Source organism: Typopeltis vanoorti, chromosome 24 (genome assembly GCF_054136105.1).
Source record: "Typopeltis vanoorti isolate ZY-2024b chromosome 24, IOZ_Tvanoo_1.0, whole genome shotgun sequence".
NCBI classification, from domain to species: Eukaryota; Metazoa; Arthropoda; class Arachnida; order Uropygi; family Thelyphonidae; genus Typopeltis; species Typopeltis vanoorti.
The window spans coordinates 40,638,190-40,926,547 of NC_143572.1; the positions used below are offsets into that span (position 1 = coordinate 40,638,190).

At 35.7% G+C, this 288,358-nt stretch overlaps 2 protein-coding genes across 2 annotated transcripts; both read right to left on the reverse strand.

Moving 5' to 3' along the window:
- Window positions 1–3,628: 3,628 nt before the first annotated feature.
- Window positions 3,629–77,726, reverse strand: LOC150093122 (uncharacterized). Its single transcript, XM_090414104.1, has 5 exons — window positions 77,624–77,726; window positions 43,223–43,396; window positions 29,689–29,905; window positions 6,476–6,517; window positions 3,629–3,837 (listed from the first exon to the last, which is right to left on the reverse strand). The coding sequence occupies exons 1-5, from the start codon at window positions 77,672–77,674 to the stop codon at window positions 3,677–3,679; spliced, it is 645 nt and encodes a 214-aa protein (XP_090270230.1). The 5' UTR covers window positions 77,675–77,726; the 3' UTR covers window positions 3,629–3,676.
- Window positions 77,674–201,752, reverse strand: LOC150093123 (protein FAM234B-like). Its single transcript, XM_090414157.1, has 8 exons — window positions 201,410–201,752; window positions 178,186–178,452; window positions 167,636–167,929; window positions 111,602–111,686; window positions 91,138–91,302; window positions 84,627–84,702; window positions 77,734–77,791; window positions 77,674–77,687 (listed from the first exon to the last, which is right to left on the reverse strand). Exons 1-8 carry the CDS (start codon window positions 201,750–201,752, stop codon window positions 77,674–77,676), a joined length of 1,302 nt encoding a protein of 433 aa, XP_090270283.1.
- Window positions 201,753–288,358: the final 86,606 nt, after the last annotated feature.

Consider the following 288,358-nt stretch of genomic DNA (forward strand, 5'->3'; position numbering starts at 1 on the left):
ATAAGATTATAAACATATGATAACTTAAACAATAATAGTATTATTGAATATTACATATCCCACTACAAATAAAACATTTGCAAATATTTCCAAGCAAATTGGAAATACAACCTAATTACAAATATACATAAATAATAAATATGACTCAGAATTTAACTAGCATTAATGAAATAATTTGTTCTTATTAATTTGTATAGTGTCAAGAGATTTTTTCCCCTCCTAAATATACTTGGCATTATATCACAATGATATTTATATCATCCAGATATAAGAAGCCTCAACATACTTCACATGTAAAATTTGTTTGTTTACACTTGGATAAAGGATTAAAACCAGATTTTTAATATAATTTAAGGATATAAGAAATTTAATACACTTCCTGCTTTTTTATTTATTTGTGTATTATACACTTTTCCATAAAATTGGGAAGAAGCCTTCATTGGAATTAATTCTGAAACATCAAGTTATAAGAGCTAGTATATTATGTGTATAAATTGTGGGTATTCTTTAGCAAGTTAATGAGATGAAAAATCCAAGCTTTGAGGAGGACAAAATCTTAAATAGCCACTTTCATCTGAGATTCGCTAGCTCACCTCTAAAGAACTGGAGCATCCAACATATATGTATGTAAACAGCGATAAGTCATCTATACTGTAAGGACTTCAAATTCAACAGAATTGAAAATAGGCACATAACATAAGGAATATCACCGGAAAAATGTGGCAATCAATTAGAAACCTACCATGTTGATTAGTATATTATGTTGATTAGTGATATTGATACAAAGCAGACTGCAACATATCTAAGAGATGTTATGTTCAGGCAATAGTAATCTGAAGAAGGAGCAACTATCGGATTCAACACTAAACAAACTTCTTAAATTGTAGCAATTTCAAGTAGAGTGATGCATTATGAATCTCAAATGAGAACTGGACAATGAGTTGTGTCTCTGGTACCACCGATGGTTCTGATTGGGAAGAAGCCAAAAAAGAACAAGCTGGTTGTGAAAAGCTGATTTTGGACACCAAAACAGCAGAATAGGAAATGTATCTTAGATATAAGTGGGAATGGAGCAAAGTTAATAATGGCGAATAGCTGCTAGATTTCTGTTCTGGACACACTAGTCATTAATAACAACATGCCACACCATAAATATGTGCACAAAATTCAGATGGAAAGAAGACAAGAAATAAGGCTTACTGATTAGGTTACTGTTGACAGTGCTATCTTCACACCGGTTCATTATACAGATCTGATATAGATAATAATAATTCATTTGCACAGGATAAAAAAAAATGTATATGCAAGAAAGCTTAAAAAAGAAACAAAGCTGAATAGCTTTCAGAGTTGAACTGTACACTCAAATATGTGAATGTTACTGGAGGAAACACAAAAGAATTTGAAAACAAGAATAAAGCCTTAAAGACTGAGGGGGAAAAAAATCGATTGCCTCAGTCAGCAAAACACATGGTGAAGTAGTGTGAAAGGATTAAAAAAATCCTAATCATAGAGGACTTGAGAAGTTAGAGGCATTTCTGGGAAAAAAAATGATAGTGAAAGTTCCTGTGAGTAAGTAGGTGCCCTTCAGCGAATACACAGAAAAAAAAATGCAACAAAACTAAATTATGTGCAAAACTAGATAAATAGAAGCTGTGAGATAACATACAGAAGATAAATATAATGAAGACAGCAAAATATACTGCAGGCTATTTGTAATAAAAGAAATCAGATACGATAAAGTCAATAAAAAGATGAAGATAAGGATATGCTAGATGTTTAAAGTCATTATTTAAAAAAAAATTATTCAACAAGTTAGGCAGTGACAGAATAGAAATGGAAAATATCCAGGAGAAATGAGGTCAAGTATAAATGCTGGTATTCGAGACAGAAGCTTCAAATCTGAAATATGGAAAGCCAGCTGCTGTAGATGATATGTGACCAGAAATGTTCAAACATGTTAGTATAAAAGCTTCACAGTGACTATGCTGCATAATTCAGAAATTCAAATTATAGATGACTGGAGTAGAACTCTTACAGTACTTATCCACACACACACACACACGGAAAAAAAAAACTGAATGTAAGAATTAGAAAGGAATTTCGCTCCTGGGTGTTCAGCTAAGATTTATGGAAGCATATTCGAGAAGACCCATTAAAAATTCTGGATGAGAAACTTGGTGAAGAATGAGTTGAGTACAGGATAAATAGGAGTTGTCAGGACTGGATTTTTATTTTAAGTTGCTGAGAAATCATCAGAATATAACAAGAGTTATATTAAATCTTGTAGATCTTGAAAAGCATACAAAAATGTCAAGTGGGGGAAAAGTTCAGAACATTACAATTATATGGAGTGAATAAGACATTATACAGAGCAATACAAGGTCTCTAGGTAAGTTGAAGTTTAGTACTTAAAATTGACGGGTGTCCAGGAAGATAGTTTGAAGTTAAATCATGTATGGTAATGGAGTATACTATTCTCACTGTTATCTATCATCTACATGGAGCACATTATGAAGGAAGTGGAATTAAACCTGATGTGTCGAATGCCAGGAAGAAGACCCAGAGAAAGTCTGTAATCTAAGTGAACTGATGCAGTTGTACTTTAGAAGAGAAAAATATAAGTGTAACACTGCTGGAGACTCAACAAATAACAGTAATTGGATGTACAAAATATCACACAGTATTCTGTATATATCCCTTGAGGGAACATTTCATGAATTGATAACTGGCAAATTTATGGTAACAGTTTACATATCTTCCAACATGGTAATGCTCTGTCACAAAACAATGACTGTATATATATGATTTGAAAAGCATATCAAAGCATTGTAGTAGCACATACAGACCTGACTTGAACTCAACAGAACATTGTAGAATGAACTAGAATGCTGAATTAGGACATAAGCAAGACAGCCTTCTTCATTAGGGGAACTTACTAATTCTTAAGGAAGCAGTAAGGCAGAATACCAACTTTCTAACAGAAATTATTAGTAAGTCTTCCATGAAGCATTTACTATGGCCAAAGGCAGCACATGTTTTTTGATTTTTGGTAGGATGGTATATATCAGATAAACACTGATTTAGTCATTCTGTTTGAATTTCTTTTTTGTGTTCAAATCTAAACACTTTGGAAACAGGGTATATTTACTACATATACTTGTGTTATTGATTTAATATTTTTGTGATTCAAACTAGCTTAAAGTAATACAAACTAATAATTATAAAAATTATTTACCTTTATCTTCCATCAGCTATCTCACCATAAACATGTATAACTGAAGAAATAAATGCAGTACAGACTTTTTAAAAAAAACACTAAGCACCTAATAATATATCTAGTAATGCAGGTAACTTAACTCTGGATGCTGTTTAGTAGGTGGTATCAATGTATTAACTCTAATCCATGAAAAACATTATATACATATATATTCAAAATTATAAGAAAACAAACATCCATATCCTTAATTTTTTTTTTTAAAGCATGAATTTGTCTAATGTATAAATTCAAAAACATCTGTAAGAGAAATAAAGTATACAAGATGTATACCATAAAACGAAGCAAAATTATTCAAAGGAAAAAAGTTGAAGTTGCATTTTTGATATTTCTTTTTAGGTTGGCTTAGTTAAATATAGCATATTCAAACTGTGTAAACAAAAAAAATTCCATGAAATATGTCTATTTGGGACAATCAGCAGAATTCATGAAGTTGTTCAAATGAAGATGCTTCACCACTGTTTGTACTTGTGAATTTTCAACTGGATTTACAGGTGGTATGACTGATGTACTAACAACTAGCAATTCTAAACCCTTTTGTTCTTCTAAAACATTGGTAACAGCTATAAAAAACAATACAGAGATTAATTCAAGATACATAATATAAATCAATAACACTAATGTGGTATGTTTTATTAAATAATTAGAATTAAACTGTTAATACTCATTCTAAAGCATGCAAAATCACAAAATGAAAAGCAGCACAAATTTGATTGCAAGTCTTCACCATAAGAAAGTCAAGAATTTTACAATATACAGATATTTATATGCTGATTATCATGTTTTCATGTTTTAGTTTAATGGAAGAAAACAGATGTCTAGGGATTATAATTAAGTTATTTAAGTAAGTCAATGAAATGACCAAAATACATCACACTAAGAATATTCAACAGTATTGGTTTCCCTACATATAAACTGACCAAATAGTTCGATGACATGCCTTTAAAATACCTGGCAAGACAAATGTATAAATAGACTAAAGGCAATGCCATGCCTCTGTGCCAATTTATTCATGAAGCACAATGAAAAATACTACATTAAACACTGTTCTGCTGAAACCCATCATGTGGCAGTTACATTGATGTATTCTCCATTTGGATATGTGGCATGGCCACTGGTAGAAACATTTAGTACACCTTAACAGCTAACACCATAGAATCCATTTTGCAAGTGAAAAAAGCCTCTCAGCATCCATCACACTCTAGTCACTCACTTGCCGAAGACCTGGTTATCCTTTTGTCTTCTTCCACAATGGTTGGTACATCCATCATCATCCTCTAAGATGATTTAGGCTCAGTGACCTGCTCTGGTCTCATTCCATCTTTTATTGGTCATCCCTGACTCCTGTGTCCTCCAACTGGGTGGTAGTCTGGAACTATATTCTTTCACAGTATGTTCAATCCAATTCTTTCATTATTCATACATTTTGTTCAGTACCAAGTCTATTTTTAGTTAATGTATTTGTGTACTTTTTTTTTTTGTCCCAGAGAGTATAGCCTGCTATTCATCATAGGAATTTCATTTCTCTGGTTTCAATTATTTTTTCTCCTTTGCAGTTTTTTTTATGGTCCATAATTCACATCAATACAGAAGGGTTTTAGTAAAACTTGATACTCTTATTCTTGTATGCTTTTGAACTTGATTAGGTATGCAAATAATATTGATTATTCCTATAGATATTTGCATTCCTGTTATCTTTAGGAAGTATGAAATATTGATATCAATGTCAGCTTCTTTTATATATGATATAGAACATCTAAGATATTTGAAGCAGCTAATTTGCACTAAAATGTTAATTTCAATCATGATTTTACTTCTAACTAGAGATCATCCCTTAAAAGCCTATGATTTTTGTTTTATTTGTTCATATTTGCATTCCAGATTTTTTTCAGCAATTATGTTTAAGGAGTATATTGATATCTGGAGTTCATCTTCAACCTCTTGCTGTGATTATTTGGTCACCTACAAATAAAAAGATTAAGTTCCACTATCAAATTTAAACCCCAGTTTTATGTTTTGCTTCCATTTCTTTACTATTTCATCTATATAGATATTAAATAAGAGTGGTCATAGTGGGGTATCCTTGACAGACTCCTCTGTTTATCAGTTTTATTCTGTAACTTTTTCATCAATTCATACAGTAATTTGGTTGTTTTGATACATGTTAGTTATTGCTGCAAGTAACTGATTTGGAAGACAAAACAAAAGATTTGTCTTCCAAATCAGTTAAAAAGTGTAATTCACAGTTTGTTCCTTAAGACTGTCACAGGGTTTATCATAATCTACAAATACTACGTGCATTTTTATGCTGAATTCACAATGCTTCTCCATTCAGAACATTCATCTTTCATACAACCACTTAGAGCAGCATAGCATTGTGAAAATACTAGCAAACAATATGTGTAGATTATACCAGCTCGCTGAAATCAATAACATTCATGAAACTTAGCTTGTGGCTTCCCTTGAATGGATTCAACAGTGTCCTTTGCATTGTCAATAGGACAATGTTGAGCTCTTTCAGAGGGTACATTCTTCATTTTTAACAGCCATCTCTTTTTAACTGCACTATCCTACTTTGTAACCTATCCTAATTCATTTCTCACTCTTGTTAATTAACTTCCAATATTTTTCTTCCTTTAAAGATATCCTCAAAAAAAAATTTTTTTTTGTATCTTTCACACTAGCATGACTACAACTCTTTGTCATTCAGCCATTTTTTTGTTTGATCTCTTCTTCCTCTTTTTTTACCAATCCAATCTCACACTAGACCACATTTATTACATCCCATATTCACTCCACTCCACTCATTCAGCTTAACATTCACACTACTTTTTGCTGGCTTCTTTCTTAAGATAATTTGCTGATGTTTTACTTCTCTTCTATACTACCTGAAAACCTCTGCAAAAGAAATCACAGGTAAGTAACCTTAAATGCATATATGTATCTACTATTTATATAATTTCAAATTTACCAATGTGTTCTGGCATAGCACTCTGAAATAATAGTTTTGAAACTTTAATTAATGGTATGCGAGTATACCAACATTACAAGGACATACTATAAATACTATTTTTAACTTGAAAAATATTACCATGTCAATGTGCATTTGGGTAAAATGTTTGTTTACATTTAAATTAATGAAATAAAAAAAATCTGTTAAATGTTTGTTAATAAGAACATACTACATAATTTAATACATACCTGTTGTTTTTTCTGAATAAATGGCTGGATGGCAACACATCTCTGTCAGAAAAAAAAAAAGCAATACAAAGATTTTTCCAAATCACTATTTCAAAGATGCTTCATACAATAAATATATTCTAATGAAATATGTCAACAGGTTCTGTCAAAATGAGAATTTGTTTTCTTGCTTTAATTCTAACACGATGGAAAAAAAATTGTTTAGAAGAAATTAGTAATGACTAAAATTCTTGTAAAACAGTCACTGCTTGCTATGTTTGTTATCTACTGAAAAGTCGATAAGGAATGGCAAATAAGTTTAATAACAGAAACTTCACATTTAGAATTGACAAAGGTACAGGAAGATGGTTCGATATTAAATCAGGTGTAAGATTATGCACATTAATCTTCACTGTTATTCGTCATCTATATAAATAACGTTATGAAGGAATGTGGTATTAAACCTGATATTAAAATTGGAGATGCTCATCTTAGTTATTTAGTTTCAGTACAAGTCTGCAGGATTCCCTGATTAAATTGAATAACTGCTGTAAAAAATTTGATATGAAAATCAGCATGACAAAGCCAATGAAATTAGAAACATTGAAAACATCAACAGTATCCTCAATGGAGATTGGGCATAATGTTTAGTGAAGATGGAAAATTAAATATGGAAATAGACAACAGAATTATTAAAGCTGGTATGGTAGGAAGTCAAATGAATTAATTTATATGGAATAAGAAAAATTAGTCAAAGCACTAACTAGCTGTACATACACAAGACAGAATTCAAACCAATTTTAACTTATGATCCAAGAATTGGTTAGAAATAAAACACTTGATCAAAGACTAATTGATAATGAGAGTTTTGAGAAGGCTTAGGGAAGTGAACAGATGGCACCGATGGTAGTATTATCATATAAAATAAATATATTATGAAAAAACTTCATGTTAGCATTCAGAAATATGTCAGCAGAGCTAATCTCCTCAGATGATATGGCGATAATCATATTTAAACAGATGGGAAAGAAAAACAAGTTTTTTTAAGATGACAAGAAAAACACCCAAAGGAACAACTTTTAGAATCCAGATTTGCTGGTTAAAGGTATGGTGATATCCACATTTTGAAAGGAAAATTAAAAACTAATGCATGACAGGACATAAAACCAATGAAATTAAGATTTAAATACAAACCTGCTTAAGAGTCAAAGCTGTATAACTGAGAGGAGTACTCCACGGAGCTTTTAAAGGAATAGGGAGAATCGACCAGGGCTTCTGTCCTAATGTCCAATTCTCACCTTCTTGTGGTGGACCCTGTTAGGGTATCTACCTGGATGAGGCTAATCTTCTTGAATGGGTGGAAAAATCAAGTAGAATGATGTGGACAAATATCAAAATGGGGAACTGGACAATGAGACTTATTTCTGCCAATGGTCCCACAGAAGGTTCTACCAAGCAGAATTTTTCAAGGTATTAAAGAAAGCAACTGACACAATGAAAAAGGAAAAGTTGATCCTTGTTAGGGGATCTAAACAGCAGAGCAGGAAATGATTGTTAGACATACAAAAATATTTTGGAAGAAAATTTGGAGAAAAGAGCAAAGATAATAATAATGGCAAATACCTGTTGAATTTCTGCTCAGGACATGGACTGGTTCTTACTAAAACTATGTTCCAACATAAAAATATGCACAAATGCACATGGAGAGAGAAGAGGCAAGGAATAAAAAAAGTCTCACTGACTGTGTTATTGTTGATGGTGATGTTTTCTCAGTGGTCCAGAACACCAGAGTGTACAGAGGATTTGAAATTGGAAGTGATTACCATTTAGTCTTGAGCAGAATAAAATTGAATTTCATATTGAAAAGAAGAACATGTAAGAAAGTTTTAAAGCGAATAAAAGTTCAACAGCTCTCAGATGTGAACAGTAGACTAAAATACACAAATATTATTCAAGAAAAAATAAGAGTTTGAGAACAGAAAGCACACTTGGTGATCCAGCGGCAAATCCTGAAGAAAACATTGATTGATTCAGCCAGAGAGGCATGTGGTGAGGTTGTCTGCAAGGATAGAAAAATCAGAACTCCATGGTAAACACAGGAAGTTAAAGAGGCAGTGAAGGAAAAGAAGAAAGCATATTGAAAGTTCCTGGCAAATAAGTCAGCTTATGCTCTTAGAGAATGCAGAGACAAATCTAAGAAAGCTAAACAAAAGTCATGGGAAGACTTTGGTAAGAACATAGAAAATAAATATCAAGAAGGAGTCAAGGAATTCTGGAGGTTGTTGAAAAAGCTCAGAAATAGAGGAAAGATTGCTGTAAAAGGAATTAGAGATGATAAAGGTGACATGAAAATTGGAGAAAAAGATATCCTTGATGTATGGAGTAATTATTTACTTTGAAAAATTGCTAAATGAAACAAGCAGTGATGACAGCACAGTGGCAAAAAAAACACTCAACAATGCAATTTCTCCTTCAAGTATATCCATACTTGAAGGAGAAAAAGCCATCAAAAGCCTGAAATGTGGAAAGGTAGCTGGGGTAGATGATATTCGAAATACTCGAGTATGGAGGTATAAAAGTCTTACAGTGGCTGCACTGCATAGTTCAGAAAGCGTGGACAGAGGGACTATAGCTCTCATAGTACCCATTTATATATATATAAAGTGAAATAAAATTAAGTGAGGATTACGAAGGTATTTCCTTACTGAGTGTTTTTGGTAAGCTTTATACAAGTACACTTGCATAAATCTTACCAAAAAAGATTTGTATTTAAGTTTTGTAGATCTGGAAAAGGCATATGACAAGGTGCCAAGAGAAAAGCTATTCAAAACACTACAGTTGTATGGTGTCAATGGGATATTATATCAAGCAATACTTAGTCTTTATTTGAGTTGTAAGTCAGCAGTTGGAATCGAAGGAAATACAGGAAGATGGTTTAATGTTAAATCTGGTGTCAGACAAGGATGTATATTATTCTCGCTGTTATTCATTATCTATATGGTTCACATTATGAAAGAAAGTAGTATTAAACCTGATATCAGAATTGGATATGTTAATCTCAGTTCTTTACTCTATGTGGATGATATTATACTTCTTATATAACGAAACCTGTGATAATTCATTACTAAGAACACATGTACTAACCACAGTAATTATCATTATTACGGGCATCTATCTATCTACCTATCTATCATACTTCACCTTGAACTCATTTACAGTCATGGCATCCACAACAGACTCTGGCAGCTTATTCCATTCATTTACCACTCTCCAAGTAAAAAAACTAGCTCTAACACCCTTGCTAACCATACTCTTACCAAGCTTCCATGGATGGCCCCCTAGTCCTCCCACTACCAGTCCTATTCTCAAAAATATCTTCTGAATTAATCTTATAGAAACCCTTTAGTAATTTGAATGTCTCAATCATATCACCCCTTTTTCGCCTATCAACCAGTTGTCGTAAGGTTCATACCATAGTCCTGCTGTTATCTTGGTCACTCGTCTCTGGATCCTCACCATCGAGAAGAAACCCTGGCACCCATATCTCAGCACAATAGTCTAATACAGAGGAACAATAACCTGTTTGTCTCTGCTTGTTAAAGTATTTTTCAGCAACCAAGTGATTTGATGAGCTGATTTAGCAACTTTTGCAATGTGCCCCTTAACTTCATTTCCCTATCCACCAACACTCCCAAATCCCTAGCCTCATCAATCTCCTGGAGTACGGTTCCACCAATGTGATGTACTGCTGCTAATCTTTTCACCCCAAAATGCATAACCTTACACTTTGTCACATTAAATTGACATCCATTTTCCTTAGCCCAGTCTTCCAAACTATCCAAATCATTATGCAAAATTTTGACATCCTGTGCACTCACTATTGTTCTACACTTTGCATCATCAGCAAACAAACGAACACTTCCTCTCAGATCCTTTCCTATATTGTTAATGAACAAATTGAAAAGTAGTGGTCCAAGAACAGAACCCTGCGGCACACCACTAGCCACAGGCCGTCTTTTGGACTCTACTCCTGAATAAACCACTCACTGATATCTCTCCATCAACCACCCTCCTATCCATCTCACCAACCCTATATCCATCCCCATATGCTGCAGTTTACTGATTAGAATTCCATGTGGTATCCTGTCCAAGGCCTTAGCAAGGTCCAGTAGAATCACTGTAAACCCATTACCCTTATCCAGTTCAGCCGTCACTGTGTTATAAAACATGAGCAAGTTACTGAGGCATGATCTACCCTTCACAAAACCATGCTGTCCCCCATACAGTATCCCATTTTCATCTATCCAATCCTGTATTTTCCACTTGACTATTTTCTCCAAGACCTATTACAACGATTCCTGATATGCTGATCAGTCAGTAATTTACAACAGCAGTCTCGGAACGTCCTTTATGCAGTGGAACTATTTTCCCCTTCTTCCACCCCCCTTGGGACTAACTCAGACCCGAGAAGACTCAAATTAAACAAAATGGTCAAGGACACTAACCATTCTTTAGCTGCTTCATGTATGACATGAGCTGGTATACCATCCAATCCCACAGATGTATTGACATTGAGCTTTTATAATTAAAAGAAACACATGTATTAGCAAGGTCCAGTAGACCTTACTGGACCTTAGCAAGGTCCAGTAGAATCACTGTAAACCCATTACCCTTATCCAGTTCAGTGGTCACTGTGTTATAAAACGTGAGCAAGTTACTGAGGCATGACTACCCTTCACAAAATCATGTTGTCCCCCATACAGTATCCCATTTTCATCTATCCAATCCTGTATTTTTTTCTCGACTATTTTCTCCAAGACCTTGACAACAATTCCTGATATGCTGATTGGCCGGTAATTTTCAACAGCAGTCTTGGAACCTCCTTTATGCAGTGGAACTATTTTCCCCTCTTTACACCCCCTTGGGACTAACCCAGACCCGAGACTCAACAAAATGGTCAAAGGCACTGACAATTCTTTAGCTGCTTCTCGTACGACACGAGCTGGTATACCATCCAAGCCCACAGATGATTTGACATTGAGGTTTCGTAATAGACTATTCACCTCCACTTCATTCACCACAATTCCCGTATAAGCTGTTGGTTCTTCCATTTCTGCAATGTCACCAGCAGGATGATATACTCTTGCAAAGTGCTCACTCAGTAATTCTACTATATCAACTGATTCGGTTACCTCCCTACCACTGGCATTCTTTAAAATCATTCTGCCAATAATGACTATTTAATTCGTAAATATTTCATCCCAAGTATCTTGGGACAGTAGTTCAAACAATACTAGGAATAGCATACAGTTAGGGCACATGATTACAATGAAATCTCAATATGCATGCAATAATGTGTTATAGAAGTAAATTAAATATAAGAAGTCCATAGGATTCCCATACCTTATGTCAAAGGCATCTCCGAACGTCTTTCAAAAATTATGAAGAAATACAATTTTGCCATTACTTACAAACCTATCAACCAAATCTATAACTTGTTACCTTCACCTAAGGACAAACTCTCACCTCTGATGTTACCTGGCATTTATGAGATTCCATGCTCCTGAAAATTGTCTTACTTTGGTCAGACAGGTTCAGAAATGTATCTCGGAACATCACGACCACATTCGTTTTTTCAAACTGCTGAAATCTGGCCTCTCCCAACATGGATTTGAAAATCCAAACCATAGGATACATTGGGAGAAGTCGAAACTTTTACACAGATCTTTATATAAACATGAACGTTTATATAAAGGAAGTGCTGAAGCCCTACTACACAGACCAAATTTAAACCACAACAACGTTCTTACTATTCCTAAAGTATGGGAAATTGTCATACAAAATTGTGTAAAATAACCTTTTTATATATATATATATATATATTTTTTTTTTTTTTTCAGTTATATTGAATTTACTTCAATAACACATTACTGCACGCATATTGAGATTCCATTGTAATCATGCGCCCTAACTGTATGTTATTCCTAGTATTGTTTGAACTACTGTACTGATGATGTCCCAACTTGGGATGAAATACGCATACTAACCACAGTAATAGTCATTACTGTGGTTAGTACATGTGTTTTTAGTGATATTATACTTCTAAATAAATTCGGTACAAGTCTGCAAGATTCCATGACTAAATTGAATAACTGTTGTAATAGATATGGTATGAAGGTCAGCAATAACAAGACAAAGACAATGAAAATAGGCAGAAGCATTGAAAATATCAATTGCATTCTGAATGGAGAACCCATAGAACAAGTAAAATATTTCAGCTATTTAGGCACGATTTTTAGTGAAAGGTGGTCAATTAAATATAGAAATAGACAACAGAATCTACAAAGTTGTTATGGTAGGAAGTCAACTGAATAAATTTATATGGAATAAGAGAGAAATTAGTAAAAACACTAAATTAGCTGTATACAACACAGTGTTCAAGCCAATTTTAACTTATGGATCTGAGAGCTAGTTCAGAAATAAAACACATGACCAAGGACTAGAGACCACAGATATGAGAGGCCTGAGAAAGATCAGGGGCATGAACAGATGGCATCAATGGCAATATCGTATTAAAAACAAGGATATTAGAAAAGAACTTGACATTGTTAGCATCCAGGAATGTGTTAGCAGAGCTAATCTCAGATGGTATGGTCACTTAAACAGGAAGAGGAAAGATTAGCAAAACAAGTGTCTCTGCCAGGTTGGCAGGAAAAAGACCTAGAGCAGGGGTCCTCGAACTTTTGAGAAGAAGATCCAAACCTGTCCCTCACAACAATTCAAAAATTATCTGAGAGCCATAAATATATTTTTACAAATACGGAAAGTTTAAAGTAATATTATAGTAAATTTATAGCAATATACAACAAGTTATAATATAAATTATATCTTTATTAAATGAAAAAAAATCACACAAAAAATTGCTCTCATTGGTTTTAATCAGTGAGCAATGAGCCTGCATTTCCTTAGAAAGTTTCTGTATATTCGGTTTGTAACTAATTGTTTTTAATTTAAGGCACGATTCTTCCAAGTTGGCATCAGTAATTTGGCTCCTCAATTTACATTTAATGAAATTCATGTTAGAAAACGATTGCTCACATAAATATGTAGACCCGAAGATAGATACTGAGAACACCAAATGCAAATTTTTTTGACTCATGATATGAGTCCGGAAGACTATTCCAAGTATTGAAGTATTGAAAATCATTGAGTCTCCCTTCTGTAGTTCTTTTATAGCAGTCTGCTTGCGCTGTGAAATCAGACTACATTTTTCTTTTTCCAATTCTTCTATTTCAGTACCAAGACGTACAAATTTGGAGCTCCATAAGTCTTTACTTGTCAAGTCCAGCAATTGTATTTCAAAATTAGCCGTGTCAATATCAAACGGAGAAAAATTTAATTCCTTCGCATTGGCATTAAGAGGATTTGTAATAAAAGTTAAGAGTCGTTTTATTATTTCTGAATTCCTGAAACCTTTGAAGAAAAGATTCTCTCATGTTTAAAACTGCTGTCTTGAAATAATCTCTGTTAATGAGGGCATTGTTTTCTAGGCGATATTGAGACAAGTTTGGGAAATGAACTAAAGTTCCCCTCTCTAAACCTTCAGCGAACAGAATCAATTTCTTTTCCTCTAGCATTGAAAAAGCAGCATTTTCCTTGCCTTGTAATTTACGATTGAGCTGATTCAGTTGTGATGTAACGTCCACCATAAAGTGCAATTTTTTGCAACTACTGATCTTCTGTTAATTCTGGATATTGAACATCCTTGTTGTTGAGGAATAGTTTGATTTCATTTATGCAAGATACAAAACGCTTTAACATGTTGCCTCTGGAAAGCCATCGAACTCTGTTGTACTGGAGAAGATCTGACTCGCTCTCCATTTCACTTAGCAACTCTTTAAATTGTCAATGGTTAAGTCCCCTTGCTATAATGGTGTTGGTAATTTTAATTACCAATTTCTTCTGTAAATGTTTGTGCACAAAGTGCTTCCTAGTGGAGTATACAATGGAAAGTAATCACTTCATGATTAATTTTTCCTTTTAAAATTGAAACAAAACCCTTTTTTGCTCTCATCATACTTTTTGCACCACCGGTTGCAATTAACACAGTTTTATTGAGTGGGATATGATTTTTTTCCATGCACTCAAGGATGGCATTTGCTATGTCCTCTCCACATGTTTGGCCCTTGAGTGGCAATAATCACAGAAGTTCTTCTCTCGGACCTTCCGATAATACATACTGCATAAAATGGGAAACTTGGGCTGTGTCCTTGATGTCGCAAGACTCACCTACCACAATTGATAAAGCTGAAGCTAATTTAACGTCTTCGTCTTGTTGGTTGGTCACATTTGAGGACATTCTAACTGTCCTATCTGCTACTGTTTTGGCAGATAACGGTATGTTTTTAATTTTATTTAAAATCTCTGCTTTGTTTTTGAAATCCCGAAAAAGTTCTTCAGATGCATTAATAAAACAACATTTTATGTATTCACTATCTGTGAATGGTTTTCCTCTCTCAGTGATCTCCTGACTCACTACGAAGCTTGCAATATTAACATCATTGGCAGACTCGCTCCAATAATTAAATACAGAACTTGATTTTTCAACAATTTTCTGAAGTTCTTCAACTGATCTCTTTCTCGTGTCACCGACAGGATATATACTGGCAAATGTGGCATGTTTTATCGTGAAGTGTCTCTCCAAATTCGACTTTTTCTTGTGCGCCAGTTTTTCTTGGCAAATAAGACAGGTTGGAAGGCCATCTGAGTTCGAGATAAATGCGAAAGATTTAGTCCATTCAGTTTTAAAATCACGATGCTCATCTGTTGTTTTTCTTAGTTTTTTCTTCATAGCCATGTTGAAAAGCACCCTAAATAATATATTTTATTTAACACGTTATATAAATACATTATATAAAAAGAAAATAAAAAGAACTAAGTGATTATTCAAAATAATAAATGACAATAATTAGAAAATATAATAAAAATAAATCTCACCAGTAACACGTTTTATTGTAACAGTTGCACATGAAATAAAGCACGCCATGGTAATAATAATAATAATTGCCAGGTTGCCTTTATCACCTTAATGCAGTTTCTAGATGCACCCAGCCAAAAGAGAATACTACGTTGCAGAAACAGCAAAGCGACATGGACTCTGCTTTCGCATTTCGCCATTGCCAACGTTGCCTTGCCCAGTAAAAGGCGCCGTGCGCTCACTTATTAGTCACTTTGTTGCTCTGCAAATGACCTCAGATGTCGAGGCACCCTAAAACCTAATCCTAATTAGCCACTTTGTTTGGCTGCCCTGCCTACCATGTGCTCAACCATCCTCTCCACTCCTTCTGTATACCCCCTCCATGCTCGCTTCCCCTCCCTGACATCGCGCATCTTAGTGCCACGAAGTTTTACGAGACCTATAAAACAAATGAAATTACCATTGTGCGAATAAAATCCTTTAAAAATTTTATAAATGAAACTATGATAGTTTTATTTTCAATTTCACTTCAGAGCCACATGTACGTACCCAAAGAGCTGACCTCTGACCTAGAGGAACGCCAAGATATAGGTGGATTGATACAGTAAAAAGTGCCTTAGAAGACAGAAATATAAGATCTGATAATGTCGGAGTCTTGACAGAATAACAGATTGGAGGAAAATTGTAGATAGGAATTTAGTGGTGATATAAGTTTTTCATGTAGTACTATCATATCCTGCACAGCCCTGGAGGGTATATGTCAGGAATTTGATGTTGATGATGATGATAATACAAACCTGCAGAAAAATGGCCTTGTTTAGATAATATGATCAACACTACATATAACAAAACTTTTTTAACCTTCAAAAACAGACAAATAAAAAAAAAAAATTAATGCTGTGTATGCAAAAATTTTTGAATTAAAAGTTACCCTACCTGATAAAAAAGTACTATTTAAAATTCCTAATCATAGCCAGATCTACAACATTCACTACAGAGCCTCAGTTTTCATCCCTTATATTGGCAAACTTTCTCTCAAAATCTCACATCATAAGAGTGTCCTTCAAACCCATTGTGAGTAGAGGAGCTCTGCGACGTTCACCTAAAAACTGCAGGCCTTTTAACAAATATCCTGGAGTTTACAATATTCCAAGTTCTTGTGGCCTTGCTTACATAGGGCAAACATCTAGAAGCTTGGAAATAAGGCAAAAGAAACATATTGGAGACATCAATAACAACAAAGATAGTTCAGGCCTGGCATTCCATTTCTCCCACACTCACAACAGTATTGAATGGGACAAGAGCTCCATGCCTTACTCAGAAGGCAACTTCAGCCCCCACATCAAAGATCTTTAGTGACTTTGGGTACCTGTGGCACAAACATGATAACCACAGTAATTAACTTTAACAAAACAGATTAGAGATTTATGCTATTTCTCTCTTCTATTTTTTATTATTATTATTTTTTTAAATCTCTTAACTTAGAATTTAGGATTGCTTTACAAACTTTAAATGGGCAATCCCCACTGGGAAAGCCTAGATTTCATGCAAGCATTGAACAATTCAGAAGTTTTTGACTTCTTGCAAAGAAAATGGTCCAATGGACAAAATGTTGAGCTTGAGAGGCCAACAACCTCTGATCATCGACAACAGACCACATATCCTAGACTCTGTACTCACAATCTGGCTCATATTTAACCCAGGAATCAACTGAGATACAAGACAGGTGCGAAGTCAGAAGGAAAAAGTGACGTAAGGAATAAATATCAAACAAAATGGCAAACCCCATGGAAGCAGAAAAGAATAAATAAAATAAGTTCCTCCTGTTATTTATCCTACAAGCCAAGAAACAATGGATTGAAGTGATCATGGCTCTCAAAAACTGTAATATAAATTTTACGAAAGCTAGAAACAAGAATGAGGGATCTGAATACAGCCAGAAATGGTAGTCAACTACTGTGCACTCACTGAACTTTTAGATGATAAAACACATCCAATCTACACATTCGTTTTAAAGTAAAAAAAAAAAAAAACACTTCAAGTTGGTACTGTGCAGTATAACAAAACCCATCTCTATTAAAGAAGTCACAAGAGACCTCCAAAACTATGGAATAAACCCTATTAAATGTCTAGAAAGGCTTATGTTTAAAAACGCTAACCCACAGAGCAAGAGCAATCTGTTCCAATGACAATGCTCTTACTGCTGAACTGGCTCACTTATGCCACACCTTCTTGGCCAATTGCTATAATCCCTATAAGATAAACAAAATACTAAATGCTCCTAACAAACCCCTCCCACTATCCACCACAGTGAACTACAACAAAACAGTCACCATCCCATACATTAAAGGCACATCAGAAAAGATATCTAGAATTCTTAATAAACATGAACTACGCATAGGATTCAGACCGTGTGTCAAATTAGCAACTCTCATCCGGTCACCCAAGGACAGAATCCCTCCTTTATCACATCCAGGAGTCTACGAAGTACCCTGCTCGTGTGATCAAGCTTACTACGGTCAAACAGGAAGAACTGTGAACATCCACATCAGTGAACATAAAAGATACATCCAGCACTATGGCAAGTCGGGCCTAGCAGACCATGCTTTGGGTACCCCTGCACACAGAAGCAACTGGAAGAAAACAAAAGTACTGCACATAAACTCTTACAAGTTGGAAAGATTGTTCTTAGAAGCAACAGAAGTTTTGAAACATACTCCAAATCTCAACAAATATGGCTGTATAAATTTGTCTAAGATCTGGGAGACAGTCATCTTAAGACATAACTAGTACCGGCTGTTTCTCTTTTTCTCTCTGTTTTTTAGGACTTTAGTCTTTGTGTAATAACTGTAATTTTTTTTTTCTCAGATAGAGGGCACCTAATTAGGACTTTAATCTTTGTGTTGCTGCTACAATTTTGTTAAACTAGTCCATTGATTACACCATGTGTTGTAGTCTCGCGTATTGTGACAAACTGTTTTTATGCTCTGATAACCAGCTGATATGTCGCTGGTTATAACACCAGCGAAATATCAGCAATGTCAATAAATTATTATTTACTTATAATTTTGTGTTCTGATATATACCGTCAAAAATAAAACAACAAATCCTATTAAAGTTAGACGTACGTTCTGAGCAGATAAATGGCCAACGCATCTTATCATAGTGGAAATCAGCAAGAGTACTGAGAAATGTACAACATAAAAACAGTTTGTGACCTGGCTATAAAACCAGAACCATTACGATCGAAGGCATCAACTCGACAATACTACAATTGTCAAGTTGATGTCAAAAATTTGGCCACTCACAATACTGCTGCAAGGCTGATTTCTGATGCATTAAATGCATCAGCTTCCTGGCAAAAATCAAAAACAGAGCCAGCTAAATGCCACCAACTATATAGGATGCAAGCAATACTTGGCCGACCAAAAATCAACAAAAGAAAACCTAAGTGCTCCATCAATAACCGCACAGGCACCTACAATAAATACTGATTACCCCCCCCCCCCTACACACACACACTCCATGGCACAATAAAGTACCCAAACTACTCTTATGCAGAGGTGGTGGCTTCAAAACCTGCAGGAAAAACTGAACCCCAACTCAATCAAATCTAGCAAAGATGCAGTTGTGGCAGATACTCTAGGCAAAATGTTAATCGAGTTCAGTAAAGCAAACCTCAGCCACGACTCTACAAACAATTCTTACTACTCTTGTCTATGGTTAACAAGTGCAGAATGCCAAAACCCTACAGATTGTGTTCTTGAATGCCAATGGTCTAGGAAACAAAATGCATAAACTATAGGACTTTATGACATGGTATAGTACTGAGGTAATCGTTGTAAAAGAAATGCACCTTCAGCCAGCCAACAACCCAAAACTCAGGAACTATGTTCTATTTTGCAATGACAGACCCAATGCTTGGGGGGGGGGGGAAGCACAGCTATATTTGTCAAGCTCAATATAGAACAAATGAAACTGTAAATCCTGCCACTACCAAAATAGAAATCACTGGAGTGAAGAACCAAACAGCAAATCCAGGTCCCTTGAAAACATATTCTGTATATTACTATCCAAACAAACAGTTACTGGAAGCAGACTAGACTGAAATTCTAGACACAAACAAAGCAGTGCTAGTTGCAGGAGACCTGAATGCTAAATGCACAGCCAGCAACAGCAGAACTACAAATTCAAATGATACAGCCCTCAATGACTTTGCTGCTACCAGGAACACAGTGATCATAGGACATCCAGAACTTATGTACTACAATGTGGCAGAACTTCCTGATGTCCTTGACATAGTGATAGTATAAAATATTGTGCATCAATATCAAATAAGTGCGACGGATGACCTCAGCTCTAACCACAACAAAGGTTTACTACAACTGGGCTTAAAAAATGAAAATATCCCAGATTGGGTCCCAACTGTCAACTGGACAAAACTAAAAGATATAGCTCTACACGAATGTTTGCCCAGTTCCAGCCATCAAGCTCAAAAGGAATAAAATCAATAACTAAATTCCGAGCTTAGAAAAGCAGATAACTGCATTAACAGCTACCACCATGGATGTACCATGCACACACTCCAAGTGCCTTCTGGATGAGATTAAAAACCAATGCATGAAAAGAACAGAGCCAGGTGCCAATACCACAGGATGCTGGCCCCAGAACACTGACAAGTACTCAACATGGCTACAAAGGAAGTTCAATATTTGCTTAAACCATCAAAATCAACAGTGGGGAAACAAAACTTCAGTCCTTAAACACAGAGGAACACATGTTTTGGAAAGTGACCAAAGCTCTATGCACAGACTGTGAACTCCTCCGACCAATCCATGGTGAATGTAGTCTGGTTTACTGTGATGTAGACAAAGTTGAAGCCTTTGCCGACAGCCTAAAGAAGCAGTGTAGTTCCAAACTACACTCATGCAGATCTAGACTTATTCAGTAAAGTACACACTTGGGTATGTTGTATGTCAAAATGCACAGAGCACACAACTCCCATTCAAGTGACATTACTTGCTGAGGTATATGAAATCATCACCAACTTAAGAATAGGAAAGCAGCAGGCCCAGATGGAATTTCTAACAAAATCATCTCATGCCTGTCACATGAAGCCGTATTGCACATTCTTGCAATTATTAATGCAATATTAAGATATCACTACTTCTCTGCATGATGAAAAGTAGCAGATGTAATCTTAATCCCTAAACAAAGAAAAGCAGCACACCTTCTCCAAAACTATCACTCAATCAACCAGCTTTCCTGGTTGGTGTGTGTATTTTTTAAATATTTTAAAATCATACATGTTCTTTCTTTACTATGTTTCCTAAAGGTGAAATTGTTTTAATCTTGCACATACTGACATCTAGATGATAGCCATTATTTGCATGTAATTATTATTACACAGACATCCCATGAAGTTCAAGGAATCATCACAGGATCCCTCCTGTTGGGTCCTGAATAAACCAAGAAAAAGAATTACCATTTTTTTTTATTCAGGAACAACTCTCTTTGAAAATAGGCAGAGAATGTGGTGTGTTGGCTATAAACTGGAAATGTATATATATGTATATAACACTAAGATAGGAGTAAGAAATTATATAACAAATAAAAGAGAATTGTAAGACCTAACCCGTTATGTATAAGGGTCTGACAGAGAAATTATTTAATGTATTGAATTAATTTAAGAACCCCATTTTATGTCATAAGATAGCAAAATCTGTAAGCCAGAGTCCAAGGGTCACCTTTTGACCGTCCAGTGTTACGTGTGCCGGGGGGGGGGGGATTACGAGAAAGAGAAACTAGAGCGCTTTCTAAGAAAACACGCAAAAAGCACGTGCGATGTAGTGGAAGGAGCTGGACAGCGTGACGAAAACCCACGTGACCACATTGGAAGGCATCACGATATACAAGAAACGCCGGAAAGAGCATGAAAACAAAAAGGTCAAGCAAACACCACTCGAGGCTTTTTTTGGTTCCTGTTTCCTGACCTCTTGGACGTTGGTCCAGTCTGCACCCACGGAGAAGTTCTAGGCTGGTCGTGGAAGGTATGAGTCATCTGCCACAGTGTATGGAATAGGGCAAGCTATTTCCTTGGACTAGGATAGCTATGCTATATCATGCGGCGGAAAAACCAAGTAGATACCGTCCGTTCTGGCTAAGCTCCTGAGCCATATCGCCCTTCCCGCTGAGAATCTGGCCATACAGTTGTCGAAGGTGACCAGACGAGCAGCAGACTGAGAAGAAGCCTTGATGCCCAGATAAGGCAGAAGAAAGGAAAGAGTATCATTTCAAAGACGGTAATGTAAACTCTTGTATTATATATTCACGGCTAAGGAATTGTGTGTTTTCCAAAGAACATTTTGTGTAGTGGACTTATATGGAACTTTAGGAACTGCCTCCAACTTGGCATAGACCCATCTTTGTTTGAGAACTGTCTGCCTAGAAGGGCTCTATTTAATTTGTATGAATTAATTGTTATTAAGTGATATAACTGGTGACCACGTGAGTGTAGAATGTGTGATAATTTGCGATGAGATAATGTTAGGTTACATATAGAGGTGGTCCAAGCAAATTTGTTCATGTATTTCATTAGTAGTAATGAACCAGAGATCTTACTAAAATTTGATTCAGATTACCTAGAAATAAGACTTTCATGTATCATTTCTTTAATTAATAAATATGTTTCTTAGTACCTGCCTGATCTGGTTTAGTATATGAATTCAAACAGCCACTCATAAAATTATTATTGAGCTTAGCGGGAAGAACCCACGTGTATAATTTAACAAAGCGGACCATGACTGTATGCAAGAATATAGTGAACAGAAGTTAGAAATTTACTGTAGTTTAGTTACTTTGTATCACTCTGAGAGAGCCATCCTGGATAAGAGTCTCATCTATCCTCAGTATTGGCTGGCGCAGTTAAAAAATAAATTTGTCAATGCTTATCAGGTGGACTGTCTCAGAAGATATGTTTAATGGTCGCATCTCATTCTAGGACAAAGCCCTAACCATTAAGTATCCTACACATGATTAAACTTAAGAGCGGCCAAAGATTTTGTTTGTTTAAAAAAGGGAAAAGTTTACGAGAACAACGAGTTAAGTGTAGACTAACCTTAAAGGCTAAAAGGGACAAAATATAGAAATAGAGGATATAACACTCATATCTGTATTTATATCAAGTCTTTAATATTCTCACTATCTCTAGTTCATCTATTCCTGTCATATCTGCTATTACAATACCTGGATGATACACCCTTGTCAAATTATCACTCAATAATTCAACTGCTTCTGTTTTCCTCTTTTTTACAAATATTACATTCAAAATTATCCTACTATACTCATTCTTCTTTTTACTTGTCACTTAACAAAAGAAATCTTTGGGATTTCCTTTAGTTCATTTGGTTAATTTCCTCTCACACTCTGATTTAAAGAGAGGGAAATCAGCAAGATCACCCTTCTCTTTGAATTCCCTCCATCACCACGCTTTTTTTTTTTTTTTTTTTTTTTTTTTGCAACTCCCACTTCATGATGTTACTCATTCATTTCATTCCCAATTGATAGTCTTCCTCTAGGTTTGCAGAGTGACACTACTACCTTCAAACACCCTTCCCTTGCAAGTTTCTTATATTATAGCATTGCTTCAAGCAGACTACCAAGTTTGTCCATCTTAACTAAAAATTCTACTAGTTTTAGCTACCTCCCAGGGTTAATATAGTGCAATGGCTCTTTCAATTGGAGAGCATAATGGCTACCTTCATTACAGACAAACCCTTCTGATTGCATCAGAGAGTTTTGTCTGTAATCAAAGTCTGCACTGCAACTTCCTACTGCCTGTATCTATTCCTTCTTCCAGTCTATGTTTCCCACAGTTGAAGACTCCACATAATATCTGCTTACTCCTGAAGCTTACCTCTTTACTGTTAGATCGGTCTACCACCTCCCCATAGAATATGATCCCACTGACTCCCAAATCAGAACACTCCATAGGCTCTTTAAGAAGATTACTTCTTGGCCTGTGGAAGAGACTAGCAGACTAAACCTTTCAACTCTAGACACCCCCCCCCACCCCCGAATATACAGACTACAAAAATTCATAAGCAGAATATGCCATTACATCCCATTGTGGATGGCACCGATTTCCCCTATATACAAATTAGCAAAACATTTAGCCAAAGTGCTCGCACATTATACTGGCAACACACCTTCACACATAAAAAAACTCAGCCCACTTTAAAGTCGGTATAGAAAGCCTCTCACTCCAACACTCACATAACAGTCGGTTTTGATGTCTCCTCCTTATTCACCAATGTCCCCCTCAAAGATACCTTAGATTTCATCCAAGCCAATTTCCCTCCTGATATCTCAGCCCTATTTCAGTTCACAATGAACTCAGACTATTTTGTTTGGCAAGGAAAATTCTACAAACAGATAGAAGGGACAGTCATGGATTCTCCACTCTCTCTGCCCCTGGCCAACTTCTTTATGGAGACCTTTACAGAAAAAGCTTTAAACTCAGCCCCACAAAACCCCACGCTATGTGGATGATGTGTTCGCTATTTGGCCACATGGCTTGGATACACTGCACAACTTCTTAACACAAACAATTAACACCCCAGAATCCAGTTCACCTTGGAAAAGGAAAAACAACAACAGTCTCCCTTTCCTAGACACCATGATTACATGCCAGCCTGATGGATCCTTGGCTTTGTCTGTTTACAGAAAACCGACCCATATATTCACCAGCAATCACCCCCCCCCTTCTTCCTCACAACAGTATGGGATTATAAAAACTCTATATAACTGGGCAAAATTAACAATGTCCTAACTACTGAACTTAACCATATCCTTAACACCTTCTTAGCCAATGGCTACAACCCCCAATAAATATTAAAACCAGTTAACCACAACCCCCCTCCTTCATAATAGAGATTACACTAAATCTATCACCATTCCTTATATCCAGGGTACATCCGAAAAGCTAATGTTATGTTGTTACTTTCTTTATGAATTTACGTCTCTACAATAACTACAAGACTCTTACAAAATTTCTCTGATTCTAATATCTGTATCACTTCTTACGTATTCATTCTATAAAGAAAGCAAATTCTATATCTCTAGCCGATTCCAATTTTTTACTCACGTGCTTACCCTGACTGTTAAAGGTTATTCCTTGATAAAAGAAACAAATCCTTTAATTTCTTTCTGGGGCCATCTACTCTTCAGATATTGACAAATTTGTTTTTTAATGCTGCGCCAGCCAATATCTTAGAATAGAGGGGGAGTCTTATTCAGGGATACTTTTCTGGAGTTTGGTGCACATAGGTGAGTAAATCTAGTGCTTAAACTAATAAACTAAACGCTTTACTGTGGCTAAGTAAATTCTGGTTTGCAGTCATAACCTTTATGACAACATATTATACTTTTCTTTCAATCCCCCCGCTATGGTTCAGATTAATGAGTGGTAGTTTTGATTCATATCATAGGCAAAACTCAGGTATAGAAGAAAAAACATATTTATTGGAATCTAAAGACATATACACTTAGACTAATCCCACATTCAATTAGTTCAATGACATGCTAAATCAAACTGTAATAAATTTCGTTTAATCCTTATCCAAGTGTGAGCAAACAAAGTTTGCGCCTGAAAGTATCTTCAGGACTGGGGTAAGGTGGTACAACACCGGGAAACTCGTTGCAGAGGTGGACCAAGCGAACATCACTCTTATCTCAGTATCTCCCATAATGCAAAACACATCTTCTTGCAGATATGTCTAATGTTATGCATTAAGGAAAAGGCCACTACCCAGACTAGTTTCGATCTTTATTGAGGTATCTTCAGTGGGAGCAAGGCCCAAGTGGAGATACCAGGCAGAAGCATTAGCAAGGTCATCTCTACCTATAGGAGTTGCCAAATGGTGCATCAGCTTTTTAATAAATTACTCTGGATTTAGAGAAAGATGTTGAAAGTTTATTTTTCACTTAGTTAGACTATAATAAATTTAGTTTAATCCTTTATCCAAGTGTGAGCAAACAAAGTTTGCACCTGAAAGTATCTTCAGGACTGGGACTAAACTTTCAACATGTATCAAACTGATTAAACACACAATATACACATTATACACTTCTAATCAACATTCTACCTACTATGTTAGTCTCGCACATTATACTAGTCACAATCGTCTATAATCATTCCAGACAATTTATCTTATGGACATTAGTTACTGCTAAATAACTTAAAGTTCTTAAATACTGTCCATACTCGATTATTACACTACAATGATCTTCCCCTTTACTGACTGGGTAATTATACAACAAAATCTGTACTTTACCATTTCTTGGGGCAGGATCTCCAGGTCCGTCTGAACTATCCTTTGTTTGGATTACTTCTTGATACTTCCATAAGCCTGCATCCACATGGTGGGTCACTATGGTCATCAGAAGATTATGCTATGCTCTGCACCTGGCGTTGTTCCCGCGTCTCTTCTTGATCTGCTTCAGGACATCCTAGTTTTTACTGCCGGTTCATAGGATATGTCCGCGATATTATTCCATCGGAACTTTCAGCGAAGGAGCAAAGACAGCATATGCCGACATCTCACACTTTAGCACCGGCCAGAAATTCAGACATCGAAGGGAAAGGCGCACCGTCCGATATCGTACTATCGCCAAGAAACACCATCAGGAACTTCTGGTCCACGGGAGAAGTCGAACCACCATCCAGCAAAATAGGAGAAAAAAAGCCTTGAGAAAGGGGTGCAAACCATTTTTATTCTCCCTTCACTTCCCACCCTATGCAGAGCCCTGTAACCAATAGCGATAGTGCCCTCTTACTTTCAGCGATCCTTTCCCGCCCTCTACTCTTTCGTCCGCAGGGATTTCGGCACATCGCAGATCTCGAGCAGCGTCTTCCAGGAAATGAATGTACGTAGCTTTCCAAGACTGCCAATGCCTCAGGCCCGCACATGACCTTTGGACTATTGTATGCATCTAATTTACCCATTCACTGTATACATCATGCATTCATATAATATTAATTTATACACAAAGTTCCTTACATGGTATTACAGTCTAGAAAAGGAAGTAATTCTATTTCTATTTACAGTTAATACTTTATTCCTTCTGCTTGAATATAAGTTTTTATCTCTCAGCTGATTTTTTTGACTTGTTAAATCCTGAATGAATTGTTTCCTTTTAAAAGTTCAGGATGTAACACTAACTAAAATCCTAAGAAAGTATGACCTGACTGTCTGTTACAAACCATGGCATCCTTTATCTGCTCCACCAAAGACCAGCCACTTCCCCTAGACCTACTTAGAGTAGACCAGGTCCCCTACATTTGTAAACTGTCCTACTACGGCCAAACAGGCAGGACAGCTAATATCAGGAAATCCGAACACAAAGACTACATCCGGTTTCACAATACAGTCACTCAGGACTTGCTGACCATGCACTAGATACTCACCATAGAATATGCTGAAAGAAAGCCACTTTACTACACTGCAGCAAATATAAGTATGAAAGATTATTCTTGAAATCAACCTCAGCTCTAAAAAACTTCCTAAACCTCAACAAATTTGGATGCATGAGACTGCCTAAATTTGGGAAGCTTGCATCCTAAGAACATCAGCCCAACAGCCAAGACAACCCAATTTAGCCCGCTAGAGGTACACCTTTAGGACTCTAGGACCGATTACAGTTGCCTTCTTCAGCCTCATTTGTCCAGTGTTAGTGCCTGCATGCACATTTCACAGTTTTGTGATTCCTGAAGATGGCAATGTAACATTGCCGAAATATAAGAAGTATCGATTAGTTTTTAAATGAATATTCTTGTACATATTGTCATTTCCTGAAAAATTTAAAGCCATGTATAACCAACATATAAGTTATCTATCTACAAGAATTACGATCTGTCTTAAAAATACAGGAGCTAAAAGAGAATGTGCTAGCTTTCAAGCTTTGTTCTTGCTTAATGGTGCAATAGACTCAATTAAGGTTAGGTTCCATGTTTATAGTTAATAAAACAATCACCAGAATCAATGCACAATCACTAAGTTGCCACTGTTTGTGATACAGGTCTTGAACAGGAAATAAATCTCAAGTTCTTGAATAGAGCTGACTCATTTCATTGAGGTAGTCAGTTGTTTAACACAAAAAACAACTATGCCATAGCAATGCTTTGAGCAGTCTACTAAGTTTGTTATAATTACCAGGTCTGTAATTCCATATATACTCCATCTTAATTAAAAATTCTACTAGTTTAGCTACCTCCCAAGGTTAATATAATGCAATGGCTCTTTCAATTAGAGAGCATAATGGCTACCTTGATTACAGACAAACCCTTCTGATTGTATTGCAGCTGTCAGGAAAGAACATTCAGCATGCAGGATCCCAAAGTTCTGACTAGAACAGAAAGTATTACATTCAGCTTATACTTATAATTAGTTTTATAATGAAGGGGATATTACTAAATTTTTCTATGTGATTTATTTGGATAAGACTTGTAAACAAAAACAATGAATGTAATTGAACAAATTCAGGAAAAAAAAAAATTACATCGCTCCGTGCATGCAAGAATAAGCTAATGAAGAGTTATGACAATCATAATAAATCTAGTGTCCTCAGTTTTTTTTTAGTTTTTTTTAATGAAAGAAAGTTTTTTTTTCTATGAAATACTTTTGTTTCATAGAAAAAAAGATGCAAGATACTCTAGGTAGCTAGTATATATCAATTCTAGGTAGATGGAGGAAATTACTAAATATTCTCACTTCACAGAAGAGTGGCAAGAAGTTATGGATATTGGTTATGAAAGTTCTTAAGCTTGAATTGAATAATATGAGAACTTCAATATCTGTCAAATGAAAAGGAATGGAATGTACCACATTACCACAGCTCTGAATAGGATATGTGGTTAAACAAAGTTATTAATGCCACCTAGTTATTAATACTCTACAGACAAAAGTAGAGTCCTGAGATACTTGGCATTGAGAGAGAAATCCAAAGAAAGGAATGGAAACCATCCACCATGACAGAGTGAGAAACTAGACAATCACAAAGGGCAGATCATAAGATGGTAGCTTGGCAAGGATACCCATGCTTTATACAATTAAAATGATCCAAGCAACAAATTTCTTCAAACATTTTGTGTCTAAAAGGTTAGCATGGTAGGCTAAGAGATTGATCTGCTGTGTAAAGAGTGGCAGAATCCATAGGTCAGTCTCTCATTTGTCCAATTTCTCATTCTGAAATTGGTCCACATTACTTTGCTTGAAACTGCTGTTATTCAAGAAGTTCTCTTGCAGTTCAATTTTGAATACTATATCCATTCCCTCCTTTCTCTTATGTTTTCTCTGACATTATAAATCATCCTATGCTTAATATTTAGTGGGACCTCCCATCAAAAGAAGATGTATTGATAGGAAAAAGTGATACCACTTTTTTTTTTTTTTTTTTTTGTTAATGGTCCTTATTTCAATTTTGTTGAAATCAAGATTGTCCTATCGATACATCTTCTGTTCCACCATTCACCCTTTCCTAACAAAAACAGCAGAGGTCTTTCTTAAAAAATGATGACCAGCTAGCTGATATATGATCATATTTTACTATTATTTCATTTTTTTAAACCAACATTTATAATAATTTCCTTATTTAAATCCAGATTATACTATTAAAATCATTTTTTTTGGGGGGGGGGGGACACCATACAAAGAAAAAACTTAACGTGGAAATCATTGGCATTATGTGATGTAGGATTGTCTAGTACACCACTCACTAGATGATCCATTATGAAATTTCCAAATCTAGTTGGATTGGACATGCATCCATTATTTCATAATGATGAAAACAGATTCAAAAGTCACGATTGCACATTTCCCTATGATCTGAATGCAGCATTTTCCCCATCAGAAGACTGGTTACACTGTCTTCTGTGCAACAGATGACAAAGTATAACCGGTATCTGCTAATATTTCAGTAAGAGTATAAATAACAGTAAAAGTATTTCTGGTTTTATAAAAAGTTTCAGCCTACCTGCATACAGTACTCTTACTATAGCGAAAACTGCTTTTTAATAAACTTACTATAACAAACTACTGAAAGTCCCAACTAAAGTCATAGATAAAAAATGCTATTGCTAAAAGAAATTCACTACAGCACTAAACAGAACTATTCCCTATGAGTTTGCTATAGTGAAAGTCCAGTGACATTACTACTGATATGTGTGTGTGTATTTTAACAAAATAGAATACATACATACCTGTTGGCATTTTACAAGTGCACCAAGCTCCTACTTGTTGACTAATTAATGTTTTTGAAGATGTGGGAATAGCATTACCACACTTGATCAGAATGTATTTTTCTTCAAATAGTTGCAGGGCTACAACTTCATCAGGCTGAGACAGTGCTTGACCATGAGGAATTAAATCATCACTGCTATTATCAACTGTAATATCTTCATTTGTTGATTCCATCACCTAAAATGCCAACTGCAATTGTTAAAGAGTAATGATCAAACTAGAAAGTATGAAAAATAAGACAAACATTATATGTTCTTCTTAAAATTCCTCAAAACAATGAAGAAGTGGTGAATTCCACATAATTCTTTTATACTAACACATGTCAGAGAAACAGAAAGAAATTAGGCATCTAGTGAAAAAAAAAACAAATATTTAGATATTTCAACTATATTTAAATGATAAAGAAAAATAATTTTTCTGTTTATTTCTCATTTCTAAATATCATATAAACTGAGATGCAAGACATCATATACACACTGAGGTGCATAACTTATATGCCCCAAAGAGCTAACCTTCTGAGTGGACTCAGGTATCAGTTGCAGCCTAAGTAAGCCTTTATCCATTTGATGCTAGTGGATTTGGTTCCATTAAACTAATAAATGACAATAATGAATTATTTTATTAATAAATAACAAAACATCAATTGGTGCCCAAAAAAGAGTTTGTAATAAATGTCAAGGTTTGTCCAAGGAGTAGAATAAGAAAGTAGTATTTTGTGAACAGTCCTCCATGAATACCCATTGCAGATGAAATGGCCAAGTAGAAACTAGTTTTTTTTCTGTCTATCCTCATCTTTTAAGATAGAGTGAATGATATCTATATTTTGTGAAGGATGATGAAGAGATAAGAATGGAATTAACACCCAGTGTTGATCTCAGAAACCTCTAGTGAATCCATCACTAGAGTCTTTCTTTTAATCACTAGAGGTTTCTGAGATCAAGACATCAAGAAAAGGTAACTCGCCAGAGACTATTTCAATTCCTTACATCAGTAATTTATCCATCAAAATTGCCAAGCTCCTTAATACTGATAACAGAGTAGCCACTAAGCCTATTCTCACCACATGAAGCCTCCTTCATTCTCCTAAAGACAGTAAACCCATCTGCAAACATTGAGGGATTTACAGAATTCCTTGTTGCTGCGGGTTTCCCTACACAGGTGAGCTTTGCAGAAGTTTCAAAATAAGGCACACCTTAGCAATGTGGCTTATAACAGAGGAAAGATCAGGTCTAACTTACCACTCTTCCAGCATACATCATGATATCGATTGGGACAAAACCTCTATGCTAACTAGAGGAGAATCTTCTTTCTTGCCAGATTAAAGGAACCTAGCACTAACTTTTTTACTTGGCTCACCCAATAAAAACTAAGAATTCAACCTAAGTGATATTTAGTAATGAATGATTGGATCAGTGCATATATCCAACTTCAATTTCTTAGCTAATTAATTCCAACTAATGCTAGAAAATGGATGATGCGTGCCACACCTCACAGTCTCTTTATGTTTCAATTGTTTACACCACAAGTTTTTCTTTCACTTTTATGTTAAATTGTATTTTTTATGTGTCATATTTGTGTGTATTTTATCCTGAAGTAGCCACAAGTTCTCTATGGTGAAACTAATCAGTGTTTCTTTGTATATTTTTTATTGTTTTCATGACCAAAAATTTCCATTAACAACTGGAAGTGATCATCATCTGTTAATATGTAAACTAAGACTTTACAAGAAATGGGGGTGAAAATAAAATCTAAAGAAAATCAACACAATGCTGAAATAAAATTTAAAGTGGAATTATTAAAAGAAGAAAGTATAAAACATTATACTATAATAGATAACAAAAGTTCCAAGATAACCCATTAAGCGGCAAACAACATGCAGAAAATAATTGGAAGATTTTTAAAACAAATTTAACTGAAATAGAAACAGAAGTATTAAGGGTAAAAAAAAGAATAACAAAATCAAGAAGATAGACTCTGTGGTTTAATGAAGACATCAAAATATTAACAAAAGAAAAGAAAGAAAATATCAAAAATATCTACAAATGAAAACAACAGATAATTGGAATGAATATAAAGAAATAAAGTTAATCAAAAGAAAATAGAAAGCAAAAATCAATGTTGAGAATCATATACAATAGAACTTGAACATGATTTCTATGGTATACAGAAACAAATGTAGAGATTTATTAATAGACAAAAGAAGGAAGAAGCAGAATATATCCCAATACCAAAAGTAGAAATAGAGGACTTATAAAATTATTTTAAAAACCTTTATAACCAAACAATTGAAATAAAAGTAGAACTAGGTAAGAAGAAGAAATAAATACAACAGAAATGAAAAGTGAAATAACAGAAATTGAAAATGCAATTAAAAAATTGAAAAATAGGAAATCATCAGGTCTAGATAATATCAATAATGAATTATTAAAAAATGGTAAAGAAATTATAATTCAGAGTTTAAATATACTATACAACCAAATAATAAATACAAAAAAGATTCCAGTAAAATGGAAAAAAAAGTATAACAATGTCAATATTTAAAATAGGAGATTTAAAAAAACAGAAAATTATAGAGGGATACATTTATTAAATACCTCATTAAAAGTATTAACAAGAATCCTAAATAATAAAATAAAGGAAATTAATCTATTAGATGAACAACAAGGTTTCAGAGAAAATAGATCATGTACAAATGTAATATTCATAATCAGACAATTGATGGAGAAAACAATAGAATACAATAAAAAACTATTTATATGCTTTATAGATCTGGAAAAAGCATTTGACAGAATATTAATTCAAGATGTAATAGAAATATTGCCGAGAAGAAAAGTATCAGAAAACATAATACAAATAATTAAAGAAATATATGATAATAATAGCTGCATAATAAAAACACAAGGAGAAATAAGTAAAGAAATACAAATTAGTAATGGCATTAGACAAGGAGACTCTTTAAGCCCAACAATATTCAATATAATAATGGATGAAATAATACAAAAAGTTAATAAAATACAAAATACAGGAGTGAAAGTAAATAATAGAATAATAAGAACTATATGTTATGTAGATGATGTACTATTAATTGCAGAAAATGAAACTCAGTACAAATATTACTACATACATTTAATAAAGCAGCAAAATTATATAATATGAAAATACCAAAAACTAAAACAAAATGTATAACAATATCACAAGAAACACAACGATGTAAATTAGAATTGGAAGGTACTATTATTGAACAAATAACAAATTACAACTATTTAGGTATACAACTGAACTGAGAAGGAAGGCCACATCTAGAAGTCAGAGAACAAGTTGCAAAAGCTGCAAGAATATCAGGATGCTTGAATGAAACAATATGGAAAAATAAACATCTTAGAATAGAGACAAAAACCAGAATTTATAAAGCGGTAATCAGGCCTATTATGACATATAATGCAGAAACAAGACAAATGTTAAACACATGTGAAATGAAGATATTAAGAAAAATAGCAAATAAAACTAGACTAGATAAAATAAAAAATAGAGATATCAGAAAACAATGTGAAATACAAGCAATAAACAATTGGGTATCAACCTTGTAGAATAAAAAGGACTGATCATGTAGAGAGAAGAAGTGAAGATAGAAAAAAAAACAAGTCTATAGTTGGAAACCAAAAAATAAAAGAACAGGAAGACCTAGCAAAAGACTAAAAGATACCATTAAAGATGAAGAAGTCTTGGTCACAAAAGATATTACATCTAATGCGTGAAGAAGATGATAACCAAAAATTCCTCAGTTTCTTATACTAATAATTTGTGGTTGTAAAGTCTACTTTCGACAGCATTAGTGGTGGCCAAATCAATATCTGCAATAAGAACCTAAATTACTAAAGGGCAAATTATTGGCTGGGATCCTGGAATGGGAGAATGCTGGAAAACTGAAACAGAAGTTGTGGATTGAATGCATTACATTAGGTTCATTCAATTCAATTCAGAAGGATATTGCTACTGTTGAGATTAGGATGGTTGACTGGAATTTTACAGGCTTCTTTAAATTTGTGTTAATACCAGTTTTCGTATGATGAACAGGCACATTTCCAATATCAGTACAGTGTAGTGTCTGAGGCATGATCAGAAATACTAGATTTTCCATAATTATTAAATTTGGTATGTTGATTACATTCCATTTTCTGAACTGAAATTGAGCATCCTGTTTCACTTCTGTATGGAAAGTTACATGTGCAATGGTTTCTGTACACCCCTAGGGAGGGTGGAATCCATGGAGGATGTCAATAGGTTTTTTCTTCAATTTTTCTGACAGAGGGTTAATGATAGCATTAAGGTTGTATTTGTGTAGTATTCTATTTTCTCTGATATCCCTTAAATGTATAGAATTACTATGGTTTTAATGTAATCTATTATTTTAAGGTGTAGTGTTGTGAAGAATTTTATTGACAGTATTTTTGCTACAGCTATTGTTTATAAAAGCATTACAATAGAGCAAATTGTTATTGCTGTTTTTGAGGATGTTAACGAATTCAAGTTTTTGTGTTGGATAATATCAAGAGTTTATGCATATTGTATTGTATACAGGTATGTACAGGTTTACTAACTACCCAAAGGAAAATGAATGCACATGTATTCAGAAATGGAAGTGTGTTCTGGATTTCAATTTCAATGGTAAAGTGTATGTGTTAAGTTTTCACAATTCAAATGGTTGAAGAAGGTGTGTAAAGTTTGGCAACCATGGGGACAAATAATGAAAATATTGTCACCATATCTGAGCCAAACTATGGGTTTTAAAGTAGAAAAATCTAGAGTACACTGCTCAAAAATTGGCAACACCAGGGAATAATGGCAAGCCCATGACTGTACTTTCTTTTGGTAGGTAAAAATTATTTTGTCAACAAAGTAATCAAAATGTAGTACATAGGCAAAGAGGACCATGATATTGAGCTGCAATTTGTCCAGTAAAAAAATTGCCTCACTGATTGCATTATATTTGTGAAAAGAGCAGAAATGTCAAAACTAATAAATCCTCATTGCCTAGTGTGATGTTCTTAATTTTATTTCTGAAAAGTTGGATGTCAAATTCTTCACAACACTATACCTAAAATAAAGATTACAGTAAACTATACTCTGCCTCTTGTCAATGGGAGCCAGACCCAGATTGGGTCTGGCTCCCACTGATGGAATAAAGGTCGAAATCAGTCTGGGTAGTGGCCCTTCCCATAATGAACAGCATTATACATGTCTACAAGGATATGGTGCATTGTATTATGGGTTACTAAAGTAATTGATGTGAAGTCATAAGCCTCTATATATGAGTTGTCCAGTCATGAAGTTACTTCATGCACAAGCTTTGTTTGCTTACACTTGGATAAAGGATGAAAATTAAAGGATATAATTTCTTGGCATCTTTAATTTATAATATAACCAAGTGAAAAAAAATCTCGCAACATCCCCTATTCCAGTCCAAATTCGCAGCCAACATCCCTTGGTTCTCAAAAAAGTAACGATGCTGTAAAAAAAAAAAAAAAAAAAAAACCCTTTGCTTATGGCAATTGGCTCAATACCAAAACTCTAGCTGCCCTCTCTGCCTATACTGCAGCCTGTGACAGTTGTAAAAGAATTATCACCAAGTCCAACTCAGACTTTGAAAGGACAAAATGCTGCAAACTTGCCTCCTTCTCACCCCGGTTTCCACCATCACATCCATTTGGTACTCTAGTAACCTTACCAAAAGACAAGGCAAACTTACTTGTATCACTCTTCTCTGCCAATTCCTGCATTGATGCCCTGGGCAAAGTTCCCTCCACTCCACAAATAACAGCTCCTTTCTTCCAACAAAAAGAAATCTGAAGAATCCTTAACAACCTGAACACAAACAAGGCACCTGTCCTGATGCTATCCCAACTATTATGTTAAAAAAATTGTGCTCCAGAACTAACACCTATCCTAGTGTTAGTTGCCTCTTCAATCTATTCTATTCAACTGGCATCTACCCTACATCATGTGAACAGGTCCACATCCAGGCAATCTCAAAGAAAGGTAATAAAAGTCAACTAACAAACTATTGTCCAATTGCTCTCACTTCTGTTCTCTCAAAAATTATGGAGAAGGTCATTCACAACTAACTGTTGAACCATCTACAGACATACCAACTAATCAGTTACCAGCAGTATAGATTCTGTCACTTGCAATCTATAGCTGATTTTGTTTTCACCACCCACTTATGGACTCAAGACATGGAGAAATTTGGAGAACTCACATGGTTGCCCTAAACATTTCAAAGGCATTGATCGGGTTGGGCACAGTGGCCTTCACCAATCTCCAACTAGATCACCAACTTTCTCACTGGTCTCTCACTAGGTGCCATGGTGGAGGCTTACTTTCCTCAGATTTCCCCACCAATGCAGGAGTATCCCAGGGTTCTGTTCTTTCACCCAATCTCTTCCTCTTGCAAATAAATGAACTGCTTTCACAGACTTCCAATCCTATCCATAGACCTGCTGTACACTCCATTCCACTTTTTCATTCAACAAACTTGTTATTTCTCAAGTATTAAAATCCTCAAGATCCACCATTACCAGTGACCTGAACTCAGATCTCCTGGCTATATCCCAGTAGGGGCAAGGAACCTTGTAAACTTCAATACCAACAAAACTCAGTTCTGTCTGATCTCTCACAAGAAAGAACTTGCATCCCTTCCCTTTACCTTCGAGTAATACACAGATATCCAAACATGATCAGATTTCTCTTCTTGGACTGACTTGCATCTCTGATCTTTCCTGGCACAACCATATTTTCAACTACAAAAAAGTACAAAAAAATTGTTTGTACTTTTTTGTACAAGACACTAATTCACTGCTAACTCTATACAAAACCCAAATCCATCCAGTCATGGAATATTGCTCCCATATTTGGGGTAGTGCACAGTGCACAAATCCTCTCTAAGATTGCTTGATTCTATCCAGAAGAGGGTGGCCTGGCTAATTAATGATCTCTCTCTCACAAACCCACTTCACAGACTCTCATGATATTCAGTTAATGCCTTGTGCTTCTTCTGCAGATACTTTCATGGACAGTGCTCTACTGAATTGGCCACTACCATTCCTTCACTCTACTTCAAAATCATTAAAACAAGAGCCACTGTTAACCAACTCTTTTACAGTCCATCTTAAAACTCATCGAACCAACTTCACAGCCTCCTTTTTTAGTCCATCTAGTGTCTCCTTTGGAACAGCCTTCCCAAAAGATTACAATCCTCAGCTGTTCAAGCAAAATGTGAGCAGACTCCTTTCTTCTAATCCTCTTGCACATGTGGCACTAGTATGCTATAGGTCTTGTGGCCTTTTATGTGTGGACCAGATAAAAAAAAATATTGTTGGAGATGGAGGAATAAGGACAAATTGCCAAAATTGTGAGAACAACTAACCTAACCATTTCAACTTCCTTTCTAATATCTTCATTTTTAATTATTTTGACACTGACATCATCTATTCATTCCCTTAATTTTCCTCAGAATTCTCAATGTCACATATAACAAACATCATTACAGTGAAATTACTTGATCAATACTGACAAACTACCAAAACATTATGGCAAAATGTTTTGTAGCATCAATGCCATTCTAAATGCTATTTACTATAGCAACATTCCTCTGACAAACTATTTAACATTGATTAGGTAGCAGTGAACTCTCATGAGAAGAAGGAAACTGAATTTACTGAACTGTTGCAAGACAACTTCCTCATGCAGCATGTGACAGAAGAAACTCTAGGTCAAAGAGTGTTAGATCTAATTATAGTATCAGAGAGGGGTTCCAGTTAAAGATAACTATTTTGCCTCCGGTCGGTAACAGTGATCATGTGGTACTCACTTAGAAAGTATGTTTACGAATGTTCCATTAAGAAAAGGTTACATGCTGAACTACAAAGCAGGAAACTATGACCAACTGAGGAATATGCTGAGTTCTATGCTACGGTATCACTTATTGAATGGGAAGGATATAGACAGTGCATAGGAAATTTTTAAAAAATACTTAAATGATGCAATATTGGAATGTTCCTAGAGTTTGAAAAACAAATAAGGTAGGAGTGAAACTGATGTGCAATCTAATTAAGCAACAAATTTGTAAGATAAAGATGACATGGAAAAAATACCATGTGCATAAGTATGATGTCAGTTATGAAAATTAAAAGGAGCAGGTTAGAAGAGTCAGTGCTGTTGTGTGGAAAGCTAAGTCTGAGTATGAAAAGAAGCTGGCTCTGCAAGTGCTAAGAGCTACTAAAAAATTCTACAGTTATGCTGCAATTAAAAGAAAGAATGAATATGAAAGATAACTAATAAATGTAGATGGATGCATTTAACAGATACAGAAGTTCTTGTTCAACTAATGAGTATCCATTTTGCTAAAAGCTATCAACTTGGTGTATGCAACATTGAACTAACTGCTACCTCTTTAATGGATGAAGAAATTCAGGTGTACGAGAAGGAAATTCTAGAGCTGTAGAACAAACTTAATAAGAATTCGGCAATAGGAACTGATAGGATATCAGTACAGATACTAATCATGTATTCAAGTGAACTGGCTACTCCTATGACCCGGCTATATATTTTGAGTCACATAACAGAGAAGATTCCACAGCAGTGGAAAGAACATATCCAACTATCAACTTATCAGTATCTCTGGAGTGGTGGTGAAGATTGCGATGAACAGCATGAGTTTACTAGGGGAAGGTCATATTTCAACAACATTCTTGCATTTCATAATAATATTACCGTTGAGTTAGACAAGGAGAATGGATTATGCTAAGACTTTTGACAGAATATAACATGTAAGATTGTTGCGACTGGGTTATAAAATATTAGTGTGGATAACAGGCTGGCTGACTGACATAACAAAAAGTAGTATGTGAATCTTGCAGACTCAATAATGATAAGGTAACTAGTGGTTTACCACAAGGATTGGTTCTTAGGCTGTTGTTATTTCATCTATATATTAAAAGTATTGGAAAGGATTTGACAGATGATAAAACTATTTGCTAATGATGCAAAGATGGGTAGGATAATCAGGAATGCAGCTGATATGCAGTACTTGCAGAATGATTGGAATAGATTGGGGGGCATGTGAAAATGAGTACTACCAGTTCAATGTTAGTAAATGTAAAATCATGCACTTTGGTGTGATGAGATATCCAATGTCATATTATATCGATGGGATTATGCTAGAAGAAACTAATTATAGGAAGTTGAAGTTCAAAGGCCAAATGGCAAAGATTCAAATACAATTCGGAGGATAATTGCAATGTTGAAACAAACCTTGACATGTGAAGATAAGGAAGTCATTTTGTCTCTTATCAAGGCCTTGATAAGACTTCACCTGGACAACTGTGTGCAGGTTTATTATTATTATTATTATTATTATTCAGGCCTCCAAGGAGTCAAAAGACTCATCGAGGGAGGTCCTTTCTAAGACATAAAGTCTGTCAAGACTCATCGAGGGGAAGTCCCCCCCTGAGAAACACAAAGTTTATCATACCACTCCTTAAACCCACTGACCGTTCTCGCTCCCACCACTCCATCAGGCAATGCATTCCACGGCTCAACCACCCTCCACACAAAGAAACCACTCCTTACCCTCTTGCTCACAGTTTCCTTTCGTAACTTTCAGGGATGGCCTCTTGTCATCACTCCTTCCCGCTGATCAACCAAGCAAAAGAACTCCCCAGTGTCAACCCTGTAACCACCTCTCAACAGTTTAAAAGTCTCAATCATATCACCTCTCCTTCTTCTATCCACCAAACTCTGCAGTCCACATTCTCTCAGCCGATCCTCATAACTATCCTTGTACAGTCCTGAAACCATCTTTGTCATCCGTCTTTGTATCCTTTCCACAGTTAATTTATCCCCTTCAAATCCTGGGGACCAAATCTGAGAACAATAGTCCAAGTGTGGTCTGATCAGAGACTTATACAACGGAATGATAACCCTCTTATCTCTGCAGGTCAGTGTCCTTCTCATAATAGCAGCAATCCTCTGTGTTACCTTCACCACCTTTGCAATATGTCCCCTAAACTTCAGGTTTCTATCAATCATCAACCCCAGATCTCTTGTCTCCCCTACTTCCTCCAGTATAACTCCTCCCATAGAGTATGCAGCATCCCATCGATGTTTCCCAAACCTCAAGACCTTACATTTTGCTGCATTAAACTGACACCCCCATTCATTTGCCCATCTATCTAGCTTATTTAAATCTTCTTGCAGGGCTACCACATCTGCACTATTACTAATAATCCTTCCAAGCTTCGCATCATCTGCAAACAACTGAATATCCCCCTGCAATCCACTGGCTATGTCATTGATATAAAGGTTAAACAATATAGGTCCTAGTACTGAGCCCTGTGGGACCCCACTTGTAACCCTCTGCCTCCTGGAAACTGCTCCACCATACACAACTCTCTGATACCTATCAGACAGCCAATCCTGAATCCAGTTGACCAATCTGACATCCAGACCCATGTGCTGCAACTTAAATATCAGCTTATCATGTGGCACCCTGTCAAATGCCTTCGCCAAGTCTAAGAAAATTGCAGTATATGCCTTTCCCTCATCTAATGCTCTTGTAACTTTATTATAAAAGGCTAGCATATTGCTAAAACAAGAGCGTCCTTTCACAAATCCATGTTGATTCTCACAGATAACATTACCCTCATCTGCCCAATGCTGTACACGGTCCCTCACTACTTTCTCCAAGATCTTAACAACTACTGATGACACACAGACTGGCCTATAATTAGACACTTCCAGTCTGTTACCACCCTTATGCAATGGCACTATCTTACCTTCCTTCCATTCCCTGGGCACCTTTGCCAAAGCCAGACTTTCATTGAAAAGCCACGTTAAAGGTATTGTCAATTCCCTAGCACATTCTCTCAAAACTCGTGGCGAAATACCATCCAAGTTTAGTATCTGGTTTCTATGATGATTCTGATACAGTGGAAAAATGCAAAGGAGAGTGCTGAAAATGATATCAGAATAGTGGAATATTGATCATGAAGATAGACTGAGAATTTGGAGACTTCACACACTAGCAAACAAACAGGAGAAAGAGGGATGATATGATTAAGACTTACAAACTTCTGAAAGGGTTATACAGGATATCAGTAGATGGAATTTTTCATTTTATGGGGAGAAAGGATGAGAGGACACCCATAAACATTGAGAATGAATGCTGTCAATGGGCAAGGCTATATTTTTCTCTCAGAGTGGTTCATGATTGAAATCTATTGTTATTGGATGTTGTGTGTACAAATAGTGTGAATGAATTTATGAACAGGTATGACAGCTGGTATGGGTAATATGTGGGCCTCAATGAGTCCCTGACTCCCTGAGGTTTCTCTTAATAATAATAACAACAACAACAGGAATATGTTTGATCATGATGAAAGGATAACTGTGTCTTGTCTGTGTCTAAACTTATGTGCTAGCATGTCTAAGTGAAGTATTAGAATATAAACGGGAAATGAAAGTTGTCCAACTTGAACAAGCAGAATACAGAAGTGTGTAAACATAAAAACATGGAGATAACTCATGAATACAAATGCGAGGAGTATCAAGGAGAAAAGACTGAGTTTGTTGCCTTAGTGAGCATGTGGCCTCAGATTATTTGTATTAGTGAGACCTGGCTCCCAAAGGCAAATGCTATCTAGTATTGAGTATATAAAAGGCACAGTACTTTCAGGAAGCATAGATTAGATACAAGAGGAGAGGGGGAGTGATGCTAATGATTTTGATTGAATCGAGTCCAATTAAGATAGAAAGCTATGATTTTGCTTTGTTTTCTAAGAATTTTCTTCCATTCACCAATATTAGCAACAATTATCCAGATAGTAGTCAATTTGAAGCTATCTGGCATGAGGTGAAGTCTAATAATGAAATATATTGCCAAATAAACCTAATAGCTACTAAACAATTAATCATCTTAAGTGATGTAATTATACTTGTCTATGTAGAATATGCGAGATATCTATTATTGATAAGATAGAAGAGCTGCTAACAATTATACAGAATGTTGACACTGAAGAAGATGTAGTGCTGAATGGAGAAGAGGTCATCAAAAAAAAGTAGTTAAATTCAAATATCTGGGTTCAGTAGTGGATAGTAAAGGTGAAGTGGAAAGGATAGTCAATAACAGAATTCAAGCAGGATGAAAGAACTGGAAAGAAATGTCAGGAATTTTGTGTGATAGAAAAGTTCCAGTGAACTTGAAAGGAAAAATATATTCCGTGTTTAATAGTTTCTTCATAATTTAGCCTGCTTGGGATCAATGTGCCTACATAATTGAATTTTTTTAACCTGTTCCAGTTCATGTATTGAATAAGGATTGGATATTGAATAATGAGTAAGTGCAGGAAGACTGATGTAAAACTTAGATAGATATAAGACAAGGGTGCAAACTATTTCTATTTCCACTGTTCTTCATCATCTATATGAATTACATTACAAAAGAAAAGCATAATTAAATTTGAGATCAAAACTGAAAATATTCAACTGAGTGATGCTATACTCATAAATAAATCCAATACAAGCATTAAAGATATTCAAGAATCATGGAAAACAACTACATCGGAATGTAGCACATTTCCCATGAGCAATTTTTTAGTAAAGAGAACAAATGAAATGTGGATACAAACAGAATATGCAAAGCTGGGAAGGAGGAGAGAGCCAGTTGAATAAGTTTATAGGAAGAGTGAAATTAGCTAACACACTAAAGTAGCAGAATTTTAACTGAAGGGTCTGAAAATTTGGATTAGAAATCAGTTCATTAAAGAATAGATATCAGACACAAGAGTTCTGCAAAAAATGAGAAGAGTGAACAATGGAATCAACAAAATATTTGTATGTGAATAAGATATCAGAAAGGATCTCGACATTGTTAGCACTGAAGAATGAATGATCAGAGACTATATTAAGATAATATGATCACAAAAAGAATGGAAGAGGAAAGACTTGCTTAAATAAAAAAAAAGAGCAACATTCAACCAAGATCTAGTTGGATTGATGTAATTAGTAGTGTATTAGAGAACTAAAATGTTGGATGCAACCAACTGGAAACCTGACAAAAAATTAGTTTAGAAAATGATTGCATTATTACTAGCTTTCTGTCAACAAATTTATCATAATGTTTGCATATGGATGCTAAACTGTCTTCTCATTGTGATGACCTTTCTCCAATCATGTGGTAGTATAATCACATCCTTTGTATGCTCCATGAGAGCATATATCAGGAATTTGATGCTGGACATATTCAAATAATGTTTTTAAGATATTACAGTACTAGTATTACTGTGAAGTTAGCAGCAGTGGTGCTAAATTTCTTGCAAATTAAGTTCTAACGTTCATCCTAGTATTTAAAAGAGAAAAAAGAATTTCATCCATATGAAAGAGATGAGTGTTCAAACAATATACGATGGAGGCAGGATTAATTAAATATGATTATATTACCTTAATATATGATGCTTGTCTGGATGATTTATGAGATTCAGTGCTGAGAGTAGTAAAAATAGTTGTAATTGCAGCAACAGAAGAGCTGGAAGCTGCTGAAGCAGTAGTCAAAGAAGAGATAGCAGCATCAGAAATTGCACTTTTCTTCTGGTCAACTTGCTTAGACTGGTTTGTCTATTAAATTTTTTTAAAAATTTTACTTAGAGTATATTAAAAATTATTGAATACATAATATGTTTCTATTTATTCAAAATAAAAATATTTCATTAAATTTTAATATAATTCTAGGTTCAGCAGTGTTATTTGCAGAACACAAAACTAAACTTGTAAGGGGTACCTTGCTAAACTAATTTATGTATTGTATCACACAGAAAAAGATCTCCAGAGTTTGAATGCATGAAGATTCATGAGAACTGGATGAATTACAAAAAATTAAGAGTTTATCTTGCATCATAATAAAAGTTGAATTATGAAAAGTTCAACTTTTATTATTATTATTATTATTACACCAAGACCTCATGGAGTCAAAGACTCATGATGTAAGATAAAACTTAGTATATATATCAGACAATTCTATTCAACCGAAAATGCTTAAAACAGTCACATGACAATGCAAGTTAATTATCATTAAAGTGAGCTAGTCTATTCCATAATTTTTTTTCTAGTAGCTTCTAAAAGTAATCCATACATGTTAATGATCAATTTCACATTTTAATTTTAAATAAACAATGCAATCACTCATGGCCTTTATGGTTACCATTTCAAGGAGAAGCTTAAGTTATCAGACCTCACTAACTGGAATATGACTTTAATCTTTAATAGTGTATGAAGTATTTCCTAAAACAAAGACAGTGAATTATTAATATCAGCCAGATATTACTTAAAACATTTAAAATATAAAGCATGGTAAGGAATGAAAAACAAAATGAAATATTTATTTACAAGCACAAAATTTTGAGCTTTGTAATGAAGCCATTATTAGTGTAGAAACTAATAAGAAATGTTAAATTTACCCAAGAAATTCTTTACTTGTTTAATCCTTTATCCAAGTGTAAGCAAACAAATTTTGCACATGAATAATTTTGCAAGACTAGGTTAGTTAAAACTAACCTAGTCGTGAAATATCACATATACAGGCTGATCACTTTATATCAACTGCCTTAGTAAGAAACGTTGGAACAATTGCAAATTATTTTGCTCTGTGAACTGCTAGATAGACTTGCCTCCCATCCAGAAATTGGCATCTTTTCTCAACTATGAGAAAAGTTAAGAAAAAATGTCAATTCTCAATCTCTTATTAGAATATACTTAGGAGAGGTATATTCTAATACCTGTTACTATGGTTTATACTATTACAAAGAAAGTTGTGTGGGTTCTTATAACCTTCAATCAAAAAAATGATTTTTTTTTTTTTTTTTTTTTTTTTTTATCTTTCTCACCCTGGGAAGTTGTAGTTTAATATCCTTGCCAACTGTAGGGGAAGATGCATCTGAAAAGAAGCTGACATGATGAATAAAATAATATTTCTGCTACTTTTAAAGTGACAAACTAATAACCCTTATCCATTCTTCAAAGGACAAAACTACATCCTTTAACAAATCCAGAGATTATATATATATATATATATTTTGACATCATGTGTATTCGCTATTGCTCTACCCAACTTTGCATCATCAGCAAACAAATAAACAGTTCCTCTCAGATCCTTTACAATATCGTTAATGAACTAAAAATTAAACAGCAGTGGTCCAAGAACGAAACCCTGCAGCACATCACTAGTCATAGGACATCTTTTGGACTCTACTCCTGAATAAAATACTCTCTGATTTCTCTCCATCAACCACCCTCCTATCCATCTCACCAACCCTATATCCATCCCCATATGCCGCAGTTTACTGATTAGAATTCCATGTTGTATCCTGTCAAAGGCTTTAGCAAGGTCCAGCAGTATCACTGTAAACCCATTACCCTTATCCAGTTCAGCCGTCACGTGAGCAAGTTACTGAGGCATGATCTACCCTTCACAAAACCATGCTGTCCCCCATACAGTATCCTATTAATCATCTATCCATCCCTGTATTTTTCTCTTGACCACTTTCTCCAAAACCTTGACAATGACTCTTGATATGCTGATCGGTCAGTAACTTGCAACAGTAGTCTTGGGAGCCTCCTTTATGCAATAGAACTATTCTCCCCTCGTTCCACCCCCTCGGGACTAACCCAGACTTGAGAATCAAATTAAACAAAATGGTCAAGGACACTGACAATTCTTTTGCAGCTTCACGTAAGACCCGAGCTGGTATGCCATCCAATCCCATAGATGTATTCAAAGGTTTTGTAATATACTATTCACCTCCATTTCATTCACCTCAATTCCTGTATAAGCTATTCGTTTCTTTATTCCTACAATATCACCACCTGGATAATATACTCTTCCAAAGTGCTCGCTAGGTAATTTCACTATTTCAATGGATTCAGTTACCTCCCTACCATATCTATATCCCTGCCATCTACATATATCTACACACACACACACACACACACACATGTATATATATATATATCTACACACACACACACATGTATATATATATATATCTACACACACACACACATATATATATACCCTCCATCCAAAAAGAAATCGAACTTTTGATAGAAAATAAAACACAGGCCAATTATAATTATTCAAATCATTTATTTCAATCAATATACTCTCCCTCAGCTTCGATACAGCGTTCGACACGGTCAATTAATTTTTAAACGATTTTTTTTATATCGGTTTCTGGGATACTGTTGAGGGTTGTGGTTACTGCTGCATGAATGTTTTCAATGATCTCGTATCGCTTTCCTTTCATCAGCAAATGAAGTCAGAGGAAGAGAAAGAAGTCACAGGTTGCTAAATCAGGTGAATATGCCAAGTGATCCAACACACAAACTTGGATTTTGCTCAAAAACTGTCTCACAATGTTTGAACGATGAGATGGTGCATTATCATGCAAAAGTGACCAGCTACCTGCATCATGATATTCATGCTGTACACGACGAATTCTCGCTATTAATCGCTTCAAAACTTTGAGATAAAACTCACCATTGACCGTTTGGCCAGGTGGGACGAATTCTTTGTGGATAATGTGTTTGGAATCATAGAAACAAATCAACATTGTCTTTACTTTTGACTTCTCCAAGCGACTTTTTTTCCGATGCTCCTCTTCTGGCGGTCTCCACTCAGCACTCTGCGCTTTGTTTTGGGCTTATACTCAAAACACCATGTTTCATCACCAGTAACAATCGTTTCAAGAAAGTTTGAGTCCTTATGAGCAGTTTTAATGAGGTCCTTGCAGTGTTCAATTTGATACAGTTTTTGATTGTCGGTCAACTTGTGGGGAACAAATCGCGAATTCAATTTACAAAGGCTCAAACTCTCGGACAAAATGTTGGTCACAGTTGATTTTGGAATCCCCCCAATTCATCAATCAATCAATATCATGGACAATTTTGGGTTTAAGCGATTTCATGACCACTTTGAAATCGCTTAAACTACTCGTAAACTTGTGTACAGGATAAACATTCATCACTGTATGCTTTTTGAAGCATTTGATGTGTTTCGGTAAAACTTTTACCAAGTTTAACACAAAAGTCAATCACAGCTCTCTGTTTGAAACTCATTTTCCGACCATTCGTCAAAACACACTGTCACTCTTGGCACTATAACTCGGCTTCTAATGAAATAAATGTCATAAACAGTTGACACAACAGTAATGAAGGTTGCCGCTTTTGAGAACAAAAAGATGCAACAGGTGGCACCAATAGTTTCTTCTATTTTCGAAAAGTTTGGTTTCTTTTTGGACAGAGGATGTATGTGTGTGTGTGTGTGTGTGTGTGTGTGTGTGTGTGTGTATGGAGTGACTTGTGCCTGCTGCAATTTAGCCTATTATGAAAATAAAGGAGGATCTGTCAAGAGACAGGCAATGCACCATATATCCTTTCACAGGAATAAGTGGAAGAAAACTACAATACTTACTACACAGGTGCCAATAAGTCACTCAAAGTAGCACTCCAAATCTCACCATATTTCCTCTTGATATCTCAGTCCTCTTTTCAATCAAAATGTACTCTGGCTATTTTGTTTGGCAAGGAATATTCTACAAACAGATAGAGGGGGACAGCCATGAGTTCTCCGCTTTTTCCACCCATAGCCAACTTCTTCATGGAGACCTTTGAAGAAAAAGCCTTAAACTCCTTAAACCCACATAAACTACTGTCTGGTTATGCTACATAGATCATGTTCTCCATTTGGCCACATGGCCTGGATACCCTCCACAATTTCTTAACACAGACAATTCAACATTCTAGGATCCATTTTACTTTAGAAAAAGAAAAATAACAGTCTCCCATTCCTAGACACCGATTACATGCCAGCCTGACAGATCGCTGGCATTCTCCATTTACAGAAAACCTAATACACAGAGACATTCACAAGCAAAGCAGTAACTCCCTTCCCCAACAGTATGGGATTATAAAAATCCTGGTCAGAAACAAGGCAAAATTAATCAGTTCTGATAACAGTGCCCTAACTACTGAACCTGACTATATCCTCAATGCTACAGCTCCCAAAAATATTAAAACCCTGTAACCACAATTCCACTCTCCCCTCCCTCTTCAGAGCAGAGATTACTCAAGATCTATCACCATTACATATATCCAGGGAACATCCAAAAAATTTACAAAAATCCTAAGGAAATACAACCTTACAACCACTTACAGACTACATGAAAAATTGGCATCTATTCTGCTCCATGAAAGACCAGCCACATTCCCTAGACCTACCAAGTGTCTACCACGTCCTTTGCAGTTGCAAACTGTCCTACTAAGGCCAAATAGGCAGGACATCTCCAGTATCAGAATTTCTGAACATGACAACTACATCCAGTTCCACCAATACAACCACTCAGGACTTTCTGACCATGCATTGGACACTCACCACAGGCTATGGTGGAAGGCCACTCTATTACACCACAGCAAATACAAATATGAAAGGCTATCCCTCGAATCTGTCTCAGCCCTGAAAAATTTTCCCCAAATCAACAAATTAGGGTGCACGAGACTTCCCCAAATTTGGGAATATTTATCATAAGATCTTTAGCCCGATGGCCAAGACTACCCAATCTGGCCCACTGGGGTGTGCTGTAGCACTCTACTTAGTGACTGAGTGCACACATCATTGTTTTCTGTGATCCCTGAATGGTCATTAAAAATAATAAGTGCAACTGTGAAAACTATAGATAAATAAGCCTCCTAAATACTGGTTATAAGTTATATACACATATATTAATTACAAAATTTAAATCATATGTAGAACATAAACTTTATGAATAACAAAATGGATTCTGAAAAGGACAATCAGTCAACTTTATATTAACCATCTTAACCAGAAAGTCTTTGGCAGATTCTTAAGGAACAAAACATGAATTATTCCCATGAAGTTGAGCATTCCAAATCAATTACTTGCAACAATAACTAACATGTATCGAAGCAACCAAATTGTTGCAAGAAGCGATGAAAAAGTTACAGAATAAAACTGACAAACAAAGGAGTCCATCAAGAATGCCACATGTTACCACTCTCAATTAATATCTATATAGACGAAACAGTAAAGAAATGGAAGAAAAACATAAAACTGGGATTTAAACTGGATGGTGGAACTTAATACCTCTTTAAATTAAAGATGCCAAAAATTATGTTCTTGGTTTAATCCTTTATATCCAAGTGTAAGCAAACAAAGTTTGTGCATGAAGTATCATCAGGACTGAGCTACTTGTATATAAAAGTTTATGACTTCACATCACTTGCCTTAGTATCCCATAATGCAAAGCACAGATCCTTTTGGGTGTGTATAATGCTGTGCATTATGGGAAGACCCAGAAGGGATACCAAAGTCAAAGTAATGCAGAAGTCAAATATTTCCCATCTACAAGTAGTGAAAAGGTGTGTTAGTTTATTTAAACAGTACTGATTCACAACACAGAATGATAAGAAAATAATATTTATTTTCTCATCATTCAATTGCCTTGGTATCCCTTCTGTGTCTGCTCTCACTGATGAGAGCTCAAAGGTCAAAACCGGTCTGGTCCTTCCCATAATGCATAGCATTATACACACCCATGAAGGGTGTATGTTTTGCATTATGGGATACTAAGGCAATTGATGTGAAGTCACTAGCCTCCATATATAAGTAGCTCAGTCATGAAGATACTTCATGCACAAAATTTGTTTGCTTACACTTGGATAAAAAATTACACTAAGAATCTAATTTCTTGGCGTCTTTATAGTATAACAAAGTGAAAAAACTTAATACCTTTTTATTTGCTAGTGACAATGCTACAGCCCAGAGATCAATATACTTCTTAAACATAATTGCTAAAAATTTTGGAATGCAAATATCTACAGACAAAACAAAAATCATGGCTTTTTAAAGAATAATCTCCAGTCCGAAGTAAAATCATGATTAAAAATAAAATTTTAGAATGTATTAACTGCTTCAAATAGCTGGAATGTGCTGTATCACATACAAAAGAAGCTGACATTGATATTGAAATTTCAATCATCATAAAGATAGTAGAGATGATGAATAATATTTTCAAATCTCACCAAGTTCGAATGCGTATAAGAATTTATAAAGTTTTGGCAAGATATCTATTGTGCAGAAGTGAATTATGGACCATAAAAACTGCAGAAGAAAAAAATAACAAAAACTGTGGAGAAATGAAATTCTTATGAATGACAGTAGGCCACACTCTCTGGGACAAAAAAAAAAAAAAAAGAAGCACAGAAATATTTAAAGAACTGAAAATAGACTTGGTATTGGACAAAATTGAATATCTAAAGAAGTGAATCAAACTTATTGAAAGACTCGACAGGTCAAGACTACTTAAAAAGATACTCCAATATTACCAAGTTGGAAGACAGAAGTCAGGAATACCAAGGAAAAGATGGAATGAGACTGGAACAGGCCACTGGGCCTAAATCTCAGAAAGCATTATGATAAATCTTTTTGTAGTAATAAATAACACAATACTTATTCAGGTAACATTACTATACTAATGAAGTTTCTGTAATGTTTATTATCCAATGCTCCTAATGTTAATTTTATTTACAAGTTGAAATGTTTGTCCTGTCATTTTGCATGCATGAAGTCTAAATTGAACTAGTATCTCATCAATCCTTTATCCAAATGCAAACAAAGTTTACATGTGAACTATCTTCGCAACAAAGCTACTTGTGAAGTTATTAGACCATCTATACGTTAACTGCCTTAGTATCCCAAAATGCAAAGCACACATCCTTTCAGATGTGCATAATGCTAAAAAGGGATAAAAAGATTTGAAGTAATGCAGAAGTCATATTTCCCATATACAAGTAGTGATAAGATACATCACCTTATTATTAAAATACTTTGGATTAGAGATAGTTGTAGAGTGTATCTTCACAACTAATTAATGTGAACTTATTATTAGCCTTCATGTACAAGTAACTTAGTCATGAAGATACTTCACATGCAAACTTTGCTTATACTTAGATAAAGGATAATTTATATTAATTTATAACTAAGTGGAAAAAAAAGATGAATGACAGTAAAAGTGAGAAGAATGATAGCGAAAGTTGGACGCATGTTAGTCCGAAAGTACGGAAACAAAGAAAGATATGTGAGAGTGAAAGTGAGAAGAATGACAGTGAAAGTTGGACGTATGTTGGACCGAAAGTACGGAAACAAAGAAGGATGAATGAGAGGGAAAGTGAGAAGAGAGGGTCGAGAGTTAGAAAGTTAGAAAGATTTAATGATAGAGTGAATGTGTCGCGAGGTTCAGAAGGTGAATTGGATTGGATGAAGCAAGAAATGAAATGGATGCGGAATGAAATTAAGAGAATGCAGGTCAAAACTATTAAAATAAATCATGATGGCATGAAAGAGTTAACAAAAGATGAGCAAGTGGCATTGTATGGTGACACCATTATTAAAGGTGTGCTAGAGGATAAAATGCACAAGGTATGTTTTCCAGGCGGTAAAATGAGTAGAGTGATTGAGGCATTGAATATGAGGCGGGAACGAGCAAAAGAGTTAATTGTATTAATTGGTACGAATGATTTGAGAGAGAACAAGGAGCATGTCAGAATGAATGTCAGGAGACTGCTTGGAAAGATAAAGGAGAATAGTGTGACAGGAAGGTTGGTCAGTGTGTTGCCTAGGTATGATTGTGGTGAAATGAGGCGGAGAGCAAGGATTATGAATGATATTCTGGCTGAAATGTGTGAGGAGATGGGAGTACAGTTTGTTAATGTGTGGAATGAGTTTGAGGGACGAAGTGAGCTGTATGGGAGCGATGGACTGCATTTGAGTGGTTATGGTGTGAGTCGCTTGGAGAGACTGCTGCTGGAAGGTAGAGAAGTGAATAGAGAGAATGAATCAGATCGAGAGGGGAGTGATGTGGAAGAGCAGGAGAGTAAGACAGGAGAGATTGAAGGAGTGGAAATGAATGTGGAAGTGAGTGGTATGAGTATAGATAATGAGAGAATGGGTGTGCAAGAGGAACAGGGAAACGGGGAGGCTCAGGGTGGACAGGGATACACAGCGTGAGAAAGGTGGATGCTCCAAGAGGAGGTGAGAGAATGTGTAGGCAGGAAAGTAATGGGATGATCAGGGATCAAAAGGAAACAGATGGAATTGCAAAGGGTTCTAAAATGAAGAAGCAGAAAGGGAAATGGCCCCAGTCCAGCATGGAGAGATCACATCGAGTGAGTGGTATCAGTGGAACTAGCTGTAGATCCAGAAATGAGTTGTTGTGTTTGTATACCAATGCTAGAAGTATAAGAAACAAGGCGGATGAAATGGTTGCACTAATTGCGTCTGTGCACCCAGAGATTGTCGGAATAAGTGAGACATGGTTAGATGAGGATGACATCCTGACAGGAATAGAGATGGAAAGGTATGATGTGTTTCGTGAGGATAGAAGGGGTAAAAAGGGAGGGGGAGTGCTATTGATGATAGAGAAAGAGTTATGTCCATACAAGGTAGAGATGCAAGGGGGAAATGGGGCCAGTGGTTTTGAGGCAGTATGGTGTGAGATAGAGGTGAATAGATTCAAATACTTGGTGGGATGTTGTTATAGACCTGGTAATGTGGATGGTGGTGATAGTGAAATGTATAGTCAAATAAGCCAAGCAAATAAGAAAAGGATGATCATTATGGGTGATTTTAATTATGGCAATATAGATTGGAATGAAGAGATAGCAACTGGAAGTAAAGAAAATGAGTTTCTTGAGTTTTTGAGGGATAACTACCTCAGACAGTATGTAACAGAGGGCACAAGAGGATTAAGGGTCTTGGATTTGGTCATCTCATCGGAGGATGTAATTATCAATGAGGTATCAAATCATCCACCAATTGGCGAAAGTGACCATGAGGTGATTACTTGGGTGGTTGCCAGCAGTGCAAGGACCCCTGTGAAAAAAGGGTATATGTGGAACTACAAGGGGGGTGATTATGAAGAGCTCAGGAGACAGCTTGCAGGTGTAGCATGGAATGAGGAGTTAGCTGGAAAAGAGATCAATGCAGCTTGGGGGATTTTCAAAAAATATTTAGTGGATGCAATGTCTAAATGTATACCACGGGTGAGAAGGTTAAATAAGTTAGGTGTGAGATGGATGAATAAAGAGATTAAGCATGCAATACAGAGAAAAAGGGCATTGTGGAGGCAGCATAAGAGAAGTGGAAGTAACCAATTTCATGAGTTCTACAAAGACCAGGCAAGGAGAGTGACTTGGTTGGTGAGAGTAGCTAAAGAGAGGTATGAACAGCAGTTAGCTAATGAAGCTAAAAAGAATCCTAGGGAGTTCTTTCGATATGTAGCCAGCAAAAGAAAGAATGATTATGGAAGGATGACATTGATTGGAGGAAATGGTATAAAGACAGCTGTTGCAGAATGTGTGGTGGAGATACTTAATGAGCAGTTCATAAAGATCTTTCAATCTTGTGAATGTGACTTCATGGAGAGATTAAGAGCAGTTGATGATGGGGAGGAGAGACTGACTGTAAGTGAGCAAGAGGTGTTTGGGGAGTTGAGTAAACTAGATGTAAATAAGGCTGCGGGACTTGATAATATATCACCGCGTATTCTGAAGGAATGTGCCAGAGAGTTGACACCTGCCTTGACATATTTTTTTAATACGAGTCTTGCACTTGGTCAAGTCCCTAAAGAGTGGAAGGAGGGCAAGATTGTGCCACTTCATAAAGGAGGTGATCGAACTCAAGCATCAAACTATAGGCCTATCTGTGTGTCAGGTGTTGTGGTTAAGTTGTTGGAGAAGCTTGTGAGAACTAGGATCCAGAGTTGGGTTGACAACAATGGTATAATCTTTGATGGACAGCATGGATTTGCTAAAGGGAGGTCGTGTTTTAGTAATCTACTTACTTATTACAATAAAGTGACTGCTTCCTTGGACAGAGGAGAAGGATACACAGTAATATACTTGGATTTCGCAAAAGCTTTTGATAGAGTGCCTCATGATAAGTTGACAGTCAAACTAGAGCAGATGGGGTTGGATATTAGATTAGTGCATTGGATTGGAGACTGGCTATCTGATAGGTATCAACAAGTTGTGTATGGGGGTGCAATATCCAGGAAAAGGAAAGTCACTAGTGGAGTGCCTCAGGGGTCTGTTTTAGGGCCATTACTATTTAACTTGTATATTAATGATATTGGCGAAGATTTGGATGGAGATATTCAGTTGTTTGCAGATGATGCAAAGTTGGGACGAACCATAAAGAGTAGTGAAGATGTTGTGGCCTTGCAAGAAGACTTGAATAAATTGAGTGATTGGGCAAGCAAATGGGGATGTGAGTTCAATGTTGCAAAATGTAAGGTTTTAAAATTTGGAAAACAAAGATGGGATGCAGAATTTATGCTTGGTGAAAATATATTGTTGGAAGTAGAGGAAATAAGAGATCTGGGAGTGATAGTGGATAAGGATCTAAAATTTAGGGGTCACATCGCCAAAATTGTGAAGACAACACAAAGACTTCTGGGAATGATGAGGAGGACAATGACATGTAGAAGTAGGGAGATTCTTGTTCCATTGTATAAGGCTTTGATTAGGCCACACATGGACTATTGTGCCCAGATTTGGTCACCTGGTTTTCAGAAGGATGAAGAGATGTTGGAAAGGGTCCAAAGGCGACTGACTAAGGTAGTTTCTGACCTCTGGAATGTCGAGTATGAGGAAAGATTGAAAAGATGTAATTTGCAGAGACTAGTGGAGAGAAGGAAGAGGGGAGATATGATAGAGACCTACAAGTTGGTAAGGGGTTGCTATAGGATCAATGGTGGAGAAGTTCTACAGCGAATAGTGGGAGATCAGGGGAGAACCAGAGGTCATCCCTGGAAACTGTATAAAGAGGGTGTGAGTAGGGGAGTGAGAGGCAGGTTTTTTTCGTGCAGAGTTGTGAATGATTGGAATGCCTTGCCTGAGAGTGTGGTGTCTGCAGGGAGTTTGAATGTGTTTAAGACCCGGTATGATGAGATGTGTGTGAGATAAAAGGACCTCCTAGATGAGTCTTTGACTCCATGAGGTCTTGTTTAATAATAATAATAATAATAATAATAATAATAATAAAACTTTCTACAACTATTACTGAACCAGAGTATTTGAATAAGTGGACACCTTTTCATTACTTGTGTTGGATCCTACTTCTTCTCAATCTATACTTTGGATCCGACATGTTAATCACTATGATGTTCTTAAACAAAATAGAAGGTTGCTAGTTGATTTCTAATTCAAATATAGAGAAAATATATATTTAAAGACTGCGCCACTCTATATCTGAATTAGTTCAAGAACTGAAGAAAAACCAACTCACAACTATCTCTCCTTTTAGGTGTTAATATTATAAATAGTGGCTGAGAATATTTAACTTACTTAATTTACCCGCTTTGGTTCGAATATTTTATGAATGGTGCAGTAAAAGAGATTCAGGCAAAATACAACTTTAGATTAAGAAAAACGAACATTTAATTTTAGAATCATAAATTTTACATTTAAGATCAAAACACTAAATAAGTTAATATAAACACTTCAGCCTTTCTGATACTACTGTCATACAAACTCAGACAATGGTAAATCTGTTATCTCTAATACAGTCTTCTCACAGTTCCTTAAGTTTCAAATACAATAAAAATTCAGTAACACTTCTTCTGAAGCAAACACTTTTAAATTTACACTTCCGCTAATCTTCACAATAGTTACTGTTAACATAAGGAAATTCTAGGATGAAACTCACACACTTCTCTGTATAGGAATATTAATGGTTGGAATAATCTTACCGATAATCTTCTATCTTCATCAACTTATACACAAACACATTTTATAACCGTAAACACTTTTAACAATAATCGCCACTCATTAAAATAAATCTTCAAAGCATTAACTGAATTAATTCACAGTCACTATACACATAAACAAACGTTCTTGCATGAAGTACTACTGATCACTCATGAATTAAGGTAATACACAATAATTCCTTATCTTGAAGCATGCACAGTTGTTCATTCTTCCTGCATTCAAATAATTCTTTAAGCACTATAATTCTAAACACAGCTAATGGTAAACTTCCATTTTACAGCCTCTACTATTCTCTAGTTACTCGATGCTTTATTTCAAGATTCTGTGTGTCCTTGACAGGTCGGCCTGAAATTAAATCTCAACTCAAGTATTGCTAGTCTATTTAGTAGTCACTCAGCTGTCTTCCGTAGCTATAATTGTTATTCTACAACTTATTAGCTAACCGCCTCTCGACTAGTAGACTTTATTTAGCTGCTTGAGTGACTTGCCGACTCGCTATTATCGCAATGTGATTGCCGAATGCTCTGATTCCAACCTAATGCCAATCCTCTCCTTTCTCTCTCTCTCTTAAGTTATCTATAATTTCAGTGTTCATCGCTTATATATCCGTTCTTCCCGCCTAAATTGTTCTCGTGATCTAAAACTCTTTTCAATAAACCTTCTCTTCACATGGTGTTCCAACTTGCGCTCGCTTACTTACATGCGCCTCCATGACAACCAAACAAAACATAATAAAATTGAGCTATTACATAACGTTAAATTTCTACAAATAGGAATAAATAGAGAATATTAACATTTCAATTAATGCGCAGTTAAATTATCAAATACAAGTTCTTATAATATTAACATAGTCATAATTAAAATAGCTTAATAATATTTAATACAGTCTTTTCATTATTAATACATATCTCTTTGAATAAATAATTAAATATTAGACAAAATTAAGGTAGTTATATGAATATTAAATTGTAAAATAAGTTGTTTACAAGTCTAGCCTTTGTGATGGAAGATCATGTTGGATTCTGAAGCAAATAATAATTACTCCAATATCTATATATTCAGAATCCAACTCTTGTATATGGAAAATATACGACTTGAGCATTAATTAAACCTTGGTATAATAAATTTAGTTTAATCCTTTATCCAAGTGTGAGCAAACAAAGTTTGCACCTGAAAATCTCTTCAGGACTGAGGAAAGGTAGTGCAACACCAGGCAACTCGGAGCAAAGGTGGACCAAGCTATTATCACTCCTATCTCAGTATTTCCATTAATGCAAAACACATCTCCTTGCAGATATGTATAATGTTATGCATTAAGGGAAGGGCCACTACCCAGACCGGTTTCGACCTTTATCGAGATCTCGTCAGTGGGAGCCAGGCCCAGAAGTAAAGATACCAAGACAGAAGCAATGGAGAGATAATCTTTACCTATAGGAGTTGCCAAAAGGTGTATCACCTTATTATTAAATTACTCTGGATTTAGAGAAAAATGTTGAAAGTTTATTTTTCACTTGGTTAGACTATAATAAATTTAATTTAATCCTTTATCCAAGTGTGAGCAAACAAAGTTTGCACCTGAAAACTTTGTTTGCTCACACTTGGATAAAGGATTAAAATATCTTCAGGACTGAGGTAAGGTAGTTGTACTACCTTACCTCAGTCCTGAAGATATTTTCAGGTGCAAATTTTGTTTGCTCACACTTGGATAAAGGATTAAACTAAATTTATTATACTCTAACCATATGCAAAATAAACTTTCAACATCTTTCTCTAAATCCAGAGTAATTTAATAATAAGGTGGCACACCTTTTGGCAACTCCTATAGATAAGGATGACCTTTCCATTGCTTCTGCCTTGGTATCTCCACCTCTGGGCCTGACTCCCACTGCCGAGACCTCAATAAAGGTTGAAACCGGTCTGGGTTTCAACATTATACATATCCGCAAGGAGATGCGTTTTGTATTATGGGAGATACTGAGATAGGAGTGATGACAGCTTGGTCCACCTTTGCTCCGAGTTGCCTGGAGTTGCACTACCTTTCCTCAGTCCTGAAGATATTTTCAGGAGCAAACTTTGTTTGCTCACACTTGGATAAAGGATTAAACTAAATTTATTATAGTCTAACCAAGTGCAAAATAAACTTTCAACATCAACCTTGGTATATTTACTGGGTCTGGTTCTCGGTGATGTGACTGAAAGGTCTGAAACTGATCTGGGTAGTAACCCTTACCATAATGCATATATATATATATATATATATATATATATATATATGCATTTATATATATATATATATATATATATATACACACACACACACACACACACACACACACACACATGTCTGAGAGGATCTGTGCTTTGCCTTATGGGTTATTAAGGCAATTAATATGAAGTTATTGGCCTTGGATAAAGGATTAAACAAGAATATAATTTCCTGATAATTTTAATTTAATGGATCATACAGATCCCTTAGACCAAGGGTGTTCAACCCGTCGATCGCGATCGACCAGTAGATCACGGAGCAATTTTTGGTTGATCTCTTGTGTATTCCTCTTTCCTTACAAATTTAATTAAAACTGAAAACATAATATTTTATTTATCATTATTTTGTATTATTTTTAATTCGCTTTAAGTGTATTGCTATTGTTTATTTATTTTTCGTTAAAACTGTCAAATCAGTAATTTTCTTATAAGTCTGGGTAAATGAATTAATTTGGATCAGTGGAAGTCAACAGTGAGCCAAGTGAATATGATTATAAGCAAAGTGTAAAAACTCGATTGTAGCTTAAATATTAAATATTCCAAAGCACATTACATCGATTTTTTACTTAGGTTAAGTCCCATGTGAATATTGTAAAAAAATGAACTTTGTTTGTCTTGGTATAGTTTGTATTAGATCTTTTTGTAAATAACTCTTTTGAAGCTAACTGTATATACTGCTTTAATAAGAATATGTTAGAGTGTTAAAAACAAAGACAATGTTTTTGTCGCCGAAGCTGTACATGGCGGCATTAGAAAGATTGTTACTGAAATTTGTATGTATGAGAAAGGCTTGCAGGCTCTAAGTGTAAACATCTCCAAAGTCAGTCAGAAAGAGTTCAAACAATTCCGATGGCCGGCAACTTACAATCAAAAGACAGAGGAGGAGAACAAAAGGCATGCTGAACTTGAAACTTAAGATGAAAGACTCATACCGATTCTTTGGGGATTGCCAAACTTTATGCGAGGTCTCAGAGGAAGCCTAATAAAAAGGGACTGAAGCAAGCAGAAGGGGTCCCGGGTCCAGAATTGCTGTCAGAGAGGAGGCCGCCCGGTCCAGAGTCGCCGTCAGAGAGACTGCCCAGATCCACATTGCTTGAGAGAGGAGTTTCCTGCTTCCAGGAAGGAGCTTCTCGGTTTGAGACGTCATTAGAGAGAGAGAGAGAGAGAGAGTACTTCTAGGCCGCAGACAAGGTTTCAAATTGCTGAAAGGAAGAGTTCCAATTGCCGGAGAAAAGTTTCCAGGCCAGGTTAATGTCAGACATTCACCAATGTGTTGTGTTTTCATTACAATTTGATGAATCAAACGACTTCACTGATATTGCTCAGTTAATGGTATTTATTCGCATGGTATTTCAAGATTATTCAAGTAAAGAAGAACTTTTGAAAATTATAGCATTATTGGGAAGGACTAGGGGAGAAGACATTTTTTCGGCATTTGATGAATTTGTGAAACAACACAAACTTCCGCTTTTTAAACCTGTGTCTATTACTACTGATGGTGCTCCTGCAATGATAGGTAATAAATCAGGCTTCGTTTCATTATGTAAAAACGATGACAAATATCCAGATTTTTTAACATACCACTGTATTATTTACCAACAAGTACTGTGTAGTAAAAGATTAAACACAAAAGATGTTTTGGATATTACAATTAAAATTGTAAATTCTGTTAGAGGAAAAGCCCTGCAATGGCGGTTATTTAAATTACAGGCAGATGATGATAGGGAACTTCTGTTGTACAATAATGTTCGCTGGCTCAGCAGAAGTCAATTTTTAGAAAGATTTCTTATATTAATTAATGATATAAAATTTTTTCTTAATGAAAAAGGAGATATTTATCCACAATTGAGTGATAAAAGATGGTTGTTACACTTATCATTTTTAGTAGATTTTCTGTACAAAATTAAGCAATTTATTAGAGTTACAAGGTAGAGATAAAAATTAATTGACATGTTAATTTCAATAAAAATTTTCCAACAATACTTACTTTTATTAAAGAAAAATATAAATGACCATGAATTTAGGCATCTCCCATATTTATTAAAATTTTTTGAACAAAATCAAGAAATGCTTCGCTACGATTTAAAAGAATTTATTTGTGAAACAGAATTAGTTGAGGAAGAAATAAATTCAAGATTTGAAGATTTTAATAAAACTGAAATGATTGTATCTTTTATCAATAATCCACTTCAAGAAAACTTGAACATCACAGAAATTTCAAATAAAATTAGTGGGCTGTTTCATATAAACCAAGCTGAAGTAGAACTTGAAATAATAAACATTCAGAATAGTTTACATTTAAAATCAATAAACAATGAAGTCATTTGGAAGTATGCACATGAAAAATTCCCAATATTAACTGATATTGCGCGGAAAATTCTGTCGTGTTTCGGATCGACATATTTGTCAGAATCCGCTTTTTCAAATATGACCGTCATAAAAAATGAATTAAGAAACCAAATTACAAATGATCATTTGGATGATTGTCTGCGATTGGCCATTTCTTCATATCAACTTGACTATGAAAATATTGCGAGGTCCAAACAATGCCAAATTTCACATTAACTTTTTTTTTTTTAATTAACCAGCATTTCCTGTAACTTGTGAGTTTGTAATCAATCTGTTGTTTTTTATAACTTTAGTTTTTCAAAATAGAGAAATAAATATTTTATTCCAACATATATATATATATATATATATATATATATATATATTTTTTTTTTTTTTTGTATTAAAATAATTAAAAGTGATAAATAAATTTTTAAATACATAAATAAAGTTTTTAGTTGTGTATTTTTTTTAGTTGTTTATTTGTGCATAATCAGATATCAGGTTAGGGGAACGTGATCTATATAAGAGAGTAGATCGGTGAATAACTTTTTATAGAAAAGTAGCTCGCATAGTAAAAAAGGTTGAACACCACTGCCTTAGATTGAAATTGTAAATAATTTAAAGACCTCCATACAAGACATACTATGTGCAGCATAGCATGTCCCATATCAGATCACAACACCATAGATGTGTGCATATCACAAACAAATGTTACATATACAGGGTGTTCGGGATAAATTTGACATATTTATAATTAATTATATTTTTCCGTAAGTTACATGTATTAACACACACTTCTCTTCATTTAAAAGTTTGGACCCTTCTTCATTCATATACAAGATGTCAGAAAGGATGGATAGCTGGAACCCACCTGAATCATGGAAGAGAATAACTTGTATCATGATGATTCGTGCCCGCCATCAAAATAAGGATATTACGACTGCTGCCCAATGCTCCCTGAATACAGTAAAAACAATCAGGCATGAACTAGAGACTTGCAATGGTGACTACGAGGATGTAGCAAGAAGAAAGATCCCTAGCAGACGATCTGATTGCGTTCGTACAGCAGAATTCCTCGCAAATCTGCAGGAACAGGTGTTGAAGAACCCTGGCATTGGAATTCGGGCTTTGTTCGTGGAGTTGCTAACTGTAGTCAAGCCCTGGATAACAAGGGTAGCCAATGGTAGGCGGTATGTATGGCAGCAGGATTCGGCCCCTTGCCACACCTCTGGGAAAAGTCAAAAATGGTTGTCTGAAAATTTCTACGACTTCACCAGTCCAAATGTTTGGCCTCCAAACTCCCCAGACCTTAACCCCATGGATTATTTTGTATGGGGCGCAGTTGAAAAAGACACCAATCGCACTTCCAGTAATACAAAAGCCCAGTTAATGGATAAAATTAAAACAGTTTTTGCGGCCCTTCCCAGGGAGACTGTAGCATCAGCTTGTTCGAGGTTCCGAAGCAGAATTGAAGCTGTGATCGATGCTAATGGTGGTTATTTTGAGTAAATCTTGTTGATAGTATTGTAATTAACTCTGCCTGTAATGTTTTTTTGTCAATTCATTAAATTTAATAGATACAAAGAAGATTTTCTTTTTCCTTACGAAACTGTCAAATTTATCCCGAACACCCTGTAGATATGCTTTCAGGTATATTAACATTATATGTCTAAAATTCATTCAATTCAATTTTCCTCATAATAAATATATGCATTTCTTTCATCAGTTACATATCATAACATGTTAAGATGATTATAATTCATTTTAGCTGCTCATGATTTATTGTCAGACTGTTTTTGAAATGACTTTTTAATATCAGAATTTTATTAAGAAATAACAATATAAAGCTAAATTTGTAAAATAATGTTGGTGCTCAGCATAACTTGTTCACATTAATTTAGGAAGTAATTTTTTTTGCCTGGTGTAATTATCACTTTATATGTAAGGAAATCACCATCATCATCAAATTCCTGAACTGTACGCTCAAGGGGGTGCACAGGATATGATAGTATTACATGAAAAATTTACATCATTACTAACTTTCTATCGATAATTTTCCTCCAAATCAGTTTGTTACTTGTCAAGACTCCAACATTATCAGATCTTATATTTCTATCATCTAAGGCACTTTGTACCATACCAGTCCACCTATATCTTGGTCTTCCTCTGGGACATTTTCCTGCCAACCTGGCAGAGAACACTTGTTTTGCTAATCTTTCCTCGCCCATTCTGTTTAAGTGACCGTACCACCTGAGATTAGCTCTGCTAACGCATTCCTGGATGCTGACAATGTCAAGTTCTTTCCTAATATCCTCGTTTTTAATATGATACTGCTATTGATGCCATCGGTTCATGCCTCTAATCTTTCTCAGAACTCTCATATCTGCGGTCTCTATTTGGTCAAGTGTTTTACTTCTGACCCAGCTCTCAGATCCATAAGTTAAAACTGGTTTGAACTGTCTTGTATACAGCTAATTTAGTGTTCTGACTAATTTCTCTCTTATTCCATATGAATTTATTCAATTGACTGCCTACCATACCAGCTTTGTTGATTCTGTTGTCTATTTCCATATTTAATTTACCATCTTCACTAAAAATCGTGCCTAAGTAGCTGAAATGTTTTACTTGTTCCATAGGTTCCCAGTTCACAACACAGTTGACATTTTTAACAATTCTACCTATTTCCATTGTCTTTGTCTTTTTAATGCTGACCTTCATTATTCTTGTTGAGAGGCTTATACGCTGGTTAGACATAATAATTAATATTTAAGGAATTGACAGCGTATACTGGAAATATAGATTAAATAAACTTTAATATACACTTTCCGATATTTCGGCGAACGTTACGTTGCCATCTTCTTGGGAACTTACTAAAAAGACACGTGCACACAAGTACTAATACAACAAATGAGACTGAGGCTAGGACGCTAGCGTTTTCCTAAAGTCCTGATGGTGCCCCCTGGCGGGCTATATTGGTAGTTCTTGGCCTTTGGGCTGAAGTTCTTTTGATAAAAGTTTCCCAAATTTGGGGCAGTTTCATGCATCCAAATTTGTTGAGGTTTGGCATGTTCCTAAGGGCCGAGGCTGATTCCATGAATAGTCTTTCATACTTGAACTTGCTGCGGTGTATTACTGTGGCTTTCTTCCATCTTATTCTGTGGCGAGTATCCAGAGCGTGGTCTGCAAGCCCAGAGTGGCTGTACTGGTGAAATCGGATGTAATCCTTGTGTTCTGAGATTCTGATATTTGCTGTCCTGCCTGTTTGGCCAAAGTAGGACAGTTTACAGCTGCAAGGGACCTGGTATACACCAGGTAGGTCTAGGGGAAGTGGTTGGTCTTTGGTGGAGCGGATAAGGGATGCCAGTTTTCTATGTGGTCTGTAACAAGTGGTCAAATCATGTTTTTTTAAGATTTTATTGATTTTTTCTGAGGTGCCTCTGATGTAGGGAATAGTGATGGATTTAGAGTAATCTTTTTTGTGAGGGGGGAGGGGGTGGTGGGTTGTGGATAACTGGGTAAAGTATTTTTTGGATTTTTTGGAGGGGGTAGCCGTTGGCTGAGAAAGTGTCACGGATGTGATTTAGTTCAGAGGTTAGGGCTTGATCATTAGAACAGATTATTTTTGCCCTGTTGAATAATGTTTTAATAACTCCATATTGTTGTGAGGGGGGGGGGATTGTTGGTGAATGTATCTGCCTGTATGGGTGGGTTTTCTATAAACTGAGAAAACCAAGGTTCCATCAGGTTGGCGGGTGACTAGTGTGTCTAGGAAGGGGAGGTTATTGTTTTCCTCTTTTTCCAGGGTGAATCTGATTCTAGGGTGTTGGTTGTTCAAGTGTGTTAGGAAGGAGAGGAGTGAATCCGGTCCATGTGGCCAAATAGCGAAAACATCATCAACATAGCGAAGCCATATGGTAGGTTTTTGTGGGGCTGAGTTTAAGGCTTTCTCTTCAAACATCTCCATGAAAAAGTTGGCCAAGGGTGTGGAAAGTGGTGAACCCATGGCTGTCCCCTCTATCTGTTTGTAGAATTTTTCCTGCCAAACGAAATAGCCTGAGTTCATTGTAAACTGGAATAGGGCTGAGATATCGGGAGGAAATTTAGCTTGGATTAGCTCTAAGGTTTCTTTGAGAGGGACATTCGTGAATAGGGAGGAGACATCAAAACTGATCATTATGTCATTGTGTTGGAGTGTAAGGTTTTCTATACTGGCTTTGAAGTGGGCTGAGTTTTTTATGTGTGATGGTGTATTGCCAGTATAGTGTGAGAGCGCTTTGGCTAAATGCTTGGCTAGTTTGTAAGTGGGGGAATCAATGCCATCCACTATGGGACGTAATGGCACATTTTCTTTGTGTATTTTTGGGAGCCCATATATGCGAGGGGGTCTAGAGTTATAGGGTTTTAGTCTGTTGGTAATCTCCACAGGCCAAGAAGTGACCTTCTTAAGGAGCCTATGGAGTTTTCTAATTTGTGAGCTGGTGGGATTGTAATCAATGGGGAGGTAAGTGGAGCGATCTAATAATAAAGCCTTGAGCTTACCTGTGTAGTCTTTAAGATTGAGTACCACAGTGGCGTTCCCCTTATCCGCTTTGGTGATCACTATTTTTTTGTGATCACCAAAGCGGTGATTATGATCAAGCCCTAACCTCTGAACTAAATCACATCCGTGACACTTTCTCAGCCAACGGCTACCCCCTCCAAAAAATCCAAAAAATACTTAACCCAGTTATCCACAACCCACCACCCCCTCCCCCTCACAAAAAAGATTACTCTAAATCCATCACTATTCCCTACATCAGAGGCACCTCAGAAAAAATCAATAAAATCTTAAAAAAACATGACTTGACCACTTGTTACAGACCACATAGAAAACTGGCATCCCTTATCCGCTCCACCAAAGACCAACCACTTCCCCTAGACCTACCTGGTGTATACCAGGTCCCTTGCAGCTGTAAACTGTCCTACTTTGGCCAAACAGGCAGGACAGCAAATATCAGAATCTCAGAACACAAGGATTATATCCGATTTCACCAGTACAGCCACGCTGGGCTTGCAGACCACACTCTGGATACTCACCACAGAATAAGATGGAAGAAAGCCACAGTGATACACCGCAGCAAGTTCAAGTATGAAAGACTATTCATGGAATCAGCCTCGGCCCTTAGGAACATGCCAAACCTCAACAAATTTGGATGCATGAAACTGCCCCAAATTTGGGAAACTTTTATCAAAAGAACTTCAGCCCAAAGGCCAAGAACTACCAATATAGCCCGCCAGGGGGCACCATCAGGACTTTAGGAAAACGCTAGCGTCCTAGCCTCAGTCTCATTTGTTGTATTAGTACTTGTGTGCACGTGTCTTTTTAGTAAGTTCCCAAGAAGATGGCAACGTAACGTTCGCCGAAATATCGGAAAGTGTATATTAAAGTTTATTTAATCTATATTTCCAGTATACGCTGTCAATTCCTTAAATATTACTTATTATGTCTAACCAGCGTATAAGCCTCTCAACAAGAATAATGATCATCCACGGAGATCATCCACGGAGTACGCAAGGCCCACCATTACGGCAAACTGAGGCTGAAATTATCCAGACAACTTAACCGTCTGGCATTCCTAAAACGCTGCCGGGATAATCATGTCATCCCGAACTGTGTTAAATTCAAACACCGCTTCATCTCACAGAAAGCTCTCCGTATTTACAACCGCGCTAGCCAGGCATTACTTCGGGAACAAATTACCGCTACACGCGGTTCCCTAGCCGATATAAACAGCGCGATAGCAACGCTGGAAAACGAGCTTTCACATACGCTGAATCACGAGCTTTGGTCGGTCCTACATGACGTCACGTGTACGGCAGCTAAAAAAGAATTTGAACGAGTACGAAGCCGACATATCAACAAGTTTGATAAATTAACAAAGAACTCAGCGTCGAAACTACAAACCAACACTGTTGTTAACCTATCGTCAGCTACCTTAAAGCCAGAAACAATCCACGCTCTGTCACGTGGTCACAACTTCGCCATTGCTCCTAGGAAATTACCGGCCGAGGAATTAATGATTCAAATTGAATGCGGGATCCGCCAACTTCCAACCCACATCGCCAACGACATTAGATTGGATGTAGCCTGTGTTCTCAATAAAGCAAAACCTCCAAAATCCAATATATCCATTAGTGAATACAAGGCACTACAAGAATTGAAGAGAAACAAAAAAATAGTGATCACCAAAGCGGATAAGGGGAACGCCACTGTGGTACTCAATCTTAAAGACTACACAGGTAAGCTCAAGGCTTTATTATTAGATCGCTCCACTTACCTCCCCATTGATTACAATCCCACCAGCTCACAAATTAGAAAACTCCATAGGCTCCTTAAGAAGGTCACTTCTTGGCCTGTGGAGATTACCAACAGACTAAAACCCTATAACTCTAGACCCCCCCGCATATATCGGCTCCCAAAAATACACAAAGAAAATATGCCATTACGTCCCATAGTGGATGGCATTGATTCCCCCACTTACAAACTAGCCAAGCATTTAGCCAAAGCGCTCTCACACTATACTGGCAATACACCATCACACATAAAAAACTCAGCCCACTTCAAAGCCAGTATAGAAAACCTTACACTCCAACACAATGACATAATGGTCAGTTTTGATGTCTCCTCCCTATTCACGAATGTCCCTCTCAAAGAAACCTTAGAGCTAATCCAAGCTAAATTTCCTCCCGATATCTCAGCCCTATTCCAGTTTACAATGAACTCAGGCTATTTCGTTTGGCAGGAAAAATTCTACAAACAGACAGAGGGGACAGCCATGGGTTCACCACTTTCCCCACCCTTGGCCAACTTTTTCATGGAGATGTTTGAAGAGAAAGCCTTAAACTCAGCCCCACAAAAACCTACCATATGGCTTCGCTATGTTGATGATGTTTTCGCTATTTGGCCACATGGACCGGATTCACTCCTCTCCTTCCTAACACACTTGAACAACCAACACCCTAGAATCAAATTCACCCTGGAAAAAGAGGAAAACAATAACCTCCTCTTCCTAGACACACTAGTCACCCGCCAACCTGATGGAACCTTGGTTTTCTCAGTTTATAGAAAACCCACCCATACAGGCAGATACATTCACCAACAATCCCCCCCCCCCCTCACAACAATATCGAGTTATTAAAACATTATTCAACAGGGCAAAAATAATCTGTTCTAATGATCAAGCCCTAACCTCTGAACTAAATCACATCCGTGACACTTTCTCAGCCAACGGCTACCCCCTCCAAAAAATCCAAAAAATACTTTACCCAGTTATCCACAACCCACCACCCCCTCCCCCTCACAAAAAAGATTACTCTAAATCCATCACTATTCCCTACATCAGAGGCACCTCAGAAAAAATCAATAAAATCTTAAAAAAACATGATTTGACCACTTGTTACAGACCACATAGAAAACTGGCATCCCTTATCCGCTCCACCAAAGACCAACCACTTCCCCTAGACCTACCTGGTGTATACCAGGTCCCTTGCAGCTGTAAACTGTCCTACTTTGGCCAAACAGGCAGGACAGCAAATATCAGAATCTCAGAACACAAGGATTACATCCGATTTCACCAGTACAGCCACTCTGGGCTTGCAGACCACGCTCTGGATACTCGCCACAGAATAAGATGGAAGAAAGCCACAGTAATACACCGCAGCAAGTTCAAGTATGAAAGACTATTCATGGAATCAGCCTCGGCCCTTAGGAACATGCCAAACCTCAACAAATTTGGATGCATGAAACTGCCCCAAATTTGGGAAACTTTTATCAAAAGAACTTCAGCCCAAAGGCCAAGAACTACCAATATAGCCCGTCAGGGGGCACCATCAGGACTTTAGGAAAACGCTAGCGTCCTAGCCTCAGTCTCATTTGTTGTATTAGTAGTTGTGTGCACGTGTCTTTTTAGTAAGTTCCCAAGAAGATGGCAACGTAACGTTCGCCGAAATATCGGAAAGTGTATATTAAAGTTTATTTAATCTATATTTCCAGTATACGCTGTCAATTCCTTAAATATTAGTTATAATGCTGACCTTCATACCATATCTATTACAACAGTTATTCAATTTAGTCAGGGAATCTTGCAAACTTGTAGCGGATTTATTTAGAAGTATAACATCGTCCACATAAAGCAAAGAGCTGATTAACATCTCCAATTTTGATATCATGTTTAATACCACTTTCATTCATAATGTGATCCATATAGATAATGAATAATAGAGGGGGTAATGTACATCCTTGTCTCACACCAGATTTAACATTAAACCATCTTCCTGTATTTCCTTTAATTCTAACTGCTGACTTACAACTCATATAAAGACTAAGTATTGCTTGATATAATGCCCCATTGACATCATATAACTGTAGCGTATCGAATAGCTTCTCTCTTGGCACCTTGTCGTATGCCTTTTCCAGATCGACAAAACTTAAATACAGATCTTTTTATATTCCCATGCTTTCTCAATTATTTGTCGTAAAGTAAAGATCTGATCCTGACAGCCTCTATTTGGTCTGAATCCAGCTTGTTCTTCACCAAGCTTTTCTTCCACAATTCTTCTCAACCGTTTCTCAAGTATACTTGCATAGATCTTGCCAGAAACACTCAGTAGGGAAATACCTCTGTAATTCTCACATTCAGTTTTATTTCCCTTTTTATATATGGGTACAATTAGAGCTCTACTCCAATCATCTGGAATTCGCCCCTCTGTCCAGGCTTTCTGAACTATGCAGTGCAGCCACTGTAAGACTTTTATACCATCATACTTCAGCATTTCTGGTCGAAAATCATCTAATCCTGTTGCCTTTCCATGTTTCAAGCCTTTGTTGGCTTTTTTTTACTTCAAGTATGAATATGTATTCCTGACTGTATGCCTGTTGAGTGTTTTTTACCACTGTGCTATCACTCCATACTTCAAGGATATCTTTTTCTCCCATTTTCATGTCACCTTTGTCATCTCTAACTCCTTTTAGAGTACTCTTTCCTCCATTTCTAAGCTTCTTCAACAACCTCCAGAATATTTTGCCACCTTCTTGATATTTATTTTCTATGTTCTTGCCAAAGTCCTCCCATGACTTTTGTTTAACTCAGTGTTTACACAGTGTTTTGCTTTCTTACATTTGTCTCTGTATTCTCTAAGAGCAAAAGCTAACTTATTTGCCAGGAACTTTTGATATGCTTTCTTCTTTTCATTCATTGCCTCTTTAACTTCCTGTGTCCACCATGGAGTTCTGATTTTTCTATCTTTCCAGACAACCTCACCAGATGTCTCTCTGGCTGAATCAATCATGGTTTTCTTCAAGGCTTGCCACTGAACCTGCAAGGTTTGGTTCCTGTTCTCAAACTCTTCATTTTTTCTTCAATAATCTTTGTGTATTTTAGTCTACAGTTCACATCTGAGAGCTGCTCAACTTTTATTCATTTTAAAACTTTCTTACATGTTATTCTTTTCAATATGAAATTCAATTTTATCCTGCTCAAGACTAAATAGTGATCGCTTCCAATGTACGGAAATCAGATAAATAATACTATTCACTAAATAATGAGATATGCAATAAGTTATATAAATTGAATTTAAAAAAAAAAAAAAGAATACAAATGAGACAGGTCTTAATGTATTCTCTATCATCAATTTAGAAATCTTTCAAGGCTACATCTAGGTGATGAAACTACTTAAGATTAGTTGTGCTAAGAAACTGAACTTTCTATGGAGTTACTATCAGATATCTAAGGAAAAGCAACAAGTTTAAATGCTGACAGGTAAGTGGCACACCTAAAAAATATTTATACTGCTGCCACATAATGGTGTATAATGGTATTTGCTGTTCTTGCACCAATAAATCCTATGCAACCTTTGGAAAACCCCGATTCCTCTGAATTTGTGTATCTCAAGTAGGTCATTATTAAGTAACTTATACCAAAGATTACTTTTGTATATTACACTCATAGTATAATGTTATCAGTCTCAGATATTTAGATTTCTTATTGCATATCTCAGTTTGCCAAAGTGGTGAAATAAATGAATACTTGAATTTGTCAAATTCTGTCTACAATATTATGCAATGCTGTTATTGTACCCTTACGTGTATTCATGTGCCCTTAAAAAACAAACAATGAAAAAATGCCACCATAGCTTTTGCTTATGAACAAGCTTTATATGTTTCCAACACAGGTGGGTAATTCGGAGTTTGTAATTACAGCTAAAGTAACTAAAGCTTTAAAAAGCTAGTAAATTAGTGCCTGTTTATTTGTTTTAGTTCATTTAGTTCACCAGTGTTCTCCCATGTTCTTCCACTGGTGTTGTCTGTTTTGCAGGAGGAAAAATCCTGATCTTCATATGAAATAGATCGACTCACTTTTGGCTGAAAAAGCCTTTATTAAAAGATGGAATTCAAAACTAATGACTTTTCAACTAAAGGAAAAATGTGAGCAGAAAGATATGTTCAAGATGGGTGTGCTCATTATGTATATACATGAATCTTTAAAAGGTAACCTATGGCATAACTATAAAACAATGACAATAACCACAGTAATAAACTTCAATGAAAAGCACAGATAATTCATACTAAAATTAACAGTAAATTAATGTGTGGAAACAAGCAGATCAAAGAAAACCAATAACAATTGGTTTACCAATTAAAAACAGTTGCCTAGAAAAAATAATATTAAAAACTATTTTTGATATTTGCATAAGATGAGAGAGAAACAATCATTCCAGTTCACGTTAGGCTAGTGTAAAAATATCTGTGGTTAAGTTAAAAAGTTAAACACTGGTTATAGTGTTATTTTCGTTGTACAATACAATAGTTAGCTACATAGATGAGTGAGAAATGGACTAAATAACAGAGGTAGATAGATGTATTAAAGCTGTTACAAGACAATGACTTAAATACACAGCAGCTGGATTGGATGAGATATCAGCATGGGTACTGAACAGTGGCAGCTAGTGAATATTTTAAGTGGGGTGCTGCATATACAAAAAAAAAAAAAAAATCATTTTTTCCTAATCAGTAACAAATTTATTAATAAGTAAATTTACATATTAAAAAAATTGCTTTATTAAAAATATTTCACCATAACCATGAACACACACCAATAATAAAAGTTTCATACACAGAAATAACATGCGCAAGCATACAATTTATCTGCAGTGACACTGCTCAATGAGCAGTGCCGGCTTCAATATTCTGGCACTGTGTTAGATCGCAGTGCATTTGTCTTGTGTAACGATAATTGAGAAAATATAATTCTTTTCATATTTTCAACAGTGATACTCATCATAATTCAGCCTTGTATCTATAATAAATAAATAATTATATGTTATTTTAACAGAAAAAAATAAGATTTATCAAAAATATTTTACCCTCACCACGAACACACACCAATAATAAGTTTTGTATCTCACAGAAATAATGCGCACAAGCATACAATTTATCTGTAGTAACACTGCTCAACGAACAGTGTTGGATTCACTTGTTAACGTGCAGTGATAAGTGCAAACGAATATCGGTGAGTCTAGTTGAACAGACCGAACCTGATAATTCCGACACTGCGTTAGATCGCAGTGCATTTGTTTCGTAATCTAAACCGTTAATGAAACAATTCCAATTAATATCAAAATATAAGCTGTAACCTTTAACATTTTGTATTGCATTTATATAATGTTGTAAGTATTGTTATTATTTATAAATACAAACAAAATTTAATTTTTTCATTTTTTTCTTGGAGGTTATTTTTCCACTGATTAAACACCTAGGATATCCCGCCTTTTAAGAAACCAGTCAGCCTTGTTGTTTTCAAAATTGTGGCTCCAGTCAGACATGCACCTACAATTAGCTCTCTGTCAAACTCCGAAATATCCTTGTTGTTTCTTATTGTGATCAACGCTACTGACAATTACTGCCAGCAGCATTCTTAAATAGTTGCCTAGAACATGTCATGATGCATATAACCAAGTATTTTGCATACACACTGTGTGACCTTTATGCATACCTACATAAAATTTTCACTTTACAACAAATAGTTGAAAAATCATGGGAATATAACAAAGATCTGTATTTAAGTTTTGTAGACCTGCAAGACCGGCCGAGTGGTTAGCGTGCCTGCTCACCAGACAAGAGGCTGCGGGTTCGAATCCTGCAATGGGCATGGATGTTTGTGATTGTCCTAAAAACTTCATGTGGAAAGGGAATCTGCAACCCTACCACTTATTCTAGCAGAAGACATCATTGTCAAAACCATGTGAGGTATGGCAGTGACCATACGGTGTCTATGGACATCAAATGTGAAAATTTTTTTTTAGACCTGCAAAAGGTATATGGCAAGGTGCTAAGAGAAAAGCTATTTAAAATGTTACAATTATATGGTGTCAATAGGGCATTATATCAAGCAATACTTAGTCATTATTTGAGTTGTAAGTCAGCAGTTAGAATTGAAGGAAGTACAGGAAGATGGTTTAATGTTAAATCTGGTGTGAGACAAGGATGTACATTATCCCCTCTGTTATTCATTATCTCTCGTAGACAGGCTTATACGTTGGTTATGCATTATTAAAACACTTAAGGAATAGAACAACGTAGTTAAGAATATAAATTAAATTAAACTTTAATAAATATTTTCCGTTATTTCAGCAATGTCACATTGCCATTTTCTAAAGGAACTTACAAAAAAAGTTACGTGCACGTAGGCACTACAACACAGAAACTGGGAATGAAGAGATGAAGCTATTGTTCTCCTAACAGTCCTGATGGTGCCCTCTAGTGGGCTAAGTAGGTGTTCTTGGCCGTTGGGCTGAAGGTCTGCAGATGTAGGCCTCCCAAATTTGGGGCAGTCGCATACACCCAAATTTGTTGAGGTTTGGAGAATTTCTTAGGGCTGAGGATGATTCCATAAAGAGTCTTTCAAATTTGTATTTGCTACGGTGTATCACTGTAGCTTTCTTCCACCGTATTCTGTGGCACGTATCCAGAGCATGGTCCGCAAGCCCAGAAAGACTGTATTTGTGAAAACGGATGTAGTCCTTGTGTTCAGAAATTCTGATATTCATTGTCCTGCCTGTTTGGCCAAAGTAAGACAGTTTACAACTGCAAGGGACCTGGTAAACACCAGGTAGGTCTAGGGGAAGTGGTTGGTCTTTAGTGGAGCGGATAAGGGATGCCAATTTTCTGTAAGGTTTGTAACAGGAGGTCAGGTCATGTTTTTTTAAGATTTTGGTAATCTTTTCCGAGGTGCCTCGGATGTAGGGAATGGTGATGGATTTAGAATAATCCTTGTTGTGGGGGGAGGGAGGGAGAGGATCTGTGGTTTGTAGGTTCTAATATTTTTTGGATTTTTTTTGGGGGGGGTAGCCATTGGCTGAGAATGTGTTGAGGATGTGATTTAGTTCAGTGCTTAGGGCCAAGTCGTTTGAACAGATTAGTTTAGCCCTGTTGTATAGTGTTTTCACAACTCCATATTGTTGTGAGGGGGGGGGGATTGTTGGTGAATGTATCTGCCTGTATGGGTGGGTTTTCTGTAAACTGAGAAAACCAGGGATCCATTAGGCTGGCGGGTGACTAGTGTGTCTAGGAAAGGGAGGCTGTTGTTTTCCTCTTTTTCCAGAGTGAATTTGATTCTGGGGTGTTGGTTGTTTAAGTGTGTTAAGAAGGAGAGAAGTGTTTCAGAGCCATGTGGCCAAATAGCAAATTTCAACGTAGCGAAGCCATATGGTTGGTTTTTGTGGGGCAGAGGCTAAGGCTTTTTCTTCAAAGGTCTCCATAAAGAAATTGGCCAAGGGTGGGGAGAGCGGTAAACCCATGGCTGTCCCCTCTATTTGTTTGTAGAATTTTCCCTACCAAACGAAATAGCCTGAGTTCATTGTGAACTGAAATAAGGCTGAGATATCGGGAGAAAATTTAGCTTGGATTAGCTCTAAAGTTTCCTTGAGTGGGACATTTGTAAATAAAGAGGACACATCAAAGTTGACCATTATGTAAGTATGTTGGAGTGTAAGGTTTTCTATGCTGGCTTTGAAATGGGCTGAGTTTTTTTATGTGTGATGGTGTGTTGCCAGTGTAGTGTGTGAACTCTTTGGCCAAATGTTTAGCTAATTTGTATGTGGGAGAATCAATGCCATCCACTATGGGACGTAATGGCACATTTTCTTTGTGTATTTTTGGGAGTCCGTAAATACGGGGGGGGGGGGGGTTTAGAGTTAAACGGCTTTAATCTGTTGGTAACTTCTACAGGCCAAGAAGTGACTCTCTTAAGGAGCCTGTGAAGTTTTCTAATTTGAGAGTTGGTGGGATTGTAATTGATAGGGAGGTAAGTGGCCCGATCTAATAGAAGAGCATTCAGCTTACCTGTGTAGTCCTTTTGGTTAAGTAATACAGTTGCATTTCCCTTATCTGCTTTGGTGATAACTAATTCTTTATTATTCTTCATTTCCTGTAGAGCTTTATATTCCTTGTTTGATATGTTGGTTTTTGGTAGTCTTGCTTTGGAAAGGACACAGGCTACATCCAGTCTTACACTGTTGGCGACTTGATGTGGTAGGGGCGGATTCCGCACTCGATCTGGATCATAATATCCTCACTAGGTATTTTATTGGGAGCAATGGAGAAGTTGTGTCCACGTGCCAGCGCGTTGAGTGCTTCAGGCTTCAGGGTGACTGAAGAAAGGTTGATTACCGTGTTGGTAGCAGGTTTTGGAAAGACGGTGGAGTTCTTTTTTAATTTTTCGAACTTTTTCATCTGTCGGCCTCGTATTTTTTTAAATTCTTTTTCGGCAGTGGTACATGAGACGTCATGTAAATTAAAGTTTAATTTAATTTATATTCTTAACTACGTTGTTCTATTCCTTAAGTGTTTTAATATTCATTATCTATATGGATCACATTATGAAGGAAAGTGGTATTAAACATGATATCAAAATTGGAGATGTTAATGTCAGCTCTTTGCTTTATGCAGATGATGTTATACTTTTAAATAAATCCAGTACAAGTTTGAAAGATTCCCTGACTAAATTTAATAACTATTGTAATAGATATGATATGTAAATCAGCAACAACAAGACAAAGACATTGAAAATAGGCAGAAACATTGAAAATATCAACTACATTGTGATGGAGAACCTATAGAAAAAGTAAAACATTTCAGCTACTCAGGCACATTTTTAGTGAAGATGGTAAATAAAACATGGAAATAGACAACAGAATTGACAAAGTCGGTATGGTAGGAAGTCAACTGAATAAATTTATATGGAATAAGAGAGAAATTAGTCAAAATACTAAGTTAACTGTATACAGGACAGTGTTTAAAGCAATTTAACTTATGGATCTGAGAGCCTGGGTTAGAAATAAAACACTTGATCAAAGACTAGAGGTCACAGATATGACTCATTAGAAAGATTAGGGACATGAACAGATGGTATCAATAGCAATTTCATATAAAAACAAATACATTAGGAAAGAACTTGACATTGTTAGTAGAGCTAATCTCGGGTGGTATGGTCACTTAAACAGAATGGGAGAGGAACAATTAGCAAAATAAGTGTTCTCTGACAGGTTGGCAGGAAAAAGACCCAAAGGAAGACCAAAATGTAGGTGGATTGATACAGTAAACAGTGCCTTAGAAGACAGAGATATAAGATCTGATAATGTTGGGGTCTTGACAGATAACGAACTAATCTAGAGGAAAATCGTTGATACGAAGTTGGTAATGATGTAACATTTCATGTAGCACTATCATAATCTCCTGTACACCCCTTGAGGATACATGTCAGGAATTTGATGATGACATAAAAGTTTCTAATTAAGTGGCTGGAATACGTACTTATGTGTGCATGATGTGACACAAACGCATTTTTCTTCTTATATATCTATTTAACTTTAGTTCACGAGATTGTCCCTGAAGCCCACTGAATTTTTTTTATGTTAATTCCCACCCACAAAAGGTTGTAAACCAATAATATATTAGCATGCATGCCAGTGGGCTGAGGGTTAGACTATCCAGAAATCCCATCTAGAAGCAAAACATGAAATTTTGTCATTCAATAAACAAATGGTAGATGGGTGTATTTGGGCAGTACATGGGACCACCACTTTGTTGGTCCCATGTACTGCCCAAAAACATTTTCAAACCATATCCACAGTGAAATTCAAACCTACTATCTGTTGATTTCAAAAGTGAGTATGCTGTCCACTCAGTCAATAAGGGATATAGATGAAGATCAAGGTTAGGGGAATGGCTGTGAACAATCTCCAAGCTTGCAACATTAGAAAAGTGCAAGGGTTATCTAATGAGAAGGAATGAAGTGTATCATCATGAGCAAAACTATGGAGTATGTGATTCAATGAAATTTGAGATCGCATAAGATTTCAGAACTACAACTTTTTGTTATCTGAAGGGGGCAAGTTTCTTCTGACCTTCTGTTGAAAAGTTTCTGGAGGCACTGATTTGATGTGGTGGTAAATTAATAGTTGCTTTGTTGAGATCAGCAGTGTCAGAAAAAATGGTACGAAGTATTTGATTTTGAGTTTGGTAGATAGAAGAAGAAGAGTTGATATGCTGAGAGGTAGTTACAGGGTTGACAGTGGAGAGTTCTTTCCTTTAGTGTAAGGGGGGGGGGAGCGAGGACAAGGGGCCACCCCTGGAAGTTACGAAAGGAAGTTATGAACAAGAGAATAAGGAGCGGTTTCTTTGCATAGAGAGTGGATGAACAGTGGAATGTACTGCCTGATAGAGTGGTGAGAGCATGAATGATCAGTGGGTTTAAGGAGTGGCATGATACTGTTTTCTAGAATGAGACTCCCACGATGAGTTGTGTCATGGAGACCCAAATCATAAGTATAGTAATATTTGTCTATAATTAGACAAGTCACCTATATCCAAAATAGTGGTAACAGAAGCTACATCTAATGGACTTAGCAAAGAAATCAACTTTCATAAGGAATTTTTAACTTTTGGCCTTCATAAAGTCAGACTGAACTAAACTATTATGAAGACAGGTAGAGAAAGAAATGCTTCAAGCTACTTTGTGATATGCTCCAGAATGCTTTTTGTTGAAAACAAAATTTCAACAAAAGATATCTTTAAAGTGCAATGAAGGTACTCACATTCTGATAATGTATTTTTATAAATTAACATGGTATACTTATTAAACCAAAAACATAAAAACAATAGTCCAATAACTTTAACCAAAAAAAAAAACCTAATGCAGAAATGAGAGTTTTTTTCCAATATTAAGTCAAACAGTTATAGAACTTGAGAATTGTAATGGGAAAGTGCTATTCTTATGGGTCCTCAACTGATATTCTTGTACACATATGAAACCTGATCAGTGGATATAAATGTTTTGGCTTATCCATTCACATAATCATCTTTTTACTACTTACCTCCTTTGTAAACAGTGTAGGCGCTTGAAGATGAGGTGATAATGTTCTCATTACAATTCCATCTCTATGGGCAAAAAGTTTTGGAAGAATCAGAAGTGATGTAATCGTGCTGTTTTCTTGTTTGACGGACCAGATTTCCTTACCTGTTGATATATTTATTGCAGTCAGCTGTGAAATATACAGAAAAATATGAATTAAAGATGGAGAAGGAAAGCACATTCAATGAAAATATGAGGCACATCCAGAAAGGTCTGATCAAAAATTTAAAATGACTGGTAGAGAAGAAAAAAGTTTTATCATAAGCTAAAATACCTACACATATACTTTATTTTTCCACACAGTCAACATTGACTTCCAGGCATTTTTGGTATCGGGGCACCAACATCTTCATATCCATGTCAAAAAAAGTCTGCTGCCAGTGAGTTCAACCAGTGAGATGAGAGCCACTGATTCATATACAGGAACAGGAGGTAATCACTTGGTGTGAGGTCAAAGCTCTAGGGTGGGAGATTGAAAAGTTCCCACCCAAACTTCTGCATTTGCTGGATAATTCAAGCTGCAGCGTGAACGTGAGCATTGTCATGCAAAAGCATGATCCCTGATGACATTCCCCATCTTTTGTTTCTGAATTGCTCATCTGAGTATCCTCAGCATTTCACAATATAAATCAGCATTAATTGTAGTTCCTCACTGAAGAAAACAGACGAGCAAGATTCCTTTTTGGTCTCAGAAGACAGTGGCCATTTTTTTTTTTTTTTTTTTGATCAATGGGTGCCTGTTTGAATTTACCATAAACCTTACATAGTCATCAGTGAATTTCTGCAGCACTATTGTTTTCTGCCAACAAAAACCATATCACACCACAAACTGGCAGGGATTTTTTTTTTTTTTCAATCACAGCACTCAAAAATTATTCATCAAAGACAACAAATGATAATGCAATGAAAGTAAAATGGTCAACAGCTAGATAACGAGTCACTCTATGCTATCATGTATGTGTGACCCCCCTCTCCTCTTTCTTATTTGGTAGTAAATTCTGAACAGACCTTATTTTTTGGCCTGCATTTATACTAATCTATTAATACTTTAATACTTCACATTGAAGTAAATGAAAGGAATATTTCTTTAAAAATTTTTATACACCTCTATTTTCTTTATTTCAGTGATTTTTTTTTAATGGAAAAAAAAAAAATGGGAAAAGAGAAGAATTTTGACAAAATAAGAAACTGAATTTCTCCCCCCCCCACCCCCAAAGTGAAAAAAAAAAACGAATATGTTAATAAGAAACAGCTTTACATGGATATGATGACAGCAAATCCATTACTACTAACTTCAAATCAAAATGGCATGATGTAACCCTTTAAAATTTATGCTACTCAATCATTTTTATAACTTATTTACACATTTTCAATTTTCAGAATTATGTTGTCATAAAGGATAAACTACCTTTAAGAAGGTCATTGCATATTAGACTATCAAAAATGATTCAGCAAATTTAATATCAAAGAATAATATTTGGTATGGATGATGAGCAGCATTCCAGCTTATTCAAAACTGAACTTCAAAAGAAGTTAAGAAAAGAGAGTAGGGAGTAAGATTACAAATATAAATAAAGGAAACTGAATTTGCACTAATAATAAAATAAAATCACTGATTCTAGTAATGTTAAATTTTTGAGTCAGTATGTCTAATAGAATCAGAAAAAAAAAAAAAAAAAATCAGCTAACGCCATTTATTTCCGTATAGGGAGTAGGTGAGTCCGTTTTAGCCCTATCTAACTTTTTGGAGACTGAGTGGACAGTTCAATCTCCACTGGTACCCAATCAGAGATAGCTGGCCCAAGGCTATCACTAATTAAGCGACATGCAGTGACGAGAAACGGCTCAACAAGTGCCGCCATCTCATGGTCCTTAACCCTAACACAATATATTTAATGTCTGAAATAGTGTTGGTTCTACGGTTGATTTTCTTGAGCTTACAGGACGAAAAACCTGAGTTTCTGGGAGAAAAAACCCGCTTGCCGTGCCAGAGATCGACTATCTCGGGAACTGGTTGAAAAAAGGCTTAGAAAAATTTCCTCTAGTCACCGACTAGATTCGAAACCAAGAAGTCTTCCTTCGTGCGGTCAAGCACCGTGGTATGCAAACGCCATATCCACTGAGCTACACAGGCTCTGTCTAAAAGTATAATTTTTATGTGGTTCTTTCAATTACTGAAACGCATACTTATATTAGGAAATGACAAAGTAAACTAAATTATTAATTATGAAAACTTTAATAGCTACTTATATTTCGGCATTTTTAGGGATCACAAAACAATGATATGTGCACGTAGGCACTCATACTAAGCAAATGAAGCTGAAGAAAAGCTACTATAGTTGGTCCTAGAATCTTAAAAGGTGACCCTTAGCAGGCTAAATTGGGTTGTCTTAGCCATTGGGGCTGATGATCTCAGATTGTAAGCTTCCCAAATTTGGGGAAGTCTCATGCACCCAAATCTGCCGAGGTTTGGTAAATTTTTCAGATCTGAGGCTGATTCAAGGAATAATCTTTCATACTTGTACTTGCTGTGATGATAAAGTAGCCTTCTTCGAGAGTATTCGGATATCCTAATATTGGCTGACCTGCCTGTTTGGCCATAGGAGACAGTTTGCAACTGCAAGGAAGCTGGTATACTCCAGGTAGGTCTAGGGGAAGTGGCTGGTCTTTGGTGGAATGGATAAGAGATGTCAATTTCTTATGTGGCTTGTAACTAGTTGTGAGGCCATATTTTCTTAGGATTTTTGTTAGTTATTCAGATGTTACCCCAGATATATGGAATGGTGATAGATTTGGAATAATCTCTGCTATGAAGGGGAAAAGGGGATTGTGGTTAACTGGTTTTAATATTTTTTGGAGGTTGTAGCCATTGGCTAAGGTGTTAAGGATATGGTTAAGTTCAGTAGTTAGGGGGCATTGTTATCTAAACATATTAATTTTGCCCTGCTATATAGGGTTTTTATAATCCCATATTGTTGTGAGGGGGGAGTGATTGCCAGTGAATATATCTACCTGTATGTGTAGGTTTTCTGTAAACAGAGAAAACCAGGGATCCATCAGCTTACATTCTGAAATTGTCGGCACAACAGTCAAGACAACCCAATTTAGCCTGCTAAGGGTCATCTTTTAGGACTCTAGGACTGATTATAGTTGCCTTTCTTCAGCCTTATTTGCTTAGTGTTGAGCCTACATGCACATATTATTGTTTTGTGATCCCTGAAGATGGCAATGTAACACTGCCGAAATATAGGTAGTTATGAATTAAAGTTTTCATAATTAATAATTTAGTTTAAGTTGTCATTTCCTAAAAAATTATAAGTATGTCTAACCAACGTATAATCTTATCTACAAGAATTACTGAAAGGCAGGCAAGAAATGCCAATGCATCATTACTTGAATAAACAGACAAGTCACATGCTATTCTTCATCAAGCAGCAGTCACATACTTTCAAGTCATTTTAGGTGGGCAGATGAATTTCACTGGATGGTATAAGATTCCTGATCCACTACTAGATCTGATAGAAAAGCTTATACGTTTGCTATTCATAACTAATACTTTTCAGAAAATTACATTATATACTGAATATAATAATTTTAATAATTCCAATATTTCAGCAAAGTCAAACTGCCATCATTAGAGCAATTTGACTGTCCTGATGATGGTGTTGTATCGAATTCTTGGTTTTTTATTTGTACAACGGTTGTATTTTATTCAATCTTTTCTAACCTAAACCTTTTTCTATATTAACCTTATTCTACTAATATCCTACCGCCATTTATGTTGTGTCGCTTTCTTCCTTATCACGACTATTTTAACCTTTTATGCTATGTCTCCGTAATACACTCTATCGGGTAGCACGTGGTACCTCTGAGGGAAAATGGAATTTCCTCGAGATCGAGGCAGTACCAGATTGTCTGAGATTTACCTCTCATAAAATGCCAAGAAATTTATTTGTTTCGCTGCGCCACTTAGTGCTATTAGATTAATTAATATTAACAACCAAGAGGTAATCTCAGGACAGTACTTAATGATACCTATTAACTCTGCAGACATGGCCAAAATTTACTCCTGTCTAATATCCCGCATAGGTTCGCAATTAATATTTTATAAGTGGTGCATCGGATTCCAGAAATCACAGAAAGTCTTTGTTAGAATCAAAAGCAAGGTTTATTATACTCAAAAGTTGATACACATAATAACACTAAATTAAATCCCATCTTAAGGGAATTTCAGACAAGGTATATAAAATTCAAACACTACTATTACACTTATAAAATATTATACAGTAGCTTCCTAAAGTAAGAATTATATTAACCCTCACTAATGCATTAATTATGTACTATTATCACAATCAATCTAAAACTCCGTAGCTCTGTCAGACTACACAAGATAACATTCATATCTTTCACAATCTCTTTATATTATGCCAATTCTTTACCCTAACATATCCTTAACTTCATTCAATATAAAAGCGAACTTAAACACAACGACAAATGGTAAGATTAAATTCAATATCCCTCTAAACTAATAGCAATACAATCTTATCCTATAACATTAATGTTCCTTTTCCATAACATATTAACATGGCACATATTCTGTTAAACACAAACAAAGTTTACTTATCTTCCCTTTTCAGCTCTTTAGTGCTTCATAGGTTCACAGGAAACTGGCCTTCTGTGGACTGCCAGACTTGCTTCCTTCCGCGGAGAATACGGCCGCCAAGACCGTAGCCGCCTATTGGGATTTCTCCGATACTGGGGCACCGTCCGACATTGAGGGCACTCGCACCCTCTGCCACCACTAGGGACGAACACCTCGGAGATCCAGGGACAAAAAAAGCCTTGTTACAGGGTCGCATGACCCTTATATTTCCCTCTATTCTTCTCGGTGATTCTCGCCCTTTTCGGTGTCCGGCCGATTCACACGTGCTACTACGTCATGGCGTCCATTCTCTGCCCTGCTTATCGCACGTACGCTGACGTCATTGTTTACTTGGGCGAGCCGCTCCCCCGTGTTACCATTACGACTCCGTAACTTTTGGACTTGACCCCACCCCCCCAACTGTTGAATTTGTGCTTACATTTTATAATTCTTTTACACAGGTTAATTTTTAAAGCTCTGGTAATGTTTTACATTTTCAATACTAAATTAACCACGTGAATGGCACAAAATATATACTTATTTACCCTTTCATTACAGAACATGCTTGATATATATATACATATTACTTATTTTACACTTAGAGGCAATTTACTGTATTTATCTCATTCTTTTGTTTGGAAATGCATGTTAGATGTGATAAGATAGGAATTCATAAATTTCCACTCTATCACAATCTAACAATGGCAACTGAACATTTGAAGAAAGGCAATCAAAGGTGGGCTCCCCCCTTAAAGACACCTTAGACCTTATCCAAGCTATATTTCCTCCCAATATCTCAATCCTGTTTCAGTTCACAATGAACGCTGGCTATTTCATATGGCAAGGAAAATTCTAAAAGCAGAGGCAACAGCCATGGGTAATTCACTTTCTCCACCCCTGGCCAACTTCGTCATGGAGACCTTTGAAGAGAAAGTCTTAAGCTCTGCCCCCACATAAATCCACTGTTCGGCTATGCTATGTAGATGATATGTTCTCCATTTGGCCTCTCGACACTTTAACATAACTAAACTATCAGCATCCCAGGATATAGTTCACCTTGGAAAAGGAAAACAAGTCTCCCCTTCCTAGACACTGATTACACACCAGCCTGTTGGATAACTGATATTCTCTGGTTACAGAAAACCCATGCATACTGGTAGATACAGTCACTAACAGTCCCCCCACCCACTCTAATAATATGGGATTATAAAAACCTACATAACAGGACCAAATCATTTCTAATAAGTGTCTTAACCACTGAACTTGATCACAATCTCAACACTTTCTTAGCCAATGGCTACAACTCCCACAAAATCTAAAAAATATTAAAATCCCTTAAATGCAATTCCCCTTCACTCTCTCCTCCTTCAGAAGAGAGACTATGCAAAATATATTACCACAGATTTTGCATAGTCTGGGACAAATACACAAATTTGCATCCCTTATCCACTCTACCAAAGACCAGTCCCATTCCCTAGACTTGCCAGATATTTACCAGATCTCTCATGGCTGCAAACTGTCCTGTGACCAAACAGGCAGGACAGAATTTCTGAACACACATGGGCTACATCTAGTTCCACCATTATGGCTACTCGACTTGCTGACCATGCTTTGGACACCTACCACAGGATACAAAAGAAGAAGGCCCACTCTACTCCATTGCAGCAAATAAAAATATGAGAGGCTATTCCTGGATTCTGCCTCAGCCTGAGGAAACTTTCTAAACCATTCACTGCTCAGCTCAATGGTCAGGATCATCCATTTTTGACTGCTAGAGGACACCATTTAAGACACAAGGCCAAACTTAAGATGCCTCTCTTCAGCCTCATTTACCCAATGTTAGTGCACACATGCACATATTATTCTGTGATCCTTGTCGATGGCAATTTGACTGCCAAAATATTGGAAGTATTAATTAAAATTATAATTAATATTCAGTAATTTCCTGAAAAATAATAGTTACCACTTACTAGAGGCTTAGAAAAGTTCCATGGAACTTTCCCACATTATTTAACCCTTAGTTCACATCTACAACTTTCTATGGGTGGAGACTCACCAGAGACTGTGTTACGTAATACTATTAACAATTATCCTTTGGATTAGGAGGAAAAATTAAGATCACATTATCAACTGCAAAGTCCAGACCAAGAAAGCAATTTTTCAATATACTCAAGTAAACGGTTATGCATTTATGACAAATTCAGATAAAACATTTAGAACATTCACTCATATAAGTAACTTGTACACATTTATGCAGCAGCTACTGTATGAATAATCCCCAATACGACTGCAAATGTTGATGATGCTATTTATAAACACTAACCTTGGATCCCAATTCCATATCTCCTGTTACTACAACCATTTCAACACTATTATCATCTGAAAGACTTCCAGCAGTTCTGAAAAAAAAAAACATTAAAAAAAATGGAACAATATTAATTATAAATCTGACTCAAGTAAAATACTGTAAATTGTCAGAATATTCTTCACTTTCTACTTCATTCTGTTTCATTTGCATTTCAACAGATAAAACAAAGATAATAATAATATGACTTTTTCTTAAGGCAACTGAACATTTAAGATAATTTTCTAGCAACTTTCTTATAGATTTAAAAAAAAATATTCTTAATATGCTGTCATAATGACATGACATTTAAAAGACTTCAAACTTACTTCAGAGAACTTCAAGCTAAGTTCAGTTAAACATTAACCAGTCACATCCTAAACCTGTATCATATCATAAACCTGTTGTCAAAATAAGACTCAAAAAAGCCCCTGGCCCTGATGGCATTCCTCCAATTGTCCGAAGGTCTGTGCAGCAGAACTGACTCCTATCCTATGCCATCTGTACACACTATCTTATTCCACTGGTATATATATCCAAAAGCCTGAAAATTGGCCTATATTCAACCCATTCCAAAAAAAGGAGACAAAACACAGCCATCCAACTACCGTCCTATTTCACTCACCTCAATCCTATCTAAAGTGATGGAGAAAACCATCAATTCTCAACTACTACTCTACCTTGAAGGTACCCAGCTATTAAGTGATCACCAGTACGGATTTGGCCGATGACCTGCTCTCATATATCACCCATCTCTGGACATATACCATGGAAAAATGTGGCAAATCCCAAGTGGTTGCACTCGATATCTCTAAAGCCTTTGACTGGGTCTGGTACAAAGGCTAACTAAGCAAACTTCCATCATTTGGACTATCTCAGGACTTCTGCAGATGGATTACCAGCTTCCTGTCTGGACGCACACTATGTGTAATGGTAGATGGCTCCCTATCCTCCCACTATCCAACTAATGCTGGGGTCCCACAAGGTTCAATTCTCTCACCAACCTTCTTCCTTCTATACATCAATGACTACTTCCAGTTGACCTCCAACCCAATACAGTTTTGCATCACAGATGACACACTGATGAGCAATACACAGATGACAGCACATTGCACTCCTCCCTTTCTTTTGAAAAACCTTACCCTACACAACTCACTTCAACTAACGTCAACCACAACTTCCCTTAACGCGACCTCCAAAACATCCTCCGATGAGGCTCAGATAATCTCGTCAACTTCAACACTAGTAAAACCCAGTTCTGTCTTATTTCCCACAAAAAAGAACCATTTTCCCCCCAGTATTATTTTTGATAACACTCAAATCCCAGACAAGATGAAATTTCTCTTCTCGGAATTACCATGACATCAGGCCTTTCCTGGCATAAACACATGACAACCATTGCATCCTCAGCTTCCAAAAAACTAGGCTTTCTCTTTCGCTCAAGACATTACTTCACTTCAAAACAGCTGTTAACCTTATACAAATTGTAAATCTGCCTAGCTATTGAATAGTGTTCTCACATTTGGAGTGGGGCTCCTAAAAGCTCCCTCAAAATGCTTGACTCAATACAGAGGAGAGCAATTAGACTGATAAATGATCCATCTCTTACCGACTCACTCCCCCCACTTTCACATAGATGTTTAGTCTCTGCAATTTGCATATTCTACAAATATTTTCATTGAAAATGCTCACCTGAAACAACATCAATAATTCCCCCACTCTGTACTAAACCCATTGGAACACGTACAGCCACCTCCCAACATCCCTTCACAGTACACCTTGAAATCCACAGAACATGTTTCTTTTCCTCCTCCTTCATCCCTGCTACTGCTGTACGCTGTACTGTGGAACAGTCTTCACCCTGAGGTATTTCCCAAGGAATACAATATACAGGTTTTCAAATCTAATGTTAACAAGTTCCTCCTTTCCAAACCCACTATCCATTTACGGTACTAAAGTACTATAGGTAGACCAGCCGACCTCTCGTATATGGGCCCTAACATAAAAAAAAAATTAATTAAAAAAAATATATTCATCACTTCCCCAAAATACACTTCTTTGATTGTGTCAAAAATAAAGTTAATGTAAAATGTAATATTTTTATATAGTAATTTTATATAATACAAGAATCTAGAAATTTCAAAACTACTGTGCCCATTCACTGCTCATTATTTTTGCAAATCAAAGACCCTATAATAACTCCAGCAGTCTTGTTAGTGAAAGCAGTAAGCAACAGGGTCTACGATATGGAAAAATAATGAGCAATGAATGGGCATGTTAGTTTTGAAATTCTTACAAATTCTTTGTGTGTGTGTGTGTGTGTGTGTGTATTGGTTTGTGAGGAAAGAGATATTAGGCTAAATACTCAGGGTCAGAGAGATAAATCTGAGAATTTAAAGAGCAAGGTGTGGAGGTAACAAAGAAAAAACATGATCAGCAATTCACAAGCAGTAAAAAAGAACAGGCAAAAAAAGGATAACAATAGTCTTCTTCTTCTCTCATAGTCTGTGTAGACTATTAGGGCACTATAAGGGTGACAGTCGTAATGTACTTTCTCCAGGTGTTTCTGTCTTGGGATCTCTTTAACAAGGTGAAAATGAAGAATTATTCCATTTTCTCATATTATTTATCCAGATGATTCTAAGTTATTCCCCGTTTTTTTTTTTTTTTTTTTACCAGATGTTAAGCACCACTGCTATTTTAGGTTAACTATCTAATTTAGACGCATGCCCCAGCCAATGGAGCTGTTTCCGACATATTTTAGTGATGATATTTTCTTGTGTTTGTTCTGGCAATGAACAGATTTTATTTCTAACCTCATTATTTGTTATATGTGTCATGTATGGTATCTTCAAAAGTTTTCTCCAGCACTTCACCTTGAAGATCAACAATAGTCTTTTCTCATCTTCCTTTAGCCATGTCTAACTCTCATCATAAGGGCAATACAGTAAGACAGAGTTAACAAGGGTATCAATGAAATAGTCTTGTAGTAGCTGTATTTTATTGTCCTTCCAAAGTGGCTGTAACCTGCTGAAGGGAAATTAGTGCTTTAGCAATGCATGCTTTAATATCATGCTTAAACCGACCATCTCTGGGTTGTATACTTCCCAGCAGTGAATTTATCTACCTCTTCCAATTTTATTATCATTAGCTGAAATATTCATGGGCTTGCCTGAAAACATTGTTTTTGATTTGTAAATGCTGAACTTTAATCTATAATCACTAAGTTCTTCAGAAACTCTGTCTGTTAATTCTTATAACTGATGCTCATTCTCTGCTATTAGGTCATTATCATCAGCAAATGAGATTACCAATTTTTTTTTTATTTTTTTGAAACCAACTGTTATTTCAATACCACCAAGGCTAAGTTTATTACATATTCCAAATATAGGTTAAAAAGCATTGGCAAAAATATGCAGTCACGAGACACACCTCTTTCTATTTTGAAAGGCTGGCTATAGTTGCCATTGATTTTTATTAACATTTCTGAGGAAAGTAGAGTTTTAATTAGGCGTACTATTTTATTATCTATTCCATATTGGTTTAGTATTCTCCATGCCTCACTCCATACTGAATCAAAGTCCTTCTGTCATATCTATAAAATTGTCACATAGTATTTTATCATCAGCAAATTCCTGACATTTACCCTCAAGTGGTGTACAGGATATCACAATAGTATTACATGTAAAACTTACATCGTCACTAACTTCCAACAATTTTCCTCCAAATCAATCTGTTATCTGTCAAGACTCCAACATTATCAGATCTTATATTCTATCTTCTAATGCACTTACTGTATCAATCCACCTATATCTTGGTCTTCCTCTGGGTCTTTTTACTGACAACCTGGCAGAGAACACTTGTTTTGCTAATCTTTCCTCTCCCATACTGTTTACGTGACAATACCACCTCAGATTAGCTCTGCTAACACATTCCTGGTTACTAACAATGTCAAGTTCTTTCCTAATATCCTCGTTTTTAATATGATATTTGCCTGTGATGCCATCTGTTCACACCACTAATTTTTCTCAGGACTCTCATATCTGTGGTCTCTAGTCTTTAGTAAATGTTTTATTTCTAACCCAGCTCTCAGATCAATAAGTTAAACTGGTTAACATTGTCTTGTATACAGCTAATTTAGTGTTTTGGCTAATTTCTCTCTTATTCCATATAAATTTATTCAGTTGACTTCCTACCATACCGACTTTGTCAATTCTGTTGTCTATTTCCATGTTTTATTTACCATCTTCACTAAAAATGTGCCTGAGTAGCTGAAATGTTTTACTTATTCTATAGGTTCTCAATCACAATGCAGTTGATATTTTCAATGTCTTTGTCTTGTTATTGCTGATTTTCATACTATATCTATTACAATACTCATAGACAGGCTTATATGGTTATGCATTATTAAATCACTTAAGGAATTGAACAACGTAGATATGAATATAAATTAAATTGCACTTTAATAAATATTTCTGATATTTCGGCAACGTCACATTGCCATCTTCAAAAGGAACTTACAAAAAAAAAGGCATGTTCACATAGGCACTACAACACAGTAACTGAGAATGAACAAATGAAGCTACTGTTCTCCTAAAAATCCTGATGGTGCCCTCTAGCAGGCTAAGTAGGTGTTCTTGGCCGTTGGGCTGAAGGTCTGCTGATGTAAGCCTCCCAAATTTGGGGCAGTCACATACAACCAAATTTGTTGAGGTTTGGAGAGTTTCTTAGGGCTGAGGCTGATTCCATAAATAGTCTTTCGAATTTGTATTTGCTACGGTGTATATTACTGTAGTTTTCTTCCACCGTATTCTGTGGTGTGTATCCAGAGCATAGTCTGCAAGACTAGAATGGCTGTACTTGTGAAAACGGATGTAGTCCTTGGGTTCAGAAATTCTGATATTCGCTCTCCTGCCTGTTTGGCCAAAGTAAGTTTACAGCTGCAAGGGACCTGGTATATACCAGGTAGGTCTAGGGGAAGTGGTTGGTCTTTAGTGGAGCGGATAAGGGATGCCAATTTTCTGTATGGCCTGTAACAGGAGGTCAGGTCATGTTTTTTTAAGATTTTGGTAATTTTTTCCGAGGTGCCTCGGATGTAGGGAATGGTGATGGATTTAGAGTAATCCTTGTTGTGGAGGGGGCTGTGGTTTGTAGGTGTTAATTTTTTTTGGATTTTTTTTTTTTTTGGGGGGGGGATAACCATTGGCTGAGAAAGTGTTGAGGATGTGATTTAGTTCAGTGTTTATGGCCATGTTGTTAGAACAGATTAGTTTAGCCCTGTTGTATAGTGTTTTCACCACTCCAAATTGTTGTGAGGGGGGGATTGTTGGTGAATGTATCTGCCTATATGGGTGGATTTTCTATAAACTGAGAAAACCAAGGTTCCATCAGGCTGGCGGGTGACTAGTGTGTCTGGGAAAAGGTGGCTGTTGTTTTCCTCTTTTTCCAGGGTGAACTTGATTCTGGTGTGTTGGTTGTTTAAGTGTGTTAAGAAGGAGAGGAGTGTTTCAGAGCCATGTGGCCAAATAGCGAACACATCATCAATGTATCTAAGCCATACAATTGGTTTTTGTGGGGCAGAGGCTAAGACTTTTTCTTCAAAGGGCTCCATAAAGAAATTGGCCAAGGGTGGGGAGAGTGGTGAACCCATGGCTGTCCCCTCTATTTGTTTGTAGAATTTTTCCCTGCCAAACGAAATAGCCTAAGTTCATTGTGAAGAGCTAATCCAAGCTAAATTTTCTCCCAATATCTCAGCCCTATTTCAGTTCACAAACAACTCAGGATGTTTGTGAACTGAAATTGCATAGTTCCATCTATGCAATACACATCCTGAACTATTTCGTTCAGGATGTGTATTGCATAGATGGAACTGCATACTGCAAGAAACTGATGATACTAGGGATTTAGGGTTAATCCCTAGCATCATCAGTAGACAGAGTCGAAGTTCAAGGTAGGTTTTGTTATTGAGAACAAAACCTACCCTGAACAGATTTCACAGCATTTACGTACATCCAAGAACATGTATATATGAATTTTGTGAGGTTCATTTCATTGCCAACATAGACAGACTTATATTTACCAGCAAAGGACCTATAATATACCACAAAAGTGAACAGAGTAGCTCCAATAGTCACTTGGATTTCAAGAAACATGTTTACAAAATGTTTGGAATCCCTCTTTTTGAACATCTGGACTCCTGTACACGTGGTTACCAGGAGTTATTCTGGACAACTTTTTATATTACATCGTGTACATAATAACTGAATATGCAGTTTATGATACTTCCAATTACCATATACCACTGTTTTTTTCAGGTTCTGCAGAATATCACATGTGGGTCTTTCAAACTATGGACATTCCAATTATAGTCTTTAGAGGTGCTGTATTAACCAACATTTGGTATATTTTCACTTACAACTAATATGTTTTAAATTTTCTTTACATATTAAGTTACAATAAAACCTTAACTTTAATAAAAAAAAAAGAATACCTGAAAGGCAAAAAATCATCTAGAGTGCTTTTCCATTTTTCTGAGTATTTGGTAGTGCTTGTTCTTGATAACATCACAATGTTGTGTCCATCCCAAAATAAAAGATTATTTCCTTCAGGAAGAGGAACTAATTCTAACTTGATAATAGGCAAGGGATGCTGCAAACTGGGAAAAAAAAAAAAGCATAGAAATCAGAGAATCATGAAAAGATGCTTTGCGTTTATTTTTAGCTTTTCCATAAGGACCTTAAGTGAGTTAGGTAGGTACACTAAAATGCACAGGCACTTGGCAATGCATAATTTTTCTATTTAAAATATAGAATAAATTTTGATATGGTTAAGATATATTATGTTACAAATCAGCTAGTTATAAACCTGCATTGCACGTGGATTGCCACACAATGGAACCTTAACGTGGAAGAAAGCTTGGAACCTTAATGTAGTGGCTTAACTATGTGCAATTAATGTATTTTCAAATCCGATTCATAGCTTTGCTACTATGCTGAATTCATTTCAGAACCCAGCATTGCAAAACAGATCTTGAGAATCCTTTCTTTTAAGCTTACACGGTGATCTGAATGCATTTTTGAAAATTATGGAGACAACTACCGTGTTTGAATAAAAACTTTAGTTTAATATAACAAAAATCTACACTCGACGTTTCAACCTTTATGTCAAGGTCATCTTCTGGAGCATACAACTATACACAGAAAACAAGCTACACTACAATCAAACTGGTTTGTTAAAGATACTGACCAACCACTACAACAATTGTTGGCCTGACCTCTGGTGGAAAAAAAAAATTATACATCAACGCTAGAGTCCTATTAAGTGTTATCTGTTGGTTGTAGAAATGCATTGGGTGCAACAACAAGTATCTATCTATATACATATATTAACATCATGATTATACCTGTACATTCCAGCCAGTTGGTATGGAATGGTTTCTAATACTAGTTGAAGATTGGCTAGAGTCCTGACTTATGCTGGATCTTATATATTAGGTAGGCTGAATGTGTGCCATCCAGATCCTTGGAAGTTTCATGCCATCTTTCTTGTTGATATTTGGGTGGTTTATCAGGATTTCGCAGGCTTCCTTAAATTTCCTTTCATACCAGGTTTTTGTGTGGTGTAAAGAGTGGGTGCTTTTCCAGTTGATTTGGTGTAAGGTGTTGAGCGCATGGTCTGAGAGGCCTGCTTCACCATAATGGTTATATTTAATGTGGCTAATGTGTTCTTTCTTGCGTACAGGTGTCCGTCCTGTACGGTAAGTTACAGGTGCAGTGGATGCAATAGATTCCAGGATGTACTAATGGGAGGAGAGGATCCTTAGAGGAGTTCAATATGGTTTTAAATTTAGGGTGGTTTAACGGTGGTATTGAGGTTATAATGTTGTAGGATTCTGTTGATTTTTTCTGATAACCCTTTAATGTATGGGATGGCTATGGTTTTACTGTAATCTAGATTCGTTTTTGTTGTTGTTTGATGGAGTATTTTATTAATAGTATTTTTGTTATAGCCATTATTTATGAATGTGTCACTCATGATTTTTAGTTCTTGTTTCAGGGCTTGCTGGTTAGAGCAAATTGTTGTAGCTCTGTTTTTAAGGGTCTTAATGACTCCGTATTTTTGTGATGGGTGGTGGTATGAATTAGCATGTATGTATTGGCCAGTGTGTGTCGGTTTTCAGTAGACTGTGAAGGATAGACTGCCTGAAGGAAGACGTGATTAGTGTGTCTAGGAACAGGAACAAATTTTGATTTTCGATTTCGATGGTAAATTATATGCGTTCGTGTTGTTTATTCGGGTGGCTAAGGAATGTGTTTAGCGTTTGTCGCCCGTGCAGCCAGATCGCGAACACGTCATCAACGTATCTAAGCCAGACTGTCGGTCTTAGCGTGGCGGAATCAAGAGCCCTTTGCTCAAAGGTTTCTATGTAGAAGTTAGCGATTGAAGGGGGATAGTGGTGAGCCCGCTGTACCTTCTTTCTGTAAAATTTGTTTTGCCACACGAAGTAACCGGACTGTAGTACGTGGGCAAAGAGGGCCGTAATGTCGGGTGGAAATTTGTTCTGTAGTAGAAGAATTGTGTCATTGATGGGGACATTAGTGAAAAGGGCAGAAACGTCGAAACTGACTAATAAGTTGTCTTTGTCGAGTGTTATGTTTTTAATTTTGTTTATAAAGTGTTGTGTATTTTTTATGTAGGAGGGGGATTGACCTACCAACTCCTTGAGTGTTGCCGCTAATTTCTTGGCTAAGTGGTAATTGGGACTGTCTATTCCTTCCACGATTTGTCGAAGGGGCACATTTTGTTTGTGTATTTTCAGGACCCCATATATTCTGGGGCGGGGGTGTAGTGGGGTTTGAGTTTTTTAACCATGTCTGGTGGCCAAGAAGTGATGGACTTGAGTAGTTTCTCTGTTTTATCCTTTATCCTTTTTGTTGGGTTATAATTTACCAGCTTGTATGTGTTGTTATCGGCTACTAGTTGATTCATTTGAAGGTACGTATGCTGACCTGTCAAGGACGACAGTGGCATTGCCTTTATCTGATCCTTTATTTGATATGCTCCAGAAGATGACCTTGACATAAAGGTCGAAACATCGAACGTAGATTTTAGTTATATTAAACTAAAGTTTTTATTCAAGCACGGTAGTTGTCTCTATAATTTTCAAAAATGCAGATCTTGAGAATATTTACAGCAAACTTCTTAAATGTAGATCTCTATACTGTTCTCTAGTGCAGGAAGGAATAACCTAGTCAAACTTAATCTTTCCTAAACTCTCTTATTTCCTATCAAAAATAACCCTCTGCATCTTAATACTGCATAGCCCAAAAAACAGTACAATAGTAAGTCATCTATTTTAATTATCACTGAGATAAAACATTGTCTATTCCTTTCTGTATGTGGCATTAGACAAGGAGATCTCTATCATTTATATTTAATATTGTTATTGATGGCTTTCTTTCATCTATGCTGCCATATATTAGTTTTAATTTGAATGGATGCCAATTAAATGCAATGGTTTTTGCAGATGATTTGATACTTGTTGCTGAAACTAGGATGAATCTTTAGGAGCTGTTGGACTATGCTGCTCAGTATTTTACTTCCAGAGGTCTTGAAAACAATGAAATCTTACTATCATCCAATACCATCAGGTCATGACAGGAAAATGAAAGTCCAGGATTACATCTTTGATGTTTTCAGATGATGGGCAATGGTCTTGGTCAAGTCAACTTTCAATATTTCTGGATAAGCTTCATAAAGCTCCACTGAAGCCTCAGCAACACATTGCGTTATTAAATCAATTTGTTCTATGTCAATTATTCTATTCTTTAGTATCAGGAAAACTAACTTTGAGCATCATGAATAGACTAGATAAACAAGTACATCAAGCAGTTAGATATTGGTTTAGACTACCACATGATGTTCCAGTTGCTTATCTTTATGCAACTGTTAAATATGATTAAATTTCTGCATTGAGATATATGGTTCCTTACTTAAAATAGCAAAGGTTAAATAAACTCCAATATTCATCTTCACCTTTTACCATAGTTGCCTTTACAACTCCTTTGATTACACAACAATTAACTAAAAACATTATGTTAGACTTTTGATAACAGAATGCAAATTATTTCTAACTCTCTTGAAAGGAAGAGATGGAAAAGACATCTAGTAGTTGACATGAGGCCCTTCAGTGGTTTGGAGAGGGCTCCTCAACATCTTTGGGTATGTGAAGTAACAAGAATGTTACCTAGATGGGATTATATAGATCTGGTCAGGGCTAGGATAAATGCCCTTTTATAGAAAGGTACATATAGCACATGTGGTAAGCATACATAAATATTTCATGTACGGCTGCATGTGGGTTCAGAGAGACTATGACACACATTTCAATGTTTTTCAGAATCCACAACATTACAGTTAAAAGACTGTAATGTTGTGGATTCCAACATTATAGTCTTTCGATTCCAACATTCTCGATTCACCAGAATTGAAAGAATGGGTAATGAAGGGAGCCAAATATCAGGACCGAGGAAGGCATTAGAAAGCCTGATCATTTGACATCAAGAGACGGTAGTGTTGTCATCCTGTATATCCAAGTCTGTGGATTGAACCAAGGCCTACATTGGGTCAATGATGATAAGATAAATTATTATGCCTCTAATGTGAGTATTAAAAGACAATGTTTAGAAGAATATGGCTCACTGCTGATCTTTTTGCTATAACCTCTCAAACAGAGGTGTGTGATGTATAAAGTCCTGTAAGGATGTATCCATCTTCGCAAATTATGGAAATAACTACCGTGTTAGAGTAAAACTTCAGTTTAATATAATCCAAAATAATCATTCAACTTTTCAACCTTCACATTAGGTCATCATCATCTAGAGTACACATATATATACAAAGAAACAAGCTGCACTACAATCTACATGATATGCTGAAGTTACATTGATTTAGTCAACCATTAAAATTACTGGCCTGACCTCTGGGCGGAAAAAAAAACCTTATTACGTCAAAGATAGCATCCTGTTATTATGTTATTATCTATTAGGTTACAAAATTAAATTAAGCTAGAGAGCAGCATGTTTACACAATTTTTTTTTTTTTTACTTATGTAACTATACATATATATTAGAACAAACCAGTATGGATGGTAGCCAATAAAAGCTGAAAATTGCTTAGAGTCAGGGTTTGTGGAAAGCTTGAATTAAGTAGGCTGAATGTGTGCCATTCAAATTCTTGGGATTTTTAAGCCACCATATTATTAAGTTTAGGTCGATTAATCAAAATTTCGCAGGCTTCTTTAAATTTCCGTTTATAACATGTTGAATGAACATGTTGCTCTCTAGCTTAATTTAATTTAGTAACCTAATAGATAACAGATAATAACAGGACTCTAGCTTTGATGTAGTAAGGTTTTCTTTTTTTTGTCCAGAGGTCAGGCCAGTAGTTTAAACAGTTGACTACATCAATGTAACTTCAGCATATCATGCACATTGTAGTGCAGCTTGTTTCTTTGTATATATGTGTATATTCCAGATGATGACCTCAATGTGAAGGTCGAAATGGTGAGTGATTATTTGGTTTATATTAAATTGAAGTTTAATTCTAACAAGGTAGTTGTTTCCGTAATTTGTGAACATGTTTTCTGAGCATGAAGGAAAGGATCCTATAAGGATGCATGGGTGTTAATAATAATAAGGACAAGAGGACATTCTTGGAAGATGAAAATGAATGCCATCAAGAGGGGGGGGGGAGAGCTAGACTTGTCTCACATAAAGAGGCACATAATTGGAAAGGAATGCATTAGCAGTTGAGTGAATAAATTCAAGAACAGGTAGTATGCGGCCTCCCTCTACAACTCCTTGACTATCTTCTTTAATAATACCTACACACCATTAAATATATATGGTTCAGTTATACATAAAAAAATAAATATTGGTTGGCATAATGTTGCAATGGTCTGTTATATTTCTAAAATAAAGATCATCTCAGGGTCTATTTATCAGTGCGATGAATACAAATAAAAAAAATAGTAATAATAATAATAAAAATAGATAATAATATGAAAAGCAGCATTTGTTGATTTGTATATGATGAACTATAATGGAATTTAAATTGCAAACATTTGTTTTTGCATATATATTTTATAATCTGTCTTCTTTGCTTACATACTCATTTCACAAAACCCTGACCTGTATCAGTTAATTGCTTAAACTATATGAAATGAATTCATATTTATAAATTTTGGGACACAAAAACACGTGTTAAACAGATTATTTTATTAATTACTAATAAAATAAAACTTGACGTTTCGACCCCTGCATCGAGGTCATCATCAGAAGGATACAAGTGTATAAGGAACCAAGCTACATGCTTTAGCCCTGTATACCGATAAACTAAATCTACATAGTTAATTAATCCTTTTCCCTAGCCTGACCTCTAGTGATAAAAAATATTTTTAAAAAATTAAAATTAAATAAAATAAATATATAAAAAAAAATAAATAAATAAATAAAAATACAACTACAATAAACTGCTAAAGTCCTCACATATTAATATTCTTCTGGATCTGTACAGTTCTGATTGTTATATGATTTCCTTCAGTTGCTGTTGAATGTTACAAACACTTCACCAGGTTGTCTTTTTGTAGTGGGATTTTCTACGGCTAGTTTAGGTTGTAGATGGGTCCTCCACATTCTTGGAATGGTTAGGCCCGCATTTTTGTTGAGATTTGGGTTATGTTTGAGCATTTCATGACTCTTTAAATTTTCTCTCAAACCAGGTTTTGGTGCGGTGTAGAGACTTGGTATTTTTCCAATCAATTCTGTGGTATGTTTGGAGTGCGTGGTCAGGAAGGCTGGTTTTTCCAAAATGGAGGTATTTAATGTGTCGTTTGTGTTCGTCTTGTCTGATTGGGATAGTTCGCCCTGTTTCCCCTATGTATGGTATGTTACATGTTCATTGCATTTTGTATACCCCTGGGTGGGCTAGGTGTGGAAGAGGATCTTTAGAAGAACTAAGTAGGTGTCTTAACTTATTTGGGGGTTTAAAGGTGGTTTTAATGTATTTGCATAGTGTTCTGTATATTTTTTCAGAAATGCCTCTAACATAAATTCCTAAATTTATAAATATGAATGATGATCACCGTGTAACCTTAAAAGAAAGAATACATGACATGAAATTATTATTATTATTATTATTATTCTGGTATTGGCAACTTCATGGAGTCCAAAGATTAATTGCAGGGGATCCAAACTATCCTACCTCTCCTTGAATATATTAACAGAGCACTCACAACTGACTGGTAATCCATTCCATTCATTCACAGCTCTCCAAGCAAAAAATCTAGTCCTCACAATCCTACTAACCACACATCTTTACTCAAATTTGATGTGCTGAAACATTTCCCTGCATCAATCCTATAAAACCCTGCAAGTAACAAACATTTCTGTTATATTCTCTCTTTATTACCTATCAACAATTTTTGCAATCCAAACACCCTCAATCTATCCTTATAGGGAATGTTTCACAGACCATTCATCATCATGGTCACTCGCCTCTGAATCCTCTCCACCACTTCATCCCTAAGAAATCCATGAGACCAGACCTGAGCACAGTAATCCATATGTGGATGTATCAAGGCTTTATAAAGAGGATTAACAACTTCCTTATCTCTATTTGTGTGTTCTTTAATAGCCAAGTAATCTTACGAGCCACCTTAGCAATATGTCCTCTAAACTTCAACTCTGTCTACCACTATCTGTAAATCTCTAGCTTCATCTATTTCCTGGAGTACAGTTTCATCAATGTGGTATACAGCTTATAATAAATTTATCCCAAAATGCATAACTGCACATTAAACTGATACTCATTAATAAATTTATCGGACAGCTATTTAAATCATCATGCAAGCTCTCCACATCACCTTGATTAACTACGAGGTGTGGCTATTAAATAAGGAGATTGGTTGCAAAAATGTGATTTATTATTACAATTGTACAACTTAATTGTTATCCCCTTCAACATACTCCCCTCCTCTATCTATACACCGTTGCATACGAATTTTCCATTGCTGAAAGCAATGCTGCAAGTCATCAGGTGTTATTCAGTAGTACTGCCGTTTTCTGCTTTACCTCATCAACTGACTGAAAATGGGTGCCCTTCAATGCAGATTTCAACTTTAGAAAAAGGTAAAAGTCGTGCATGGAGCTAAGTCTGGCAAGTAAGGTGGATGGTCCAACACTGGAATACTACTTTAGAGACATTGCAATGTGGGCTGGAGTGTTGTCCTGATGGAGAATCCAAGCATTGGGTCTCTTTTTCACTTGTTCTCTCAGCTTGGCCCGAACCTCAAGGTAATAATGTTGGTTAACTGTCTGACCCTCTAGTACCCATTCAACTATTACCACCATTGATATATAAAAAAAAAAAAAAGATCAGCATTGCCTTCAGTTTTGACTTGCTCATTCTTGCATTTTTCATTCTCAGTGATGTGGGAGTTTTCCAGTGCATCGATTGTCCCAGGGTTGGACCATCAACCTTACTCGCCAGACTTAGCTTCACGCACGACTTTTACCTTTTTCCAAAGTTTGAAATCCACATTGAAGGGCACCCATTTTCAGTCAGTGATGAGATAAAGGAGAAAATGGCAGTGCTACTGAAGCAGATAATACCCGATGACTTGCAGCACTACTTCCAACAATGGAAAATTTGTATGCAACGGTGTATAAATAAAGGAGAGGAGCATGCTGAAGGAGATAATGATTAAGTTGTACAATTGTAATAATAAACCACATTTTGCAACCAGTCTCATTTTTAATAGCCACACCTCGTATTACTCTACATAATTTTCCATCATCAGCAAACATCTGAATATTTCCTTTCAGATTATTTCCTATATCATTTATGTACAAATTAAACAGTAGTAGTCCTAGCATGGAACCTCGTGGCACACCACTAGTCACCTAATTTTGTCTGGATTCTGCTCCTCTTCTGAGTCTGAAGAATTTATCTGATGATCTACAACCTTCCCCATCTTTACATATTTTAGCACTTCTTTTTCTTTAAGATGTAGTTCCTTTTTTTTATATATAATTTTTTACACTTTTTGATGATCTTGTCTGCATATTAAGTTCTTTCAGTTGTATTACTCGCTTTTCTGTTTCTTCTCCAGTTTCTCCTTGTAGAACAGTTTAATGGTTTTGCATTTCGTCTTGTATCTGTTCAGCTGTTATACTAGGTTCATTATTGGTAATTTCAACTGATGTTGTTCCATCTATATTTGACTGGGAAAGTGGCTTCTGCAGATCTGGAATTTTGGGGCTAATTTTGAGCTCATTTGGTCATGTGGTTTGTGATTTTACCATGTGTAGTTGGTTTAAAAGCACCATCTTACTAGACTGAATTGGAAGATCCCGGAACTCTTCATTATGCCTCTAAAAGCATGTCTGGAAAATTCATCGCAGGACAAATCATTGCTGACAATTGATTGCGAGGAAAATTCATCATGCGAACTATTGAATTCGGAAAAAATTCACTGAAAATGTTATTGCTAGAAAATTGAAATGATACTGCATTGATACCGATATATTAAAAGTAAATGCAGTGCAAAATAAATTTCACAAAATAAAATTTTATTATGTATCTATGTATTAGTTGGTACGGTTAGCCAAGTGGCTGGTTGCTTTGCCTGGGAAAGGAGTGTCCTGGGTTCGAATCCCGTCATTGACATGAGGAGCTTAGGATCTTTCTCAGACTTAGCCAAGTTAGCCAGTTTTGGCGAGGGTTTTACTTCCCAGTTTATGTGGGGTTTTCCCCTCCTGCAAGCAGGCAAACCAGCCTTGAGAATAACGCTTATACAGACATAGGATACACTGGTAGGCATAGTGCCAACCACCTTATCCTCATATAACGGTTGTGGTTATAAGGAATAGAAACTCTCGACACGTAGAGGTAAAAGAGAGATAGATCTATGTATTATTTATTTAGATTTTCATAATATTTTTTATTCTTATACAGTGAAAGTAATATTTTATTGATTGACGAGTTTCCTAATTTCTGTTTTGTCTTAAAATGGTATAAATATTCTTTCTTACTTTGATACTACAGATTCTGTTGATGGAATATTAATATTTACAAAATTATAACCACAACTGTTATATGAGGGTGAGAGCTAGTTCTCAGCACCAACTATCTCTTTTAAAACCATAGCCGCCCGGCTCGCTTATTCACATCCTGGAATTTCAATTCCTACAGTTTGCTACCTTGGAGGAATTCATACCCCACCTGAGATTATCTCAGGTGGAGAAAAAGACTAAAAACTTTGCGTTTGATTGTAAGAGAGAAAAAACCCTTTCAGTCATAAGACTGAGGATTAAATAATCCGTGATACAGAAAATTCTACACACTAGAAAATGCTCTATTTGAGCTACTACAAAATGGCAGCTGTGATATCACCAAAAGTAATTCCATAATCAGTGGGAGCCAGACCCAGAGTTGATAAGAAGATTGAAGTAATGCAGAAGTCATATTTCCATATACAAGTAGCCAAAAGGTGTCACACCTTATTACTAAGATACTTGGATTAGAGATAAATGTTGAAAGTTTTTCCACTTGGTTATGCTATAAATTAAAGATGCTAAGAAATTATAATCTTGGTTTGATCCTTTATCCAAGTGTAAGCAAACAAAGTTTGCACATGAAATAACTTTACGACTCGGCAACTCGTATATAGAGACTAATGACTTCACAGCACTTGCCTTAGTATCCAATAATGCAACAAACTTTGTTTGCTTACACTTGGATAAAGGATAAAACCAAGAATATAATTTCTTGGCATCTTTAATTTATACTACAGTCATACCCCAACTTACGTGGTTTCTTATATGTACATATTCCTGTCCCGCTTCACGCCTCACCACTAGTCATATCATTCCGGCGCCAGCCGCATTCGCACATGCTGTGAACAAGCACTGATGTTTCGCACGGTCTCCATTCATACACGATTTTTATAGTCTACAAACCTTGCGATTGTTTAATGTTATGTTCTCGATAAAAATTTTATCCCATAAAAAATAATAATGTCGTCCAAAAGAAGCAAGTCTGATTCTTCTACAGCTAGCAAGAAAAGAAAAACATTGACTTTGGAAACAAAACTCAACATTATTAAGGATTTTGAAGGCGGAATGAAAATTTGTGAGCTAGCAAAGTACTTCGATTTACAGGAATCCACAATAAGAACAATCATAAAAGAAAGGGTTACAGATTTTGGAGGACATAGATACTAACGAGGAATGAATTGTACCCACAAGGCAAGGAATAAAAAAATCATTAGCTTGCTATGAAGAAATTTTGCATGACAAGAAAAAGACATTATGCCGTCAGACGAATCTATTAGATTTTATGGACCCATTGACATCGAAATAACTTTCTTTTTTTATGTATGAAAAACTACAATTATGATTATATTTCTTAAAAAATATGTGTTTTTGTACCCAATTAACTAATATTTTGTATGTTTGTATATATAAATTATATGCAAAATTATATCCCGAGTTACGCGAATTTAACTTAAGCATTTTTTGTTGGTCCCACCTACTGTGCAACTTTGGGGTATGACTGTATAACCAAGTGGGAAAACTCAGCAGGGAGGAAAAAAGTACAACCTATGGCTGTCCTCTCTATTTGTTAATGGAAATTTCCTTACCAAATGAAATACCCCCCAAGTTCTTGGCAACTTAAACAAGGCACCAAGGAGGAAATTATGCTAGGATAAAGTATCCTTAATAGAGAACACTGGTGAATAGAGAGGAAACATCAAACTGACCATTATGTTACTCAATATTAGGCTTAATGGAGTGAAACAACATTAAGAAAGGATTAAGAATGTTATTTAATTCTTCCAATATTTCATTTCGGTTGCTGAGCCACCGTCAGCAATTACAATATGAGACGTAACACACACACACACACACAACTAACTGAAACGACTAACTTTTGTCCACTCCATGGACAAAAGACTAGAGTCCTAACTAGGTGGGGCATCTGTGTGCACCTACTGGCAGCCTAGGATCTAAACTGGGATCTGAAAGTATTAGTGTTTCCCATATTTTAGGAAGTTTAATGCAACAATATTTAAGTTTGGTTGATTTTGGAGAGCAGCTGCAGATTCCAAAAGATGGTCCTTCTCTTCTAAATTTACTGCAATGGAGCATGTTGATTTTTTCCAATTGATTCTATGAACTGTATCTAAAGCAAGGTCTGATTGATCATAGTCTTAACTGCAGTTGTATTTCATCTGTTCTTCCAAGTGGCTAATCTTCTTGTCTGTCCATAGTGGGCCAACATGCAGGAACAGGGCACTTTATATACTCCAGGCACAGAGTGAGGAGGGAGATGATCTTCAGCTACAGATATGACTTCATCTGTAGTAATTCTTGTCCCTTTCAAGTGATTCTTTAAATTTGGGAATAGGAAATAGTCAGATGGAGAGCCAGGACTGGTGAATAGGATGGATGAGGCAGGCATTGAAAGCCCAAATTGTGTATTGTCTGTTGGGTTTCATGAGCAGTGTGAGCAGGTGTGTTTGTCCTGCAAACGCAACATGCCTCTTCTCAGTTTCCTGTTCTGTTTTTCCTTCAGTACTTTCTTCAATTCTTTCAGAGCTGTTGAATAAACAGATGCTGTAACAGTTTTACCTCTTTTGAGGTACTTGGTAAGGATTACACCATCCATATCCTAAAAGACAATGGTAAGAACCTTCCCTGCTGACTTTTGGGTTCGGAAATTCTTTGGCAATGGAGAACCTTTGTTTCCACTCCACTGACTATTGTTTGGTCTCTGGTCACAATGATGAAGTCGTGTTTCATCAATAGTCACAATACGAACCAAAAAATTTGCACCTGATTTCTCAAAATAACCCAAAATCCCTTGAAATGACAGCACATGTTCTCTCTCTTGGTCGGCATTCAAATATTTGGGAACCCACTTTGCCGAGAGCTCCTGATGTTCAAATGTTGGTGGATAATGACCCTAACTCATTCCCTGGATATCTCCAGAGTCTTTGCAATGTTTTTGGCTGGTATTCATCTATCATCAAGGATCACGGTATGCACTGTATCGATGTTTTCAGGTGTGATTGCTGTGGAAAGTCTTCCTGATCTGGGGGCATCTATTGTCTCAGGATGCCCAGTTATAAATTTTGCCACCCATCTGGCAACTGTTGGATATGTTGGGACACTGTCTCCTAAAGTCTGAAGACAAAGTTTGGTGAATCTCAGTTGCGGACTTTTCTTGCAGTATAAAAAACTTGATGATAGCCCGCACCTCTGTGTCTTCGAATTTTTACAAAACCTTTGACATTTCTTAAAACACTAAAAGAAAAAGAACACATTATTATAATTTGATGAAATATGGGAGTTAAAGGGTTTTAAGATATGTTCTTTCTTGTGGTTATACCAATTGCTTCAATATCATTTTTGTTCTAGGTGTTTATCAGAACTTTTCAGCCCCCCCCCCCACAGATCATATAAACAATTAGCATTCCTTATCTGCCCCTCCCCCAAAGGATAAGCCACAGTTCTTAAACCTGCTAGGTGTTTACCAGGAATTGTGCAGATGTAAGCTGTCCTACTATGAACAAACTAGCATAACAACAAACATTAGAATCACCAAACACAAGGATCATATCCCACTCCATCACTACATGCACTTAGGGTTTGCTAACCATGCCTTGGAAACCTGTCACAAGATACAACAGAAAAAGGCTAACCTACTCCACAGGAGCATAATTGAATGCTAAAGACTTTCTCTGGAATCTGCCTCAAATCTGGGACGTACTCATCGTTCAAACTTAATTCAACAGCCAAGAATACCAACCCTAGCCGACTAGCAGAGACTATTTAGCACTTTAGACCTGCCTTTGTTGGTCTGCATCAGCCATACTTATCCTATGTAGTGCCTGTATACATGTATCAATTTGGTCACTGTTTCTGAATAAAACTTATTCTAATTAATATATAGTGTATGTGTCCACACAGTTAGCCTAGTGGCTATGCACTTCACAACCACATGCCTGGGAAAGGAGGAGTGTCCTAGATTCAATTCCCATCATGGATGTGAGGAGCTTAAGGATCTTTCTCAGATATAGCCAAGTTAGCTGGTCTTGGACATGGACAGCAGAGCCCCCCCCCCCCCCAGTTTATCTAGGGTTTTTCATCCTCAGGATGTTACGTTAGCTCCATAACAGACCAGAAGGCCTAGCAGGTAGAAGATATATAGTGTATAGTAAACCCTCAATTTAACGGACTAATAGGGGCTAAGGGGAGTCTGTTAAATCGAAAGCCCGTTAAATTGCGAATTTTTTAAAATAAAAACATTTGAACATTATACTGCAAGTTTATCAATATTAGCACTGTAATAACAAAAAATTGTTTTACACACACTTTTAGATAAGTTAATGTTCGATGTTGAGACGCTTGGTTTAGGTAATCTTGCTTTGGAAAAACTATCAAGTTTTTTTGAACTTTATAATTATGTATCCTGTTTTTTTATAATTAACTCCCTAAAATTATAAATGTGTGTAATAAAACTACCGCAGAAAGTCACACCACACAAAAAGGAAGAACCAATTACAGTGTGACTGTTGCGATCACATCCTAATCATTAGCCGAACATGTTTTATGAGTGGTGACTCATTTATGTCGGCCAAATTACTACAGTGTTTTTCCAACACATGATGGCCTATTCGCCAAAATTTGTTAAAAATAATAGGAAATTAATAACAAAAAATAACCTGTTAATTTAATTATAAGCAAATCTTGATTATTGTAGACAGGCTTATACGTTGGTTATGCATTTCTAAATCACTTAGGGAATTGAACAACGTAGATCCGAATATAAATTAAATTATACTTTAATAAACATTTCTGATATTTCAGCAATGTCACATTGCCATTTTCAAAAGGAACATACAAAAAAGGCACGTGCACGCAGGCACTACAACACAGTAACTGAGAATGAAGATATGAAGCTATCGTTCTCCTAGAAGTCCTGATGGTGCCCTCTAGCGGGCTAAGTAGTGTTCTTGGCCGTTGAGCTGAAGGTCTGCTGATGTATGCCTCCCAAATTTGGGGCAGTCGCATACAACCAAATTTGTTGAGGTTTGGGGAGTTTCTTAGGGCTGAGGCTGATTCCATAAATAGTCTTTCGAATTTGTATTTGCTACGGTATTACTGTAGCTTTCTTCCACCATATTCTGTGGCGTGTATCCGGCATGGTCTGCAAGACCAGAATGGCTGTACTTTGGGTATTTTTCTGGGAGCAATGGCGAAGTTGTGGCCACGTGCAAGCACATTGAGTGCTTCAGTGTGACTGAAGAAAGGTTGATTACGGTGTTGGTAGCAAGTTTTGAATTGACAGTAGAATTCTTTTTTAATTTTTCGAATTTTTTCATCTGTTGGCCTCGTATATTTTCAAATTCTTTGTCTGCAGCAGTAAACGAGATGTCATGTAAAATAGACCACAGTTTGTGATTTAAAGTGCACGAAAAACTTCGCCATTGCTCCCAGAAAAATACCCAGTGAGGATATTATGATCCAAATCGAAAGGGGAATCAGCCACCTTCCACATCAAATCACCAACAGTGTAAGACTGGATGTAGCTTGTGTCCTTTCCAAAGCAAGACCACCAAAAACCAACATATCCAACAAGGAATTTAAAGCTCTACAGGAAATGAAGAATAATAAAGAATTAGTTATCACCAAAGCGGATAAGGGAAATGCAACTGTAGTACTTAACGAAAAGAACTACAAAGTTAAGCTTAATGCTCTTCTATTAGATCGGGCTACTTACTTCCCTATCGAATATAATCCCACCAACTCACAAATCAGAAAACTTCACAGGCTCCTTAAGAAAGTTACCAACAGATTAAAGCCGTTTAACTCTATACTCCTCCGTATTTATGGACTCCCAAAAAATACATAAAGAAAATGTGCCATTACGTCCCATAGTGGATGGCATTGATTCCCCCCACATACAAATTAGCTAACCATTTGACCAAAGAGCTCACATACTATACTGGAACACACCATCACACATAAAAAACTCAGCCCACTTCAAAGCCAGCATAGAAAACCTTACACTCCAACATACTGACATAATGGTCAGCTTTGACGTCTCCTCCTTATTCACAAATGTCCCACTCAAGGAAACTTTAGAGCTAATCCAAGCTAAATTTTCTCCCGATATCTCAGCCCTATTTCAGTTCACAATGAACTCAGGTTATTTCGTTTGGCAGGGAAAATTCTACAAACAAATAGAGGGGACAGTCATGGATTCTCCACTCTCCCCACCCTTGGCCAATTTCTTTATGGAGACCTTTGAAGAAAAAGCCTTAGCCTCTGCCCCACAAAAACCAACCATATGGCTCTGCTACGTTGATGATGTGTTCGCTATTTGGCCACATGGCTCTGAAACACTCCTCTCCTTCCTTACACACTTAAACAACCAACAGTCCAGAATCAAGTTCACCCTGGAAAAAGACGAAAACAACAGCCTCCCTTTCCTAGACACACTAGTCACCCACCAGCCTGATGGAACCTCGGTTTTCTCAGTTTATAGAAAACCCACCCATACAAGAAGATACATTCACCAACAATATGGAGTGGTGAAAACACTATACAATAGGGCTAAACTAATCTGTTCTAACGACATGGCCCTAAACATTGAACTAAATCACATCCTCAACACTTTCTCAGCCAATGGCTACCCCCCCCCCCCCAAAAATCCAAAAAATATTAAAACCTACAAACCACAGTTCCCCCCCCCCCCTCCACAACAAAGATTACTCTAAATCCATCACCATTCCCTAAATACGAGGCAACTCGGAAAAAATTACCAAAATTTTAAAAAAACATGACCTCACTTCCTGTTACAGGCCTTACAGAAAATTGCCATCCCTTATCCACTCCACCAAAGACCAACCTCTTCCCCTAGACCTACCTGGTGTATACCAGGTCCCTTGCTTGTAAAGTGTCTTACTTTGGCCAAACAGGCAGAACAGCGAATATCAGAATTTCTGAACACAAGGGCTACATCTGGTTTCACAAGTACAGCCATTCTGGTCTTGCAGACCATGCTCTGGATACACGCCATAGAATACGGTGGAAGAAAGCTACAGTAATATACACCGTAGCAAATACAAATTCGAAAGACTATTTATGGAATCAGCCTCAGCCCTAAGAAACTCCCCAAACCTCAACAAATTTGGTTGTATGTGACTGCCCCAAATTTGGGAGGGATACATCAGCAGACCTTCAGCCCAACGGCCAAGAACACCTACTTAGCCCGCTAGAGAGCACCATCAGGACTTCTAGGAGAACAATAGCTTCATATCTTCATTCTCAGTTACTGTGTTGTAGTGCCTGCGTGCACGTGTCTTTTTTGTAAGTTCCTTTTGAAAATGGCAATGTGACGTTGCCGAAATATCGGAAATATTTATTAAAGTATAATTTAATTTATATTCGGATCTACGTTGTTCAATCCCCCTAAGTGATTTAGAAAAGAAGAAACGAATCTTGATTAAAAGCATTTTAACAGGGTGTTAATTTTCACATGCGACATACGGACCGTAAATTTTGTCCGTTAAATCGAGGATTTACTGTACGTTATAATTTTCTTAAATAACAGCATTATGAATAACTAATATATATATATATATGCCTTACCATCGGAATTTAACCTACACTTATTTTATTAACTGCTTACACTTACAGAAAAAATAATTTTAACTGAATAATTTATTACAAAAATAGTAAAAAGGGCAATAGTTATATGAGATTGCACATCGTGCAAACAGTATTATGCCATATGAAAACATGCTTCTTTGTTAACATAACCCTGATGAATGAATATTACTGAACCCTCTTTAATATATAACTTTACAATTTCCATATTGTTATAATTTATTGTTATATCATACATACTCTCTCATCTTTTCCAACTTCCCTATAAATTAAAATTTCAGATTCTTCAGAGGATACTCCTAATACAAACAAGACATATGAGGGTGGTCTGAAAAGTTAGAGGCCGACCTTATCGGCAAGATTTTTTTTTCTAAGTTACATCTGTCATAAGCATCCATGTGAAATTGCAAGTCATTCTATCAAGTAGTTTGTTTTATACAACTGTCTGAAGCAAAAGTGTTGTCTGTATCCCTTGAAATGGATAAAATTGAGTATCATGTGGTTATAAAATTCTTTGTAAAAGAAGGTTTAACACCAAAAGAAATTCATTCGAAGTTTCATAAAAGTTTATGGGCACTCTTCTCCTTCGTTTTTGACAAGAAATAAGCTGCTGAGTTTAAACATGGCCATACCAGCCTTGAAGATGATTCACGTGAAGGACGTCCAAAAAGTGTGACAACACCAGAAATCATTGATCGAGTGCACGATATGGTATTGGATAACCAGCGAGTCAAAGTGAGTGAAATTGCTAAGACTATAGGATTTCAAAAGAACATGTAGGATATATTACAATAAAGAGCCAAGAGGCTATTTTTTCCGGTGACATAAATTAAGTTAAGGGGATAATAAATCTCTCATTATTTTAATTATAGTGTTGTACTACCAGGTGTTGACTTACGCTTGGACTTGTCGAAAGTTCTTCGGCATGAAACTCTTAGATTTTGATTTCTGAGTTTCTTATCCGGCTTTAAAATAATGAGGGATTTATTATCCCCTTAACTTAATGTAGGATATATATTTGCATGAAGAATTGCATATGAAAAAGCTTTGCGCAAGATGGGTGCCACGCTTGGTCAGAGTAGATCAAAAACGAATTCGCATGAAAATCTCTGAACAGTGCTTGGAGCGTTTTAACAAGAATAAAACTGATTTTTTGCATCAATTCATTACTACGGATGAGACTTGGATTCACCATTACACACCAGAATCCGAACAGCAGTCAAAGCAGTGGACAGAAGCCAGTTGTTCAGTGCCAAAGTTGGTTCCATTAGCAGGAAAGGTCATGGCATCTGTGTTTTGGGATGCTAAAGGCATTTTTGTTTATTAATTATCTTGAAAGGGTAAAACAATAACCAGGGAATATTATTCCTATCTTTTAACCAGACTAGACAAAAAAATTCATGAGAAAAGACCCAGTTTGCAGAAGAAAAAAATTATCCACAAAGTTTTGGCAATGCGAAAATTAAGGGATCTGCACTATGAATTGTTGGAACATCCACCCTATTCCCCAGATTTGGCTCCCTGTGACTTCTGTCTCTTCCCAGAACTAAAACTCTTCCTCACTGGTCAGCGTTTTTCTTCGAATCAAGAGGTGATAAATTCATTTTTTCATCTATTAGGCCGAGAACTTTTCAGACCATCCTCGTAAATATGGCTTTAAAATATTCATAAAATATAGGATGGCTCACAAACATGTGCCAAACTTCAGACAGTTCTTCACTAACTTATTTTTAGTGAACAGTTTATCAATGGATCACAATCTCAGCCATTTACAGAGCTACAGTAAATGGAAAAGGAGAAACACAAGGGCACAGACTGAATGGAATCAGCACATTGGAATGGTACTGTATTCAGACGTAATCCCTCATTACTATATGAGAGGGTGGATTCACTCATGCAATGTGTATGAGCCCACCAGTTTGTGCTAGCCATTGTGGAAAGAAGATTGGTTGTTCTGTGTCTGAAATGTAAGTGACAATAAAAACACAATTCAGTAATGGAATGTATGCGTTATTGAATTGCTAAGTACCTGTTCAAGAACAGGTACTGCTTTCTCAATAACTGTAACCATAGCACACTGATAGGCACAGATTATAGTGCTTGAAAGATATGGAATCATTAACTACAGTGTAAGTCCAGAAGCAAATATTTACCAAGTTACTCATCTAACTGCATGCAACTAGAATGCAGGCATGGTGAACTTTACATCAGTGAGGTCTACATCCATACTACCATCAAAACATGGAAACACCTGCCTGAGGATGATATAGCTTAAGTAAATTCTTTGAATTGAAGAATGAATGGCATCAACTTGTGAAAAACATTTCTTGTCTGATAGGATAGCCAGTTATCACAGACATGGCGCAGTCTAGTCAACCAACTAGCTGAGCCATTCATTCTAGAGGGACATTTAACAATAGTCTATTTACTTGCATTTCCTACTTCTTTTAGAAGACTTTTCTCCAAACCAGATTAAATATGTGGCAGCAACATGACAGTGCATACCACTTTTTTGCCTATAACCAGAGTAGTTGAATCAGAGTTATAAAAATCTTCATGCCTGGCTACTATATTCTCCAGATTAAACACTCCTTGATTTTTATTTGTGGGGAATACATGAAGCCTAATGTCATGAGAAAATGCTGACATAAGTTGAACTCTTATAACACATCGATTTATGATGCTCTAATACAGAACAAATCATGAAAACATGTTCGATCTTAAAACAAGCCTAATTATGGCAAGATCATTTCAAACAAGCCACTAAATTATGTATGTTGTGGTTCAATTTCATCAAATATGAATATAATACTGTTTCAATGCAGCTGATTAATTTTTTCAATTAAAATAGTTTTATTTAATCTGTACATTTCTTCGAGTTTTCCTCTTTCCATTCATTGTAACAAATTTGTACAATTTTGATTTCGACTTTCCTTTAGATAAGCCTAAGTTTTGAAACTTCACTGATATGAACTTTTCATTCCAAATAAGCCAATGGACCATCCAAAAATTTGGCACATGTTTTGTAGAACTATATGAATATATTCAAGAAAAATCATTAACCACTTAGTCTATTTTGTTAAAATATTCAAAAGTAATTTATTTATATTTAAAATTTTATTTGAATTAAAAATGGAATACTGGACAGTTTCTTTAATATTAATTTGATGCTGTAATTATTGTGTAAGATATGGTCAAGAAGAAATTATATACCTATATACTTTTTGAAGATGAACTTCTGAACTATTAGATATAGCAAAATGGCACAAACTTGCAAGAGATATAGACAAGATGATACCTGAAAATACAAAAAAGGAAAATAACTTATGGAATAGAAAGAAGAGTTTCACTTACAATCCCCAAATGAAAATTTTCTAAGCTTGAAATGTTCAGGCTTATCAAGAGAAAGTTTAAATCAAAAGAATATTGAGCCAATGGCTTTTTTTTTCGTTTTTGATATATCAATAGTTAAAGATGCAAGTAAATCAAATTATCTTTTCCACAAGTGCACTGCAAGAGTTTTATTTCAAGTAGTCTACTTTCAGATAATAATCACAGTACTTAAATTTAGAAGTTCAAAATGTATCATGTTATTATTATACAAGTTTAAGGAGAGATGCTAAAAACTGCACCTCTCAGATGAGGCTTCACCCTTCATGAAGGCACACACTTATTAACAGTACCTAACAGCTCTTTAAACTTGTTCATGGATAAAGCATCAACTCCTGTAGTAACTCATTTCACTCATACACCACTCTCTAAGCAAAATATCTAAGGTCCTTACTCTTGCTAACCACATCCTTGCAAACTTCCAAGTTCTTGCTCTTTCTCACCTAGTAATGTACTTAAAGATTTCTTAGCATTTCTGTAAAAATCCCGTCTTTACCATCTATCAGCTAAACTTTGCATCTTATAACCTTTCGAGTTTATCCTCAGAGAGTACTCCCATCATTTTGATCACTTACTTCTGAATCCTCTTCATCACATTAACCTAATGAGCAATCTGTGGACAACAGTCCAGATGTGGACGTATCAAAGCTTTATAAAGAAAATTTCCTTATCTGTTTGTCAATGTGTTTCTTAACAATCAAATTATCCTTTGAACTACTATGCCCATTTCTGTGATGTCATTTGAATTTCAACTGTCCACACTACCTTTATATCCCCAACCTCAATTCCTTGCAGTCCAGTTCCATCTCTATGTAATATATAACCAGTAGTTTCATTCCAAAGTGCAAAACTTCTCACTTTCATATACTAAATTCACAGCCATTTATCCTTTTGTCCACATCCAGTATATTTAAGATTACCTTGCACTGCCTCACCTTTATTAACTACTTTTCTCCCTAGTTTAGCATCAAATAATCTTCCTCATATCATAAACTTAACAGCAGCTGCCTAATTACAGAGATTTGTGGTCATTTGCCCCCTCTTGAATTCAATTCCACTATAAATTACTTGGATGTCTGTTCAGCAGCCACCCTTTTATCAATGTTTTTACCAGTTTCATGTCAATTTGTTCCAACTTGCATACAGGGTTCCACGTGATATCCCTTCAAATACTCTTGCAGTCCAGCAATATTGTGCTATAGCCACTTCCTTGATCAAACTCCACTGTGCTTTATTGTAGAAAGTGAGTAAATTACTAAGACAAGATCTTTCTCTTCACAAAGCCACACTGTCAACTATAAGTGTCATATTCCTATCTAACTATCTTGAATTCTGCACTTGACAAACTTTTCCAATACCTTAACCACTATTTGTTTATATAGTGAGATTATCTTAACCTCTTTCTGTTTTTTACTCTGTCAGTGCTGAGATTTAAACAGCATAGTTAGGGGAAACTGCCATTTCTCTTGCACTTTTCTGTAAACAGACTGATATCTCATCCGATTATGATGTACGTTGTAACCAGGAAGAATGAATTCTCTCTCATCCAAGTTATTTAATAATAAGGTGATATGCTTTTTTTTTTTTTTTTACTTGTATATGAAAAAACATATGTCTATATTTCTTCTTAAGTCTCGCTCCCACATATGCCTTTATCATATCCATATATGCCTTTGTTTCTACTTGTATATAAAAATATATGACATCTACATTTCTTCTTAAGTCTCAGGCCAACTAACAAGACCTCAATAAAGATTAAAAATAGTCTGCATAGTGACTTCTCATAATGAGAAGACAATAGCCTCTATAGCCACTAGTCAGTTGCAAAGTTACTTCATGCTTATTGGGTATAGAATTAAAACACTGTTTTAGGTCATTATCTCTCAATAACTACATAAATTCCATTTTATTCCTTGCTTATCTGCAGTTCCCCATAATGATTACTTGCCATGTGCTCACCAATCTGATTTCCTTGATGCACATCACTCCTTTAAATCTAGGCCAAACAGCTGAAAATGCAAATCTACCTTCTTGATGAACTTCCTACTTTTTCTGGCTATAATGTTACTATCATTTGCAATATCCTACTTCAATCCTGTTCTCTACCCTCTCTGAAAATAAAGCATTTATTACATTTTATTCCTGTAACAATATCTTCCTATGTCAACCAAATCACACCAATGTCTAATAATCTTTGACGAATTCAGGCTAACCAACGCCAAAAACTGCTCATTTTTATTCTCGATACTTCTGAAATATCCCTTGGGCACATAGGTACATGTGAATCTATTAAGAAGTCTCATTCAGATTTGAGACTCAACTCAGATTTGCAATATGAGAAACTGAATTCCACATTCTATGATCTTCTCATTCTGACACTCACCTCAAGGTAGCCTGTGCATATGCTCACCTGCATCTTCCTGATAGCTTTAGGTTCTCTAATTTTGTACCAACCATTCTCTCAATGAACAAAACTTTCTTCAAACACCTAATTCCAAATGTATTCAACTGCAAACCATTTATGCAAGTCCTTTAATCCATAAAAGTCACTCCAAACATTTAAAAACCCTACACCATTTATTATTAATATTACTCTAAGATCCTCATGAAGTCAAAGACTCATCCAGGAGGTCCCTTTATCATACACACAGCTTATCATACCACACCTTAAATACATTTAAATTCTCTGCAGACAGCACATTCTCAGGCAAGGCATTCCAATCATTCACAATTCTGCCTGCTTTTCACTCCCTTGTTCATACTCTCCTTGCACAGATTCCAGGGATGACCTCTTGTTCTCCCTTGATCTTTCACTATTTTATATAAAACCTCTTCAACATTTATTCCTTACCAACTTGTACATCTCTATCATATCATCCTCCCCTTCCTTCTATCTATTAGACTCTGTAAATTTCATCTTCTCAACTTTTCCTCATATACAACATTCCAGAGATCAGGGCCAAATGTCCCCATCCACTCACCTCTGGACCCTTTCCAACATCTCTTTGTCCTTTTGAAAAGCAGATGACAAAATCTGTGCACAGTAGTCCTGTGTGCCTAATCAGTCTTATACAATTTTTTTTTTAATATAGAGAAACCTGTGGAGTATTCATAACTATAAATTCACACATAAGCCACAGTAATTAATTTCTTAATATGTAAATATTTCATCTTAAGTATCATAAGATATCATCAATACAGTTATAAACAACAATAGGAATTACATTCAAAAAAGTTTGGGAAATTGTTATCCTCAACTGTATAAAATAAATTTATCAGTTTTAATTTAATTTAATTATAGCACAATAGTATTTAGTCCTTAAACATGCTACTGTATACATAGAGGGATTCCAATGTAAGCATGCACACTAACGTGTTTTTTCGAATGTAATTCCTATTGTTGTTTATAACTATACTGATGATGTCTTATGATACTTAAGATGAAATATTTACATATTATTAAAAAGTTAATTACTGTGGCATATATGGAACAAGAATTTCTTACTTCTACAAGTCAGTGTCCTCTGCATCATTTCCAGAACTTGTTGTGCTGTCCTCACAATTTTGGCAATGTGTCCTCTAAATTTTAGATCCTTATTCCCCATCACCTCAAGATCTCTTATTTCCTCCACTTCTAACAATAAATTCTACATCCCATCTTTGTTTCCTGAATTTTAAAACCTTACATTTTGCAACATTGAACTGGCTTCCCCACTCCCATGTCCATTCACTCAATCTATTCAAGTCTTCTTGTAATGCAAGAACATCTGCTCAACTCCTCATAGTTTGTCCCAACTTTACATCATCTGCAAACAACTGAATATCCCCATCCAAAACTTCCTCAATATCATTAACATACAGATCACGTTAAACACCAATGGCCCTAAAACAGACACCTGAGGCACACCACTAGTGACTTTCCAATTCTGGGATATTGCTCCCCATACACAACTTGCTGATACCTATCAGATAGCCAATCTCCAATCCAATGCACTAATCTAATGTCCAATCCCATCCACTCTAGTTTTACTATCAACTTATCATGTGGTAATTTATAAAAAGCCTTTGCAAAATCTAAGTATATTACTGTATATCCATCTCTTTTGTCCAAAGAAGCCATCACTTTATTGTAATAAGTAGATTACTAAAACATGACTTTCCTTTAGCAAATCCATGCTGTCCATCAAAGATAACACCACTGTTGTCAACCCAATTCTGGTTCTCGCCAGCCTCTCCAACACTTTAACAACTGACACACAAATAGGTCTTTAATATGAGCCTGCAAGACTAATATTAAAAATATATGTCAAGGCAGATGCCAACTCGCTGGCACATTCCTTCAAAATATGCAGTGATATGTTATAGAGTCCCACAGCCTTATTAACATCAAGTTTGCTCAATTCCCCATATACCTCTTGCTCACTTACAGTCAGTCTCTCTCTCTCTCTCTTCCTCATCATCAACTGCTCTCAAACTCTCCATGATGTCACATTCACAAGAATGAAATACCTTTATGAACTGTCCATTATTTCCACTGTATCTTTTGCAGCAGTTGTTCTTATACCTTTTTCTCCAATCAATGTCATCTTTTCATAATCTTTTTTTTTTTTTTTTTTTACTGGCTACATATTGAAAGAACTCCCTAGGATTCTTTTTGGCTTCATTAGCTAACTGCTGCTCATACTTCACTTTTTCACTTTTGCTATCCTTACCCACCAAGTCACCCTCCTTGCCTGTTGTTTATAATCATCATGGAATTTATTATTACCACATCTCTTATGCTGCCTTCATAATGCCTTTTTGTTTATTGCATGCTTAATCTCTTCATTCATCTATTTCACACCAACCTAATTTAACCTTCTGGCCCTTGGAATACATTTAGACATTGCTTCTACTAAACAGTTCTTTAATATCACTCAAGCTGCACTGGTCTCCTTTCCAGCCAACTCCTTATTCCATGCTTAATCTCTACACCTGCAAGATGTCTCCTGAGCTTCTCATAATCACAAGCCTTTCTCCTAAATATTAACTAATTTGCAATCATAACCTTCTCAATTCATTTCTATCATACCTTGCAAAATATTTACAAATTTCTCTCTCTCTCCCTCCTCCTCTTCATTTCTCCCAGTAAATCTTCCATATCCTCTTGCATTTCATACGTTTCACCTTTTAAATCATTTGTTCAAGCCCAAATTATTAATTCTTACTTTTCCCTCATGAAATCCAATGGCATCACTAATATCTTTACTTTACTCTTAATACAGGAAAGTATGATTTCTTCACATATAAGTAAACATCCCTAATCATGCAATCACCATACAATGTTACCTGCTTACAAGGATTTTTTTTCTCCCTCTAATACTCTTCTTGAGCCTCTGTAGCTCCATCAGTATAGACAAAGCCCTTTGGTCAGAAAGATCTGGGTTCGATTCTCGTCAGTGACGTGAAGAACCTTTATCTGGTCTCTTTTGACTAAAGGTGAGTTTGCTAGTCTCATACAGAGGTAGAGGTTTTTTTTTCACCTGAAAACTTTGGTTTTTCATTCCCCAGAACAGGCAAACCGACCCCATGAAGACACACGGATTACATTCATGAATACGTCCCAGCCATATGCCAGTCCCGAGCCCGGATAAAGCTGAGGAGTTGGGGAAAACAATGGTGAACTACCCTGTAAAAAAAAAAAAAAAAAATCTCACCAGGAATAAAGTCACCTATGGTCGGAAACGACTGAAAGGGAAAACCAGTCAGTCAATACTCTTCTCTGCCATACTGCTTTGCTAGACATTTCTCCAAATGCTCTAGATTGTGCTTTGTCCTATGAAAATATGCATTATTTCAATCATTAAAGTTACTTGCTATTCTCATTTTTTCACTTCTTTGCTATTTCTTCTTACTTTCAACCATTCCTACTTTATTCAGCTTCACTTCTACATTCCTCTTCATTCTCAACACCATTCATTTCTGTACTTTAGTTATTTTTTTTTTTTCTCACAACATTCACCATCTGCTATCCTCCTCTTTGGCATATACATTTCTGATCCTCACTCATGTAAAACTTATGACACAACCACCATTTTTGTTTATCATTCATTTTCAATAGCAAATATCTTTCACACACACTGCATTCTCCAAAACCCTTCATACTGAATCCTGTGAACAAGGACATCATACCTATAAACTATAATACACTAAATCTAACAAAAACAATAAAATATATCCTAATTAAAAATCAAATCATAACTCATTTAGTGGCCATGCAGAAAGTGCATTCATTTATTCTGCAGTAAATAAGTAAATATCAGAGCAGATTATAATGTCAACACATTCATAGTGAAAATATAAAATGAGTAATTAAAAGGCTCAAATATTTAAGAAATAAATTGCTCATCCCATCTTCAGTGTGGACATAAAACTATGTCTGAATTACAGAATAACTCAACTAATTTGTTTCTGGCAAGCAATCCACAAGAAGTGATGAGATATCACAACCTATAACAGAATTAATTTAATTGTAAAGAAACATTATATAACCTGTTAATCAGCATATTAATTAGCTTAAAGATGCCAAGACATTATATTCTTATTTAATCCTTTATCCATTTGTAAGACCAAACAAAGTTTGTTCATGAAGTATATTCATGATTAGACTACTTATATATATATAGAGAGAGGCCAATGACTTCACATTAATGTCTTAGTATCCCATAATGCAAATCACACATTCTTTAGGGTGTGTATGATACTATGCATTATGGGAAACCACTACTACCTAAACCACTTTTGACCTTTATTGAGGCTTTCATGTTCAAGGTGCATGAACACATTATAGACCTCCTTGTTCTCATTGTCATCCTTCCATTATCATTTTTTTTTTACTGGTTACATATTGAAAAAACTCCCTAGGATTCTTTTTGGCTTCATTAGCTAACTGCTGCTCATACTTCACTTGTAAGTCATTCTGTCATCATTACAATCTTTTATCCTTTTGTAACCCCCAGCCTCATTTGAAGGAATTTTTATCCTGCTTCCTCACATATAAGAGAAATCATAAACCCTTAATTCTTAGACATGGAGATATCTTAGATACAGATATCTTAGAACCTAGAGAATGAAACACAGTTTAATGTGGATGTCCCTAATATTACAGACAATAGGTGGTCAACACCAGAGCTATTGAAAATGATTATCCACTAACAGGTTTCTCTCAAGATGTAGGAAGCTGCCAACTGAACAAACATGTTTGGCTGCACTATATAAAATGGTATTGCTATTAGCTTTCCCCCCCCCCCCCCTCTGTACTTTCTATACATGAAATTTGATTTTCTTGATGAGGAAAATGTATATTCTATGTTTGACTCAAACTAGGTTGAACTGGAGGTAGACAGCTTGAACTAATGTGGGCATTGGGATTTGTGGTTTGCTAGCCATTTTTTTTTTTATCTAGAACTGATGAACCAGACAGGTGTAGAAGAAATGCTCAATCATTTCAAAACAACTACACACAGCAAAAGGAGTTGTGGAAGTTGTATTACATGCACTTGACCCAGTTTACTGGGAGAGAGCCATATATTGGTTTCAAAGGCCCAGTTTACTGGGAGAGAGCCATATATTGGTTTCAAAGGCCAAATCACATCATGCTGGGTAACTTTACTACTATTAAGATTCCTGAAGGATGTTTTGATATTGGCTGTGATGTCTAGATAAGCCTGATGGAAGAGATGAAACAAAATACCAGTAAATCTTCAGAGGTTTATAGGTTTGGGTGAAAGATACACTGGAATTTTTAAGTTTCCTAACAGCACTGCATAAACCATTGTAGTGGGATGATATGATTCTGCTCTTAAAGCCCATGTCACCAAACATAAGTAAAGAGAAACCTAAGAAATATTTTGTTAAGGTACCAAAAATGTGTGGATGCTACTGCTTTGCAAATAGACAAGGCATAGCTACTCTGAGCTGCAGGTAAGAGTAACAAAATCTTATTTATTTTTTGTCACTGGAAATTTCAGAAGTAATTTAAGAATCATGTGTAAATTATTGCTTCTCGTTCTTCATTTATGTCCATGGTATTTACAATATACTGGATAGCAGAAAAATTGTATTTTTAACAACTTTTCTAGCCTTTTCTCAGTTTTTCAACTTTCTCAATTTCTACTTCTATTTTTATACTGATTTCTCTCATACTGGCTTGACAGTTACTTTTGAGCATTTAGTATTATGGCTTGGCTACTCAAGAGTAGGTCCTACTCTCCATGGTTTGAGGGATTCCCAGTTCCTTCTGATGACCTGGTGAGTGTGAAGCATATTTTCCTTTATAGGTATTCCTAATATGTCTATGGAACATTCTTCTGGTGTGAGTCTGTATTGGCAGGTTAGTTGTATAAAATGTTCTGAAGGTTTGAGGTTTTGCTTTTCTAGCATTTACACAATCTGCTATTGTTACTGAATTCTTCTACTAATCTGAAAAAGCAACAGACAGAGTTGGCATCTCTCAGAGTTAGTACTATATTAGTCATCTGCATAAATAATTGTCTTGATTGGATGTGGCACAAGTGGGGTGGTTACTCCGCTAATAGCATAGCACTGCTGAATTTTTTGCATTAATGGTTTTATAGCCAGGGTGAAAAGTAGGAGATTTAGAGGACAGCCCTGTCTGAACCCCCCCCCCCCTCTGTGCACCAGAATGGAATCAGACAGGAAGTCTTGACCAACAGTTTTGTTGTAGCTTATTTTAATTTTTTTAATTTTTTTATAGATTTTCATTATGATCTGGATGAGTGGAGAGCCTAAAATGCAGGATTTTAAAACATGTTGTAATCCTACATGTGTCAAAGGCTTTATTTAGGTCTATTGATAATAGTGAACAGAATTGCTTTCTCTGGTTAACTAAATATATAATATCTTTCATTAGAAATAAACTAAATTCAATGTTTTCTTCTGAGAAATCCATAAATTTGCATGCTTTGAACCAATTCTTTTAAATGTTGTTTAATTCTGGTGTTGAAAATTTATGAATAATCAATGCTTATTAGTGCTATGGAACCATGCAACTCTCCACATCTTTTCCAGAATGTCTCCACAGATTAAAAAGTTGTTAAAGAACATGGTTAGGATTAGGAGTATGAATTTCCAGATGCTTTCTGCTCCTAATCCATCAAATCCTGGAGCCTTCCCTGTTTTGGAACTTTTAAAGGTAGTTGTTATTTTCTAGTCTGTCCTGGCCTACTAAAGTTGTTGCAAATTAAGGAGAGTATTGTGTTTCAAAAGATTTGAAAAAGATGTTTATAGTGAGCATAGAAAGCCTTTGAAATGTCCTTGGGTAGTGAGATCTTGACTCTTGATTTTTCTTATCTTTTCTTCTTGGGTTTTGGTCATTTGTCTACTATAGAAAGCAGAAAGGAATGTCTGCATTAGATGTAGTCTAGCCTTAAAGTCAATTTCTTCTAGTTTCTTTTTCTTTTCTTCTTCTATTTGTGTACTGATTTCTCTCATACTGGCTTGACAGTTACTTTAAGCATTTACAAACTAATGTAGTTTTCTGTATAGTTTGCAGAGGTGTCACCTTTATCTGAAAGCATTGGATGAGGTGCTGCTTGATGGTGGTTTTAAAGAAGAGCCACTTTTCTCAATTCCAAGTATTGGAGTTCCATTCAGCACGTTATTTAGTTGGTCATTAAAGATATCCAGGAAGTCACCTAGCATCCAAATACCTGGAGTTGCCACTTCATCTCAAATGTCTGTTATGCTGGTACTTTTGTATACTAAATTAATATATCTTATATTTGACTTCATTCTGCAGATTTGTGGATAAGTAAATTCTGCATCATTAGGATTTTTCATCCTCCATATAACCAGTTCATGTTCCTGCAGCAGATCATCTTTCTTTCTAATTCTGATATTCCCTATCTGAGGGCCTTCTCCAATCTTATCATTCTCAGATTCTATGCAGCTTCAATCCCCTAGCATAATGATATTGGATGCACTGTGCAGGTACAGCTCCAAGGTCAAGAGGAAGGTTATTTACTTTCTGGGATCGTTCGATGAATAAACTCCCGTGAGGCAAAAGGTCTTTCCCTTCTCCAGTCAATGGCAATAATGTGTCCTTCTGCATCACAGTGAAGATTATACAAAGTGTCCAGAATTGATGGATGGATTAGTAAGGCAATAATTCTCACTCTATTCTGACCAAAGAATCAGTATAAAGTTAGTAGGAATTTTTGTGAAAACAGTAGAAACATGTTTTTTCAGTAAAGAGGAAGTCAATGTTTTGGAGTATCATTAGCTTCCAAATGTAATAACTGCTTAAAGTTTGACCTGAAACCTATGATGTTTAATGTGGCGATATTGCCAATTAAAGGTTTTAGTGGAAGGCTAGGTCTTTGTTATTAATTTTTTTCATCAACTTTATTAGAGCTTCTGCATGTTGAGGAGAAGCCATGTATACCCAGTATCTAGAAAGTGTTTTTTCCAATTTTACACACTCACTGTTTTTGACCACAAATTCATGGTTAGCATTGATTATTTTAAATTTTTTGCACTTCCATCCATCTTGTAAAAGTAGCAATTGATTTTTTTTTTATCTATTCTTTGATTTTCCCTGTGATTGTATCATCCAATTTTTCTGTATCTATTTGATTTATGCAGCTGGTTCTTCTAAGTACATGACTTCCACAGCATATAAGTCCTCATCCTGAGGACTTAGATTCTGCATTCCTGTTTTTAGCCCCTTCCCTGATCTCTTTTTCATCAGGGAGACAAGGACTTTCCTCTGTTTCTCCTTGAGGTTGCACGCTAGTTTCTTTAACTGCCACTAGTATTTCTGCAGATGTGGATGCTTTTTTTTTTTTTTTTTTTTGTAGTTTCTGGCTAAATCTTCCTTGTCACTTTTGTCGATTTCTCTAGCAATGCTTGTTGAAATTCTTTTCGATGTTCTGTCTTATTGCATTTCCTACAAGTTTTTTTTGCAGTGGTTTATATACGACCAGATTCAAGTCAATTAAAGAATTTTGATTTTGAACAGTTACTTCTAAGATGTTTTACAAAAATCACAAGATAAGTATTGTCATTGTTGAACTATATTTGATCACTTAATTTGATAATTAAACTGAAATATATATTGATCTTTAATTGACCAGCGATTTATAAGCATACAATGCCAACAAGTTTCGGCAAAGGAGCTGTTCGGCTTCTTCAGGGCTTATAACAGTAAGAGAAAACTCAAAGTGGCTAGTACAGAGAAAATGGAGTAACACTATCATATAAATTAACTTGTAGAAATTTCAAGGAAGCTATAGTAGTCCTCCGTTCTGAAAAAAATCTTAACAGAAACGAGGGAATGATAATAGCTGACATATGGAAAACCTTAATAAGATTGCTCAGTCTGACAGAATTTAAGTTCGCTCAAAACTATGGAGCGTGCTCACACAACAGTGACTAATACAACGCACCATGCGTGTAATGTTACGCACCTGTTTTAATTTTTAATTTATATGATAGTGTTACTCCATTTTCTCTGTACTAGCCATTTTGAGTTTTCTCCTACCATTATAAGCCCTGAAGAAGCCGAACAGCTCCGTTGGAGAAACTTGGCATTGTATGTTTATAAATCACTGGTCAATTAAAGATCGATATATATATTTCAGTTTAATAAGTATTGTTGTTGGGTAATTTACCATGACACACAAAAATCACAATGTGTGCAAAATTAGGGTTGGGCATATTTTATCCCTGGTAAATAATACTTCTCCTGAATGCCAGTTAAACTTGACTACCTATCATGACTGGCATGAAGGAAATTAGGTTCTCAGCTCCAACTATTTCTTTTTACACGCTTATTATTTGTTTCGCCTCTTCTGATCCAGAATGGAGATCACCTTTAAATATACTCTGCCTTTAAATAAAAATAAAAGGTTCAAAAACTTTGGAATCCTGTAGTTGGTATTTCACTACTAGCACAAGAAGATTATAGGAAGAAAGATAGAAATCCTACAGTTTAGAAGTGTTTGCAAATCCCACACTAAATAAAAACAATGGAAAGATAGGTCCCCCTCACACCCCCTCCCCCACACAAGTAAAGCGAGTTGGCAGAAGGGAAAGTCAACATGCAAGGACCAAGCAACCCTGCAGACGAAAAAAAATGTGCAATGGCCACAGCCAAAGGCAGCAAGACATCCAAGAGGCATCCAGTGTGACCTCATGGCCACAGCAAAAAGGAAATAATCAACTTACAGTGCCTGAGGGAAATCTTACAGTAGAGTGGGGAGGGAACATTAAAGAGTTTAAGCCATTATGGAGACAAGAATCACCACAGACAGGACAATGCTCTTAGCAAGCTTCCACATTAGTAGGAGCAATGCAGAAGAGATACCAAGAATGAAGTAATGCATACATAACATCACTGACCAGAAGGGTGAAGCAAGATGCTTGCTTTTTTTATTCCCCACTGTCTGATAGGGTGAATTGAAGAGGAAAAATTTTATGAGCTGTAAGCTTGCCCTGGGGAGGCAAGCTTACAGCTCGTTCTGAACAGGCAGCTTGCCTGTTCAGAACATTCTGTAGTAGTAGGAGGCATGGAGATTACTCGTCGTTACTTGTATTTAGGATGGCTTTTTGCCTCTTGTGTTTGAAGAGGTCTGTTTCATCATAGCTTGCAGCATGTTTCACTAGTTCGTTGGGGTGTGTGTAGATCTTTAAGAATAATTTTGCTGCTCTAGATTTCAGGAAGGAGTAGATGTAAGGGATGTTGTATCTCTATGCAGTTGGACGTTTCTTACAAACCATGGTGCTTTTAGTATCATGCGCAAACATTTGTTTTGCACTCTCTGTAGTTTGAGGATGTTAGTGTTGGATGTGTGGCTCCAGGCTGGAGATGCATATGTAATTATGGGGCAGATCAACAGCTGGTAGAGGAGTACTTTGATTCTGGTATTTAGCTTGCTGTTCCTGTTTATTAGAGAGTAGAGTTGTATGATGGCTTTAGATGCCTTAGTGCATGAGGCTTTGATGTGTGGGTTGAAGGTTAATCTTTTGTCCAGTATTACCCTGAGATATTTTGTTTCTGTTTGAGGGAATTTTGGTGTTGAACAGGTAAAGGTCCTCCTGGGGGAGAAACTGATCTTCTGGTGAAAAGAATCCCAATACTCTTTTGGGGATTCACTTGCAATCTCTATTTGAAGAACCATTGTTCTCGTTTTAGTAGTTTTTGGTGACGAGATGTGGCTATAGAGATCTGGCTAGTATTGCTGTGTCATCCACATAGAGAGCTAAGATGGATGACATTGGATTGTGCGGTATGTCTGCCATATATATTGAGAATAAGATCGGTGCCAGTAGGGACCCTTGGGGAACTCCTGCTGAGATCCGTCGCTGGGTTGAAACTGTTCTATTTATTTTGACTTTGTATGTGTTTGTCTTGGAGGTATAGATGGACCATTCCTGATGGTATGCCAACTGAGATGAATTTATGTAGTAATCTAAAGTGCCATATCTTATCAAAAGCCTTTGCTATGTCGAGCAAGATTGCTCCAGTGTGTTGATGCCAATTGTAGTCTATGAATTTGTTGAGTAGTGCTGTGATGTCGAAAGTCAAACTGTTCTTTTGGAAGGATATTTAACTCATTTACTGAGGCTTGGAGTTTGGAGAGAATGATTTTTTCGGTAATTTTGCCTAAGTTTGAGATCAGGCTGATGGGTCGATAGCTTTGAAGCAAGTGTGGATATTTACCTGGTTTATGCACTGGGACCACATCTACGACTTTCCAATAGGAGGGGAAGTATTTGAATCTGAACATGGTGTTAATTATTGTGGTACAACTTCTCTTCGGAGCAGCAGTTTAATAATTCTATTCGTAATGCCATCAAGACAAGGCTTTTTTTTATTCTTTAGCTTCTTTATGACTCTGTAGATTTCAGCTGGTGAGGTGGTTGTGGGTTTGTTGGTGCAGGTATTGGGGAGTTTTAGTACATATCTGATGTGGCGGTGGATTTTGTAAATATGATTGATGTCCAAGTCCTTGTATGCAGGGCTACACTGGTTTTCTAAATTTCTTGCTATCTCTTCTGCTTCTGTATGTACAAGGCCTAGGTCTGACTTGAGTGGAGGAAGAGATTTGCTTTTGTTTCTGAGGTTTCTTAATATCTTCCAGATGGTGTTCACTGGGTGATATAGAGGCTAGTGTGGCTTTCCATGTTTCATTTCTGTGGGCTTTAAGCGCTTCTCTAATTTCATTGTTTAGCTTATTGAGCTGATGTGTTCTGGTGGTATTTTTGATAGTTTTTTTCCATGAGATGGAGGAGTGGGGGATAGGAGGCAGTTGTTCTTGATTTTCCAGCTGGAGCAGGATTGGGTTGTGATCAGATGTCAGCTCGTTTAAAGAGTCTAGGCTATACTGTAGCTTAATATTTTGCAGGATAGCTATCTCCAGTATGTCAGCAGTGCCATACGTACTGTGATGTGTTGGTTCAGGGGGGCCTGCCACCACTGCGTAGTTTGAACTGGAGTAGCTGAAGAGAATGTGGCTGTTTCTATTGGTGGTTCTGCTGTTCCATACATGGTGTTTCAAATTTAGGTCACTGGCAATAACGACTTGCTCTCTATCTCCCAGGATGGCATCTAGATCTGAATGTAGCAGAGTTTTTGATGGTGGGTTGTAGGCTCCATGAAGTTTTAGTTTCCCAGCTGAAGTTGTGGGTACTTCTATTCCTGTGAGCTCTAGATTTCTGGTTGAAGGGTTGGTTACAGAGTGGTGATTGATGTAGCTTTTTATGAAAATTACAGTGCGAATGCCTCTGTAGTTTAGTCTGTCGTTTCTGTGGAGAAGGTATCCTCTAAGTTTGGGGTTGTCTGCTGGTCTCAAGTGAGATTCATTTATGAGGATGATGTCTGGGTTGTATCTCACCATGAATTCCTGTAGTTCCAGAACCTTGTTTTTAAGGCCATTTGCATTCCAGCGGAGATGATCCGTAGAGAATCTGAGGCGATTTTGTTTCTATGCATTTATGAGAGCTGCTAGGATGGATTGAGGTTTTCTTGTAGAAATCATTTTCTGGAGTCCGATGAGGGGTTAGATTTGCTGAAATCCTGCAGCATATTTGCGAGAGAGAGAGGTTTTAATGATGGCTGCTAGATTTGGGTGGTATTGTTCACGTGTGGCCTTTGTAGAGGAGACCGTGTCTGCGTAGTCTTCGTCTACAGTTTGTGATTTGCTCCAATCGAGACTTCAGGTTGCAGAAGTCCTCCGTCGTATTTTGTCGACCTCTGGGGAGTTGAGGAGCTGGAGCTACTGCTACTGTTTTTTGTAGGCTAGTAGAGGAGGCAGATCATCTGTTTTTTGGGTGTTGTATACATCCTTTGTAGTTTTCTGGGTGAGGGCCACCACAGTTCGCACATTTAATCAGGATGGTTTTTGGCTCGGTGCAGGTGTTTGTGGGGTGGCTCTCACCCCACATTTTAAGCACTTATATTCTGCTTTACACAACCTCTGGGCATGACCAAACTTTTGACACCTGGTGGCACTGTCCTGACGAGGCCCTTTTTCTTAGTGGTTCTGGGCTGATTTTTAACCTGCAAATTGAAGTTAGGTCGTAGATCTTTTTGTATGCGTGGTGGATCTCTACTAAGATGAGTGGCATCGGACTTTTGTCTGCTCTGGTCATTCAGAAGAATGACCAGAGCAGACAAAATGGCTGGTAGGTCTTGATAGCAGAGATCGGCGGCTATGTCTTCCGTAGGTATGTCCTCTGATACTCCACAGAGAACCACCTTCAGGCTCCTCTCCAAGTCGAGGGTGTGGTATTGTACACCTTTAGTGTCTAGCTCCTTCATGAGTCTTCAGTAGTCCATTATTGCAGCAGGTTGGATTTTGATGCTGTCGTCTAAATTCTTAGCTGTTGTGTAAGCTATCTGCAGGCTAGACATGGTGGCCCTTAGTGCCATCCACCTGCTCTTTTCTCTTAGGATAATTGGGGGCACTTTCTCTTTAGTGGAGGCAGGGGAGTCAGATTTGTGTTCGTCTTCATCCATGGGTGGTTCTGTAGTCTGTGTTTTGCGCTTTTTTGCATGTGAGTCTCACTTTGATCTTGGGGGGTGGAGACCACCAAATCCAATTTTTCTTCTGTGTTGGCAGTATCCTCGCTTTCGTCATCATCCCTCGTTGTAGAGTGCAGATTCAAGGAGCCTGGCCATTCTACTTCAAATTTTTTGAGTTTTTTAGTAGGTTTAGCGCAGTCCTCTGTCCAGTGTTTCTATCAGGGCATCAGTGTCTATTCCATTCATTGTTAAGGCTAGTGGGTGTAGATGGGGGTGGGGTTGAGTAATTCAGGACTTGCTCAGTCCCTTCCTTCCACCAAGTGAAGACCGGCAGTCTTAATCTCCCTCGAGAGGTGGAAGACTACTGACAGGCACAGGACAGGAAACAGAAGAGGGCCTGGGAAACTTGCATAAAAAAGCCGAAAGCTTACCTCTGCTTGGACAAGTGCTGATAAGAACATAAGCTGCATGATCTTCAGAATCTTAAATCTCAATGAAACCAATCCATCAGAATTCTTCAATCAAAAAAAAAACCAATCAATCAGAAGTAATGAATAAGTCATATTTCTCATATACAAGTAGCGAAAAGGTATACAACCTTATTATTAAAATACTCTGGATTAGAGCTAATTGTTGAAAGTTTTTTCACTTGGTTATAAATTAAATTGAAGATGCCAAGAAATTATACTCTTGTTTAATCCTTTATCTAAGTGTAAGCAAACTTTGATTGCTTACACTTGGATAAGACTAGACTACTCATATAGAGGCAAATGACTTCACATTAATTGTTTAAGTATCCCATAATGCAAAGCATACATCTTTTTAGGTGTGTATAATGCTATGCACATTATGGTGAGGGGCCACTACCCAAACCAGTTTCAATTTTTATTGAGGTCTCATCGATAGGAGACAGACTCAGAAGAGATACCAAGGTAGAAGCAATGCAGAAGTCAAGAATATAATTCTTGGCATTTTTGATTTATAACCAAGTGAAAAAAATTTTCAACAACTAACTCTAATCCACAGTATTTTAATAATAAGGTGTTATACCTTTTCACTACTTGTATGTGGGGAAATATATGACTTCTGCATTACTTTACTTCAACCTCGGTATCTCTTCTGGATCTGGGTCCTGACTAGACATCAAAGATCGAAATCAATCTGGGTAGCTGCCCTTCCCATCATGTATAGCATTATACATACCCAAAAGGATGTATGCTTTTGCATTATGGTATATCAGGTCATCCCAAAAGTAATCTTGTTTTTCGCATTAAGTTTTGAAAGGATATAAAAGATAATCACTTGATAATTTAATCAAGTACATATTATCCATATGAATCAATAACACTCTTCCAATGTTGTGAAAGCTTCATAATTCAGAATGCCATTTCTGAAGAATTCGGGAAGTTTGGAGGCAAAGAAGTAGCAGAGGTAGGCTCAATTTTGTTTTGTTGTTTATTGTTTTTCATTAATGAAATGTTGCAAACTTCGAAATAAGTGGTAATCTAAAGGTGCAAGATCAGGAGAATATGGAGGATGTGGAAGCTTTTTCCAGCTGAGTTCCCCAATCTTGATACAAGTGATTCTTGCACTATGAGGGTGTGCATTATCATGGTGAAAAACAACATCCTTTCGAATGACCAAAGAATACCTCTTTTCTTTCAGTTTTTCATTCAATCGATTATGTTGTTCACAGTATATTTCAGCTGTAATTGTTTGGTTTTGTAGCAAGAGTTCAAAGTGTATAATACCAGCCATATCTCACCAAATACTTAAAACCTTCAGGGTGAAGGTCTTGTTTTGGCTGAGGTTTAGCCTGTTCTCCTGAATGAACCCATTGCCTTTGGCACTTAACATTCCTGTAAAGTATCCACTTTCATCACTGGTGACTACACACGACTCAAAAACAGAGATCGAATCTCTCAAGAATGAAGAGCAGTGTAGATGTTGATGTGCTCTCTTTGACTACTGTTCGTCAATTTGTGAGGAACCCACTTGCCGAGCTTGGACACTATTCCAAGTTCTTGCAAATGGGACCATACTGAGGCCGCCTCAACTTAGAAGTACTTTATAAAGCTTTAAATATTCATGTTTAGACAAGTACAGCATAAAAAAAAACATTACTTTTGGGATGACCTGATGCTTAGACAATTAATGTGAAGTCATTTACATTAATGTAGCTGTGACAATACTTCACATACAAACTTTGTTTCTTATACTTGGATAAAGGATTAAACAAAAATATAATTTCTTGTCATCTTCAATTTAATTTATAACCAAGTAAAAACTTTCAACATTAGTTGGAAATTTCACACATAATCTCCTTTTTCCGGTTATAAGAATTTTAACAGTTGTAATATCTCATCTCAAATATTCATAAAGTGAACATTTTTTAAATACCATTTTACATCACAAACATTATACCATTTGCAATTATCACATTGTTGTATCTCACTGCTCTCATATTTTACAGAACACAATTTTCCATATTCATTTGTCATTTATCTGTGTCAATATAGGCTTTTTATCGCACTTTCATCCATGTCCTTAAATCACTGAATCCTACATAGTGTTCTCTTTTCCTTTCCCCTCCAAAATCTCCCTCCTGCTTTTTTTCTCAATTGGATGTCAATTCTATTAGGTAGTTTTCTATATATAAAGAAATGCTCAAGTAATACTAATTGGAGTTTTACAGTGGCTACACTGCATTAAAGTAGCACTCTTAGTATCTATCTATAAGAAGGAAAACAAAAAAGAATGTAAGAATTAGAGAACTTTCTTTAAATGCTCAAAGTTTTTTTGCAAGCATAATTGAGAAGAGAAACCTGAACAGGCTGGTTTTATGAAAATAGAGGATTGCCATGATCAGATTTTCACTTTGTGACAAACAGATGAGAAATCATGGGAATATAACAAGGATCTGTACTTAAGTTTTGTAGATAAGAAAAAAGCACATATGACAGGTGCCAAGAGAAAAGCTATTCAGAACACTAGAATTATATGGCATATTGTACAGAGCAATACACAGTCTATATTTAAATTGTAAGTTAGCAGTTTGAAGTGAAAAAAATACAGCAAGATGGATTTAAAACTAGGTGTTAGACAAGGGTGCATACTATCTCTACTTTTATTCATTATCCATACAGATCACATTATGAAAGATAATGGCATTAAATCTGACATCAAAAATCAGGGATATCACAACTTAGCTCTTTGCAGATGATATCCTCCTAAGCAAATCCAATATAGGTCTCTAGGATTCTTTAAGTAAACTGAATAACAGCTGCAACAAATTGGCATGAAAATTAGTAATACTACTACTAATAATAAAACTATGAAAATCAGCAATTCTCTATTGAAAATGCATATTTTCTGCATTCTCAATGGAGACTCTATTGAAAAATAAAACATTTCATCAATTTAGGTGCAATTTTTAGTGAAGATAGAAAAATTAAGTATGGAAACAGAATAAGCAAAGTTGATATGTTGGAGAGCAGATGAATGAATTTATACAGAATAAGAGAAATTAGCCAAAACACTTAACGTATACAAGACAAGGTTTAAACCAATGTATCTAAGATTTGGATTAGAAATAAAATAGAAATAAAACAGTTCATCAAAGACTACAGACCAGATGTATAGGAGCGAGAAAAATTAGGAAAGTGAACAGATGGCAACATATTAAAAATTACAATATTAGGAAGGAACTAGAGATAATTAAGCTAGTGTGGTCACTTAAAATGAATTGAAGAAGAAAGATTAGCAAATCATGATGCAGTCAAAGGTGCTCAAAGAAGACAGAAATATAATATTTGACAATACTGGACTTTTGACAAGCAAGCTCTAATTTGGAGGAAAATTGTTGACAGGAGATAAATAATAAAATAAACTTAATCCTGTAGCACTGTCATACTATCCTGCATGCTACTTGAGGGTACATGTCAGGAAGGAAAGAGATGACGAAGTAGCAGAAAAGGATGCTTATTGTTAAGAAATAAGCTGTAGAAGAAAGGAAATGTCTGCATGTAACATTTTGAGTCCCTCACATATTGATGATACATCTACTAGGTATTCAATAGAGAAATCAAAAGTAGTCAGCATCTTAATTTAGGTAGATATTTTATGATCTCAGTGTAAAGCTCATCTTCAGCAGTAGTAGACTGCTCCTCAAGTCAATGGCACCCTATATTTGTATCTTATATTCTGCATTTTAAATGTATTGTAACTAAATGGACACCATCAATGTAAGAAATTGTAAGTTAGCAGATTAGAAATGAAAGTAAAATTAATGACAGATGATAAAAGTGACAAAAAAATATTCTGGATATCTAGTATAATTCAAGCAGTATGTGAAAGAAGGAACTCTAGTCAAAGAGAGTTAGATTTGTTCATAGTGTAAGAAGGTATTATTTTACCACCAAATTATTTTTCAGTTGGTGACAGTGATCATGCCATGCTTTCTTGAGAAGTATCTAATTATATCGATGTTCCCATTAAAACAGGTTACATGCTAAATTACAAAGCTGGATGTTATGATCAAACTTAGGAGAATCCTATCTTTGGTCTCATGGTATTTGTAACCGAATGGGGAAAATGTCAACAATGCATGGGAATCTTTGAAAAAGTGCTTCAATAAGGCAGTATCTAAATGTATTCCTAGTGTTTGAAGAATAAATAGGTTGGGAGGGAAATGGACATGCCACATTAATAAGCAAGAGATCTACAAAAAGATGATGTGGAAAGAATGTCATAAGAATAAGAGTGAGAGGAGTTATGAAATATATAAAGTGCAGGTCAGAAAAATAACAAATATTGTGGAAAGCTAAATCAGAGTATGAAAAGGCTACATAGGCTAAAGTGAATCCAAAAGAATTTTATCTTTATGCAGCAAGCAAAAAAAATAATGAATGAATGTGGAAGAATAAATTCTTTACTGAATGCAGATGGTATTCTACTGTCAGAAGCTAATGAAATTGTTCAATTAATCAGTGCTCACTTTGTTAAGATATATCAACCATGTGTTGTAACATGGTTGCACAGTGCAACCATGTTACATTGAATTGTTACATTGAATAAAGAGTTCGAGGTGCATGAAAATGAGGTTGAAGAGGTGTTGCATAACCTGGATAAGAATTTGTCAACACAGAGAGATGGAATAACAGTATGTTTGCTAAAGGAATGTTCAACCAAATTGGCTAGGCTTTTCATGTTTATATAATTTGAATCTCAGTTCAGGAATGATACCACAGGAATGGAAGGAATATATGATAGTTTCATTGTACAAGAGTGGTGCAAAAACAAATGTGTCTAACTACCAACCTATGAGTATCTCTGGTGTGGTAGTGAAGATTTTAGAGAAGTTGGTAAGAACTTTCATACAGAAATGGATAGACAAACAACTATACTCTGTGAGAAGCAGCATGGGTTTCTAAAGGAAGGTAATGCTTTAGCAATCTGTTCATCTTTTATAACAATGCTATGGCCGAGTTGGATAAAGGGAATGGATACATTATGATAATGTTGAATTTTGCTAAGGCATTTGATAGGATATCACACGAAAGGCTGTTGCATAAACTAGAGAATGTGGGATTGGAATATAAACTCTTGACCTGGATCAGTGGATGGTTGACAGACGATATCAAAAAGTGATATGCATTGAGTGTGAATCTGCCAAATTTAAGGTGACCAGTGGTGTATATGGTAGATCGGTTGTACATCAGGGTGCAGTCCTTGGGCCATTGTTGTTCAATCTATACATTAATGATATTAGGAATGGTCTAACAGGAGATATGCAATTGTTTGCCAATGATGCAAAGGCAGGAAGGGTAATCAGGAATGCTACTGATATCCAGCACTTACAAAATGATATGAATAGGCTGGAAATTTGGGCAAACGGAAATGACTATCAGTTTAATGTTAGTAAGTGTAAAGTTATTCAGTTTGGTATGATGAGATTTTCAGCCACATATTATATTAGCAGGGCTAGGCTACAAGAAACTGATGAGGCTACGGATCTTGGTGTAATGGTGTTAAATCTTGAATGAAGAGATTTCGTTGTGAAATATCTCATTCAGGATTTTACAAGCATCAAAACACTGAGAGAAATATTTGTATATAAGTAGATGTTAATTGCTTGAAAAATTTTAAATAAACGCTTTTAATATTGGACTATTCTATGTAAGATAATATTACCTGTTCTTGTAAACTTAACAATGGAAGAAAAATTGATGAGAATTATGTTAGTATGTAAAGGTGAGTTCAAAGTTCACAAACAAGACACTCGGATTAGTAACATGCCCCACGGCAGTCACGTACGTACAGGAGTTCCTGGAAGACGTGAGGAGAATGACCGGAACCGTGTGCAAAAAAAGTAGTGCCGAGCGGATAGGTGTGATGCTGTAGGAGCACAGCTCGAGGTACGATATAAAAAGCTTGACCTCTCTCGTAGGCTTTTTTCTTCTCTCTCAACTTTGGCGCAGGTCACTCGAGGGGCCAATCTCAAGTAATTCCCTGAGATGAATACGTGAGAGCGGTCAGCAGCAAGATATCTAGATGCAGTTAAGCGGCCGAGTAGCGAGCCAAGTGCGGGCTTTTCGTCAGTAAAGCGGGGAGAATCAATGCAAGCTGATCGTCATGCTAGACCACGTGGATCAACTTAAGCAGAGCTGTTCTCATCTACATCAGAGAAGATAATTCACGATTGTGAGTTCCAGGCTGGCCTCGAAAAAACAACTGTGAAGAAGAAGAAGAATGATCTGTGGAAAGAATTGTAAGGATCGAGAGATAGACCCGACAAAGTCCGAAGGTCCCGGTAACGTACGAATCTTTTAGTTTCCTTTGTGTGTAATAATGTGCAAAATTATTCATTAGTGGGACCTATATAAGATATGAAATAGGCTTTAGAGCTTAGCCTGATAGCAGAATGTTTTATCTCTGAGAGTGAATTCTGATATAGTGTGGTGTTAATTTGTATGTAGTATGCTATAGTTTAGTAATGCTTGAAATTTGATAAGTTAAACATTGAGAGAAATTGTAGATCCAGTTGTTAGAAATCAGCGAATTGATTCATAATTAATATTGTCTCGTGGTAGAATTCAACTAGGAATACTGAAGTTTTGTATAGCTAAGTCTGTTAACTTAGAAGAAAGATTTACTTTAGTTATATGACAAGTGAAATCAAGTGATCCACTAGTGAAATCTATGGGTATAACATGGAAGAGAGAGGCTCAAGATCGAGATCGTTGGAGGCATCTTTATGACCTGCACTATGGAAAAATCATGAGGGAAACACGGGTCCATCAAGGCAAGATATGACATGTCTTGTAAATTTGTATTGTGATAGTCTGATGAATAAACCCTTTTTCTTTTACCTAACAAATTGCCTGATGAATGAATCCAATGCACCACTCATCAAATAGAACCTGAGTGGAACTAGCTAATTGAGGAAGACCACAACTGCAATGAGAATTAAAAATAAGGGATTCAGTTAACTTGGTAACTGTCATTATATAGATTATATAACTGTGTGTCACTCTGAGAGTTCATTCCTTGATTAAGAAGCTTTTTCTAATCTAAGGGTTCAGGATGGTGCAGCATTAACAAACAAATTTTCCAGAACCCAACGAGGAGATAGCTCCAGATTTTTAAATAAAGGAATTGGTTCTATCCAGGGGCAGTTACTTTGTTTATCGAATTCGCACACGTGAGCAATCTAAATAACAGCCACAGAACTGACAGGTAGTTTGAGTACCGATAGGGCATATAAAGGAGAATCAGAAAGTAATGTCACCTACCTAAATAATGACAACATAGATAATAAAAAAAGGGACACGGAAATAACATTCATAACAATAGAGAATAGGAATTTGAAGTTCAAAATCACATAGCAAAAGTTGCAAATACAACTCAGAGGATAATTGCGATGTTGAAGCAAACCTTGAAATGTAAGGATAAGGAAGATATCTTGCCTCTTTATAAGACTTTAATAAGACTGCATCTGAATTATTGTGTGCAGATTTGTCTCCTGAGTTCCAAGAGGATAAAGAAGCTGTGAAAAGGGTACAAAAAAGAGTTACAAAGAATTATATCTGGATTATAGGATTTAGATTATGAGAATAGATTGCAAGCATGTGGATTACAGACTGTAATGGTGGAGATATTACAGAATGGGATGATATGATAGAGGTCTATAAACTTCTGAATGGTTGTTGTAGGTTATTGTCTGATGAAATTTTTCGTTATATGTAAGGCAGAGAGCGAACATGGGGGGAATACATGGATGTTAAGTTTGCTTGCAGTTAAGAAAGGGGTAAGAGCTAGGTTTTTCCTCTCACAGAGCAGTAAGTGAGTACGTGGAATAGCTTGCCTTTAGGGGAATTGAGTGAATCCAGTGTGAATGAATTTAAGGGAAGGTATGACAACTGGTTTGAGTGATTTATAGCCCCCCCCCTCTCTCAATGAGTCCTTGACTCTCTTTGGAGGTCTTGAATAATAACAACAACAGCAACTTTGAAAGACTTAAACAAAATAAGCAACATAACAGAAGTAGAAATAGAAGAATATTCAATACACATCACTACATGAGATAGATAAAACTATCAGAAACATGAAATGCAGAAAGACAATAGCAGTAGATAATATCTGACCATATGTATGTGTTCAAATATGGACATAAGTTTTACAGCACTCATCATTATCATCATCATCAAATTCCTGTCATGTACTCTCAAGGGGTGTACAGGATATGATAGTACTAAATGAAAAAAATTACATCATTACTAACTTCCTATCTACAATTTTCCTCCAAATCAGTCTGTTACTTGTCAAGACCCCAACATTATCAGATCTTATATTTCTATCGTCTAAGGCATTTTGTACCATATCAATCCACCTATATCTTGGTCTTCCTTTGGGTCGTTTTGCTGCCAACCTGGCAGAGAACACTTGTTTTGCTAATCTTTCTTCGCCCATTCTGTTTAAGTGACCATACCACCTGAGATTAGCTCTGCTAAGACATTCCTGGATGCTGGCAATGTTAAGTTCTTTCCTAATATCCTCATTTTTAATAGGATATTCCTATTGATGCCATCTGTTCACACCTCTAATCTTTCTCAGGACTCTCATATCTGCAGTCTCTAGTCTTTGGTCAAGTGTTTTACTTCTGACCCAGCTCTCAGATCCATAAGTTAAACCCGCTTTGAACACTGTCTTGTATACAGCTAATTTAGTGTTCCGACTAATTTCTCTCTTATTCCATATGAATTTATTCAATTGACTTCCTACCATACCAGTTTTGCTGATTCTGTTGTCTATTTCTATATTTAATTTACCATCTTCAGTAAAAATCGTGCCTAAGTAGCTGAAATGTTTCACTTGTTCCACAGGTTCTCCATTCACAACACAGTTGACATTTTCAACGATTCTACCTATTTTCATTGTCTTTGTCTTTTTATTGCTGACCTTCATACCATATCTATTACAACAGCTATTCAATTTATTCAGAAAATCTTGCAGACTTGTAGGGGATTCATTTAGAAGTATAACATCATCCGCATAAAGCAAACAGCTGACATTAACATCTCCAATACCACTTTCCTTCATAATGTGATCCATATAGATAACGAATAAAAGAGGGGATAATGTACATCCTTGTCTCACACCAAATTTAACATTAAACCATCTTCCTGTACTTCCTTCAATTCTAACTGCTGACTTACAACTCAAATAAAGACTAAGTATTGCTTGATATAATGCCCCATTGACACCATATAACTGTAGCGTATTGAATAGCTTCTCTCTTGGCACCTTGTCATATGCCTTTTCCAAATCGACAAAACTTAAATACAGATCTCTGTTATATTCCCATGCTTTCTCGACTATTTGTCGTAAAGTGAAGATCTGATCCTGACAGCCTCTATTTGGCCTGAATCCAGCTTGTTCTTCACCAAGCTTTTCTTCCACAATTCTTCTCAACTGTTTCTCAAGTATACTTGCATAATCTTGCCAGGAACACTCGGTAGGGAAATACCTCTGTAATTCTCACATTCAGTTTTATTTCCCTTTTTATATATGGGTACTATGAGAGCTCTACTCCAATCATCGGGAATTCGTCCCTCTTTCCAGGCTTTCTGAACTATGCAGTGTAGCCACTGTAAAACTCTTATACCAACATACTTCAGCATTTCTGGTCGAATATCATCTACTCCTGTTGCCTTTCCACATTTCAAGCCTTTGATGGCTTTTTCTACTTCAAGTATGGATATGTATTCCTGACTGCATGCTTGGTCAGTGTTTTTTACCACTGTGCTGTCATCACTGCTTGTTTCATTTAGCAGTTTTTCAATTACTCCATACTTCAAGGATATCTTTTTCTCCCGTTTTACAGCACTTATACTGCATAACTTAGAAGGTCAAATTCTAGATGGCTAGAGCACTGTTCTATTTTAAAACTGGAAAAAACATGAGTTTGCATACTATTAAAAAAAATAGAATAAAATGAAGAATCATGTTAAATAACTTCATATTTAATAGTAAAATTTTTGCCAAAATGTTAAAGGAATCCTTAGTACAGCAAAAGAACAGCACAATATTCAAATAGAAAGATTCTAAAAAGTACCACAATAGCTACAGTAAGGTAACAAAATGGACAACAAATTCTTAATACATATTTTACTGAGAATTGTAGACCTGCCCTGCCAGGTTGATGAAGTAGCAGATACAAAAAGACCATTTGGTTATTTTCTTCTTTTCTAAAGTGAATGAATTCTGGGATGAATGTACTCATATTGGATATGAAATGTTCTAAATCAGGAAAGAAACAATCATAACTTCAAAAATGTTGTTGATATACATACCAAAATGCAGGTGTAGAAGAAATGCCACTGAGGATATGTCATTCGAAGATATTCATGAAGCAGGTGCGAGAGAAAGCGGACCTCATCACTGTTCCTTCAATTTTGTTGGTACGATTCATTTTGAATGGTAAAATAACCAGAGTGGGGTGCTTAAGGGTCAAAGCTGTATAACTGAGAGGAGACCTCCACATAGCCTTTAAAGGAATGCGGAGAACTGACTAGCACTTAAGACCTAATGTCCAATCTTCACCTTCTCGTGGTGCACACTGTTAGGTATCTAACTGAATACTAAACGAATGAGGATAGGCTGGCAATTTGGGATTTAGTTAAACAATGCCCCCGTTGTTTTTGCCATGGAACCAGGGCGAACAGCGAAAAGTCAGCTACTGGAACAAACCCGAAAACACAACACAACTCAATAACACCAGAGTTAAGGATCGGTACTATCAACATAAGAAGTCTGAATGGCAAAGAAATGTAGCTAACTGAGGAATTAGATAAGTACCAGATCGACATAATGGGGATGACTGAAACAAAAAAGACAAAAACTAGTGAGATCTTTCTGAGCAATAAATACAAAATGTTATATTCAGGCAATGACAATCAAGGAAAGAAGGAGTAGCCATAGTATTCAACACAAAATACAAGGCTAATCTTCTTGAATGGCAGGCAGTCTCAAGTAGAGTAATGTGGGCAAATATGAGAATGGGGAACTGACAGTGAGACTTATTTGTGCCTATGGTCCAACAGAAGGTTCTACTAAGGTAGAAGTGGAGGAATTTTTTGAGGCTTTAGAAAAAGCAACTGACACAATGAAAAAGGAAAAGTTGGTCCTTGTTGGAGATCTAAATAGCAGAGCAGGAAATGATTGTCAGACATACAAAAATATTTTGAGAAAATTTGGGGAAAAGAGCAAAGCTAATAATAATGGCAAATACATGTTTGATTTCTGCTCAGGACATGGACTGGTTATTACTAACACCATGTTCCAACATAAAAATGTGCACAAATTCACATGGAGAGAAGAAGCAAGGAATAAGAAAAGTCTCATTGACTATGTTATTGTTGATAGTGATGTTTTCTCCCTGGTGCAGGACACCAGAGTGTACAAAGGATTTGAAATTGGAAGTGATCACTATTTAGTCATGAGCAGGATAAAATTGATTTTCATATTGAAAAGAATAACATGTAAGAAAGTTTTAAAGTGAATAAAAGTTTAACAGCTTTCAGATGTGAACTGTAGACTAAAATACACAAAGATTATTGAATAAAAAATGAAAGAGTTTGAGAACAGGAATCAAACCTTGGAGATTCAGTGGCAAACTTCGAAGAAAACATTGATTGATTCTGCCAGAGAGGCATGTGGTGAGGTTGTCTGCAAGGATAAAAAAATCAGAACTCTGTGGTGGACACAGGAAGTTAAAAAGGCAGTGAAGGAAAAGAAGAAAGCATATCAAAAGTTCCTGTCAAATAAGTCAGCTTGTGCTCTTAGAGAATATAGAGACAAATGCAAGAATGCTAAACACTGTGTAAAACTAGCTAAACAAAAGTCATGGGAGGACTTTGGCAAGAATATAGAAAATAAATATCAAGACGGTGGCAAAATATTTTGGAGGTCGTTGAAGAAGCTTAGAAATCGAGGAAAGAGTGCTGTAAAAAAGGAGTTAGAGATGATAAAGGTGACATGAAAACGGGAGAAAAAGATATCCTTGAAGTATGGATAATTACTTTGAAAAGTTGCTAAATGAAACAAGCAGTGATAGCACAGTGGTAAAAAACACTCAACAGGCATACAGTCAGGAATACATATCCATATTTGAAGTAGAAAAAGCAATCAAAGGCTTGAAATGTGGAAAGGCAGCAGGAGTAGATGATATTTGACCTGAAATGCTTAAGTATGGTGGTATAAAAGTCTTACAGTGGATGCACTGCATAGTTCAGAAGCCACGGACAGAGGGACGAATTCCGAATGATTGGAGTAGAGCTCTCATACTATCCATATATAAAAAGGGAAATAAGCCTGAATGTGATGATTACACAGGAATTTACCTACTGAGTGTTCCTGGAAAGATTTATGCAAGCATACTTGAGAAACGGTTGAGAAGAATTGTGGAAGAAAAGCTTGGTGAAGAACAAGCTGGATTTAGGACAAATAGAGGTTGTCAGGATCAGATCTTCACTTTAGGACAAATAATTGAGAAAGCATGGGAATATATGAAGATCTGTATTTAAGTTTTGTCGATCTGGAAAAAGGCATATAACAAGGTGCCAAGAGAGAAGCTATTCAATATGCTACTGTTATTGGTGTTAATGGGGAATTATATCAAGCAATACTAGTCTTTATTTGAGTTGTAATTCAGCAATTAGAATTGAAGGAAGTACAGGAAGATGGTTTAATGTTAAATTTGGTGTAAGAGAAGGATGTACATTATCCCCTCTGTTATTCATTATCTATATGGATCACATTATGAAGGAAAGTGGTATTAAATATGGTATCAGAATTGGAGATGTTAATGTCAGCTCTTTGCTTTATGCAGATGATGTTATACTTTTAAATAAATCCAGTACAAGTTTGCAAGATTCCCTGACTAAATTGAATAACTGTTGTAATAGGTATGGTATGAAGGTCAGCAATAAAAAGACAAAGACAATGAAAATAGGTAGAATCGCTGAAAATGTCAACTGTGTTGTGAACGGAGAACATGTGGAACAAGTAAAACATTCCAGCTACTTAGGCACGATTTTTAGTGAAGATGGTAAATTAAATAGGGAAATAGACAACAGAATCAACAAAGCTGGTATGGTATGAAGTCAATTGAATACATTCATATGGAATAAGAGAGAAATTAGTCGGAACACTAAATTAGCTGTATACAAGACAGTGTTCAAACCAGTTTTAACTTATGGATCTGAGAGCTGGGTTAGAAGTAAAACACTTGACCAAAGACTAGAGACTGCAGATATGAGAGTCTTGAGAAAGATTTGAGGTGTGAACAGATGGCATCAATAGGAATATCCTAATAAAAATGAGGATATTAGGAAAGAACTAAACATTGCCAGCATCCAGGAATGTCTTAGCAGAACTAATCTCAGGTGGTATGGGCGAGGAAAGATTAGCAAAACAAGTGTTCTCTGCCAGGTTGGCAGGAAAACGACCCAGAGGAAGACCAAGATATAGATGGATTGATACAGTACAAAGTGCCTCAGACAACAGAAATATAAGATCTGATAATGTTGGAGTCTTGACAAGTAGCAGATTGATTTGGAGGAAAATTTTAGATAGGAAGTTAGTAATGATGTAAATTTTTCATGTAATACTATCATATTGTAAAAATAATCATATTAAAATTTCTGAATATTTTTACATATTAATTATGCTTGTTAGTTTTGTTTTCATACACGCAGTGTCTGCACTTGTGATGTGCTCGTTATGAAAATGTTATATTAGAAGTAACATGTAAAGAAGTAAAGAAATTTGATATACTTACTAAACTGAATATTTGTGTTACTTATAAGAAAGTTTTGTGGTTTAAAAATGTTGAATTTTGTGTTTTGTGAAAGACTTTCTCTTAGCACTAATGGATACAGCGAGTCAGCCATTTTATTGCAGTGAGTAGTTTCTGACTTTTGTGGAGTACGCATGCTCCCGGAGAGGATTTGATATGTGATTGACAGCTGACAAGGAAAGCGTTGCGTATCCAAGTAACGGTTGTAAACAAGAGAGCGTTCGGAAGTTTTTAGAACACTGGCCGGTAAATATTCAAGTTGGAAGGAACTTGATTTTTTTTGTGTGTGGCAGTCGGTAGAAATTTTATAGTGTATTCCGAAAAAGGAATAGTGGAAATAATAGTTTTCAAGGAGGAATAAGTAATGAATAAAAGGAAATCTTGAAACTGTAAGTTTTTTAAAGTGGAAATAGTTAAGACTGTCATTTAGTATTGTGAATGAAAGAAGAACTTGTTGCTTACATTCTAAAGTGAATGTTTTTCTTAGAGAAAATATTGATAAGGAAGTTCTATAAGTATTAAGGATGCTTGAAAGTGAATGTTTAGAAAATATATTGATTAAGAAGATTTTTAGGTATTAAGGATGCCTGATCTGATGAGTATTGCTACTAAAAGGAAACAAGATTTAGTCAAGATGACTTTTATGTGTGTTACATTGATTGATGAAACGGATCCTGAAAATGAAGTACAGAGCTGTATAACTTCTGGAAAAGAGCCTTAACAGAAAAGACTATGAACATTTTTTTGTGATTATGAAAGAAAAAGTGTTTAGTCTTAAGAGTAAGTTTATACTTTTAAATAAGGCCTTGGATCCATATAATCTGTAGTTATAGTTGTGTATTATTGCTAGAAGTGTATATTTATTGTTTTAGTTTTATTAAATGTGTTTATTTTGTACTTGGTTTTTGAGTCAATGATTAGTTGGATTCTGAAAGAGATAGTTAAAGTCATTGCACCAATTGGAGTGAACTTTTGTGCAATACTATTAGGGACACTCTGAGTCAAAATAAAAATAATTGTTGGTAAAAGAAATTTATATAATAATTCACCTCATAAGTATATAGTATAATTATTAACAAAGGCACAGCCGGTAGACTAAATAGTTAATATACTATATATATAAAAAAGGAGGGAATATAATATAAAGTAATAAAATAATAAAAAATAACAATATCCTGTACACTCCTTGAGGGTACGTGGCAGGAATATGATGATGATGATAATAATCAGAATGAGTGACATTTTCAAAAGAGTTTGAAAATATCAAATAAAAAATCGTGCTTGAGTAATTCAATGGTATAAGAGCAGATTTTTTATGGAAAGCCTTCATAAAAAAATTTGTGAAATGTTACTTCACTGTCCAAACTTAAATTGATTTCATAGTCTATGTTTATTTCCTTTATGAAATTATTTTTCAATGTGCTAATTTATAAGGAATTTATGTTTATATATATATATATATTTTTTTTTTGAAGTAGATTAATGACTACAAACCGAGAGATAAAAATAGAAAAACACTTTTTTAAATAAACTTCACAACTAGTTTTGTCTTCTTATAAGACTTCATCAGGTGCCATGAGAGAAATACAAACAACATTGTGAGAGAATATCTATACATTAAAATGCCAATGTATTAAAGTCTGAAAGCATTCTGTGTATCACTTAATTGTTGGGTGCATGTATGCCTTCATGATTTCATGAACGCCAATGTTAGATAGCAGTCCAAGAGATTATAACTTGGAGGCAGATCGCTATCAAAAACTTGACATTATCTTTATGCTAGGCAAATATGCTTGTTCCCTCCTCTGTGAAGAAGAGAATATCAACAAAGAACTCCAGTTTCTTCTTGCAACCGTTCAGAAAAATGGTTATTCAAAACAAACAGTTAGAAAGCTATTATTTAATCCACCTCCTCACCATATTGAATTTATGCTAAATAAGCGTATGGCATAAAAAAATAGACACATGACATCAAAATATATAAATACATATTTATGCAGAATAATATGAGACAAGTAGCATACATATATAAATAACAGTAAAAGAATCACTAAAATTTAAATCTAGTTCAGCTAGCCATTCAAGCGCTGAAGGATCTGTCTCAAAAAAAGTCTCTCAGGTTACCAGGGTAGGATCTTATGCTGGAGTCCTCCACAATGTGCGATGGTTTGGTATATAGCATCATAGTCACATTGGGGTGTAGGTGATCTTCCCCATTTGTGTAAGCTGTTTGTGCAGATACCATGTCCTGTGCGTACCCTATTTCAGCTTTCAATAGATGACGTGGAAGCTCAAACCCTTTCAGATTTTGATTGGGAAGGATACACTTGTTTAAGTCTGGTTTCAATTTTTCTTTCCAAGATTTTAGCCATCCATTTCAAATTAACATTGAAATTGCTATTACTAGTACTTCAGCCTGTATTAGTGGAGGCCATCAGGATTTAAGGTGATTTACACTTATATGTGGAAGGTTTTCGTGTATTGGTAATGTACTGGTAACAGGGGATTGCTATTTTTTTTTTTTTGTACTCTTTTACAAGAGCATCTTGTCTGCGCAAGTTCAGTGGTACAATGTTGCTTAAAGTTGGAATCCAGTCGAGAGGAGTGGATATGACACAGACTGTTATTGTCCTCATCGCTGCATTTATTTGGTTAAATTTTCTTGATATGAGGACTGTTTAGCCATACTGGTGAACAACATTCTGCTGCAGAGTAGACTAGGCCCAACATGGAACATTGCAGTGTAGTAGCAGAACCACCCCATGTAGAACCACACAGTTTTTGTATGATGTTATTACAGGTTTTGTTCTTTAAAGAGATATTCTCCAGATGTCCAAGGGAAATCTTGGTGCCACAGCATTGTGTTGTTAAAGCTGACCTGAAGTTTCCTATTTTCCAATTTGGTGTTTAGGTGAAAAGAGCTAATCTCGGTCTTATTGAGGTTTGGTGTTAATCTTCATATACGAACGTATTCCCCCAATGATTCTAAGGTCGTATGTCCGAATATCTTCAGTTACTTCAATGTTCTTATGTTGGGTGGCGAGGGCTATACCATCAGCATAAGCAAATTTTCTTGAGCTAGTTGTCAGTAGATTAGATACAGGGTGTTCGGGATAAATTTGACAGTTTCGTAAGGAAAAAGAAAATCTTCTTTGTATCTATTAAATGTAATGAATTGACAAAAAGACATTACAGGCAGAGTTAATTACAATACTATCAACAAGATTTACTCAAAATAACCACCATTAGCATCGATCACAGCTTCAATTCTGCTTCGGAACCTCGAACAAGCTGATGCTACAGTCTCCCTGGGAAGGGCCGCAAAAACTGTTTTAATTTTATCCATTAACTGGGCTTTTGTATTACTGGAAGTGCGATTGGTGTCTTTTTCAACTGCGCCCCATACAAAATAATCCATGGGGTTAAGGTCTGGGGAGTTTGGAGGCCAAACATTTGGACTGGTGAAGTCGTAGAAATTTTCAGACAACCATTTTTGACTTTTCCCAGAGGTGTGGCAAGGGGCCGAATCCTGCTGCCATACATACTGCCTACCATTGCCTACCCTTGTTATCCAGGGCTTGACTACAGTTAGCAACTCCACGAACAAAGCCCGAATTCCAATGCCAGGGTTCTTCAACACCTGTTCCTGCAGATTTGCGAGGAATTCTGCTGTACGAACGCAATCAGATCGTCTGCTAGGGATCTTTCTTCTTGCTACATCCTCGTAGTCACCATTGCAAGTCTCTAGTTCATGCCTGATTGTTTTTACTGTATTCAGGGAGCATTGGGCAGCAGTCGTAATATCCTTATTTTGATGGCGGGCACGAATCATCATGATACAAGTTATTCTCTTCCATGATTCAGGTGGGTTCCAGCTATCCATCCTTTCTGACATCTTGTATATGAATGAAGAAGGGTCCAAACTTTTAAATGAAGAGAAGTGTGTGTTAATACATGTAACTTACGGAAAAATATAATTAATTATAAATATGTCAAATTTATCCCGAACACCCTGTATATATAAGTTGAATAAGATCGGTGCTAATACTGAGCCCTGCAGGAGCACATTGTTCAGCTTTCTCAGTTTGTTTCCCAGTAATACATGAAAGAACCTGTCAAAAAGCATGTTACCAATAAGTTTCACAATGGATTGGCATGGTATGACTTGTATCAGCATGTGAAGTAACCCTTCTTTCCATACTGTGTTGTACACAGCAGTAAGGTCAACAAACACAACAGAAGTTTGAAAACATCTCTGAAAGCCTGCCTTGATATGGATAGTAAAGCTTAGTACTTGGTCTGTAAACTTAAGTTGAGCTCTAAAGCCTGCTTGCTCAACAGAGATAACTTTAGATATTTTTGCCTTAATTCTATTAAGGAGGAGTCTTTCGAGGAGTGCAATTGTTTCCCAGTAATACATGAAAGAACCTGTCAAAAAGCATGTTACCAATAAGTTTCACAATGGATTGGCATGGTATGACTTGTATCAGCATGTGAAGTAACCCTTCTTTCCATACTGTGTTGTACACAGCAATAAGGAAATAAAGTAATTCTATTAAGGAGGAGTCTTTCGAGGACTGCAATTAGGCGATAGCTCTCTGCTTGATCTTGAGGCTTGTTGGTTCTTGTAGAAAGGCTTATATGTTGGTAACATATGACTATTAAATTATTTAAGGAATTTACAACGTATACTGGAATATTAATTAAAAGACACTTTAATAAATACTTCCTATATTTCGGCAATGTCACATTGCCATCTTCCTGGGAACATACAACTATGACACGTGCACTACAAAAAGCAAATGAGGCAGAAGAGAGAAACTACTGTTGTTCCTAGAGTCCTAATGGTGTCCCCTAGTGGGCTATATTGGGTTGTCTTGGCTGTTGGGCTGATGTTCTCATGATGGATGCTTCCCAAATTTCGGGCAGTCTCATGCACCCAAATTTGTTGAGGTTTGGAAAGTTTTTTTTTAGAGCTGAGGCTGATTCTATGAACAATCTTTCTTTCATATTTAAACTTGCTGCAGTGTTTTAACGTGGCTTTCTTCAAACGTATTCTGTGGTGGGTATCCAGGGCATGGTCAGCAAGCCCAGAGTGGCTGTACTGGTGGAACAGGATGTAGTCTTTGTGTTCTGAAATCCTGACATTCGCTGTCTGCCTGTATGGCCAAAGTAGGACAGTTTGCAGCTGCAAGGGAACCTGGTATACCCCAGGTAGGTCTAGGGGAAGTGGTTGGTCTTTAGTGGAGCAGATAAGGGATGCCAATTTTTTATATGGTTTGTAACAAGAAGTCAGGTCATATTTTTTAAAGATTTTGGTGCCCCAGATATAGGGAATGGTGATGGATTTAGTGTAATCTTTGTTATGTGGGGGGGTTAACTGGTTTTAATATTTTTTGGATTTTTTGGGGGTTGTAGTCATTGGCTAAGAAAGTATTAAGGATGTGGTTTAGTTCAGTGGTTAGGGCATTGTCATCTGAACAGATTAATTTTGCCCTGTTATATAGTATTTTTATAACCCCATATTGTTTGAGGAGGGGGGGATTGCTGGTGAATGTATCTGCCTGTATGGATGGGTTTTCTGTAAACAGAGAAAACCAAGGATCCATCAGGCTGGCGAGTGATTAGAGTGTCTAGGAAAGGGAGACTGTGGTTTTCCTCTTTTTCTATGATGAATTAGATTCTGGGGTGTTGGTTGTTTAAGTGTGTTAAGAAGGAGTGAAGTGTATCTGAGCCATGTGGCCAAATAGCGAACACATCATCAACATAGTGAAGCCAAATAGTGGGTTTTTGTGGGGCAGAGTTTAAGGCTTTCTCTTCAAAAGTCTCCATAAAGAAGTTGGCTAGGGGTGGGAAGAGTGGTGAACCCATGGCTGTCCCCTCTATCTGTTTGTAGAATTTTCCTTGCCAAATAAAATAGCCTGAGTTCATTGTGAACTGAAATAGGGCTGAGATATCGGGAGGAAATTTGGCTTAGATGAACTCTAAGGTTTCCTTGAGTGGGACATTTGTGAATAGGGAGGAGATGTCAAAACTGACCATTATGTCAGTATGTTGGAGTGAGAGGTTTTCTATACTGGCTTTGAAGTGGACCGAGTTTTTTTTATGTAATTTGTATGTAGGGGAATCAATGCCATCCACTATGGGACGTAATGGCACATTTTGCTAATGTATTTTTGAAAGTCTATATATTTGGGGAGGTCTAGAGTTAAAAGGTTTTAGTTTGTTGGTAACTTCCACAGGCCAAGAAGCGACCTTCTTAACTCAAGGAACAACAGTAGTTTCTCTCTTCTGCCTCGTTTGCTTTTTGTAGTGCCTGCATGCACGTGTCATAGTTGTATGTTCCCAGGAAAATGGCAATGTGACATTGCCGAAATATAGGAAGTATTTATTAAAGTTTCTTTTAATTAATATTCCAGTATACGTTGTAAATTCCTTAAATAATTTAAGTCATGAGGCTTGTTGAGTTTTAATATAGCTATTATTTGGTTCTTTTAAAGGCTGTTGGAAGATTTCCCATCATTAAAATGTGAGAAAAGAATCTTGTTAACCATTGACGAGCATTTTTCCACCCTTAACCAACAATTCAGGATGAATACCATCAAAGCCTGATGCTTTGCCATTTTAACCTCCTTTAAGGCCTCAGTTATTTCATCTCTGTGGTAAATTCTCTTGAAAATTGGGAACCATCAGCTGCACTTTGTCATAGGTTCTGAGTGACCTTTTAACTTACCATTTGTGTTAATGTTCTCGAGGAGCTCTAGACAGTGAGGTTATTCGACAGGCAATTTGATCTGGAGTCACCAAAGGATCTTTATGGGCGACTGGGTTGCTTCCACCTAACTTCTTTAATAGGCTCCACACTTTTCTACTTGATTTTTGTCTAAGTCCTCTGTAGTTTTTATCCATTTTTCTGTACGCTCATTATCAAGCTTGTGGAGTAGTTCGTCAGCTATGTCGCAGTAGCTAGATTCTAAATTGACTTGGTATAGCTCTTCACAGTCTTTATTCCAACCAGATATGTATTCCTTTAGGAAACCCCTTGGAATATACTTCTTTGCTGATAATATGACTGCTTCAATGAATCTCATGTAGTTTTCACTCACAGGTGGTATCCATCTTACTATTTTATCCAGTTGTGGAAAATCCTGCCAGTTCACTTTCCTAAAATTCCATCTTGATCATGAAATGTATCATATTAATGGTATTTGTATTCCTACTTCTACCAATACTGGACACTGTTGACTGTGTGGAAAATCTTCATGGACTCATCTTGTTGTGTTTAGTGGCCGATTTTGCAAATTCTGAGTAACAAAGAGATCTGGATTGTATTCCTCTCTTTCATGCTACAGCCTTAAAGGTTCCTTTGCATCAAATATTAAGCTAAGATTATTTTGCTCAGCCCAGTTTGCTAATGCTTCACCATTTCCATCATTATTATTGTAATTCCACAGGGTATGATGGCTGTTAAAATCTCCTATGTAAATAGTAGAATGAAGAAATATGGGAATTACCTTCAGGTGGCCATTCTACCAGGGGAGGCTTATAGATGTTAACCAATGTCATAGCAAGAATTGAGATCTTCAATTCTTGCTATGACATTGTGTATATTCTGATTAATATGTGTTGATATTAAGTGAGCATTCTGTATATTATTGCGTAAGTAAGTTGCAAAGCCATGAGCTTGGTGATGTGTAGCTCCTAGTATATCATACCCTGCAATTCTTCCTCTAGATTTCAATCATTGTTCATTATCTGTATGTCTCTCTCTTGAATTACAGCTATGTCTATATCATTTTCTCAAAGGATTTTTGAGAGATACTGACTTTTAGCAAAGCTGACTCCTTCAACGTTGAGTTGGCAAATTTGGAAATTAGCACCCATCTTTCTTTTCTTGTGGTCCTGAAAAGAACCGTTTGGTGATTGTATAGCTTGTGATTTCATGTGTCTATAGACAGGAGATCATTAAGATAGGTCTGGCTGCCAGCAATCGTTCTAGCTCATTGAGCATTACCGAGGGTGCACCATGTGGAGGTGAGATAGAAATACATCTACATCATATTGAAATAATGAAAAAGGCTATATATCTCTACCATATATCAATTCTGTTTTGCCCAAGTTAGCTAAAGTTATCAAAAAATTCAATATTCAGACTTCTTTCACTCCTCTATTCAGGCTCCATTCCTTACTCAGTATGCCTAAACAAAAACATAGCTTATGTTTTTGTTTAGGTTTACCAAACACGATAAACACTGGGTATAACAGACCGAAAAATCCATTGAGTTATGTCTAGAAGAACATAAAAGAGACATCATATATGGCAGAACTTGAGCCAGTGCTCTGTTGAATCACGTCCTCAATTCTGCTGATGCTAATGACTCACCCAGTCATATGGAACAAATCAGAAAATATCTTTTGATGCTATGACGAACTAGAAAGAAAAATTGTGGAATCTAAAGAAATTGTCCTCAATAAAGTACATCTCAACACTAACCTCAGTTACAATCCCTTGGATTGTCACTGTGCTGCTATCCAACTTTGGCATTCATGAGATCATGAACGCGTGCACGTGCCCAACAATAAAGTGATATACAGAACACCTTCAAATGACAAAATTGCCGTTTTAATATATAGATATTCTCTCAGAATGTTTGTTTATATTTCTCCCATGTAATGCACCTGATGAAGTCTTCTAAGAAGACAAAACTAATTGTGTGGTTTATTTAAAATAAAATGTAGTGTTTCCATTTTTATCTTTAACTAAAACTGAATAACAACTATAATAAATTTGGTATGAAGGTCAGAAATAAAAGACAAACTACAAGAAAAGGCAGGAAACATGGAAAACATCAGTTGCACTCTCGTTGGAGAACCTATAGAACAAGTAAAATATTTGTTATTTAGACACAAATATTTGTGAAGATGGTAAATTAACTATAGAAATAGATAATAGAATAAATAAAGCATTATATTGGAGAAACTGAATATATATTGAATAAATGTATATGGAATAAAAAAAGAACTTAACCAAAACAGACTAATAGTATAGAAGACAATATTCAAACAATTTAAACTTATTGAGAGTTGAATTAGAAATAAAAAAAAGTTGATCAGAGCTAGAGATTAGATACAAAAGTTTTGAGAAAAATTAAGAGTGAACATATGGCAATTAATGCCATCAATATACTATAAACTTAATTATGTAGTATCATTATCCTGTGCATTTCCAGTGTACAGGATTAGCATTAATTAACATTATAAAATTTTAATACAATTCAAAAAGAAAACATCTCTCTCCTTTTGTTTCAGCATAAATGAGAACACAGATAATTACACAATGTGTTTAAAAAAATAAGACTAACTTGTTACAATCACTTTACCAAACATGCAGTGAATCTATTCAGCAAAACTATTGAAAATTTCCAGGCAAATCCCAATAGCAATGCTAAAGGAAATTCACTGTAGCAAACTTCCACTGTAACAATTTATTCCTTTTGTTCTTATAACTAATATTTTGAAAGGATCTTTAATCTTTGATATTTTATATAAGTTAACAAGAAAGTACTGTTCAGCTCAGCTAACGCCTTTTTATTCCCGTATACGGGGAGTAGGTGAGGCTATTTAGCCCTATCTAACTTTTAGAGACTGAGTGGGCAGTTCAATCGCCACTGGTACCAATCAGAGATAGATGGCCCAAGGCTATCACTAATTAAGCGGTACACAGTGAAGAGAGTCGGCTCAAATGTGCCGCCATCTCGTGGTCCCTGACACAATATACTTAATGTCTGAAATAATGTGGGTTCTACGGTCGATTTTCTTGAGTTTACAGGACGAAAAACCAGAGTTTCCGGGAGGAAAAACCTGCTTGCCCGTGCCAGAGATCGACTAACTTGGGAACCGGTCGAAAAACTGTTTAACATTAAAAAATAAAACTTTTCACCTATTTTCCTTTAAATTTATGAGCTGAAATGACTAAGAATTTATAAAAACCAGAAGAAATTATATTGAACCCTGGGAAAAGTATTAAGTGCAGCCCTGCATGTAACTGATCAGGGGTTCCAACAATGTCCAATATTCACTTTTATTATTATTATCATTACATAACACCTCCAGGGAGTCCAAAGACTCATTGAGGGAGGGCACTTACTCCACAACTTACCGTCTCCACCAGCCGCAACTACCTTCATCATCTACACCAATGCCATCTACCGTTGACCACCACCACTATTATTTTCACAGACAATCACAAACATCCATGCCCTCAGCATGATTCAAACCTACAGCCTTTTGGCTGGAGAGTGGATAAGCTAACCACTCGGCCAACCAGGCTGGCCTTATGGAACATCCATTAGTAGGTATCTACTTTGATACTGGGCTAATAATGATGGGACAGCAATTTTGTATTTGGCCAACAAAATTTTATCCTTATTGACAGACCAAAATAAAATGATGGTACAACATGATGGAATTTCACTAGCAGGGGCAAAGTTTGGTTAAACAAGGCACCCACTGTTTTCCCTGTTTTCATCAGGACAAATAGCAAAAAGCCAACTACTGAAACCAATTCCAATTCAATATAAGCCAAACTAAAGATTGGCATCATCAATATAAGAAACATTAATGGAAAAGAAATGGAACTAGCATATGAATAGAATAAGTACTACATCGACATAATAATGTTATTGAAACAAAGAAGACAAAAAACAGATGCTCTGTTCAGGCAATGGCAATGATGATCATGGAAAAAGTAGCTATAGTATTCAACATTAAACAAGAAGATAATTTTCAATTACAGACAGCCTCAAGAAGAGTGATGTGAACAAAAAGGGCAAAGCTAATAATAGAAAGAACCTGTGGATTTATATTCAGTAGACAGGCTAATCATTACCAACACAATGCTTCAAAATAAAGATGTGCGCAAGTTCCCATAGAGAGCTGCGAGAAATGAGAAGTCTCATTGAGTATGTTATTGTTAATAGCAATATCTCTATGCTAGTTCAGGACAAGAGTGTATAAAGAATTTAAAATAGGAAGTGATAATCATTTAGTTCTGAACAAAATAAAACTGAATATCATTAGAAAGAAAAGCGAGTCAAAAGTTTTAAAAGGAATCAAAGTTGAGCAGATTTCAGGGGTGAAATATAGATTCAAATACACAAATATTCAATAAAAAATAGAAACAGACCATGAAGATCAACAGCTCTGGAGAAAACATTGAATCAGCTAGAAAGGGATGTGGTGAAGTCAACTACAAGGATAAAAAAATATCAGAACTCCATGGTGGATTCAAAGAAGTTAAAGAGGCAGCCAAGAAAAAGAACAATGCTTATCAAAAAGTTCTTTGCAAATAAGTTGGCATCTGCTCTGAGAGTATATAGAGAAAAGTGTAAGAAAGTGAGGCAATGTGTAAAACTAGTTAAACAAAATTCATGGGAAGATTTTGGTAAAATCATAGAAACTAAATATCAGAAAGGTGATAAAAATATTCTGCCAACTACTGAAAAAACTTAGAAATGTAAGGAAGAGTACTAAAATGAACCAGAGATAAAGATGACATGAAAATTGAAGATGGTATTCTAGATGTCTGGAGTAATTAATTTGAAAAATTGCTAAATGTCATAAGGTTTAATGGAATAAATACAGCATAACATATTAAACACATTTAATCAATCCTATGCTGTTGAGATGGAGGAGGAAGGAATAAGCCATGTGGCCAAATAGAAAACACATTATCAATGTATCTTAGCCAGATATAAGGTTTGAGACATTGTAAGGAAACAATATTAAAATGGCAAAAACACGCAAAATTATACAAAACAATAAGTGGAAAAAATCAGACTGAAATCCTAACGTCCTAAGAGATACACTTTCTATGGGTGCTGTTGGCTACCTTAGCAGTTAGGCATGGGGCCTAAGAATTAAAGTTTCCCAAATCTTGGGAAGTGAAACATAGTAGTTTTCTTCCAATTGACTCTATGAAAGATATCCCAAGGCATGGTCAGCTAGGGCTGACTGACCATACCTATGGCAGCAGATGTATTTCTTATGTTCTTCTAAGCAGATGTTTGCAGATCTTCCAGTTTGACCATAATATGATAAGTTGCAAGAACAAGAAACTTTGTAAACATCTGGAACAGAGAGAGGTGGTAGAGATTCCTTGAGAGGGTGAAGGCTTCAGATAGTTTTTGAATGCGGCACAGTTTAGAGCTCTGGCTATATTTGACAAGGTGCCCTAGATAAGGAACAATGATAGTATTATTAGTCACATGTTGAGAGGGATGTGAGGAAGAATTTGTTGATTTATTTTGGCACTGTAACCATTGGACACGAAGGCCTGGAAAATAAAGGAGAGTCCAGGCTGCAAGTTCAGCCTGGGTAGAACAGAGATTGGAGGTTCTATTAACAAGGATTTTGATAACACCATATTTATTGTTGGGGGGGGGGAGAATGATGATGAGAAAGTTTATATATCTACCTACCTTTGTGGATGGGTTTTCTGTAAACTGAGAAAGAAAGGATACCATTCAGAAGATGTGTATTAGAGTATCTAGAAAAGGCAGGCGTTTATCATCATCATCATCAAATTCCTGCTATGTACCCTCAAGGGGTGTACAGGATATGGATAGTACTACATGAAAAATTTACATCATTACTAACTCCCTATCTACAATTTTCCTTCAAATCAGTCTGTTACTCGTCAAGACTCCAACATTATCAGATCTTTCTATCGTCTAAAGCACTTTGTATCGTATCAATCCATCTATATCTTGGTCTTCCTCTGGGTCGTTTTCCTGCCAACCTGGCAGAGAACACTTGTTTTGCTAATCTTTCATCGCACATTCTGTTTAAGTGATCATACCACCTGAGATTAGCTGTGCTAATGCATTCCTGGATGATGACAATGTCAAGTTCTTTCCTAATATCCTTGTTTTTAATATGATACTGCCATTGATGCCATCTGTTCACACCTCTAATCTTTCTCAGGACTCTCATATCTATGGTCTCTAGTCTTTGGTCAAGTGTTTTACTTCTGACCCAGCTCTCAGATCCATAAGTTAAAATTGGTTTGAACACTGTCTTGTATATACAGCTAATTTAGTATTCCGACTAATTTCTCTCTTATTCCATATGAATGTATTCAATTGACTTCCGACCATACCAGCTTTGTTGATTCTGTTGTCTATTTCCATATTTAATTTACCATCTTCAGTAAAAATCGTGCCTAAGTACCTGAAATGTTTTACTTGTTCCACAAGTTCTCTGTTCACAATGCAGTTGACATTTTCAACGATTCTGTCTATTTTTATTGTCTTTGTCTTTTCATTGTTGACCTTCAATACCATATCTATTACAACAGTTATTCAATTTAGTCAGCGAATCTCGCAGACTTGTACTGGATTTATTTAAAAGTATAACATTGTCTGCATAAAGCAAAGAACTGACATTATCATCTACAATATTGATATCAGGTTTAATACCACTTTCCTTCATAATATGATCCATATAGATAATGAATAAAAGAGCAGATAATGTACATCCTTGTCTCACACCAGATTTAACATTAAACCATCTTCCTGTACTTCCTATCAATCCTAACTGCTGATTTACAACTCAAATAAAGACTAAGTATTGCTTGATATAATGCCCCATTGACACCATATTAACTATAGCATATTGAATAGCTTCTCTTTTGGCACCTTGTCATATGCCTTTTCCAGATCGACAAAACTTAAATACAGATCTTTTCTTTTTGTTATATTCCCATGATTTCTCGACTATTTGTTGTAGAAGATCTGATCCTGACAGCCTCTATTTGGCCTGAATCCAGCTTGTTCTTCACCAAGCTTTCCTTCCACAATTCTTCTCAAGTATACTAGCATACATCTTGCCAGGAACACTCAGTAGGAAAATACCTCTGTAATTCTCACATTCAGTTTTATTTCCCTTTTTATATATGGATACTATGAGAGCTGTACTCCAATCATCGGGAATTCGTCCCTCTGTTCATAGCTTCTGAACTATGCAGTGCATCCACTGTAAGACTTTTATACCACCATACTTAAGCATTTGAGTTGTAAATGCTGAAGTATGGTAAATTACATGCAAAACCATGACGTTTAACAAAATAAAATCTCTAATTCCAAATGATATTTCAGTTTTAAGTTGTCCAATTAAATTAAAGGGAATATTTGAATCAGAAATTTCAGCTGATAAGCAAATAAATGTTTTTATTTCAATTCCTTGTTTTCCATTGAAAGTTTGTCATCCATTAATAGTTCTTCCAGAATCCTCAAATCCAAATGTACAAGTAATATTTAGAATTGATTTTTCTGAAATGTCATGGTTTTGCATGTAATTTTGTTGATAATACGTCATTGTGTGGACTAGAATGCCATTTAGACAGGAAATCAGGTGACAATGGAAAATTAGAGCAGTCTCCTGAAGTTTTTCAAGATACTAATGATAATGATCAAGTGTTCAATATTGAGACTCTAGAGAATAAGGAACCTAGTTCACAAATTTGGGAAAAGGATAAGATTGTCCAAGCTCAGAAAGATGATCCTATACTCAAAACTATCTATGAAGCAGTATTGAAGGGTAAAACTCAACTGGATACATTTTTGAACCTGGAAAACTTGTATTTAGATAAAGATGGATTACTCTTATCTAGACAAATGGAAGATTGAAAATGAAAATATTGGTACCAACTAAAATGATTCCTTGGATTATGTACACTTTCCATGATTCAGACTTGGCAGGACACCAAGGATTTTCTAGAACTTGGGAAAGAATAAAGGATCGTTACATCTGGAAAGGTATGAAGAGTGATATACTCACATATGTCAAATCATGCCATAAGTGCCAAATAAGATCCCCTTTCAGAGGAAAAGCTCCATTACAACCATTTCCACTTCGAACTAGACCTTTTCAGGCTCTTGCTATTGATGTGGTAGGTGCGCTGCCAATTACTAAAAAAGGCAATAGGTATATTCTAGTAGTCATAGACATGCTAACTAGATTTACTGAAGCAGTGTCAATGAAGGATCAAACTGCAAAGACTATTGCAAGAAAGTTTTTGAATATGATTATTTGTAGATATGGAACTCCTCAGACCTTACTTTCAGATCAAGGAGCAAATTTCACATCTGAACTGTTGTTACAGTTATGTAAATTACTTAATGTTAGGAAGATTTTTACAACACCTTACCACCCGCAGTGTAATGGTATGTGTGAAAGGCTGAATAGAAATATAAAGCAAATACTTTCCAATCTGGCAAACACTAAAATGAATGATTGGGACACATATATTTCTCAAGCATTATTTGCATGTAGATCTGCTTTTCATTCTGCTATCAAAGAAAAACCATCTTTTGCTTTATATGGTTTTGATCCAATCTTTCCTAATGAACTTGTTTCAGTCATTCCTAATACAGGATACAATGATATAAATGAGTATCTGGAAACAGTAGTAGATAAATTTTCCACTACTCACAGATTAGTAGGTGAAATAAGTAGATTAAGTTCTCAGAAAACTAGGCAGTATATAAATCGTTTTAGAAAGTATAAGTCATTTGCACCAGGTGATTTAGTATTGTTAGATGATAAATCTAGTATAAAAAGAGTTGGGAAATTAGGAAGGAAAGCTTTAGGTCCATATAGAATTTTAGACAAATTTTCTCCTGTGAATTTTAGGATTCAAGATGTCAAAAATCCTAGTAAACTTTTAAGTATACACTCTGATAGGTTAAAAAGGTACTTTTTAGGGAATAAAAATTTAGTTACATTAGGAGACAATATGAATAAAATATTGAAAGATGAGCGTTGTTTTCCTAGTACTAATTGTGCATCTCATTCACAATCAAATAATAGGACAGGGAATAGTTTTAAAACTCATAATTCAAATATGCAGCAAAGGAGAAAATTAAATTTTGGTAAAATAAACCCTAATGCAGGAAATTTTAGAAATATCAGGGTACATAATGTAAAATGTAAGAGTGATGTAAAATGTAATGTAAAATGTAAGAGTGATGTAAAATGTAATGTAAAATGTAAGAGTGATGATAATCAAACTGAGTCTAACATGGATGAAATAGTAGCAGAATATCATAGGTTAGTTAATATGGAGTTAAATAAACCAGAGGAATGTGAAAATACCTCTAATTTAGTTAGTAAGGATAAAGAATCTCAACTTGTAGAATTTCAGACACCTGTAGAATTTGATTCTGATAGTGATGATTCTGTAAGTATAGTAAATTAGAAGAAGTAAATTCTGAATCATCTCTAGCATCAGATGGTTCTGAAACTAGTGATTCCGAAAGTGTAAATAATGATGACCAAGAATTACGTTATTTTTTAAGATCTAGGAATAAGCATTAAAAGTTTTGTTTAGATATAGGTTAAATATTTTTTAAAAAAAATTTTTTTTCAGAGAAAGATGAAACTGATGTAAAAATAATCATAATTTAAAATTCTGAATATTTTTACATATTGTTTATGTTAATATGTTTATTAGTTTTGTTTTCATAACACGCATTGTCGGCACTTGCGATGTGCCCGTTATGGAATTGTTTTGTCCAAAGTGATATGTAAAGAAGTTAAAAAATTGATGTACTTACTAGATTTGATCTTTGTATTACTTAAAAGAATTTGATTGTGGTTTGAAATATTAAGTTTTGTGTTTTATGAAGACATTCTCTTGTCGCTAACGGATACAACGTGTCAGCCATTTTACAGTACTTAGTTTCTGACTTTCGTGGAGTGCGCATGCTCGCGGAGAAGTTTTATGGAGTGACTGACAGCGTTCGGTATCTGGGTAACGGCTGTAAACAAGAGAGCGTTCGGTATCTGGGTAACGGCTGTAAACAAGAGAGTGTTCGGAAGGAATTTAGAACACAGGCCGGTAGACATTTAGGTTCGGAAGGAACTTAAGTTTTTTAAGTGACAGTCGGAAGAAAATTAATAGTATATTCCGAAAAAGGAATCGTGGAACTATTAAGTTTCAAAGTGGAATAAGTATTGATGAATAAAAGGAAAATATTGCTATATGCGTTTTAAACGGAATATTGGAGGAAACACTAATTGAAAGATTAACAGTAGATTCTGAAAAGGGAATCGTAGAACTGTAAGTTTTTTTTTTTATTGGAAGAGTTAAGACTGTCAATAAGCATTTAGTGAATAAAAGAAGAATTTGCTATTTACGTTCTAAAGGAATGTTCGAGAAAACTCTGATTAGGAAGTTTCATCTGTATTAAGGACGCCAGATCTGACTATTATTTCTACTGAAGAAAAGAGATGTAATTAAGTTCGGAAGAATTAATGTGTGCTACATAGGTGATGAAAAAGGATCCTGTAAAATGAAGAATAGAGTCATATATCTTCTGAAAAGGGCATTGACAGAGAGAGAGAGAAACTGGCTATGAACATTTTGTCATTTTGCAAACAAAGTGTTTAGTCTAGTCTTAAGTGTAAGTTTATTTTAAAAAGGCCTTGGATCCAATTAATTTGTAGTTAGTTATGTAAAATTGTTTGAAGTGTATTTTGTATTTTGGTCTTGAGTCAGTGATTATTTGGATTCTGAAAGAAAGAGTTAAGATCATTGCACCAATTGGAGTGAACCCTTGTGCATATAATAACATATAGGTGCACTCAGAATAAAAAAAAATAATTGTTAGAAACAGAGATCATTCTGTATGGTAGGATTAAATATTAAGATAAATATGAATATCCTCAATATAAAAATCCACCAATTATTAACAATATCATTATCTAAAACTAAGTTTTCGATTAAAGATTTGAAATGAGTGGAATTTTTCATATAAGATGAGGAATGACCTATAAATGGGATTAAGGATTTAGCTGATGAATTTTTGGCAATCCATATGTCTGGGGGGGGGATGGTTCAAGTTTAACTATTTCAGGAAGTCAATATAAACTACAATACACAAATATTATCCAATAAAAAAAATCAAGTGTTTGAATACAAGAAACAGACCATGATGATCAACAGCTCTGTAGAAAACATAGAGTCAGCTGGAAAGGGATGTGGTGAAGTTTTAAAGAAGTTTTTTTAAATGTTTTCTTTTGAGAACTGGTGGGATCATAATTCAGTTGTTTATAAGTAATGTGGTATCTGAACAAAAAATTCATATTCCAATTATATTCACTAGTAGAAGTGTAGAAGAATGGAACAGATGATAGAGAGGAAATTAAATGAAGCACAGTTTGGTTTCAGGAGAAACAGGGAACTATCACAACACTATGGATATTGGGGGAAAGAATGATCAAGTGCAATAAAGATTTATATCTATGCTTTGTGGACTATGAAAAAGCTTTCAATAATGTTAATCACTCTGTTTTATTTGATATTTTGAATAAAATAAGAATAAATAAAAATATTATGAGAATTTTGTTCAGAATATACAAAACTCAAGAAGCCAGGGTCAGATTTGAAGGAGAGGATACTGAATGGATCCCATTCAAGTATCCACAAGGGTGTGGGTTGTCCCCACTCATTTTTAATGTCTATAGTGAATGGATAATGAGGGAGGCCTTGGAAGATCTGAAGGATGGAATAAGGATAAACGGACACCTGATAAATAATATAAGATATGCAGATGACATTGTACTTATGAGTGAAAGAAAGGAAGGCTTGCAAAGAATTTTGAACAGACTGAACAGGGTTGGAAATGAGAGATATAAAATGAAAAACATTCAGAAGACAAAAGTGATGAAGATTTCAAGGAAAGGAAATGATGGGATGGAAATCACTTTGGATGGACAAAGAATAGGAAATGTAAAAAGTTTTGAATAACCTGGGAGTTGGATAACAGAAGACATAGATCTAATTATGAAATTAAGAACAGAATTAAAAAAGCAAAAGCAGCATTTTTCCAAATATACCACATATTAGGAAACAGAAATCTGAACAAACAGTTAAAAGTAAGAATCCTCAAGACAATGATCTGGAGCATGGGAACGTATGGCTGTGGGTCCTGGATGATCAATAAGGAGATGAGTGACTGACTGAATGCATTTGAAATGTGGTGCTTGAGAAAAATGGATCGTATCAGCTGGACTGAAAGAGTGAGCAATGAAGAGGTTCTTAAACGATTCAAAATGAAAAGAGACTATACGGCTAGTATCCAAAGAAGAAAAATAGGGTTTGCAGGACATTTGATGAGGGGTTCTTCTGGAGAGCTTCCCAGAATAGTATTGCAGGGGATGGTGGAGGGAAAGAGAGGAAGACCCCAACTTCAATGGGAAGACAACATCAAAAACTGGATGGGCAAGAATCTTTCAGAAGCAAGAGATAGAGAGGCATGGAAGTGGACTATTCATCAGCTGCAACTCTCTTAAAGAGGAGGCCACAGGATTAGATTAGATTCACTAGCATCAATGACCATTGTAGTGTTACGCCTATCGGCTCTAGTGATTATTATGCTACTACTGGCTTTGCATAATTTACAGAGAGGAGCTGGCTCTTAGATTTCCTTATATCTGGGGCATCTCAGAAAAAATAGCCAGAACTCTATATAAAAAAAGTATACAATCTCTTCACTGCAAAGATTGTAAACTTTTGGTCAGTCAGGTCTAACTGACCATACCTTGGATACCTTGCAAAGAACCAAATAGAAGAAAACTATTATGTTTCACCACAACAAATATAAACCTGAAAGTTTTTTTAGAATTAGCAGTAGCTTTAAAAAAAACAATCAAATCTTAATATGGTTGTATTCACCTTCTCAAGATTTAGAAAATTATTTCTTAGGCCTCCCATTCTAACAGCTAAGGCTAGCCAACAGTATCCAAGGAGAGTACCCCTCATAGGACTTCAGGCTTTCAGTCCATTTTTTCCACTTACTGTTTTATGCAATTTTCTGTATTCTTGCAATTTTAATATTATTTCCCTGACAATGTCTCAGTGAGAGACGAAACATAGGATTGATTAAACATGTATAATTATTTAGACGTGATGCATTTATTCCATTAAATCTTATAATGAATTCAAACCAGCATGTTGGTAAAAAACATTCAAAGAACATCAGGATTACATATCAAATACTTGAGGTAGAAAAATGCTATTAAAAACCTGAAATGCAGAAAGGCAGCTGGAGTAGATGTTTAACTAGAAGCTCAAATATGAAGTTTTACAGTAGCTATAGCACATAATTCAGAAAGCCTGGTCACATGGTTGATTTCTAGATGAGTGGAGTAGAGCTCTCAGAGTACCCATCTATTAAAATGGAAAATAAAACCAAATCTAAGAATTACACAGGAATTTCTCAAATGATTCTTCTAGGTAAGATTTGTGCAAGCATACTTGAGAAAAGACTAAGACAAACTGTAAGAGAAACAGAGAACAGTCCAAGTTCAGGCCAAACAGAGGACACCAGGATCAGAATTTTCACTTTACATCAAATAGTTGAAAAATAATCTGAATATAACAAGGACATGTGCTTAAGTTTTGTAGATCTGGAAAAGGAATGTGACAGGGTGACAAAAGAAAAGCTGTTCACAATGATACAATTATGTGGTGGAAATAGAGCATTATATCAAGCAATATGTGGTCTATATTTGATTTTCAAGTCCACAGTTAGAACTGAAGGAGATACAGAAAGATAGTTTGATGTTTAATCAGGTGCAAGACAAGGTGCTTATTATCTCCACTGTTATTCATCATCCAGATGAATCACATTATGAGAGAAATGTGGCATTAAACCTGCTATCAAAATTAGAAACACTAATCTCGACTCTTTACTTTATGCAAAGGATTTAACTCCTAAATAAATTTGGTAGAAGTTTGTAGGATTCCTCAACTAAATTGAATAATTCGGTATGAAAATCAACAATAAAAAACTATGAAAATAGACAGGAACATTAAAAATTGCATTCTGGATGGAGAATATATAACAAGTAAAACACATCTGCTGTTTAGCACAATTTTTTTTGGAAAGAGGGTAAATTAAATATGGAAATAGACAACAGAATACAGAATTAGGAAAGATGGCATGGCACAGCAGGAAGTCAACTGAATAAGTTAAACTAGCCATACATAAGACAGTTTTCAAACCAATTTTAATTTATGCATCTAGAAGCTGGATTAGAAATGAAATACTATCAAAATTATTAAAATAAAAGTCAGAAAGGCTTTATTCTGGCAGAAGTAAGTTATTTTAAAAAAGAATATTTTATATAAATTTTCCTGAGAGCTAATAAGAATATAAGCTTCAGCACTGAAGTTGCCTTCATTAGCACTTAAAAGATATGAATTCAGCCTACAAGGCTATATATATTAGTGCATTTAGGTTTCACTGGCTGATATCCATTTCAAAGAGACAGACCACAACCTTAAGAGTACTATTAAGAGATTGGTATTGTTAGCCAGAGGGCTTTTGTTCTCTGGGTAATAGCAACCATCTCAGGTCAGAAAGTTATATTTTTCATAAGTGAACTCTACGTACATGTGTATAAAAATTACTAAAATAAGAGACTAAAAATAATTTTGGTGGAAGTAAGTTATTTATTAAAATATTTTATATCAATTTTCATTCCTTGGCCATATTCAACTTAATCAAAGACCAGAGATATGAGAGTCCCAAATGAGGATATTAAGAAGGAACTTGACTTTGTGAGCATTCGGTAATATGATAGCAGAGTATTTTCCAAAAAATGGGAAAGGAAAGGTTATCAAAACAAGTTTTTTGCCAGGATACCAGGAAAACGATGCAAAGGAAGATCAACAGCTAGATGGATTGATACAGTAAGAAGTGACTTAGAAGACAGAAATATAATAACTGATAATATGTTCTGACAGATAAGATTAATTTGGAAGAAAACTGTCCATAGGAAGCTAGTAATGATGTAATTTTTCATGTAGTACTATCATAATAGCCTGTATACCCCTGAGGGTATATATTTAATGATTTCAAAATTTGATTCCATTAACTATTTAATTAGGTAGTTGTGTGTTCAGGTTGTATTTGATACTTTATTCTGAAACTTAATTATATATTTAACTGAATTAATGTTAGAAGTGTTTTTTTTCCTTTATAAATCCAATTAATTTATAAAAATAACATTTAATAGATGCTTTTTTTTTTAGAATAAGTGAGTGAATTCAGGTATCTGTAGAAAGAATGTTTCAAACTTCTGAAACACTCAGTGTTCAAATGATATTGATTTCATTTCCAGTTCTTATCATGGATTTTAGGCCAAGTGGCCTGTTCTTCTTTTTCTTTTTATATCTGTATAGTATTTGGCAATCCTATTGTCCATTCAATTTAGAGTTCTAATCATTTTTTGTTTATATTTATTTATAGTGGTTAATTGGTTGTATATTCAGGGAGTGTAAAATTTCTATTTTACAATCCTTGAATTTTACATTTGTATATTTCATTTCTGCTTTTTGATCCATTTTTCATTATTTTTTTATGGTCCCTACATTTCACTTCCATATAATAAAGTTTGTTTAGCCTAGCCAGAACTTATATAGTCTGATTCTGGTGAATTTCTGTAGCAAGGATGGCTTAAATATATTATTTATTATGCCATTTACTTTAACAAAATTTGATATTTTAATGTCTATATCTTTTTCATCTTCACATGATAAGTTGCATCCCAGGTATTTGAATGCATTTACTTGTTCTAATATTTTATTATTTATTACTATTTTACTTCTTATTGGATTTTCTTCTTTGAAAGCAATTATTGTTATCTTTACTTATGTTCACATATTGTTCTAAAATTTCATTTAATGATTTTACTCTGTAGATCATCTTCTGATGTAACTAATACAATTATTTGATCATCTGCAAATAACAGTGTATCTATCTTTCTTGTAGGTTTTTTGCATACCAAATGGGTTATGCTGTTTCCAGATTGTTGTAATGTTTATATATATATACACACACACACACACACACACACACACATATATATATATATACATGTACATATGTATATTACATATATATTAAAGATGGCAAGAAATTCTATTCTTGGTTTCACCCTTTATCCAAGTGTAAACAAACAAAGTTAGCATGTGAAGACACTTCATGACTGGGCTACTTGTATATAGAAGCTAATGACTTCACATCAATTGCCTTAGACCATAATGCAACACACATATCCTTGTGGACATGTATAATACTATGCATTATGGGAAGGTCACCACCCAGACCAGTTTTGACCTTTATTGAGGTCTCATCAGTGAGAGCTAGACAAGAGGTGATGTAGAAGTCATATTCCCATATAAAAGTAGCCAAAAGATGTCACACCTTATTATTTTACTTTTTGTTGGGTTATATACAGGGTGTCCCAAAATTCACGCAAGATTTAAATTTAGCGCCATTTGTGCGGTAAAGTGTTGCCAACAAGAAAAATAAGACAGCGTGACAGCTGACAGTTCAGGGTTATTAAAAATGACCACACATAGCGAAGAGAGTTCGTTGAATGGATTATGGAACAACAACAAGTGGATGCTTATTTTTCGAACAAAATCATCTTCATCTTGATGGCTTTGTTAATCGACAAAATTGTCGCATTTGGGGTTCAGAAAATCCACGAGTGATTGTTGAGAAACAAATGCATCCACAACGTGTCACTGTTTGGTGTGGATTTTGGGCTGGAGGCATCATCAGTCCATTCTTCGAAAATGCGGCTGGTAAGGCAATAACAGTTAATGGTGCTCGCTATCGCGACATGATAATCCAGTTTTTTGTGCCTAAATTGCAAGATATGGATGTGGACGACATGTGGTTTCAACAAGACAGTGCCACATGCCATACAGCCCGAGAAACAATTCAATTACTGCATGAGTCATTTCCTGGTCGTGTAATTTCCCGTTTTGGTGATCAGAATTGGCCGCCCAGATCATGTGACTTAAAGCCGTTGGACTTTTTTCTTTGGGGTTTTTTGAAGTCTAAGATTTATGCCAACAAGCCCACGACCACCCACGCCTTGAAGGAGGAAATTGAGCGCTGTATCAACGAAATTCAGCCACATTTATGCAAAACGGTTATCGAAAATTTCGACAAAAGAGTGCATATGTGCCAGCAAAGCCGTGGAGGCCATTTACCCAATATGCTATTCCATGCATAACCCTATACTGTATACTTTATGAATCAATAAGAAATTACAATTTTTAATTAAAAACCTGTGTTTTCTATCAAAATTACTTCTTGTGTGAATTTTGGGACACCCTGTACAAGCACCCTTGTCATGAAGTGACTTTACGTGCTAACTTTGTTTGCTTACACTTGGATAAAGGATAAAACCTTTATCCAAGGACACCCTGAATAGATGTCCCTGATATATATATATATATATTTGAAATTTAAGTCTGTGCAAGATCAGCCTTTTCAGAATCCATTCAGTTCTTCCAGAAGTTTGTCCTCACCGTTTAGTTTCTCTTTTAATATTCCTGCCCATATTTTGTACCCTGCATTTACCAGAATAATTACCCTATAGTTATTGCAGTCATCTTTATTTCCTTTTTTTATAAATTGGGATAACCAGTGCTTTTTTCCAAGAGTTTGAAGTTTTTCCAGAAATCCAGACCATGTTAAAGAATTTCAAAAGGCTTTCATTAAATTTTCACTTTTTTTTTTTTTTTTTTTTGTAGAGTTCCATGTTTATATTGTCTCTTCCAAGTGTTTTCCTATTTTTCATCTTATTTATTGTATTTTTTTAGTTCTAACATTGCAATATTTTCTGTTAGATCATTCTTTTTTGTCTAAAATTTTACTTCTTTATTATCATAAATTCAGAGAGTTTGAAAATAAGTTGCTCATTTTTCTAAATTTATTTTGTATTTTTACCTTTTATTTCTTTGTTCATGTATTTTTACCTTTTATTTCTTTGTTCATGTATTTTTACCTTTTATTTCTTTGTTCATGTATTTTATTATTTTATAGGTTTTTTGGTTGTTGCTTAGTTATATTCTTTTCTAGTTCAGTTACAAAATTGTTCCATCTCTCTCTGTTTTTTCCTTCCTTCTCATTTTGCAACAACTGCAGTATTTCCTTTATATTCTAGTTTTGCTTCTTACTGTCTTCGAACTGATCTTATCTTTTACTATAATAACACTTATCTTTTCCACTTCTTTATTCCAGTTTCATAGTCCTCTTTTTCTATTATATTCCATTTACTCTTTATTCCTAAGCTTTCTGTTGATTCATTTGTCAGGATTTGTTTCAGATTTTCCCATTCCTTTTCTATGTCATTTGATTCATGTTTCCTAGTATGAGGATCTTGTAATAAAGAGATTTTGTAACTTGGTTGATAGTTATTATCCAATTTATTTTTAGTCATTTTGGTTTAAATTGAATTTTTGCCAATACCATAAAACGATCAGAGTTTAATTCAAAGCCTCAGTATATTCTTACATCTAGGATTAAAAATTTCCAGTTAATTTGAACAATGTAATAACATTTAATTAAAATTTTTTCTGTAAATAAATATTGCAACTTACCTCTACCTCTGTTATTGCAATAAAATGCAAGATCAGATGAAGTATTGTCTGCTTTCCAAACTACAAGAGGAGAAATGTTTTCACATAACTTCAAAGGCATCAAAGATCCTATTATTCTACCCATAGCTCCAGAAATTACAGCTAAATTAACATTGTATTCAGCATCAGAAACAATATAAGATACAACAATATCTGGTATACCATCACCATCGCAGTCTGGAATAACTACTGGAGCTGATAAAGATACTGGCTTGGGGTGACTTTTGTGACTATGAAGATACCAGAGCTGCATTCCTAAAGTAATTAAAAATAAAGTTTTAAAAGTATTCATCAGCAAGAGTTCTATAATAAAGTAGTTATTGTTCACAAGAAATGTTTCAGATTTTAAGCTCCTTAAACACCGACCTTTGTTCATCTCAGTTTGATATAACATAAAATAAGCCTGTAAAATGGCTTTTAACTTTAAAATCTATGATATGTGAAAAATTTCCTCCAATGAGCAAACACTTAAACATGAAATTATATGGAAACTTTTGAGCAACGTGCTCTAGATTCCTTTACTTTAAAATCTGGCTTAGATACACTGACAATGTTTTGGTTATCTGGTCCCATGACCACCAGACAGACACACCTTCCTTAGCCGCCTAAAAACACAAATGCACCCAATTCACAACTAAAATTGAAAGTCAGAACACACTTCCTTTTCTAGATATACATGTCACATGTCTTCCTTCTGGTAGTCTTTCCTTCATTGTTTACCATAAGCCTACACATACTGCCAAATACATACACAAACTCTCACCACCACCCAACATGAAGCATAGGTGTCATTAATATACTAAAAAACAGGGCTTTAAAGATTTGCTCTGGTGAGAAAGCACTTAAACATGAATTAAAAATTATCAGCAATACCTTCCTGAAAATGGCAATAGCAAAATCCTATACAAAATCTTAAATACAAATACATACAAAATTTAGGCTTAAATTTAAGCCTCTCACAAGAGGCTAGTTTTTACACTTGAAATAAAAGATTAAAGATTAGAGTTAATTCTTAGAAAATTTTGGAAGGGGGATTAATTTAGTATAGATGACACAGAAGTTAGCTTAAACAAAAACCAAAGCTCAAGGTCATAATTCCCGAATTTTGGGACTTCGTCACATGTCAGTCATGTGCACACGGACCGCATGATGTTTTGGCAGAGAAACACCACTCTAATTGGTCAGTGAAATCGACTCCAGTAAAGGGGGGGGGGAGAAAAGAAATTGAAGAAGGTGCCAGTAGGGGTCATCATATAAAAGGGTTAGGACCCCCCCCCCAAAGTGCTTTTTTAAGGAGTTTTCTTCACGAGTCTTCGTATAGGTCTCACACGGTTTTCCTGAGTGACGGGTTAGGAGTTTTCTCCGTCTGACACAATAAGGAAACAAAGTGTGTGGGATTTCGATTCCGTGTTCCTATTGTAAGAAATGAGGGATGCTGAATGTCAGTGTGTTTCATCGTCCAGTGATCATAATGAGAGAAAGAAAATTCTATAAAGAAGTCAGTGCCCACATGGTGAATTTTACAGCCATAGAATAGATGATCCTATGTATGTCCTTGATTGAGGAATGTAAGGTAAAGATTGTGAAAGCCCATCTTAGTGCCAAAAGAACTTAGGAGTGATAAGTTATAGAAGAGCTCGTCCTAGGAAGGTAAAATATCGGAAAAAGGTAGAGACCAGTGTAGAAGACCCAAGTCAAAAGGTATAAAATCTCGTGTCAATTCAAATCATATGTAACTGTAGTCATTGTTCAATTGCTGAACAGTTGAAAGGATTAATGAGAATTATACTAGGACTTTAGTACATGTCAAACTAGAATAAAATTGAGCTTGTTATTATTAATTAATATGTAATTCATGTGCCTAGAGAATTATGCATGTACATTGTATTTTAATTAAGAGAGTTTTAAAGGTCAAAAGTGTGTATTAGCTCAGCCAAAGGATAATTTTAATCCATATTGTCTTAGTGAGAAAATTAGAGTAACTGATTATATATGTCCTAGAAAATACAGAATTATAGTGTGATCAAACCAGTAAGGGGTTAGACAAAGGATCGACTAGTTCTAAGATTATACTTGTTTGTATGTATAGAATCTGTTATGGCGATATGATCACAATTCTCATGTAGGATCTTAACCTACTATTTGTGTTTAGCTAGTGAAAATTTGTATTATATATTCTTAGTATTGAATTGAGTTTTATTTGATAAAGAATGAATTGTACCATGTTTAAGAGTTCAATAAACTTTTTGTTCATTGAAAATACAGTTGTATGAGATTGCCGCTCAATGCACCTCTTGTAACAACGTACGAACCTAATCACGTGGGGGGGCGGGATTTGTTAAGTTACGAGATAAAGGTCACGACTGCATATTAGTTTCACACTCAGACATATTTTGGTAATTGCTCCTTGTTTTTAAAGTTTATATCTTAAACTAAATGTCCTGAAAGGTGCAGCATAAAATAAATATTTAGGGACACTAAGGGGAGAAGAAGCTTAAATATTTGTATTTGGGTGATATCTCGTATATAAATAAGATAGGGTTTCACATGTAAGGATAGTTAAAAGCCTAATAATCGTAAATTGGGACACAACATAAATGGCACAGTCGACAGGATGTATTTTAGCTAATTAAATCCTAATCACAAGCTATTCACAGCAAGTTGGTTTTGGGTGCAGGTCAAACAACTGAGGGGCAAAAGTTTAATTAAGTGTGGTTGAAAATTTTAAAGAGTAAATTACTGTAAACCAGATGCAAGTATGACTGATCCCTCTAGTAGTTTAGGCATGGATAACAGCAATTTTTTTCGTTATAATTAACCCACAGCAGGTGTTCCCACAATTTTCGGGCAAGGAGACTGAACGTCCTCAATTTTTTTAGTTATATAGAAGAGCTTAGAAGAGTTGGAGGATGGACTGATTTTCAGTTGTTAGTCTTGCTCCGGAGTAAACTGGTGGAAAAAGCTAAAGCTTTCCTGTATTCCTCCCCATTCTCAAGGAAACCCTGGATTACTCCCGATTTAAGACAGTCCTAATTTCTGAGTTCTCCAAACTGGGAGGCTTAGGACCTAACTTATGGAAGCTCCAGAGGTGCACTCAGAAGGAGAAGGAAAGTGTAGCTGAGTTCCATAACAGGTTACTGATGGTAGCTAGGGACACCCTGAGTGTTCTTAGTGAAGAAAAGCCTAACTTGGACTGGGCCATCTTCCAACAATTCAGACAGGGAGTCAAACCTGAGTTAAAGGAAATGGCATTTAATAAAAGATTGTTCAGTTTAAGTGAGTGTTACGATGCTGTCAAGGAACGTGAACAATTGCTTGGAGACCTCCGTCTTGCACCTGTTCCAGGGTCAATAAACATAATTGAAGAGAAAGGCAATTCTGAAAAGGGGCAAGGACATAATAAAGAGAATAAGGAAAGGAGAGAAAGACCTAAGGCAAGAGAGAGACTAGAAGAAGATAATAGGCAGGTGATAAACAAGTTGACAGAGTCATATATTGATTCAGATAATATCAGGGTTATTATGAAGCAAGAAATAGAAATGCTCCAAAAACCCATTATAGATCGGTTAAACGAGGTGATGAAACAACTGGGAACGTTATCTGTAAAGACTCCAGAGCCTGATTATAGCAGAGCTGAGGAAACCACCAAATTAATTAAAGAGGAAGGTGAGCGTCTGCAAAGACCTCTTCTCAATCGAATGGATTCTGTAATGCAGAGGCTGTCAGAAATCACCCCACAACAAACAACAGCTAATCCTCAAAATCAAGGGAGAGTTAGTGACCAAAGCGGCGGTAGAGAGCCCCCCCCCCCAAAAAAAAATGTTTCAGTTGTAACAAACTGGGACATTTTGCTTGAAACTGTTACATCAACTTGAAGTGCTTTAGTAGAGGTTGATGGAGATTTGGATTCACATACTTATACAAACAGAGTATGGAAAGGGGGGGGGGGCAAGGAAGAAAGGAGCATCCTTACGAGATGGAGGTGAAGGCCAGTGCATATGGAAGACACTGCAATGCCTTGCTGGACACTGGGGCTCGATCATCCATCATATCTGAAGATTACTTTAAGATAATAGAGCCTTATGCCAAAGATAATATCACTCACCTTAAGCAACGAGTGAGCGTATCAGGTGTCACAACTTCCACGACTCGCACTTCTAGGTCTGTAAATCTAAAGTTATACCTGCCTGAGTTCAAACTATGTGTTTGGCAGGAGTTTCTGGTCCTATCAGGGTCCTCTCTTCCACACATCAAGCTGATCCTGGGTAGGGATTTCCTGTCAAGGTATAACTTTAGATGTAATTATATGAGGAAGGAAATATACTTATTGGGAAGGAGACAGATTACAAAAAGGGGGCAAATTCCAGAGTTACTTAAAGAAGGGAGAAATGAGCCTCAGGAGAGGAATCATGAATCCCACGTGAATAAAGTGAAGAGATAAATAAATGAGGAGTTAATCAATGAAAAGAAACAAAAGTAGTTAAAGTTAAATCAGAGGTAAATTACTGCAAGGTTAGAAGAGGAAGGAAAAATAAAAAACAGAGAAGTTAAATACATCAGTCATGAGTTAATGGAAAATGCATACATTATAAAAGGGATGAGATAAAAAAGAAAAACCGGATATGAGAAGAGGAACACTTCACAAGAAAAATTAAAAAAAAAAAAATAAAAATTTTATTAAAAGGGAGGACCTTTGTTACACCCTGATAACTTAAGAATGTGAAAATTTCAGTTATCATGATGTAACAAGAGAAGAAATAAAAATAAAACCTGTATAGATAACTAAGTAAGCAAGCTTGTTCCTAAGCAGATATCGTTAAGAGCCTTTGAAAGTAACGAATACAAAAAAAGGGAAAGAAAAACATGCTTGCATCCAAGTGAATAATATAGCTGAAATTGTTTGTTGAACTAGATACAAAAAAGAAAAAAAAAGAAAAAAGGAAATTTTATTACAGTTGTGATATGATAAAATAAAGTTAAGTAAAGCAAAGAAGATTAGTCATTGCTCCTTGTTTTTGAATTTTATATCTTAAACTAAATGTCCTGAAAGGCACAGTATAAAATAAATATTTAGGGACACTAAGGGGAGAAGAAGCTTGAATATTTGTATTTGGGTGATATCTCGTATATAAATAAGATTTGGACAAAGACAAGTAGGGTTTCACATGTAAGGATAGTTGAAAGCCTAATAATCGTAAATTGGGACACAACAATACCACTTTCCTACATAATGTGATCCATATAGATAATGAATAACAGTGGATATAATGTGTACCCTTGTCACACAACTGATTTAACATCAAACCATCTTCCTGTACTTCCTTCAAGTCTAACTGCTGACTTATAGCTTAAATAGAGATTATGTATTGCTTGATATCATGTCCCATTTACTTCATATAACTGTAGCATTTTGAAGAGCTTTCCTCTTGGCACCTTGTCATATGCCTTTTCCAGATCAACAAAACTTAAATACAAATCATTGTTATATTCCTAAGATTTCTCAACCATTTGTCTTAAAGTGAAAATCTGATCCTGACAACATCTATTTGGCATTTCTTATATAGTGAAACCTGTGGAGTATCCATAACTATATAATAACATGTATCCCACAGTAAATATCTTTTTTATTATGTAAATATTTCATCTTATGTCTCATAAGACAATCAGTACAGTGATCAAACAACAATAGGAACTGAATTCAAAAAGCAGAAGTGCGCATGCTTAAATTGGAATCCCTCTATGTATACGGTCACATGTTCATGGAATGGGCTGAAATTAAAATGAATTAAATTAAATTAAAATATAACAGATAAATTCATTTTATACACTTGAGGATAACAATTTCACAAACTTTTGGACTAGTGAGACAGTCATTTCGATCAATATCAAACCATTACACATCCAACATAAAAGCAAGATGAATTCTTCACTTTTGTCTACCAAAAACTAACTTTTTTAGGTCATTATATCCACAATACATCAGCTTCCCATCCATCCAAAAATATGATATCATAAAATCTTTAGTATCCAGAGCACACAAGATTTTTTCTTCTGAAGAATCACACATTCAGAGATGCCTTTAATATATGGTATGGAAGTCCTGTGGGCTGCTTCTTGTCTGAGTTGATTTGTAAGAGTGTGGTTAATTATTTTTTTTAAATTTTATTATTGGATTATATCCATTTAGTAATGCTGTTTCTTTGAAAAATTCCAAACAATTCTTGTCTGGAAATTGTATTAAATAAATTTATCTGTTATATTTTAATTAGTTTTAATTTCAGCCCATTAGATTTAATCCATGAACATGTGATGTATACATAGAGGGATACCAATTTAAGGATATGCGCTACTGTTTTTTGATTTCAGTTCCTCTTGTTGTTTGATCATTGTACTGACTATGTCTTATGAGACATGAGACAAAATACTTACATAATAAAAAAGTTATTTACTGTGGCATATGTGTTATTCTATAGTTATCTATTTAGCCTGAATCCAGCTTGATCTTCACCAAGCTTCCCTTCCACAATTTTTCTTAACCATTTCTCAAGTATACTTGCATAAATCTTACCAGGAACACTCACCAGGAATATACCTCTAATTTTCTCATTCAGGTTTATTTCCCTTTTTTATAAATGGGGTGCTATGAGAGTACTGTTCAAATCACCCAGACTTTAATCTTTTAAATCCACAGTGCAGCAATCATGCATCTCCAGATATAAGCATTTCTGGTTTAATATCATTTACGCTAGCTTCATTGCCCACAGGCTTTCAATGTTTTTTTTAACCTCAATTATTGATACACACACACACACACACACACACACACACACACACACACACACACACACACACACACACACACACTCTTAATTATGTTCCTCTTGAATATTTTCTACCAGCATTCTGCATCTCATTTCATTTAGCAATTTTTCTAAGTAATTGCTCCAGAAATATCCAGAAATCTAGAAATATCTACCTTCAATTTTCATGTGAGCTTTATCATCTGATTCCTTTTACAGTTCTAATTCATTTCTAAATTTCAACAGCCTCCAGAACATTTTAAAACCTTACTGACATTTATTTTACATATTCCTACTAGAATCTAACGCTCATGATCTGGCTTCTATCCTTTGAATGTGGGTCACCAGCTTCCTTTCTGGCCATCTAAGATATCACAGTTGATGGCTTCCTTTCCTCAGATGTTCCCATATGTTGCAGTATTCCAGGGCTCTGAACTCTAGCCTACCCTCTTCTTGTGCATAACCCCCCCCCCACACACACACACCACACTGACCCCAAATCCTATCAAAACAGCTATGCTTTAAGATGCTTTAAGTTTCCATTCCTTTCTTCATTGTAGTACTCATCAGAAGCTTCAAGATCTTCCATAACCAATGCCTTAAACTCTAGTCTTCTCCTTGCTATTTTTCATTGGAGCAAGGACAAATGTGTGAACTTCAAAACAGTTCTGATTTATCCCCTTGTAAGAAAGATCTCACTTTATTTTCCCTTACTCCACACATAATACAGAAATCTCCATACAGAATCAGATTTCTCTTCTTGGGTTGACTTACACCTCTAGCTTCTCCTGGCATAATCATAGCCAGACTTCTTCAGCCTTCAACAAATCTGGTATTATGCATAAGACTATTTCTCACTTGCATTACTAATACCATAAATCCCTTCACTCAAGTTCAGAATGCTGTTCACACATTTGAGTTGGTGCACCTAAACACTAAGAATGCTTGATGATATCAGAAAAGGGCAATTTGACTCACTGAAGACCCTTCTCTCACATCACTCTTCCTTATGTCTCTTTTGGGTATTTTCATGAACAATGCTTTTCTACTTGATCCTCTACTTTCTTCCAAAACTACAACATATTAAAAAGTGCAAGGTGTTACACTTTGTACTCCAAGCACATAAGACTGAGAGTTATTGCTATAATTGAGTTTCAGAAGTATATCAATTTTTTTTTTGGGGGGGGGGGGGTGATAGTCAACACAGAGCAATGTGAAATTCAGAGGACACACTAAAAGTGTTGAGATTTGTACAAGTACAGTGATTTAATGCTGTTATAAGAGACATTGACAAGTGTAGAAATCACATTAGTGGTTTCTACACTTGTCAATATGTCTTGAGTCAAATTGCCTTTTCTGATAGCATCAATGGTAGGAAATTTGGTCAAATGATTTTCATTGTGATAAGCGAATTCAAGAGAGACCCAGAGAGAAGTAAAAATATTAGGACTAGTACATTGGCTAAAAAAAGAGAGGATGAAGAAATGTAAACTGCAGAGTTCAGTGGACATACACACAAGAGGCAATATGACAGATGCTGAAGTTAGTTGTCAAGGAGATTTCACATGATTAATACCAGAAGGATTACACACAACACTGGAGGGTAAGAACAAGTGAGAAATGCCATCCCTGTAAATTGTATAAAGGTGTGGTGAAGAGAATGAGTATATTTTTAACATGGAGAATGATGGACTGGGTGGAATGCACTGCTAGAATAATGACACGTGCTGTTCGATGATTGAGACCTCCCACAACGATCTGTATATTCCATGCTAACTTAAAATTTAGCAAGAGAATAACCATTACTAATTCATTTCTTTAACACACTTTTTCACATGTGTGTGCAGATGTATATCGGTTACACATACTTGTGAAAGTTGTAACTGAAAAGTGAAGGAAATGAATTAGTAATTCATTGTGAAACCGAGGTAACATATACAGGAATTTCCTTCATGTGGTCTAATAATCCTAAATTGAGTAGAGAACTTGCTATTAAAATTAATTTTTGTACTATTAACTACATATGCTCTTAATAATTGCAACATATAAAAAAATTCAATACAATGTAATCAATGCAGCATTTTCTATTCTAATGTATACTAACCAGCATTGATCACTATAGTATGATATAAAAAATGGATGACAAAAAATATAGTATGATATAAAAAATAATAATGAATAAATATACATATAAAAAAAACATGTATCTTACTGAAGGTTCACATCTCCATTATTCTCCTCTGCCACATCTTTACATAAACCGATATATATTGTTCGTATCACACACACACACACACACTGCTTGGAAAGAAATCAACGAACACCACAGTGTGAGGAACAAACAGCCATCGTGCTAACATTAATAGGATATAGGATCTCCTTTCACTGCAATGACTGAAGCAATTCTATGGGACATACTTTCCACAAGCATACAATACTGATCAATGAGAGTTTTGAACCATTCTTTCTGTAGGCATGTAATGAGGTCCTGGACTATTGGGGAGCAGACCCCGGCACTCCAGTTCATCCCACAGATGTTAAATAGGGTTGAGATCAAGGCTCTGTGGAGGCCAGTGTGGTGATGTTCATATCCACAAACCACACAGAGAGGCAGTCTTATGACACAGTGTGCTGTCTTGATGAAAGAGACAATGGTCAGTTCCATAGAAACACCACAAAGCATTGCATTGTCCAGAATGTTCAGATACTTCTCAGAGTTCAATGTTCGTGGTATCACAAACAGAGGTCTGAAGCCAAACCAGGAAAAAGAGAATCATACTACCACACTGCGACCTCCGAATTTCATAGAGGGTTACCTACTCTGGTAAGAGACATTCACTGGGCATCTGTCACATCCACACCCATCCATTTAATTGGGAGGGTGTAATGTGATTCATCACTTCATAACACAGCTTTCCAAGCTTCCACCTCCCACTGCACATGCTCTTCACCACTGAAGACAACACTGCATGTATGTCAGTTAGGGCAATGTGTTAGGGCATAAAAACATTCAGAACCAAGGCAATGTGGGGCTTTGGTTCTGAATGTTTTTATGCAGATTCATGTTCCAGTCAATGAATGCCAGTTTTTACATATTATCCTTTGTAGCACCCTACACCGTTCGGTGAGTGTGGTGGATTGTCCACTGCAGGTAGCACTTGCAGTTGACTCCCTGCACTTCCATCTTAGTATGGTATTACTGACCATTGACATGGGATGGCCCAATTTGTCAGCAATTTGATGAACAGATAGGCCTGCAACATGGCATCCTATCACAACACCTCTTTCAATCTGTCAGTTCCCTTCTCACAGCCATTTCACTCGGACACAAGATATACTGACCTGGGAGCATCACATTCCTCTAATTTATACTGGTTACAAAGACATGACTCGTTACATTATATGGTGTGCCTTGCCCATTGGGGCATCCACTGACTTCTTTCCAAGTAGTGGGGGGAGGGGGGAAGAGAGAGAGAGAGAGAGATTGTATACTGGTAACATTTCTTTAAGTGCTTCCTACCACAAAAAGGTTGCGAATCTTCATTTTGTGGGTAGGATGTAATACTGTACACAGGTTAACAGCTAAAAAATCTGGAAATTCTGCTCTAGAAACCAAGCAGGGTGGTGACATCAGCATCAAAAAATCTGAATCATTACCATCTAAAAATATTCAATATATGATATATGAAACAAAAGTTAAATATTTATTACCTTTTGTGGCCTCTACGGCAAACATAACACCCCCTTCTGCTACAAAAATACAGTCATCAATTCCATCTTCACTAATATCAATTTCTATACAATGACAATGCAAAAGTGAAGCATGAACACCAAGGTTCCATGCTTGTGTTCCATCATAATTACGAAGGGCAATCACTTCAGCAAAGTTAACTGAATGGTTATCATTCTTTGTATATCCAAATACAACTAAAGATTTATAACCAGGTTGTCCAACCAAACAAACTGATGAAGTAAGTGCTATAAAGAAAAATTAAAGATTGTCAACCATCAGCATATTAACATGAACAAGACTAACATAATGGCAATTAACAGTTTGTTGAAAGAAATAAATTGACAGCCGAAAAGTGTTATATATAAGCAAATATTTAGCAAAATAAAACCAAAATCTATTTTAAAACCTTTGAAGTCCTTAACTTATTGGCAGAGGTCCTTCTGTCCACAAAAAAAATTATATTATTACATGACTCCTTGAGTTCTCTCAGTGTTCGAGTATTCACTCTAGCAACACATTTCATTCACATACTATTCCCTGCAAAGAATCTATTTTGATTTCATTACTCATAACATCATTATAAGCATCCAGAGATGACCTCTTGTTTTCTCATTATCCTACTGCTCTTTTTTAACAGAGTTCCTACATCTATATAATACTCATCAACTTTAAAATTTGTGATTATCTCCTCCAAGAAAAGAATCCTGTCAAACACCACTCATCACCATCCTTCAGACCATGCTCCTCAATACAAAACTTTCTGAGATATATAAACCAATTGCTCCCATACTGGAGCAACCAGTATGGGAGCAGTTCATATTGGTATATTATCAAAGACCTTCACAAAATCCAGAAAAATTACTGTGTATTCGCTCCTCTGTCCAGTTTTCATTATTATAAATATAATCCAATTAATGACACAACCTCCTTAAACACACTTGTCCTCTGCAGAGATTCCTATTTTCTCACAAACTGAGTTTAATGTTGCTGTTTTGGATCCTTCTTTATGAAGAAGCTATCTACTCCATTCACTTCTCAGGAAGTCTCTTTTGAAAGACTTGCTGAACAACTACATGTTAAGAATGCTGTTAGTTTCAGTGTATATTCTTTTAATGCATGTAATATTTGAATCCAGTCCCAAAAATTTATTAATATTAAGCTTTTAGTGTCATCTAACTTCTATCTTCCCTTACTGTTGTACTTAATGTTAATTCCCCTACCACAATATGAAATATACTGATGAAATACTGTACACAGGTTTACTGTACAATTAAGATTTAATACTTAAAAATTTTCTCTATATTTTTTTTCCTTTATATGACTCCTACCCACAAAAGGTTGTAAACCTACAGTACATTGGTACCATAGATGGGATAAGGATTTTTTTCCCTATTTTTATTATAAATTATACCCAAGGTAAAATACTTTCTACATATATATATATATATATATATATTTGTATTTTTTGCTTACAGAAACCCTGCTCTAGAGACCAAACATGGAACTTTTTCAAGCCATTTCAAGCATCTAGTGAGTGGGATAGTAGTCTATGTTAAGCAATGAAATTCATCTATACCTAAAGACTACTGCAAACATCCATGTCTGTGGTGGGATTTGAACCCACAGCCTGCTGGTTGGATACATTAATCGCTCAACCAACCAGGCCAGCAAAATCTGCTGCAAAACTTACCATCTTCAGCAATTAAGATCATTCTTCCACATTCATTTCTCCTACGGCTACTGCACTTGGGAAAGAGAAAAATAGAATATTAAAAGGAGCTAGCAGACTTCTTTTAATATTCCATTTTTCTCTTTCCCAATTGCACTTGTCACCTTTTTTTTTTTGTTTTTGCTTTACACTTTACGTAACTGCTGACCAGTCTCTTGCTTATATGCCTCCTCTATATCTTCCTCTGTAGCTCTTGCCTAATTTTATTATTCATCCATTTCATGCCTGCTTTAAAAAAAAAAACTTTCTACATCTTTCTCTCATCCTGAGATTTTTATTTAATAAGGTAAAAGCACCTTGTGGCAACTCGTATAGCTAAATGTAAGTTCTGCATTACTTCAACCTTGATATCCATCTCAGGGTCTGGCTCCCACTGAAGAGACCTCAATAAAGGTTGAAACTGGTCTGGGTAGTGGCCCTTCCCTTAATGTACATCATCATACATGGCTGCAAGGAGATGTGCTTTGCATTATGGGAGATACTAAGACAAGTGATCAGAGCTTAGTCCACCTTTACCACAAGTTGCCTCAGACCTGAAAATACTTCAGGCGCAAACTTAGCCTACTTGCTTGTTTGCTTGCTTACTTGGGAAAATAAGATTAAAACCAAGTTTATAATATATATATATATATATATATTTAAAAAAAATTTTTTTTTTCAGAATTCATTTTTACTCGGTTGGAATATTATGAAAAAGCTTTAATGACTGATACCGAGAGATAAAAAGATGACATGATATATTTGAAAAGATACTACTAGTACATTAGTTTCGTTTAATTGATCAACATCTTCAGGCATCACAATCAAAGAAATATATAAGGAATTAGAGAGACTTAAAATTGTAATAACAGAACAAGTACAAAAAGGCAGTAGCGTGCTTGAAAACAAAATGCGTTTGAATCTCGCATTTTTTTTTTCAAACACGCTGTCTTTTTGAAGAAAGACAGCGTGTTTGTCTTGTTCATGCACTTTGACTGGCAGTCATCCAATACTATATTGTGCATATTGATCAATGATTTCTGGAGTTGTTATACTTTTTGGACGTGTGATCCACTCCTTCACGTGAATCACCTTCAAGGCTGCTACAGCCACGTTTAAACTCGGCAGCCCATTTCTTAATTGTTGAAAACAAAGGAGAAGACTGCCCATAAACTTTTATGAACTTCAAATGAATTTCTTTTGCTATTAAACCTTCTTTTAACCAAGAATTTTATAACCACACAATACTCAATTTTATCCATTTCACGGGATACAGACAACACTTTTGCTTCAGACAGCTGCATAAACCAAACAACTACTTGATAGAATGACTTGCAATTTCACATGGATGCTTATGACAGATGTGCCAACTTAGAAAAAAAAATCTTGCAGATAGTGTTGCCATCTATAGTCGAGGCCGAGAAGTTTTCCGACCACCCTCGTACATGTCCAAAAGGATGTGTGCTTTGCATTATGGAATACTAAGGCAAATGATGTGAAGTCATCAGCCTCTATATACAAGTATCTATTCACGAAGATATTTCACATGCAAACTATGTTTGCTTACACTTGGATAAAGGATTAAACAAGAACATAATTTAATTTGTAACCAGCTTGCTCCCCTTGTCTTCTTGGTGATGGAAGATTCTAACCGTATTTATGAAAAAGGGCAAAACATGATATAAAAAAAAAACAATAGGTCACAAATTACTGAGAAGATTTTGTGCACAAAGAAAACAGACCTTTACACTATGAAACTTATAAGAACGATAACAACAACAGCACATAACTGATGCAATATTGTCAGTATATGAAACAAAACTTTTGGTTTTTCATGCAGTTATTTCCCATTATAACTCTTGATATACAGCCACATATGGCTAACAATGACTGAAGCAATCAATGAAATCTCAAGCCCAGTAATAATGAATGCATATCTGTCCTTATATACTTTAGGGATTGAAATGGCACATTTCCATGAAGAAGGAATACAATCTTTATCTGGAATGGCAATATCATTTAGTATTAAGTGATATTACTGATTTGTAATTTATTGTTCTTCTGGCAGCAAAATACAGCAATTTGTGATATTATTGTGAAGTATACTTGAGAGCAATTGTCAAATCCTCATATTGCACTAACAGTAGCGTAAAAATTATTTGAAAGAACAATTGAACCAGTTGGCCAGGTTGAAGTCTAATTATTCTCACTTTTGAAGATGTCTAATTCTTACTTATTTTAATATGAGTAGTCAGTAATTGTCCACAATACAAAGTGCCATAGAGAATTACTAAATACTCTTAATTAGGTGTGTGGAAAGGCTTATGTGTTCATCACACATGTTGATTGGATTTTAATGGTATAGATGCGAACATAGATTGATAAGAAAATAACTATTTATTAACTTAAACGATAATATCTCACTGGTATTATATCCAGCATCTTCAGAGCATACAAACAAAGTTTGTTACAGTAGCGACACAACTGCAATCCAGTGTAACAGTGGGATTAGTATGAGTAATTGTAGCGTGCAACACAAAGACTAAAGTCCTAATTAGGCGCTATCTAAGTTAAAAAAAGAAAAAAAAAAAGAAAAAAATATTAATTTGGTCTTAGGATGACTGTCTCCCAAACCTTTGGTAGATTTATACAGCCATACTTGTTGAGGTTTGGAGTATGTTTCAGGGCTTCTGTTGATTTAAGGAACAGCCTCTCTGACTTGTAAAACTTCTGTGTGCAGGGGTATCCAAAGCATGGTCTGCCAGACCCAACTTGCCACAGCGAAAGTGCCAGATATATTTTTTGTGTTCACCGAGGCGGATGTCCACAGTTCTTCCTGTCTATCCATAGTAGGCTCAATGACATGAACAGGGCACTTCATAGACTCCTAGATGCGATAAACAGCCTCTCTGACTTGTAAAACTTCTGTGTGCAGGGGTATCCAAAGCATGGTCTGCCAGACCCAACTTGCCACAGCGAAAGTGCCAGATATATTTTTTGTGTTCACCGAGGCGGATGTCCACAGTTCTTCCTGTCTATCCATAGTAGGCTCAATGACATGAACAGGGCACTTCATAGACTCCTAGATGCGATAAAGGAGAGAATCTGTCCTTTAGAAATCTGTTCCAATTGACCCTGATTTGGGAGGCAGTCATCCTAAGACCAAATTAATATCTTTTTTTCCCTTTTTTTTAACTTAGATGGCACCTAATTAGGACTTCAGTCTTTGTGGTGCATGCTACAATTACTCATACACAGGATCAATTGGAAAGAAACAAAAATACTGCACAGAAGCTTTTACAAGTCAGAGAGGTTGTTCCTGGAATCAACAGAAGCCCTGAAACATACTCCAAACCGCAACAAGTATGGCTGTATAAATCTACCAAAGATTTGGGAGGCAGTCATCCTAAGACCAAATTAATATCTTTTTTTTTTCTTTTTTTTAACTTAGACCTAATTAGGACTTTAGTCTTTGTGTTGCATGCTACAATTACTCATACTAGTCCCACTGTTACACCGGATTGCAGTTGTCTTGCTACTGTAACAAACTTTGTTTATATGCTCTGAAGATGCTGGATATAATACCAGCAAAATATTAATGTTTAAGTTAATAAATAATTGATAAGAAAATAATTAAATTATTTTCTTATCAATCTCTGTTCTCATCTATACCATTAAAATCCAATCAACTCTTAATGAGGGTCCAGATTAAGATCAAATGTGGACCCCCAATAAAGAGTAGTTAGTAATTCTCAATGATACTTTAGGCTATGGAAAATGACTGACTACTCTTATTGAGAGAAGTAGGTGTTCAGAATTAGAAATTTTCAAAAATGACAATCAGACTTCAACTTAGCCAACTAATTCAATTGTTCCTTCAAATAATTTTTATACTGCAGTTAGTATGATACAAGGATTGACAATATGTTATTAAGCATGCTTTGCAAAAAGATCACAAATGCCTGTATGAGTATGCATTCAAATTCTGAATACTTGTTACGCATATTGCTTAAGGTATTCTAAAAATTTGTAACGCGATTTAAATTTCTGTTCATACCAAAACAGCCATAAGGAGTTGTAAAGGAGGGAGAAGAAAGTAGGAGGTCACAGATTTCTACAGGACACACTGTCAATCTAATTTTAGATAGTCATTTCATGTCTAATATACTTTATACACACACACACACACGAGGGTGGTCTGAAAAGTTCTCGGTCTTGGTTACAAATTAAATTACATTCTTGTTTAATCCTTTATCCAAGTATAAGCGATATAGTTTACATGTGAAATATCTTTGTGAATAGATACTTGTATATAGAGGCTGATGACTTCACAATGATTGCCTTAGTATTCCATAATCATGGAATACTAACATGTCCAAAAGGATATATGCAAAGCATATATCTTTTTGGACATGTACGAGGGTGGTCTGAAAACTTCTCGGCCTCGACCACAGATGGCAACACTATCCGCAAGATTTATTTTTCTAAGTTGGTACATCTGTCATAAGCATCTATGTGAAATTGCAAGTCATTCTCTCAAGTGGTTTGTTTTATACAGCTGTATGAAACAAAAGTGTTGTCTGTATCCCTTGAAATGGATAAAATTGAGTATTATGAGGTTATAAAATTCTTGGTTAAAAGAAGGTTTAACAGCAAAAGAAATTCATTCGAAGTTCATAAAAGTTTATGGGCATTCTTCTCCTTTGTTTTCAACAATTAAGACATGCGCTGCCGAGTTTAAACATGGCCGTACCAGCCTTGAAGATGATCCACGTGAAGGATGTCCAAAAAAGTGTGACATCACCAGAAATCATTGATCAAGTGCACGCTATGGTATTGGATAACCGGCGAGTCAAAGTGAGTGAAATTGCTGAGACTATAGAATTTTAAAAGAACATGTAAGATATATATTTGCATGAAGAATTGCAAATGAAAAAGCTTTGCGCAAGATGGTGCGTGCTTGCTCACAGCAGATCAAAAATGCACTCGCATGAAAATCTCTGAACAGTGCTTGGAGCATTTTAACAAGAATAAAACTGATTTTTTTGTGTTGATTTATTACTATAGATGAGACTTGGATTCACCATTACACACCAAAATCAACAGCAGCCAAAACAGTGGACAGAAGCCGGTTGTTCATCATCAAAGAAGAAAAAGTCGATTCCATCAGCAAGAAAGGTCAATGGCATTCGTGTTTTGAGATGCTAAAAGCATTTTGTTTATTAATTATCTCGAAAAGGGTTAAACAATAACCAGGGAATATTATTTCAATCTTTTAACCAGAGTAGGCGAAAAAATTTGTGAGAAAAGAACCAGTTTGCAGAAGAAAAAATGATCTTTCATCAGGACAACGCACCCGTCCAACAAAGGTGTTTTGGCAATGGGAAAATTAAGGGATCTGTATTATGAATTGTTGGAACATCCATCCTATTTCCCAGATTTGGCTCAGTCTGACTTCTATCTCTTCCCAAAACTAAAACTCTTCCTCGCTGGTCAGCGTTTTTCTTTGAATCAAGAGGCGATTGCAGCTGTAGAGGAGTATTTTGCAGATCTTACTGAGAACCACTACAGGGGCGGAATAATGGCACTGGCACATCACTGGAATAAATGTATTAGTCTTAAAGGAGATTATGTTGAAAAATAAAAAATAATTTTGAAATTAATAAATTCGTTTTTTTCATTGTTTTGCAGAGAAATTTTCAGACCATCCTCGTATATAGGAAGATCAAAATCTCATACATAAAGAGAGCCAACTACAAAGGATTCAGATGGTTAAATGCAGTATAGAAGTAGGCTGCCTGGCTTAAGTCTTCAGAATACAATCCTTCCCCCCCCATGAACTTCTAGCAATACCATTACAGCAGTAATAACAACACCACTAATAAAAATGTCTATAAACTAGTCACTACTAAATTGAAACCAATCTCCTGCATTCTTAGTACTTGGCTCACTTTCTGTATGTATTTATGAAGTATTATTATTATTATTATTGCGCAGGCACCTCTTGGAGTCCTAAGATTCTTCATGGTAGACCCAAACTATCAGCACAATATTGTACATCTCATTGAAACGATTAACAGACAAAGCACTTACAACTGATTGAGGCAACCCATTCCATTCATTCACCACTCTTCATCATCAGCATCAAATTCCTGCCATGTACTCTCAAGGGGTGTACGGGATATGATAGTACTACATAAAAAAATTACATCATTACTAACTTCCTATCTAGAATTTTCCTCCAAATCAGTTTGTTACTTGTCAAGACTCCAACATTATCAGATCTTATATTTCTATCATCTAAGGCACTTTGTACCATATAATCCACCTATATCTTGGTCTTCTTTGGGTCGTTTTGCTGCCAACCTGGCAGAGAACACTTGTTTTGCTAATCTTTCTTCGCCCATTCTGTTTAAGTGACCATATCACCTGAGATTAGCTGTGCTAACACATTCCTGGATGTTGACAAGGTCAAGTTCTTTCCTAATATACTCGTTTTTAATATGATATTGCCATTGATCCCATCTGTTCACGCCTATAATCTTTCTCAGGACTCTCATTTCTGCGGTCTCTAGTCTTTGGTCAAGTGTTTTACTTCTGACCCAGCTCTCAGATCCATGAGTTAAAACTGGTTTGAACACTGTCTTGTATACAGCTAATTTAGTGTTCCGAAAAATTTCTCTCATTCCATATGAATTTATTCAATTGCCTACATACCATACCAGTTTTGCTGATTCTGTTGTCTATTTCTATATTTAATTTATCATCTTCAGTAAAAATCGTGCCTAAGTAGCTGAAATGTTTCACTTGTTCCACAAGTTCTCTGTTCACAATGCAGTTGACATTTTCAACGATTCTGTCTATTTTTATTGTCTTTGTCTTTTCATTGTTGACCTTCAATACCATATCTATTACAACAGCTATTCAATTTAGTCAGAGAGTCTTGCAGACTTGTAGCGGATTTATTTAGAAGTATAACATCATCCGCAAAAAGCAAGGAGCTGACATTAGCATCTCCAATTTTGATATCATGTTTAATACCACTTTCCTTCATAATGTGATCCATATAGATAATGAATAACAGAGGGGATAATGTACATCCTTGTCTCACACCAGATTTAATATTAAACCATCTTCCTGTACTTCCTTCAATTCTAACTGCTGACTTACAACTCAAATAAAAACTAAGTATTGCCTGATATAATGCCCCATTAACACCATATAACTGTAGTGTATTGAATAATTTCTCTCTTGGCACCTTGTCATATGCCTTTTCCAAATCAACAAAACTTAAATACAGATCTCTGTTATATTCCCATGCTTTCTCGACTATTTGTCGTAAAGTGAAGATCTGATCCTGACAGCCTCTATTTGGCCTGAATCCAGCTTGTTCTTCACCAAGCTTGTCTTCCACAATTCTTCTCAACTGTTTCTCAAGTATACTTGCATAATCTTGCCAGGAACACTCAGTAGGGAAATACCTCTGTAATTCTCACATTCAGTTTTATTTCCCTTTTTATATATGGGTACTATGAGAGCTCTACTCCAATCATCGGGAATTCGTCCCTCTTTCCAGGCTTTCTGAACAATGCAGTGTAGCCACTGTAAAACTCTTATACCACCATACTTCAGCATTTCTGGTCGAATATCATCTACTCCTGTTGCCTTTCCACATTTCAAGCCTTTGATGGCTTTTTCTACTTCAAGTATGGATATGTATTCCTGACTGCATGCCTGGTCAGTGTTTTTTACCACTGTGCTGTCATCACTGCTTGTTTCATTTAGCAGTTTTTCAAAGTAATTACTCCATACTTCAAGGATATCCTTTTCTCCCGTTTTCATGTCACCTTTATCATCTCTAATTCCTTTTACAGCACTCTTTCCTCCATTCCTAAGCTTCTTCAACAACCTCCAGAATATTTTGCCACCATCTTGATATTTATTTTCTATATTCTTGCCAAAGTCCTCCCATGACTTTTGTTTAACTAGTTTTACACAGTGTTTAGCATTCTTGCATTTGTCTCTATATTCTCTAAGAGCACAAGCTGACTTATTTGCCAGGAACTTTTGATATGCTTTCTTCTTTTCCTTCACTGCCTTTTTAACTTCCTGTGTCCACCACAGAGTTCTGATTTTTTTTTATCCTTGCAGGACAATCTCACCACATGCCTCTCTGGCAGAATCAATCAATGTTTTCTTCGGAGTTTGCCACTGAATCTCCAAGGTTTGATTCCTGTTCTCAAACTCTTTCATTTTTTCTTCAATAATCTTAGTGTATTTTAGTCTACAGTTCACATCTGAAAGCTGCTCAACTTTTATTAGCTTTAAAACTTTCTTACATGTTATTCTTTTCAATATGAAATTCAATTTTATCCTGCTCAAGACTAAATAGTGATCACTTCCAATTTCAAATCCTCTGTACACTCTGGTGTCCTGCACCAGGGAGAAAACATCACTATCAACAATAACATAGTCAATGAGACTTTTCTTATTCCTAGCCTCTTCTCTCCATGTGAATTTGTGCACATTTTTATGTTGGAACATGGTGTTAGTAATAACCAGTCCATGTCCTGAGCAGAAAGCCAACAGATATTTGTCATTATTATTAGCTTTGCTCTTTTCCCCAAATTTTACCAAAATATTTTTGTATGTCTGACAATCATTTCCTACTCTGCTATTTAGATCTCCAACAAGGACCAACTTTTCCTTTTTCATTGTCAGTTGCTTTTTCTAAAGCCTCAAAAAATTCCTCCACTTCTACCTTCGTAGAACCTTATGTGGGACCATAGGCACAAATAAGTCTCACTGTCCAGTTCCCCATTCTCATATTTGCCCACATTACTCTACTTGAGACTGCCTGCCATTCAAGAAGATTAGCCTCGTATTTTGTGTTGAATACTATGGCTATCCTTCTTTTCCTCGATTGTCATTTCCTGTGTATAACATTTTGTATTTATTGCTCAGAAAGATCTGACCAGTTTTTGTCTTTTTTGTTTCTGTCACCCCTATTATGTCGATCTGGTACTTATCTAATTCCTCAGCTAGCTCCATTTCTTTGCCATTCAGGCTTCTTATGTTGATAGTACCGATCTTTAACTCTGGTAATGTTTAGTTGGGGTTTGTTTTCAGATTCGTTCCAGTAGCTGACTTTTTGCTGTTTGCCCTGGTTCCCTGGCGAAAACAACGGGGGCCTTGTTTAACCAGGCGACGTCCCATCCGGCATGAAATTTTGTCATGTCCTACCATCATTTTTTATTTTGGTTTAACAAATAAGAATACACTTTGGTCGGCTAAATCCCAAATTGCCAGCCCATCCTCGTTCGTTCAGTATCCAAATAGATACCCAACAGGGTGCACCACGAGAAGGTGAGGATTGGACATGAGGTCAGAAGCCCTGGTCGGTTCTCCACATTCCTTTAAAGGCTATGTGGAGGTCTCCTCTCAGTTATACAGCTTTGACCCTTAAGCACCCCTCTTCAAGTGCAAAATTTAGTCGTCACACATTTGCTAACCACACTCTTACCCAACTTCCAGGGATGACCTCTTATTCTAATCTCTCTCTAGTCAAGTGATGAAACAATTCCCCTGCATCAATCCTAAAAAATCCTTTAAGTAACATAAATGTTTCTATCATATCCCTCTCTCCCTTTTTTTTGCCTATCAACCAACTTTTGCAATCCAGAAAGCCTCAATTTATTCTCAAAGGGAGTATTCCACAGTCACTCACATCTGGATCCTCTCTACCACTTCCTCCTTCACAAGAAACCCAGCTTTGTTAACCAGAGTAACGCATCTGGGTTACTCTACTCAAGACCAAGCTTGAGCAGTGTAACCCAGATGCGGTTGTATCAAGGCTTTATAAAGAGGAATGATAACTGAAACTTCCTTATTTCTGTTAGTGTGTTCTTCAATAACCAAGTAATCCTGTGACCTACACTGGCCACTTTAGCAATGTGCCCTCTAAACTTCAACTCTATCTACTACTTGTTGTAATAGGTTTCACGGTATAATAAGAACACAGATGGTTAAGAAAATAACTATTTATTAACTTAAAAGCTAATATTCCGCTGGTATTATATCCAGCATCTTCAGAGCACACAACACAAAGTTTGTTACAAAGGCAAGACAACCACAATCCGGTGTAACAGTGGGGCTAGTAAAAGTGATTGCAGCGTGCAACACAAGACTAAAGTCCTAATATGGTGCCATCTAGGTTAAAAAAATAAAATAAAATAAAAAAATTCAAAGTTTTGAAATAGTAGTCCAAATGATAGTCTTAAAAAGAGCTAGAGCAATCTGTTCCAATGACATTGCTCTCACTGCTGAACTTTCTCACCTACGTCAAACCTTCTTAATCAATGGTTATAATCCCCGTAAAATAGATAACATACTAAATGCTACCCATAAATCCCCTCCATCTACCACAGAAAAATACAACAAAACCATTACTATCCCATACATTAAAGGCACATCTGAAAAGATATCTAGGGTGCTTAACCAACTACGCACAGTATTTAAACCTTATATAAAATCAGCAACTCTCATCCGTTCACCTAAGGACAAATGCACTCCTTTATCACATCCAGGTGTCTATGAAGTGCCCTGTTCTTGCCATCAAGCCTACTATGGACAGACAGGAAGAAATGTGGACATCCGCCTCAGTGAACACAAAAAATATATCCGACACTTTCGCTATGGTAAGTTGGGTCTGGCAGACCATGCTTTGGATATCCCCTGCACACAGAATCAATTGGAAAGAAACAAAAGTAATGCACAGAAGCTTCTACAAGTCAGAGAGGTTATTCCTGGAATCAACAGAAGCCTTAAAACATACTCCAAACCTTAACAAGTATGGCTGTATAAATCTACTAAAGATTTGGGAGACAGTCATCCTAAGACCAAATTAATATTTATTACTTTTATTTTTTAATTTATACTTTTCAAACTTTTTAAGACTATCAATTGGACTACTATTTCAAAACTTTGAATTTTTTTTTTTTTTTTAACCTAGATGGCACCATATTAGGACTTTAGTCTTGTGTTGCATGCTGCAATCACTTTTACTAGCCCCACTGCTACACCGGATTGTGGTTGTCTTGCCTTTGTAACAAACTTTGTGTTGTGTGCTCTGAAGATGCTGGATATAATACCAGCGAAATATTAGCTTTTAAGTTAATAAATAGTTATTTTCTTAACCATCTGTGTTCTTATTATACCGTGAAGCCTATTACAACATGTCTGACAAAAGCCTATCCGTGCGTCTATCTACTACTACCACCCCCAAATCCCTGGCTTCAAATGACTTCCATTATGTTTTGCCCATACTGTCAACCTATTTAAATCATCCAGAGCTCTCTACATCACTATTACCTATTAAATTTATTATTATTAACTATTACTCTACCCAACTTTGCATCATCAGCAAACGACCAAATACAGCCCTTTAAATTATTCCCTATATTATTTATGTACAAATTAAACAGCAGTGATCCAAGCGTAGAGCCTTGAGCACACCACTAGTCACCTGCCTTCTCCTGGATTCTGCTCCTTCATATACTACTTTTTGGTATCTGTCCATGAGCCACCCTTTTATCCATATCATCAGTTTCATATCCATCCCCATTTGTTGCAGCTCCAGCAGTATCATTGTGTAGCCATTCTCTTTATCCAACTTAGATGTCATAATATTATAAAAAAAGTTAATAGAAAGGGATGACCTACCCTTCACAAAGCCATGCTGTCCCTCAGAGTATCATATTCTTAACCACCCATTCCTGAAATCTCTTTTTGACCCATATCAGTCCTCCATGGAGTCTTAAACTATGAGGTCCCCACTGTTATATACAAAACTCAAACCATACCTTAAACTTGTTTACTGCTTCTACACAGATAATGCAATCTGTTCATCAAACACACTATACCAAGAACCTATTCCTCATCCCTTTCTCTTAAACCTTCTCATTCAGCCTCTTGTTCTGCTCTGTCTTCCTCCATTCTATGCAAAATCTTTCATATTAATCTGAAAACTCCTTACCAACTTTTGTCTCAATCATATTCCTCCCTCCCTCATATTCACAAGCCTTCTTAATATTCCCTTAATCTGTCCTCATACTCAATATTCCAGTCATGAGATCGTCTTAGTTATTTTGGTCTAAACTCTCATGTTTTCTTATTACCGATATAGCCAGTTGACAAAATCTGTGCACAGAAATCAAATCATGCCTGATCAGCACCTTATACAGTGGAACTATCACTTCCTTATCCATACTTATCAAGGGTTCTTTGCATTATAGCAGCAATTTTCTGGATATACTCCAGGGATGACCTTGTTCAACTTTTGTGATATGTACCCCTGAACTCCCTATCCATCAAGATCAATAGATCCCTTGCCTCCACCTCCTGGAGTGTGAAGTTCCTACAATGTGATAAACTGCATTCCATCTTCTTTGACCAATGTGCATAATTTTACACTTAGCAACATTAAAGTGACACCTCCATTCTTCAGTCCAAAAAGCACCTAATCAGAACCTCTTGTAACATCATGTCAGAACTTCCTGAAATTGCTCTTCCTAATTTGGCAGCAAAATGAATATCTCCTCTTGCATGCCGATCTATATCACTGATATAGACATGAAACAGCAGTGGTCCCAAAACAGAACCCGGTGGTACCTTAAATAGTTTTAATGAAACGTGTGCTAGACATATTTGAAAAACTTTCACAACTTGCACGTCACAAAAAATATATATATAGAATTTTATTCAAAAACTCCAATATATTTCATCCAATGTTGTATGGACATTATCAGAGAGACAGACCTTTAACTACATTCAAAACATGAATGAATAATGAGTCATAAATCATGCATATATTAGCTCATGCACCTGTAGTACCTTACTAGTCACCTTCTTTTTTTGGGATACTGCATTTCCATACACAACTTGCTGGCTCCTATCAGTCAAGAGAAATCTATCAAATGCTTTAGAAAAATCTAAATAAATCTCTGACCAATACACTAGTCACCATATTATAAAATTTAACCTGATTAATAAGCAAGACCACCCATCCCATTTTAACAAACCCTTGCTGCCCTCCTGAAACATTTCCATTCTCATCAATCCAGGTTTGTATTCCATCTCTAGCAAGCCTCTCTAAAACTTCATCCCTACACCTGATATACTCGATGGACTACAGTTGGGCGCCATTGACTTGGATTCTCTCTTATTCAGCTGCATCATTTTTCCTTATTTCCACTCTTCTGGGACTGTTCCAGTTGACAGATTCCTGTTGAACAGCTAAGTCAAGAGCGATACCAGCTCTCCTGGTTCTCTCATCTCATCTACCTTCATCAAATTTTCCAACTGTATACTTTGCATCCTATCCTTACCTACCAAATTTTGCAACACTGAACTGGCTGCTCCACTCATACAGGCTATTCAGATCCTCCTGTAATGCAACATCTGTTCCACTCCATATAATTCTCCAACTCTGCATCATCTGCAAACAGCTGCAGAATCCAGGGATAATCACGTCTTCAGTTAAACCTGTTCCAATATCATTAACTTATAAATATTAAACAATAATAAAACATACCCCATCCTCTGTGGCACACTAATGACTTTCCTCTTTTGGGATACCCCTTTTCTAATAAGAAACTTACTGATACTTATCTGATGGCCAGTAATCTGTCCAATTCACTAACCTAGTATCTAAGCATATCTGTTTTCAATTTAGTTACCAACTTATCATATGGCAATCAAAGCTTTTGTAAAACTGAGCATAATACTATATATGCATCTGCTATGTGCAACCCATTCCTCACCTTACTGTAGTACATAAAACTGGTAAAACATGCCTCCCTTTAACAAACCAGTGTTCACACTATCACAGAGAATATTGCTGTTATAAACCTAATTCTGAATGCTAGTCTCACCAATCTCTCCAACACCTTATCACCCCCTTTGTTAAGTAGAATAATTTTAATCGCTTTGGGCATTGTTCTGTTGCAAGGCTGTTGTTATGCAGGTATGCCAAGGCAGTGTTAGCTGCATGAAGATTCACAATCTTAGGATGCACAGTGATATGTCATCAAGCCTTAATGACATCAAGTTTACATAATTCTTCACATACATCTCTTGCCTACTCACCATCAATCCAGATTCTCTAATGCTTCTACATTGAAGCTTCTCATGATGTTGCACTTATGAGGATGAAATACATTGATGCATTGCTCACTGAATACCTTGACTGTATCCTCTGCAGCAGTTACCAATCTACCATTGTATCAATTAACACAATCTTACTATAATCAATTTTTCTTCTACTTGGTATATATTGAAAACATAAATATGATTCTAGCTAAAATTCCACAACAACATTAAAAACTCTCAACATTTTATACAAAAATTAAAACACATCTCTATCTCTGAAAATGATATACTTGCCAGCCTTGATATCACTTTCCTGTTTACCAACATTCCAGTGTTTGAAGTTATCAACATCTTAGACAATTTATTCCCACAAGACGTCTCTTCATTGTTTAGCCACTGTCTATCTTCTAACTATTTCATACGGAAGAAAACAATTTACAAACAATTAACCGGATTGGCCATGGGTAGCCCCCTCTCACCCTCTTGTGCTGACTTATTTATGGAAGATCTTGAAAGTAAAGTCTTATCTCAAATTAATCCAAAACCTAAGGCATGGTTCAGATTTGTTGATGACATCTTTATCATTTGGAACCACAAAAAGGAAGAGCTATTAGATTACCTAAACAAAATCAATAAGTTCCACCATACTATCAAATTCACACTAGATCTTGAAAAGGACAAACAACTACCATTCCTAGACATCATAATAAAGAAAAAAGAAAATAACAGTGTCAACTTATTAGTTTATAGAAAACCAACAAATACTGGGCATTCTCTAAACTTTAGCTCATCACACCTCCCAAAAACTCAGCATTATTCATAGGCTAAAGAAAAGAGCTATACAATTCACCATGGACCATAATGATCTACAAGAGGAATTAAATAAAATATCAAAGGATCTACTCCTAAATGGCTACCCTAGAGGACTTGTTAACAAAGATTCTCTTCTCTGATATACCACAAAGACAACGTGATGACACCCAATATATAATCACTATAACTATTCCATACGTTGGTACTATCTCCAAAACACTAGCTCACCTCCAAAAACCACACAATATTAGAGTGACCTTCAAGCCAGTTGAAACTATCCAGAAATTTCCAAGATCACCAAAAGATTTCAATCCTTTCTACAAACATGCAGGAGTTTATAACATCCCTTGTTCCTGTGGTCTAAGTTACATTTGTCAGACGTCTAGAAGCTTCGAAGTGAGACAAAGGGAACACATTAGCTATGTTAGAAACAACAGACAAGATATTTCTGGCCTTTCTTCCCACTTCTCTACAACCAACCACATTACTGAATGGAATAAAAGTCTTATGCCATATATAGAAGAAAACTACCATTCCAGAATCTTCAAAGAAGCTGCTACAGTCGCTCGTTCCACAAATAACCTCAACAGGAACCAGGGTTCCTGTTGAGGTTAAACTCAACATCACCAGAGTTAAAGATCGGCACTATCAACGTAAGAAGCCTGAATGGCAAAGAAATGGAGCTAGCTGAGGAATTAGATAAGTACCAGATCGACATAATAGGGATGACTGAAACAAAAAAGACCAAAACTGGTGAGATCTTTCTGAGCAATAAATACAAAATGTTATATTCAGGCAATGACAATCAAGGAAAAGTAGGAGTAGCCATAGTATTCAACACAAAATACGAGGCTAATCTTCTTGAATGGCAGTCAGTCTCAAGTAGAGTAATGTGGGCAAATATGAGAATGGGGAACTGGACAATGAGACTTATTTGTGCCTATGGTCCCACAGAAGGTTCTACCAAGGTAGAAGTGGAGGAATTTTTTGAGGCTTTAGAAAAAGCAACTGACACAATGAAAAAGGAAAAGTTGGTCCTTGTTGGGGATCTAAATAGTAGAGTAGGAAATGATTGTGAGACATACAAAAATATTTTGGGAAAATTTGGAGGAAAGAGCAAAGCTAATAATAATGGCAAATATCTGTTGGATTTCTGCTCAGGACATGGACTGGTTATTACTAACACCATGTTCCAACATAAAAATGTGCACAAATTCACATGGAGAGAAGAAGCTAGGAATAAGAAAAGTCTCATTGACTATGTTATTGTTGATAGTGATGTTTTCTCCCTGGTGCAGGACACCAGAGTGTACAGAGGATTTGAAATTGGAAGTGATCACTATTTAGTCTTGAGCAGGATAAAATTGAATTTCATATTGAAAAGAATAACATGTAAGAAAGTTTGAAAGCGAATAAAAGTTGAGCAGCTCTCAGATGTGAACTGTAGACTAAAATACAGAAATATTATTGAAAAGAAAATGAAAGAGTTTGAGAACAGGAATCAAACCTTGGAGATTCAGTGGCAAACTCTGAAGGAAACATTGATTGATTCTGCCAGAGAGGCATGTGGTGAGGTTGTGTGCAAGGATAAAAAAATCAGAACTCCCTGGTGGACACAGGAAGTTAAAGAGGCAGTGAAGGAAAAGAAGAAAGCATATCAAAAGTTCCTGGCAAATAAGTCAGCTTTTACTCTTACAGAATACAGAGACAAATGTAAGAAAGCTAAACAGTGTGTAAAACTAGCTAAACAAAAGTCATGGCAGGACTTTGGCAAGAATATAGAAAATAAATATCAAGAAGGTGGCAAAATATTCTGGAGGTTGTTGAAGAAGCTTAGGAATGGAGGAAAGAGTGCTGTAAAAGGAATTAGAGATGATAAAGGTGAAATTAAAACAGGAGAAAAAGATATCCTTGAAGTATGGAGTAATTACTTTGAAAAACTGCTAAATGAAACAAGCAGTGATGACAGCACAGTGATAAAAAACACTGACCAGGCATGCAGTCAGGAATACATATCCATACTTGAAGTAGAAAAAGCCATCAAAGGCTTGAAATGTGGAAAGGCAGCAGGAGTAGATGATATTCGACCAGAAATGCTGAAGTATGGTGGTATAAGAGTCTTACAGTGGCTGCACTGCATAGTTCAGAAAGCCTGGACAGAGGGACGAATTCCCGATGATTGGAGTAGAGCTCTCATAGTACCCATATATAAAAAGGGAAATAAAACTGAATGTGAGAATTACAGAGGTATTTTCCTACTGAGTGTTCCTGGCAAGATCTATGCAAGTATACTTGAGAAACGGTTAAGAAGAATTGTGGAAGAAAAGCTTGGTGAAGAACAAGCTGGATTCAGGCCAAATAGAGGCTGTCAGGATCAGATCTTCACTTTACGACAAATAGTCGAGAAAGCATGGGAATATAACAAAGATCTGTATTTAAGTTTTGTCGATTTGGAAAAGGCATATGGCAAACTGCCAAGAGAGAAGCTATTCAATACGCTGCAGTTATATGGTGTCAAGGGGGCATTATATCAAGCAATACTTAGTCTTTATTTGAGTTGTGAGTCAGCAGTTAGAATTGAAGGAAGTACAGGAAGATGGCTTAATGTTAAATCTGGTGTGAGACAAGGATGTACATTATCCCCTCTGTTATTCATTATCTATATGGATCACATTATGAAGGAATGTGGTATTAAACCTGATATCAAAATTGGAGATGTTAATGTCAGCTCTTTGCTTTATGCGGATGATGTTATACTTCTAAATAAATCCGCTACAAGTCTGCAAGATTCTCTGACTAAATTGAATAGCTGTTGTAATAGATATGGTATGAAGGTCAGCAATAAAAAGACAAAGACAATGAAAATAGGCAGAATCATTGAAAATGTCAACTGTGTTGTGAATGGAGAACCTGTGGAACAAGTAAAACATTTCAGCTACTTAGGCACAATTTTTACTGAAGATGGTAAACTAAATATAGAAATAGACAACAGAATCAGCAAAGCTGGTATCGTGGGAAGTCAATTGAATACATTCATATGGAATAAGAAAGAAATTAGTCGGAACACTAAATTAGCTGTATACAAGACTGTGTTCAAACCAATTTTAACTTATGGATCTGAGAGCTGGGTCAGAAGTAAAACACTTGACCAAAGACTAGAGACCGCAGATATGAGAGTCCTGAGAAAGATTAGAGGCGTGAACAGATGGCATCAATGGCAATATCATATTAAAAATGAGGATATTAGGAAAGAACTTGACATTGTCAGCATCCAGGAATGCGTTAGCAGAGCTAATCTCAGATGGTATGGTCACTTAAATAGAATGGGAGAGGAAAGAGTAGCAAATCAAGTGTTCTCTGCCAGGTTGGCAGGAAAACGACCCAGAGGAAGACCAAGATATAGGTGGATTGATACGGTACAAAGTGCCTTAGACGATAGAAATATAAGATCTGATAATGTTGGAGTCTTAACAAGTAACAGACTGATTTGGAGGAAAATTGTAGATAGGAAGTTAGTAATGATGTAATTTTTTCATGTAGTACTGTCATATCCTGTACACCCCTTGAGGGTACATGGCAGGAATTTGATGATGATGATGATGAGGAACCAGGGTTTAATCCCAATCCTTCTAGATATATGGAAGACGTTAATCAATCACTAAACACACAGGAAATGAACTTCAGTGAAAACTACAAAATGCATCTCAACTAGTAAATCATGTATCTGCAACACGCGTATTGTTTCACATGCACTACTATTTTGTTATTGAAATAAAATTGTCAGTTAACGTATAGCTTGTAAATTTTCATTTCTTTGTTTTCATGATTGCACCCCGAAGAAGCCGACAGCATAAGCCGGCAAAACTAGTTAGTAATTAAATTAGTTGTTCACCTACACTTGACCAATATCTAAATAATAGTTAATTTTCATGATTCTTCTTGGTTGAGTGATTAATTTCTGTTCATATATTAATTGTGCTTCTGCTGTGCTTACTGAGTCATCTTTCTAACCTGCACTAACTACTTCACATGCAACTGATTATTACCATTATTCATCTTATGCCTTCTTCCAAGAGTGCATACTTAATCTCTCCATTCATCCATTTTACACGTACTTCTTTAGCCTTTAGACCTTTGGAATCCAATCAGCCATTAGATACTATTAAGAGTTAATTAGCAGCAAACGGCATTTATCTCCTTTTCACTTAACTCCTCATTCTATCCGATAGCATCAAGCTGTCTCCCAAGCTTTGTATAATCATTAGTCTTGTAGTTTCACACATATAATTTCCTCACAGAAATCTTTAGATGACTGGCCATCATTCAGGTGATCATTATGATTACTCTCCCAAATACAGAGAGAGAGAGAGGTGCAACATGCCATTCACTATCACATCCTCTAATTCTTTCCTTTAATGTTACATAGTAATCAGTATTCATTTCAGACAAATTATGGAGACTACAACTGTGTTAGAAATAATTACTTTAATTTCCCAATGTTTCAACCTTCATATTAAGGTCGTCATCTGGAATACACAGAGAGAGAGAGAGAGAGGGGGGGGCTATATTGCATATTGCATATGATTTGATGAACAGTTATTCTACTGGCCTGACCTCTAGTGAAAAAAAAATAAAAATAAAATAAAATAATTACATCAAAGCTATGTTCTATTTATAACATCATCAGAGAACAATGTCACATAGAAAGTTTTATTACAGCATTACTTTCTCCTCTTAGGCAGAAAGATTATGTGGGTAGAATATGTGCCTTCCATATTCTTGGAATTTTTAGACCATCATTATTGTTAAGATTAGGGTGGCTGATAAGAATTTCACAGGAAGTGAAATTCTTATCAGCCACCCTAATCCTGTTTTTGCATTATGAGATAGAACATCTCACAACTAGCAACATTTACAGCAATTGTGAGGAAAAATTCACAGTAGTATTACAATATTTGGGAAGACTGGATGCTGAATGGCATCAATGAATATAACAAAACAGGGCAGATGAAAAGAACATCATATAACGATATAGTTATGTGGACTATAGAAAGTTGGGCTGCTGAAAGTGAAAACTGTGTTAGAAATGGTTTCATTAAAGCACAAGTGAATGCAGTGGTGTCCGGTGACAATGATTATGAAGCTGAAGAAATACCAAACGAAATTTTTAACGAATTGATTCTTTCAATATTGAGTCTGATGAAGAATTTTTTTGATTTGAATAGTATAATGTTCAATAAATATTAAGTAATACTTCTACCTTAGTTTTGTTATTACATTTGATTTTCCTCTCATACCTTTCAAATGTATACCGCGCATGTTCGTTTTTAACGAATTTAGATTTTTTTATATAGATAACGTGCGTGTTATCTATCGAAAAATATGGTGTGCATGTATATATATATATATATATATATATATATATAACCAGTTCTACCTATGCTACTTCTCTGCTGCAATTTCTCTACAACTGACCATGTCTACTCAACCTTTATCACTACTTAGCCTATATATCTCCTTAGACTAAACTACTCCCCTGCAAACACCCTATCCCTATATACATTCACTATTAATTCTTGTAGATAAGCATATATGTTGGTTAGACACAGCTAACTTTTTAGGCAATGACAACATAAACTAGATTATTATTTATAAAAACTTTAATTAATAACTACCTATATTTTCAGCCTCATTTGCTTAGTGTGAGTGCCTCTGTGCTTTTGTTTTGTGATCCCTGAAGATAGCAATGTAAGATTGCCATCTTCAGGGATTACAAACAAAAGCATGCAGGCACTCACAGCAAATGAAGCTGAAGAAAGACAACAGAAGTCAGTCCTTGAGTCCTAAACTACTATTCACTACTATTTCCAGCATCCATTCTCCTTATGCCATACCTTTTTGCCTACCATGATTCCCATTTCCCTGTCCACCTGTATTCCTGCTCTCTCTCCCTGATCTTTCATTACTCTTCTCTCTCTCCATTCATAAGCACTTCGGTCTCATCTATTCTACTTTCCTGCTCTTTCACATCACTTCTTACTTCCTATGCCATTTTGTTTGCATCACTCATTACACTCCCTTTAGCAACAGTCAAACTCACTGGTTTAAACTTACAATTAAAAAAAAAAAAAAGGAGGGGGTGGGAAAACAACTCCAAAACAAGAGACACCATGTAACCAGCAAGGTTGGCCAAGTGGTTAGCGTATCCGCTCTCCAGCCAAAAGGCTACGGATTCGAATCCCACCGTGGGAATGGATGTTTGTGATTTTCTTTGGAAATGCTAGTGGTGGTCGGCAGTAGATGGCGTTGGTGTAATTGCGTCAGTTGGTCGATTGAGTGGTGGAGACAGAGTTGTAGAGCAGAGGCCCTCCCTCAATGAGTCGTTGGACTCCCTGGAGGTGTCAAATAATAATAATAATAATGTTACTATTTTACTCATACCATAGTTACAAAGAAAGAATCTATCAATGTTATTATATTCAGTTCATTGTTAATATTTATCTAATGAAGGTATAACAATAATAAACACTTACAAACATTCTGCAGTATCAAAGTCCATTCTTCACTGATATGTCCAAAACGTATTTCGACATGAGATATTTTACAAGGAAGCAGCCATGTAAAGGTGAATACAAAAAGTACACATAATAATAATGAAAATATAAAAGTAAACTTTCTCTGTGGAGACATTGGTCTATTTTTACTATTTTCATCACTGATCTTTGATTTCTGAGTGCCAGCAATTAAGATGTGATCAGCATTTTTTAATTTCTTCTGAGAGGAATTCTCTCCCTCCTTGTAAACAAGACTTTCATCATCATCACTCTGATTCTGAGGAACAGGCATGTAGTAACGAGGTGTTCCATTAAGCTTCATGGCTATAAAACAATGCAATGCATATTAAACTTTTCATCAATTGAAAACTTCACTATAATTCAATATTGCTAAAACCCTAGTTTCATTTTTTCTGAATACATCCAAACCACTAAAATATTTAGTATAAAAATTCAGATTTCTACAGAAACACATTCCTGTTATCTACATGAGATGTCTGAAAAAGTACATAAACTGCAAGATGTATGCATCTCTCAGGTCTTAACATTGGAGTCACAAATGATGGTACATTTAGGAGTGCACAGCAAAGCAATTGTCACTCTGTGTGCCACTGAGTTTTTTGTAGATGTTTTATAATAAAAACCTAACTTTCCATAACACTGGAGATCAATATTTCATATATTTTAAGACAAAATATGTATTAGAAAATTTTGTGAAGTCTGGAAAAAAAAGTGGTAAAAAGATCCAAGAAATGCTAAAGGATGAGAAAAAGCAACAGCATTTTAAAAATAGAGAAGGAAATGCTGGATGACAACAGTAATTAGCAGGAGTTCAAGCATTGTTATTGCAGATTAAGAGAGCTGATCAATTGCTAAAAAAGGACAGAAGATCAACATTATGAAAACTCATCTGGTATATGTGTTACACTGGAAAAGGATTCACATTACTATGAGATTAAATACAAGCTGAGCATGTGTACGATACGTTTCCTGTGATACTGGCAATGAGCAAAATGCATTCAAAAGTATGCCAGTGACATTTTACTCCTGTTGAACAAAACATTTTTTTTACTGTTGGTTGGTTGGTTTTGATTTCAGCCAAAGCAACAGGCCAGTGTATTATGTCTGTACTTGTTTTGTAGGATGAAAAACCGGAGTTTCCAGGAGAGAAACCCCTCCACATTATGCGAGACTGGCTAGCTCACCTTTAAATGAAAAAAAAAAAAAAAACCTTATAAGAGTTCTTTGTATCCTAGATGAGATTTGAGCCCAGGTCTCTTCAGCTAAATGACATCACTGATACCTGAACTACAGAGGCTGCATTTTTTCACTGTCTATAATTACTTGGTCTCATATCAGATGCTATAAATCCAGAATCAAGCCACAATCAGGTGATTGGAATCAAACTCACTATGCTAAAGAAATTTGCAGAGTACCTTGAACTAGAAAAGCAGTGTTGATATTTCTGTTGATTTTGTCTGTAACTCAAAAAGATATGAACTATAGTTATATCAGAGAAAAAGTAAATATGCAAAGACAGTTCTCATTTGTGGTAGGTAATTCAGAAAAAATGAAGTTTTTTCCAACCCGCCCCTCTCTCTCTCTCACACACACACACACACACACAGATTGTTCCTTAAGACAATGAACCTGCTGCTGCATAAAACATATACTGTGATGGAGGTGCTGGCAGCTCCATCACAGTATATGTGATGAAACACTGCAGAGCACCCACTCAGCAATCAGACCTTACCTTGCATGCTGTTTTAATGAATAAACTTCAGTTTGAAGACCCAGATTAGATTCAATTCTGACAGAAATGAAGTACACCATTATTGTACAATCTTAGAATGGCCAAGTGCACTCATTTGAGAAGTGTGTGTCTGTGTGTGTGACAACCTCACAAGCAAGAGTTAGCAAAACCTATGACACAACAGCATTATTTGTGGACAGGTGATTGAGAAGAAATATAACCCAAGGTGTTTCCTGAACATCTGGAAGTCATAGTCTGGAGAAAATGAAATGAGCAAGGATGTCCCAAACAACAGAGGTAGACAGAATGAAAGTAGAGGATGACAAAGTGGTTTAATGTCTGAAGTTGAACTACACAGATGTTGACCATAAAAATATGTACAGAAAAGACAATACAGAAAGAGTGTCTATGAGAAAGTGATTGAAAGAAGGGGAACCTATGGGTGGGGGAAGTCATCTATTAAGTGAATTTCCTTTCGTCGGGATAGCTTTAAGTGTCCTTAGAATGGTTTATGGTGCATCCCCAAATGTGAGATCAATATGTGACGCTAGGCAGATTTTTGTTTATATAATGTTAGTTATACAAGTGAGAAGTACTATCTCAAACAAAAGGTACTAAGCTTTTTAATGATTAGGAGGCTAATGATGTGATATTTTTTTCCCAGGAACAGCTAGATATACGAACAAGCCCAAGAAGAGAAATATGACTGACCAAAAATCTAAATATTAAAAGTAAGGGAGAGTAAAGCAAGACTTTTCTTAGAAGAAAGGACTATGCTTTAGTAGCACCGGAACTTGTTAGAATATCCCTATCACACTGGAGAGTACTAAAGATATCAGTGTTGAAGACAATCATTATGAAGATCTTGAAGCCTGAATAATTTCAGTGTTGCAAGGTTTGTCGAATAAAGAGAAATGACATTAGTCCCTTGATCCAGAGGGAAAGTTATCCAGGAAATTGATTATAATTGCAAGAGGACAGAGCTATATACAAGAACCAATCAAATACTTTAGAAATATTACGAACAACCACAACTTATGTGCAAAGGTGGATAAGGTTGGCCACATCTGTTGTGGAAGGAGAGTAGTGCAATCCATATTAGTGATTATTTAACTGGTGGTCCTCCACCAGGTAGTGGAAGAAGTTGGCTGTTAATGACATTCTCCATAGTTTGAGAGCACTAAGTAAGAGAAAGATGATAACTTGATGGCCAATTTTTATATCCCTTTTTAAGGATAGAATGGATATGGTTATTAATTAAAGTTTTTATAAATAATAATCTAGTTTATATTGTCATTGTTTCTGTTGGGCAGATGCAGATGGTACAACAGCCATGTGTAGAGGCTTAAGTGCTATGAGAACATCATGTTGGAGGCTTAATGGATTGTATACAGCACTCAGAAAACAGAATTTAATACTTCCTATATTTCGTCTCAGTCACTGAGACATCTTCAGGGATTACAAAAAAAAAAACTAATGTAATATCTACACAAATACCACACAATACTAAGCCAAACCATGTGGGTGACTCTAAAGTCCTATCTAGGTGAAGTGCCCTCTAAAGGCGGTTGTAGGAGGCCTGTAATGTAAGGTGGGCTCTCTGATGATAAGTGTTTCCCAAATCTTAGGAAGCTTAATGCAACCATATTTATTAAGATTTGGTTGATTTCTGAGAGATACTGCTGATTCTAAAAATAGCCTCTCTTTTTTGAATTTGCTGTGGTGGAGCATGGTGATTTTTTTCCATGAGATCCTGTTGGTTGTATCCAAGACATGGTCAGCCAAGCCTGACTGACCATAGTTGTGGTTGCAGATGTATGACTTGTGTTCCTCCAGGCGAATGGTTGCTGATCTGGTCATCTGTTCCTGCAAGCTTGCAGGAACAGGGTACTTTATAAACTCCTGTAACTGAGAGAGGAGGGAGCTGATCTTTTGTAGAACGGATAAGGGTAGCAAGTTTGCGGTGGGGTTAAATGCTGTGTGTAGGTTGTACTTTTTTAAAATCTTGGCTATTTTTCCCAATGTGCCACAGATGTAGGGTATGGTGATGGCATTTCTAAACTCCTTCTGAAGAGAAGACCGAGGGAATGGGGGGAACTGATTATTTTTTGATACTGTGATCGCTGTATTAAATCTCCTCATTGTTTATCAATATTCCCTTAATTGATACCAAAACACTCTTAGAAAACGTTTTTCCTTCTGACATCTTAGATCTCTTTTCCTTTGCCATCAATTCTGGTTATGTTTCTTGGAAGAACAAAATCTACAAGCAGATAGAAGTAACCACCATGGGTTCCCCCTCTCACCCCCCTTGCCAATTTTTACATGGAAGATTTTGAAAAACGAGCTATAGACCAGTGGCATAGCTATGGGGGGTGCAGTGGGGGTGGTCCATCCCCACTGCACTTTGAACTTTTGCAGTTAATTCTAAAATACAGTCTCGAGAACTCAGTTCCAAATATTGTAATACTACTGTGAATTTTCCCTCACAATTGGTGTAAGTGTTGCTATTTGTGAGAGAAGTTTTTCTAAATAAAATTTGATTAAGAATTACCTACATTACTATGAAATAGATTCTGCCAATGTCATCGAAGATTTTGCTAACAGAAAAAAAAGAAAAATAACATTTTAGAATGTTGAAATTAAAGTTTTACTTCAAAAATAAACATGGTGTTTTAATTTGTTTCCCTATATGTCGTTTTGACTTTTTGTAATATTTTTGACATGTATTGAGAGGATCGGCAAACTCGGGGACCACCGCGGGCGGCAACAGCTCTAGCTACACCACTGCTATAGACTCAGCCCCTCTCAAACCTTCTATCTGGCTAAGATATGTAGATGATGTGTTCTCCATTTGACCTCATGGCCCAGACACATTAGACTTCTTCCTCAGTCACCTCAACAGCCTACATCCAAGAATCTAGTTTACAATGGGAAAGGAAAAAAGCAATTTACCCTTCCTAGACACCTTAGTTACACGCTTTCCTAACAGTACACTTTCCTTCACTGTATATAGAAAACCTACGCACACAGGCAGATACATTCACAAACTCTCCCACTACCACCCCTCTCAACAATATGGCATTATTAAAACTCTAACCAAGAGCCCACAATCTTTGTTCCAGTGGAACTGCCCTTGCAACTGAGCTTGACCACATACACAACACTTTCTTCTGCAATGACTACAGTGATCACAGTATTAAAAAAAAATCAATTTTCCCCCATTCCCTGGTCTTCTCTTCAGAAAGAGTTTAGAAACCATCACCATACCCTACATCCATGGCACATTGGAAAAAATAGCCAAGAGTTTAAAAAAGCACAACCTACACACAACATATAAGTCCCACCACAAACTTCTACCCTTATCTCTTCTACAAAATATCAGCTCCCTCCTCTCTCAGTGCCTGGAGTTTATAAAGTATCCTGTTCCTGCAAGATGGCATACTTTGGACAGACAGGCAGATCAGCAACCATCCGCCTGGAGGAACACAAGTCATACATTTGCAACCACGATATGGTCAGTCAGGCCTGACTGACCATGTCTTGGATACAATCAACAGGATCTCATGGGAAAAAAACCACCATGCTCCACCACAGAAAATTCAAAAAGAGAGGCTATTTTTAGAATCAGCAGCAGCTCTCAAAAATCAACCAAATCTTAATAAATATGGTTGCATTAAGCTTCCTAAGATTTAGGAAACACTTATCATTAGAGATCCCACCATACATTCCAGGCTACCTACAACTGCCCTTAGAGGGCACTTCACCTAGATAGGACTTCAGAGTCATCCATGTGGTTGGGCTTAGTATTGTGTGGTATTTGTGTAGATGTTACATTAGTTTTTTTTTTTTTGTAATTCCTGAAGATGTTCAGTGACTGAGATGAAATATAGGAAGTGTTAAATTCTGTTTTAATCCTTTCTGAGTGCTGTATACAATCCATTAAGCCTCCAACATGAGGTACAACAGCTTGAACCATCCTTTGCCATAACAGTTGATTCTCCAGCATCGTGTTGTTTAAGGAAATTGACAACAGATTAGATAACTAAAAATATCTAATTATTACTTCCTACATTATGCCAAAGTTAAATTGGCATCTTCAGGGATTAATGCACTGGTATTAAAGACATGCACATAGACATACTTCAGTAACAAAGATGGATCAAGAGAGAGAGAGATATGGGATGACCTAAAGTCCTATAATTACACCACCTTTGGGTTGACTGTCTGCTGACGACAATTTCCCATATGAGAAGGCAATTTGATACAACCATATTTGTTCAGGTTGGGATAGTTGGTAAGAATTGCAGTAGATTCGAGGAAAAGCCTCTCAAATTTAAATTTCTTCGGTGGAGTAAAGTGACTTTTTTTCCAATGGACCCAGTGCTGGGCATTCAGGGCATGGTCTGCTAATCCTAAGTGGCTGTAGTGGCAGAAATGGATAGAATCCTGGTGCACTGATATCGGATGTTGGCTGTCGTATCTGTTTGGTCATAGTATGAATGGTTGCAGCTATCTTTGGGGGAGTGGATAAGAGTTGCTAGCTTTCTGTGCATTATAAGTGGTCACAAGATTGTGCTTTTTTTAAGATCTTGGATCACCTTTTCTGAGATGCCATAAACATAAGGGATGGTGATGGATGTGCTGTAATCTATGTTTGGAAAGGGGGGAGGGGTAGATAGTGTTAAAATTCTTTTTATCTGGTGGGAGGTATAGCTTGGTCAAAAAAAGGTGTTTTTCATGTGGGTGAGTTCTGTGTTGAGTGCAATATTATCTGAGTAAATTAATTTTGTCTGGTGAACTAAGGTTTTTATAGTTCCAAATTGTTGAGCAAGGGGATGTGGCTGTTGATGGATATATTTACTTGTGTGAGTGTGCGGGTTTTCTGTAGACTGTGAAAGTCAGAAATCCGTTTAGTTGTCTTGCAACTAGGGTGTCTAGGAAGGGTAAATTGTTGTTACTTTCTGTTGTGAATTTGATCCTTGAATGCTGGCTGTTCAAATGGAACATTAAAGTATATAAAGTGTCCAAGGACATGCAGCCAAAATTGCAAATAAATCATTCACATAGTGTAGCCAAATAGTGGGTTTAAAAGGGACAGAATTTTGGACATTCTTATCAAGTGTCTCCATGAAAAAGTTAGTCAAGGGGAAAGAGAGAGAGAGAGAGAGAGAGAGAGAGAGGAGCCCATGGCTGTAACCTCTATTTGTTTGAATTTTCCTTGCCAAACAAAATAACCCGAGTTCATAGTGAACTGAAACACAGATAAGATATAGGGAGGAAATTCTGTTTGGATAAGAACCAAGGTATCTTTAAGTGGGACATTTGTGAATAAGAAACATTGAAACTGACCATTAGGTCAGTGTTGCAGAGAGTTAGGTTTTGTATAGTGGACTTAAAATCAGCTAAGTTTTTGATACATAACAAGGTATTAGTAGTAGTATGAGAAAGCACTTTGGCTAAATATTTAGCTAGTTTGTAGGTGGGCAAGTTTATACCATCTACAATTGGGCATAGTGGGTACATCCTCTTTATTGATTTTTGGAAGTCCATAAATACAGGGGGGGGGGTTGAAATTGTACAGTTTTAGTTTGTTGGTGACATCTGTGAGCCGGGAAGTGACAAAAATATCACATCCATAGACTACTAAAAATAGAAAACTATGCATGGTTGTGATCTGTGTGTAGGTGAGGTCATAATTTAGTTGCCAAGAGATGGATTAGTTTTTAAGAAGGACGGTCATTTTTTTTTTTTATTATTATTATAATCATAGTTTAAAATGACAGTGGCATGCATCTTGTCTGAAAGTATCTTCAAGACTGGGGTAAGGTGATACAACACCGGACAACTCATTGCAAAGGTGGAGCAAGATAACATCACTCCTATCTCAGTATCTCCCACAATGCAAAACACATCTCCTTGCAGATACGTATAATGTTATGCATTACGGGAAGGGCCACTACCCAGACTAATTTCGACCTTTATTGAGGTCTCTTTAGAGGGAGCCAGGCCCAAGTGGAGATACGAGGCAGAAGCATTAGCAAGGTCATCTCTACCTATAGGAGTTGCCAAAGGGTGTGCTACCTTTTTATTAAATTACTCTGGATTTAGAGAAAGATGTTGAAAAAGTTTATTTTTTACTTGGTTAGAGTATAATAAATTTAGTTTAATCCTTTATCCAAGTGTGAGCAAACAAAGTTTGCAGCTGAAAGTATCTTCAGGACTGGGGTAAGGTGGTACAACACTGGGCAACTCGTTGCAAAGGTGGAGCAAGCTAACATCACTCCTATCTCAGTATCTGCCATAATGCAAAACACATCTCCTTGCAGATATGTATAATGTTATGCATTAAGGGAAGGGCCACTGGGATATACTGAGATAGGACCTTTGCAAGGAGTCGCCCTGGTGTTGCACCACCTTACCCCAGTCCTGAAAATACTTTCAGGCACAAACTTTGTTTGCTCAAATTTGGATAAAGGATTAAACTAAATTTATTATTATCTAACCAAGTGAAAAATAAACTTTCAGCATCTTTCTCTAAATCCAGAGTAATTTAATAAAAAGGTAGCACACCGTTTGGCAACTCCTATAGGTAGAGATGACCTTGCTAATGCTTCTGCCTCGTATCTCCACTTGGGCCTGGCTCCCACTGAAGAGACCTCAATAAAGGCCGAAACTAGTCTGGGTAGTGGCCCTTCCCTTAATGCATAACATTATACATATCCACAAGGAGATGTGTTTTGCATTATGGGAGATACTGAGATAGGAGCGATGTTAACTTGCTCCACCTTTGCAACGAGTTGCCTGGTGTTGTACCACCTTACCCCAGTCCTGAAGATACTTTCAGGCACAAACTTTGTTTGCTCACACTTGGAGAAAGGATTAAACTAAATTTATTATAGTCTAACCAAGTGAAAAATAAACTTTCAACAAATTACAAGACAATTAAATGGATCTCTGACCTTTGCAGTCTACAGAAAACCAATACAGGTAAATACAACCATCCATCCCTCCCAACAATTTGGACTATAAAAACCTTAGTCCACCAGGTAAAATTGATGTGCTCAGATAACACTGCACTTAACACAGAACTCATCCACATAAAAAACAGCTTTTTGAACAATGACTACACTACCCACCAGATAAAAACAATTTTAATACCACACACTCCTGCCTTTTTTAATAATGTCAAATCATGCACATCAGAGGTCCTATAACACAACAATGCTGCATGTAAAGAAGTGATCTGGGAGAAAGAAGGGATCCTGAGTTTCTTGAAGTGCTGTAGGTTATATTCATTGGCAAAAATAGTATAAGGAAGGTTGTTCCAAATACAATAACAGAGATAAATGGAATAAAAGAAGAGGATGAAATGTTGGCACAATCGGTTTGAAAATGAAATATGTATGCATGCTGACTAACAGATACACATGCTCTTGAGTGATTAAAGGAAAGCAGAGGAATAGTGGTGGTCAGTTTGGTAGAGTAGAATCCATGAAAATGTCTATAAAAACAGATGCAGAAACAGTGTATGAGAAAACAAATGAGAGAAGGAGTTTGTGAAGGAGAGGAGGGGGCTATTAAGCAGATTACCATCCTCTGTATAGCATCAAGCATTCTTAATGTTTTAGGATATGCACATGAAAACAGTATTCTAAAGTCATACAGATATCAACATTCTAGCATCAGGGTAATTTAACAGTTAAAACCAGATAACTAGAAGACCTCCACATAGTCCACAAGGAATTCAAAGAACTGACTAGGACTTGTGATCCATCCATCCCATCCTCACCTTCTAGTGGAGTGCTCTATTAATATTAGGTATTATCCTGGAACTTAAATGACTAAACTGTCTTTTGTATTGGCTTAAATCCAAAATAAAGATGATATAATAGGATGAAATCTCATGACAGCAGAATAATACAGCAGGGGTCTGGTTAAATCCCCTGCTATTTTAATCAGAGAACCACATTGAACAATGGAAAGTCAGCTACTGGAATAAACTGAAACATAAATAGAACTAAAGATAGGTATAAAAAATGGGAAAAAAGCAGCAGGGATAGCATAACACAAAGTAGTACCATATCAACATTAACTACTTGTTGACTACTTCCCAAGCATTACTGATTCTTCTAGCATGCAGTTTCTGAAGCCAGAGCATTGTTTTAAGCTGCCTTCTTAGCTTATCATGATCACCTTCCTTGTAGTTTCTCTCTCACACAAACTAGGGGTTTCCCCAAAAAGAAAGGTAACATTTTTTTTTCTCTTAATAATGGTGAAAGGAAATGGGATAAAACACAATGGACAGATAGACCCATTAATAACATTTAAAAAGTCCACTAGTGTAGTGCTACTGTCACCTCACAGTTAATTCCAGTTGCAAGATGACAACTACCATGCAAGTGTGGTTCAAAACAGATGTCTGTGAAGCTATTCATTTTTTTGCAAGCAAAATGGACTTTACCAAGTGACATTCACTGGGAACTGGTTGCTGTTTATAGCGAAAAGGTGATGTCAAAGAAACAGGTGTTTTTGGTACAATGAATTTAAAGGGGGGGGGGGGTATGGTGACAGTGAAGACAGACATTGGGCAGGCAGGCCTTCATCAAGTAAGACAGAAAACATTTCATGTGTTAAGGGCATCATTTTTGAAGACCAGTGAGTGAAACTGTGAAATTACACAAGTAGTGAACTTGAGTAAGTCTACTGTTTATGAAACTGTTCACATCCTTGGCTTTTGAAGAGTGTGCTCCTGCTGGATGTCCCGACAATTGTCATGGGAGCACAAGATAATATGTATGAGGATGTGTGTGTGGAGAATATCTTCCGATATAGCAACAAAGGCAAGGATTTTTTTTTCTCATCTAGTCACAGGAGACAAAATGTAGGTTCATCACTTTACCCTAGAGAGTAAACAAGACTATGACCTGGAAACATCTCCAATCTCCAGTGCACAAAATTCTTTCAAAAAATTCAAAACTGTTCCCAGTCCAAAAAGTCATGACCACAATGTTTTGGAATCATCAAGGCATTCCTTCCTTCTTGCTGAAGGGAGGATGAGTAATTGCGCTGTAATCATCGCAATGCATGGAGTAGTGTTGTCGTGCACCAAAATCATGCTGCTTGTCAAGAGTCCTGGTCATTTGCATTAATGTTGGCTTTCAGTTTGTCTAGTGTTGCACAATAAAGCTCTGCATTGATTGTTTCCTCCCTTAGTGCAAAACTGCCATTTGTTTGGCCCTCTCAAGAATATTTTCTGGAAGGCATTTTGCTACAGATGAGAAAGTTCATCAGGCAGTGTGACGTTGGTTACTGGGTGTGGGTACAGACTTCTTCAGTAATGGTATTGATAAACTGATCATTGGAATAAGTGCATCAACAAATTTGGGGACATTTATTTCTTGGGATATAATTTCAATTTCCTATTATTAAAACATCCTCAATATACATATATCCTTTCTTAATTAAAAAACAAACAAACACATAATTTGTCACCTCCTGAGTCAAACTGCATTATCACTCACCAACCAGAAGCATAATGACCACCACCTCATTTAGAGAGATTCTCAGATGATCTTACTAGATATGATATTCATGCACTTTGAGTCTGCCTTCCTCACATAATGTTAAAAGCTCCAATAATAACTCTATAAATTCTCTTTCCTTAATCTCTGCATGCTTTCTTCTCCCTCAAAAATATATACCAATAGCTGAAATTATGCATAACAAAAACCCTCCCTGTCGAAAACCCTAGCTAATGTGTCTGTACAGTTCAGTCCACTTTAGATGATCCCAGTTTGCAGAAGCATTTAACTACATATTTTGTTATGTTAATTTTTATCTCACAGCAAGCAACTTCAAATTTATTGCATGTATTACTCATACTGCATCACCATTTGCTTGAGATTTCTACTCTGGTTGCAATCATTAACAATACTTCCCTACTCTTTCTATCCTGTCTGTCCTTCCTGAATACCCATTACATTCTATTACTGTAAGAATATCCTCTTCTGTCAACCAGATCTCACTAATGTTAGTAAATGCTGTTCCTTTTTGCACTTGTCAATGCCAAAATCTCATCCCTTTATTCCTGATGTTCTGGACATCAGTTAACATACATGATGTCATCTACCAAACTCATGGGTATTGAAAGAAATCTTAAAACCTGACACCATCTCAAATAAACAGCCTGAGCTGATTTCTTAACCAAATTCCATATTCCTCTGCTTCAATTATCAGTTTTCTTGAGAAAACAGGTCTTATTCTTAGGGTCATCCGTATCAAGCTGTCCTCTTATACAGATTGTCATAAACAGTCAATTAGGCCTCCCAATATAAGGAAGAATAAATATTATAAATGAATGTATAATGGAGTTAACAGCATTATCATCATCTAATAAATCAATTTTTATAATCAAAACATCAGTCTGATTGGTCAGGTGGACAGCATCTTCACTTACCAGCCAACAGGCTGTGGATTCAAAATTTCATAGTAGCAGAAATGTTTATGAAAGTAGATCCCAACTTCTTTATTCATAGAAACCTGAAGTGGTTTGAAAAGTTACATGTTTAGTCTCTGAAGTTAAGCTGCTGGTGTATTTAATATTCTGCCTAGGCAAAAAACAATAAAAATTGTGCCTAACAACAAATGAATACTAATCTCACAGTTGTTGGCATACTTTGTAATTCTCAAAAATATTTTTTCTGCATTAGGGCAGTGAAGAGGAATTTCCAAAATTTTCTGATAACCAACACTTAACTGCCCAAAATATAAAATCGTGAATAAAATGTGTTAGCAACTGATTCAATCAGCTTGAATAAGAAAGACTGAAATAGTTTTTTTTTAATTTTATTTTAAATTCATATTAAAATGAATTGACTGGATAGCATTATATAACAAGGTATTGGAAGAGGGAAGGAAATGACTTCTTGACTTAGCACATACCCAAGGTTCCAAGAAATTGTTAAAATACAGAGTACCTGCAATATGAAAACTAAAAGATGAGGAAATTCTTTCACAAGTTTCAATCAATAATTTTAATGATGTGGTAGGATGTGAAAGAAATATTTCAAACCTGCATTATAGCATAAAAAATTCATTAATGGGATAATCCTTGTATCTGAACCGTGTCATCTACCGCATGTCACAGGGAAACAAATAATAAAACAAATTAGCTAAATTCAGAGCAAAAAATCACTATGCACTACTCCCCCCCACCCCCCAAACACGCACACAAGCACGTACACCCTTGTGCAAAAAATCATTTAACCTACAAGCACCTAATTTTATACATAAAAAAAAAATTAGTCATTTACTAAACAACCGAAACCAATATTTCGAGATGAAGCATTAATGTTTCCAACTTCAAACATTCCAAAAAAAAAAAGAAGAAAAAAGGATATGCTTCCATGGGGCACAGAATATGAAATTAGGCTTACTTACCCCACAAAATTAAATCCCAGTCACTACACTACCGTTTACACTTTATATAAAATATAAATGTTCATATTTAAAGGCGACCCCGCAAAATAAAAACTTTGCATCAAAATTATTATACAAAATGTTTCATGTGTCGTATTATTTCGGTATGAAAAGCTGCATCGAAAAATATATTTTAAAACATTATGATTGCTTTGGACTGCAACATCATTACATAAATGTAAACATAGAATTACACGAAAATACACGAAGAGTCAAGACATTAAACTTTTCGTTACCATAGGATCCAAATCTGAACACAAAAATAGTCATGGAGCGCCCTCCTGCATATCAGGAAAGGAACAAGTTCCATTTATACGAATATAATTTTTTCTCAGCTCTATCACATTCGTTTCTTGTACGAATATTCTGGAGATAGGCTTTATACATCATCATCATCATTATTATTATTATTATTATTATTATTATTATTATTATTATTATTATTATTATTATTATTATTATTATTATTATTATTATTCCTGATATTATTCCTCCAAGGAGTCCGAAGATTTGATAAGAAAAAAAAAAAAGAAACTTAACAGAATATGTTTCTAACGACAATTGTTCTTATATGTAGTACATAAAAGGATAATATATAGAAAGTTTTTTTTTACCTTGGGTATATATTATGTTAAAGATATCAAGCAATTTTATAAACTAGGTTTTGTAATCCTTTTTCCCAAGTCAAATTTGCTGCTGCACGTAGTGCAACACTAGGCAACTCGTGGTAAAGGTGGAGCAAGCTCTGATCACTCTCCTTAGAATTTTCCCCTAATGCAAAGCACATTTCCTTGCGGAAATGTATGATGCTATGTATTAAGGTAATGGTCAGTACCCATACCGGTTTCGACCTTCATTGAGGTCTCGTCAGTGGGAGCCAGACCCATGGCATTTTTTAGGTCTGGCTCCCACTGATGAGACCTTAATAAAGGTGGAAACCGTTATGGGTACTGATCATTACCTTAATGCATAGCATCATACATTTCCGCAAGAAAATGTGCTTTGCATTAGGGGAAAATTCTAAGGAAAGTGATCAGAGCTTGATCTACCTTTACCACGAGTTGCCTAGTGTTGCACTACGTGCAGCTGCAAACTTGACTTACTCGTCTGTTTGCTTACTTGGGAAAAAGGATTAAAAAACCTAGCTTATAAAATTGCTTGGTATCTTTAACATAATATATAGCCAAGGTAAAAAAACTTTCTATATATTACTCTCATCCTGAGATTCTTATTTAATGAGGTCAAAGCACCTTATGGCAACTTGTTTATGAAAAATATTTATAAGCTCTGTATTACTTCACCCTTGGCATTTTTTAGGTCTGACTTCCACTGACGAGACCTCAATAAAGGTCGAAACCGGTATGGGTAGTGACCATAACCTTAATGCATAGCATCATTCATTTCCGCAAGGAAATGTGCTTTGCATTAGGGGAAAATTCTAAGGAAAGTGATCAGATCTTGCTCCACCTTTACCACGAGTTGCCTAGTGTTGCACTACGTGCAGCCGCAAACTTGACTTACTTGTCTGTTTGCTTACTTGGGAAAAAGGATTAAAAAATCTAGATTATAAAATTGCTTGGTATCTTTAACATAAAAGGATAATATAATCAGGTTTGAACCGGATATGTTGATTTAGGAAATTCACTTCCAGTTATCAATTTTGACTCTTAGAACATGCAGAATCCGGTAACAAACTACCAATTTGGTAGTTTGTTACCGGAATTACTAGGTAAACAACCTCCAACCATCTCAAAGGCTACAATCTGATGCTGAATAAAACATTAGCGAAAAACGGTGCTCTGTTACCTTTGGAGAATGAAAAAAAAAGCGTTGAAAGATTTGCTTATTTATATAACTATACTTTAAGATAAGAAACAGGGAAGATTCCACAGAAGTGGAAAGAATGTATGGTAATTCCATTGAACAAGGGGAGTGCAAAGACTGATGCACCCAATTATCAGTACCTCTGGAGTGGTGAAGGTGGTGGTGGTGCTGAAGATTTGGGAAAAGTTGTTCAGGGTTCGCATACAGAAATGGGTTGACAGAGAATCTCTATTTTGCAATGAACAACATGAGTTTACGAAAGGAAGGTCATATTTGAGCAACTTGCTCACATTCTATAATAATGTTACCACTAAGTTAGACAAGAAGAAATGGATGCAGCATGATACTTTTTGGATTTTGCTAAGGCTTTTGACAGAATACAGCATGGAAGACTGTTCCATAAATTGGAGAATAGATTAGATTATAAAATGTTAGTGTGGATAACAGGATGATGGACAGATGACACAGACCTTATTTCTGAATCTGAAGATGATCCTCAAAACGTAGTCACAAAAATTTACAACAGAAGCTTAGGCATGGGACTAATTACTAACCTGAAGAAAACAAAGTGCATGATTATATCAAAAGAACCAATAAATAAGAAACTAAATGTAACTATTAACCAACAGAAAATAGAACAGGTTCAATCTTTTATATATTTGGGACAAATGCTTATAAACGGAGGAAATTCCCTTAAAGAAATAAAAGAAGAATAGAGATAGCAAGAAAAGCCTTTATTGATATGAAAACTGTTCTAACATCCAGAGGCACAAACAAAGACACAAGAAAAAGATTAACATAGTGCTATATCTGGCCAAACCTTCTTTGCAACAGTGAAACTTGGACTCTAAATAAGCAGAGAAAAAATAAGAAGCTTTCGAAATGTGGATCATCAGAATAACATTGAAAATATCATGAACAGAGAAAATTAAAAATGGAGATGTGTTAAAGAAAGCAAAAATGAAAAGAACATTCATAAAAATCATTAACGAACGAAAACTTAAATATTTTGGAAATCTAACTAAAAAAGAAGGAATTCAGAAATTAATATTAGAAGGGAAACTGGACGGAAAAAGACGGAGAGGTAGATCCAGGAGTATGTGGTTTGAAGAGATTAAGGACTGAACTGGCTTGAATTACCATAAGTGTTCTAGAGCAGCAAAAGAAAGAAAAAAGTTCCGTGACATCGTCTCCAATCTCCTTCTAGGGGATGACACTTGAAGAAGAAGACTGACAAATATCAAAAAGTGCTATATGGAAAGATGTGAGTCTGAAAGATTTAAGGTAACCAATAGTGTACCACACCACTGGTTACCTTATACATTTATACATTCTATCTTTATTCCATCTATACATTTATGACATTAGGAAGGATACGCTGATGATATAAATAGATAGGCAGAATACTCAAGAATGCGGCTGATATGCAGTACTTGCAAATGATTTGAATAGGTTGGAATTGAGGGCACATAAAAATAGCTACTAGTTCAATGTTAGTAAATGTAAAGTCATGTACTTTGATGTGATGAGTTATCCAATGTCACATTATATTCGTGGGAATTATTATTATTATTTCATGACACCTCCAAGGAGTCCAAAGACTGATTGAGGAAGGGCAACTGCTCAACAACTGTCCGTCTCCACTACTTAATCCACTAACTACACCGAACCACTACTTAATAATAATCCACCAACTACACCGCACCATACTACCATCATCATCTACACCAACGCCATCTACTGTCCACCATACACACTAGTATTTCTGTCTGTAAACTGTGTATATTCTGAAGGCTGATTTGTTTGTATGGGGGATGAACAACCTGAGTTTCCGGGAAAAAAAAATTCTGCTACCTCCGTATGAGATCAGCTAACTCACCTTCAATTGAAAAATTCGCATAGAAAGATTCCTCTCTTTACGAAGAGAATCGAACTTAGGCCTTTTCCAATCGAAATACCGAAGCGCGACGCACCGTCGTTTTTCCAGTTGCGCTACAGATGCACTTAGAAGATTATGCTAGAAGAAATTTATCAGGCTAGGAATCTTGGAGTTTTCATAGACAGCAATTTGAAGTTCAAGCGCCACATAGCAAATGTGGTCCTTAAACATTGCAAATACAACTCAGAAAATAACTACAATGCTGAAACAAACCTTGACATCTAAAGATAATGAAATAATTTTGCCTCTTTATAAGGCATCGATAAGATCTTACTTGGAATATTGCATGCACGTCTAGTCTTTTGGATTCTGTGGTGAATCTCATACAGTGGAGAGAGAGAGAGAGAGAGAGAGAGAGAATGCAAAGGAGAGTGTTAAAATGATAAAAGAATTGTGTAATATAAGGATCTGATTCTGAAAACAGATTGAGAATTTGTACACTGTAGATACTGGCAAACAGGAGAATGAGGGGTGATATGATTGAAACTTAAAAATTATGAAGGGGTCGTACAGGATTTCAGTAATGGAATATTTCATTTTATCGAGAGTGGGGGAAAAGACAGGAGGGCATTCTTGGAAATTCAGAAGACGCTGAAAGGTAGATTTTTCTCTCGCAGAGAGATACGCGAATGGAATGGATTGCCTTTAGATATCGTGTGTGCAAGTAGTGTGAATGAATTCAAGAAGTATGACAGCTAATTCGGATAGTAGGTAACCTCCTTCGATGAGTCGCTGATTCCACGGATGTCTCTCTTTAATAATAATAATAATAATAATAATAATAACAATTGATGGATATATATATAATAATTGATGGATATAACAATTGATATATATATATATATATATATATATATATATATATATATATATATATATATATATATATATATATATATTATTTCGTTGCATCATGTCATTAGAAATATTGATACAACAGGAACAGTACTCAACCAAGAAATCCATCGTTCTGAATTAGACGGGAAAAAAAATCAGTTTCAAAAGTAAGGAAGTGACAGAAAGAAAATGAGACTGTAAGAAAGTGAGAAAGAGCTTACTATGAGGAATGATAATCCCACAACTGCATATACTGCATATTATCCGAACTATAACAAGCTCGTGCCACGAATGTATAAAATGTTGAGGAGAAGGAAGAAACTTATTAACACTGCATTTCAAATTCTGCAGATCGTCATCTAGGAATTGCCTAAGAATGGACTAAGCATTTCCTAGGGCAGGGAATGAATGAGTAAGAAAAATTTGTTCTGTGAGTTAGAGACTGAGCAGTGAAGGAGTGATAACTGTTGCAATGGAAGAATTATCCATGCCAGTTCTTATCTAAATGCCTATGTCTAAGAAATGGTGAGACCACTAGTCAACCAAACTGCTCTTCTCTACTTAGCCAAGAATTTATAGAACCCTCTTAAGGACATCAGTGTAAATGTGAAGACAGTCTGATGTGTGATTTTTACAGAATTATGGTTCTGCAGATACAAAGTAACTAAAGACTACAGATGGAAACTTAATTTATTGTATGCTGATGAGTCAACCCATGAAATATCAATACAGTACAAAGAAAGACTGGTGGTTAGATTTTCCCAAAAAGTGAATCGCATCTGGTGTAGAGAGTGTCATCAAAAATAAGGATGGAAGAAACTTTTTTCTTTACAATATATATAATACAGCATTAAGTTTTGTTAATAAAGAGAGGAACAAGGCTATAAGAAATATTCACTAAAGAATGATTTGAAGAACATAATTATATGTTGGAAAAGTGGAAGTTCTGGATGCTTTATTGAATCTTGCGATGAACGATTTCTCACACGAAATCGAGGAGTGCAATATGCCGTCATCAGTAAAACTGTACATTCGGTTGAAAGTCATCTGAATATAATTTTCAGTATAATCATATACAGAAGTAAGGGGTGCCGAGAATTAGATGGGGCGTTAGGGGATACAGATAGATCCATCATCATCTATATAAAGACCGATATGGTAGAAAGCTACCCACCAAGTGTTGCAGAAATAAGAAGCTACAGAGCAGAAGATGGGAGCTTACACAGCAAGATTTTGGTAACCTATATATTAATTCTATCCAAAGACGTTTAAGAGATTCAAAGTGAATCCAAATTAAGCACTGCAATTCATTCATTCTGGATTGTTTACCTCAAGAGGGAGATAAACAACCTCGTGTAGGTTCGATTGAGGAATGCGGGAAGTGAGCAAATGGAAGTGTGTTTGCATTGGAGGAACTGTAGGTGTAGATGAGGCTGAAGAGTAGACTAAGAGGGCAAACATGGATGGTTGGCACAAATAAATGTGCAATCCTAAGTTTTATCATGGCAGATGTGACTAGGAAATACAGTACTTTAATTTATTTAAATTAAGAGGATATTAAATCCCACATTGTTTTAAAACCGAATAAGAAACTCAAAGATTGGAATCAGAGAGTTTCATGCCGAATATAGTAAACTAAAAAGTATCGGCGATCACTAGCGTGAGCTAATGCAAGTGACCCTAGTACGTAGTACAATACCGGACAACTCGTAGCAAAGGTGGTGAAGTTCTGATCGCTATTCTTAGGTATTTTCCATAATGTAAAAACACATTTCCTAGGAAATGTATGCTGTTATTACATTATGGTGGGAGGTCACTACCCAGACCGGTTTCAGCCTTTTTTGAGGCTTCATCAGTGAGTAGCTAGACCATAATGTAATAATATAATAAATGTAATAAGTGACCTCCCACCATAATGTAATAACAGCATACATTTCCTAGGAAATGTGTTTTTACATTATGGAAAATACCTAAGAATAGCGATCAGAACTTCACCACCTTTGCTACGAGTTGTCCGGTATTGTACTACATACTAGGGTCACTTGCATTAGCTCACGCTAGTGACCGCCGATACTTTATAGTTTACTATATTCGGCATGAAACTCTCTGATTCCGATCTTTGAGTTTCTTATTCGGTTTTAAAACAATGTGGGATTTAATATCCCCTTAATTTAAATAATGTTTATTTCGCCGAAATGAAGCTTATTAGCTCTTTATATTTAAGTAACAGTACTTTAAATTAAAAAAAAAAATACGCTAATGCCTTTTATTCCCTTATAGGGAGTACCTTAGGCAGTTTTAGCCCAATCTAGCTTTTGGAGACAGGACAGTTCAATCGCTACCAGAAGCCAATCAGAGGTAGCTGGCTCAAGATTATCACTAATTTCTATGCGACATCCAGTGAAGAGACGATAGGAAATTGCCGACATCTCGTGGTCACCTTCCTAATGCAATATGTTATTATCTGAAAATAGTGTGGGTCATACAGTCGATTTTCTTGAGTTTACGGGACGAAAATCTCCAGGAGAAAAATCTCGTTTCTCCATACCAGAGAGCGACTAACTCTGGAACCGGCCAAAGACACACACACACACACACACACACACACACACACACACACACACACACACACACACACACACACACACACACACACACACACACACACACACACACACACACACACACACACACACACACACACACACACACACACACACACACGCACACACGCACACACACACACACGGCCTGTTGGTTGGATAAGTGGATACATTAACACCACTTGGCCAAGTGGTTGATTGATATAAGAAGGAACCGTGAATCACACAACTGTCTCAAACGAGATATAATAGCAGGCAACAATTTAACTTAAAATGCCTCTTAAACGAACATATATAGCTATGTTATATGTTTGCTTTTCTCTTATCTACCAAAGGTAGATGAGAAAAAACAAACCTAAGACGAGTGGCTTGAAAGAGATCACAAGAAATTATGAGCCCGATTCTTGTTATTTCATTCAAATGGAATAAGGTAGATGGCATCAGCAATGAAGATGCATAGAAATTCACTGTTGTTAGTCATATATATTCTATTTATATTAAAAAGCAATCAAGGTAATCAAGTGATGATGAAGGGCATGTTTTCCCAAAGCTCTTGCTTTTTCTTGTAGCAGACTGTTTTATTACAGGGGAGACTATGAGTAGCAAGGCAGATATGATCAGCAGGTAATCAGAGAGTCATATCGCCACTATGGAAGCAGAGATTGGAAATCACACGAAAATACAGAACGAAATGTCCATTTTCTTTCGGTCTATTATCTAATTCCGCACGTAATAATCGATAGCCTCTCATCGTGTGAGAAGAAACGAAGCAATCAATCTATCTCAGGTGGGTGAAAGCGAGTGTTATTATTATGATATGGCAGGTGCAGGCTGCAGCAGAGGAAGTAACTTAGATGTATGTGACAGCATGTGGAACGAATGGAAAACCACAAGAGAAGGAGCCAGATGTGATCCTTGGAGTTGCCTCGTTATTTGGTTTAATAGGAAAGACGAATGTGAAAGAATAACCTTAGTTGTTGATGATTATTATTTATTATGATTAGCAGACATATGAATTCAGTAGACTCATGAAGTTGGATTCCACACATTAACACACTGATCGATGTAAGAAGGCACGGTGAATCAAACAACTGTCTCAAACGAGGTATAATAGCAGACAACTACACACTCTTCATATTCACGACACCTTCTGGAAACGCATTCTACTTATATGCCATTCTCCATGTAAAAAATTACCACCACTCACTTCCTTTGTCACCACATTCGATTACAACTCCCTGGGATGGCTTCTTGTTATGGTAAACCACTCATCAATGGAGTTGTATTATATCCCTATAATACAACTCCCTTCTGCATATTGTCATACGCAGCAATCTATATTCAGTTAACTTCTCCTCAGAATAAACAATCCAGATTCTTTATTTTGTCTAAAGATACCAAGAAATTATATACTTGGTTTTTAGTTACTTGTCTCTGAATCGTCTCCAGTTTTTATGTCATTGCAGAAATTAAACGAGATGATCAAATTTGCGAACAGTAGTGCACATGTAGACTGTTCATGGTCTTATAAAGTGGCCGACCTGCTTACCACTAATTAGCAGTGTGATATTTTTGCTAGCAGCAGTGTTGCTATCACGACTCTTGAAACATCTCCACCTAAACTTCAAGTCTACGACTACTTCATCTGTCCGATCTATGAACTCTATCCACTCTATGAAATCACCCCAAAGATCTGTTGTTTGTTCCATTTCCTTCTTTCACACTACTTTCTATTTCCTCAGAATGGAGTGTGCCATGTGGCTATATGGTAGCGTACTATATACGAGGGGGACTGAAAAGTTCTGATAAATACTTAAATGTTATTAAAGCAACTGATATAACCACAAGAAAGAACATACGAGGATATAAGAATATAAGTATATAAATTACCTTCATAACTCTGCTACTAGTATATTCTTTCTTGCAGTTATATCACAAAATTTCAAGAAATAATAGTATATATGTTAAAGATACCAAGAAATTATACTTGGCTTTTAATCCTTTTCCCAAGAAAGTAAAACAATGTTATTCGCATGAAATATATTCACATCTGCGCTACTTGTATATAGAGGCTAATGACTTCATATCACTCGCCTTAGTATAAATCCATAATACAAAGCATTCCCCTCCTTTCCGATGTGTATAACGCTATGCATAATTGGAAGAGCACTACCCATACCGATTTCGACCTTTATTTAGGGCTCATCAGTGGGAGCCAGACCGGGGAGAGATACCAAGGTTGACGTAATGCAGAAGTGATACATATCTCATATACAAGTAGGCAAAAAGGTGCTCGACCTTATTAATAAACATCTCTGGTTTTTTAAGCAAAACATTGTTTTGCTTTCTTGGGAAAAGGATTAAAAATCAAGAATATAATTTCTTGGTATCTTTAACGTATTATAAACGCAAGGTAAAAAACTATCAACATCTTTCTCTCATCCAGAGATTTTTATTAATAAGATCGAGCACCTTTTGGTTATTTTTTTTTTAATATAGAGAAACTTATGTAGTATTCATAACTATAAATTCACACGTATGTAATTAACTTTTTAATAATATGTAAATATTTCGTCTTAAGTATCATAAGACATCATCAATACAGTTATAAACAACAATAGGAATTACATTAAAAAAAAAAAAACATGAGTGCTCATGCTTACATTGGAATCCCTTTATGTATACAGTAGCATGTTTAAGGGCTAAATACCATTGGGCTGTAATTAAATTAAATTAAAATTAAAACTGATATAAATTTATGTTATACAGTTGAGGATAATAATTTCCCAAACTTTTGGGATAGTGAGATAGTCGTTACGGTTAAGATTGGGTCTCTGCCGTCAGGCTTCAACACTTTCTTTATACAAACGCTCATGTTTATATGTGGATCGATGTAGTAGCTTGGTGGGTTGCCATTAAATCCTGTGGTTGGCATTTTCAACTACATGTTGTGCGAGACCAGATATATGAGGTTTGAGAAGACTGATGTGGTCTTGATGTTCAGAGATGCGTTTATTTACAGATCCTCCTGTTTGTTCATAGTAACAAATTACAAGAACATGGCACTTCGTATACGCCAGATACAAAAGTACAAACGAAACACAAACTCGCTGCTACCTATAAACCAATAAACCAAATTCACAATGAATTTACAATGGATCATCTTGGAGATGGTAGTAGATAAAATGATGAGGTTTAAAGGGACTCAGTGCAACTATGAAAGCGACCTAGTGTATTACCACCACATTGAGAATTCTACAAGTCAAGATAAAAATGTGATTGTGCTATTGTATTGTCAAGCCATATCACGGCTACTGTGAGCAGTTCTAATCTCCAGGATATCGAAGAGGTAAAGAATTGCTAGAACCCTAGAGAACCCAAAATAACATAATAAGATCTATGGGATACTGAATATGAGGATAAATTGAGATTGTATGGTTTGCACGCTGTGCTTTACTCAGACAGATGTAAAGCAGATATTGCAGAGACATAGTTATCAGATAGATGTAAGGGAGATGTTGTAGAAGCAGATGACAGCTTCTGTCATCTGCTTCCTGACAGCTGCACAAGTGTTGTAACCACGGTGTGAGAAGTAGATTTTTTTTTTTTTTTGCATAGAGAATGATGAGTGAGTGATACACTTGCTAGAGTTGATAATGAATGTACCATCATTGAAAGCGTTGAAGTTGATATGTGATACTTTCTGCGACATCTTCCTTACACCTTGAAACCTTCTAGAACTTCTTTTTAGACGGGGAGTGCTCGGATCTTTCGTGAATGTTTTTGACGGTCGGAAATGCACTAAACAGCTATTGTTGTCAAATGCAATCAGTATAGTTGCCTGACTGAAAAAAACTGTAACGAATATACTGTAATGTTTTTACATTAATTACAAACTGCATTATAGTAAAATATGCACTGTTTCAAACGTGATGTGTGAGGTATAGCTGTTATAATACTAATACCAGTGATATGATATCAGTACTAACTCTGCAGGTGAAATATTTCAATAAATCAAGCAACTCTATCTAGTGTGTGTTTCTTTTATTTTTTCTGATGATCCTATAAACTTATATCGACTAAGGAATATATAGTACCAACTAATTGATGACCACCATGTCTTTGTATTAAAGAACAAGAAAAAGGCAACAGAAAAAAAAACGAATTACTTTATGGTGGGGGAGAATCAGCTACATTATGTTGAAATAAGAACTGGGACATGCTCTGTTACAAGACATACTGATATACATATTCTTCTCGTCACACCTGGTCTATACTGCAATAAAAAGTAAACAGATATACACCTCTAGGGTCCGCTGAACATTTGTACATTATCAACTTCACGTGAAGAAGAATCGTTCATTTCTCTTTCTCTCTCTCTCTCTCTCTCTAGTAATTCAGAATAAAATTACTTAAAAAAGTGATCTCTAAACGTTCTCCACTTTCTTTCTCCTACTATAAAAGGTTATTCAGTCTTCTTGAATAATTTTATCTCTAGGTCTTCTGGCCTTACTTCAAATTTGCATCTTTCCATTTTAAGTATGACTTGTTTTCAGGCACGCCTCTGTGCAATATTAAGTACATTGCAAATGGAAAATCATATTTTAGATACACATATTGTTATATGTTCATGTCCTCCTGTAATAATTTGAATATTACGGTGTGGAGAGGGCAGTCAAGACCACGACCCACCTATTGTGCCACAGGAAACTGCGCTCTACGGGTTGCTTTCAGGGTGATTTGGGGAAAGCAAGCAAGCCAAAGTTGACAACTCCACAAACACCTGTGAACTTCAGACCGGTCGGAAAAGTAAGATAGAAATAGATAGATAGAGGGAGAGAGAGAGAGAGAGAGAGAGAGAGAGAGAGAAGTGCTGTTCAGTTTTTGTACATTCATTTCTAGAACTGCAATTCTTCACTGAACAATACTATGTAATAAAAAAACAACAACTCACAAAAAGTATACTTTTTTATTATTACTGATAAATAATAAATGAAAAAAAAAACAGTAGTGTGTTTTGCATAATTGTTTCTGCGCTGTAACTGTTTCTGTACCAGGAAAAAAAAAAAAAAAAAAAAAAAGAGCAAATTAGGCGCCCTCCTGCGCAAAATTTTGCACTCTTTTTGAAATCCTAATTACGCGTCCTCCTGCAATGAAGAATGCTTGTCGGTTTTTAATTTCTGTACAAATTGTTTCTTCAAAAGTAATTCCTACAAAAAATCATTCTCTAGAAATCATTATATTTTCCTCTCCTCCTAATATGATGATGATATTCAGCCGTTTTTCTACCCACTACTGGGTGAATGCCTCTCCCATTACGGGATGGTTGGGTCTACTACCCCTATGGTGACCCACTTTAGCTTGGGGAAGTATTTATTCACTTGTGTGAATGAATATATATGAAGGTGAAAGAGAATCACAAACATCCAGGCCTAGGCGGGATTCGCACCCTCAGCCTCTTGGCTGGAGAGCGGATACGCCAACCACTCGGCCAACAAGGCCGGCTCTCCTATTGTTAAATATTAAAATCATTTTTTTTTTTCTAGACTATATTTTTGCTATATGACGCTTGAGAATTTGCTGCTCAATAATTATGTTACACTTTTCTCGACCTAGTTACAGTACCGAATGTAAGGTACAATTGTGCTTGCTTCACTTTATTTAATAGAAAAAAAAAGTAGGTGTTTTAAAGTTATCTCTCGCAGTCTAGTCCCCAATGTCGTCATGCGTCTCCAAGTGTCGGATAGGAGGAAATCCCAACTACCATCCGTTGGATAGCAGGGCAGCTCTGAATGTAATAAATGAGTACTGAATCTATGGTTTTGGTACTGGCGATCCCGCGTGGAACTGTTGTCATTCATCAATCGCAGTGGTGAATGGCAAGAGTGAATTATGGTGAATTATGACCCAAACTTCCACGCTAAAGATAGGAATAAAATTATCCTCATTCCCTGGAGGCCAGATTGTTACTACCTATGACATAAAATGGAATATTCTTGGATTAGGCGAAGTTAGACGTAACGGCGAAGATCTTCAGTTAAAAAATCGAGACATATTGTACTATAAAGGCAATAAGAAAACAATCAGTGGAATTGTTCATGGTCAAGAAAAAATTGAAGAACATAATAGAATTTGCCAGTATTTCCGATCGAAGAGTAAGTATTCTTGTGCACATCTCAAAAAGATATACTCTCGAGGTCATCCAAGTTTGTGCACCAACAGTAAGTCACACTGATAAAGAAATTGAAGACTGCTATCATGATATATCACAACTTGACAACAAATGAAAACATCATTTCAAAATTATCATGGGAGATTTTAACTCCATTATTGGTACTCAAGAATCAGATGAATCTCTATGGGAAATTTTGGTTCTGCCGCGAGAGGCAATAACAGAGTAAGAATATAGAATTTCCGAAAAAAGAAAACTTATACATCATAATTTTTTTTTCAAGAAAATTGACATCTTGAAGGATTTTCTGTTATCAATATCTTCAACATTTTAAATGAACATCATATGATATGCAGTAAGATTCAAATAAATTGTCAAAAAGAAAGAAGGAAAACGTTTCGTAGACTAAGGCAAAATATAGATGTATATAAAATCATTAAAAAAGAAATGTTCCAATATGAACTAAATAACAGATTTAAAAATCTTAATATAGAGAGAATGCTGAATCCATTGGAAAGTAATGACATTATTACTTAAAACTTTTCGTAATGCTCACTTGAAATAGTTGATACCACAGAACAGAAATAAGAAAAAAAAAATCCGAAGAAACAAGACAACTCATGAAGAAACGAAGAGAAATGAAACAACCTGATAACCTAACAAATAAAATTGAGTACAGTGAATTGTGCAAAACAATCCGAAAACGTATCAAGGAAGAAATAAAAAATAAATCAATTGTAAACTTGTACAATTGAATGGTTGTAGTCAAACTACGAGAGATCGGAACATAACCAGAGATACTGTAGATGTGCTGTAACAAGAAAGATTGAAGAATTTTATTCAATATTATATCAAAATGACAAAGCAAATGAAGACGACTATGAAAGTGCCACAAATTCTATCAGAAGAAAGTATGTAGAGCATCTAAGGCATGTAAAATGGAAAAGCTGCAAGTGAGGATGAAATCTTAGTTGAAGAAAAATTATGTACCAAGAACATGAAAAAAATGCTATTCTTATACTGATACACCAGAATGGTGAAGTAGAAGACTTGACGAACTATCGACTCACCAGTTTACTATCGGTGGTTTATAAAGTGTTTACAAAAGTCTTAGGTTATAGATTCTGTGCTACTCTAGACCTTGCAAGATCAAAAGAACAGGCAGGCTTTCGAAGTGGCTTTAGCACAATGAACCATATTCAAGTTGTACGACAGATTATTGAATACCAACTACCATTATGTCTTCGTTTTATTTATTATGAGAGAGTCTTTGATTCAGTATAAACTTGTGCAATACTTTTAAAGCATTACGAAACCAGCAAGTAGAGGAGTCGTATATCAGGACCATCAAATCAGCATACACTAATACAGCAGCAACAATTCATTTCAGTAAATACAGAGAAGCATAAGACACGGTGGCAAATATCTCTATTCACGGTATGCCTGGAAGAAATATTCAAACTTCTTGGGTGGGAACAAAAATGTCCGAAGAAAAATGGAAGATATATAAGCCATTTACGCTTTGTAGATGACATACACGTAGTTATCTTTACTTCAACTGTGCATGAATTGCAGACTCGTATCCATGAACTCCAAACTGCTGGCAAAGCCGCTTGCTTAAAGGTAAACTTAAAGAAAACCCAAGTTATATTCAATAGTTATTTACAGCCGAAAATAATAAAAATCAAGAATGATGAAATTGAATAAGTGGATCATTACCTATACTTAAGACAACGAATATCAATGGATCAAAATATCATGGAATAAGTCAAAAGAAGAACAGTGTTGCATGGAAAGCGTTTGGAAATTTACAGGCAATATTCAAAAGCTAATTACCACTGTGCCTGAAACGTTTTCATCTGCGTGTTTTTCCTATATTGATATATGGCTGTAAAACATGGACATTAAACCCAAACAGAATACAACTAAGAAAACACCATTTAGTATGAAAAAATATATGCTTGGTATCACAGGACTGAATCGCAAAGGAATAATTAGATAAGTACTCACAAAGTCTCTAACATTATAGAAAGAATGCAACATCAGAAGAAGTGGCAATGGGATGAGCATATCATCTTTTATACTCAATGCAGTAGTAATTACAAGGGGAAGGTTTCGACGCTACTATTTATATCCCTTCAGAATAAGGCTAGTTAAGTTTGCAAGGGTGAAAAATTAAATAGTAATGGTTTTAAAAAATAACAAAGGAATTATTTTTTCTAGCAAAAAAACAAAACGGATATGACTGTGTAGTTCTTTGTAATGGAATTTGGTTTGCTTCCTCAGCAGTTGGCTGCCCGAAGTAAGGCTGCTATAGGTTCGATTGTTGTCACCATCCACAGGAACAACTTTTTCTAAGCCTTTCTTTAGCAAGTTCCCTAGTTAATTGATCTTCGATCTTTGGTATGGTTATTTCTCCCAGAAATTCGGATTATACAATCGAGTTTTCGAGGGAGGGGAACTGTTAGGATTTAGAAGCGGGGGAAGGCGATACTTCTGTGCTGTAACCTCTCTCTCTCTTGAAAGCCTTGATTTATTGATAGCTTGCACGCACTATTAGAGTCATGGTTGAAGCCTGTACTCCAACTACCCTGCAACCGAGCTTCAAAATGTGACTTTGGATGAAAAGAGCTTCTCCTACTCACTTTGGGAATAAAGGATGTTAGAGGATAATAGTATACATAAAAACGAAAAGTTCGTATTTATCCCAGGAACCCTGACCACTGAGCAGGTTGCTACGAGAAAACCTCACAGCGTGTTTGGTATGGTTATTTCTCCCGGAAACTCCGATTATACATTCGAGTTTTTTTTGGGGGGGAGGGGTAACTGTTAGGATTTAGAACCGGAGGAAGGCGGTACTTCCTTGCTGTAATCTCAATCCAGCAGGTACGTTATAAAAATATAATTTAAGTGCATGTTTTTCTCTCTCTTGAGCCTCCCAAATAGTCCGATTGAAACGAAAGTTGGAATGCTCATATTTGTTTTTTTTTTTCGAAGAATTTCAAATATGAAATTAAACTAAATTCTTTCGTCAGATTCCCAGAAATAACTTGTATATGGACGGAATATTTTGCATACGGACAAAGCCACTATCAGATATGCTTACGTGTTTTGCGAAACGCACCTAAAACGGTGATTCTCAAAATTATCCTCCTATTTTTCAAAACTGAATATATAAGCATACCATTCATCTACACAGTCACTAAAAACCGTAAGGAGGATAGAAGAGGATAGAAGAAATGCATTTAATCCGCTGCATAACAAAGCCATCTGTTCCCAAATTTCAGTTCCACTATAATGACCTCACATGTCCTCTCAAGGGAAATCCCAAGTAGAACTCAATTTACTGCGTTCATTAGATAATGGAAAACTCATAGAAGTTGAAAAACCCCCAAAACCCTCCCTCATAGAGCCTCCGTAGCTCAGTAGGCATCGATGATGCCCTTTAGTCGGAAAGTTCTTGGTTTCAATATCGTCTGGAAAGTGACGAACCTTTATAAAAGTTTTCAAATGAAGATGAATTATTCGATCTTAGACGGAGTGAAAGGATTTTTCTTCCAGATAACTCGTGATTTTTATTTGATAAAATATGCAAACCCACCAAAAGAACACACACACATACGCGTAATTCCAAACAACAAAATCCTCCACGCCTCCCTCTAAAAAAAACAAAAACAAAAAGAAGCTTTCTCTGAGTAGTAATTGCATCACTGCCATTATCATCACAGAAATCTTGTATATCATCTGTTCGTGAAGAGATGATTGCAAAACGTCAAGGATGGTCTTAAGTGATATTGAATAGAACCACAGAATAGCTTTGGCGCAAAATACAATACACAGATTGGGAAGAGTACTGGACAAGATGCTCCATACGTATATGGCTTGAATAAGTAATTACTAGATATTCTATATGAATCGTATTTTCCACACACCTTAAACAACAACAACAACAATGAAAAATTAAGCAAAAATACATGGTCAAAGTATCAATCGTAATGATGGCCACTTCGATCCGTATCTGCTACACAACTAATGTCGTTAACCATACTGAACTTTTTTAAAAGAAAAATACATTATATGCGGAAAAATCAAACCTCCTAAAACCCTTCCAGATCCATTTCACAGATATACATAGTCTTAGTTCCAATCTTAACGATGTCCATTTCGACCCCGTTTTTGATCTTCAGTTAAAAATGCTTGACATATTCTCTCAAATTCATTAAGTCTGTCACTTCTCTAATACCATTAACCATTTTAAATGTTTTGATGTCTTTTTTTTCTTTTAAATCCTTATTTAACGAAGTCTAACTTTCCCAGTAGTAGGACATCCCCCCCCCCTTCCCCAAGATATTAATGCTCATAAGTTTACCAGGCTTGTATTCAACTATACCGAGATAACAGAAAATGCCGAAATATTTCTTGCTATCTTATACAAACTGTTCACGTCTACACGAATAGCAGAAAATCCTATCCACACTCTAAACACTAGTGATCTCTTTCTCACCAATTATTCTTCTAAGTATACTGTGGATTGTTGTTTGTCCTCTATGCAATTCAGATCGCAATCTAGTTGAATTTCTTTTCCCATAACTATTCGTCCTCGTGTTGTCTGGCACACTGTCAGAATGAAAGTGAGATGATCTTCGTGATTTTTGTACTTCCTTTTCTTGCATCTTTATAAATATGGAAACCTTTATTCTTCATCACACTTTAAACTGTCACTTGCTGCCACAAGAATGTGCAAATAACAAAAAAAAAAAAATCTTAAAAATTCTTCACGAGAAAATTTAGCACAGCGCAACTAGCTTACATCGAAATTCCCGTCTTCCTTTTTTGCCTACAGTAAAGCCGACAAAATTATCGCAAGCAATAATTTTGGAATAAAAAAAAATCTTGTATCGGGCCCAAATGTCAGGCATGTTTTTCAGCCTCAACCCTATTTTGACTACTACATTTGCGTAGCGAAGTCCTATTGTATCGATAATATCCACATAAAAGATAATCTCCAGACTTCTTAATTTTCTTCGAATTCTTGCATTACTGTGCTAGTAAATGTCTTACTATTACAGCTAATACAACATCCAATTTCTATTTCAATGTTTGTCAGAACGAAATCAGAATCTTTTCTAATCTGATAATTGGTATAAAGGTTTGTGCTCTACGGTAGTGTTTTTAAACTGTGTTCCACGGAATCCTAGGGTTCTACAAACACTTTAGGGGTTCGCCACAGCACATAAACATCCCTAAGAGGATGCGGTTTCTCAACAAACCTTCAGTGAACTAGGAAAATAGGGAAAATAATAATATTTATTGACTTATTCAAGAACAGCAATGTTACTTTATTTCTTATATTATGTATCACGTTTTCTTGATTAAAATATTTTTAATCGAGAAAACTTTAAAAATTTGTATCGTTTTTTTTTATACTTTTATATTTTACTGATTTTTATTCACCAGCTTAAGATTTAAGACTTAAGTTTTCGTCCGCATTCAAGTTATTCCTAAGAGCTAATTCATGATTATTCGACTTCTAAGGCATCTGGAAAATCTTAAATGGATTCGACTGCTGTCAATCAATAAGATATAATCTTCTTGATTACGGGGGGGGGGGCTGAAAAGTTCTGATAAACGCCTGGAACCAAAATGATATTAAAGCAATTGATATACTCACAAGAAAGAACATATCTTAAAACCTTTTGCTCCCCAATTTTTAATCAAATTGTAATAATTCGTTCTTTTTCTTTTAGGATATATAAGAAATGTCAGAGGTTTTGAAAAAATTCGAAGACACAGAAGTGCGTGTCGTTGTCAAGTTTTTCATGCTGCAAGAAAAGAGCGCAACTGAGATTCACCACGCATTGAGTGACACTTTAGGGGATTGTGTCCTATCATATCCAGCAGTTACCAGATGGGTGGCCAAGTTTAAAACTGGACATCCTGAGATGCCCCCAGGTCAGGAAGACCTTCAACAGTGATCACACCTGAAAACATCGATGCGTGCATGCCATGATCCTTGATGATAGACAAATACCTGCCAAAAACATTGCAAAGACTCTGAGGATATCCAGGGAACGAGTTGGGATCATTATCCACCAACATTTAGACATGCAGAAGCTCTCAGCGAAGTGAGCCCCAAAATGTTTGAATGCCGAGTAAAAGAGAGAACGTGTGCTGGCATCTCAAGGGATTTTGCGTCATTTTGAGAAATCAGGTGCAAATGCTTTGGCTCGAATTGGGACCGTTTATGAAACATGGCTTCATCACTATGACCCAGAGATCAAAGAACAATCAGTAGAGTGGGGACAAAGGTTCTCCACGGGCAAAGAAGTTCAAGCCCAAAAGTCAGAAGGGAGGGTTCTTGTCATTGTGTTTTGAAATATGGATGGTGTAATCCTTACCAAGTACCTCAAAAAAGGTCAAACTGTTAACAGCAGCAGTTTATGCTTTCAGAGCTGTTGAATAAACTGCTGCTGTAAAAGTTTCACTTTTTTTGAGGTACTTGGTAAGGATTGCACCTGCTCACATTGCACATGAAACCCAACAGACAATACACAACTTGGGCTTTCAATGTCAGCTCACCAACCCTATTCGCCAAGCCCTCTCCATATCTGGCTATTTCCTATTCCCAAAAAAAATTCGAAAAAAAAATTTACCATAGATGATGAAGTCATATCATGCAGCTGAGGATTGGTTTGCGCAACAAGGGAAAGACTTTTTTTTTTCAGAGGACTGCAAATGATGCAGCAGCGTTGTTACAAGTGCATAACACTTCGTGGGGAATTTGTAGAATAATGTGTAAGTTACATGGTTCTACTTCAATTCCTTCATGGTGATTATCTCAACTGCTCAGCAAATCTTCATACAGGAAAACCTCGCTTAACGCGATTAATTAATCCATCAAATGCACGCTAAGCGAAATCGTGTTAAGCGAATAAAACAAACAATAGGAATCATTATAATTCATTCATCAGTTAGAGCAAATTTGTAAAAAAATTAGATTATGAGCAATAGTAAAGGATAAAATCATAAAAGTTAATAAAAATCAATTATCTAAATTTTTATTTAATGTCAGTATTTGATTGCGCTACTTTTAAAAAAAAATAAGTAAAGCTGTTTGAATCGTGCTCGACTCTTTCATCTTGTCATGCAATTTGTGATAGCTGGCGATCGCTTTGTCAAGATTTCGGCGGACTTCGAAGCTTCGTTCCATATCAGGATCAGCATCAATCAAAATTTCCGGTATCCGGAGAGTTCATCGAAAAGGCAATTCATCGAACGACAATTCGTCGGAAATGCAATTCATCGAAAAAACAGTTCACCGAAAATTTTAAATTTTCGAAAATGTTATGAGAAAATCGATCCATTTAGAACAAAACCTGAACTGTGAATAAGGAGATTACAATACTACTTTCATAGGGAAAAATTATAGAACAATATGGTTTCTTATAGTTATTCTTGTCCGATAACTGTTTCATGTCTGTTCATGGGACTGATTTGCCTGTTTCCGGAAGAAAAGTCCAGCCGTATCTATATTATGCCTGCTAACTTACCTTTAGCAGAACAGGACTGATAAAAATTATGCGTAAATGGGATCCAACTACCCAGGTCTTTCTAACTAAACGGCTACGTTTTTACCGACTGAACTATGCGGGATTCATTATTATTATTATTGTTGCTAGTAGTAATATGCGACTTCAATACAGCAATTATTATGGGATAAATTTTACTCAGATTCGCTGTTTGAAACTTTTACAAGAAAATGTCGAACGGTTGTTCCAGTTTTCAGTTCAGCTATATTCGGGGCGACAAAGAAATAATGCGTCCAAATTATGTATTACAATAACTCTCTGACTTAAATGACTTAGTAGAAGCTGTTGGTACAAGAAGCTGTCTGAATGGTTCAATTTTTGTTCTAAATGGATTACTTTTACCATAACATTATCGAAAATTTAAAATTTTCGGTGAATTGTTTTTCGATGAATTGCATTTTCCACGAATTGTCTTTCGATGAATTGATCATTCGATGAATTGTCTTTTCGATGAATTGTCTTCCGATGAATTCGCCTTTCGATGAATTTTCCTGTAACCAAATTTCCTTAGCATAATCAATGTGTTTGAAAACTAGCTCAAGTTCTTTTGCAGTAGCTTCTTAGGCGTAACATTCTCTTGTTCACGCTTCTATTCTTCTTCTTCTTCATAAGCACGCTGTTCTCCTAGTTAAAGGAGATTATTTTCGCTTAAGTGTTCTGAATCGAGCCAGTTCATTAAATCCAAGTTCTTTTCCAGTTGTGTTAATTTCTTCAATAATGTTAGACCTTGAAATCTGCGCACGATAAACTAACATAGGCTCGAGTTTAAAGTCGCCTTCTGCATTGCCTCTTAATAAAAGTGTAAGATAATCTTTAGATACTCTGTATTCTGGTTAAGATGCTTCAGTTTTAGCTAGGAAAGTTTTTGTTGGCATTCGCTTCCAAAAGAGACCAGTTTCGTCGACGTTGAATATTTGCCGATCGTCATAATCAGCTTCCTGATTATTCCTTGGCAATTCTTCAGGAAACTTGGCCACAGAATCTTTATCAGCATTAGCAGATTCCCCAGTTATTCTTACGTTATGCAGTCCATCTAGATTTTAAAACGGTCAAACCATCCTAAACTCGCATACAAATGTAAAGTTTCACATTCCTCTTGAAATTTGGTTTCTTTCAATGAGGTAAAAATACTGAGAGCTTTTGTCTGAATATTCTCTGTACTATGAGAATTATTTTTTTTTTTATAATCCTCAATCCGGAGTGATAGAAGACGCTCCATCTCGATAATTAAATGGCTTCTATTTCGGGTGATATACATTCTTAAAGAAGCAATAGTAAATTTTCCTTGTTCTTTGTATTCTTTGCTATTATTTAATATAGTCCAAACTGTAGACTCGCTGTATTCAGATCTCGCACAGTCATTGTATCACTAACGCCACTTCCATGTCTCTTAATGACTTCCAATTTTCCATTCGCTGCAGATTGGCGACAAAAAAGTTCGCGTAACGTAAAATTTCGCCTAAGGTAAAAAAATCACGTTAACTGATTAATCACTCGCTTAAAGCGGGAAATAGTATCATTTCACTCAATCGCGCTAATTATCGCGCATATCGAATTCGCGTAAGTGAGGTTTTCCTGTATATCAACCTTTAAACAAACGACATAAAAAAATTTGGAGTAACTCAGGTAGTTACTTTTGATATGTCTAAGACATCGCAGGGTTTGGTACAATGTACTATTAAGTAAGTCCCATCTTTTGGTCTTCTGACCTTGTAATTGGATTACCAACTTTATGCTTATACATTAAATGTGATAGAGAAATCAATTTTATTCTCAAGCTTCGCAGTTAATGTTGGATTAGCACAGAGTTCCGTTCATCCATTCAGTCTTTTCCTTTGACTATTTAGTGCATGTTTTGGGCCTTCTTTGGCGAAGAAAACAATGGATGCGTTTTAACATTGACTTCACTAGTCAACGAAAGGTAATCTGAGATATTCTGTACCAACCAGACATAGTAACTTTCCAACATCCTCTGGTTTTTGACCAGAGGATGCTCCGTTCCACATGATCTCACAAATCTACAGTGGGATTCAAGGAGAATTAGTGTGCCAGGGGAGCACATAGCATGCCTGGATGTTCTCTTTGAATCAATGTTTGCACAATGCGAGCCTTATGAAAGGAGAAGCTCTCTTATCGATTAGGCTAGACTGTTTGGCTCGCGATGTCATCATGTAGGAAAATACCTGATGTGAAACCATCCCTTGGTAAGAGGTGTGTTCAATGAGGATGAGAGTATTCAGAGGATTCTGTCATGAGAACAATCCCCACGATACCGCCACTACAAGCCTGTTTCGCCAACCGTGTATTGAAACAGGCTGGGTGGTCATAATGTTTTGGCTCGTGAGTGCATATCGACACTTTCTAATCGACTGAAAATCGAATCCACAGTATTGCTAATGACAGTGCATTGCACTTTCTTTCTTGTTTGACAATATAAATGACACTATAAAAATCAACAAACCCTCTAGGAAGATGTATTTCATCCGGTGTGACACCTCCTCCGCTTATTTGGAGGGCTGAAGTGGCTTGAAAAAGTTCCATGTTTAGTCTCTAGAGCAAACCAAACACGGAAAATATAAAATAATTAAAAACAGAAAAAATACTTAGCCCACCCACGGTACGAATGTACTACAGGTTTACAAAAACCCGTTATGGGTGGGAGCCGCATAAAAAAATTTCTGCTGGATCAATTTTCTGCAGATATTTTATGTGATCACGGATCATCAGAATTAGTGTTGTAATTCTCATCTCTCCTCTAAATTTGTTACAAAAAGTTCTTATATAACATCTATATTAAGTCACCATAGTTACCATATGCAGAAAAGGGGTGATATGATTCAGAGGAAATTTTTCAGAACAGGTCTGGTGGTGGGAGAACTAGGGGCCATCCATGGGAACTGAGCAAGAGTGTAGTTAGCAAGGGTGTTAGAACTAGGTTTTTTTACTAGGTTTTTTACCTGGAATGTGGTGAATGAGTGGAATAAGCTGCCAGAGTTTGTTGTGGATGCCATGACTGTAAATTAATTCAAAGCAAAGTATGATAGATACTGTGCGAATGCCGAATAGTTGTTCTTAATATGATGTTTAGGGCCTCCCTCGATGAGTCTAAGGACTTCTTGGAGTTGCCTGTAATAATAATAATAATAATAATAATAATAATAATAATAATAATAATAATAATAATAATAATAATAAATCAGCTAACGCGTTTTTGTTCCCGTACAGGGAGTAGGCGAGGCCGTTTACCCTATCTAACTTTTTGGAGACTGAGTGGGCAGTTCAATCTCCACTGGCAAACAATCAGAGATAGCTGGCCCAAGGCTATCACTAATTAAGCGGCACGCAGTGAAGAGAGACGGCAGAAGTGGCGCCATATTTAATGTCTGAAATAATGTGGGTTCTACGGTCGATTTTCTTGAGTTTACGGGACGAAAAACCCGAGTTTCTGGGAGAACAAACTCGCATTTTCGGGAACCGGTCGTAAAAAGGCTTAGAAAAATTTCCTCTAGTCGCCGACTAGATTCGAAACAAAGTCTTCCTTAGTACGGTTAGCGCCGTGGTGTGCAAACGCCACATCCACTGAGCTACACAGGCCCTAATAATTGATTGCTAAAAATTGCTAAAATATTTATACATACAATAAACATCTTGTGTGACATTGCACCTTATAATTTTACAGAGTTCAGCGCTAAGTGCTGCAATTCCATGACTGTTTATGTATGGGATATAGGCATTGGATGTTAGTGATTTGTGATGTGTATATTAGTGTTAATGGTTTCTTAACTTTGTTGGTATATATTCCAGAGTTAGTGTTTTAATGTTCTGTAGTTATCTACGTGTTTTAACTTTCTTGGTAGGTTGTTGAGTTGCGTGGGTATCTGATGTGATCTCACAAAAGAACCGTATGAGTTGTTGAAGGGTGTGGGGATGTAGAGAGTTGTTGTAGGTCGTGTTATACGATATGTGTCTCTGTTGTTTCGATAGGTGATGTTGAAGTAATTCCTTGTTAATGTCATGTAGTGTTTCAGGTTTTTAATGCTCAGAATTCTGTGTATCGCCATGTGCTTGTCAGATATTGGTTGTTGCGTGTAAGGTGTCCAGATCACTGTTGACACGATTTTCCTGTGTAGTGTTTCTAATTTTGTTAGGTGGCTGTTTGATGTATTTGCATAAACTGTTATTCCGTATATGAATAGGGATTCGCAGATACCGTGATATAGGAGTTTTTTTATGTTGGGTTGAATAATGTCTTTAACTTGGAAGAGTTTTGCTGCGATGATTCGGAGTTTGGTGTGTAGGTATTCTATGTGTCTTGTCCATTTAAGGTGGGAATCTATATAGAGACCGAGGTATTTTGCGTGTGTTACAGGTTTGATTTCGGAACATTGGCAGGTATTTTTGTTGTTAATGCAGCGGTATGTGTGACAATGTATCGATAGTGATGCAGGGCGTATGATTCTTGGGTTGTGTATTATCAACATCTGTGTTTTGGTGCCATTGATTAGAATTGCATTTTGGTGGAAGTATGTTGTGATTTCGTTTAGGTCTTGTTGTGCTTTGCAGAGAGCTGTGTTAATGTCCGTGTGGATTGCTAGTAGTGCAGTGTCATCTGCGTATTGAAATATTTGACTTCATATGGATATGTTTATGAACATCGTTAATGTATATGTTGAATAGACTGGGTGATAATATGGCACCTTGAGGTACACCATGTTTTACTTGTATACTCCGACTGTGACATGTACCTATTTTTGTTACTTGTGTTCTGTTTGAGAGGTAGTTCTTGAACCATGTATGCAGTGTTCCTCTTATACCTATTGAGTATAGCTTGGTGAGTAGTATGTCATGTTCAAGTGTGTCAAATGCTTTGGTTAGGTCCAGTAGTATAAGGACGGCGTACTTGTTTTTGTCGAGAGATTTGTTTATTGCGTCGGCGATGTCTTCTAATAAAGTAATGGTGCTTTTTGTTTTCTGAAAGCCGTATTGATTTTGTGAGATGATGTTGTACTTCTGTAATAATAATAATAATATTTTTAGGCATTTTCTAGAGTACAATCTCCAGCTCTTCAAATCCACTGTTAATGAGTTTCGTTCGTCCCCATAACCTACTGTCAATCTAGACAGTTCTAATGTACAATAAGGTAAGCAACCTTTCTAGTCTGTGGTGTTACCGTATAAATGTTAAACAACGAAATCAATATACCCCTTGGATGATCTTTCTCTTTCTCTCCAAGACAAAGAGCTTTGTAACACTCTATCTCATGGAGAGATGATGCTCTTTGCATATTGAATGCAAAATATATAATCTATGAGCGTTTGACCCTGTGTTCTAGAAGCATTTGATCAATAACCGAGTAAAAAAAAAAGGAAAATAACCAAGACATGCAAATTATGGAAAGTTCAGAGATAGAATGTCAAAGCATAATCAGCTTATATTTGTTGATATGTATACATAATTCTTGGTAACTTAACAATTTATAAATTCAACTATTGTGAAAAAATTATACAAAATATCACCCAGTCAAATCAGTAGTTATGTGGTGACAAAAAATGTAGGGTAGTTTTATAAATAGTAACACTTTCCCCCCAGACAAACAAGAGGGCGCTTTGATAAGCACTGTTGGAAATGATTTAGGTTATCGATATGATATCATTCGATCATGCGTTGCTATTAAAAAATACTGATTACCATTAAAAATGTCATTAGATACCAATTACTGGAGATATACTTACAATCATTAATTCGACGTCTGCTTTTTTATTCCTTTTTTTTAAGTGTTTGTATATACAGGATATATACACTTTTATACCGTAAACTGTATGAGTGTATCACTCTTTTATTTCATGGTACACTGTAAATACAATTTATTTTCCTGGTACACCTTTCATGGGTGAGATTTTCTACATGAAAATAAACTTGAATATAGTTTGCGCTGCATACATTTCATGTTATTATTTATAAAATAAATAAGGAAGTCTGACCACAATGTTTAACAGTGATGCTGCAGTTACATGTATTCTTATAAACTGGTTTCGTTTACCTAGATTTTGTCCATTCCCTAAAGTCGCGTATTGTTTATAGGCCAATTGCCGTGCTGGAAGGCGTGTTAGTACAACAGAAATAGTGCAAACTAGAAACTATTTTCGTAATGATAGTGCGTTAGTTTCGACCGGCTTTCCACGAAGGATGACTGTGCAAGTTGAAGTTATAGGGGTTAAGCAAAGTTACTAAGCATGCTATATCCCATAAGTGATGCACATGCACACTTTGAAGAAAACTGTTTACATGTACTTATAAATTTGGCCTAAACTTGTTGGCATTAGTGAAACCTGAATCTCGGAGTCAGATGTAGTAATTGAAATTGAGTGTAAAATGTATAGTATTTTAAGAATAACAGATAAAATAGGAAAGGAGGGGTAGTACTACTAATGATATCAGATGACTTGAATCCAGTTAGGATAGAAACACATGAAAGCAATAATGGTAATAATTTCTAGTGTAGTAGCAGCGAGTTTGAGGCTGCCAGGCGTGAACCAGAGGCTAACAGGATATAGTGGGATGCTTTGCTACACCTGGTGGTTCAGTTCAGGGCCGCATTAAGGTTTTCGTAGGCCCTAGGCACTCTTGTATTAGACTCCTCGCATCGCCCCAACGTACCACTAGGGAGAGACAGACATCATTCCAAAAACTGTCCTATCAACCTCTATGAATCTCAAAACATGCATATCCGTTAAAGTCGTAAAAATTTTCCGATTCCTTAACCCTTGCGCGTCCTTCTCCCCTCATATTTTAATATGGGATGTGGTAAGGTGGGGAAGGGAGCAAAGCAAAAAAAGAAAATAATGTATTGTAGATGAAAAAACTGCATGATTAAAAAAAATCATGCTTAAAATTATTAATGTAATTTAATATTGTACGCTGGTGATTTTTGAATTTTTGAAAAATCGCCGATCGCACCGCGCGATCCGATAGGTTCGGGTCGAATGTACTGTGTGGCGCATTACGACATTCGGCATTGGTTAAACAACTCGATAAAAGAGGAGCTGCCTTTAATTCTCTTTATGACAGATTTGAATTTCTTATTGATAAATCAATGTCAGAAAACGAAATTGCTTCCAAAGCAAAGACTAGTCCACATATATAATCAAGATTTAGAACATTCTTTTGTGGACGAATTTTTATTATTTTCAAAATTATTTCCGGAGTGCAAAACAGTATCAGAATTATTGTTAGTCAATTTGAACGAAATCTGGTGAGAAGCTTCCCGAATACAAATATTACACTTCACATTTACTTATCCATTTTGGGGACGAATATAGAAGATGAACGAGCAATTTCAACATTAAATCGTATTAAAAATCATTTGCGATCTCGATTATCTCAGTGAAAATTATCATCTTTATTAGTAATTTCTATAGAAAGTGAAATATTAAAACAACTGCCCGTTGAAGAAATTATAAGATAATTTGCTAATAAAAATGCAATAAATATACCTTAATAACCAATCTTATATGTTGAATGTGATTTTTATATAACAAATGTGATTGTTGCTTTTTGTTGTTGTTGTTTTCAGAAAATGTGATTCATGATTAAGTTAAGGGGATAATAAATCCCTCATTATTTTATTATTTTTTTTTATTTTAAAGCCGGATACGAAACTCGGAGATCGAAATCCATTGAAATTTTAAAAAAATAAAAAAATAAATAAATAAAGTGATTCATGATTGTTTATGTTTTCAAGAACTGTTGTTTAATAAAACCCATTTCTATTTTTAAAAATTTCTATTTATAATTTTTGTGGATGAAAATATAAAATCTCTTTATTTTGAAATTTTGTTTTTCTTTCCAATTCCTGTAAAATGTTTGTTAATTCTGTTTTCGTAGGCCATAGGCTCTGTGCCTAAAGTGTCTAATGGATAAGGCGACACTTCTTCAGTTGCTGGAGATGAAGAAAGGCATCGCTAAATTATCCTGATGTGTATTAAATGAGTAATTATTATGGGTGACTTAAATCATCCGAATATTGAATGGGTAGCAGAGACACATCATGATAAGAAGGAAGAAGAATTTATTGAGCTGTTCCGAGACAACTTTCTCAAGCAGCATGAGAAAACAGCAACTCGAGGACAATGAGTATTAAATTTGATCATAATTCTCAGATCACCGTACTGATCTGAGAATTAGGCAACTGTATGAATGTATCAATCAGGACAGGTTATATGCTGAACTACAAAGCTGGAAATTATAAAAACTAGGGTTTGTCGGTTTTTAAAAACCGGGTTTAAAAACCGTATTTTTTTGGGGGGGGGATAAATTTGTAAAATTTGAAAACCAGTTTTTAAAATTAAAAAACCTTGCCTTTAATGCATAGCATCAAACATCTCCGCAAGGGGATGTGCTTTGCATTAGGGGAAATACTAAGAAAAGTGATCGCAGCTTACTCCACCTTTACCACGAGTTGCTTCAGACTTGAACTATGTTCAGGCGCAAACCTGACTTACTTGTCTGTTTGCTTACTTGGGAAAAAGGATTAAAACCTAGCTTATAAAATTGCTTGGTATCGTTAACACGAGATGGAATAATTTAGAGGCCATGATTGAAAGGTTTATAACATTAAAAGAATGTGTTGTTTTAGCTTTGAATGATATTGGTGCTTCTCATATGTGGAATGAAGCCCAATACCCTAAAATCATGGAGCTTCTTAAAGTGTTAGGACCAGTACATCTAGCAGCTGCGGCCTTAGGGCGGCAAGTTTCCAATTTATTAACAAGTGAAGGCATATTTGAATTTCTAATAAATGAACTAAAAATTTTAAGGACTGAAATTAGTTCCAAATTATTGAAAAAGTATTAAAGTACGAATCAAGAAAGAAGACAAGTTGGACTGGTGACCCTTTTGCTATATTTGCAAAATCCACAAAATATTTCAACAAAGAAATCTAGTGTATTTCCACTAGTTTCAAAACTCGATATTATTAAGTTATCTGGAAAAATATTGTCTAGAATACATCTAGATTCTTGTATGGAAACAGATTCCGATGATGAATGTATCGGAGACGGAGAAACTATTAATTCGGGCATTGCTCAAAAAGAAGCCATGGAAAATTCAATTAATAGGTTTCTTGAGGAACCTGAAGAAATAATATCACATTCAAGACACTGAAGGCCAAATTTTCAGTATTTGAGAGCTAGCAATAAAAGAACAAAGAATTTAGATTTATAACTTGATGCCCTGAAAACGATAAAACCAAGTTCAGTAGCGTGATTTGCATAGCTGGAAGTGTAGGCAAACAATAATGGTTGTCAATTCAATGTTAATAAGTGCAGAGTTATGCACTTTGGTGTGATGCGATATCCAACTACATATTATATTGGTGAGATTGTGCTTGGGATAACTGACGAGGATAGAGATCTTGAAGTCATGGTGGATAGAAAGTTGAAGCTCAAAAGTCACATAGCAGAAATTGCAAATAAAAATCAGAGGATAATTGCGTATATTCACATGTTGGGATCTTGAAGTCATTTTGTCTCTTTACTAGGCCTTGATACGACCACAATTAGACTGTGTACAGATTTGTTCTCCAGCGTTCCAAACGGATAATAAAAGCTATGGAAAGGGTGCAAAAAAAAGTTACAAAGATAATATCAGGATTATGATATGTAGATTACGAGGATAAATTGAAAGTATGTGGAATGCAGGTACTGATAGATAGGGAAAAGAGGAGGTAATATGATAGACGTCTATAAACGTCTGAGAAGTTATAAGATATTGACTGATAAAAATTTTTCTCTTTATGAAAGGTAGGGAGAAGACAAGGAAGATATCGGTGGAAGTTAAGTTTGTGTGCAGTTAAGAAAGGGGAGAGGGCAAGACTGCTCTTTATCCCAAAACCGTGAGCGAGCGGAACAATTGCCTATTGAAGTAGTGGGTGCATCTAATATGAATGGGTTTAAGAGAAGTAGGACGGACCGCTGGTGTGGTTGATGTATCAAGGACTCGTCCCTCGATGAGTCCTTGACTCCTTGGAGGACTAATAATAATAATAATAATAATAATAATAATAATAATAATAATAATAATAATAATAATAACCTTAAGTTTAAACAAATTATATCTCTAACATAGACGAATTCCAATCCCCCCTCCCCCCAAATGGACTGATATTTGATGAATCCCATAATGACACAGTACTAATATCCTATTCTGAAATGTTTTGCCTGTGGATGAATGGTAATAATGATTAAATGCCAGTTAAACATAAAAAATCATTAAATCACACCTAAAGAAATATTAATATTATGATCCAAATCGAACATACTCTCGTCTGCAAGGAATGGTAAGTTCGACTTAACTCATCATTGTAATCTTTAAGGTGGATAAAACCCTTATCAAGGGTTTTTGAAGCCAATGCAGGTCGAAAAGAAATTTATAACGGTTATTTCATCTGAAGATCAGTTAGCAATCTCGTACGAAGTTGGAAGAGTTTTTCCTCCTTGAAACTTCGGCTTTTCATCTCTCTCTCTCTCTCTCCTCTCTCTCTAAAAAAACAAACCTGCCAGTAGAACACAATCTGTTTGCAGACATAATTCACAATCCCAATAGCATTAGTTGCCTCGGCTGTAATCCTAAGTAACCCTTCCTTTTCATGAACTGCACAAGCTGCACATTTCTGTATAGTAAACTCCTGACTGCTTATGTAAAAACATGAAAATTTCCATAAAACAAAAACGAGAAAGAATATGAATTATTCAAATATTAACTCACGTAGTACACACATCACACAAAAAAGAGAAAACAAATTTACATAAAACAAATGAAAACAAAACAAAAAACATAAAATAAAATCACTTATAGAAATTCGAGATAACTAGTTAAAAGTATGAAAATTTATTATATCAGAAAAATAATGATGCATGGCTTCTTGTCTAAGTAAGGAAGAGGAAGAGAGAATAGAAGAATTATAAGTGAAAATGGAACAGCACGAGAATGCGTGATTGGGAACAAAAATACCTTGCTAATCAAGAACTGCTTTGTTATGACCTACGTTTTAATTTAAGAAATAAATGCTTTAAGCTATTTGAGTTTAATGGGAATGCGTTATATTACTCTTTTTTATGTGAAATTTGCCTGCAAAAGGTGTGTTAGCCTATAATACATTAGTATCTGTATCATCAGTGGCCTAGGTCATTGGCGTACCCAGGTAGGGGGCCAAGGGGCCTTGACACCCCCCCAAAAGAAAAAGGAAAAAAAAACACTAGAAAAATTTCCAAAAATATTTTCCTAATTAAATTTTTTTTTTTTTTATTTATGTTGGGTCGTGTCTTCTATTTCTATGTTCGTTATATGCTCCTTATGAATTAGCGGTCACATAAGGTGGAAATACCCTATAGCGCTCGAGAATCCTGGGCGCTGTGAACACAAGGCGAACGAAGTAGTGGTCGGGAGCTACTTCGTTTGCCCTAGTCGGGCCACAGGAAATCACGGGTATCATGTATTGGCGATCGCTGCAGATGCTCAGTCATAGCTCGTATACAATGCGTAGTGTGTATTCTCAAATCGTATACTCAACTCGATCCCCCCCCCCCCCCAAGATTAAATCTTGAGTGCTCGGCCCTCTCCAAGATCAAATCCTGAGTGTGCCACTGGCCTAGGTATTGAACATCTGAAACACTGCTTTAGAAACCTCAGTATTTTTCAAACTCACTTCGAACCTTCAATAAGCACGTAGTAGTCTCACACTGGACGATGCAATTCATCTCCTACCTAAAGACATTTTCAAAATGCTTATGATCGTGGTGGGATTCGAACCCGCAGCCTTTTGGTTGGAGAGATATGCTAAACACTCGGTCAAACAGACCGACTCGAAACAGAGTAAAGCGGCAATATTGTAAGAAAATCTTAAATTCATTCATCCTCAATAAATAAACAAATAAAATAACTCCTAGATAAGTTGTAACGTATTTTTTGAAATGCACACTTCATAATAAAAATGATTGATTCTTAAAAATAAGTTTGATTCTTAGAAATAAGAACAATGCTGGGATAAAACGCATAAGATAAACAGTTTTTGATTCTCATTTTACTTCAACCACAGTGATTACCAGTTGGCACGCACCAAAAAAAATGGTATTCGTTAAAAATGGGAAACAGAAAAAATATATTTCGAAATATATATAAACTACTATTTTTCATGATTTTTTAATATTTTGAATTAATGTATTTTTTTTTTTTTTTGTTTGTTTCTTATTTAAACGGTTTCGCTGAGTTTGCTCTCTGTTGATTTACAAGTACAGTGAAAGCTCAGAGTCCATCGCCAAAGAAAATGTAAATACTAATTACATAGGTAAAAGTTCTGCATCAACGTCACGCTTCTGCAGCTTTCTAAGTTATTATCTCATTAGTTAGTTCTAAAACACGGATAAGGTGCGTGACACTATTTAAATAGATACTTATTTTGATTATTTTTATTGCACATGCGTTCTCTTTAAACCCAAACTAAAAATAATTCTTAGGTTAATTATAGATTTAGAAATCTAGTCGAGAAATAATTTATTTCAGCGAAAACTCTCGTAAATGTTCGAGTTATTCTAAACGTTACATGAGCATGTGTGTTTTTTCTACTCAAAGTTTTTTGCTAATGAAAATAATTGAAAAGGAAAAACAGCTTTTTTTTTATAAAAATGTAATACACAAATATGCCTTAAACAAAGAACTTCAGGTACTTAATTTTATTTTCTTGCCAAACCAACCACACCAATAGTAAAAATGCCTCTCTTACTGATTTTATAAATTTTGCTTCGTGTTTATTTTTGCTGGTTCTCGTTATTTTTGATTGGTGTTTCTTCACTCTTTCAGACAATATTTCACTTTACTTTCCCTTATATTCGATAATACACAGCTTCTGACAGGATAAAATTTATTTTTTCCGGGATTCACCTGTAATCTTTCTTGCAAAAACATATCACGCCAGTAACTTTATCGCGTCCAAAATACATTGCATCTCAAATGTACTGATGTTAATCCGATACAAATCATAAATCTGTTCAGATTATCTTAAAATAATATCATTAAAATGATAAAAAAATTCTTGATGGCATCTAGGAGATGATAATTCAGCATCATGATAATTCCCTGCTGTCTCACGGATACTTTTTTTCTTTTTGAAAGGATGCAATTCACAATGAACTGAGATTCTCCTTTCCCCTCTGTTTTTTTCCTTCATTTCATGTATGTTTATTTTCACTCTCTCTCTCTCTCTCTCTCTCTCTCTCTCTCTCTCTCTCTCTCTCTCTCTCTCTCTCTCTCTCTCACACACACACACACACACACACTGAGAGAGAGAAGAGAGAGGAATTTTATATAAGAAGAAAAAATCCAAGGCGCGCTTTCCACTCGGTTTATAACGCGCTGTTTGGGCCAAAAGAGGAATGTACAATTGAGTTGTAATAACCAGGGCCGGCTCTACCGACGGTACAAAACGTGCATTTGCACCGGGCGACAAGTTTTTTTGGGGCGGCAAAGTTGGCATAAACTATACGAAAAATAAGGGAGAAGGGGCGGCAAAATATGCTACTGCACAGAGCGGCAAATTCCTAGGGGCGGCCCTGGTAATAACATGGATAAGAAGTGCAAGTGTTACTTACTTCCATCATGTGGTGTGATAATCTTTCCTGTCCTATTAAGTGTCAACTCCATCCAGGGGGTGTGATGGGGGGGTTGACTATTATGAATCTCTATCTAATATATCCACTTCTGTATGAAACCGGCTAACTCGCCATTTGATTGAAAACACTCTGATGAATGTTCCACACGTCATAGAAGTAGCTCAATTGGTATAGACAAACGTCTGTACCAATTGAGCTACGGAGGCATCCGACAAACCTTCACGCTCAGCAAAACACTTAACCGGATTAAATTTGAGACGCAGCGCTGTCATTCACCGCTGCAAGTGAAACGAAGAATCCATAAAAATGTTCAATTTATTATTTTTTTAAAAAATCATGGTGACCACGGTGTCATTGAACCGGAGCCTTCGTACTTCGTAACGACGATGCCCTTTCGTTGGAAAGACCTGGGTATAAGGGCTTTTCAACTGAATGTGAATAAGCTAGTGTCATGTGCTTTTTTTTTTTTTTTAGGAATATGGAGTTCTTCATCGTTCAAAGAAGACAAACTGGCCAAAAAGAACACATATTAACAGATACGATAGCCTACGATACGATAGCCTCATAGACTTTAATGCTTCGGCTGTAATTCTAATAATGTATTTAACACACACACGGATATACAGCAATCCCTCGATTAGTGCGCCGAATGCCTTCTTTAAAACAGGCGCATTTATCGAATACAATAACCTATGGGAAAAAGTATAATTCGTTCCTCAGATTTCTTTTTTGACCCCTAATTTTTTTTCATAAAATAATTAGGGTATGTCTCAGGGCCTAGTTAAAGGAAAACCATGAAGCTGAAAGACAATAAAACATATTCAGAATATAAATTTATTATTCTACTTCTTAACAAGAATTGAGCTAATGTAGTTTGGCGGGCATTTTGTTTATTTTTTTCATACAACCGACTGTATGGCCCTATTGCCTCTTCTACTCTTCTGCAAATTTTACTGCTTCTCTCTCTCTCTCTCTTCATCAGGGTCTGCCTCTAAGTATTGCTGCTTAAAAACTTCGATTGTACGAAAAATATTTTCAAATTTCTTCGGCGAAATCTGTTTTGGCTGACTATCAGTGGTTAAATTTTCTTCATATTCTTCGGGATCTTCCCGCTGTGCATCTAAATTTAGCAGGTCGGAATCAATCAATTCTTCAGAATGAGATTTAATTAACTCTTGGAGGTTATCACTGAAGGAAAGAAAGAAATGGAGGACGTTCGAATTGGTCGTCAACACGCGAAATAATGTGCTTTATGGATAAAATTTCCCAACTGTTATACAAGCAATATTTACCACTTTAAAAACTACAATAATCATAAAAGAGAAGCTAATTTTCCGACGTGTGATAATATACAACTCATCCCAGAAGAAGGATTGATTACCCTATTATCGGAATGGATTCTCCTTTTTGTCACATGCGCAGAAATGTCGAAGGGTCTCGAATCTGTGGGCGTACTATAGCAGACGACATAAATTTTGGCGGTAAAAATTTGGAAAATAGTATACATAGTGTAGCTGGAAGTAGTGTAGTATACCATTAAAAAAACTTTGTAAAATGTTTTAAATCGATAACTAAATTATTTCATTCTGGTGAGTGATTTTTTAAAATAATTAGCCATAAAAATGTATAGATAGAAAATTTTTAAAATCTGTAACATTTACTTTTAAGATGTATATAGACGCACTAATCGAATTTGAGTATCGAAAAAAATGACGCACTAATCGGGGGCGCATTAATCGAGGGATAATCCGTATGAGATCGTATAAAAAAAGAAACATCTAGAAGCACTCGAGTTAGATGGATTAAAAATTGGGCAGCTGCAAAAGGCCGCTTTGTTCGGCACAGCTTTCATTTTCAGAACGTATTTCCACAACTCATAGGCCCTTGGGAAGGGCTCGAATTAGTGGAATATAACCAGCCTTTTCTTAAGACTGAGGAAGCAAATCAAGCTTTGATGAATATTATATATATATATATAATCATTTCAAATTATCTTGCCAAGAATTATAACGAAAAGAAAAACCTTCAAGCCCTATTCAACAAGCGATCACTTCAACAACAACGAAAATTATTATTATTATTATTATTCGTGGCACCTCCAAGGAGTTCGAAGACTCATCGCGGGAGGACTCCTATTGTACAACTCTCCGTCTTCCACCACAACACCGAACTTCTACCACCAATCACCAACATCAGCGACATCTACTGGCCACTACCACAGCTAGTTTTTTTTTTTTTTTTTGTCTGTAAATTGCGTGTGTTCTGAAGGGCCGATTTGTCTGTATGCGGGATGAAAAACCCGAGTTTCCGGGAGTAAAAAACCCTGCTTCCTCCGTATGAGATCGGCTAACTCACCTTAGATTGGAAACGTCCATATAAAGTTTCCTCCTGTCATTGACGAGAATCGAACTCAGGCCTTTTCCAATCGAAGGGCGGAACGTACCGTCGTTCTTCCAATTGCGCTACGGAGTTTAAATTATTAAACTGTACTTGATAAAAATTATATCCTTGTATACAGACAAAGTTTGTGCGTAAAGTAATTTCACGCTTAGGCTACTATTGGCATATTGGCATGCATTTTGGGAAGGGCAATTACCAGACCAGTTTCAACTTTTAAATAATTTCTTCAATGTTTTCAAGGGTTGCATAAATAGTAAGTTATCTACAAAGATCACTCCATGATTCGGTTTCTGTTATGGTTCTGCCAGACAAAACTTTGCCGAGTACTAGCAACGAGTACAGACAAGTGGCCTCTCTCCATATAAATATTAATGCATCATAAAAATGATGCATCATCACAACATTAAAATACTCTGATTGAAAGAGTTGACCTTTTTTTTCCCCCAGCTTGGTTAGGAAGTAAGTTATATTTGGAAATAATGTATAGACTTTTGGCATGCGCTTGATTTAGGGATAAAAAAATAAAATATGATTTCTTGTCATATATATAATTTATTTTTTAGGCTTAAAAAAACTTTCTACAACGAAATGCATTACTAAATAAGCATTCGAGTCGCTGTTCTTTTGTCTGTTTTCATACAAAAGGTAGAGCTGGTAGAAATTGTTCAGAATATATATATATACAAATGATCCGGCTGAAAAAAAAACAAATAGCTGGAAGTGTTAAGAATTTTCATAAATACCGAAATTTATCAAATCTCGCCCGACTGCATGAAATTATTAACATCATTTCCAATCTTTTTGACAAAATTTCACAGCTAAAAACTGCATTGATCGAAAACAAGATTGAACCAAAAGTGTTCTAGTGTGCATACTACACCCTAAGGTTATTAAATTTCAACCATCCAGAGTGGAGTTATGGCAATGCATAATGTCGACGACACGTTTTGTCCATTTATGATTATAAAAATGGTTTGACTAAAATAAATTTTAAAATGGCTCCGTAAATGTTTGATAAAGTTTTCAAATGCAAAATTTGAGGAAAATCTGTTAGATAGGGTCCCGGAATAACTTGCTTATTTACCGAATGATAAAAAGAAAAAAAGAAAGAAAGAAAGAAAAACGACTCTTTTAGGTGCTTACGCTGTGTGAAACACGTCAAGAAGAAAATGTCTTCTGGAAATGGAAGCGCTGTTTGAGCAAATCGGTCATCTGATCAGTAACTGCTGACGGTAGATAAAGATCTAAAAATGTCCCTTGAAGGGATCAGTAGCTGCTAAATGAACCGTATTGTGCCAGGTTTTTATAGTGGAATGGATTATATTGTACGTTCGGCAGGTTACCGTCAAATATCATTAATTCGTATTTACAACCTACCAAAATTTTTCGTTAATATATTCTAAATATAACATTTATATCATATATATTTCGAATGATTAAATTCATATGTACTTACTCATTTGTTGAGATATTTCAAATAGCACCACGGTTTAACTCGTCGGAGTAATCACGATATCACTATGATGGCACCTTAAACATAAACGAGTACAACGATGTGGAAGGAAGCTACGAATAAATCACAGAGGAAGAAAACGTTATTTCCCCACAAGATAAGGAAAATTAGTCTTCAAAATCAAAAATTCATCGAGCAGACTACTCGCACTATTCAAACTCATGGCATGCCAGACGAAAATAAGTTTAAATGAGAAAAACAGAAACGGGGAAAAACTAGCGCACTCTCACTAACTGACACTATTATAAGAAAGAAAGAAAAAGAAAAAAAAAAACTCCAAATCACGTGGATTTTCGATAATGCATTTAGTAACTTTCCTTGCCAGTTCAAAAATAGTGTCATTTACGTAGTTTCATATTGAGGAACTTTGTACTTCGTTACCAGAAAATATGCGAAAAAAATTACTTTCGATATGATTTTTATTAAAGATAGTAAAATAACAATTTCATATTATTAACAGTGGACAAATATATATATATATATATATATTATGAATTTTTTTATAAAATGAAAGAGTTTAATGTATTCTTTTTCAATTCTTCCTTTCACAATACAAATACAAAAATGTACTAAGAGTACATTTTTGTACCCTGTACATTTTGGACCGCACCCCGTCAACCCCTTTTTTCCCCTTCCCTATATATATATAAAAAAAAAAAAAAAACCCTTTCACCTTTTCTCCCACCCTATATAATATAGTAATATAATATACATGTTTATATATATATTACTGGAAAAAAACCCGGGCTTTTCTAATTTAATTCTCCCAAATTGCCTACCCCCCACACACACTCAGTAGTTTTTGGACATCGCAGAAAGAAGAAAAGCCGCAACACCCAGAAAAAGGTATGTGTAAATTTCACTTCCTTATGCTACATATACTTTTTGGTAAATTTACATCTACAATGCCCTAAGAATCCATGAGTAAATAGCCAATGACATTTAAACAGGGACACTCCTAAACTGAAGCAGGCAAAATAGCCGTAATTATAATAATAATAATGTACTAAGAGTGCCGCTGAAATAGAGCTCGAAGTATATCTGTTAGTTTAATTATCAGCCTACGGAATTAATAGGATGCACATGATAAATTGTAACTGGACGAAATACAGACCTGGTTATTGTTATTGTCTTAGATACTTCCTCTTGAACCGCTTTTTATATTTTTCTATATTCTGAGCACACATCAAATGCTATTTGAACAAAGGTGCTATATTCAGGCAATACAATGTTCAAAACGAATTCTGGAATCGAATAAAACTGATGCTATTGCTAGCTTAAATGGATATATTAGCGAAAGGCCATGCATATTACAGGATATCTAAATCTTGAGTACTTTGTTGTTATGAAGCAAGAATCTGCGAAATAGCAAGCTTCTATTAGCGGAATCCCATTAAGTCCAGAAACTATTTCCACTCAACTTGTATTTAATGCTAAAAGTGAAAGTTGTCGAGCTTGTTTCACTCACCTACACTGGAAAATGCAGAGACGGGTACAAAAACTGATGCTGTTGGGAAACAAAATGAAAGAAAAATAAAAGGATAAGCAGAACACTAAGCTCCGAGGATATGAAATATTTACGTGGCTTTTCATTTCAAGGGATTTCGTGTTTTAATTATGGGAAAGTGGATGTTTTAAATTATGTCATCGTGTAAAGATTATCAAAATAAAGCAACCCACTACTTTCCACTAGGTGGTAGGTGCTGTTGGTAGTATAAGGTGGTGGCGATGCCATCTTGATTGCTTTGAAGATGAATTTTTAGGATATATTTTCTAGTGACTAAATATGAAAGACGAAATATACGTGGGACATATGCGTATTGACACCTACCTAGGTTACAATCGTTCGTAGCAGGTTAGTCTGTATATGTTGAGTTGTATGTAGATGAGATGTGAGGAAAATAGCATTTCACAACAGAGCTTGTTTAGAGCTTGGCCTCTGTGCATTTCATTTTATTTTATATTTTAAGTGGATATAAATGGCTTTTGATTCTCCAGTATGCTCCAATATCAAGAGTAGTAGTGCATTCCTGAACTATACTTGTAAGGGATGGTGAGATTATACAATTTTTGCCCTCTTTGTAGTGAAGGAGATCTAGGAATCGGAATATTTAAAGTGTGTCTAAGTGCTTTGTGCTTGTTTATGGTATAAATAAATATATTTATTTTAGCGTTCAGGCATCTCGATGGTTTTAGAGTTCACTATTCGGTATACATGGTAAATAAAATGAAGACTAGGAGATTTATTTCAAGGGCTATGAATTTATAGGCATTTAGAAAATGGTTGTGCCTGATGATCATTTTGGGAAGTAGGAATCGTAACTTAACTCAAATTGGAAGAAATGCCATCTTTGGTGGGTTGGGTAGGCTTTAGAAATGGGTCATTGTTCGTTTGGATATATTTCAACTTTTATTTGTTTATCTGTTCTAACCGAATTCCTTCAATATATTGCTGAATTCAGCATTCTAGATTTGTGGTCTGTTATTCCACATGTCCGTACTCAATGTTGTACTCCTCAATATTTAACCATGAAAATGATTAAAAATAATTTTGATATCATTGCAGATCATAAAAATTCTCATTAAAGAAACATTACTTCTCTTACAAGTTTTCGGTTTCTGCCTTATGTCCCTTCTGGGTATTTTCACTGGCGCTGTTCGCTTACTGACTGACACCATTTTGTCCTTTTCCGTAATCCCATAAACACCCGTTCCATCTATCTCTTTGCTTCGGAACTTACGCATTTACCCTCACTTCAACCCACAGTTGTTCAAGAAAAAATATTAACGAGTTCTTGTTTACTTCTTAGCTGCTTGCCCACACACGACACTGTTGTGCTACTTTAGCAGTTTTTGTGTGGGATTCATAGGAAAACAATCTTCCAATACATGTGATTTCATCTACATCTTTGTAATAATTAATTTCAGACCTCTGTGAATATCAGCTTACTATCGCTATTTGAAAATAACTGAGCAGTATAGAGTATACACGAATGCAGTACTTCGTATTTGAATAATCTACATGACATTTAATATTATTGTCACTCAAAATAATCCATGTTTAATTAATTTAAATGGCTTTGAATCAGCTACCATAAATATTCCTGGTTATGATAGCTGATTATATATATATATATATATATATATATATATATTTAAAAAGAATTGAATGACAAAAACCGAGAAAAAAGGAAAAAGGTTTAATAGTATCAACTAGTTTCGGCTTTTTATAGCCTTCTTCAGTGGACAGTGAACAGCACAGGAAGTCACTATACATATTTAACGTGAAAACGTTGTAGTTAACGTATTCAAAGCTGTTCCTTCGTTGGCCACATTGTTGAGTGAGTGCGTATTAGCATCTCGTGAGCGCCAGTATGTGATCACAGCAGAATGACAGTCTGGGAAGTTGTAGCTTAAATTATTATTTAAATGTACAGGGTTGAGGATGATTTCTCTAGATTCTACAATTTTTCTCTCCAATTCGTCATGGCAACGGAAAATGTTGTTAGATCTGTCCCAAAGGATTGTATGACTATGGTTTTCATTATCAGAATCGGCAAGAAAAAGGACATGGCTGGATAAAGCACTGGTACGTGTTCTCTTGTAAGCGATGTCCCTCCTGTGCTCCTCCATACGCAATTCAATAAACTTATCCGTCTGGCCAAATTAAGGAATGTCGCAGTCACACCATATGTTGTACACACCGGGATATTTTAGATTGTGATGGCTAGGCTTTGGACTGCTCACTAGAGAGCAGATCTTAGGAAACAGAGTGTAAAAAGTTCTAATGTTATATCTTTTGAGAACCTTGGCTAATTTTTGAGAAACTGAGCTTATGTATGGAATAGATATATTGCCTTTAACATTATTAATTTCTTCGGTATGGCGACTAGGAGGATTAAAAAGGAATTTTTTAGTAATTATTTGAGAATATCCATTTAGTCTGAAAGTAGATCTAAGAAAATTGATTTCTTTACGAAGTTCATCTGGTCGTCAAGAAGAGAGCGAGCTCTATGTCCCAAAGTGGAAATAATTCCAAGTTTCTGAGGAGGGAAATGATGGGACTGACTATGGAGATATCTACTGGTGTGCGTAGGTTTTCTGTACGTCAAAATTTTAAGTTCTTCAGAAGAGAACAAGAGAACACGTGCCAGTGCTTTATCCAGCCATATTCTTCTTTCTGCCGATTCCGATGATGAAAACCATAGTCATACAATCCTTTGGGACAGATCTAACAACATTTTCCGTTGCCATGACGAATTGGAGAGAAAAATTGTAGAATCTAGAGAAATCATCCTCAACCCTGTACGTTTAAATAATAATTTAAGCTACAACCTCTAAAACTGTCATTCTGCTGTGATCAAATACTGGCGTTCACGAGATGCTATACGCACGCACTCACCCAACAATATGGCCAACGAAGGAACAGCTTTGAATACGTTAACTACAATCACGTTAAATATGTATAGTGACTTTCCTGTGCTATTCAGTTTTTTATCTTCAATGTTTAAGGTTTTTTCTTTTATAAAAACACCTGAAGAAGGCTGTAAAAAGCCGAAACTAGTTGTGTGATACTATTAAATCTTTTTCATTTTCTCTCGATTTATGTCATTCAATTCTTTAAAAAAAATGATATATATATATATATATATTTTTTTTTTTTTCATTCATTTATTAATTTTTATTAATTAATTTTTATGATAAACATGCAACGGGAATTAACTAAACACGAAACAAGTGATGAAACAAATGATTCTGAGGTCTAAGGCGGGAGAGATAATCAAAGAAATTTAACTATTTGCAATTCTCTTAAAATGTTTTTTTTTTTTTTCCTTTTCTTTTTTTAGGGAGAAAGTGCGTTTTTAAAATTCTGATATCTAGTAAAAACTATTCACATAGATATAGATATTCGCTTAACTTCAAGTAGTTAAGCAATTAGGTGTCGGTGAGTTTTATCTGAAATAAAATATTTATCTGCTAGGTTTCTAAATCTGCAGTCTAAATCTGAGATCATTTTTAATTTCGGTCGGGGAAAGGATTAGGAAGCAAGATACGTTCTTAGAAAATACAACAGGCCATTTAATCAAAATAAGCATCTGTTTAAATAGTGCCACTCACCTGCTTGTCTATACTTTCACGCTGTTCATGCAGACAAAACGATTTTCTGAACAATTAGTACTTGAAGTGTATTTTCTTTGGAAAAATGGTACGCTGCTTTTTAAACTAATTTTTCCACTGGTACACCTATTGCTTGAATTAACCATCTTCTTTGTCGAAATGGTGCGGATATGAGAGAATTAAATAGTAGGAAAGTTTTGCATGCACGAGTGCGACTCTGTGCGTCATAATAATTTTCACAGTGTTTATCCTGCTTTTTTTCTTTTAGCGAATGAATTCTCTGATAGTGGTTCCACTGCTCGAGTCCAGTGCGAAACATTCTTGTAAAATTCTCTTCTCTATTTTCGTTGAATCTTCAAAATTATTTTATTTATTAATGCAAAATTAATGTAAAGAATATTTGAATAAATCTCTTAACTTTATATTACTATTTTATATTATTTTGAAAATTTATACAACTTGAAAAAATTTGTATAAGCAGGATTAATCCGTAGGTAACATTATACTGTAAAGCGGTTTTCATTTGTTTTTCATTTCCTGTTCGTTTTATTCACGCTTTATTCAAAAAAAAATTTTTTGGAAAGGCGCCGAACATTAATCGCACACACAAGAAAACTACTATGCGCCTCTCCTGGTTCCATAGTTGATCAGAACTTTTTCCTCCCATTACCGCTAACGTTTATATATGAAACAAAAATTCAATGAAACAAACATTCATGCATCCAACATATGCAAACCGAAAACATTAAAAAATATATATATATATATATATATAATCTATTTTTATTATATACTCTTGTCATCATTGCCGTCTATTACTAAGAAAATTCATTCTCATCATCAAGTTTTGCGTGGATTGCAAAATATTATTATTATTATTATTATTATTATTATTATTTATTTCATTACACCTCCAAGAAGTCCAAAGACTCATCAAAGGAAGATACCTATTCTACAACTCTCCGTCTGCATCCACCAACTACACCGAAACATCATCATCATCATCAACATCAACGCCATTTACTGGTCAATACCACCACTAGAACTTTTTGTCTGTAAAATGCGTGTATTCTGAATGGCCGATTTGTTTGTCTGTATAGGGGATGAAAAACCCGAGTTTCCTGAAGAAACAATCCTGATTTCTCCGTATGAGATCGGCTAAATCACATTCAAATCCCGTCACGACCAGAATCGAACTTAGGCTTTTTCCAATCGAGGGGCGCAACGTACCGTCTTTCTTCCAATTGCGCTACGGAGAAGCTTATCCAGGAGTTATTTCTTTCACCCTCCCCCCCATTTTATTTAATTCACCGTCATTTATTCATTTGTTTATTGATTGATTGATTGACTGATGGGTGCGGAGGGAGATAAGGAAAGGGAAAGGAAGTTCGATTATTTTGTTTAACAATATCATCAGTACATCATTCTTCATTTTCCCATCTCTTCTTTCCACTGAACATTACAAGATTGTATTTCCTCATTCAGAAAGTAAGTCCTACATTAGTAGTTAAATATAGCCCTGTATACTTTTAAACAATAACATTTTTGTTACTCACAATCACTCGTGCGCATTCTATTCGATCTTCAATTATCATTCTTTTATCCCCTTCTTCCATTGAACAGTACACAGTTTCTCCTTCCCCACTTAGAAAGGAAGTACTATATTATCATTTAAGTATCGCTCTGCACAGTGTCGACAAATCCTCTAAGTAGTTTTACTTCCTAGATATTTTTTTTGTGCGTGTGTGTGTGTGTTTGAGATACTCTCTAAGTATCTCAAAAAGTTTTCTTCTTAAGCTTTAATACCAGACGTGAGTAAGCTCTCGCTAGCAACGTGTAGGGACTCAACTTGCGTCTACGAAGCAAAGATAGCAGCAACAAAGCCAAAAGACACTTCGGGTTTCGCTAATGCAGTGCATTCGACTAGCACAACAAAACAAACGAAGCAATGAAATGCTGTAGCTGTATAATGGATATCATTGAAACAACTACGATCTTAAGTACGATTTTTGTCATCACTGATGCATGCTTGCGGTGAGATTGACTAGTAGTCAAAGAAACTCCCCTTGTCCACGCGAAAAACCCTGCTGTCCACGCCCAAGACCGACTAACTTGGCTATGGCTGAGGAAGATCCTTCAGCTCCTCACGTCTCTGACGGGAATCGAACCTAGGACACTCCTTCCCCAGGCATATGATTGCGAAGCGCACAGCCACTAGGCTAACCCCGCGGACATCCATGCTCAAGGTCTCCAAAAGGTGTGCCAAGGCTACACAAGAGAAGAACCGCGTGTATTGTAACTTGCTATCGTCCAAATCGTCATCATTATCTATTGTTTCTACATCAAAGAAGGAAATAGCTGTAAGAAAACTGCCAAATCATCCAAAACAGATTTTGAAAGAGCTAAAAGCAGGAAACGTGTATACTGTCCAAATGGCAGTCGCTCTTTTTGATCTCTTGTCAAAACTATCGACCGTGAAATGCATTCAACTCTACTTCCATCCATATTAACAACAACAACAACCCTATTGTTCTACGATAACGAGCCAAGAGGCTATTTTTTCGGCGACAAAATTTAAGTTTAAGGGAGATAGTAAATCCCGTATTATTCTACAGCCGGGTATGAAACTCGGATCGAAATCCAAGAGTTTAATGCCGAAGAACTATCGGCGAGTCCAAGCGTAAGTCATCACTTGGGTAGTACAACACTAGGGCAACTCGGAGCAAAGGTGGAGCAAGATCAGTCATTATCCTTAATATTTTCTCATAATGTAAAACGCAGCTCCTTGGAGATGTATTACTGTTTAACATTATGAGGAGAGGTCACTACCCAGACCGGTTTCGACCCTATATTGAGGTCTCATCAGTGAGAAAATATTAAGGACATGTGGCGGAGATTGCCCCACCTTTGCTCCGAGTTGCCCTAGTGTTGTACTACCCAAGTGATTACTTACGCTTGGACTCGCCAATAGTTCTTCGGCATGAAACTCTTGGATTTCGATCCGAGTTTCGTATCCGGCTGTAGAATAATACGGGATTTACTATCTCCCTTAAACTTAATTTATGTCGCCGGAAAAATAGACTCTTGGCTTTTTATCGTAGTAATAATAATATATGAGTACACCAGTTTGGCAATTCGTTAGTAAGGGCATAATGTAAGTTCGGTTCACTTAAACCTTGATATTCCAGGTGTACCTACTCACTGATGAGACCCCAATAAGGGTCGAAACCGGTCTGGGTAGTGACCTCTCCTCATAATGTAAAACAGTAATACATACTCCTAGGAGCTGTGTTTTACATTATGAGAAAATATTAAGGATAGTGATGGAGCTTGCTCCACACCATTGCTCCGAGTTGCCCTGGTATTGCACTACCCAAGTGATGACTTACGCTTGGACTCGCCGATAGTTCCTCGGCATGAAACTCTTGGATAGTTCTTCGGCATGAAACTCTTGGATTTCGATCCGAGTTTCGTACACGGCTGTAGAATAATACGGGATTTACTATCTCCCTTAAACTTAACCCTATGGTTCTATTACATCATCACTCACAGAGTAAGTCAATCTTCTAGCTTTTTTACTTTTCCTCAAATTCTTGCATAGTTGATCTAAATGCGCCTTAACAATTTAAGACATTCACTGTCTTTTTGATCTTTTGCCACAAACAGAAAGAAGAATTATTGCTAAATTGGAGACCACAATAGCCTTCTAATCCTGTTGGAATTTCATTGATTGTTTCTGGAGGCGTTTGCTCCAGAGTTAACTCCTATACTATGTTGACTTTTCATTTATTCCTATTCCGCTGATATCTATTCTGGAGATTGAAAATTAGTTCACGTTTAACTCATTCTTGAGAAGAGTGAAAAATCCTTACCATCAAAATATCATACAGTTTCTCCCAACTTAGGTCTTTCTAAAATATGCTACCTTGATGGATCTCACTAATAAGTGATCGCCAATATGGATTCTGTCGCCGTGAATCAACAGGGATTTCATCAGTGTTGATCCTTATTTATGTCACTCATCTCTGAACAAATGCCACGAAAAATTTGGTAAATCTCAAGTGGTTGAAATTTCTATATTCAAGGCTTTTGACTAGGTACAGTACAAAATTATAATTAAATAAGATCCCATCATTTGGTCTGTTCCCCTGATATCCACAACTGTCAACTTTCTGATCTACGAATACTTCAATATTCCATATCTTCACAGTTTGCAACTAATGCTGATGTTCCACAAGGCTCTGTTCTTTTATGTACCTCCTTTTCCTACTATACAGGTATCTCTGCACTGACCGCCAATTCAATACACAGTTTTGCTGATGACAGCACACTGCACTCGTCCTCCTTTTGATATGACCAATCCTGCTCTACAAAAATCACCCCTGCCGCAGAACATCAATTGCTACCAACCTAGATTTTGACCTGAAATCCATTCTTAAGGACCATCCGAAATGCTCTCACATTTCGGTTGGACCCGAAGACCTGCCTAAAATACTTGATTCAGTATATACATGATAATTAGTTTGATTAGTGAACCCATCTTTCACAAATGAATCACTTTCTCACTCATTTTCACAATTGTTCAGTCACTACTGTGTGCGTCATCTACAAATACGTCTGTGATCATAATTAATCGGAATTGGAATCAATAATTTCTCCGAACTCCAAAAATCCGTTGAAATACATGCGGAAGTTATTCAACTCTTCACAGTACAACTCCAAACTCACAGAACAAAATCCTCTTCCTCTTCATTTATTCTCTTTATTGCTTTCCTCCGGAAGAGTCTCATCTACTTTTTTCCCCCAAAAAATAAATCCACTGGTTTTCCAATCAAACGTAGACGAGTTTCTTATCTTTCTCCATATTTCTTGTTCATCCTCGTACTAATATTACAGCTTGACCAACCTTTAGTGTATGAGATGATCATCATAAAAGAAGACCTGTGATTTAATTAAATTTTTTTTATCAGATTATGTATTTAATGATCATCACTATCATTGCAATGCAGCCGAATTATTAAAATGCAGTTTTCTTAATTATTATTAAGAAAATTGCGTTTTAACAATGAGTCTGTTTCAAAAGAACTGCGTTCTGTTTCCTTGGAAAGACGTGGTTCTGAACCCGGTCCAGACCGCGACAAATTTTTCTGAGGGTTTCTTAGTCGAAGATGAGTTCTTTGGAATAGTACAATTAAGAATGCTAAAGAATCTTATTTCATAAACATGGAGAAAATGTTTAACCCTTCCCCAGTCTTCTATCAAAATTGGGTCGTTTACTAATATTCTTAACTTTATGCTCATGAAGGGAAGCTTCATTTTAATAGAATTTGGAAATTTCAAAATGAAAGAAAAATTTAAGGTTAAAAAATATATAATATAATAACTCTTTAGGATGTGAAAGTATAAGGAAGTCAATACACACTTCCCGTTATTTGTAACCTACATTTGTTTTCTTTGGTAAAATGTGAACACGAGAAGCATACGAAATAAAGTCATGAAAAGCAAGTTTATTAGAGCGATATTTGCGCAACAACTTTTTGGTTTATGCTTTCCAACTTTTGGGGTTTCTCTCTCTCTCTCTCTCTCTCTCTCTCTTAGATTCCTCACACTGTGACTTACGAGGAGACCACGCAGTAACTATTAATATTAATTAATTAATTTTCCATAATATATTCCAGCTTTCCTTGTTGGATGTTTTATGTCATATATTATGAGTTTTCCAAATATCAGTCGTTTACTATTGCGTTTTTATTTATTTATTTTTTTTGTAAAGTCAACCAGCGGATATGAACGTACATTTTACAATCGTGAGTTTGTGTTATTCAATATTATTCAAGGTTAGTCAATATACATTTTATTATCACGTAAACATTCATTTGATGTCCTTAATCCCGGTGTAATCCTAAACAACGACGACAATCACAACTTCTTTTTACCAGGATGTAAAATGCCCTTAATCATTTCCACTGGTTGTTAGATGGTGAGGTAGAATCACCTCACCTTGCTTTAGTTACGACGTGCTGCCCAAGTATCGCTACCTGCTGTTTTACCTAAGTAAAACTGTCTTTGTCCCAGTAAGTTTACTAGAAAATATGTGTCATACACACGACCTGAAATCGCTTAAGCAGCAAGTGAACTCTTCATTCATATTTGTTCTTCTCTGGGAATTTTGCGATCTACAATATTTCTAGACCTTTCAAAATCTCTAGTTATTGTTGGTGTTGCAACCTTCCATCTCCCTTTCGTAACTTGTGGAGCAACACAACTAATAAAATGTTTGTGAAAGACCTTATTTTATGAAATAAAATTTTTTTAATAGCTCACATTTCGGAATAATTTCAAATGTTATGATTCTCGAAACACTCTGAATTTATTATTCATAAAAATAATGAACTCAGATGCAACTAACAGGAGAAACTGTGCTACGTAAAATATCTCAAAAGCAACTATAAAGATACTTTTTATACATATATTTACGTACTGCAACTTTATTATTATTATTATTATTATTATTGGTAGATTCTTGATAGCTTTATATGATCAATACTTTCTGTAATTTCCGACAGGTGAAAAAGCATATTTAGAACATTCCATTGAGGCTATAATTATTCTTTAGCTTGAAAAAATAAAAAATACATCATATTTAAATTCATAATTTATATGAATTGGACAGGAGATGTCGTTGGCGTAGGTGAGGCGGTTTGTGGATGATGTTGAGTAATGGAGACGAGAATTGTAGAGTAGGTGCCTTCCCTCGATGGGTCTTAGGACTCCCTGGAGGTGTCAAATAATAATAATAATAATAATAATATGCTAAATAGGGTTTCTTCGATAGAGAACTGCAGAAGATATTCTTTTATGCCTTTTCTTTTTTATTTCTTTGTTTCGATTAATATCCTGATGTGCATGCCCAAGTCACCACATTACAGAAAGAATCCCAGAATTTCTTCCTCTAGGCCAAACGATGACCAGTCTCACAGATAGTTCTGTTTTTATTCGTTTACTCAATAAATGTTTTCTCCTTGTGACTTCTTCTTTTTTTCCTCAGGCTGGAAAGCACCGCAAATGGGAATTAGGACTTCTTCGATATACAACTGAATATGATATGGAACCGCAACGAATTCAGTCCTACCAGAGATGCATTGAATAATGGAAGATTGATTGCTTCATATAAGTTTGATGGGATGCAACTTGGACATGTCTTAATCGAATCCCGCCGTGGGCATGAATGTTTGTGATTTTGGAAATACCAGTGGTGGTCGGCAGTATATGGCGTTGGTGTAGTTGCGGTCAGTTGGTGATTGAATGGTGGAGACCGAGTTGTAGAGCAGGCGCCCTTCCTCGATGAGTCCTTGGACTCCTTGGAGGTGTCAGTTAATAATAATAATAATAAATTTTTGATCACTGCTCGTATATTCTGTAATTGTATATTTCTAGGCATAAACAATATGAGAATCGATCGAATAAGATTTCTGTCAGTGAGTTGAGGAATTTTATGGCAAAATGATCGTCTTGAGTGGTCATTCCAGTTATTAGACTACAACCTACCTTACGAATCTTAAGAATACATTAAACGCAATATACAGACATGGCGTTCTCTAAGTGATGAGCTTCCGCTTGTTTACATCATTTCGTAAGAATAAGTTGTTAAGTTTTGAACAGTTTTTGAATCGGTTGTTAAAAATTTACAAAAACAAAATATGTTATAAAATGATCTTGATCTTATAAAACGGTGCGCAAAATCTATAGTGCATAAAAAATCAATCTAATAAAAATTTTCCCATTACCAATTTTTTTTAGTTATAAAGTTACAATTAATTAAAGATCGTTTTGTACAACGGATGGGTCGAGATTTCTCTAAAAATGAAAAAGGATTCGAATGGTTATAAATGTTTAAATCTGATTGTTGGACTTCATGTTTCGGAAGGGCAGAAAAAGGTACAGAAAACTATGGCACATCCTTTAAATCTGAACTTTATAAGGGAAATGGTTATTAAGATTTTGGCAGCACATCATTGAGTTCACTGCCTTCTTTCCTGAAAAACATAAAGAACTCAGTCCAGGAAAAGGAAAAGTCCTTTCCTTGGACTGAGCTCAGTTGGAATCCGATCTTCAACACGAGAAATCTTTATGAAGACTTAAATGAAGGAGAGTTAGCTAGTCTCACATCACAGCACCTTAATTCCATTTTTTTAGGTGCGAGAGGAGTGACTTTTAACATGTTCATTGCCAATCAAGCGATATCGCGTGATGCGAGCCCTCACTAAACGGTCGATCACGCGTTATCGCGTGTACGTCGCTAACTAAATAAAAAAAATTAAAAAAAATTGGCCACCACACGAAATTCCAATTTTCAGCTTGGCAATGAAAGTGTTAAATTATGAATTCAAGTTGCTGTTAAGGCTGAGAGAGGGTTTTGATAGTTTCTACTAAATTATCACCATTTGGAATATCCATCCAAAAACACCATTCTCTTCTTTTAGTACTACTGTCATAAAAACATCATTCATTTCCCGCCGATTGGTGGATTTGAAGAGCTTCTCCGCTCTTCAAAGACAAGTTGTGGTTTGAATCTCATTATCACTTGGATATCTGTGCAAGTGGTAGGTGATTTTAGTCTTCCAGTGTGAAACCACTAACCTGTTTATTGGAAGTTTCAAGTGGCTTGAGTATAATGTTCTAGTCTCAACTCGTAACCTACTCCCAGTGCTACATCTGGTGCAAGTTAAAGAAAATGAAGAGAGTGGAATGAGACTTCAATTCGGACTGTTAAACCAATTTGAACTGAGATGAAGAGGTTTTTTTTTATTTGTATAAACTCAATAATATCTTCGCTTAAACAGACAAATCGATCCCACACTACCGCTACAGAAATTAAAGACAACACGAACAATTCACTGCAGCTTTATTTGTGCTGGTGTCCATAAAACACTAAAATGAATTATCAACTCTTGGAAAAGGTGCGGAGCGCTTATAAAGCTACACCTTTCATTATATTTATGTCATTAATTATTCTAAATGGAAAGTGTGCTTTGAATGAGTAATAATGCAGTACCGAATAGACTGCCACATATTTACAGTGCTAAACACATAAGGTGAAGCCTATGATGCTGGTAAAGATTTCCACAACGCATGCACGAACACACTGGAATGTGTCGAAAATATCTCTCTCTCACTATAAAACTAGGACGAAACTATCGAGCCAAGACAAACCGAAAATTTACTAAACCGGTTGTTCGATGTCTTAGCGGTTCGTATTTAGGACGCATTACCATCACGTTCTTATAGTAGTGGAGTCACTTCTCATACGATCTAGCGGAAGAGCGTGTGTGACGGAGAGTAACGAAAAGGTAAGTGAAACTCTTTCTGGTTCAGTAGATGAATAAATGATGCTTCTTTCGGAGTGCGAAGATGCTGATGGAAAAATACGGGAGATTGTATTCTTTTCCCTAAACAGCATTAAGGAAGAGAGCAAAGAGAGTTTTCAGTAGATCAATTTAAAAATATTCATTGTTAACAGTAGATTATCGAAGACAGACTTGTTGCCACGGTGATGAGTAAGTGATTATTATTTTACTTTTATTCATGAATTTATATACAATATTATTTGCAATTTAGTATCTTCATATTTTCCGGTAGTAATCGTAGTGATTTCGATTACAACCGGAATAAATTCGCAGAATAAAAATGACTGTCCATAAAATTAAGAAAGCAATTTCTTTTCTTTTCTTCCCCCCCCCCCCCACCCGGATAATAATATTTTCATCATTAATCATAGGAAAATGTAATGAAATATCGGATATTCAAACATTCTATCGGTTTAGCAGTTTTCCGAGAAGATAAACCAGAGTTTCTGGAAGGAAAAAAACTTTTCCATCTCCGTATGAGGATAACTCACCTTCAATCAGAAAGTCTTTGTAAGGTTCTTCCCAAACAAGTTGGATTTCGGACCACGTCGTACCATCCAACTTGTTTGGGAAGGCATTGTAGATACGGTCAGAGCTGCGGAGGCTCAGCAGCTGAAGCCATAAGACATTCGTGCATTTTGTTCATCAATCGAGTGTGTTTTTAGGCAGGGTTATGCCCGTTTTTATTTATTTATTTATTTATTAAGCGTGCGCTTTGTATACATCTAAAAACAATAGTGCTCGGTACACCGTTGGATCCTATTAATTAAAAAATGAAAAACAATGATATAAACATAACATCAATGACAAAAGAAATTACAAATATTTAAATTTATACTTCGAAGTAGATATTTTTAAAAGATGAAATGGGTTAGAAGTGTCTATTTTTTAACGCGCGTGTGTGTGTGTGTGTGTGTGTGTGTGTGTGTGTGTGTGTGTGTGTGTGTGTGTGTGTGTGTGTGTGACGGGTGTAAAATTTGTATAAAATATACATATTTATAGATATTTATATTATACTTTTTCAGAACTTGGCTGACTATTATGCTGGGGGGGGGCATCAAAATCTTTGAGACGATGAGGTGGGGCATGATCCAAAAAACGTTGAGAAACACTGGCTTAGGTTTGTCCATTTTGTGGGAATAAAAACCGTGAATTTAATATTGCTTGAACAATGATTAGCCTTTCAAGTTGCATGAAGCTTTTAAGTAGGAAGATGCATGAAAAGTTATGTATTGTAATTTTGGCTTCATGTAATTTGTGTCTTTTTTTTTTTTTTCTTGTGCCAGTAAAGTTATGTTTACTGAGTTCAGATAACTAGCGGATGTTTTCTTAGATGAATCCTGAATTTATTCATTTCTCAGTAACATTTTATTGATTGTTAAATAAAATATATGACTGGTTTGTGCAATAAGGGAAAGACTTTTTTTCTCTGAGGATTGTAAATGATGCAGCAGCGTTGTAACAAGTATATAACACTTCGTAAGGAATTTGTCGAATAATGTGTAAGTTACATGGTTCTACCTCATTTCCTTCATGGTGATCATCACAACTTGTCAGCAACCCTCGCGTGTGCGCGAGCATGTGTGTGTGTGTGTGTGTTATATAAATTCTGAAATAAACTTTATTATTTCATATCGTAGTTGGTGGAACGATTCCTCTAGTCTGCCTAACGAAAAAAAGTTTCTCAGATTTATTCGACAAATTTTTTGCTTGTGGGAGACAGTTTATGTCAAGAATTAATTCATAAATCTTCCCAGATAGAAAATCTACAGTTGAATATGTGCAAATTTCAGATATCTATACTTAACACGTTAATCGCCTATTCCTAGTGTCGTCCATCGCACAGTGGACTTTTCAACTAAATATGAAGCAGTCCGTTTCACGCGAAAGTGGCAAAAATTTTTTAATGGTAACAATTAAAAAAAATTAAACATGAAACAATATTGTTTATTAACGATAAAATCATACAGTTTGTATAATTCAAAATTACTTAAAAATAAAATATATTCTTCTTGTTTTGTTTCATGAAAAAATATTGTTTATTATCGATAAAATTATACAGTTTAGTATAATTCAAATTATACTAAAATTATACTTAAATTAAAAATTACTATAACAAATGTTATGTCTTTAATTGTAATGTCCAAATATTTAAAGAGACGGAGTAAACACGATAAGCACTACGAACACTCTACTACTGGCTCAAACTACATATAAACAAAAGCGGAACTGAGCGACCGACAGTGCCGCATTACGCTAATAGCTCGCATTTCACTATGACGTGTATATGCTTGCGCGCGAAGCAATATGACATAGTAAACACAGTGCTGCTAGCGTCCTTCGCCCTCCTAAGTGCTACAAGATGAATTTTTATTATTTTTTTATACAAAATAAGAGAATTGTATAGGATTATTGATGATAAAATTCAATATTACAAGCAAATTAATTTATTAATTTATAAATAAATTAATAAATATATTTATATATCGAGAAAAATTGGGGATGCTGCAGTTCCGCAGTGCTTATGCACGAGCCGCCCCTGTGGTCGATACTCTGGGCCACTGAGATTCTTTGTTTGGATGGGTGTCGATTTAGAATTTGTATGAATTGACTGGTTGCAGCCTTTCTTGTGAATCAACTTTGAATGGGGGTGTAGATGCGAATTCAGTTGAATAGCCCCAACACCGACAGGTGGAAACAGAATTCTCTGTTTGAGAGAGAAAGAGAGAGAGAGAGAGAAGGCGCCATTGACTGAATTTTTCTCTTACAGACAGAATCAGTGTACGCACCACCCTAAATCTGCAACTCCTTTAGAGTACCATTCAAAGAGCAGATTTCCAATTTACAAAGTTAACATTTGTTCAGGAAAGAACACAATGACACTCCCAAAATTTGGTAAATGAGAATAGATAAAGTATATTACAGCTATGTGAGCATTACATGGGTATGAAACTTAAAGTGCAAAAGATTACAACGTAGTAGGAAAACGATAGCTAAAATAAACAGCGCCCTGGGGAGTTGTTGCGGTAATAAGGAAATCCGAAGAAAGAAAATTATCCACCTTGGCAATGAATGAATGGCAGACGAGGAAACTAATCAAATAAAATAAGACATTAAAGATCATTATATGGAGGTTTGTAAAGGACGTCTAACCAAATTGAATATGCTGAACTTGTCAGCTAGATTGTTTGAGTTTTTCCGATATTCTTTCCTTAGAATGTTTGCCGCAGATCGCCCCTCTTCTGTCCCGTGGAATAACAATGGTGATATCCATACTGGTGATTGGTGATGAGTCGAAAGCGTTATTTTCTCTTTTTAGGAATATTTAAATAAGTGCAACGGAACGATAGTTCCAGGTAAGAATTTATTTCCCATTTTAAGGAATAGGCTAGAAATGGGCTAACATCAAAAACGTAGGGTAGATGACAACGAATTAGAAAATTACCTAAAGATGATACGCGACATAAGTTATTACTTACGAAATTAATCATACCATACTTTCCTTCATTAACATTTGATCACCAATCTAAAGTTATTATAACTCTCATTCTTCAAAACGATGGTTTCAATCTTCAACATATAGTGAATGTGCGATCTGTCGGACTTTTCCGACAGATGGAATATTCCGATTTCCATCTTTGAGGTGAATCAAAAAGTGAGAAACATCGTCTATTCGGAGAAGCCCCAAATGCTCAGTAATGAGAAGTTCCTCATCTGAAGAGCAATATTTAATTAGTGCAATACCGATACAACCCACCCAAAAGGACAGTTGGTCATAGTTTTTTTATGGAAGAAATTTATTGTGTTGAATTTTGGTTAGGGACCAAGAGCCTATTGATATTTAGAAATCAGTTGGGGCCAAGTGACAGTTTCTTCTTTAGATCACTGGTTTCGATAACCCCTTTTTTTAAATAACTGTTTGCAATCTTTAAATCATTATAGATTTAAATGTTTAAATATTCCATAATTATTATAGAATCGTTATAGAGCAATTATATGCTAATAACCGGAACAATTCAATTTATGAACGTCAGACAATAATAATTGCCAATCGATCTTAAACAATTCTTGGTTTTCATAACTCGAAATGCTTTTTATTATATTTCGAATTACATTCGTGCTATCTAAGCACACTTTTTTTAACGAAGATGGTAAATTAAATATGGAAATAGACAACAGAATCAACAAAGCTGGTATGGTAGGATTTCAACTGAATAAATTTATATGGGATAAGAACGAAATTAGTCAAAACACTAAATTAGCTGTATAAAAAACAGTGTTCAAACCAATTTTAATTTATGGATCTGAGAGCTGGGTCAGAGGTAAAACACTTGGCCAAAGGCTAAAGACCGCAGATATGAGACTCCTGAGAAAGATTAGGGGGGGTGTGAACAGATGGCATCAATTGCAGTATCATATTAAAAACGAGGATATTAGGAAAGAACTTGACATTGTTAGCATTCAGGAATGTGTTAACAGAGGTAATCTCAGGAGGTTTGATCAATTAAACAGAATGGGAGAGGAAAGATTAGCGTTTGACAAGAAAAAGACCCAGAGGAAGACCAAAGGTCTAGGTGGATTGATTCAGTCAGATGCACTTTAGAAGCAAGAAATGTTAGATTCGACAATATTGGAGTGTTGATAAGTAACAGACTAATTTGGAGGAAAGTTGTTGATAGGAGATTAGTAATAATATATACTTAATCAGGTAGTACTGTCATAGTATCCTGGACATCCCTTGAGAGTACATATCAGGAAATTGATAATGATGATACACTTTTTACCGAAGCTATCGCAGCTTAGTTCAGTATGAAAAATGACCTTCGATTGAAAAGTCCAACGTTCACATCCTGTCTAAGACGCAAAAAACCTTTGTAATAATGTTTTTTTTTTTCGGCTTTCTCCAGAATATGTTTATGGGGTTGATCTCCTGAAAACTCATTTTCTTCTTCTTCTTTCTACCGTAAGATAGGGAAATAGGCTGGAGAACACACACACACACACACACACACACACACACACACACACACACACACACACACACACACACACACACACACACACACACACACACACACACACACTTGAGAGACGTAGTACATGTACACTGGTTGTACAACTTTAGTTTCATCTAGGTAATTCCGAACTACAACTACTATTACTAGTCCTCATTATATTTATTTATTGTTATTCAATTAACAAAACAAAAGTCCTTTTTACAATACTGGATAACGATTATCCGAACTTCAGAAACTGGATAAAAATGACATTGAACAGAATATGTTGACGTGACAAAATTTGTTCCTGTACTTGCTTGTTACCGATAATGTGGCTTTTGTTGAATATTAAAGAAGAATTATTTTAAAAGGCCCACTATTAGATTTTTGTCATTTTGTCAATAGTAGGGCTGCAAGTAGAGTCGAACTTAATATTCCTCCGTGTATTTCGACTGTTGAAAATTTTCAATTCATTGATGATAACCTTCACTACTGACAAACGAACGATCAATCTGATATGTACTTATGTGCTAATATTTCCTTAAGACCATTGTCGCAAGATCTGTTACTCACCATACCACTATTCAATTATACGAGGGTAAGTTAAAGAATATCCCCCATTTAATTTTTTAGCGGAATAATGTGTTGAATGCCTACGTAAACATAAATTGAAATTATTAATTGAGATATTTTACCTTGATTAAAACGTTGTCTTGCTGATATATCCGAGTGAACAGGGCCACTCTGTTGACTTCACACACCATAGAAGAAGAAGTAGAACAGCATGCAGTGATTTTGATTTTTGTTGGTTAAAGGTGTAGCAGGGAACAAAAAGTTATCGAGTTGTTCGACATAGCATAGCAGTAGCGTTAAATATGTGAAAAACAGCCAAACAAGTGTCATTTATGAATAACAAGAATACTAACGTTCTATAACCAAAGAAAGAACATTAGTGAAGCGAAACAAAACAAATGCAATTAAGAATTGGTTAAAATGATAGTCCTTTAGCGGGGAAAGTGTTACTAACATTTTTTCTGGAATTCACAAGGACCAATCCTTGAACATTATTCAAGAAAGGGCTACGACAGTGAACAGTGCACTGCGGTGAGATAAAATGTCACATGGTGTTAGGCTGTTGCATGGCAATATCCATTTATGCAAGTTTATCTCAACTCCATATAATTAAGACATTTTTCTCCTAACTTTTATTTCTTTAGTTCATCTAAAATTTCTTTAAAAAGGTTGCAAATGCTAGCGATCAAAAGAAAAAGAAAGCAGTGTATACTTGGCATTTTTCCAAGGCGATTTTAATTGAATTGAATTGAATTTTTATTTTTCGCAAACACATAACTTTGCAAAGATACATACTGAATTCAAACAAGGCGCATTGAGTAATGATGCATTTGATGTTTGTAACGTAATAATGCTGATTTTAATGAATTATATTGCAGATTCTAATACACTTATCCTCATCGTAACGCTCTCAAAACGGTAAGTATAAATAAAGAGTTTCATTGACTGTTTTATTTTTCTGTCTACTACCTCTACGGGAATCCAAGGCCTTTCGGCGTGAGATTAACATCGCCAATATATTTTTTAAGCAATGCTGTAAAAATCGTGTAGGAAAATTACCAAGATAAAGATTTAGAACCAAATGTCAAAGGAAAAGATCAAAAAACAGATGGGGAAGACTCAGTCACGCAAAAGACAATTTTCTAACTGATTTACTACATGAAAATAAGAAGCAAAACGAGAAATATCTTTATTTAACTTTCAGTCCGTTTTTAAACTTGGTTTCAGTTGAATAGTATCGCTTATCGTCTGCAAATGTACCTTTCAAAGTGAATCTGCAGACGGCAATTGTGCATACAAATAAATATGAAAAATACCTTCGAATAAAACAGGTCTGGAAATAATGGCATTTAGAATTCCCTGTTCTGATGGGTAATGATTCCAAAATATAAGCAAATATCCTGAAAAAATGAAGAAATCTTTTAACCAAAACATTTTCCAAATAATCCTCTCGTTTTGTCGAAGTTTTCGTTAAAAATGCACTCTTATTAGAACTTTTTTTTTTTAATCTAATATATTTGAAGAGAAATTTCGGTTGTCAAGTGCTTATATAGAGAAGGGTTTCTTAAGCTGTGTGTCTGCGAAGCCTAGGGTTCTGCAAAAACTTGTAAAGATTCCGCAGAGCATACAGACTTGTATTAAATGTAGTTCCCAATACCATCAGTGAATTGGGAAAATACTAATAAAATCTATGGGATAAATATCTAATGTCCTTGAACTAAGTGTGTGTGTGTGTGTGTGTGTGTGTGTGTGTGTGTGTGTGTGTGTGTGTGTGTGCCTGCCTATTTTTCGGTTTCTGAAGAAGGAAACTCCCGAGTCTCCGAGAAAAAAAACAAAACAACTTTTACTTCCATCGTGCGATATAAGACCTTCAAATTCACCTTTAGGTTCCTCGGGTGCAAAACATAAATAAACAACCTGTCAGCAAATAAATATGAGGTCTAGACTGCATCCATCCGCAATATCCAGGACAATATAATAACAAATCAACGTAAAGAAAACTATCATTAGCACAAATTTTGGGCACTTGAATACGTTTGTCATTTTTCTTATTATTGTTATTGGCTTTTGGCCATTTGGCTTAGGTCCCTGTATTACATCAACGACATGAACTGCATGAAATTAACTAAATTCGCATTTCATAACATTACTGTATATGTAATAGTGAGCACTGGAACAAACCCACAGCTATGGGCTGAATTAACAGCATATACTGAACAATCATCACGGTTTCAAACTCGTAGGCTTTTTCTATATTCACAAACGCTATCATTCACAATGCTAAATCAAGAAAAGTACTTGAAAGTTAGCAAATAATTAAAATTTACAAACTTTAAAGCTTCCTATGAGTGGTTTTCAGAGACTGGATGGCATAAATTTAAACTCATTGTTAACTTAATGTATTTATATGATGAAATACATTAAGTAATAGAATCAAAGTCATTTAATAATGATTAGATTGCTTGTTCAGCTTTGTTCTCTTCATTAAATAGTGATCGACAAGTTGTTTATTTGAATTCTTCCTCATATTGCAAATATGGCCGAAGGACAAAATTTGAGATGGAGGAAAATTTCTAAAGAATACTGATGATTACATTAGGCTAACACGTTACTTGAATATGTGATAAAGAAAACAAGCTAAATCAAAACGCTGACATGAGAAGAATTGCTTGACTTGGCGAGCGGACAAGAAGACCTCGATTAAGACGATTTAATATCTGGTTACTTTGCGGATCTGACTCTGTAACGAGACAAGGAAGTTGTGTTCTTAATAATAACACTAATTATTATTGTTCTTATAATTTGACTCTAAGGAGGATTTTACTATAAAACTTTCGTGGGATCAAGAGATATACGCCGAGAGGTCCTTGTCTAGACTCCGCAAAATGTATCTTTCCATTCTTTAAATTCGCTCCCGTCTGTATTTTCAACTGTGTTCTAAGGTAATATATTCTTCCCATCCACCACTCTGGCTTCAGGAGAAAAAAAAAATTAAAAACAAAAACTGCTCGTTACGTTGTCTCATTTCTGGGGACGATCTATTATCTTCAGGTCTTCTCCTTTTTCTACAGTTTATTAACTTCCTACTGTTCTCAGAATAAACATCTCTCTCAATTCTCAGCAATTTACAGTTTACAATTTACAATTCTCAACATTCTACAATTCTGATATATTTTTTACTCACCCTGCCTTTGTATCATTCCCAAAATTTTCTCTTCCCCCTAGAAAACTACGTTGTCAAATCACAGTAGTCAAATTGGGTCTGATCAGGGTCTTACACAGCGCAATCAAGACATCATTATCACCGTTGTCAATGTTCTCAATAATGTAGCTATCCTCTGGGATGTCTTTACTATCTTTGTAATGTATCTCACCCTAATTTTAGTTTCCCATCCAGTATAGCCCGATCAATAGAATACGTACACAGCCTTTCCAACCAGCTCAGATTATCCTGATTCAAAGAGGCGATAATCCTGGTTATTTTTTCATAATGCTATTTCAAATCGGAATTTAAAAGAGAAAGCAAAGACCGGTTTTTTAACTTTCGCAACCACATGTCCTAAATCAGGAAATAATTTGAAATTTCAAAAATTTCACATATTTTGTTTCATGCATCTCCTTTCGCTTATACACTCATCTAATTAACATAATTATTTAATCAAATATGATTTCTTTCTCATGTTGAGAACTTTATTTTATGTTAACCCCACCCAAAAGGTTGTAAACCCATTATCCATTAGTATTGTGAATAGGAAAACTCTGCTCTGCAGACTAAAATGAAAAATCTTGTTCTATCCACTTCATTCTCCAATTTATTGGGCGAGTGATCTCACAAGTAGGTAAGAAAATAAAAAAGAACAAAAATAAATAAATGAAATTTTGCCATCGCTATCTAAACCTAACTTACTTTGTTTTGCCCGAAAAAGTTGTCTTTTTATGCTTTAAATCCGAACAAGGATTTCTTTTCAGTTACAGTATCGAGTCATGTCACGAGAACGTTTTCAATTCATGGTAGTCCCTCGGCTCATTCTCACTTCATTTCCTCCTCACCCCTTTGTTATTTAACGATGAACAATTTAGTATGGTTATATGAGGGGTCAGAAAACCAATAGTCCTTAACAGTATATTTATGAGTGCATTGAGAGGACCCTGCTTAAAGTTCAAGCATTTTTGTTCTTTTGGCATTTCATTTTAATTTAATAATTTTTTTAAAGATTTCCTTTAGCTATGGAAATAACATCGGAACAAGACTGCATTTCTATTTACGTACAATCCAGCCTTGTGGCGTGTTATTGACCTAACCATATTTCGTTTGGCATATTTCAAGGAAATCAACATTTCGCATGCTGCACGCTCATTTTATTATCTGACAGCGTTTATCTGATTTGTCTTTGCTTACTCTCTGTTAAAACAAAGCGATATGAAATTCTTATCCCCCCCCCCTCCAGCACGCGAGTAACTTGATCGAATTTGTATTGCATGAACGTTGTAGGTATGAACGTAACAATGCTGCGATAAAAAAAGTGAGCATAAAAAAATTGGAATTAAAAGAAAGAGATGATTTTTGAATTCAAAAATTATATAAAGTTAAATGATGACGTCTTTTTTTTTTAATAGATTTCAGTGTACGTAAGTAAAATTATTTATTAAATAAATAAATAAAATATCGTTGTTTTCTTCCTTTCTTCAGCTAATTAACGGATTTGTATTTAAACCAAAAACTACTGTTCGAAACGATTTCTCTACCCTTAAAATACAACTAATGCACGTAACTAATTGTGTCCATTAAATGACTTCCTTTTCTTAGTTCCTTCCTAAGATGAGTGTTTGATTTCAAAAGTACTTGTAGTGATAATAAAAATAATAACAATAATAATTTTATTTTCAAGTTTCATTGCTTTTGGTTCAGAGATTGGTATAGATAAGACAAGCAATTTTAACAAATTTATTTATCCCGAACTAATTTTTGCAGTTATTCTAGAATAAAATGGGTTTGACGAGGAAACATTTAAGGTCTAAATAACCCATTCGTATTCAGATGGGGTAAAAGATTAAAAAAAAAATCTACCGGTATCGTCGGGCATGTAAAATAGTACTATGACAATACTTATAGCGTTTCTTTATCTGTGAATAGAAGGTAGTATAAATCGTGTCGTGTATTAAATGATTATATAAATTTTAATTGAAAAGTAATCAAAAGTTATATAATCATTTAATACCTGACACGATTTTATACTATAGTTTATTCACAGATATAAAAATTAAATAAAATAAAAACGCTATCGATATTGTCATAGCACTATTTCACATGGCACAACATTATAGTATCGTTTGGATTTTGCTGTTGTCGTAATTAAATAATACACCTAATTACAAGTTATTTCCGGCGATATTGAAGAATATGATTAATCTTTGATAACTTTTACTATAATAAAAAGCTTTTTTTCCCCTCACATGACATAAAGGTTTGTTTTTTAACTCATCTTTACAAATCTGAATTAGCATATTAGTGCACAATTTTATGATGTTATATGTGCTGCACCCTGTTCCATATCTCGCTGTATAATCGAATTTCGTGTGATTACAGTTCATTGTGATAGTTTTTAGAAGTGAAATTGTAGTCCCTGAACCTTTTTCACACAAGGCTAAATTATTCGGTCTTAAATAGGGATGAGAGGGTGTTCGCTTCAGTTCAAGATGATGTGCGATGATTGTAGAGATTCTTTGAAAATTTTCTAGTATCAATCGTCCGAGTAAAATTGTATGGAAGCTACCTGATAACCTGATAAATCATAAACCTGATTTGTTTATGACGTGTTTTAATTTTGTTGAATGATCGCTAAAACCTTTTGTTTATTTATTTGTTTTAATTTTCCCCTCTCCAGCTTTTTGTTGCTTTGCCCCTTCCTATTTTGTGTCCTTGAATCTTCCTGGGTACAGCTTTCTATTTGAACTCTATAACTTTCAGTAACAAGTATTCTCATTCAAACGTACTTGATTTACTTTTGAAAAACTAGTCCTATTATAATAATAATAGATTCAGTATCGTAAAGAATGCTTTTAGTATGCAGATCTTAGATCGACTAGTATTTGGAATTATGAACATCTATGTCAAGATAAATGGACACATGGACAATTTATTTGAGAAAATACGGACACCTACGTAGGATAAATAGAACACTTATTAGATATGTCCTTTAGAGCAGCGCTTCCCAAATTGTGGGCCGTAGGTTTTGTTGAGGGGGGGGGCGTGAAATAATGAAAAAAATTTTTTAAATGTTTTAAGACTAAGTAGATTTTTTTTATCTTAAAAGAAACGTTTTTAATTTTTATTATTTATTATTTCTTTTTTGTTATTTTTTATATTTTAATGGAAAAAAATCACACATTGGTTTTGGTTCACAAATTTTGCTTCCTGCGCATTTCGGCGCTTAATGAATATTCGTAAATATATGCTTATTCATATGTTTCATTTCAAAGCAGAAATCTAAGAATTGCAGTTTCAAATATTTCACCTGATATCGGTGTAGCAGTATTGAAACACATCCATCACATTAAATTGTTATTCAACTTCTTTTATGTTTTTAATTCTTTCTTTATTACTAATCGTTTTACGTTTCATGTGCTTGTACTGCAAATGTACAATAGCAATATATCTATTTATATAAAAAATCTGAGATAATGTGCCATGTCAAATGTGTATGTAAGATGCTAAAAATGTAATATTTGCATTTGATTTTTGCAATATTCGCTGTGTATTGAATCTAAATACAATAAATATTATAATAATATATGTCTGTATTAAGATTTTTTTCGAGGGGGACCGTGAAATATTTTAATTTTTTTCATAGGGGGCCCGACATCCAGAAGTTTGGGAAGCACTGCTTTAGAGAACCACAATTATATTTTTCACTCCTGTGGCCATGTACATGTATTATGCACATGCATGGTTATGTATGCTTTACAGCATACCGCAACTGTAAGAATGTTTAGAGCGGTATTGGCGTCATGCAAGCAAATTAATACAAAAATAAATTTACAAAAATTGAAGCGTGGACTTCTTTTATCAACTGATTCAATTTTAATTGAAATAAGCTATGAAAAGAATAATAAGTCCGGCTATCCAAATCATGGAAAGGTACGTTCATATCACACCTTCATACTATCCTCTTCTAAAATGACATAACTGACTGAGTAGTTGTACTCTGAGAATACTGCATCGATAATTAATCATATACTGCAGATTATAATACTGCTATGAATGGACTTCCTGCTTGCTCTGAAGAATCAAATGCCATCCATTCTTCATGTCCAGTTCTATATATTTCTGTAATGACACAAATACGCATCACTTTCTTTCAAGACAATAGTTAAACTTTCTAGAGAAATAAAAGGCGGAAGAGATCAATACTACGCATTACAATAGGCAATTTTTATCTCCAATAAGAAAAATATTTCGGCGTCATTCAATTGTTCGCAGTACTCCTATGCGGAAGCAAATGAATAAATCTGATTTTAACGATCGGTCAATTGAAAGGTGGGTGTTAAACAGCGCGAAGAATTTTACCATGTTCACGTTTGCTTATATCTGGGAAAGATGGTAAAAATTGAAGGAATATTTTGAAATTTCGATAAGTTTATTATTTAGAAATAATACATCTTTAATTTCCTGTCAGTTGGGAAAAAAATCAGATTTTATATTTGATTATTTTTGAGAATTAATTGGAAAAAATGTTTTTTATGGGAAAAATAATGTGGATTTTTTGAAGCTTGGAGTGATTTAAAGAAGATTATAAAGCAGTGTTTTTCGTCCACGAGGGGGGGGGGGGACAGTCTACAGTTAGGTTGAACTCGAGAAATGTCAGATTAATTGTTATACCCATGGCAATTTTCTACTTCGTTACGAAATAAATGAAAAAAAATATTGATTTTATATTTTAATTGCACAGAATAATTAAAATTACTTTTAAAATTATTTCACATTATGAAATGATAATCATTTTTATAAGACTTCTTCACGGTAAGTTATGACTAGCATCACTGGGCTCGAAAAGAGATTAAGTCTCTTTAACAGGCATAAAAAAAAAAGGTTCCATCACAGGAAAACTATTCCGCAGAATTAATTCAAGTTGGATAATAATGGGGGGGTGGGGTAATTTTCATTTAAAAGATCGTCATTAATCACCATGGTAATCATTGTTTAAGGAAAAATGTGCAATTCCCATTGGTCTATGAAAGGTGTGATAACACTGGAATATTTTGGCCCTTCTTAGAAGAAGAACATGCGGACAAATAGGAAGAAAATATAATAGATTATCATCATATTAAAAAATTCTTTCCATAACTCTCTTTCCAATCCGATTTAGTTAGAATTGCAAATGGCAAAAATGTAGAGTCTTTTCTCTTCCATCATCTATGTGAATGATGATGAGTTTATTTTGTTTAATTTTCTGATTTTTGTTAACAAAAATCAGAAAAAGCATGTTATCTAAGTTACTGCTGGATTTATGAGTTCATAGGCATTTTTGTAGGCAACGGTTAATCGGTCACTGAGTCAGACATTCAACTTCATTAGCTTTTTGTCCCCTGCACTTTCGCTTTTATGACCCACTTACACGTCAGGTTAAGTACACGTCGTAGGACTTTATCGGGAAATAGAAGGAACCTATTATCATACTGGTTTCTATGAGAAACAGATTTTTTTATATATGTGTGTGTGTATATATATATATATATATATATATATATATATATATAAAAATGCAGTCATCATGAAATATATATATATATATATATATATATATATTTCATGACGACTGCATTTTTATTCTAAATTACTAGATTATTAATTTCCAAAAAAATTAAAAGCAAAGCTTACGCTACTAAAGTTTAAAAATCAGTAATTAAGATGCAATATATAATGAGGATATCAAGGATCCATGGTTTTTTGTGATAGATCTTTAATATTCTCATTATGTATTAATTACTTTTCAAACTGAAGCCTTTTAAGCTCTATATCTTAGTATTTAGATGTACAACATCATTTATTTTTCGATCGATCGATCAACTGTTGTCTCATTTCTGCTAATTTAACTTGAAGACTAAATTGTTGATGCGTATTCTTTGGGAACGGGAGTAGAAGTTTAATTTCAATTCAGCTCATATTCTTGGTAAAGATAAAATGTCACCTTGACATGCGCAATGAATCGCGTTGAAATGCGTAGATTCTGCCAAAAGACTTCAGAAGCAGTTCCATTATTTCGATGTAGGATTTACTAATGCAAATAATACTAATAATCAAAAAAAAATATTTTGAAGAAAACACTGCATATAAGTTACGAAATTAAAATCTAAGTCGTAGAAGGAAAAACAAAGTCAATATTACATTCTTAGAATTTCCTCAGTAATGAACTCAACATATTAAAGGAGAGATATCTAATCATAGGATTTAAATGAAATAGGAAAGCGGATCTAAGTGATTTTGGGGTGTGTACATTGTCTGCGCTTTAAGGTACTGTGTCAACTTTAATCTCTCGATCCATTAAATTATTTCCGCTTATTCTGATCTAGTGCAAGTAAACACACACTGCAATTCAATACGTGATTTCTCTGACAGATTGCAACAGAAAACGAATTGCAGCTCTGCCCACTTTCATCTTCAGAACTGTTACCAAATCAACATTTGTCAGCAGAATAAGCAGCTAACAATCGAAATGTAGGCTAAAGTTTACATTATACGTAGGCACTTTCTACAAAGAGCGGAGAGTATGTATTTTCGAACCATGTCACGTGGAGTTATCTAGGTTTTGTGGTCACGAGGTAAACTTTACTGACCGATATGTTAGAAGGAGTTGCTTTACTTAAAGGGCACGAGGACTCTGCTTTTCCTGGTGGATTGTTAGACAACTTACACTTTAGAGGAAGTGAAACTCCATTCATATAAGATGATGTTGCATATTTCTGTCTTCAATAAACACTATTCAGTGTTCTTTATGGCCTCGATGTGTAGACTGCATATTTGAAAACCATTATGAAATGACTAATTTCACAATTTTTATTCAACCTCAAAATATTTCATAATATTTAAAAGTTTGCAGTTGTGTTTTGTTTATTTCAGAATCATTCATTTAATATTGCGGGTCATCCTAACATGATGTATTTAAAAAAAAGGGGGTGGGGAGCAAGGAAAATTGATATTTTGTCATCAAGAGTAGTATAACTAGCAGGGAGAGTTAGGGGAAAAAACTGTACATCAATTTTAAGGCTATCCTAAACAAAGAAATTCTTAATCCATTTGTATAATGTTGATCAGTTGGAATTAAGAAGCAAAATATATGGTCAAGAAAAAGATAGGGATCTTCTGATGATTTTTTTCTCTTGTTTGAAACAACGGAGGTTGTAGTCCTTTGGACATGTTACCTTAAGAAGGGATGGGGGGGGAGGTATCTGAATGAAAAAAGCGAAGTTATTTCGGTAGGTTTGAAGTTGGAGGGTGAGTTGATGTGAAAGATCAGTTGCTCGCGTTTTTAAATGCTTTTAGAAATGGAGGAATAATAGATGAGGTCAGAAGGACAGCGCCCATAATAATTACAATAGACAAAGCAAAAACAGAGGTGTGTTTGTGAGAAAGCAGTTGATATGAACTTTTTGTATGTGTGTGTGTGCGCGAGCGTGTGTGTGTGTGTGTGTGTGTGTGTGTGTGTGTGTGTGTGTGTGAGAGAGAGAGAGAGAGAGAGAGAGAGAGAGAGAGATCACCTATTAAGTGAACTGTTCTCTTCTAGACAGCATCAATAATTTTTAAGGACGTTTTTAGAACGTCAATCCCAAGTACGAGAAGAGTATTCTGGGATTTAGTGGACTGGCGACTCGTACAGGTGAGAATTAGTGTCTTGATTTGAAAAGGAGGAACCATATGTTTTGAAGCCAGAATGGATCATGACTGATTTTTGTGCCAGGAAAGACTAGAATTGTATCAACAGAAGCAGAGAAGGCATTTGCCTGTGAAGTAGCAACTTTCGTACGAGCAATAACACAGGACTATGTTTTGGTTGCATTGAAGTTGGTAAGGTTGTTCTCACTCCACAGGAAAACGGTCGGCAAAAACACCAATTTTAAGGCATTGTTTATGGAAAATGTTCAATTTGAGTGTTTGAACGCTACAAGATTGGTCAAGTGAAGAAATGAAGTGTACTATCATCAGCAAATTTATAATTAACGAGTGAGATTAGCGAGAGAATGTCATTTATGTATAACAGGAAGAGAGTGGACGAACAAACCGGGCTTTAGGGTACCGAATCACTAATGAGAGAAATCTAAAAAGCAGAAGCCATCCACTGTTTCATACGATGAATGACTGGAGAGGAAACTGGAAAAACAGGAAAAATATGTCTTTACAGAGGGTCTTAATGCAGACCATGAGATGGTAGTTGATGAGCAGACTTCTTTGATAGCTCTATGAAATTGGAAGTATCAAGAACGAGAACATAAATGTCTCCAGTCCCATCGTTCATGTCCAGAAATGGATGATGTATGTTGGTAGATCCGTTATAGATCAAACATGAGAATCAGAATTCGTTGTAGATCGACAGTTATGGAATGTATACTGGTGGTCTCATTAAACTGATTAATCTGTTGGTTTCCAGGTGCAGGAAAAGTTGATTTGCAGATAACCTCTTTGTTTCAAATGCTGCTCCATAGATGAAAAAAAAAAATAAAGGGAATGAAGGGAATGTATGGATAATATAGACTGGGTGTTAATTCAAGAATTCCAGTTTTGAGCAACAACTGGTCTGCTCAAAAGATATCTGAAGAATTTTAATAGCTTAGATACCAATAAAATTCTTCATATATCTTTCTGGCTAACTAGAAGGGGCATGCAGAAGAATGTAATTAATTTATACTATCTATGCAGGAGTGGGAGAAAAAGCAAGAAGTCATACCCAACTTTCTTGTCAAGACATCTGAACATACGATTGTCATTTTAGAGAGAACTCTTCTGGTCTTTATTTTTTAAAAATATGATTTAGATTTGTTGATGAACGTTTTGAAGTTGAAAGTGTTGGCTGTAGTGTAGGTTTTTTTTTTTTTTCATAATGAAGATGGAAAGTTTGTTTTAAGTTACTTTTACGATAGTCGAATTTTTCTTGAACACACATGTTGGAAAACGACGGGTTAGATAATGGGCGGGAATTTTTATTGGGAATAAAGATGATTCCAACAAGAATTACTTAAGCGATTTGTTTGAGTTACTATTCGGATTAGAAGGGTGGAAAAAACCATGGAAGAAAAGTGTATAAATTACGGTGATCATTATCCTTGTAGGACTTCCATAGAAAACAAGCGTGGAAAATGTTATGATCTGAATTTTCAAGATGATAACTGGCATCCACAATAAATTTTGAAGGATACCTAGTTAAGAATGTTTGGAATGTGGTAATAATCAGTCACCCTAGTGGGAAAGCGGATGATTTGCGTTATAACATTTTGTTATTATATCTAATAACAAACACTTCGTTACCTTGGTTTTTGACATGGAAAAGGAAAATCGCTGGGAACTTTAAAGTCTACAAGAAAGAGGACTTCCTTTCAACATTTGTCTTGCTTACATTCAAATATCAGCGTAACATCACCTAAAGATTCAGAACTAGGAGAACGATGAACACATAACATGTAAATCAACAGAAAAGGATAGAAAAACCTTGAGCCTGTGAAGATCCAAAAGATGTGTGGTGGGGAAGCGATACCAGGGTTGGAATGCTCTGATACGGGAGTTCGGAACACACAAATGCGAAAGCATGAACTTTCTGGTGAAAAGAAGCATGCAGAAAGCAATTTGGACAGTTCAGGTGGACAGGGGTTGTTGTGGTAGTAGTGGCTACAACACAGCAATGGTGCTAAGAAAAGAAGGAAGTTGGTCTTGTTTTATTACCAGGAAATTGGATTTTGTCTTCATATCACGTAATTTCGAAATAGGTCAATGGAATTTTAAACAAGATTTGAAAACAGTTATTACGTGAATAAAGTTAAAGCTGATAATGTGAGCCATCCGGCTCTCGAAGAATGAATAAATAAACAATATGGGAAATTAAACTGATGCAGAAATAAAAAAAAATGAATATATTTTAGAACACATGTGGGATAGTAAGAAAAAAGTTTGAAAGGTAACACAGGAAAGACGCATAAATAAAATTCCGCAAAAGAATGATCGTACCTATACTGACGTATGGATCAGAACCATGAACTAAATAACAACAACAACAAAAAAAAAAACCAAAAAAACTTGATAAATGAAAACTACATTCTTGAAGTTTCTGATAGCAGTATAAGGTACACAAGACACGTCAAAAATCAAAATATTAGAAAAAGAGTTGAATATATTTATTCTAAATGATAAAATAAAATAATAGAATAAAGAGAATAATGAAAAGACCATAGCGAAGGAAGATCAACAAGAGATGTACATTTGTCTTACAGTAAAGCGAGACCATGGGAGACTAAAACCAAAACAGGCAACTGCCTGTCCATGAAAGAAGACAATTTGCGTCAAAACGAAAATGCCAAATGAGGTGTTTACACCTAAAATTATTTTATAATCATTTAAGCAAGGTCCAGTAAGATTTCTAAAAATTTCATCGATGTGCACATTTTCGATGTAATGCAGTAGCAACAACGCTGCTGCTCCCCTCCCCCCTCAGAATTATACGTACTGTTTGATTTTATGGCCATCATGGTGTTGGAATCCTTCGGCATATTACCGAAGAAAAAAAAAGAAAAAAAAATCTTTCTGTTTTCTTTAATTACAAAACATACTAAAACAAAAGATCATTAATTTAATTTATTAAAGATTTATTTAATTAATAATAATTAATTTAATTAAATTTAATTATTAATTAAATGAGATATCTATTTCATCACATGTTTGGCTTTATAAAGTCCTGGGTGGCTTATATCACGCTCTGATGACTATTGGCTTAAAATAAACTTCTGTGCATTGCAGTTCACAAAGACAGTCAAGCATCACGACAGCCGGGAGAGAGACACAAAGAGTAACAATATAATTGAACAATCAGTCAACATGTGATTAGTTTTCAAGAGGAATATTTTTCTACAACTCTTAATTCTGATTGATGACAGTCTAAAATAAATGTAAGGAAATAAGGAATCACAGTTATAATATAGCATTATGTTTTTGATGAAACCTGCCTAAAAGGGGGGGGGGGAAGATCGATTGGGTGTTTTTAGATTATGAAAAAAGCAAATAAGATGTGAGGTGAATGTATTATGTCACGTGTGTGTTCTCATGCGTGTTTTTCTCTCTTGCAAGGGGGGGGAGGGGAATTCCAAATGGGAAATTGCACCTCTACATAAAATTACCTTTAGTTGAAAAACTCTTATAAAGAAGAGATTCATTTTGATTGGAAAGTTCCAGATTTGAATCCGGGTCTTTGCAATCCTCTTGTGGGTATCGCTATGGTGGCGCTAGTAAGAAAAGAAGTACTGTACTGTATTAACATAATAAATACAGGATGAAAAGTTACGATAAAAATAAACAATCGCTGATTAATTAACAAAAAATGAATAAAGAGGCAGTTATCTATACCAACGTGTTTTGGTTTCAGAATAACCTGTGTTGAATTTTTAATATAATTGTATATGTTTATAATATCGTATAAATAACTGAAATCTATAATAATCAGGGGCGACTCGTAGGCACTGCGGAACTGCAGCATCCCCAATTTTTCTCGATATATAAATATATTTATTAATTTATTTATATTTGCTTGTAATATTTAATTTTATCATCAATAATTCTATACAATTCTCTTATTTTGTATAAAAAAATAATAAAAATCCATTTTGTAGCACTTAGGAGGGAGAAGGACGCATATTGCTAGTATTTGCTACGCGCCCAAGCATATGCACGTCATAGTGAGATGCGAGCTATTATCGTAATGCGACACTGTCCGTAGCGCAGTTCCACTGTTGTTTATATGCAGTTTGAGCCAGTAGTAGAGTGTTCGTAGCGCTTATCGTGTTTACTCCGTCTCTTTAAATATT

Bases quoted from the DNA above. Each gene is read 5' to 3' on its own strand.
- LOC150093122 (XM_090414104.1), bottom strand. From the start codon at position 77,674: ATGAGAACATTATCACCTCATCTTCAAGCGCCTACACTGTTTACAAAG. The intron at 29,906-43,222 runs GTAATATAATCA...TTGGCATTTTAG, and splicing joins GACAAGCATCATATATTAAG to GTGATGGAATCAACAAATGA. The intron at 3,838-6,475 runs GTATGTATTAAA...TGTTTTTTATAG, and splicing joins TTATTCAGAAAAAACAACAG to CTGTTACCAATGTTTTAGAA.
- LOC150093123 (XM_090414157.1), bottom strand. From the start codon at position 201,752: ATGAAGCTTAATGGAACACCTCGTTACTACATGCCTGTTCCTCAGAAT. The intron at 167,930-178,185 runs GTAATAAATATT...TAATTACTTTAG, and splicing joins TGCCGTAGAGGCCACAAAAG to GAATGCAGCTCTGGTATCTT. The intron at 77,792-84,626 runs GTTAGTGTTTAT...TATATTTCACAG, and splicing joins ATATGGAATTGGGATCCAAG to CTGACTGCAATAAATATATC.